Source organism: Equus quagga, chromosome 17, assembly GCF_021613505.1.
Source record: "Equus quagga isolate Etosha38 chromosome 17, UCLA_HA_Equagga_1.0, whole genome shotgun sequence".
NCBI classification, from domain to species: domain Eukaryota; kingdom Metazoa; phylum Chordata; class Mammalia; order Perissodactyla; family Equidae; genus Equus; species Equus quagga.
The window spans coordinates 42967847-43256204 of record NC_060283.1 but is presented as its reverse complement, the minus strand read 5'-3'; the positions used below and the strand labels follow the sequence as shown (position 1 = coordinate 43256204).

Here is a 288358-nt window from a genome sequence, read left to right as displayed (position 1 = left end):
GAAAAAGTCATATTTGTGTTTAGGGAATTTACTAGAGGATTTTTTTGGAGGAAGGACATTTTTGTCATGAAGCAAGAATAGGAAGATTTAAAGAAAAGAAGAGGAAATTAAGAAAAACTTTAGAAGAGAAATGGAAGCATAAACACAAAGAAGAGAAGGTAGAGAATGAGTCAGGAGGAAGACAAGAGGAAAATACTGAAGACATAAAACTAAAAATATAAGGAAGAGCTCCAGTGAGAAAAGGGAAGAAAGCAAAGAAGACTTTAGAAGCTGGGTTGATAGGACCATCTCCCTCCCAGGTGAAGGAAGGGGAAAGATAAATGAAAGAGAAGTGAAAAATAGTTTGGGAGGAAAAAAAGAGAAATTAATCAGAAATGTCTAACAGGAACGTGGAAATTAAAATTTCACAGGCAAGATTAAAATGGGGCTCATTTTTTAAAAGAACAGACGTTTATAGGAAATCAAGAGGGCTCAAATTTTAAAAGTCGGCAAAACCAAGAAATGGAAAAATGTTTAGAAAAGAAACAAGAATGACATAAGAAAAAAGTCCTAAGAATTGAATCATTTAAAGGTACTAAGGGAAATAATCAGGCAAAAGCAGAAAAAAAATGTTTGAGTGATGATGCTGGTGAAAATATAGAAGAAAAAGAGCATAGAAACTGCTAGATATTCTAAATGTCAAGTCTCTTTGCATCTTACCCTGCTAAAAATAAAAGAAAAAAGGGGGCAGAAAAGATGAAAAACACCACAAAGCCACCCATTTTGGGTCACTCTAAGTCATTAAAATGAGAAAACCAACCACTGTAGGAAGGAATGAGGAACCTGGTCCAAGTTGGAAGAAAGATGGGGAAATGCAAGTAGAGGGATGCTCAAATCATGAGCTCCCTTTTCCTTGGGGGCACGACACTCCCTCAACTGGAAGGGCAAGTTCCACCCAAGCTCAAGGAGCAGGTAGGAAGTGACTTCATGAAAATCCTCCTCTGCTCTAGGGTAATTTTGCCTTTCATGATTTAACTCAGTCTACCACATCTTGACCTAGTTGAAAACTGGGTCAGACCATTTTTTTTTTTAACGGAAGCCTAAAAACCACTCTCCCTTAAACATATTCAAATTTTGCACTATTTTCTATATTCAGTTTCTTTTCTACCTTTTTGGAGATGCTAACAAAAACTGTGTGAGCCAGTTAAAGACCCTGGACTCTGGATCCAAAGAGAACTGAAAAGAAACCGGGGATTTCACAAGATAGTAAGAAGACATTTGCAGACCCCCTCCTTGCACTGCCCTGGGTGTCAACTTACATGACATTCAGCTCATTCGGGTCGGGAACGTTTCTCCTTCTCTGAGCAATTAGAAAGGTGTGGATGAACTCTGATTTGGCTCAAAGATTTATGTGAGGGGCTGAAGGAAGACAGTGTGGCAGGAGCTGGGGAAGTGAGGAGGAGGGAATAATGAACGAGGCTGTAGAAATAGATTAGGGACAGGGACCTTGACAAGACATTAAGGAGTTTGGGAGGATTATAAAAAGAGTGGTAATATGCACAGGCTAGCATTTCGAAGCCAATTAAGAAGGGACGAGAGTGGCTGGTGGAACGACATGGGAGAAATTGGCTTGAGTGTAGAGCTAGCATAGGAAACTGCTTGTTGATGAATAAACATTGATCCCTGTCTGGACGATAAACACCCCTAAGAGCATGATTATCCTTGTTTTTTTCCCTGTCTGTCTGGTTGGGATGGCTATGATCCCCAAGGAAGGTTGCCAATAAAATAGAGGATACCCACTTAATTTTGAATTTCAGATAAGCAACAAGTTTTTTTTTTTTTTTTTTTTAGCATTATTATGTCCCCTGAATATTTGGAGCATACTTATACTAAAAATATCATGTGCTGTTTTTCTGATATTCAAAGTTAAGGGGAAATCTTGTATTTTTATTTGGTAAATCTGGCAATCTTGTCCTCAAGGTAATATCCTTGGGCACAATGAGTAGAAGATAGAGCCAAAAGCTGACGGGAGCCCATGTCTCTGAATCGAAGTCTGCAGGAGAAGTGGACAGGAGGGCTGCCTAGATTTTAGGATTCTGACCTCCAGAACTATAAGGGAAAACATTTCTGTTTTAAGTCACTAAGGTTGTGGTAATCTGTTATAGTAACCGTAAGAAACTAATACATAGCCTGATATTTTGGAATTACTGAACTTCCTTTCCTGTCCTTTTCTTCTTTTTCCTCCTCCTTTGTCTAGCTCATACACACAGAGAATGCCATGCTGGAAAGGATATTGGAGATGATCTCAACCAATTTGCTCATTTTCCAATGAGGAAATTGAGGATGTGGTCAACATTTAATTCACTTGTAGAGTAACTCTTAGCATTCTTTTTTCCGTGATATCTACACAATCTTTCCCTCTTTCTCCTCCTCTTTATCTAATTACCTCCCTCTCCCCAGTTCTTTCTAGTCTTCCTGTTTCCATCCTCCTTCCTTTTCTCCATCAGCTATTGACCATCATCCATCCATCCATCCATCCACCATCATCCATCATCCATCCACCATCATTCACCCATCCATGCCCCATTATCCATCCATCCATCCCTCCACCCACCACCATCCACCCATCCATCTGTACATCCATCTAACATCCTCTTCCCTGATTTGTTCATCATTTCATAGGAGTACTTTTCAAATTCACTAGTCCCTACTTCCCAAAAATACTTAACCATTTTGTTCCTGCTTTCATTATGGTGTGTGAGGAGTTGTAGGTCCATTTAAGCAAAGACATTTTCCTTTTAAAAATGTAATACCTCTAGTTTGGTTATCAGATTTCCAAATGCAGGAAAGATCTGGGGAACTTGTTAAGATTCCAATATTTCGGAGCTACCACCACCACACACCTACTATTTGTATATTGTTTAAGTACTTTGAAAAGCACTTTGCAGAAACCAATTGTTCCCAGCCTCTGTGATTTCACAGATCGGTTTTAAAAAAGATGTGGGGGATTCAGTGAAGGGATTGACTAACAGAGTTACCAATCTTTTAAAAGCAAAGTCGTCAAAAACAAATAAACAAGCAAATATGCCATCATTTAATTAAAGAAAGGAAGTTTTCACACCATAAATATGGGAAGAGCAATTTCAGAATAATGGGAAATTCATCTTAAGGAAACATAGGAAGTAAAGTTATGTTGATATCTTTTTTTTTTAAAAAAGATAATATATATATAAATAATTTAGTTTGATAAAAATAAGTAACAGTTTATTTTTATTTTACTTTGAGTGTATCTTTTTCTTTTATACAAGCTTGTCAATTTGCACATCTATATTTGGCGTGGTGTGAAATGAAGCGACAACATCCTACTTCTTCTTGGATTTAATGTTTATCAGTTATTGTTGAAAATCTGTTCTCACATGAATATGTTGACAGAAATAGACACAACTTTCTTAAGGCTATTTCACTCAATCTAAAATATTCTGGATAAGGATAGAGAAGGGATCTTATGGTTCCAGCCATTTCTTCTGCTTTTCTCATTCTCATTGATGAAAATTGTTCTAGTTGGTGATTTGCCCGATATGGAGGGAAAGACCCGGAGACCCCAACTTTCCCTTCCTTCCTGGTAGCCACTTCCACCAGGGCTGGCCCTGGGTAGGTGAGCGTGAGCATCTGGGTCTCCATGAGAGAAGTCTGTGCTGGGGAAAACGTCATTCCCAACAGACAGCACATCTCAGAGTACAGTTTGGGAGCCAACCTTTCTTCATCACCTTTGGGAAGGTGATGAAAATTTACTTTCCAAAGCACATAGGAATCACCTGTATAGCGTTAGAAATGTATAGGTACACTGTCCAGTTCAGGTCCTACGGGGTCAGAGTTTCTGGGAGGGATGGCTGGGCATTTGCTGTTGATTTTTCTTCTATTAAACCATATGAGGGATCTGATGTCCCACCCCCCCCCCACCCCCCGCCCCAGTTAAGAAACTTGCTGTACGTCAGTGGTTCTCACTCATGGATGTCCGTTATACTTCTTTGGGGAGCAATGTCTGGGCCTCATTCCAGATTACTTGTATCAGAATATCTACTGGAGGGCAGAGCCTGGGCATCAGCAGTTTTTAAAAGCTGATTCCAGTGTGCAGCCAGTTTTGAGAATCACAGGGGGAAAAAAATGCTTGTATCCACATAATTCTGCATACCGCTTCAGGAGCCTAATATTAAGGAATCCTGCACATGACACTTTAGAGCCAGTGGCCAGCCATTCCTTAACGTGACTTTGTAAATCACGTGGGCTTTCTTAGGAGGCAGAGCCAGAGTAACTGTTGTAACAGTAGCTAACGCTTCCCAGGCACTCAGGAAGTGTCCTGTTCTAGGGGTTCATGTGTATTGCTATATCTCACAAGACCACCAGGAGGTTGGAACTATTATTATCCTTATTTTACAGGAGAGAGAAGAGAGGTTAATTCAGTTGCCTAGATTCATGCAGTTGAGTCATGGTGCAGCCTGGCTCAGCACTGGCCCTCTCTACCAGGATGCTATGCAGGAGGAAGAGTTTGGCAGGGAACGGGGTTTGGAGGAAGATGGTTAAGGAGGGCAGCTAATGTAGAGCCTTGCAACAGGCTGGTAATAAGCGTGAGTCCAGGGAGACCGTTCCTAATGGCAGATGCTGAAGGAAAAGGACAATTGGGAACATCCCTACTGGGAATGCGAATTGGCAAGAGGAGGGAGCTGACACTTGGCCAAAGATGAATGTTCCTATCGTGTTTCAACAATTTCCCGGAGCTTCGTACCCAGAGAACGAAAGGAAACTGTTTTTTAGTGTGAGGCATGAAAACTGTGAACTGCCGCTCAGTGGTGAGCTCTTGCCATTACCACGTGGCTGCCCCCTAAAAACTCTTTTGAATGGAAGGTAAAACATTAGACTTGTGGTCTGTAGAGTGAGGGAGGTAATGGTCCCTTTTCTTTGTGTTCTTCAGACCACACCAGGAGAGTGAGTCTTACTTTGAAAAGGAGAAGAGAAGAAGAGGGAGAGGTTTTCAGGGGAGAGGGTCTTAATGCAGAGGGGACTGGCCACTGTAGGGTGAGGAACCAGAGAAGTCTCAAGGTGGTCTTGAAGGACACGTATGGCCGACTTTGGTTGGCCTGTCCTGTAGAAGACAGATTAGATTTGCTGGGTCCGGTCTAAAAGGATGAACTGGTGATGGCTACAGGCTGAGGATTTAGCCTATTGGGAGAAAGCCATCCATAACTGCCTTGAGAAGTGTATTCTTTATTCGTGGAAAGAACCAAGATAGGCTGAACAATGACTATGGAGTGGGGTACCTTTCAAGGTCTTTGCACCTGACCTTCTGTAGTTCTGTGATGATTCCTCATCCTCATTCAATTATCGAACAAGGGTTTATTGTCCTTGGGCCAGGCATAAGGGATACAGTAGTGAACATATAGACTTGGCAAGTAGAGAGGAAAGAGAAATAAACAGCTTCACTCCTACATTATAATCACTTGCTCCCAGGACCTGGAATTCGGGTTCACATTATTTAGCACTGTTTCCTATTATATTGCCCAGTTAACCTCTTTTTCTTTCTTTCTTTCTCCCTTTGTTCATATGCCCTATGTTTTACTCTCTCTTTGTCTCCATTTAACGCCTCCTTTTTTTTCTTCTTTAACCATCTGCCTCAGTTATTTTTTTCTCTCTTTTATCTCTTATATTTTCCTTTACCTCCTTCCTATTGCCCCTTAATCAATGTGTGCAATTAATTCATTTATTAAAAAATACCTAAGTACTATACTGATGTAGATGTACGCTAAATGTCTGTTCATTGTTTTTATATTCCCAGTTACATTAGAAGAATCAAATGAATACTGTCTGCAAATATTTGTGTCACACATGACTATCACCAGACTCATGAAATATTTTAATAAAAGAGAAAATAGTTTCCTTCTGTCTTCTAAATCAGTTCTCAAAGGTGACTTCCTTACTCGACCTTTGGCATGGGAAGTACTGAGTAGTTTATACCTGAAAATTCATCTCTCATTGCATATTATGTTACTTGATAATGAATAGCTTTCTTATTCTGCTCTGCGTTGTCAGGTACTAGACATTTCAAGAACAATAGCTTCATAGCAGAAAGAGAAATTAAGAATTCAATCCATTTACAATTGCAACAAAAAGAATAAAATACCTAGGAGTAAACTGGACCGAAGAGGTGAAAGATCTGTGCACTGAAAACTATAAAACATTGTGGAAAGAAATCAAAGAAGACACAAAGAAATGGAACGATATTCCTTGCTCTTGGATTGGAAGAATTAACATCATTAAAATGTCCATACTTCCTAAAGCAATCTATAGATTCAACACAATCCCTATCAAATTTCCAACAACATTTTTCACAGAAATAGAACAAAGAATCCTAAAACTTACATGGAACAACAAAAGACCCTGAATAGCCAAAGGATTCTTGAGAAAAAAGAACAAAGCTGGAGGTATCACACTCCCTGATTTCAAAATATACTACAAATCCATAGTAACCAAAACAACATGGTACTGGCACAAAAACAGACACATGGATCAATGGAACAGAATCGAGAGCCCAGAAGTAAACCCACACATTTATGGACAGCTAATATTCAACAACGGAGTCAAGAGCATACAATGGAGAAAGGAGAGTCTCCTCAATAAATGGTGTTGGGAAAACTGGACAGCCACATGCAAAAGAATGAAAGTAGACCATTCTCTTACACCATGCACAAAAATCAACTCAAAATGGATTAAAGACTTGAATGTAAGATGTGAAACCATGAAACTTCTAGGAGAAAACATAGGCAGTATGCTCTTTGATATCTGTCTTGGCAGCATATTTTCAAGTACCATGTCTGACTGGCCAAGGGAAACAAAATAAAAATGAACAAATGGGACTACATCAAACTAAAAAGCTCCTACACAGCAAAAGAAACCATCAACAAGATGAAAAGACAACCGAGCAATTGGGAAAAGATATTTGCAAACCATATAACATATAAGGGTTTAATATCCAAAATATAAAAAGAACTCATACATCTCAACAACAAAAAAACCAACAACCCAATTAAAAAATGGGCAAAAGATCCGAACAGAGATTTCTCCAAAGAAGATATACAGATGGCCAACAGGCATATGAAAAGATGCTCAACATCATTAGCTATCAGGGAAATGCAAATCAAAACTACAATGAGGTATCACCTCACTCTGGTCAGAATGGATATAATTAACAAGACAGGAAACAACAAGTGTTGGGGAGGATGTGGAGAGAAGGGTATCCTCGTACACTGCTGGTGGGAGCGCAAACTGGTGCAGCCACTATGGAAACAGTATGGAGTAGTCTCATAAAATTAAAGATAGATCTACCATATGATCCAGCTGTCCCATTGCCGGGTATTTATCCAAAGAACTTGAAAACACAAAAGCATAAAGATACATCCATCCCTATGTTCATTGCAGCATTATACACAATAGCCAAGACTTGGAAACCACCTAGGTGCCCATCAAGGGATGAATGGATAAAGAAGATGTGGTGTATATACACAATGGAATACTACTCAGCCATAAGAAGTGATGGAATCCAGTCATTTGTGACAACATGGATGGTCCTTGAGGGTATTACGTTGAATGAAATAAGTCAGAGGGAGAAAGTCAAATACCGTATGATCTCACTCATAAGTAGAAGATAAAAATAACAACAACCAAACACTTGGCAACGGAGATTGGATTGGTGGTTACCATAGGGGAAGGGTAGGGGAGAGCAAAAGGGATGATTAGGCTCACATGTGAGGGGATGGACTGTAATTAGTTTTTGGGTGGTGAACATGATGTAATCTACACAGAATTCAAAATATATTACCATGTACATCTGAAAGCTATATAATGTTACAATCCAACGTTACTTCAATTAAAACAAAAAATAAAATAAATGCTTCAAGGAAAAAAAAAAGAACAATGGCTTCAGCATGACAGCCAGCCCTGAAAGCTAACTTCACTTTATTGTTTTAAAAGTGGTGGTTTCCATTGTGAAGAAACGCGGTTTGGATTTCTATTCTTCTCACCTCTGGAGGTTAAAGTCATGGATGAATTTTGAGAACAAGCATCTCAAATAGTTCTGCTTCAACATGAAAGTGAGAGCATATAACAAGATATTTTGGGAACTTTTAACTTGGGATTTCCTTTAAAAAGATCCCTCTAGAAAACTGCCATGCATTTAATAGCACTTCCTGCTCCAAGAGGGAAATAAATCAGGAGGTAGGGGCCTGCACAAAAGCGCAGTTCTACCACCTGTGAACTACTTAACTAACCCATCTGGTTAAACAATGATGTAGTCCAGAAGCTTTAATGGGATATAGACCATGAATTCTAAAGGGGGCTTTTGCTCCCATAATGTTCTACCTCTGAAAAGAAAACCGATGCCAGCTGGAGTGTTATTTCCCCTGGCTTCATGCCCTGTCGGATAATATCATAATTCTTTTCTTATTGTTCCCGCAATGTTGCTTTTTTTCACTCATTATTTTTCTGGAAAAGGTATGACCAGTTGCCAAACTGCCACACAGATCTGTCAATTGTTAAGGGATGAGGAACCAACATTTGTGTGCCAGGTACTATACCAGGTGGTTTACACTCATGACCTCACTTGTTTCTCATCATTCTTCCAGGGAGGGCTTATCATTATGCACACGGGATGCTGAGGCTCAGCTCTGGGAAGGTCAGGAAATTGCCCACATCCTCATAGGATTTGGTAGCAGAGTAGGGATTCAAACTCCCATCTTTCTGACTCTAACACTCCTGAATTTTCTATTGCAGCTGAGAACATAGCCCAAATGGGAGTTTAAACACTTCTTCCCACATTCTGTTTTAGAGAAGCCTGAGGTGGCAAGGTCATGTGGGAAATCTGACATAGAAGAATGTCTGGGAAATGTAGTCTTTGGCTTCTCAGCCCCTAGCTTGCAGGAAGGCCCAATACGATACAACGGGGTTGGAATGGACTGGATATCCAATTCTTGCCACAGACCGCAACTTTGGTTACTGACACCCATGAATACCCTTCTCCTAACACTTAAACTTTCAAACCACAACAACAGCAACAAAAAATGCTCTTATTATTGTAATGAAACCATCCCTCATGCAAAATACATTTAACTTTTCCTCCAAAGCAGAGACCCAAAATGTCATCAGTTGCTGGGTGCTGGCCTTTTCTCTTTTTTCTTTTTCTTTTTCACCAAGCCGTACATTATATCACCAGGACTTATTCATTTTATAACTGGAAGTTTGTACCTTTTGATCACCTTCACCCATTTCACTCACGCCCACAATCTTCCACCTCTGGAAACCACCAATTTATTCTCTGTAACATCTACGAGTTTGGTTGTTTTTTTAGATTCCACATATAAGTGAGATCATGTAGTATTTGTCTTTCTCTGTCTGACTTATTTCACTTAGCATAATGCCCTCAAGGCCCTTTTGTGTTGTTAGGTCTTTCCTCCTTTTGTTTAATCACAGCTCTGTATTGTTATACTATAATCTATGGACAACACTGTAAAGTTAACGTCCACCATCAAGCCTTAAAACAGAAGAATAGTAGGCAAAAGGGAAAGAGAAGAAAAAAAATGGGACAGTAAGGAGAGAAGGAACATGTTAGTTACAAGAATGTTTGTTTCTGCAACTGATCATTAGGGTTTACTTGGTATTTATTGTTTACGTCTTACTGGCTCCATCGCTAATTCTATGTTGCTTTTGCCTTCAGCAGCTTAGTGTTCTTTATTCAGGGGTAACTGAAACCTTCATTCCTGAAGGGCATGAATCTTGGGAAGGTCCTGTTATATTGGTTCTCACAGTTTTCCATTGGCTTCTACCACCTGACATGAGTGATATGGGGCCACCCCACAGGATTTCTTGGTTTGAGGAACAGTCTCCTGCTGATTGCATAATTTAACAGGAACTCTATTTCCCCTTGATAACCAATTTAATCTTCCCAGTCCATGTGGTAACCCCTCTTTTTTTTTTTACCTGTTTATTCAGGGACACCAGGAACCTGAAATGGCCAAAGGGCAGTTCTTAGCTGTGGGAACATGGTTGTGTCTAATGGTGGAATAATTTTGTCCTTGGGATCTCAGACTTCTAAACCAACAGAACCAGGGTTGAAAAAAATGATAATCGAACTTTTGTGAGTGAATTATTAGGGGGAGTGTTAAGAGCTGCCACTCTCACTTCCAGCCTTTGGATCCCAGAACAGTGTATTCCGACTATGGGAGAATCAGCACCCAACATGGTTGTTGGTGCAGAGCAAATAACCGCGTTAGGAACAACACACCCAATCTAACCAAGTATTGCTCTCCACCTGGCCCTGGAACGGAGTGCTCTGTGGGCTGGTTGCTTCCAGGTGGTGAGGCTGTAGTAAAAGCAGGGAAACCTTTGACTGCCTTAATTCTTGTGCATAAACATGAGTCCCTGTTGCTTCTGCAACGTTATTTGGATATCGTGATTATGCATATCTTAGTCTGTTTGGGCTGCCATAACAAAATACCACAGACTGGGTGGCTTATAAAGAATAAAAATTTATTTCTCAGAATTCTAGAGACTGGAAGTCTGAGAAAAGGGTTCCAGCATGGTCAGGTGAGGGCCCTCTTCCTGGTCATAGACTTCTCCCTGTGTCCTCACATGAGGAAAGGGGAAAGGAGCTCTCCCTTAGATCTCTTTTATGAAGGCATTAATCCCATTCATGAGGGTGAGCACCACTTCCTAACGCCATCACTTTGGGCATTAAGATTTCAACATATGAATTCTTGGGAGGGTACATATTCAGCCTATAGCAATGAATAGGAAGATTGTGTTGCAAGTGGGAGCCTGGTAGACAGAGAAGGAAAATTCTTATCTAGCTTAAGTGTCTTTTCCACTGAGGGCAATTTTCTGTTCCCTCCATGATGGTGCAGTTCCAATATAATCAACCCTTTGGTGGCGTGAGACTGGTACTCAGGGTATGGTACAAGAATGGGATTTGACATTGGTTGCTGCTGCAGGTTATTTGGATACTTAGCAGTGGCAGTAGGCAGGTCAGCCCAGTGCCAACACATGGGCGAGCTTTGGAGAGAAGAAATCCTCTTTGGGCCATCCCTTATCTTTATTCCTGCCTCTATAGCCACTTTATTCATGAGCTCATGGAGCAAAAAGTGGATTGGTTGGGAGAGGCTGACTGACAGCTCCAGTGTGGGTTTACTTGTTTCTCTTGTTGGCTGAGAACCTTCATTCCAGTCGGGGTCTTTGTTAAGCTTTCATATGAGACATAAATATTCTCACTATCTGGCCCCATTCTGAGATGCCCCTCTACCTTCCTCTTCTCTAGATTTGTTTGCCACGAAATTCCAGTTTTTTTTTGTTCCAATTCTCTGAACATTTGTCCAAAGTATAGCAATTGCTTATACACCAGGCTATCTCTCCCACTCCATGCAAAGCAGATTTTGAGATGGGCTGTTCCAAGTTTCATACTGAACATGGTTTTCCATTCTCCACTGTCCTTGAGGGCCAGCCTTGACTGGGACAGTAACTTTGCAGCAGTCCACTTCCAACTTGTAAAGCCACATTTAAATTATGTTTGAATTTTTTTCTTCCTCAGTCCACTGGTAGGAGCTCCCAACTTGGCCATAAGTCCGGGCAGAGGAAAAGATGTCAGGGTAGGCACACTGCGGGTATAAGCTTAGATCATACAACTTATTTGTGCCTTCAGGGTCTGCTCCAGCTGGATCCCATAAGTGCTGCACCCTCCTGTTGGTAGTGTGCTGCTGTTTACAGCTGACTGTATAGCTTGATGAGCCAGACAACCCCAAGTTCAGGAAGGGCACCTCCATTTACAAGGTCAATTGGTTCTTAGGTCAGGTGTTTAGTCTCTGCCATGGCTCTATAGCAAGCTAAGAGCTATTTTTCAAGGAAGATTCACTTAAAGAAGAGGGTATGGATTGCTTCAAAAACCAGGAGTCTGAGCTTTGATTCTTCTTTCAAGCCTCCTCGTAGGCTCTACACATCATCCTGAGCATCCTTTGACTCATAAGGAGCCAAGTGGTAGAGCTGTGACTACTGTGGCCTGGATGAATTGAGAACCCTCCTCAAGCTCACTCCCACTCAAAGTCAGCTACCTTAGAGCTTACTCAGTAAATGAGTTGAGACTTTGAACTTAAAGTGTCCTAACATTCCCACCAAGTTTTTTGCTTCTTAATTGGACGGGGTGCAGAGTGCAGCATCTTATTTTTCTCTTTGAAGCAAACATCCCAACAAGCTTGAGAATTCTAGTCTCCAAGAAATGCCTGTAAGGTGGCAGATCCTTGCATTTAACGGAATTTATCTTTGAACCATTTACATCCGTGGGTCCTTCTCAGGTATCCTGCTAGTTCTTGCTCACTCCATCTTATCACCATGGTGTCATTGCCTAGTGAACCAGCATCATCTCCTGTGGGCTGGTGAGATGATCAAATTCCTTGTATGCTATCAACTCTCAGTATCTCATTCTGTAATGGTCACTGACCCAAACCTGCCAGGTAGCCACTCCCAGACTCTTATCTTTGAGAGTTTGTTGCCTCTAATTGCTTCTCTTAACAATGAATGATTAAGCAGGACTCTATTTTGAACTAAAGTGATTAAAACAGGGAATAGGAAGTTTTCCAAGTCATTGGCGGGCCAGAAGAATACATTCTGGGCAGAAATTCCAGGGTTAGGACTACCGAAACAACACTGCAGAGCTGGGCAGCCAAGTTTATGGCCAGCTCTGCCGTGATCGAGGAGTAGAGAGTCAGGACACCAGCACACAGCTGATGTGTTAAGGGAGCACAATATTGCAGGCATTCTGGAAGGCCTGCACTCTGCTTGAAGCTAGAGACCAGATACGGAAAACTGTCACACCTGCTGTAGCAAAACTACACTGTTTCCAAGACTGAGTGACTGAGCTTGCCAGCAGCAGCACAGACTGCCTCCTGACATTGCTTCCGCTTCCAGAAGGCATGGACATCGCCTGTTTGGTGGGAGTCAGGCCCCACGTGGAACCTGGGCTGTGAGGATGTCTGCAGTCTCTAGCAAGTGCTAGGCTACTTCCCAGAGGGATGAAACATTGCTGAGAAAGTCAAACTGCTAGATCTGCAAAAGTGGCCACGTAAGAGTTTTGGAAATAAAAGGACTTATCAGCAGATTAAATATGAGGAAAAAGAGAAAGGGAAGTCTCGGCAATCTCTGAAGAAGAGCCGGCTTGGGAAAGGGATGCTGTTACACAGGTGGAGTCGGAGATGGCAATGTGGGACTGAAACAGGAGAAAGAGTGAAATAGATCAGAAAGGCAGGAGAAAGCCAAAGAAGCTTTGAAAAGGAATGGAGTGCCAACGGGGTCCAGGAAGGAGACGGGAGGAAGAAAATATTCAGAACTCCATTTATGGTGGAGCATCTGAGACACGCTCAGCTCCATCTTCCCATAATTCCCCCCGAATATTGCTTCTCCAAGATGCTGGGCAGTCCAGGGAATTTAAGCCCTGGGAGAAAGGCTAACAATAGCAACGACAACAATAGTAATAGCACCATAAGTCTCAGAAGTTTTTATTTTTTAAAGTATTTTTGTTTCTATTCCCAAGGAAAACGAAACAAAATAAGGGTAGTTTGACTTTTTCCTTTTTCTGTTTTAAAATATTACTTTTAAACAACCATACATTCAGTTCAATAGACAAATATGAAGTCAAAATCCTGGCTGAGAGAGAGCCAAGCTGTCATCGTCTTGGCGTTTGTTAGACGTCAGTGAGTCCTGTGGGGACTGTGGCTCTGCAGTTGGCACAGACTCATCTCAGGGAAGTATCATTATAGCAGTCCTTCATTCATGGTGAAAGAGCTATGTTCCTTGAAGGAGAGATAGGGGACAACAGAAATTTTAGGTTTTTCTCTTAAATAAAAAACTTAGACCAAAAGGCAAGCAAAAAAATTGGTTAAATAAAAGAACTACAACAAGAGTGCATACACAGGGAGAAGGAAGCTCCAAGCGCTTATCCTCTCAGAGCCTCAGTTTCTCATCTGTAAAATGGGGGCAATGGTCCTTACTTCATAGAAGGTTTTTATTTTTTTTAAAGATTGGCCCTGAGCTAACATCTCTTGCCAATCTTCCTCTTTTTTTTACTTCTTCTTCTCCCCAGAGACCCCCAACACACAGCTGTATATTCTAGTTGCAGGTCCTTCTGGTTGTGCTATGTGGGTTGCCGCCTCAGCATGGCCTGATGAGCGGTGCCATGTCTGCGCCCAGGATCCAAACCTTAAAACCACTGACCACCAAAGCAAAGCGTGTGAACTTAATCACTTGGCCACAGGGCCAGCCCCCAGAGAGGTTTTGTGAAGATTAAGTCAGGTAATAATTTGTGTAATACACTTAACCCAGTACTTGGTACCAAGTAAGCACCCAGTAGATGTTAATTATTATTATTGTTACCATTGCTAGCATATTCACGCGTCATTAGCAGGGTTATTCAAACGATAACATTTTGATTTTTTATGGCTCCATCACCTACAATTATTACTATTTTGTTATATATTCAAAAATTGAAATTTTTTTGTCTCACATATATTAAATTGTGGCTAAGACTATCATAGTAACATGTAAAGAAAGTTAAAGGCAATAGAAAACAACAAATCAATTTAGCTCATCAAACTTAAATGTTCTTTTGAAGCAAAAAGAGGGGCACCTTCAAATGACAAAACCTCAACAAATAAGTACAAAGTTACAAAAAGATAAAAGAAACAAGAATTTGTCTTTTACTGTTGTGGTATATCCAGGCAACGACCTTCAAGGATAGGTTTCAGGAAGCCAGAAGGAAGGGGTGTATCTGTGCTGACGTTTGTCTCCTTTGTCTCCTGGGGTTTTAGGAGGAAATGAGTGTTACTGCTCATGTATAACATGTGTACACTGCTGCCCCCTACTGCCAAAAGATTATTCAGCAGCCAAATAACCACAACTGGGTTGTAAAAATCCCTTAAAGTGTTATTTTGAAGAGATGATTAGACATATTAGGCACTTCTATGTATTCCAGAGTCAAGTAATTCAGTTATAGAGGCAGATAATTGCAGTAAAATAATGTTTAAAGACAAAATATTTTAGGCGCCTGGGAATTTAAAGGCGTATACCATGTACTGTATATATTTATATCCTTCAGTGTGTACAAGAATCCCATGAGGCAGATTCTATCATTACCCCCATTGTGAGTGGCGGAAACTGTGGTTCTAAAAGTGACTCTGCTAGCAAGTGGCAGAACTGGTATTCAAACTTCAAACTCCTCTGACTCATATTTGTGTCCTTTCTAGGCCGCGATGCCTCCCTAAAGAGGACCTAGTCATCAACAGCCTCAGAAGTCTGACTCTGGGCAAGTCTAACCTAATCCTGTGTTACACCATCTTTCCCCCACTTCTTCTGCATTGAGGAGCAACTTGCAAGCAAATGCACCACAGTGCAGTATGAGCCAAACAGGGAAGTTTGGAGGGGTAAAGGCTTCTGTGTGAGCAGAGTTGTAAGAATCAACACCCCCGGGGCACTTCTGGAGACTGTGGAGGACTGTGGTGGCCCCGGGCTGCTTCTGCAGTCTGGGCAGCTCATGAAGCCTTGCCAAGGAGGATGAGCGGGGTGAAAGCTGGCCCATGCTCAGCTTGAGTCAGCCAGCTGTGGGAGTGCCCTCGGTGAGCCTGGCCTTGGAGGCCCTAGCAGGGTGAAGGGACACTGGTCCATAATCCTCCAACTCAGAAGTGACAACTTGTTATAATTTGCCCAAAGCCTAATGGTGGCCCTATATAAAGCGCTGCTGGATGCGTTTACCTGCTTGTCCATAATTCAGAATTCCAGCAGGAGTTCTTTTCTCAGGCAGGAAGACAGCACCTGTGAATTGTTTCCAAACCAATCCCTTACCACCAGCACCACTACCACCAGCGTATTTAGAAAATGACCCTTCCATTTGGGTAGCGGGAGGAAGGAGAGAGACAATTCATTATAGTTAGATGTGAGAGGGCAGGAGAGAAGTTCTTTGGCGTTTTTGGATCTGAGAAGAAAGAAGAATGATACCAAGATTCTCTGAGAGGATACTGGAATCCAACAAGCCTCACAAAGAAGGTTTTATCATCACAGAAAAGGGGGTAATTGAGAACTGGCAACCCGATGCAGACTGAAAAGAGCCCCATAGTTTCTCTTGGTTAAATGGGTGAGTTTAGATATTTGAAAGTTCACAGGACCCCCTGGTCGGGCACGGAAGTTAACAAAGAGCTAGAGGTCCTTCTGGGGTCCCCTGGCCTAGAGAAGGAAACACAGAAGTGACGTGCAGTAGACTGTCCTGCTGAGATCCGTAGCAGGACATGGTTATATCTTGGCAACTGGCTGCATCAAGGTGGCAGGGAGCACCCTGAGGAGGAGGGCAGGGGTTGTAAATGCAAGTAGGAACGTGGAACCAAGGAGAAGCAAAACTAAGAATTTTAGGCCTTTTCTCCATCAATCCATGATCAGTGGCTACTGTGTAAGATCCCCAGGAGTTAGAATAAACTTTACTGGAGGAAGAAAAAACAAATATCAACTCTGCATGTAATGATGTTTTAAACATGAATGACTGAGGAATCACTGGGTTCACATGAATTTACCTGAAAGTGGCCAGATGCAGACTTCTAAATGGGGGAATGAGGCAGGAATGGCCTGGTAGGATATTTCAGAGTCTGTGATGTGAAACTCACACCCACCACATATCATCTATTAAATTGAATTGAACATGTGGAGAAGGTGATTCTAGCCTGGTAAGACTTCAGAAAAGATGAAGTGGGAGGCTTATCACGTGGAAGGAATGCCAAGAATAAAAGCCTGGAGCATGAATAAGCAAGTTGAGGTATGCTAGAGCTGAATGGAATGAAAGAATGGAATTTGCACAAGAGTAACCGAGAGTTGGAAGGACAAATGACTTGCTTAAAGGCCATTGATGAGAAGGCTAGGATCGGAACTTCTATCTTCCTACTGGCAATTCACTGCTGTTCATCTTTCCACATTTCTTCCCTTGTGAAAACACACTGACAGCACAAAATCATGGAATTGCGGAATCAAAAGGGAAATTAGACCTCTTATCTAGTCCTGTCTCTCTGCCAAGTGAGCATCGTATTCTACAATAATCCTGGCAGCTGGTCAAACGGCTTCAGCTAGAACACTTCCCAAGCTGGGAAATTCTCAGTACTTTTTGAGACAGCCTAGTCCATGACTGGAAAACTGGCACAAAGTTCTTTATGTTGAGCTGAAACCTGCCTGCATGTATCCAGCTCTCTTGGCCCTGCCCTTTACCTGCACATAATCAGTTACCTCTTTCTCCAAATGGATATGAACAAATTCCCAAGGATCAAGCATTGTTGGGGGATCCACTGTGTGCCAGGCACATAAGGTAGTGTCATGCCCATTCCAGATCCCCTCGTTCACTTTCTGGACATTCTCAAGTCCTTTTACACCTGTATTCTTCTTCTTTGGGCTAACTCTAGACCTGTTAAGAGATAGAACCCTCTCCTCCTTCTAAATCCTTACAGGCCATTTCCTTAAGAAGACAGATCCACAGAGAAAGTAGTTATGTCTTAAGGAATATATACTAGTTTTAATATTTGTACTAATTATACTAATACTAATCAACATAATTAGTAAGGCACACCTGTTGTCAAGTATCACACAAAGGACTGCAAATGGCGTGTAAGTGATTATCAGCGTAATTGTTGACCAAGATTATCAATTTAAATGAGAACAATATGCACACACCTTTCCCCCCAATTTCAAACAAATAACATTAGGATAATAAATGCTTATTGTTATCATCACCTTGATACCTACAGAGTGCTTCTGAATAAGCCAGACTCAGTGACAACCACTCTATTAATCAGATACTGCCATCATTCCTATCTTTCTGATGAGGACACTGAAGCCATAGGGATTGGGGATCTTGGCCAAGAACACGTGGCTGGGAGATGTAGAGTCGGGGTTCAAGTGGGCATTCTGCTCCAAGAAATTACAAGTGGCAGAGCTATTGTCCCAGCAGTAACCCAGCCGGCCACGTTAATGTGGTCACATCTGGAGACGTGTCCCCTCTCGGTAAATGCAATAGTTTCAAATGCACCTGAAGTCTGATACTTTCTTTGAATGATTTCCCTGAAATATTTTTTCAGAGTTAGATCTCTTGTACCTGAAACATGCCTGGCACTCATGGGTCCTCAATAGATACTTATTAAATGATAGTGGTCCCAGGCCCTGCCGGTTTTCCCATCCCAGGTAAGATCAGATGATTTTTGAGTTCTGTGGTGGATGTGGAGGCAGACACGGGAAGAAGGTAAAAAGAGACACATCATCTGTGTGCCCTGTCCTGATACAGCCCCTCTGCTCGGAAGCCTGCAGGGGTGGGACCACTGTTAACAGGGCTGCACAGCTGACCTCTAGTGCCAGGCTCTGAACTTCCAGATCTCCTCTTTCTGCCTTTCTCTCCAGGAGGGAACTACACCTCTCTTTTTTATCTATTGCTCTCAATGAGGGCCCCAAAGACTAGTGATGCAGTCTCTCTTTGATGCCACGGCTCTCTCCAGGAGGAGCTGGGTCAGACGGGAACCACCGAGCCCTGCGGTAGCTGGAACCTTTACTCCTGTCCCACTTGTCCCATCTCAGTGCTGAATCTGGATCCCCTAGGTTAACTCCTGCCTCCCTCATTTCATCTTTCTCCCCCTCCTTCTCTACCTCTCCCACTTACAGGGTTCTCCCCACCCCCACCTTCCTTCTCAGGGACCTTCTTACCCCTCCGCAGTCTGATGTCCATTGGTTTCTCCCAGGGCATTGGAGCAACTGAAACCCAATTATGTAGAGAATTCCAATTTCTTCCCACTTCATTTCTGAGTTTAATTCACATCCTCGGGTGTGGCTGAGCAAACACTTACTGTTCGTGGCAGTCAGGGAAGACTGTTCAGAATACAAAAGGCCTGATTGTAGGGGGAGAGGGCCCAATTTCACTCTGCCCCAGCCAAGCCAATGTAGCTTATCCCACTAGCACGGTGGTTTTTAAACTTCACCATTCATCAGAATCACCAGGAAAACTTGTTCAGACACAGACTGCTAGGTCTCACCACAAGCCTTTCTGATTCAGTAGGTGATGGGGTGGGGCGAGAATTTTCCTTTCTAACAACTTCCCAGGTGACATTGCTGCTGGTCCAGGGATCACACTTTGAGAACTGAAGCCCAGAGTGGTTTCAATGCACTAGACTGAATTGGTTTGGGGGAGTAAAATTAATGCTGCCAATTTTTGAGTTTCTGATTGTTCAAGGCAGGTATCAGTGGGAAGAAATCCAGGGTCAAATATTACATTTCTATGTACAAATCCTTATGAACGGCAACTATTGATCTAGTCAGTTAATGGCCAAATCAACACTGAATGCTGTGAAGTGATTACAAGTATTATAAACCTTTTAGGGAGATCTCCGCAGTAGCGCTGTGAGGAAGTCACACCAAGTCAGCCCCACACTGGGATGAGCACCCATCACCTGGGCAGTGTAGTAGTTCTGTTTTTGCAGACTTTTCGATTTCCATACATTGTTCGTAACTACCAGCTCTGCACTGGGGGTGATTGAAAGTGAAACAGTCATTTGCTCAGGTTGAGAGACTCGTGCAGCAACTTCTGGGAATGAGGAAACAGTAAGTCAATTAAGCACAGTTTTGACCTCAACTCAAGCCAAGGCCAACAGTGAAGTCTGGCTGTACTCATGCACTTCTCTCGCTTCTCTTTGGATCACCACTTCATTTGCATACAACCCTACTGCCTTCCTAGAAAGAGGGAGGGGGATTTGTACTGGGTTCTTGTGACAAGGATTCCGGGCTGTCAGTCAGAACACTAGGAGTCCTGTGAGCAGAGACGGCCTAGGGCTTTGGGAGAAACTGTGAGAAGAACTTTGGAAACGGAATGGCTAGTCAGGGTGCTTGACATCCAGATAAATGACTCGCAAGAAAAGACAGAGGTGAGGGCTGCTCCCTTTGGTGGGCACGTGGTCATGGGAAGACTTGACCTCACCTCCAAGGGCCTGTGCCCCAGAGTTGGTAACGAGGGCTCCAGGTACAATGGGGGTGGAGTGCTTAGGAAGTTGTCTAACCGCTTATGTGGAGAACTTCGCTTAAGCTCCCTGAGCCAAGGGAGAGATGTCGGAAGCTGCAGAGATAGAATTCTTTTTTAACAAGTGAAGGACAACCTTTAAAAGTTTGCTTTAAGGAAGTAGGGGAGATCTTCCATCTGGAACAGGAAGAAAAGAGCCACTTAGAGAAGACAGGAACTCCTGGGAATGGAGAGAGTGGTGAAGGGTAGGCAACAATGATGGCCTGCCCTCTTGGACTAGAGGAAGATGAAGGTGGAATTGGGGTGCAACAGGAGTGAACTTGAACTTTGGGACCTCTTAACAAAACAAAAGTGGAGCCAAATAGCTCTGCGACTTTCCTCTATATCCTGGAAAATTCTGAAGCCTGGCTTGGCCTGTGGGAAACAAAGACCACTTTTTATTTTGTAATAATTTCAAACTTATGGAGAAGTTGCACGAAAAGTACAAGCAATTCCTCCAAAGGAACCCTTTGCCTAGATTCAACATTTTTCTCATTGGCTTTATCATTTCTTATAAATCTACCTATCCAAATACATATGCACACATATTTATACTTATATATATATTTTTTTTCAAAACCATTTGAGTTGATTACAGATATTATATCTTTTTATCCCTAAATAAATCAGTGTGTTTTTCCTAAGAACAAGGACATTCTCTTACATAACCATAGTACAATGATCAAAATCAGGAAACTTAATATTGACATAATATTAATATAATACAATCTAAACCACAATGCTTATTCACATTTCATCCAATTGTCCCAATATGTCCTTTATAGCTATTTTTTTTTCCTGGTCCAGGATCCAGGATCACTCAGTGCATTTAGTTGTTTTATTTCTTTAGTGTCTGTTAATCTGGAAGTTTTTCAGTCTATCTTTTTCTTTCTTGACCTTGACAGTTATTTTGTACAATTTTATCAATTTGGGTTGCTCCGATATTCTCACGATTAGAGGAAGGTGTGCACTGTGGGCAGGAATTCCAGACAATTGCTGTGTCCTTTTCAGTGCACCGTAACAGGAGGTAGGGATGTCAGTTGGTCACAATATTACTGATGTTAACTTTGATTACATGGTTAAATAACGTCTACTATATTTCTCCACTGTAAAGTTACTGTTTTTCCAAAGGTGTCATCTTAAATGGCATGAGGATAAACAATAATAAGGATGAACAAAATCTACTAGTTTCTATAGATGAACTCTTTGCCTCTCCCTACTTAAACCCTTTGAGAGTCTTAATGATTAGGGGAAAGTCTGAGCTACAAGGTATCTTAGATTTCATCTGGTTCCCTGTTTCCCAGTGGTGGGATGCTTACTGCTGGTGAAATGAGATGATTTTTATGTGCTGCCTATTTGTATTATGTTTCATTGTACCACTTAGTAGCAAAGGGTTTCCTATTTCAGTGATCTCTCCAACCTTCCCAGTACATGAAGTCAAAAGACTTAGCTGGCGCTAGCCCACCTTGAAAATTACAAATAGTTGCTTATTTTTCCATCTTAAAGAAAGAAAGAAAGAAAGAAAGAAAGAAAGAGAAGGTGTTTGGTTCAGTCTGCCAAGCAATAGTATAGACTAATTGAATAGCATTTTGAAAAATCACACTTATTTTTACAGTTATCTGCAGCTTTTCATTGAAAATCATACAAAATTTTAATTTACATTATTAACAATTTCCTTTTAAATTACATTTTAAAATGTGAAGTAAAACAAGTGAATCAACTCAGAGAAATTGTAAGAACTTGAAGAAAACTCTTAGATATGGAGGTACAGGGATAATACAGAGATGTGGTCCACGGTTGTGAAGATACAGGAATTGCTTCAGTTTGGGAAATTCCGACTTAGGGACTTAGGTCAAATTCCTTAAAGGAAACTGACAATCTGGCTAGCTGACTCTACCCGTCCACAGTCTTCTTGTTGGAAACTAGGCTTGGCAGGCAAAGAACGGATGCTGGCAAGAAATAGAACAGGCCAAAAGAAGGCCTCGACAGCCTTAAACACATGGTTGAGAGCACAGAGTTGGGCTTCGGGAATACAGGCTTCTGACATATCTGCCTTCTCTTCCGGCCCCCACTCATTAGGCTGCGACCTGGGAGGAGTTCTTCACTTTCTCTCTTCCTCAGTTGTCTCGTCCTGGAGATGGAGGTGATATTAAATGGTGCATAATTCATACCTCCGTTAGGACTCTACGAGCACAGATGCATAAAGCACTTAGCAGAGTGTATGACACAGCGTCAGGAAACGTAGGCTATTACGTTGTCATTTTTCTTTCGTGGGGGCAGGTACACGGCATGAGGAGGGGCCGGGCTTGGTAACCCGGAGAGGGATTTTTCTTCCATCTGTCCATATTGGAAATCCAGTAGGCTAACCTGGGCGCACTCCAGGTGATGGCCGAGGCCAGCGGTCCCCGGCCGCGCCTCCGCCCCTTGTGAGGTCACCCTTACTGAGGACACGATGGGACCTAGTCCCTGCTCACTCCTGGCACCCAGGGGTGCAGATTCGGGCCGCGGGAGCGCTTTTCTGGCGCCGCGCCCTGGAGTCCCCGCCCTGCCATGGGAACCCCGAGGCAGATGCGGGCGGCGGCGGGGGCTGGGCGCGCTTCCTGCTCGCTCCTTGCTGGGTCCGGGACCGGCGCCTGTGCGCCCCTGGCCGCCCGCCCAGCAGAAGGCATACCCCTAGCTCGCCCTGCGAACTCCGCGCCCCGGGAGCCGGCAGAGGCGTCCGCGCATGCGCACGCTTGCCCCGCCGCTGTTTGGCCGTTTCCATGGCTACGAAGCCAGTTGGCTGGGGGTCCACCAGCGAGAAAATGAAGCTCAAGAGCCTCCTGCTCCGGTATTACCCGCCAGGTACTGGCTGGGCCCCCGCCGCCCTCACGTGGGACCCTGGACTCTGGCACTGGGACGGTCTGGGCTGGAGGAGGGTGCGGGGACCCTCGGGGGCGGCGGCTTCCTGGAGTGGGTGATCCATGTGGACAGGAAGCCGGGCGCTGCCCAACATGGGCCCCTCATTCCTTCGGACGCTGGCCTCTGTTCCTCAAAGCTTTTAAATCGACTCTTTTAGGAAGTCTTTAAACTTTTAAATTGCTGGGTTATAATGCTTTCTGGTTGGTTAGGAATGCGGTGGATGGGGAGGGAGAGGTGGTGATAAGGGCTACATTGCTTTTTATTTTCAACGTCCCAGAATGATCAAATCAAGGTATGTTGGGTATGAAAAGAAAAATGCATACTCAACAAAGCATATTTTGTTAGGGACTGTATTCCAGGCTGCATATATCAATCAATGGACAAGACATTTATTGAGGGCCTACTGCGTACGCACTTTGTGCCTTTAAAGAAGGTCACAGTCCTTGATTCCAATGAATAAGGAATTATGAAATAAGTCCATAGAATACTATAGTTTTAGAGTACGATAAACTTACCTAGTTCCCTTATTGCATGGGGAAAGGAGGACACGGTCACCTTAGAGAATAAGCCAGGTCCCCTGGTCACTCAACTTGTTAAGGACAGAAATAGGATCAGAACTCTTGGCTTCTAGTTCAGAGCTCACTTTAAAAATAAGAAGAATATGCGATAAAAAGTCTGCAAAACTTGCCACAAAGCAGTAGATGACCAAATATACTGGCCCAGTGAAAAGTTTGGGCCTCCCAGCAAGAATGAACGTGGACAGCAACTTTCTCGAGTGTGAAGTTAACATTCGTAGTAAAGACGCTCATTTTCTCCCTCTTAGAATTCCAATTAAAATAACATGACAAAGGGGCTGGCCCTGTGGCCGAGTGGTTAAGTTCGCGCGCTCCGCTGCAGGCGGCCCAGTGTTTCTTGGTTCGAATCCTGGACGTGGATATGGCACTGCTCATCAAACCACGCTGAGGCAGCGTCCCACATGCCACAACTAGAGGGACCCACAATGAAGAATATACAACTATGTACTGGGGGGGCTTTGGGGAGAAAAAGGAAAAAAAAAATCTTTAAAATAACATGACAAGGCTCTAGATATGAGAGATAGTATATAGAAAAATTTAAGTTAAGATTAATAGCTTGTTCTCTTGAAGCATTCCACAACTTTACTTTGGCTGTGCTTGCTGGTAGGTGGGGCTGGTTCCCGTAAGTAGATTGGTAAGTGATTGTCTTGCTTTCGGCTCTTTACTGTGGAGTGCAGGTTAAGAATAGGAGCTCTGAGATCATACTCACTGACTCTTACTATATAAAAATTTTCTAACCTGGGAGTATGTTTTGATCTGTCAAGCCACCAGTCAGATAGTCTGACTCACTATCTACTGATCCTTTCCAGCTACTTTCCCACTTGTCTCCTTCTCTTCAGAGTAAACCTCTTTGAAAGAATGTTGTCCCCAATTTCTCTTCTCCCTGTGTCTTGAACTCACTCCTATCATGTTCTCACCCTCCACTGAAACTGCCCTTTTCAAGATCTCCAGTGACCTCCAACATTGCTGAATCCACTGGCTGCATCTCAGTCCTTGCCTGTCTTGACCTGACAGTGGCATTCGAACCATTTGATCACTCTGCCCTCCTTTGGCTCCCAGGACACATACTCTGTTCTTTCTTCTGCCTCACTGTCACTCCTTCTCAGTCCATCTTGTTGGCTTCTCTTCTTCTTTTTGATCTTAATGTTGGAGTGTCCCAGAGCTCCGTCCTTGGACTTCTCTTCTCTGTCTATACTCATTTGCTAGGTGATCTCACATATTCTCAAGGCTCAAAACCACCCTGAGGAGTCCTGAGTACCTACCTGCCTGCCTGATTCTTTGTTCGGGTGTCCAATGTGCATCTCACATGCGGCCTCCTGTGGTCTCCCTCATCTCAGTCAAGGGCGGCTCCATTCCTCCGCTTGCTCATGCTGGAACCTTGGACTCCTCTTTTTCTCCTTTCTTGCACACTCCACACTCGGTCCAGTAATAAATCCTGCCAGCTCACCTTCAAAAAGTATGCCGAATCCAGCAACTTCTCCCCACAACCACGGCTACTGTTCTCTTTGTTGCTAGAGCTTCCACCCTTGCCACACTTCAATCTGTCTTCAACCCAGCAGTGGGTGACTGTTAGGACATAAATCTGATCATGTCACTCTTCTGCTCAAGCCCTCCAAAGGCTTTTCATTTCATTTAAAGTAAAAGGGCATGATCTCCAAGGCCCTGCAGGATCTGGCCCAACATTTGCCTCTCTGCCTTCACTCTGCTTCCCCTTCCAGCAATTCTCTTCTTCTTGGTGTTCCTGGATGGGCCGAGCGTGCCCCCATACAGGGTCTTGGCAGTTGCTGTTCCTTTTGCCTGGAATAGTAATCCCCTGTGCATCTGCATAGCCAGCACTCTCACATGTTTTAGCTCTTTTCTCAAAAGTAAGTAAAGTGAAACTTCCCTTTCTAGAATTTCCAACTTCTCAAGATATTTCATAGCCTCCTTCTCTGCTTTGTCTTGTCTTAGCACTATCTCAATTTAACATACCATCATTTTACTTATTTATCTTGCTCAGTCTCCCCCACAAGAAGAAAACCATCATGAGGGCAGGGACTTTGTCTGTTTTGTTTCCTATATCTCTAGCACCTAGAGTAGAGCCTCGTGCATAAATAGACACTCACGTATTTGTTGGATAAATGAGTGAGTTTAATGAGATGATGTGTGTTAAGTATAATGCCTAGAACTCTTCCTGAAATGTGAACGGGTCTGATAGGTGATCTCTGAGGTCTGCACCAGCTCTAAAAGTCCAGGGATCTAATAGCAATCTTAGATTCAAGTAAGGCTTTACACTCATGCTTGTGACCTTTGCCTTAATGATTCTATTATGATGAAATCATATCACTTAGCATCTTAGACACTTAATTTCTGAATGCCAATCTTTGAGGAGCCATATATTAAATGCAAGTTTCCAAGGTACTACTGAATAGCAGATGAGTGTTGCAATAACATGATCAAATAGGAAAAAAATCTCTCATCACTGAATCATTCCCATGCTGCCTTTATCACTTCTGGCTATAAAGCAATTTGGTTTCGCCTCCTAATCCTCTAATTTCAGTCCTCCCACTTTCTTTTGAATAATGTATAGGTCAGGAGCGTTCTCTTGTTGGCATCTCTACTTAAATTCCTGATGACTAAAGGTACCTAGCAGTAATATGGCTAATCAGACATGGGCATTCTCTTTTTATCTTGGTCACATTCATTAAGGCATAAGCTCTTCCAGTGTTGTACAGAGTAGATGTTGAATACATGCTTTTCCACTGACTCAGTTATGACAGTTTTTGTCTTTTATTTACTGTGTGCAGGCCCCTAGTTTTTTGGCCAGAAGAAGGAACTAAGTAAACATTAATTAAACCGGTTAATATTCTCAGCACTTTAAAGGTTTCTGTTGGTTGGATATGATCTGAGCAAGGAGTACTCATATCTTTTGAAGCTTAGCCTTTTAGTACATTGTAGAATTTTGGGGGTAGTGGCTTTTTACCTGAGTGTTTGCGGAATTATTCTTATTGCGTAATAATTGCAACCAGGGAAGATCAAGAATTTAAGATACTGTGGGAAACAATCGCTGAAGAACAGCGTGTATTCTTGGGAGCATCTTTGTGTATTTTCTGCTTGTATCCTTCACTGCAAACGTCTCAGCCTCTTGCTCATATTGAAGCTCAGTGAGCATAGGAAGGGTGAGCTTGTTGCCATGATGTTTTGTCCCAGTGAAAAAATCAGACATACATGTTTCCAATTTTGCACTTTATTTTCTAGATCCATTTGTGTAGTCACCTAACTAATTTTTATCAGTCAACTTAAAGACTTTCAGCATTTTTCGCTTTGTTAGAAACAAGATAGTTGTGAATAAAGAAAGCACAACTTTGTGAATTTGTTTAACGCATTTCTTTAGGATATTAGATTATGCTGTGTGGGCTGTCAAGTGCTAATTCTTTCCAACCGTTCCCTGAGTTACAGATTATGATTCTATTACTTACTTCTTGTTTTATCATTTACTTAACTATTTATTGACTGCCAACTTTCTTCAATAATAAATGGTGCATCTTGAGTACCCTTGTATATAATGCAAAAACTTAAAGTTACAGAACAGGAGAGAAACAGTCCTTGGTGATAATGATGCCTTAAATTGATAGAAACTTTGTATGTTTCAAAGTACTGTATCTTACTTGAGTACTCAAATAACCTTATGGGGATCTTGATCTTCGAGAGTTTATATTCTAAGAGCGTTGATCCCTATCATTTTCCTCCATGTTCTTATTTTTCTCTTACTTTTTTTCATTATGAAAGTGATATCTACTTATAAGCAAATTTTGAAAAATACGTAAAAGGATAGTTAAGATCACCCTCAACTCACTGAAGGTGCGGCGGCCCCTTGTAAGGAGCCACCTCCCAAGTCCGCCAACAGTAAGTGAGCATGCCTGTTTCCTCAACCTTGCTAATATTATTATCAGTCTTTTGTAATCTTTGCTAATCTGACGGGTAAAAATTGTATCTGTTATTTTATTTTGTATTTCTTGTTAATGAAGTTGGGAGCATTTCATTTTTTTCGGTTTATTGATCATTTTCATTCTTTGCAAATTGACTGTTCACACCTTTTGTCCGTTTTCTTTTTTAAAATCACTTTTAGGATTCTTTATATTACCTTTTTTATGCTTTGTGTTTATAGTTGAAACTTTTTTTGCTCGTTGTCATTTGCCTTTAACTTTGTGGCATCATTTTTTTTTTTTTAAAGATTTTATTTTTTTCCTTTTTCTCCCCAAAGCCCCCAGGTACATAGTTGCATATTCTTAGTTGTGGGTCCTTCTAGTTGTGGCATGTGGGACGCTGCCTCAGCGTGGTTTGATGAGCAGTGCCATGTCCGCGCCCAGGATTCGAACTGACGAAACACTGGGCCGCCTGCAGCGGAGCGCGTGAACTTAACCACTCGGCCACAGGGCCAGCCCCAACTTTGTGGCATCATTTACTATGTAGAAACTTAAAATTTGCTTCAGACAAATCTGTCGGTTTTTTCTTTTTTAGCTGTTGAGTTTCACATCATGCTTAAAAAGCCAATTACAAGCACCAAGATATAAATATGTTCTATTATTTAACCATTTCATATTTTATTTTTAATATTAAAATCTCTGATCAGCCTAGAATATATTTTTGTACATTGTGTGGTAGAAATTCAATTTTATTAATTCTTCCAAATCCAGCTGATTATTATATCATTATTTATTGAATAATCTAGTCTTTCTCCATTGATCTGAAATACTACCTTCAAATCATTTTAAAATTTGCATCTATAGGTAATTCTATTTTATGGATATAGTTTTGTATCAGAACCACACTTCATTGTTTCATAGTCTGTTCTACTATTTGGTAAGTTTTCAAATTCCAAAACGTAAAATCTTTATAATTACTTTAACTCCATAGATTAATTTGACATCTTTGCAGTATTGAGTTTTCTCATCTAGAATTGTGTCTCTCCATTTATCACAATTTTCTTTTATATACAGTAGTACAGCTGAGTCTTGCACATTTCTTGTTAATTTTATGTTTAGGTATTCAATGCAATTCTAAATGTGATCTTTCCTTTAATTGAATCTTCCCTTGCCAATGTATCTATTTAATATCTACTTCCAATTCTAGCTTTTTGTATTCTGTTTATCTTTGTAAGCCCCGTTAAATCCTTTCAACAACATGTGGGATATAAGTAGGTTTTTAAACAGATTTTAACAATGTTGTAAGATCTGTATTTTGCTGGAAAGTTTAATGTGGCACAAGGAGCCTATTTTCACTCTAAGGAAATAAGAACAGTATTTACAGGGGTTGGCTCTCCAACCACTCTTTTTCTTTGTAAGTTTGCTTCTTAGACTAAAATTTGGCTTCAGGTCTTTGATATAAAAGAATTACTTTTAGGGGGAATAAAGCAAAACAAAACTACGTCAAACTAGTCTCTTAATTACAGTCATTTGCCTGCTGTGTCATGGTGTTCTGGGCAGTTTTGTTGAGTCATTAAAAGCATTTAGATCTAGATTTTTCTGTTCTAAAACGTCATACGTCCTTATGTAACAGCTGCTTGGGTTCCCTGCTTAGGTTGTGCCAACTCAGTCCAGGGAAACTGTGTTGAGATGAATTCCTTCCAAGATTGTAGTTGTGCAGCTGGGTGAGTGGTGATGTCCAACACTGAGAAAGAAACTCTGGAGGAGAAGCAGGATTGAAGGGAAAGATCCTGATCTTGTTTGAGGTGCAGGTGAGACATCTCCATGTCTGAGTCTCAGAGGAGGTCCAGCTTGGAGAGTTACAGGTGATAATTGTTGGCATATTGATGGTAATTAAAGCCATGGGTGTGCGTAAATTTATATAGGGAAAAAGTGTGAAGTGAGAAGGGAAGAAGTCCTAGACTTGAACCCTAAAGACCAGCAGTATTTGAGGTCAGGCAGAAGAGCAGGAACCAGTACAGGGGGGTAAGAAGTAGCAGAGTGGAGGAAAAGATGGAGCGATTGAGAGATTTCGTAAAACCCTATAGAGGATAGTATTTGAGGAAAGAGGGAGTTGGTCATTTTGTCAATTATTTCTGAAAGGCCGCATGTTGTAAAGACAGGGAATGTCAATTGCATTATGCAATCTGAGGACACTCATCCAATCACCTACCAGTTATTTCACGTATTCAACAAGCCCTGTATGGACATTTCCTGTGTACCAAATTTCATGGTAGACGAGAGGGATAAAGAGCAGGTGGACCCAGGCGCACACAGTCGAGTGAGTCAGTCATTACTAGAAGAGAAAGTCGAAGGAGCATGAAGATAATGGGGAGGCACAGGCCCAGCTGGGGGAGAAATGGAAGCCAGAGGGGGAAGTTGTTAAGTATTGTCCATTTGACTGTATTGCTTGTACTTGAACCTGGCCAAGTCATAAGCCTACTGTGCATAAATCACCATGACTCATTCTGAAGAGGGTCCTTCTGGGAGTATAGAGAAACATATGTTTTCTTCTCTTAAAGACATTACAATCTCACTGGGGAGAGAAGTCAGATGCGATTATAAGTAATACAAGGTGACCATTAGGCTATGTCACAGGGTAGTATTTGGTTCATAGCTAGATAATAAGCACTATTCAATGAGACTTTCTACATGCCAGGTGCTTTATATACACATTATTTAATCTCAAGCAGCAAACTGAAGGTATTATCCACAGATGAGAAAACTGAGATATAAAGAGATTACTTTCCTAGTATCATGAAATAAGTAAGGAGTTGAGCTGGAACTCAAACTTGGATGTGTTTGATGCCAAGTACATGCCTTTTCAACTCTGCCACATTCTATCTCAATGGTTCAGTGCTTTTGAAAAGTATACAGTATTTTGTTAGAATTTCTTATTTTCTCTTTTACTGGAATACTACTGGAATCGTATCTGTTACATCAAATTACGGTCTATAGCCATAATTCTCAAATTATAGGAGAATCCCTAGGGGCCCTTGGGTCCTTTCAGTGGGGCCTCAAGGTCAAATCTCTGCATAATAACAATAAGGTATCATTTGCTGTTTTCACTGTATTGACATTTGTACTAATGGTGCAAAAGCAGTGGAGAGTGAAACTGCTGGTGCCTTACTAGAAATCAAGGCAGTGGCACCAACTCTAATAGCAGTCATTGTATTCCTCCCTGACACACACTTGCAATAGGAAAAAAGCCCTTCAGTTTCATTTAAGAATGTCCTTGATGATGCAATAAAGCTTACTAATGTAGTAAAATGCTGACATATGAGTACATGCATGTTGAGTAATGAAACAGGAAATACTCATAGATCACTCCAGCACAGTGATGTACGATACTTGTCTTAAGGAAAGCACTTGGGCAATTTTTTGAGTTGAGAGATGAACTAGCTGTTTTTTTCATGGAACACCATTTTTCCTTGAAAGGCTGACTGGAAACAAACATGATTTTCAGACTTGGACATTTGGCAGGCATTTTCTTGAAAATGAGCAAAGCGAGCCTGAAACTTTCAAGAAAAACTATCAGAATTTCTTGCCAGTGATAAAATTTGAGCTTTCAAGCAAAAATTAGAATTTTGGTGAACTTATATCTACCACCATGAGCTTGACAGCTTACTGACAGTAAAAGAGTTTTCTGATGATAGATATTGGTAGTGATATTAACAAAGGCGATTCTTTGGATATTGTCCTATGAACTATGTCAACATTTGGAAGATATGCATAATTCAGTAAACTGATATTTTTCAAATGTCTTGTGCATGATGTTATAAATCAAATGTAGGTAAAATATCCTTTGAAAGTGTGAGATAGACCAATGGGTTTTAATGTAACAGAGTATGAAGAGTTCATTGATGTGTCTTCAGATTCTATATTGCAATCAATCTTTATGAAAGTACCATTTTTTAAGTTTTAATGTAGTATCAAAGACGATTATCCATAATTATCTGAAAAGGCAATTAAAATATTCCTTCATTTTTCCAGCTGTGTATGACCAGATTTCTTCTTTAGACTTCATCCAAAGCAACATATAGCAACAGCTTGAATGTGGAAGCAGAGATGAGAATCCAGCTGTCTTTAAGCCAGATATTAAAGAGATTTGCGAAGCATAAACCAGTGCTACTCTTCTTACAGTTTTTTGTTTTGGGAAATATAATGGTTTCTATAAAATATATTACTTTATGTTAACATAATAATAAACTATGTTTATTATTGCTATTTAAATTTGTTTTTTAAAAAAACCTCAATTTTAATATGGAAAATGTTGCATAAACAAAAACTCTTTGGTGTCCTCAATGATTTAGAGACTGTGAAGTGGTTCTGAGGCCAAAACTTTTGAGACCCACTGGTCCATATTCAAGATCGCTGATTCTATCCTTTATCATCTCCACTGTAATATTGAGCCTATTCAAGTTTTTCATTATGCTTGTTGTATTTTTTCAGTTCTGTAATTTCCATTGGGTTTGTTTTAATAACTTCTATTTATTTTCTGAGATTTTTCATTTGTTTCAAGTGAATTTGTAAATGACTGCTGAAACATTTTTGTGGCACCTCCTTTAAAATCCTTGTCAGATAATTCCAGCATCTCATTCATCTCTGTCTTTGTATTTGTTGATTGTCTTTCTCTGGTTCTTGGTCTGATGGATGATTTTTTCTTTTACTGTCTGGGTATTGGGGTTCATTGATTGTCTTTTCTCGTTTCTTGTATCCTGGACATTTTGGTTATTATGTTAGGAGATTCTTGATCCTATCTAAATCTGTTTTGGCAGGCTGTGCCCATGTTTAGATTTAGCATATATGTTCTGGTCCGCTTTTGTGGGCTTTAATTCCAATGGCAGTTTAGTTTTCTGAGTCCTTGCAATGTTATTCTGGTCTGCTTTGTTTTTCTGGTGTTGCTGAGCTTCCTGCTCAGTCCCTGCTGGTGCCACCTGCAGGGAAAGAAGGTACTTCCACAGTTTGCCTGCTCTCACTGGGTGACCTTCTTGGGGTGGGGGACAGGCCCTTGGGCCTGGTTATGCCACTGGTGGAAAGGCAGGGAGACAATACTGCTTCAGTGCCTGCTTGGTGCAGTGGGGTCTGGGACATCCCAGGACGTCACTGCTGTCCCTTTTGTGGGTGGATGGGACTGCCCACTAATGGCTCCATTGTGCAGTGGGGTCTGAGAGATCCTGGGACTTCGCTGACACTGCTCTAGGCTGATCAGATGGCCCACTGGGGGCCCAGCTGATAAGCAGGGCTTGAGAAGGTCTGGGGCTTTACTGTTGCAGCTGCTACAGGCAGATCAGACTGCTGCTGGGGCCCAGCTTTGCAGTGGGGACAGGGACAGCCCCCAGCTTCCACTGGTGGGTTGAATGGTCCGCAGGGGCCCTAGTTGTGGAGCAGGGTTTAGGGCTCCTCATGACTTTTTTTTTTTTTTACTTTCCTTTTCCTGGCCCTTCGGCCACAGAAAGCAAGCTTTGTTATTTGTTTTTGGTTTTAGTTGCCTATGCTTTTTGGTGCTTCCAGGTCCCTCTGGTCCCCAGTTTGGGGTATATGGGAGATAAGAGAAAACCCAGGGCACTTAGCACATTGTCATTTCTGAAGTCCTGAGGTCTCTAGCCAGTCTACCTTCTTCTATGCAACTTTCAATTATTTTAGCATTGTCTGTTGAATCATTTCAAAGATGTTTGGTTGTATTTAGAGGAAGGACCAGGGAAAAGTGAGTCTACACAATCTTGTTTTAGAATCAGATATCACTGCATATGTATTATGTTGAAAAATGAAGAAAAATTATGTCAGTGTAGGTTAACTTTTGACATAGGTTGTCATTATAAATGTTTTATAATATTTGTTTCTTTTTATAGGAATTATGTTGGAATATGAAAAGAGTGGAGAGCTAAAGACCAAATCCATAGATTTGCTTGATCTCGGTCCCAGGTAAGTGGGCTATATAATGCAACATGTATTTCATACCCAGAATTTTTATTGGAAAACCCTAGCGTAAGATGTTGTGTGGATGAGCTGCATAAACTACAGACAACACATTACTAGAAAAAATTGTCCTTCTGTGCTATATTATTTCCTGTTTCAGTGAGTTCTACTTGAGTGTCTTGCTGCATGAAGAGAAGGTGGAAAAAGGGTCATCAATCTACCATCTTTTTCTTCCTAAACAAGCTGTTCTTTTTCAATAAACTTTTTAATTTAGGATAGGTTTAGGAAAGTTGTGAAGACTGAGTTTCCAGATACCCCACACCTAGTTTCCCTTATTATTAACATCTTAGCTTAGTATGGTACATTTGTCACAATTAATGAACTAGTGTTGATACAGTGTTATTAACTAAAGACTATATTTCATTCAGTTTTCCTTAGTTGCCTAATTCTCTTTTCCTCTGCCAAGATCTCATCTAGAACACCATATTGCATTCTGTTGTCACCTCTGCTTAGGCTCCTGATGACTGTGACAGTTTCTCAAAACTTTCCTTATTTTTGATGACCTTAGCATTTTTGAGGAGTACTGGTTATAGAATTTTAAGAATATTGCTGCGCCTGTTATTTTCTTAGTTGATAAATATCTCCTTGGGCTGACTGCATACATTCCTCTTCATTAATTGTCACAGGGCGGAGTTGGGAGGACCAAATCTTTGTCTCAGAAGCTTGTGCACCTGGAGGAAATCCCCTTGTGAGAAATCTTGTGAGATCAGATTGCCCAGAATTCATTCCCTTTAGGGAATCTTATGCAAAATTCCCCTTCAAGGGACTGATTATACTTGTTCCAGATTATATCTGAGCCCAAGTTCAGATAAGGTGAAAATATTCTCAGTGGGAGAAAATAGGACAAAAATACCACGATATGTGTTTTAGAGTTGTGGCCCAGAGAAATAAGTGATTTTTCCATTATCGTCCTTTTACTTTGTCCTGATTAATGGGGAGGGGAACGGAGAGTGTCAGCAAAAGGACCTCTCCCATAACCAAAATGAAACAGTAAACGAGCTGCTCCCAAGTTTTAAAGTAAGCCCAAAAGCCATATGGCTGGTGAGAGCTGCTGCCACTGGAGAGGTTTAGAATTTAAAGGGACACTTTCTTAGGCTGAGGACAGGGCATGGCTCGGAGGATCATGGCTTAGATAGAGTCCAAGTGCCTGGCATAGAGAAGGTACTCAATAGGTTTTTTTTTTTATCAAAGAATAAACAGTGGCAGAGATAATATCATTGAATTTCATCTACAACAACCCTTGTTTAATCTGTTTTCAGGGAAGACAAGGCCTAAGATCAAATCAAGCTTTTCCATTATTTTTGTAAATGGAACATACTACTGATTCACGTGATTATGCCAGTGTGCAGAAAGTTCCTTTGCTAGATGTAAATCCGCTTAGTCAGCAATGATGTATTTGTACCTCCTACATGCAAAGCTCTGGGTTAGATTCTGTGAGAGGCTGTAAAGATACTAATCATAATTCCTACCCTCCAATGGGCTTATTGTCTAGTTTGAGACACAACTTGTACACAATAGAACATCATATGAGTGGTACAGGTAAACTATACAAGAGAATGACTTTCAGCTAAAGAGTCACTAAAATCACAGATTTTGTGTTTGAAAGTATAGATCCATAGGTCATTTCAAAGAGGGCTTGTGGGGCTGTGAAACCAGGAGCTCTCAACACCGTGACCAAAGACTGAACTTCTCCATAGGATGCTGTAGTCATCCTATGTAGTAAATAAATGTCTCAAAGAAAAAAAAATAAAGTATGAATCTTATTTATAGTTCTGGTCAAGAATCTGGGAGTGTTCTGCGTGTAAAAACACCTGCAGTATATGTGACATACTGGAGTTACTGTATTGGAAAATAGCAATTAGGATACTGCAGGCTGGGGGTGTATGGATTAAATATCTGGCTAATTTAGATCTTGGTAGGAAATCTGTTTTGATTTGTAATAGTTGTTGGAAACCTTTCCAAGAGGCATTATTATCTTTTCTTTTCCTTTCTTTCTTTTTGCTGTGGAAGATTTGCCCTGAGCTGACATCTGTGCCAGTCTTCTTCTATTTTTTAGTATGTGGACAGTCAGCACAGCATGGCCACTAACAGAGCAGTGTGGGTCTGCTCCCGGGAACCGAACCTGGGCCATCAAAGCAGAACGCACTGAACTTAACCACTAGGCCACTGTGGCTGGCCCTTATCTTTCTAACTCTTATGAGTATAACTCTTTCAGCAACTGAATCTCTTGGAGTTTATTAAAGTCATCATTATAAACTGTCTCTGATTCATTTCCATTCCAAATATTCACTCCTGTTCTGATAGATTGTATTTCTTGAGAGCTGGGACCATATCTTTTGCACTTGTGGGGCCTCACCTATAGTAGATAGTCAGTAACTGTTAGCCAAGTGGATAGTCTCCCAGCTCAGTGCCTTCCACAGCACTGGAGCTCAGGACACGTTTATTTATGAAGAGGAGAAGGATGCTTATCAGAGTTCACATTTCTGGGAGCAGATGCTGAGACAGAGGGAGGTGGGTAAAAGGTTGTTGAGAAGTGACACCTGTGACAGACCAGGAGATGAAGCAGGGTCAGGCAGGAGGAGCCATCAACTATGATGATGATGATGATGATGCAGATTTGACCACAGAATCTCTGCCAGCTCAAAGGGGAGCTCCGGAGCAAAGCTTGCCAGTTACAGGGGTCCCTCACCAGGCAGTAATGTCCGGGCTCTTGCACTACCCTCTTACTCAGCCCTGGGCTAAGGGCCACCAAGAAGAGTGTGCCCTGGGCTCCAGTGCTGAGGTGGATCCTGGAGGAGCTGAGCTGGAGGCTGTCAGCTAACCCAACACCTCCCTCACAGCTGGGCCACGAGTCCTTTCTTGATACGTATTTGTGACATGTTTTGCAAAATGACCCTATTTTGGATGCTTTGTGGTATATAGACATTAGTATTTGTCTTGAACTAATATTATTCTGGACTAGCAAAATTTACCAGACTTGAATACTGGGGGAAACTTGAATCTACACTTTGCAGACCACTTTTCTTTGAGGGAAATAGTGTTATAGCCAATAATAATAATAATAATAATAATAATAATAATAATAATTCTTCGAATGTTTATTTTTGGTTAAGTACTTTCTCTTTCCCTAAAAATATTTAAAACCTAACCTTTTTGAATCTCATTTTCTTCATTACTAAAATGGTTATGATAAAAGTGTTAAATGAGAGAGTTGTTACAGGAGTAGATGAGAGAACATGTGTAAAGTGGGAGGTATAGGAGTACCAGATGTTCATTTAAAAGAAAAAAAGAAACAGGAAAAAATAAAGAGAAAGAGCTCATGTTCAGAACCAGGATACACTTGGCTTTCTTAGGTAAGCAATCAGATTCTTCGCACATCCATGGGAGAAGTCTCAGCTAATGAAAGTTATTCTAGAGAACTCGAGTGGTTTTTGTCTGTGCTCGTTATTGATTTGTATGATTTTTTTCCCCTAGAAATCTCTTGGTGAAGATGATGGTGTTCTTGACATTTTATAAACGTGGTGCTTTGTAAAGCAATGCCATTCTTCATGTCATGAATGTATATGCAATGTTTTGCACAGAAAAAAATAACATTTGTGTGTGTGTGTGTGTGTGTGAATTTCAGCAGCGATGTCGATACGTTAGTGGAAGAGATTCAGAAAGCAGAGCCTCTAATTACAGCTTCACGAAAAGACCAAGTGAAACTTCTGATACGGAGATTACAGGATAAACTCGGACAGCACAGCAATCACAAATTCTATCTTTTTAAGGTAATGTGTATTGAAAAAAATACTAGGTAGAAGAATTTCGATGAATTAATTGATATCCTGTTAATTCGAGGTAAAATACAAATCAAGCTTTCTCTTTGCCTCAGTGCCTCACATGTATTTGCTCAGACTGTCTCAAAAATGTTTGTTGAATGAATGGATGAAATTCAAACATTTATGTCTTGAGAAGTTAAATGAATAAGTTTAATTCTAGTAAGTTCAGCTCTTCTTTATAATGATAAAGTTAAAGGGTAACCGTTAAGGTAGTTAAGTTAGTGAATAAATAAAAAATTTCTTCCAGTTGGAGTAATAAGAAGTTGTGTTTTATGGTATATCAATATTTCAAATTTTCTGCTTCCATGTGAACTAACTGTATTTCAGTAAATTTTTTATTGATAGGGCTTATATAATAACTTTAATGTAATATAAATACGTTAATTTTTTCCTATAGATTTTAATGATTAAATTAAAAATATAACAAATGTAGTCATTTGTTACTTCAAGATCAACTTTTATTTTCTCTTTATTAACAATATTTAATAGTTTATTCCAGAATTGCTTCATATTATGCTAATTTTTATGATTTAAATATAATTATAATAAAATATAACAATTATCTATATATTCAGCATATTCTATCTGATACAAAATATCCAGGCAATCTTTTGTATTAATCTATTCAATTTACTGAAAGAGGACAAGGTGATTCTTATAATATTTCTTTTTCCAGTAGGTGGCACTATTTAACTTCAAATATGAGCTAAATAACCAGCGGGACCTTTTAATCTATCCTCCAAAGGGAACATTTTTAATAGTGAAAGGGGACGCTATTAATAGTTACACTCTGGCAGCAGACATAACTGGGACTGTCCCAGCCTAGTCAAGCACTCTATCTATAAACAGGCTATCCAATTTAAGTATATTCATTCAATGAATATTAAGCATTCACTACCTGCTAGACAATGTAGGGATTGAAAGATTAGACATATCCTGACTTTATCTAAAGGAGCTTCAGGATTCAAAAAGTGGTAATACATTGTAAAATCTGTATTTGAAACGTATTTAGTACATTTCCTCTATACACTCTTCATGGAAAACCATGTGCAATATGTAAAAGAAAATATTATAAATGAGTGCAACTGGGTACCTTATTTAATAGCCACAATTTATCTTAAAGCCAAATTGATGGAAAACACAGATTATCTGTAACTACCAAATGTGTTATTGATCTTAATAATAAGAGGTACAATGTATTCTTTCGCATTTGTTCAGATATTGGATATTGTCCATTTATTATGTATAATTACGACAAACTTGGCTGTCTTCATTGGTTTGAAGTTAAAATTAATGAATTAAATTTAACTTTGAGTTTAAAACAAATGTTGTTTTCTTTCATTGAAGGTTCTGAGAGCACATATACTGCCATTGACTAACGTTGCACTTAATAAATCGGGCTCTTGGTAAGGTTCTTTATTTATTTAAAAAAATTTTTTAATAGACTTTATTTTTTAGAGAAGTTTTAGGTTCATAGCAAAAGTGAGCAGAAAGTGCAGAGATTTCCCATATACTTCCTGCCCCCCCCCCACCCCCAGCCCCCCCCCCTATCAACATCCTCCACAGAGTTTTACATTTGTTACAGTTGAGGAACCTACATTGAGACATCGTTATCACTAAAGGTTCATAGTTTACATCAGGGTTCACTCTTGGTGTTGTACATCCTGTGGGCTGACAGATGTATAATGACATGTATCCACAATTACAGTATCACACAGAGCAGTTTCACTGCCCTAAGAATGCTCTGTGCTCTGCGTATTTATTTCTATTTCTATTCACTATTTCTAACAATCAAGGGATAAAAATTTTTTAAAATAAAAATTGTATATATTTAAGGGGTACAATGTGATGATTTGATATACATATATGTAATGAAATAATTACTACAGTCAAGCTAATTAGCTTATCTCCTCACAGTTACCAATTTTTTTGTGATGAAAGCACTTGAAATCTATTCTTTTTGCTTATTTCCAGTATTCAGTACAGTATTATTAACTATAGTCATCATGCCATACATTAGATTTCTAGATTTAATTATCCTACTGAACTTCAATTTTGTACCCTTTAACCAACATCTCCCCATTTCTCCCACCCCCAAACCCCTGGTAACTGCTGGTCTACTCCCTGCTTCTATGAGTTCAACTTTGTTTTTTTATGTACCACATGTAAGTGACCTCATACAGTATTTGTCCTTCAGTGTATGGCTTGTTTCACTTAGCGTGATGTCACCCAGGTTCATCCATGTTGTCACAAATGGCAGGATTTCCTTCTTTATCATGGCTGAATAATATTCCATTATTATGCACCACATTTTTTTTTTTATCCATTCATCCCTTGATGGACACTTAAATTGTTCTCATATCTTGGCTATTGTGAACAATGCTGCAATGAACTTGACTGCAGAGATCTCTATGAGATCCTGATTTCATTTCCTTTGGATGTAAACCCAGCTGGGTCATATGGTAGTTCTATTTTTAAATTTTTTGGGGGAACCGTCATATTGTCTTCCATAATGACTGTATCAATTTACATTCCCAAAGAAGCTAGGAGGAAAATGGCTTGTCAACCTTCCTGTTTAGTTGAGTTTAGATATCAGAGTTTGTTTTCACCTTTTATCACACCACTTGACATTCAGACTGGCTTTTCAATTTTGTGCATTTTTTTTTTCTGCTGGGGAAATATCTTTCCTAACAGAATATTTAAAAAATAATAAGATACTGCAGCATTTTGAATTAAAATATTAGAGGTCAATATACTAACTATTCTTGTAGTACAGCAGTCATGTTAAAGGATTGTTGAATATTAAACATTTCTCGAACACTTACTAGTGTGCCAGTCATTGTTGCAGGTCCTGGGGAAGATGGTCCTTAGCCAGGACTAGCAAGTATAAAAGAAACCATGCAGTTCTTCAGAGACTAGCAAGAAGGTGAATCTGGCTGGTCAGGATGTACTTTTGGGAGAAGTTGAGGTCTCAGAGATAGCCAAGGATGCCGGCCTTGTACTCTGCAGGCAGAAGTTTAAATTTACCTCTAGATTGCTAAGAAGTCATTTGAGGAAGGTTAAAAAAATACCTCCAATTTCTGTGAGGAAAATACTTGACTTTTAAGGGCCATGTGTGAGCCAAGACCCATTAGATGGTTTCACTTATTTAGGCAAAAGATGGAGGCGATGGAGCTGGTGAGAAATGGCCATACTAGGGATGTATTTTGAGGTTATGCTAACAGAATTTACTAAAAGATTTTGTGTGGGATGTAAGGGAAAGAGGGGAATCAAAGATGATGCTAAGATTTTATGGTCTGACTAACTGGAAGAATGATAGTGTTTATTGAGATATATTAGAGTTTCAGAAAATGTTATGTATTATTAGCATTATTTAGTTATATGATTATTGATATTATAAGAATGATTGTTGGCAGGATTACTCTTTATTTTATTTAGCAACTCCTTTTTGCGTTTGGGATGAAATTGGAGAATTTCCAAACTAAAGGATTTAGATATTGTTCCTAATTCAACTGTTTGTTCTACATACACAATTTCCATCCTAAAAAGCAAGGTAAATGGGGTTATTATCCTGCAGGTAAATAAAAGCAGTCTTTATTAAACACTGTTATTATCGCCTTGTGATTTGTTTATATTCCTTGTGTTAGCTTTATCACAGGAAGCTACGATCGGACATGCAAACTCTGGGACACCGCATCTGGAGAGGAGCTCCACACCCTGGAGGGCCACAGGAATGTGGTTTATGCCATAGCGTTCAACAATCCTTACGGGTAAAAAGACATTCACTCATTCACTTATTCCTTAATTAATCCATTAATTCATTGATTCATCTCTTCCTCCATCTATTGGGAGAGGAAAGGAAGAAGACATAGAATTAAAATTTATTGAGTGCCTGATATGTGCTTTGAAAGTCTTTTAAATACCTCCTTCAGTGCTTAGAGGAGCTTTGGGATAGGTATTACTGTCCTCGTGTAAAGTATATAAAGATCAAGCACCCCTCCCAGGATCACACAGTAGTTAAGGGGAGAGACAGTTCAAGCTTGAGCAAGGCTGACTCTCTGCCCATGGGAGTTCTCGGACAGGCAGCTCCTACTGATGTGACAGCACTGGGCTGATGCTTCTGGAGAATGTGCATACATACATAACGTGGTTTGCTTTGTTTAGAAGTTAGTTTACAATCTTACCAGGTAGAAAAAAATGTGTATAGTAACATGCTAAAAACAGAACCAAATACACTAGAAGGATTTTTAAAGCAGCCTCTGGCTACCCAATTCAATAGATTAACCAACATTCTCTATCCTTTTGTGCAACATGCTACTGATGCTTATGATTCCCTGAATGCTTGCAGCAACTAGGCTGCCCACTGGGCTGCTTAACTTCTCTTCTCACTGGTTAGGCTCTAAGCTATTTAAGAGTGAGTTGTATTTGTGCACAAACCTGCTTATGTTGGTGGTGCTCTCAATTGTAATTATGTAATTTAATACGTCATTTAATTAAATACTGCTTAAACAAATAAAATATGAGTGTGAAAATAAAGCTGTTTTTTCTGTGAAGACATAGATAAGGTAAATCTTTGAAAAGTTGTTAGTAAGTGACGTTGTAGATGAGACCTATGTAAAAATTAGAAAACCTCTTGTAAAAATTTAGAAAAATTCGGCACTTGGATTGTTCTGTGAGTGTGTTTAGGTTCCTTAAGCTCTCATTCCACTTTAAAGAAAAGAAAATTGGAAATTATGGAGGTTGGATGTGATTTCTGTAAGACCGATAATGAACTCCAATTAGCTGATAAGGCCTTGGCCTCTTGTCACAAGATTGGCAGATGGATGTATATATTTCACTAGAAATTTTTAACGTGTATTTTTTTTGTGATTTCCCCCTTTAACTGACTTTTCCCATTAACCAAGCTGCTTCAATAAATATGTTTGTGTTCCTGAAGCATTATGATAAGTAGAAACAAACAGTGAATGGTTTAAAAGTTAAGAAGAGCAAGAGATCATTGTGATTTTTCCTGGTTAAGGATGCTGTGAGATTAAAGTGTAGGCATGAAAGATGGAAGGTGGAGAGAGGGGTGAGGACACCCTGGGCGAAGGGACCTTAGCAGCCCGGTGTTTCTGGTGGGGCATTGTCAGGCACATTCAGCGGCCAGTCTCTGTGGTGAACATGCCATGTTGAGAAACAGAAGCGGGTGAAGTCAGAGCATTCCGTGTAGTTTGAATTCTGTTCTGGGGGACTGAGTTGCTAAGAAAAGTTTGTGGACATGGGAGTGACATAAGGAAAGCGCTATTCCAGGATTGCTCTGGCAGAGAGAAGGGATCAGGGGTTTTGGGGTGGGAAGAAACAGGAGGCAAGGAGATCAGTTAGGAGGCAGAAGCAATAATACACACATGAGATGATGGACACTTAGTCTAGGATAGTGGCAGCGGCAATAGGAGGAATTTTATAAAAATGTGGTGCACTTAGAACAGAAATTTTATACCACAATTTGTAAAAACTTATCATCTAGGTTGCTAATGTCATTACATCTTTTAAAAAATGTAATACACTTTCAAAACACGTTAATTGTGATGGCAAAAACTTAATTGGTACAATTAAAATGATTAAATATTTCAAGTAAATTACAGAAAATTTAACTTTGATGCATGCATTTTTACATTGTAGAGAATGATCATTTTTATAATACTTTATTGCACCAACTTATGGGAGAGAAAGATTTTATTGAAATTAGAAATGACACTGTTTTACTTCTGATATAATCCCTACTTTAATTGCAATGTTATTTAAAGGATTTTAAAAGTATGTTGTCTATAATATAGTACCGTCTCCTTTAATAGTCGACTTAACAGACATGATGTTTTTGGATGTCTATCTGAGAACTAAGGTCTCTGGGGATGGAGATGTGAGGAACACTCCTCACTTTTTGGTTCCTCTATTGAATTCTACCAGGTGCCCCTGATGAAGAACCCACTTGTCCAGTGACATAGTCTGATGATTTATGTATGGGTTAAAGCAACAATTTTCACTACACTTTGGGCATTGGAGTTTCAGTGGAGTGAATTTAAGAGAACCACTGAAGACTAAGAGGGAGTGTGTGTGTGTGTGTGAGAGAGAGAGAAACAAGCTTCACTCAGTTTAGTGTTTATTTGTTTTATACATTAGATCAAGAGTAAGCTTTGATTCAATAAAGTAATTTTAAAAATCATTGAAATTAGTAAATCTTTTATAATGTGGTACCCAATGGATATAGAGAGCCATATGTGATAGAACAGAAATGGATCAAGAAACAGTAGCAACTTGAGACCAATGTGTTTGAGGGGCAGGAAGGATGAAAATGAATGGAGGGAACTGATGAAGAACTCGTAGGGCTTTCAGTACATCTTGAGCAGAAGTTGAAAGACATCGGCAGCTGATGGAAAAATGCCTTAGACTGGATGTCAAAGGAGAGCACCAGTGCAGAGACTGGCTTGTGGAAAACCAGCCTTGTGTGTTAGAAAGCTTTGATGGGGGGATGAGTATCCCCCAGGACAAGATGTCCCTGGAGCATCAACAGAAAGGACCTTGCTTCCCTTTGGTATTGCAGACCACAGAAATACTATGTGGGTGGCCTGAGAACAGGGGTGAGAAGCAAGATGTCAGTGTTAGTCTGGACAAATATAAATCCTGAAACTGTGCTGAGCACTTATAATTTGCTTTGGGATAGATGTTTTAGATCTCAAGACCCCTCACACTTTTGGACAAGGAGCTTGCACTGTAAATGATAATCCAATTGGGTGAACATTTTGATGATTTGCTATTTAAAGGACAGATAGGGGTCAGGGATAAAGGAAAAGATTTTAGTTCCATGACAAAATTCCATTCTATCCTGCTCTTACCTCTTGGGTGTTGACAGTAGCTTTGCTCAACAATAAACACAGAAGCTCTTGTTTGAAAGGGACTGAAGTCTTTATCACATCTCCTCTTTCAACCCTCTTTCTTGTTCACAGACCTTAAAACTGGAATAATAAGGATAATATTTTGACAAGGAGATAATATTTTGACAAGGAGACACTCACTGTCTAATTTTTCAAAACTTTGTGTAGCTATATGGTTAATTGGATTTATATCTTTGCAGTTTTCTTCTTGTAAATTCTATGTTATCCTTTTCAGTAGACATGCTAATAGAGTTTTTCTATGTTTATATAACTCATGTTATACATTATTTTCATTTGTTAGTAATTTTCTAAACTAAATCTTTTACCATATTCATTGTGCTAATTTAAAAGATTTTGTAATCCTAAACATATTTCTTTAATGTAGAATCTTTAAAATTAAAAGATAAACTGATACCATTAAAAAATTAGACATTTATTTTGTTATCCACTGAAACAAATAAAGGATTGCTTAGTGTTTTAAAAGTGAAGTAAATTTCTGAGTAGAGATCCATATATTAATATCTGGTCTTATTTCAGTGTGTGATATACTGTGATTGGATTTGATTTCAAAGTCCACAAAAATTTTTTTTCAAATTTTAGTGACAAAATTGCCACTGGGTCCTTCGATAAGACTTGTAAACTATGGAGTGCAGAAACGGGAAAATGTTACCATACCTTTAGGGGTCATACAGCAGAAATAGTGAGTATGTTTATTTTATTATATTTTTTACGTTGCTGGTCTTTTTTAAAAAACTTTTTCCTTTTTCTTTCAATAGACTTTATTTTTTAGGGCGGTTTTAGGTTCACAGCGAAATTGAGGGGAAAATGCAAAGAGTTCCCATATACTCCCTGCCTCCCCCCTCCCCACTCCACACAGTGTGCCCACTATATCCCCCATCAGGGTGGTACATTTGTTACAAGTGATAAACCAACATTGACACATCATTGTTATTTCTTTTTAGAATTCCAGTATAAAATTAGTGTGGTTCTACCTTTATAATTAATTTGAAAATCCCATCCAGTATTTTAGGTCTATATATTTTAAGTGCTGGTATTGATATAATTTATAAGCTACTCTAGCTTTAATATCTTGCAGATATCCTGCATTGACTAAGCAGACATGTAATATGATAAGTATATGAGTAAAACATCCAACCTGACTTTTTCTTTTTCATTGATTTATCTTTAAAGGACTGCCTCTATAAGGGTTGATGAAGTTCTCAAAATAGCTTTTAAAGTAACTTTTTTAAATCATGTAAAATACTTAGGCTAATTGTCGTCTTGATATCATTAGAACTTAAATTTGCACAAATAGTTTGATACTCTAAGTAGCTCTCACTATTGGGAAGCCCTTGCTCTTGGTCAACTTGGTCAACAATTAGCGAGGTAATTGGTACCCTATGGAACAAGTGATAGCTTTTCTTTTTTTTAAAGATTTTATTTTTTTCCTTTTTCTCCCCAAAGCCCCCCGGTACATAGTTGTATATTCTTTGTTGTGGGTCCTTCTAGTTGTGGTATGTGGGACGCTGCCTCAGCGTGGTTTGATGAGCAGTGCCACGTCCGTGCCCAGGATTCGAACCAACGAAACACTGGGCCGCCTGCAGCAGAGCGCGTGAACTTAACCACTCGGCCACGGGGCCAGCCCCAAGTGATAGCTTTTTAAAATAAACAGCCTGCTTATTTTAGGAGTAAAATCTGCTTATATGAATCCTTCAGGGTCATGGTATATTCATCCAGCAAGAGCTCATGCTATGTTCAAGATACTTTGCTAGACACTGGGGATATCGCAGTGAAGAATTATAACTAACTTTTTAATGGCACTCAGTGTGCATGGAGCACTATTCTAAGCCCTTTGCATATAGTAGCTTGGTTGCACCTGATAACAACCCTAAGAGGTATATATTTCCCCATTTTACAGTTGAGGATATTGAGGCATAGAGAGCTTAAGTAACTTGCTGACGGTCATAAGACAGACATAATCCTCATTCTCATATTGTCACTATGTTTCCACATGCCCTTGGAATTTTGAAAGATTTTCTCTATATATAGTTCCTAGGAAGACATCCATATTTTTCATGGTCAACATCATCAATCCAATAAATATTTGCTAAATATTGACTGTGTGAGAAGCTCTGGCCTATGTGCTTGGATTCCAAATAGAATCAGACATAGTTCTTGCCCTCCAGGGATTTTGCAGTTTGGTAGAGGAGTAGAAGAGTCAATGAATAAGTCAAAAGACATGTGGTAGGTGTGCTAGAAGTTGGCAGAGTGTTTAGTGAGGGCACAGAGGGGAGCAGTCAAGTCTCCTTGGCGAGGGGAGGTGTTCAGGAAAGACTTCACAGAGAAGTGGCACATGCATTTTAGGCAGAGGGAGCCATGCTGGCAAATGCCCAGAGGAGGTGTGCAACAGTGGTACGTGCTTGAGAACTCAAGTGGCTCTGTGTGGCAGAGCAGTGCTTTCCAACCTTCCCCAGTGATGACATGCACAGAATATGCTAATATGGATTTGCAATGCACTCTGGGGAGCTGCCTGCTGCCCACCATCAGAGGTGACAGGCAAAGATCCCTGGTGGTGCCCAGCTGCCTGGGTTAAGAGTGTCAGTGTCTTGGCACACCTGTAATCCATTCAAAGGCAGACCACAGCATGTGCATGATTGAAGTGGGAGAGGCAGACAAGGCCATTTATAGTTTTATAGAGGGTCTCATAAGCTGTGCTAAGGAATTTGGACTTCCTCCTGTAGATAATGCCATAGGTGGAGACTTTTCAGCTGGGAGATGACGTGGTCAGTTTTGCTCTTTGGGAAGATCATTTTTTTCCGGCCGTGTGAAGGCAAAATGGGAGGTAGGTAAGATTAGAAGCATGGACCACTTGGGGATCTTGTTGCAGTCCAAGCAAAAAGGATAAAGGCTTGTCCTGAGGCAGGTGAGGAGAATGTGAGAGAGGTTGGGGATGGAGGAGTAGGACTGGATTACCAAGGAGATATGAGACATGAAGGAAAAGGGAATCCAGGGTGGTTCCCTGATTTCAGGCTTAGGCAACTGGCAGTGCCATTCACCAATTCTGTACACAAAAGAGGAGGAGCAGGATTGTTTCATATGATGCCCATGTCTTGGACAGATGGATAAAAGCTGTGTGATATCCAAACAGAGGCATCCATTTGGCAGTTGGCTCTTGGGGCTGAACTAAGCAGCGAGGTCTAAGAAGGAGACATGGTTGTGTGAGTCACTGGCGTCTGGGTGGCAGTAGAAATCACTGATCAGTTGAAACTGCTCCAAGGAAAAGGTAGAGTATGGGGAGAAGGCTGATGGAATCTTGGCAAGATGGAGAAGAGAAACTTTCAAAAGACAAAAAAAAAAAAGAGATAAGACAGAAGAAAAGCAGAGTGCTGTCAAGGACATCAAGAAGGAAGAAAATATTGAGAACCTCAGGGAGGTTAAGTGGGATGATTGACCAAGCCTCTTGAATTGGATGTTTAGCCAGTGGTTTCAGTAAAGCTGAAGAGTGAAAGGTGGGCAAACAGGGAGTGACGGTAGACTATTTTTCCAAGGAATTTGGTTGTACAGGGAAATGAGGTAGTTAAAAGGGAGATACATAGAGTCGAAGGAGGCTTTGTTTCCATGTGGGAAAAGCTCAAGCATATTTATAGGCCACCGGGAAGGATCTAGTCTAGACGGAAGAAAAAGTTGGGGGGCACATCTCCCCTAGGAGTGCAAGGAAGGGGATGTCTTAGAATGGATGAAGAGATCTCTCTGAGACAGCCTGACGGAAAGGAGATTGAGGGCCAGGTGAGGGAGTTCCCACGTGATCGAAGAATTTTCTCAGGGAAGTAGTAGGAGGCAAGCTTATCTGCTGAGGAGGGATGAGGACGGGAGTAGAGGCAAGAGTGGGGGAATGCAAGGATGTGTGCAGCCAGTGGCATGTTAAACAAAGTAGGGAATGGTGCTGAGGACGGAAGGCATGAATGAACAACACGAGTAATCTGCTCTGTCAGTTTCTTAAGCTGCCTCAGCAGAGTGATGAGGTAAGGAGGGCAAGTGAGCAGATAAAATCTCAGCTTGATAGAAGTTGTTAGGAGTTTTACGGAGGATGCAGTTGAAAGACAGGACTAGGTCTTGAGGATGCTGGCAGGAGTGATGCTCCCAGTTGAATGGGGATGATGGACCAGGAGAAAAGGAAAGGATCTCAACGAGATGGAAGATATCCTGGTTGGGAGAGGTGGTGCGGTAGGTGGTGTGGTAAGGAAGAGAAAAAGCTGGAATACTGGGAAATTTGAACTATAGACTGGTGTCTTGGTAGTGAATGTTCTAGAGAAGATTCAAGGCTGTAAAGATGTCATTCAAGATATCAAGGTCCAGGGTGTGGCCATTGGAGTGATTATGAAAAGGAGTCCAGGATCATGGGTCTGGGGGTGTTGGACAGATGGCCCACACAAAGGCCTCCTAGGATTTGGAATTGAGACTGAGCCAATAGCCAAAGTCCTTGGTGAGTGAGGGAGTGTGATTGAAAGGACTGTGATAACAGCAGCAAGGAAGATGGGAGCCAGACAGCATGCCTCTCAGAGGTGATGTGCTTTGCTTTTGTTCTTGTTCTGTGTCTGGAAGCGGCAGGGGGGTCAGTGTTCCTGTAAGCCTGAGCTGGGTGATGAGGGACAACGAGCAGCCTCTTTTCAGGAGGAGAATGCTTCAGGATCCAACCTGCAAATAACAGGCTACTTGTATTTGGTATTTTGCTGTCTGTTGTGCAAAGAATTAGGCAGAATCTAAGGTATTTGCATTTTGAAGCTTTTCTATATGAAATTAACAATTTACAACACCTCTGTCCTTCTAAAACCTCATCTATTTCATGTAATTCAGGTGTGTTTATCGTTCAATCCTCAAAGCACATTGGTGGCTACCGGAAGTATGGACACAACGGCCAAACTGTGGGACATTCAGAACGGAGAGGAAGTGTTCACTTTAGCAGTATGTTAATAATGTCAATAACTTCAAGAGTTTTACATTCTCATTAGCCTTTCCTTAGGATAAGCCTATTATTTGTGTTTGTTTTTGTTGGGAATTTTATTACAAAATTAGCTCTCAGTGAGAAGATGCTTTTGAGTTACTGGTTTCCAGGCTGGAGTGAGAGAGTGTTCCAGTTGGTCTGCTGGCTACTCCCAGAGACTCAGATGGAAGTGCTGGGGAAGCCAGATGAGTTTTTATTTTGGTTAGCTTCAGTCTGTCAGCCATACCAACTATACCTTAAAATCTGTCATCATCTGTCTGGCTAAAAGCAAAGTAGGTGGGAGCTGGCACCCTTTGGAAGAGGCAGAACTGGAGAATCTTGCAAGAAGATTCCTTAAAGGGATGACAGTTAACACTCTTCTCCTCCATCCTCCAGTCTTAGAAACCTCCTGTACTACCAAGTGGCGAGTGGCCGGAGGTGAAAAGCCCACAGATTAAAAGTTGGTGGTGTATCTCCACAGGGGCCCCTGTCTGTCGCCCCTACCACACACCCAGCACCTTCCTCTGACCTGCTGTCCTCTGCTTCTTTCCACCCCAGCCATAACCACCAAGCAAAAATAGGGCAGGTCTCTGTGGCTATCGGTGGGAACACCTGGATGGGAAATCTAGTTTTCCTATCCTTTTACGTTATAAATGAGTTAAAAACATAGGACCTCTTTCCTGGGAGAGCTCTTTTTAAGAAAGTTAAAAAACAGACTGAAAAAAAAGAGAAAAAGCACTGTTTTTAACTGACACCAAGGATTTTTTTGCCTTAGAATGCCTAGCATTATTAATTATTAATATAAGTATACTCTCTCTGGTCTTCATTCTCATCATTTCTGTTGGTCACTGCTTCTCCACTACCTGTTGCTTCAGAGGGATGCCTAAGAGCATTCAAAAGGATGCGTCCCGCCCTGCACACCCACCCCTGTCTGCTGCCAGAGAATACATTTGTTTTGTGTGATCAAAATTTTAATGTTCAGCTACATTTTTTTTGTCATTTGGAATCAACCAGAAATTTAATCTGTACATGAACTTTAGTGTTATTTGAAAAGGTAATCATGTTAATTTACTAAAATATTAAGGAAAATGAGGGATATACTCCAAGCAGAATCTACTTTAGAGAGGCACTCCTTCCCGTGGTCTCATACAGTTTCATTCCTCAGCCCTGGTCTGTAACCAGGTCAAGGGCAGGCCAAAGACCAGACATTTATTAAACAATTCACATTAAATTATCGTAAGAATTTCCTTTTTAAAAAGTTGTTAACTGTATTTCATAAACTGTTTTCTCTTACCTGTCACCTGTTATTAGCCTATAAAGCAAACAGCCCTCTTTAATGTTTCCAGAACAATGTGAAAGAAGCGTTCTGATTTCCCAAAACATACCCGCTTCTTTTCTTTACAAAAACAAAAACAACTTAATTGAGTTAAAACTGACTTGCTTTAAATGTATGTCAAGTTTGAGTAACCCAAAGGAATTGTGCAACCGTCACCAAAATCTAGTTTTAGACATTTCCATCACCCCCAAAAGAAACCTCATGCCCATTTGCAGTCACTCCCCATTCCCACCCCAGCCAACCACAAGTCTCCTTCTCCCTGTATAGCTTTGCCTTTTCTGGCATTTTCTTCTAAGCTATGATATTGTACATTTGTAGAACTTGCTTTATCTACAGGTACACATGATGGTATCTGCTCTCTTTTAGGGACATTCAGCTGAAATCATCTCCTTGTCCTTTGACACCTCAGGAAACAGAATCATCACGGGGTCTTTCGATCACACAGTTGTAGTGTGGGATGCTAATACTGGAAGGTATTCTTAATTTTAAAGAATTTTTTAACCTGGATCAAAGGATTAAGAAGACGATGTTTGTTACTAGTTTATTCTTGTATCTATTAACTGTGCTCTGGTTTCCGTAGGAATAGGACATACTGAAAATGAATTAGTTCGTTCTTTAATGGTATTTCTGATCCAGAAAAAATGTGTGATTTCTTAGAATTCTGAACAAATAATGCTGAGCAGTAACAAAAAAGGAGAATGTTAGCAATAGCCTGGTTATATAGCTATTATTTATTCCACGTACTATGTAATCAAATTTCAATGGCTTGTCATTATGGTAGGCATGGATATCGTGAATAAATAATATCATGGCTAATTTCCCAAATTTAATTTAGTCCAAGAACTTCAATTTCCTTCCTAATTATTTTTGGTCCTAGTTGCTAAGAAGATAACTCAATAAGCCTATTTGTGTTGTAAAACTCTACTCTTGGACTTGCCTGCATTTTAATAGAGGGGCTGATTATCAGGGGTGCTGATCAAGATGAATACAACAGGAAGTGAGAGAGAGGAAGGGCCCTTCAGACATTTGATAGGTAGTTTCTGAACTGCCAGGGGTCCACTCATCTGGTGTAAGAATGCTTCCAGAATTTCAGACTACCTTTATTACTTCTTACCTGTTCTTTTCTGAAGTGTTGTCTTAAGGAATGTTATTATCTTTGATTGCTTAAAATATGTGTATGTGTGTTGAAATGAAATTAGTAGCCTAGTTGACTCCTCTTGTGCTATGGTAAGCTGTCTTTGTTCTGTCATCAAAGATGTTATTTGGTGAAAACTAAAGTTAGACTGTACATTGATGGGCTTGACATTGTTTGTGCATATATTGGAAGTAAGGCATCTTTCACCAGTTTGAGTCATTTGCATTTTGCAGGAAGGTGTATACCTTAATCGGGCATTGTGCTGAGATTAGCAGTGCCTTATTCAACTGGGACTGCTCTCTGATATTAACTGGCTCTATGGACAAAACCTGCATGGTGAGCTCAAGAAATATCTCTGCTTTTTAATTCTTGTGTCTGTACTTTTTTTTTTTTTTAAGATTTTATTTTTTCCTTTTTCTCCCCAAAGCCCCCCCCCGGTACATAGTTGTGTATTCTTCGTTGTGGGTTCTTCTAGTTGTGGCATGTGGGACGCTGCCTCAGCGTGGTCTGATGAGCAGTGCCATGTCCGCGCCCAGGATTCGAACCAACGAAACACTGGGCCGCCTGCAGCGGAGCGCGCGAACTCAACCACTCGGCCACGGGGCCAGCCCCTTGTGTGTGTACTTTTTACTGTGTCAGATATTCATGACAACACTAACAAATTTCAAAGGTGCTGTAAAATTAAGATATTAATTCATAAATAATAATTTATTTATGTAATTGATTCAAATGTATTAAAAGATCCTATCTTAAAAGGCACATTATTTTTCTTTAATGCCCCTCTACTTATTTATTAAATTTTGATTAGAGCAAACATCAAGGCGTCTCACCACAGTGTCTCCATGCCTTTGACTTTCTGTTACTAAGAGCTTATGCTCTGAAATTATTATTTGATTATACATCAGATTATAATAATCTTAATGTACTTTTCATTTTAGAGCAGTGTAGGTTTAGTCAAGCTCATTATCATTTGAAGACCTTCATATGAAAAGAGGGCACTTCCATTCCAATCAGTGAAGCATGCACTTTGAGATTTTTTCCTAACATAGTGGCAGATTTATATACTCATTCTGAATGTCTGTCTTCGGACTTCTCTGTGTCCAAAGTGTGCCTTGTTAAATGATTGGCTTTGGCACGGTTATTTAACCAGCCATAAGCATGTCATAAAGCCTACTTTTGGCCATCTTTGCACTTTAGACAGGAAGTCATAGTCTTCTTCTTCTTTTGTTTAATAGCAGCTGTGGGATGCTATGAATGGAAAATGCGTGGCAACGTTAACAGGCCATGATGATGAAATATTAGACAGCTGTTTTGATTACACTGGAAAGCTTATTGCAACTGCTTCAGCTGATGGTAGGTAATCTGTTCACACGTTTAAATTATGGAGGGTTTTATGCTCTGTTTGATAAACATAGATGATTCTATGCTATATGTCATCTCCCCGATGGCCAGCTATGATAGAAACTGTATCTGCCTCATCTCTGTGATGTCTGTCTATGTCACTACACTATGTGTCATATTCTTGATAACCACATGTGGTACTATACAAAGTCTGCACCATCTCCTTGACAACCACATATAAAATGATACTAGGTCTTCATCATCTCCGTGATAACTATATATAATGGTATATTCTGGGTCATCTCCCTGATGGTCATGCATTTTGCTACACTATGTTGACGTCATCAACTTGACCACTATCAATGGTACTATAATAAATCTGCATTATCTGCTTTATAACCACATGTGCTACTCTACTATGTCTAGCTAATCTTTGTGATGAACATATATGGTTCTATGCCATACATCATCTTCTTGATTATCACTTATGATTCTACACTATGTCTGTGTCATCTTATTTACAACCATGGGCTGGTGCTACACTATGTGTGTCTCAGTTCCATGAAGATCACATATGATGCTATAATACATCTATTGTATTGTATTATATCTATTGACCATGTATGCCATTGTATTATGTCTGTCTCATCCCCCCAGGACCTTTGCTACAGTATATCTGCATCATCTCCTTGAAAGTGCAGTATTATGCTGTGCTGTGTTTTCATCCACTCCTTTAAAACCATGTTTAATGCTATGCCATATCTGCATCATATCCTTGATAACTACTTATGATGACATTACAATATATATCTTATTTCTTTGATGACAACACATCACATTACACTATGTCTACTCCGTCTCTTGGTCACCAAGTAAGATACTACATTATGTATGCATCATCTTCCAGATGAGCAAGTGGACACAATGCTGTCTGCACCATCTTCCTGATGACCATGCGTGATATTTCACTATACTCTTATCAACTGTTTAAAAACCATGTATGATGTTACATTCTACCTGCATCATCTCCTTGATTGCCACATATGATGTATACTATGTCAGCATCATCTCTTTGATAACCATGTATGATGCAGTACTAGGACTCATCTTGCTGACAGATATGTATGATGCTACGCTGTGTCTGCATCATCTCATTGAAAGCCACATGGAATGCTGCATGATGTCCGTATCATCTCATTGACAACCATCTGCATGGGCATATTACTTCTCTTTGAACACCATGTGGGATGCGATACTATGATTATGTTTCTCCCTTGATCACATGTATGATACTACACTATTTCAAGGTTATTTCCTGGACAGTAACCTCTGAATATTTACAGTGTCTGATCTCCTTGATAACTATGTATAATGCTATTCTTTCATAATCTCCTTAATAACTAGGTATGATGTTATATATAGGATCATCACCTTGATGACAATGTATAACCCTAATCATTGTCTGTGCCATCTCCTTGTTACTGCATATGATGCTACAATAGGGCTGCCTCATTTCCTTGATAACTATATGATGCTACACTGTGTGTACTTCATCTCCTTAATAACTACTTGTGATGTTATTATAAGTTTCTCGATTCTGTCAAACACCACATATGATGCAGTACTATGCTTCATTTCTTTGATAACTGCGTAATTCTAAATTATTTATACATCACTTCCTTTACAACTATTTATGATGGTATATTGTGGATTATCACCAAGAGGAACACATCTGGTGCTATACTGTATCTGTTTGTGTCATCTCCTTGATATCCGTGTACGATGCTATAGAATGCATCATCTCTTTGTTACCATTTTATTGCTATGCTGTGTCTGTATAATCTGTTTGATAGTCTTTCATACTATATTGTGTCATGTCCTTGATAGCCACATACAATGTTCCACTGTGTGCCTCATCTCCATAGAGAACACCTGTGATGTTACACCATGTCTGTATTATCTTCCTGATGACCACATATGTCACTGCATTGTGTCTACTTCATCTCCTCGATGACTATGCATGATGATATTTTATGTCCACCTGATCTTCCTGATTACTATGCCTCGTGCTACCTTATATCAGATTTTACACCTAAAGAACCACCCTTGATGCTGCAATATGTTTCATCACCTCCTCGAAAACCATGTTGGATGCTACGCCAAATCTGTCTCAGCTCCTTGATGGCCGCTTGATGCTAGAGCATGTTACACCTTTTGTTATACCTTTGGTGACAATGGATTACACCACGCCATATCTTAACAGACATTTAAGAAATTCTCGCAAAAATATAATGCTTTTTCTAGACATGACCTGTCATTTGTTTGCCTGTGTTTGCTCCTTGTGACTAACATACTTTTAAGTAGTCACATATCTTTTGTGCTGGAATCAGTTGTAGAATTTTACTGGTGATTCATTTGAATTCCATAGTCTTTGTTTCATTGTTGTCTCCCTTTTCAAAATTACATTTACATGCTTATTCTCTTACTCACTAGGACTTTTCAAAGGTGATCTTTTGATCACACATACAAGTCCCTTTTATATCCTGGAATATAAACACCCTGAATGCGGAGAATTTTATTTTTTAAAGTAACTCTTTACTTTTTCATCCTTCTCATGGATCTTGGCTTTTAAAAATCATCTCTGAACTGTAATTAATCTGCCCTTTTCATTTTAAATGTCATTCTCATTTACACAAAAAAATACATTCAACAAATACACATGGAGTACTTACTTTGTGCCAGGAATTGTTTTAGAAACATTGGATATACCAGTGAACAAAAGAGAGAGGAATCCTTCCCCTGGTGGCGCTATGTTGTGGAGGGTGAGACAGTGAACAATGCCATGCATGTGTTTTATATATAATGTTAGAATATTAAGAGTTGGTTAGCGCCAGGGGGTAGAAAACAAGCTAGGCTGGCAGAGCAGGATGTGGAAGGACGGATGAGAATAAAATATGAGTTCAATTCTTCTAGCTTTGTTTTCTCTGTCATCTGCTATTTCTCCTAGCAGTGATTCTATTCTTTCCTTGTTCAATAAGACATTACTTCAAGAAAATCTTTTTTTCTTTTGGTGTGTTTTGTAAACCTCTTCTCATTCTATGCCTTCTAAGAAGTCTTGATGTTTAGACCAATCTTTTTTGTTTATCTCTGGTCTATGCTCCTCATTCGCTTCTTAAAACTGGGTCTCATTCAACAGAATTAGTTACCTGGCAAGCTACATCTGTTCCTTATATCACCGTTTTCTTCCTCATTGGAATTACCCTCTAGGCTGAATGTTTTTTTCTTTGTGCCTTATTCCTATTTCTAGCTTTAAAAAAAATTACAGTTTCAGGCTGTGTTATTTCTGTGTTTTACGAAATGTAAAAATGCTTTTGTAAAATTTAGAGTATGACTCTATGCAGGATATTTCCTTTTGTCTTATTAAGAAACTCTTAAAACAAGTTGGTCACTTTCCTTTAAGGCTTTTGCAATCTCCAACTAAGTAGGAGTGTGATATTTTTAATCGCATTAATTCTAAAATAATTTTGTCTACTTCCTCCTGAAGTTGACGTTTTCAGAAAGGTAAGTAAAAAATTTGTTAAGATGTTTTTCTTTTCTCTGAATGAAAATTAAGTAACCAAAATTCCCTATCCTTGCTGATTTTACCTCTATTTGATGCTGTAATTTGCGATAAGAAAGCCTCCTTAACCTGGCCAGATAAATTGTAACTTTTTTTCTGACAACAATTTCACTACAGTTCTTTTTCTCCTTCTATGCTTATTTGACTTCTCCGCTCTTTAATTCTAAAGAAATGTATTTACTTCTTCATCCATCCATCCATCATCCATCCATCCGTCATTCATTTACTAAGCGTCTACTATGAGATTGGCACTTCTGGGCACTGGGGATACAAACCGTTCTATTGGCTCTTTCTGCTGAAAACGGTTTCCAGTGCCTGTTCTTTGTTCATTGAGCAGTGGCCGCTGTTCCCTCTAAGGCAGGCCTCTCACACCTTCTTGTAACTGTATACTCATATTTGGTGTATGGTGATGATTTTGCTGCTTATTTCATCACCAGCCTCTCAAGACTTGTTCTGATTCCCTTTTTTTCCTTTAAAATCCGTTTTCTTTCTGGATTCCTGCCCCTCCCCCCTTTCTACCTTGGCACTCATTATCTCTTCTAATAAGCTCAAGACTAGAGAGGTACTCCTTTTCACCATCTTCTCCCACAGTGGGACCAGCTTGCGTTTAGAATATTAAGTGGCTGGCTCTCACCGCAGGCAAGAAGACAAACTTAGCACAGGGCTTGTGTGTCAGAGGAATAGATATTTAGATAATTCAAGGCATATGGTTCAAAGTTCTGTGTTTCAGATGAATTTATATCTATCCTCACTCCTCTCAAAAAGGAACAGCAAGAGTTTTCAGTGCAGCCACAAGAAAATGTATTAGCAAACTGGAAGGCCATGAAGGGGAAATTTCAAAGGTGAGTTACTTTCTAATTTGGAGCAGTTTCCTTACTTTCAAAAGTAGACAGCATGCTTAGTATAAATAGTTCTATTGGCGCTGAGGGTACTAAGGTTTGTCTAATTATCTCATTCCTTCTGAAAATCAGTTACCCACACTTTACTTTTAAGCGTGTCCTCAAATTCAGCATAATAAATGATTTCTAAAACCTTTCAAAAAGCATAAAACAGCGTTCTCCTCAGCCATCAGCAAGAGATTTAGTTAGCTGAAAATATTTATTAAAGCTGTTTAAGAAGCTTATGGAGTGCATTTCCCAATTCTAGTAAACACACAAATTTATATTATGCAAAAATATGCTGTGCAGCAAGTGTCAAGTGTTCTGTTAATCAGATGCTACTGAGGAAGTATTTCTTGGAAATATTTAACACTTATCAAAGTTTAAAATGACCTGTTTTGAAACAAAGCTGTAGCTAAGGATTTTGTATAAGCTCCTCCCAAAAACTTGTTCACAGAGCAGGGCCATCCGGTCAGTGATCTGAGGTTTTAGAGGTATCCGTGGAAAATTTTAGAGAAGGGTGGGACGTGATGACTCTCACCTCCCTGCTTAGCCCAATTCCTTGGTCTCATACCTGAGGTCAGATTTGCTCCTTCCTTGTAAAATATCAGCTTGATGGTTTCAGGGGTCAGAAGGCTCCGCCTGGACCCCGGAACTGCCCACTGCCCTATTCTCTTCTCTCCTGCTCTGCACCTGCTGCCGGTGGTTTGCTGGCCTATCAGAGCTGGTCTCTGAGACAGTGCAGAGCACATCTTCTTTGCAGGCTGGAAGGCCCTAGGGACTGGCAGGAAGAGGGGTGGGGAAGTGTGGACATGGGAGACAGGCTGAGGAGAGAGCCTGAGCCATGTTCCCAAGTGTCTGACCTAGTAGTTATTGACAGGGCTAGTGTGTCCCACTCAACAAGTTCACATCTATTTGTGTGTGTGTGAATATAAAGAGGACCCAAAGTCTGTATTATTGAATTTTATGTTTGTTAAGTGATATATTGCTTATTGAATTGCCATCCAGCAATGGCATTTCTCTGGAGTGCAAAGCTAAAGGGTTCATTCATTCATTTAGCAAATGCTTTTTGAGTGTTTCCACTGTGCTAGGCACTGGTGACCCAGTGATGAAAAAAACAGACATGGCCCTGCCCTCATCAAACCTTCAGTTGTAGAGGAGGTGGCCCAAATCGTTGTCTTCCGATGGTCTAGAGAGGGTTATAAGCATGATGCCCAAAGGAATGGAAGACTAACAGTTTCATTTGCCTGCCGCACAGATACCATTTGATAATGCCTGGCATGTTAGGAGGCACTCAGAACATATTCGTGGAAAGTGCTGAATTTTGAGTAGCAATAGAAAGCCCTCTCCTGTAGGCCCTGACTTATTCTCTGACATAGATTGAAGGAGGATCTGTGTGCGTTTGATTACAGAAAGTTGGGTTGCAGAGATGGCAGTGGGTTTGGGTATGAAGGAGACCAACTTAATAAGGCATCATGAGTCTTGGAAAGAAGCCAAGGGGGGAATACTGAAATTGTCAGGGTGCTTTGGTCTTTATCCTTAGAATTGTGAGGGGGGGGGGAAATTAAGCTTTCTATCTAGATTTTAATTTTCATGTATTAGTCCCTGCAATATTTTTCCCATTGTGGAGGAACTGCTCTATGCAAGAATAAATACCAGGCTGGGAAGGTGACAGGTACTTAGTAATGTCCTCTTTTTGCTGGTTAAAAATATATTGGGAACCATTATGCAAACCTGTGATCATTTTTCCTTTCTCTTTTGTAGATTTCTTTTAACCCCCAGGGAAACCGTCTTCTAACTGGCAGTTCTGACAAAACGGCGAGAATCTGGGATGTTCAGACTGGTCAATGCCTGCAGGTTCTCGAGGGGCACGCTGATGAAATCTTTACGTGTACTTTTAACTATAAAGGCGACATCATCATTACAGGTAGGGGAGAAATAACCACCACAGACTCAGTTTTCCTTTTAAATCAACTATTAGAGTTTCTAAGCTGAATACCAAAAGGAATTCACCCGTACCCCTCACCCTTCTTCCAGGGTCTCTGCTCATCTTGCTGCATTCTACATCCATTATTTTAGTTGCATTGCAGAACCACCGGAGTGAGCTCTGCTACTGACTGTAAGACTTTGTGAATTTTGAGTTTTTGTTGCTCTGGGCAAAATAAGAATTTAGTAGCCTGCCTTACTGGTTACTACATTTCCCTGGGCATCAACCATCAAATGGTTAATTTTCAGCTGATGTCAGTAAGTTTTAGTAACTAAAACAAGTCAGGACCGAGTTCTCCACCGCTGGATTTATAGCCCATTCGAGGTTTATTCTTGGAGCTAAGTTGTTTTCTCCTTGGGTGTCCCCTGCTAACACATTAATGTTAGGGGAAAAGAACACATTTTGAGCATTTTTCAACCACTAACAATCTATTGTGAATTAATCATATAAGCAACATTTTATAAGAACTGGATTGAGAATAGGTGAATTTAGATTGCGGAAAGTAGGGGGATGACAAGAATATGGTGTAATGTTAATGTGGTTCCTCTGGAGGAGGCCTTGGCAGGGAGTGGGGTGCTACCACTGAGGAGGAGGGATGTCCTAAGAGGGCACAAAAGACCAAACTCTCAGTGATCCTCATTGTGTCGAGTAGATTTAAAAATTGCTTATCTGGTCTAATAACTTAAATGTCACACACTCGTGCTTGGCTTTATATATTGGCTGATTAGGTAGCTCCCTAGTCATATAACTTCAGGGGTGCTGAGAATACGCTCCCCTTTTGCCCTAAAATACCTCCCCTTTCTACCTAATTATGGATAATTTCTAAAATTTCAGATTACTTTCTTTGGGTTTACGACTTGCAAGTGTTACTAAAATGTAGATACTCCTAAAACGATACGTAATAAGCCATATATTTTATTGTGAACACAAAATCAAATCCTTTCCCATGATGAGAAAAGAGGTGGGAGGCTGTGATAGAGGGCACAGGATGCTCCTGTAGGGAGCTGCTGCCAAGTAAGGGAGAAGGAACCCAGGGCCGGGTTGTCAGAGGACCAACCTCTCCTGGTCCATGTGTCTCATGTTAGCCAGCTCTGCAATATCTCTGCTCTCGACTGCAAAAGACCCTGGAGAGTTTAGGGAGGGAATATTAATTGTCTGTGCCTTGTTTTAGAGCTGGCACTTAAATTCCTGAGCTCTTTTAAGATATGACTGATTTATTTAGTGTATCCCAATGCAACAAGGTGCTAAATACTGGCCCACTGGAGAACAGAGCTTGTTAGAATGGGGGTCATACTTCTGTCTTGCCAGCAGAAAAGCCATCACCTTGTTTGAACTGATCTCCCCTATTTTCTCGGCAGACCCCAGTCTGATGAATTGCTTGCATTTCTTAGTGGACTGCCTGAGGTTGGGTTTAGAATCGCAAACTGGAAGAAAACTGGCCATCGTGTTCACAACATTTTTAAAAACATGAAGTACCTTTTGGTGGAATAATCAGTTTTCACAGGCTTTCCCAATCCTCATAGCCCCCACACTTCTTATATTGATGTTACGAGTCTGGCCCCTGAGGTTTAGAGAACCAGCAGGGCCCAGTACTTCTCCACACCAGGGTTGTCATTTCCAAAGAGGGAATGTGAATGGTGCCCCTTGGGGAGGAGTATATGAAAGCAATTTGGAAGAGTCTCTATCATAGTGATGGGGATGGTGGGAAGATGCAAATTTCATATTTAGACGGATGATGAGAAGACTCTATTGACATTTTGAGGTATTCCAAAGTGGAATGTGCTGCTTCCTCATAAACTAATCACCCAAACCTGGGGATGGTCAAATTCACTGTATTTCCATTCGTGGTGATGTTTGAGGGGAGGGCAGAGGGAATAAGCAGAGGGAAATGGCTGAAGTGGGGGCTTTCTCAGGTCCTCTCCAATTCTAAGATGCCATCAATCTTTCTGGTGTGTGTGGGACATGAACTTGCCCACTTAAGGACTGACAGAAATCAGGCAAAAAAAAGAAAGAAAAAGAAAAAGATTCCCTCTAAAAGAAAAAGAGTCACGCTAAAAATGCCTGAACTTGGCTGCACAGGGGCTCTGAAGCTGGGCGCTGAGAATCTAGCACATTTAGCACATTGATAACTGACAATGACCCAGAAAATGTCAACTTGTAAAAAGAGAGAGGTAAGTGAATAAAATAAAGAAAAAATAACTGTGAAATTTGTTTTATTAGGCAGCAAGGATAATACCTGTAGGATATGGCGTTGACTGAAGAAAGCCAGTCGATGAGCAAACTTGCCGGCCATAGTGATTAAGATCTGGAGCTTTGCAAATACTAAGCAAGCTGTTTTGATATTTTGTGTGTTTTCTCTTTTTCCTCAAATCACCCGTTTATACACTGTTCTTAACTTCATGGATATGACCATTAAAACTGATGAAGTTATATCATTTCTTGATATTATTTGATGGAGATGACAGGAAACAGCATGACGTTGGGCACATGCCACTGGTTATTTCAATTTTGTTTTATTTTTTAATAGCATCATGATACTGATAAATGAAACCATAGTAATTTAACAATTATAATTGTTAAATAATAAAGTAATATAATCCTAGATTATACTTTGAAGGTTATTATTATAATTACTGTTGAATAAAGTTTTGGAGAAAATTCACTGTGAATTATACACCTCTATTTATCATGTATGTTTTTAGGGGGACATGTATGTTAGGAATTTAATTAGAAGTTTTACTATTTAGTTATTTTACTTTTTGCGGCTAAGAATGAGAAAAGCAATTTTGGAATAGAAGACTAATCTTTCTTCCCTCATATTCAAGAATATATCCACGCCCATCCCTCCAAAAAATGTTGAGGACCTATGATGAATAAAATGAGGGCAGCATATAGCGAAAATAAAATGGCTCTCAATCAACAGCTAATATATTCTGGATAAACAGTTGGCTGAAAAAAATGTAGGCAGGTTTATCTATAAGGAAAAGCTAAGCAGAATAGACTTTCAGGCTATTGAAGTTAAAAATCTGGGTGGAAAACAATTGAGGTACCAGGGCAAATCATCAAACAGCAACCTTATTGCTGCCGAAATGCTAAAAAATGCTTTGTAAAAGGCCTTTCTATGTAAAAGGGCCACGATGCATATTAAAAATTTATGTGAAAAGATAGAGCACAAGATAAAACCAGTGATGCCTGAATCCAGAGCAAGAGAATGCATGAGAATCTTATGGAATTATTTTCTTAGTAATAAAAACAATAGTCAACGTGGCCTGAGTGCTTACTGCGGGCCAGACGTTGCCCACCCACTTTATGTAGATCATCTCATTAACCCGCCTAGCAACTGTTACAAAGCAGATAACAGACCTGATTTTAAAATGAGGGAGGCGAGTCACAGCGATGCTAAATAATTTACCAAACATATCACATGTTAGATGGTGAAGCCGGTTTTAAAACCCAGGGATCTGGGCTCCATTACACTACGTTCTTAAGTAAACAAGGTTTAATTACGGGAGAAGAGTGTCAGATGCGTCAGTAGGAAGGTCTGGGGTGAGGCTTGCCTCTCAGAGCATCTATGGATGTCTAGCCCTCAAGAAGAAAAGATAAAACAAAAGCAAAATAAAATAAACAAAAGCTTCAATGCGGCTGCTGGAAGCAGGAAATTCAGAGACGGCAAAGCAGAGGAGAGCTTGCGTTAGAGGAAAGTGGGCCAAACTTGGCTATTTCTTTTAAAATTCTAAAAAAACAGTAGGCACTGACTCTTCTGACTCTTTGGTGGCTTAGGGAAGGTGGCCATACTGGTTTGTCACATCAGTTGGGAGTTGCCAATGTGTGGTCACGGTGACCATCCTGTGTCTTACAGACCAGTTTAGGCCTAAGAAGCACTTAGCCAGAAAATGGCTTGTTCCTCTAATTTTTATGTATTGAGAAAGTCTTTATAGAATGTTTATGAAGGTTTCAAGATATCCCAGCCTATTTTTAAAAAATAAGTGTTTAAATACTTAAGATCATAAGAAAAGTGATAATATACCCCACTTTGTTTTCATCCGGAGTTTTGTAGGGTGTAAGCGACGTGTGTGTGGGGTCTGAAGTCGGATTGCCTGGATATGTATTCTGATTCCACCTCTTTAATTGTTGGGCAAGTTCCCTCGCCTCTCTGTCTCAGTTTTCTCATCTGGAAAGTGGTGATGCTAGTTCTCATTTTGAGGATTAGGAATACCTGGCATGCAACAAGCGTGGTGATAAATGCTCACTGTTATTCTTATAATCAATGAGTTCACAGTCATCTTGAGAAAGATATCTCATATATGAACACATTTCTCTGTAAAGAATACAGTGTTATCTACTCAGAAATCACACTTGGAATACAACTCACTTTAGTGTGTTCTAGATATCTTAGGGAGAATTGTGTAGGTCAAGTTTTTATTAATTAAAATTTAAGTGTCTTGGGATAATTATCCTTTTAAAAGTTCTTTGTTGAACAGATGAGCTGAGAAGTGAGATCATCAATATAGATCTGATTCATCTTCATATATTTAGATTTTGTATAGGATTTTATGAAGGTGGATCATCCTCATAAAAATGAAACATCTTTTCCAACAACTCATGTCTAACACTACAGTAGCTCATGATTTAGCATCATGCCTGATTTAAAGACAAAATAAATGCTTTTTGAACTAAACAATGCTTTTTATACATGTTGCGTTCCATTTAAAAATTTATCAATAATCTTTTAGTTTTAATTACAGATAAATTTATTATCTTTTGTCTTTCCACTGCTGCTGTAACTACTAAAACAGTTTACCTTTTTGAGTCACCAAAGGGGCAAAATTTGAAGTAAAACAAAAGCTATTAAGATATTTAGAGACATACTCCTTCTGAAATACAGAAGATTATATACTGACTCAAAATATCTACCATCATTTTAGTTATCTTACCAAGATTATTTTATGTTTTGTTTAATTCAACTTACTGTTATCTTGGTTAGGATGGTTTGGGCTGCAAGTAACAAAACATATTATTAGAACAAGGTCAGTCCCTAGGGTGGTTATTCAGAGACTTGTTGACTCAAGGACCCAGGGTTTGGGGGCCTTCCTCTCTGCCATCCTTGTTGGCTTCTGTCCTGTGCATCCTTTCTAGTTGCAAGATGGCTGACACAGTTTTCTTAGTTTAAATATCTTGCCATCTCTTTTAATCTCATCAAATCCAGAAGAGAACTTCTTACTACCCTCTCTATTGTTTCCATTTGCCTTATCATCTTAGCAGTTCTATTCCTGTGAACAATGGAATCATCTTTCACTTTTTTCCCTTTCTTTTCTCTATCTACACACCAAATCATGAGCACTTTCCTCAATTAAAAAATAAATCCCAGCTATTCAGTCTTATTTTCATTTTAATCTGTATAGTCTCATCACCCCCCTGACTAGAAACCAAAACAATCTTCTAGTTAATTACCCTGGCTTTCTTTTCTCTATCAGATTATTTCTTTCTAAAATAAACAGAAAAAAAATCTCTGAATATTTATATATTTTACAGTTTACAAGAATTTTGCATAAATCACTTCCAAGAGTGAAGTAGAAATTATTACAGCTCAAAGTTAGAGCTGCTAACATATGTTTAGGCTAACACGTGTTTGGGTGGCTTGCCCAAGGTCATTTGGCCAATAGGTAGCCAGACATGAACTCAAAGCTAGAAAGACTGTCCTACAAATACTAAACGATGGTGTGATGCCTGTGAGCTTTTTGACATGGTTAGTGTGTGTTTTATGTACTGGCATGCTTAACTTCTTTTTCTTTTTAGTTGTCTGGATTTCTTTTGAATCCTCAGAATAAATAACTTTTAAAAAATAAATATGATGAAGCATGGTGCTTTTTTTCCAATTAGTAAGAGTTCCAGTTTGGATATTTACTATGCGTACAATTATTTAGTAACGGAGTCCCAATTCCTTATGGCCTGATAATCCTAAATTCGCTCTTCTCCCAGAAATGGTAATGTAAGAGATTAGAAATACGTCTTGCAAACATTTGCAGATACTAAATGAAAAATTAAAAATAATAGCTCTTGGAACTATAAAAGAGCAAAGGCTTAAATTCTTATTATTCACACTTAGTGAAAAGGTAGATACAATGATAACCTAGGCGCTCCATTTAGTAATATAAAGACCTGCGTGAAATTGTAAAAGCAAGGTGTTCATTCTCAACTGGAAGTTTTCCTGCCCTGTAACAATAGCCACAGTAAGAGTAGGTCCCTACTCACTATTACCGTGCAATTCATTTCACAAAAGCAGGGTGTTGGAACCACTCTTTCTAAGCCAAATACTCTTTCTAAGACAATGGAAACTAAGACAAAGACATGAGTTTATAAAGTAGGGCTCCCCCTATTTTAAAATGTGTATTTATTTAATTGCTTAGTAAAATTGTCTAACCTTAATAGAAAGATACACGCAAAATGAAGTATCTGAAAAAAATTAAAAGGTTTAGAAAACTTAGAGCAAGAGAGACTACAAAAGCCAGTTAAAAAGTACTCATTATGTTAAGTAAATTGAGTTAATTTTGTTTAATGAAATCAATGTTTTATTGAATGAATATAATTAATGAATAATTCTATATGACGTTTTTCCCCTCTGATTTGTATAATTGCATTTCTGAAACTGAATATTTCTCTAATGGCCATTATTTACTACAAAGAGTTGCATTTTTAAATGTAATGTGTTGTATCCAAGGTAGTAATTTTTGACTTATCAAAATAATTAGCCTAGTGGCAGATTATGATTCTCATATGTTTTCTTCCTTTCCTTCATATTAGAATGAGTTTATCACTCTTAAAATATGGGCCAGGTCTACCTATATGGTAAAAAGAAATATAGATTGTACGATAGAAAAGTTTCCTCCCCACAACTGTAGCCACTCTGGTGAAATCCTTGATCCTGAGTAGATTTTCTTAGCAAGACTAGATTAGATTATAGCTTCTCATCACTTGATCCGTGGGTATCAGAACCTACTTTCTGTTATTTGGCAAACTCCATCTCTTATATTGTTATTGTTCTTGATGTAAAAGTAGATATTGAGATTCCTCAAAAAGTTAAACATAAAATTACCGTATGATGTGAAAATTTCACTCATGGGTATACCCAAAAGAATTGAAAACTTGTACTTAAAGACATGTACACACGTGTTCATAGCAGCATCATTCACAATGGCTCAAATGTCCACCAGTGGTGCATCGATCAACAAATTGTGATATATGTACAATGGAATATTATCCAGCCATAAAAATGAATAAAGTACCGACACATGCAACAACTTGGGTGAATCTTGAAAACATTATGTTAAATGAAAGATTCCAGACACAAATGGTCCCATACTGTGTGATTCCATTTATATGAAATATCTAGAATAGGTAAATCTGTGGAGACGGAATGCAGATTTGTGGTTGTTAGAGACTGGGGGGAGGTGAGGAATGGGGAGCAACAGCTTAATGGATACGAGGCTTCCTTTTGAAATGATGAAAGTACTTTGGAATTAGAGGTGGTGATTGCACAGCACTCTTAATATACTAAATGTTACTGGCTTGTTCACTTTTAAATGGTTAACAATTTTCTGTGAATTTCACCTCAATTAAAAAAAATAATGTTGAAAGCTCAATCCATTTTCACAATCTTTTGCAAGTGGTAAGTAATCAATTTTCTCAGTTTTCACAGCATAATACACTTGGTGTTTAGAAGCATATTATTTAAACAGAAATCAAGCATTGACCTCATGGATAAAAACACATAAACCATAAAGATATTGGTGTTAATTCTTTGGATATATTCATAAGTGGATTATATATTTCAACACTTACTGTTACACTGTGCTAGGAGCTATGTTTACAAACAACTTGATTAGTGTTTTGATGGGAAAGCAGGCTACGGAAGTTTGGGAATTTCTTTTCTCTTTTTAGAATGAAGAGTATACTTTTGAAGGCATGAGTTGGTTTCTGATGTTCATTGTGATATCTAATACAATGGACATCTTTGAAATAAAAAACCCTGAAGGACGAAATAATTGACTCATGGTAGGAAAAGCACTCTCTTATTATCACATAAAATCTGGTCCAGAAAGGGAAGATCCAGTTGGTATTTGATGCTTTTGAAATTACAAGACCCAGAAGCTCTCAAAAAGCTTTCTCATAAAAATTTGTGGATTGATGCCTGCCTTCTTTGGCTTGATTATATGAGAGGAGTCTACATTTGGGAAGGCCACTTTTAGGGTTACCGTGCTCTTTTAGGGTAAACCCAGTGGAATTTCACAGGCCTCTGAGGTCAGTTCATTATAACATCCAGAAGACTCCGCAAGGGAGTTGCTATAAGTTGGAGTCTTTTTTTTTTTTTTTTTTTAAGATTTTTTTATTTTTTCCTTTTTCTCCCCAAAGCCCCCCGGTACATAGTTGTATATTCTTCGTTGTGGGTCCTTCTAGTTGTGGCATGTGGGACGCTGCCTCAGCGTGGTTTGATGAGCAGTGCCATGTCCGCGCCCAGGATTCGAACCAACGAAACACTGGGCCGCCTGCAGAGGAGCGCGCGAACTTAACCACTCGGCCACGGGGCCAGCCCCTAAGTTGGAGTCTTTTACCCCTTTTAACTATCCTCCTGTACCTTCTCCTTTCCTCTGAAACACCCTGTTTTTTGTTTTTTTTTTTAAATAAAATATCCACAGGCTGGATATAGGCTTAGAATGTGGAGGGAAATTAATAATGTTGTGTGTGTGTCAGGGGTCTCCCTGAATTCTGCACATCAAAGCAAAACTGTCCATTTCTCTCTAGTCCTAAATTTCCTCTTGAGTTTGGAGTTTCCGGTTATATTACCTAGAACTTAAAAATGAGTTTATATGACTATTTGTGGCCTGCAAGAGATGGGAATCCCAGAAAAGTTGTATGGAAGCTGTGAATGCAATGGAGGTGAGGCCACCATTTATTCTACCTTTTTGGAAATGTTGGATGCATCTCTTCAAACAAAGTTGCCTTTGCTACTATTTTCTCGGGGCTGTGGGATCTTAATCAAGTAACTGCCACAACAAATAAGATGTCTGTGTATTTTACTGACCAATGAAGAGCACACTTTTTACTGCTCTCACTAAGGAAAACTAGAAAACTTTGTTGTGTTTTCCAAGAGCATAAGCTTGCACACTTCTATTTGTTCTCTTATCTCAGCAGGTGGCAGTGTTTATCTTTTGGCAGATAAGGTCTTGCTTCTTACAGCTATGAATGAAGAGTATAAAGAGTCAACTTTTTATTCTATGTGCTTTACAGATTAGGGTTATGTGGGGATATATAACAGCTCATACTGTGCTATGGTTTAAAGTTTAGGACTGTCTTGGCATATCTGGGGCAAATGACATAACTCATTAATCCTGATGCTCTCTAGAGACATTTTTCCATCCTTTAATGAGGACACAGACTGGTAAGGTGAATAAGAGATAGCTCTATTTTTCTCTCTAGATCCCTCTATTGGAAACCATGTTATAATTACTTTCTTTATAACAACACAATCTATCAAGGAATCCAACACTCACTTGTGTCTTTCAATATTAATACTTGGTCAGAGTGTAACATGGATTCTTTTTATGTTTTAGCAACATTTATTGTCATTTCAATGGGTTGAGAGTCTAAGAATTGTGGGCACTTTGAATTTTATTATTTTAACATAACCATAAATCAAAAGGGTTGAACCAATTTGTATTTTGTTGTCAAAGACAAAAGTAAATCTGAGACTAAATTAAGTAAGGCTGTTTATTCATAAACTGGTGGCAAGGGAAACTATCAGCTGTCACCTTCATTTCGGCAGGAGTTCAAAGTCTCAAAGGAGAGTCAGTTCCATAGAGAAAAGAGATGAAATACTGAGATAGTCTCTGGTTGACAAGTGTTCTATTAATATGGGAGCCTTGGAAATGGAATGACTTTCTCATTGGTCTTCAGTGCATTTGGCAGCCTTTGGTTGACTGCAAGAGGGCAAGCAAACAATTTGGGGACATCCCAAAACAGGAAGGATTGCTCAGTGTTGTGGGTGGTTTCCTATGGTGGCCATGGAACAAGTGGGGATCAGTGAGTGCTTTGTTGCTGTCAAACTGTCATAATGGTCCTTATTCGGGGGGCGGTGGGGGGGGGAGGGAAGAGAGTGGCTGCTATGAAAGCCAGTTTCTCACGAGTGGCAATATTTTGGAGATTTAAAAACACGGACTCTGGCATCAGAATTCTTGTTTTACTATCCTGTTCAACTACTTCTTGGATGTGGCATTTTGAATATTCAAACATTCCCTGACTCAGTTTTCTCATCTATAAAATGGGACAAATAATAGTATGGGAGGAGTTTGTGAGGATTATATAAATTAATAGACACACAAAGAACCTGATCAATAGTAAACAATTGATGGTAGCCAGTATTTGTGGACACTGCTTCAATGACTTTGACTTAATGCGTTTGGGAGCTGAGAAAGAATTTGCACATTCAAGGCACATTTTCTCATTAATTTGTTATCGTTTGGGGCATCTCTACAATAGACACAAAAATCCTGCAATTCACCTTCTCCTGGGAAACCAATAGAGAGTAAAATAAATGCAGTGAATATTTTGAGTGCTCTCCTTTCATGAATTCTTATGGGTTCAGGCATGTGAATAAAATTTTGGTTCAGGTTAGTAAACATTGCAGTGGTCATGGCTCTGAATCAGCTCAGTTTATTAGTACCTTTCCCCCTTTGCAAAGCTGTGAACTTCAAGTAAAGCCTGGTCCAGGCTGCCCAGCAGTGGAAGTCATTGTAGATGAGGAGGAAGATGCAAATGTCTTTACATAAGTGGAATTTCAAAATTCTTCATGAAATTCTCCTTTCAGTACTTGAGAAGATGAAATATTTTTATTAGAAAAATTAGAGGGAGTTTATCAAATACTTTTAAAAAGTATCTTAAAGGTGGAAATATTCCCCAGGGTGTTTTGATTTCTGTTAAGATTTTAATGATTCATACGTATTGGAGGAGTTGACCAATACGCTCAGATTTGAGTTTTAATTACTCATAGTGCCAAAGAAGCTGGCGTCCTCTGGTAAAAGTGATCTCCGACCCTCTTTCCATTAGCATCTTTAGCATGTTGACCTGTAACGTTTTGGCTGTGGGCTTATGCTAAACATGTGATAACCCCCTTGGAATCATTTCTGGTGTGGTCCCTGGTTTAGTATTTTTCTTCATCCATATACTTTGTTATCTGCAAGTATTTCTAGGACACACTCTCTCTTGCCTTTAGTTATGGAAATAGCAATTCAGGGAGGAATGCCTGAATTTCTGCTCAATTTAGATGTGAATTTTCCCTGTTTTCCCAGAGGAGTGATATCCTGGAGTGGAGGATGATGAGGGCTTTTTTCCCCAGGCAAGAGGAGACTTGTTTCCTGGGTGTGCCTGAGGCAAAAGGACATGTACAGTTCTTTTCTAGGCCAGAAAATCTCCAACAGGAAATAGAATAGCAGTTACAATGATTAACTCTCAGGTTATTACCTTGAAAAAACAATTAGGTTGAACATATGAAATTGCCAATTTTGACAAATTTTGATCTACAAAAAGTAATTTCATTTGGTTCAACCTAAAATATTGCTGTATATGTGCAAGGTGAGAAGTTTTGTGTCCAAACTTATCTTCAAACAGGTCCTTGAAAGTGGCCCACAGCCCATTACTGCAGCCTGGTGTCCTCCGCCTGTGGAGGGCAGATGGCAGGATTCAAATGAAGGTTGATTATATCTTGACCTACATGATCATGGGAGAGAAAACCCACTTAACATGGTGTGTGGCAAACAGTGTGATCTTTGGAATAAGACAATGTTCAGCTTATCGTTCTATTATTATGAACAAACATAGCACCTTTCTGAGTTTGTTTCCTCTTGTATAAAATGGAAGCATAATAATGGAACGAAATGAGATAATACGCATGAAGAAAAATCTAGCTCAAGGCCTGTGGTGCAGTTGGCCAGTAAGTGTCCTTGACCTTACATTTCTCCACTGAGAATGTGCTGTTTCAAGGTTGGAATCAGCTCTGATTTGTGTGATGGGAAAGATGGTCTTGCATGAACTACCCTTCTTGAAGAGACCAGGGGCAGCCTCTCCCTGGGCCCTTGGCCCACATTCCAGCACAGAGCCTCCCCTTCTCAAATGTGCTTTTCTCTGCCACTCGCTCAGGTTTTACTGACTCCCTTGAGAAAAGCAGGGGGTCTATATTTAGAATAGCATCAGCTGTTCTCTTAAGCATTTGAGCTAATGCTTACAAGTATTAATCAAAAAAATTTTTTAAGCATTGGCTGTGTGTAAACATTTTGTTTCAGACAATCTTTTAAATATTTATAGAGTCTTTTCAGATTTGGTTTGAAGGAGGAGGATAGAATTAAAATAATATGAATATATATATCTGAAAGCAAGTCTCTTGGGAGGGAAGTCAGTTGCTGCAAAATATATATTACAACATGTATAGATAATTTATTAGTAAATTAATCACATTGGCATGTTTCACTTTCAATTTTGAGCAGTGCAATGAGGTGAAGTATGTCATGTCAAACATTTACCAAGTCCACCGTCTAAAGAAGTTCAAATTTCCCATTCTTAAGTCCCAAGGTGTCTCTTAGCTGGCCCTAATCTACATTTCTGGCCTAATCTTTTTTGCTCCGCTACATGCCAGATGTTATGGATTGAATTGTGTTCTCCCAAAATTCATAGGGTGAACTCCTAATCCACTTCAGAATGTAATCAGAATATAATCATATTTGGAGATGAGGTCTTTAAAAAGATGATTAAGTTAAAGTCTTTATGACGGTCCCTAATCTAATCTGACTGGTATTCAAAGAGGAAATTTGGACACACAAAGAGACACCAGGGATGTGTGTGCACAAAGAAAGGACCAGGTGAGGACACAGCAAGAAGACGGCTATCTGCAAGTCGAGGAGAGAAGCCTCAAGAGAAACCGAACCTGTCAACAGCTTGATCTTGAACTTCTAGCTTCCAAAATTGTGAGAAAATAAGTTTCTGTTGTTCAAGCCACTCAGCTTATGGTGTTTTGTTGTTGTAGCTCAAGCGGACTAATACAGCAGCTAACTAGACCACTCATCAGGTCTCAGATATGTGCCAGACTTGCCTTTCTCTGTGATTTCACTTCTACCTACTGTCTTAGTCCATCTGCTATGACAGAATGTCGTAGACTGGGTGGCTTATAAATAACAGAAATTTATTTCTCACAGTTATAGAGGCTGGGAAGTACAAGATCAGGGCACCAGCAGATACTGTGTCTGGTAAGAGCCTGCTTCTTTGTTCATAGATGGCCGTTTCCTTGCTGTGTCCTCACCAGGTGGAAGAGGCAAGGGAGTTCTCAGGGGTCTCTTTTATAAGGGCACTAATCTCCTTCAGGAGGGCTCCACTCTCACCTCCTGAACTTCCTAATACCATCACATTGAGAGTTAGTTTTCAACATATGAAATTTAGGGGGACACAGACATTTAGTCTATAGCACCTAGCTACCCTAAAATTTCTTTTACTGTATCTCTAGCTGGGCAATTCCCCTCCAACCCAGCTATCTTTTTTTTTCTTGAAATCTTCTTGGTCCCTCCCACCCACCGTCACCTCTAGTGATGGAAAAGCTCTTCCTCCCAAATTCCATTCATGCATGCCTATTTTAGAATTTTGAAACATGTTATTCTTAAATATAGACTAAGGTTTCCAGAACTTGGGCTGGAGATGGAAAAGATGAAGGTGCTATGGGATCATTGGAGTTAATTGTGGTTTGTTTTTAGAGTGAGAGAGGCTTATGCCTGATTTTAGATTGAGGAAATTGTTCTAGTGGAGAAAGAAAAGTTGAAGAATTAGAAGAAAATTGGTATAAAGAGACAGAAGAGGTGTTCAAAGAACAGACAGAGGGAGGAGTTGGCATTGAAAGGAGAAACTTCGCATGTTCTGAGACTGGAGGGGAGGATGTGAGGAAGAGAATGGTCTTGCTTATTTTGTAGTTTGTTATTTGTAAAATCATTAAGAACATAAGCTCCAGAGCCAGACTCCTGAATCCTTCCACCCACTATACTGGATTTTGGACCTAGGTAGCTTTTAAATTTCATTCAGTCTTAGTGTTTCCACGTCTACAATGGGTAAAATCATTGCTGTCATCAAAGGATTAAGTGGATAACGATGTAAAGTACTTAGCACAGAACCTAACAACAATGATGATAATAATTCTTATTACTGTTGTCAATGACTTCCAGCCAGAGACCACCAGAAATATGCTTGTAGTTGAACAAATTGGGTTGATTGCTCCTTGGAGGGAGAATGCTCTCCCTTGGGGAATCATGGAGTATCTCAGAAAGAGAATGTTAGAAAGGATTTATTACAGGATTTGTGCTTGTATCCATTTCATTTGGGTAGGATTTAGGGACTTTGCTCTTTGCTCTAGATTGGATGCTGTCAGGAAGTGGGGGTAATTCTATGAGTGGGTATCTTCATATATTTTGTGAAAGTAAAGTAGCATCCGCCACTCATATTAATCAGGAGAGTGAGATGTTTGGTCATTTTTGTGGCTTGAACAAGGCTGATATGTTGTCTGTGTTCAGATAGGACAATGAAGTGGTTTTGTTTTTGTCTTGACCCATCATGGGCATAGAGTGGCCTTGTCTAATGTTGATGTTCTGTGAAGTTGTTTATGAAAACACCAAGGCCTGGTTGTGAGTGTCAGGGCAGCAGCAACACCAAGACCCAGCGGTTTAATGCCTGATGACCTTGGTTTCTGGAGGGCCACATGCTGAGAATGAGGTGCTTAGGGACTGAGAGGGATATTGATGATTTTTTTGACAGTCACTGAAGGGGATCACAAAAGGCTGATGGGCAGCACCAAAGGTCCAGCCAAGGTCAGAGACCACAGACTCGTAGTAGCCATCTGCAGTGTGATTGTGTGATTCCCTCCCACAGTGCTCAGCCACACAGCACAGGTGTGGAGAAGGCACATTCTACAATTGGTCCTGGCCTGGGGTTTACAGAGAGACCAGAACAAAAGGACGGGAGTTCAAAGTTGACAATGCCGGTGAGAATAGTTCTGTTGGTTTGCTGTGAGGTAGGGGCAATGCCATGAATGAAGATAGAATATGAGGGGACAAACCAGCAAGAGAAGAGGAGACTGAAAGTCTTTTAGAGGACTTTCTGAGTAGAAGCCTTTCTGGGTAATGAGAAGGTCTTTGGCTGTAAAGAGACTAGGGCATTGGGAATGAGGAAGTTGGGAAAAAAATAGAAAGTATGCACAGTAAAATGAACTAAGCAAGTAGACTTTGAAGTCTCCTTAGGTCATTTTGGATTTGTCAAACTTTCTGCCTTTTCGAAGACAGGATGCAGGTGAGGTGACAAGTACTCTTGTTTCTGTCCATGATGACCCTCACCTTTCCCTTTTCTGTTAGATAACATTCTCTCATATTCCATTTTTAGAATCTGTTCCACTTCGAGTGAAGACGATACCTTTTGGCACTGCCTCTGTGTTGCAGTTTGCTGTGTGGGTTATGAAGCAGTTTGCCATTGACCCAATGTTTCAGAGATTTTTATGATGGAGCATTTTATTTTTGCCTTCTCTCCCCAGGGCTCTGGCACAAGTTCGTGGAAGAGAGATGAGGTCAGGGAAAAACTTGGTAAGACCATATCCATAGTTTTCACAAAACTCCTGTCTCCTCTATCAGGGACTAATTGTCTTTGGAATAAACCTCAAAGCTCTTAGAAGGCTGCCTCTCAGGACCTCAGGAGATTAATCATCACCTCTTAGGCTGTTTCTACGACTAGGACTAGGAGACACGTCTTCTTTTTCACTCTGAGTTTCTCTGGAATGTGGCACGGTAGAGTGCTCTAAATAGTTAGTGACTGGTAGATTGATTAAACGTGTGAATTAATACTGATAGGGCCCATTACTTTAGCATTGATTTTCAAACGATGCTTCATGGAACATTAGCTGTTCTTTAGAGGTTCCCTAAAGGCATTCAAGCCAGCGAGCAAGGAGCTGAGCATGTAGAACCCTGTTCTCCACCTCTTTTTTAACCAGAGGAGCCTAACTTTTTTTTCTTCCCGATTTTTTCATAAGGAATAATACAGATACCTCTGCCTGCAGAGTATACAATTTAATGGGGATTGGGTAGTGTACTAGTCAAGGTTCAAGCAGAGAAACAGAATAGATAGGAGATACACAGTAAGAGATTCATTGCAAGGAGATGGCTCATATGATTGTGGAGGTTGACCAGGCAAGTCTGAAATCCTTGGGGCAGGCCATCAGGATGAGCAGCATGAAACTCTCAGGCACAGAATGAAGCCCCGTCTACAGGTAGAACTTCTCTTTCTTCTGAGAATCCTCAGTTCTGCTCTTAGGATCTTCTAATTTATTGAATTGGGCCCTTTCAGATTATTTGAATAATATTCCTTACATAGAGTCAGCTGATTATGGACTTTAACCACTCTTACAAAATACCTTCACAGCAACTGCTACATAGTGTTTGATTGAGTAACTGGGGACTGTAGACTGGCTAAGTTGACACATAAAACTGACCATCACAGGGAAGAACATTAAACACACCACTCTAAAATATCACAATAAGCTTCAGGAAGGAGAAAAATATTGCCATTTTCCTCTGTATACTTGGAAGCTTAGAATTAAATTTTATTTTAAGACTTAGCTCAAAAGACTTAATTCATCCCAGGAGCTTAATGCAACTATCAAATTCATCGAGTCTCAAACTAGGAATCTTTGAAAGATGCCAATGCCTGGGTGCTACTCTGGATTAATTAAATTCGAGTCTCAGGGGGTTAGGGCCCTGGCCCTTGTATTTTGAAAATGTTCCCCCGGGTGGTTCTAACATGTAGCCAGAGTTGGGAACAATCAGTCTTATGGATGTGAATTTTTCAGTTGTTCTGTTTTACATGTGCTTTGCTATTGAAATGAACTTTTCATTGTCTTTGGAAGTAAATACCCATATAAATCAGAAATAAATAATTATTTTAGTTAAAAAATGGGTACTTATTAAAGCCACTGAGATCCTTGAAGTCACTTTCCTGGACTATATACCTATCATGGGCAGGTACCATGTATTATTTAGTCATCAATTAGGATAGACAAGGTTAAGCTGCAATTAAAAAAAAAGCTTCAATTCTCAAGAGGTGAATAAAACAGAAATTTCTTTCTCACTTATGCGAAGTCTGCTATAGATCTAGGTGACTTTCCAGGGCAGCTGTTCCCTCTGGATGGCTCGTTAGCAAGATCTGGTTGATTTGGTTTTGTATCTCTGCATTTACCCCAATAACTGGCACATTGTAAAGGCTTACGAGGTATTCAGTAAATTCACATCCCTCACTTCCTTCTCTTTTAGACATTACGTGTGATTTGTGTGTGTGTGTGTGTGTGTGTGGTGGATCTATTTCTCCTCTCCAGGCAGGTGCTTCTCAGCTCATTAGCTCTGAGGTCTACAGCTCCACACATTTGTGACTCCTAGGAGTGGAAGTGCAGAGCCAGGACACCCACATCTGATAGCCGCGAGAACTTTGTGATTCCAGCCACAATAACATCAGTAAAGAGAAGCTCCCTTGATGCCACAGACACCCCAACTACCTGCTGACCCTCCCTTCTTTAGACTTTCCTCTTTTAGATCCAACAAAAAGGCAAAGAGACCTTCCAGAGAGTATCAAGTTAAAAAGCCTATTTGCAAAGACCTTGGCTAAGTTCTATGGAGAATCTGTAATGCAGCTCCTGGATTTTTCCCTGGTCAGATAGATACCACTGGCTAGCGCTGTCTCCAGCACATCCCATGTATGCACAGCTCTGAAGAAGAGAGGCTTTACTGGGGAAGGTCAAGGCCTTTCAAGAATCTTACCAGTGGCCTGCAAGCTTCTGCGTTTCCAAGCTCCAGCTGTGCGAGGTATTGCCATCTCTCTATCTTGTAAGAGAGATGCACTAACAGAGACTTCCAGAGGGTGAAGTTTCCATGAACCCTCTCTTCAGGACAGATGAGAATGAGAACATTTTTATAGCAGCATGGCAATGAAGACAGACACATGTTTATTCGGACACTAGGTTTGCATTGGAAATACTTGATCTGTGTTTAGACTTGATAAAATTTCCTGTTGGAAAGTTAGATTCACATATCTAAGTTGTTCCAACCATATTTGAAAGTTGCCCAATATTGACCAAATAATCATTTTCCTTTCATAGTCATAGCCACATTGACAGACCTGGTTCATCTTTATTGGAAGAGTTGACTTGACTTTCAAGCATACGCATCTGTTTCAAAATTACATTTGCCCAAGTTAAGTAAATTCATTAATTCTTGTGTCAACTCTGTATTCACCAAATTAATAAGTAAAATCAAAATTTCACTTTCCCAGGGGCACTAGCCACATTTCAAGTACTGAATAGTCATATGCGACTAATGGCTACCATATTGGATAGTACAGATATAGAAAACCTCATCTTTGAATAATGCAATCAAGTGGATTTACAACAGTTACTTCGTAGGCAAATCAAGGCAGTGGCCAAGGTCAGGTGGCTAACAGCATTTGCTTTTCCTTCTCCTGGCTTGGAAGTCTTAGATTTTATGGGCATACCGACTCTAATTTGGCTTGAGACATGGAGCTGCCAGCCTCCTTGCAGTCCACGGCATTGCAGATATCACTCAATGTCTTTTTTGTGGTAGATACTCAAATATTTGTTTAATGATTGCCAATTTCATCTACTACTTATTTGAATCTTGTTTCACTTTGAGTGAATTTTTTTGATAACTATTCAAAGGAAAAGAAGATTGAAGTACTTGTTAATTTTTCCAATTTGCTACATGAATTTGGTATACTCTCTTTTGCATAAATTCTATTTATGCTATTTCTGAAATGGTACCACCTAAAATAAAATTAAATCAAGACCAATGAAGCATTCTAGGCAATATTCGCCCTTGTGCCTCCTGACTTTGTTTTTTGGTGTAGCTCCTGTCTCTTTGACTTAATTACTTTGGAAATATGTCAAAGAGGGGCTTAGTGTGAATTCAAAGGAATTTTCACTTGGAGGTGCCTTGTTTTCTTTTCAGATATGTAGCTGGGAAAGTGTAAAGTTTTGATTTTAAAATATAATTTAAATATTTAACTCTATCAAAAACACAATGACAAATGTGTTACCATGTGGAAATGCATTTGTTGAAGAAAGCTACCCCAAATTACTTTAGCAATCTCTTTTGGTAAATCTTCAGTCTCCTGTGTATATTATTAAAAGATCAGCCATCAGAAAGAATATAATTTTATCCTTGGGTTGAAGTCTTTAGTGTTAAAATATAAAAGACAGATGAATAGGAGGACTTTTGGATACAGCCTGGTCTGACCAATGAGCTGAGACAGAGCCCTGCTAGAAAGTTCTTCTTTTGTGCTTTCATTCTGATGAAAGTCTCCAGTTTGAAGCAAAGGATTCATGTACTGTTGTTTATGTGTCTGCCATAATTCCACATAGACCATTTTGTATCAAGAGCTAGTGTTTATTCATAGGAAATATCAAACTCATATGTACACATGCAAACACTTCATGTAATTATAAAATTGAACACGATAAAATGGAAGAAAAGAGATCATTGACCATGATAAAAGAGAAGAATCGAAGGTAAAAACTTGTATAGTCCTTCACGTATGAGTCATTTGTCATGGCCAGTCTTTGTGTATTGTAGTTACCACTGTACGAGGATGCTTTTCTGGGGAGCCCCGACCTTGTGCTTAGTTTTGGTATTCTCAGGACGCCTGGGAACAGTGATGCTTAAGTGTATGTTTAACAATTAAAGTGGCATTCAAGTTAAATCTGTCAGGCAGCCAAGCCCATTGTCAAAGGATTAGGCTCTCCTTACAGTCCCCTTAAATGCTATTTTATGTGGGAGTGTCAAAGTTAACACTGCTATACTTTTGCCTGGGTCTAACAATCTTTAAATTTTCTTTCTGTGTTCATACTGAGATCCAGACAAAGAGGCACATACAAACCAATCACAATTTCTCTTTTATTACCACAAAAGGATCTTCAAATGGCAGGCTTCAGCTCCAACATATTTTTCTCCTTTACTGGAATAATTGATGGGAGTTGAACCCACAGTCATGTGCCACATAATGGGCACATTTCGTTCAGCGATGGACTGCCTGTATGATGGTGGTCCCATAAGATTAGTACCATATAGCCCAGGTATGTAGTAGGCTACACTATCTAGGTTTGTGTAAATGCAGTCTATGATGTTTGCATAATGACAAAATCACATAATGACACATTTCTAAGAACATATTCCTGTAGTTTAGTGATGCATAACTGGGCTACTGGTCAGGCATCCTCATAAGGGCTGCTCATTGTTTTCTAGGAAAGAAAATATATTTCAGGCCAAGAATGTCAAGGAGCTCGGGAAGATGAAGTGCCCTCCTCTTGCCAAAAGCTCCTTCAAATCAACGTAAAAGATCTATAATGCCATCATGTTTTCACTGCAAGATGAGCTCTTTTTCCTGCTAAATGGCCCTTCCTATATGGAAATTCTGGAGATGTCAATGTTTGCATGCTCAACTGAGAATCTTTTAGAAAATGTGTTTCTCCCAAGTCCACACTAACAGTTTCCAATATGAAAAAAGCATTCTTCTTTGAGTTCAGAGTTTCATTAATTGGGGGCATTTTGATAGGCTAATTTGAAAGTGTACTTTTCAGTGTTTAAAGTGGATTCTGGTTTTAAACTTACCATGTTGATGCTGAATAATGATTTCCAGGGATGCTAGATGAGCACCAGCATGTGGTCCTGCTGAAATAAGTAAATGCACTATTGCTCTAGGAAGATTTGCTTTGTGAATTATGTTTTCACAAGTGATTATTAATAAATATGTCTGAACTGGTCAGAGTGAGAATATAGGAGAAAATTATGTTCATATTTTGACATTTATGTCTTCTCTCAATAATGAAACTTTTTGATCAATTGTCTTTACCACATTTGTATTAAAAAGAACCCGAGAATGACCTACTTTGAGGATACAGAAGGATTATATCTTCCCTTGGTTATTAAATAAGAACAAAATTTATTAGTTAATTATCTCAAGTCTGTTTGCCTCAACTTTGGAATGGCATGACCAAATAAATCATTGCTCCCAGCCTGGTGCATGAATTTCTAAAAATGGAGTAAGGAGAAGTAAGGGGACTTGTACTTCCATTGCTTTGAATTCTTATGCAGTAGCTATTGATTTTCAGAGCATCTCTTGTCCAAATATTCCAGATCTCCTGTCATCACAACCCCAACTGGATAAAACTGTGATTTGGGACTTAGATATATTATTTAAGCTGTGGGTATGGAGGGAAGGGAAAAGTAAAGATATTTACCTTTATCATTAAATATCTGAAACATGGAAAGTAATTTGTGAAGTTTGTCACTTTAAACTTCACAAACTCCCTGGAATTTAAGAAGCTAAGTAACTGACCCAATGTAACCCCACTGATGATGACAGCACTGGGATTCGAACTCTAAAAGGGCTGCTTGAAAATCTTGCGCACTTTCCAAGACACCATATTACCTCCATTAGTTAAGAATTCTCCCTCATTTTGGAATTTAATGTATTTGGTCTCTAGATGCTAAAAAGGTATGTGTATATATATGTGTGTGTGTTATATATATCTCAAATAAGGTCAATATTAATAGTAGTTGCTCAAATTCACTGCATTTTTATCTTCATTTGTATCCTGACTGACCTCCATTTAAAATCTCTCCTAATTATTTTTGGGAGTCCCTGGAAGTGTTTCTTCACAGCTGAGTTTCCTCATGGTATTTTGTTCTGGACTGCCTTGAATACGCCCTTGCACTTGAGGGGCACTACCCACTCTGCAAATCTGTCTGCTTTGTACCAGTTACTGAGGATAGTTCACAAGTTAGAGCTTCCAAAGCTTCCAAAGGAAGGGAGGGAGAAGCAAAGGAACAGACGTCTCCTACTTATCTGGCCAATTTTGAAATCCTTTCCCTCTTGATTGTCACTGTTTCTCTGGCCAAAATTGACCTCTAGAAATGGGAAGAACACAGCTTCAGAGCTGAACTCCTTAAGCCATTTCATCCATCATCCTTTGTTTCTGACTGCGTGACTTGTGGGTCACCAGCCTGTGGCTTTCTCGTCTCCTCCTTGCGGGGGAGAGTATTTTTCCCTCACTCTCCTTGAAACCAAGGGAGGCAACACCAAGATCATCCCTTAAGGAAGCCCTTCTAGTTTACTTACTCTTTTCATTGGCTGCCTGTTTAGATAGCAGATGATGATTTTCCCTTAAGCACATTTGAACGGAGAAGAAAATTCCAGAGAGAAGACCCAGCTGAGATGAGGGGGGAAGAGGGACAACTTTGGTGCAGATAAAATTCTCACTGTTTGGCATGATGCGTTTGCCTGAGTTTACTGCAGAGATGGTGGTGGGTGACTGGGCTCTGGCTGTTTTGCTGGTACCCTACTCAAGAGGGTTGCCTACTGGGTATTGGGAACCAGGAGCAAGAGGCTTTGGATGGGAGGAGGGGAGAAAGAGAGAGAGGGTAGGGAATGGGGGTGAGTCATTCACTGAAGGAAGAAGAGGTAAAACAGGCATTAGAGTTGCGTCTCTCACTTCAGAGAAATGTTAAAAGAGTGACCCCATGGCCCTCCACAACACTCACACATGTGTTCCCTGGGGAGAGTAGATGTTTGGGTTCCTGCCCCAAGGAGGGCATAGCCAATGGGGTGGTATTAGCTAGAGAAGCAATCATGGTCAACAGAGAATTGCCGGTGTAATTCCAGATAAAGAAAGAAAGAAACATTTTCCCTGCTTCCCTTTCCTCCCCCCAGTGCCCAACACTGACAGAGGCAGAACCAGAAAAGGTAGAAGAGGAAGAACAAAAAAGAGTGACACTCTCCCTCTTCCCAGTTTGAGTCCTCAGGCCAAAACCTGGCTGGTGCTTAGGAGAAGGGGCCAGAGCTTTAGATCACACACGCGAACCAGCTATTAATTGGATTAGACTGGCTAGAGATTTTAGCAACGAAAGTAGCTGGAAACTATGAGGTCTGCCCTAGATTCATAATAGGGTGGCAAAAAGAAATTGACCAGACACAGTTGACCTAGTTGTTGAAGAAATTTAAAAATGCACCATGTTTTTGTTTGCCTCATGTAATTCAGACTGTTTGATAAACCATTTACATTTGCAAGGCAGTTACATTTGCAAGTCGGCTGCCAGAAGCAGCCAGGGGAATGCTTTCCTGTTCGATTTTTATCAGAGGTTGGAGAGAGACAGAGAGTGCATGTGTGTGTGAGAGAGCCATCTATATAATTCCTTCCTTTCAATTTGGGCAATTTAGATCCCATGTTCACCCCTGGACTGGTAAGTGTTTCAATAAGGGAAGGCTGGGCTCTGATAAGCTTAGACTATTCTGTATGCACCCTGGGCCCTAGGATGGAATCAACTTCTCCTGCTTCACATGGTTTTATGCGGAGAAAGGTAGATTCCCACATGAAATCAGGTAAGGGAGAGAGGCAGAAGGGATGCTGCCGACGAGGCCACCAAAACACTCCACTACATAGGGGGCCACCATTTGTGATAATCATCTGTTTCCATCTTGGCCATGACCCATGAGGCCCTGGGCAGTGTTGACCAATTTCCTTTGGGTGCCTCTGTGCCAAGGATCTCTTCCATTCTTCACAGTCAGGGGGAGTCACTCATGCCCAGATCGGGAAAGGACAGCCGTCACTTCCAGGACATAATTGGTGACCAATAGGTCTGGGTGCTGTGGTCACTTCGTCATCCCTACCCTTCTCCCTGTTGGCCTGCCTTCGGAGAAGATTCCTCTAATTCCCAGACCCGTCATGAGTCAGCCTTGGCATTTGCTACTTCAAAAATACCCTCCTTTTAATTTTTTTTTCTTGCTGTCTCCTGGAGTCAAGCTCTAAAAACAGAATTTAAAATTCATCTCCTGGTGTGTCTGTGATGTTTATTCTTCCCATGCTGAAAATTTGGCTGGTACACACTTCCTCTGTGATCCACTAAACAATTCTGCTCTTTAGTTTGCTGTTTACTTTTCACTTTGAACAGATGAGCAGCACAGCATTATTGGTTGAGAATTTTTAATAAAATATTACATTTTAAAAAGTTCAATATAACATCTTAAAAAATGCTTCTAAAAGCATTACAAGAGAAGCCAAACACTCTCTCTTTTTTTGTGATGATTTAAGAAGAAAGTTTTATTGTGATTTTAAAGTTTTGGGAAACATCTTATAACCCGGTGTTCATCCAGTTTGAGGACATTTTTACATTTTGCAATAAAATGAGGTATTTGCCTGGAGGCAGCTTGTGTGAATGATCTAGAAGCGGGTGTACGGTGGTTCTCTCCACTCAGCCTTTTAAGTAGTCATCAATTCTGCTTTCCCAGCCTTAATTGCTGTCGACGTCAAGTACTTAACAAGAGTTGTGGTCATTCTTCTCTCTCCTTCTTTTGGGAGAGTAAGAGTAGCTAAGAAAATACATGATTGAACTGACAAAGGATGATTTGTGGTCTGTGACCCTGCTTCTTTTTCCCTCTGTGTTATCTGTCTTTTGACCTCTCCTACTTTTGATGCCTCCAGTTTATGCCAATTTAAAACCTTGTAGCAGAGTGCAAGCTCTAGAGTTAATCCGACTGGGATTAATCCTGCTCTGCCTATTTCTAGTTCCGTGACGTTAAGCTACTTACTCTCGCCGTGTTCCAGATTCTTTAATATAACGAAATGATAATGAGAATACCTACCTCACAGGGCCGTTGTGGGGATTATAAAAGTTAACACACATAAAGCGCTTAAAATACTGTCTAGCACATAGAGCAAGTGCTCAATAAATGTTCATTGTTATTATTGTTATTTGCTACATTGCTCAGGTCCCCCTCACATCTCTAAATCTCTATTTCCTTACCTGCAAACCTGGGTCCATGATTTCTTTCCACACTCCAGTGAACCATATGGGCCCCAGCAAGAAGAACAGGGGGAGACATCTTTAGTAAAACGTAGGCGAGTTAACATTGGGGAGTTTCTTGCCAAGGTTGTCCTCTATTTTCAGAATCATTAGAAGTTGACCATGCTTGAAATTCTGTCAGATGCTCGTGGGTGGATGTCACCATCTTCCAACCCAAGGGCTTGCCAAAACCTCCATGCTGAGTCCAGAATATTCATTTTCTCCTACGAATACATTTCTTTATTTATTTGTGTGTTTGTTTTTTGTGAGGAAGATTGGCCTGAGCTAACATCTGTTGCCTGTCTTCCTCTTTTTGCTTGAGGAAGATTCTCACTGAGCTAACCTCTGTGCCAATCATCCTCTTTTATATGGGATGTCGTCACAGCATGGCTTGAGGAGTGGTGCTAGGTCCACAGCCGGGATCCGAACCCGCGAACCCTGGGCCGCTAGAGCAGAGCATGCAAACTTAACCACTACACTCCTGGGCCAGCCCCCAAATTCATTTATTTTTAAATGTTATTTACTCATCAGTCAGAGTAGTTCTGATAATGACAGTATTGCCCTTGACATTCTGAAAGACAGAATTCCATGCCTCAGGCTGCAGCGTGCTCATGTGCCACCAACCCATATGCTCAAGCAAGGCAAGTAAATGCAACACATGGGGAGGGGACAACAAGAGCAGGAGACAGTTCAGAAAATGTCACAAGGGAATGTACTGGGATCTTAGATGAGGGTGGAAAAATATATAGCCTGAGAGACGTGGGGTGAGAGGAAAAATTGCCCAAAGAATAGGGATGTACCGGCTCCCTGCACACCTCTGTTCAACCTTGGGTATCATCATTGCCCATGAGGCATGTGTAAATGTCACCATGGTAACAAGCCAGCTCAGCTCTCTCAGTTGCTGAAGTGTAGACAACAGCTGACTTTGTCACCACCTCCTTACTTAGTACTCCAAATTGCATGTTTATATTGACTAACAAACAGAATAAGTGGTCAGGGGCCATTTCAAGCGATAATTTTTGAGTGCTTCAAAAACTTGCAAATTTACCTAAAGAGGAACTTGGAACTGCTCGGGTTAGGCATGATCTAAGTGAACACCTCCCATCACTCTAACCCTCATCCTGCTTTTTAATTAGGTTTTTCCAGCATTTTTTCACTGGTGCTATATGCTCAATTAAATGTTTCTTTTGGCTCATCATCCATATGCCTCGCTGGAATGGAATTCTAAAATGCCAAGGACCTTATCTGTTCTCTGCTGCATTTTCTTATGTCACCTGGAACAGTGCTTGTCATGGCCAGTGCTGCATAAATGTTTGTGGAATGAATGGCTAAATATAAATGCTGTCAGAATGCCAGGCATTCTGCTAAGTTCCATTTCTTGGCTCTTTTCTGCGAGTTGCATGCTGGGCCTACCAAGGCCTGTACTGCAATGTCAAGAAATGCTCAGCCAGACACTGATTGTTAAGGGCAGAAGAAGCTATGGCTTCTTATTTCTTCAGAGGTATATATGGGAGTTCTGTTGTAATTGGTGCATTTCTGAATAGCTTTTAAAATAATGGTAATAAGAAATGACTTTCAATTTACTATCTTAATCAATGTAACTGGTGCATTTATTTCAACTTTTTTCCCAGTGTTATTGAGATATATTTGACATATAGCTCTGTATAAGTTTAACATGTACAGCATAATGATTTGACTTATATATATTGTGAAATGATTACCACATAAGTTTAGTTAACATCCATCACCTCATATAGTACAAAAAAAAAAAGAAAAAATGTTTTTTTCCTTGTGATGAGTCCTCTTGGGATTTACTCTCTTAAGAACTTTCAGATATACCCTACAGCCCTGATAACTATAGTCATCATGTTGTACACTCCATCCCTACACTTACTTATCTTTTAACTGGAAGTTTATACGTTTTGACCACTGTCATCCAATTCCCCCTCCCTCCACTCTCCACCTTTGGTAACCACAAAGCTGATCTATTTTTCTGTGAGTTTTTTTTTCAGATTTCACAAATAAGTGAGATCATACGGTATTTGTCTTTCTCCTTCTAACTTATTTCACTTAGCCTAATGCCCTCAAGGTCCATCCATGTTGTTGCCAATGGCAAGATTGTCCTCTTTTTATGACTGAATATTTTATTATTCATATTCATATGAATAATACTATTATATTATTTATAATATTCCTCTTTTGCGTGCATTTTTAGTTAAAAGCAATACATTCCATCTGTTTTGAGTGGCAGGTGGTTAGAACTGTTATCTCTGTTTTAAGCAAATCTAAACAAAGGAAAAATACATTCACATGGTTTTATTGGGGGCTCAACATCAGGACCTCGTCCCCTAGAAGATGAGAAGGAACTAGAAGAAGCCTTGGTTGTTGAATGGAAGCCTCTTTAGGAGCCATGAATGGGGCTCAAGGCTTTGACTGACGATAAAGCAGCCAGTGTGGACATTTATCTTGTGTATTAGCCATGACATGTGTTATAAAAACTCAGCTCTACTTCTGCTGAATTTAGAATTTTCTTGCTTTAAAAGGAGTATATTTCTTGAAGAGTTACATAGATTTCTTTCTCCCTTCCCTTCCCCTTCCTTCCATTTTCTTTCTTTCTTTCCCTTCCTTTCTTCCTTGCTTCCTTCCTCCCTCCTTCCCTCCCGTCCTTCTTTCCTCCCTTCTTCCTTCCTTCTTTCCCTCCTTCTCTCCTTTTCCCTTCCCTTCTCTTCCTTTCCTTTCCTTGAAGAGGACATATTCTATACAAAACATGCCTTTAGGGCTGGCCTGGTGGCACAGCAGTTAAGTTCCCATGTTCTGCTTTGGTGGCCTAGCGTTTGCAGGTTCGGATCCTGGGCATGGACCTATGCACTGCTTGTCTGGCAGGTGTCCCACATATAAAGTAGAGGAAGATGGGCATGGATGTTAACTCAGGGCCTGTCTTCCTCAGCAAAAAGAGAAGGATTGGTGGCAGACGTTAGCTCAGGGCTAATCTTCCTCAAAAAAAGAAAAAGGAAAGCCTTTAAAACAGCATTCTTCTATGGTTAGAATCTGACCTTTTTACATGCTTTCCTCATAAATACATGAGTCCCTAGAGGGTGGGGTTTCTTTAAACAAACATTTATTGAGGATCCATTAGGTATCAAGAAAGATAAAGCACCAGAGGGAGAGTCTAGAAGGCGATAGCAAATGATGGAGACACGGGCTCTACTTTGTAGAGATGTAGAATCTAGAGCAGGATTATAAAAGTGGCATGTCAAATCCTCTTGAAACTGTACAGATAATCCCTGAATTTTGCGTATGTGCTGTTTTCGTCAGATTTTCAAAAGAACCTATACCACAAAAAATGTTAAGAATTATAACTACATTTTTCTTTGTCCCTCTCAATACTCTCAAACTTTTCCTCACCTCTCTATCAAGAATTGTTCAAAATTTGATTTCTTTGCATCTTGCCCCAAGCATTTAGAAAATAAAGAAACAGCTGCTGGGTGATGTTTAATAGGAGGCCTCTCCTAATTTGTATTCCCCCAAGACACCGAATTCCATACAACAATGGCTTTGCTCCTTTTTTTGATATCATCTTTACCCTTCTCTCTGTAGACTGTTCTGGTTGGAAGTGATCTCATATATCAATTTTCTGCATACTTTATTTGTTATAGTAAAAAACAAAACAAAATGTTTCAGAAACGTTTAGCCATATGCTGGGGAATACATGCAGCTGGGACTACACATTACTGCTTTTCCTACTAGATTCCTGCCTTTAAATATTAAAAGAAGATCCTGATGTCAAAAATGAAGGAAGAAGGAAATAACTGATCTAATTTAGTGAGGCTTTGTTAGACATTTCTATGAGTTTTCCAACGTGAGCTTTATCACTAAAAATGTTGCTAGGTTTAAAACAAGTGTCCTGTTGCTTAAAATAGTAGACAAGAGTAACTTTCACCAATGGCGTACATGGCCGTGGAGAAGAATCCAGTGCACTTAAAACTAGAGGCTTTCCCAATGTCATACATCTATCTCAACCAGAAGCGACTCATTCTGCTTTCTTCTGTAAGAAGAGAAATTCTTGTTCCTACCTTATCTGTGGCGCATGCTGTTGTTTGTGAAGTGATAAGAGAAGGATGTATTGTGTGTTTATAAACGTTTGGGCCGGATATTCAGCCCAGGGCCAACACAATCTGCCATGAAATAATCTTTGCACCTGGGTTTTGTGGTGCTTCGACTGTCACAGTAGAATCTGGAGTCGCTGCCACATTCTGGGCCGGAGACAGGCAGAGCAGAGAGGAAAGGAGTCAATGGGATGGAGTTCAACAAAGTAGTGGGAAATTTCCAAAGGCAAATAAATGATTGTTAAGTATTCAATGAAAAGCCATCTCTGAAGGACAGACAGGGAAGAAATAGGAAGGAGATATGAAAACTGAAAAGAAGCATGTGAAACTGGATATGGACCTTTAAAGGGGGGCAGTTTTGAGGGAACTATTTCAGGAAATGAAAAATTTAAATAGTCAAGTAACAGTGGGTTAGCATGTTGTTTGTTTGTAAGAGTACAGACAATTTTTGCTGATAGGAAAAGAAGCTGAAATGATGTTTTCCCCCTGTCCATTTCATTCAAACCTATCTGCTCTCAATTGGCCTCGAAGTCCTGCTGACAATACCCTGAATATCACTTAAATTCATCCCAGTGCCATGACAACATTCTCAGTTCTGCAGTCAAACATTTTTATGGAACTAAAATAAAGGGCAAATTTTTATAGAAAGTTTCACTTGCATAAATCCAAAATTAATTTCATAAAAAATCTGGAGAATTTTGGTATATCAAAATCTTGATATACCAGGTAACCGTCTCTGGCAAGCTAAGAAGAACATTCAAGTAAAATGGTGCTTCTATAATTGATGGTGGAACATCATTAGATAAACCAAAGCCTCAGTTATCCAAGGCCCATTAGTTTTACCAGTTCAATTTGACATCGGCTGTGGACAAGACATGGTGCTAGGGACTACGGCAGAATCCACAGATAAGTAAAAGATGGATCCATCCTCAGAAAGCTTACAATCATTGACAGAGACACGTGTATTCAACTTACCACGCAAGAAGGAAGATGGTGATAAGTGCTTATGTGGGAAAGGGTTAACTCAGGACACCTGGGTTGCTCAAACCCTGCACATTCCTAAAAGAGGCCTGTTTTCAGGACTTTCCTCTGGCTGGCTTCCAGGAGCTAAGCTCTGAATCTTGGACTCTTGGATGCCTCCCTTGTTTACTCTGACAAGGACCCTCCAAATTCCCATTCTATGCCTCATAAATAACTAGCTCAACTGTTTGTATCCATTATCAACTGGAAAAAAGTGGGTGTTAACCAAATTTTAGTTAATCGTCTCTCCTTTCTCCCTGAACTTCAACCCCTGTTCAGCCTGAAGTAGACACAGCCCCTCCTTAAGGAGTTCCTCCAGAGAACAGGCTGAGCTCAGAATAAAATGTCCTTTAACCTACTGTCCCATCATGCCACCTCCACTGGCTCCTCTTGTCCATCCCACTCTATTTTTTTTTAAAGATTTTATTTTTTTCCTTTTTCTCCCCAAAGCCCCCCGGTACATAGTTGTATATTCTTCATTGTGGGTCCTTCTAGTTGTGGCACGTGGGATGCTGCCTCAGGGTGGTTTGATGAGCAGTGCCATGTCTGCACCCAGGATTCAAACCAACGAAACACTGGGCCGCCTGCAGCGGAGCGCGCCAACTTAACCACTCAGCCACAGGGCCAGCCCCTTGTCCATCCCACTCTTGCCACCTGGTTCTTTCCAATCTTGTTTGCTCCTCTTTCTAACTCTCGAGACATTTGCAGAACTCATGTTTGGAGTGTTATTGCCAGTGCAATAGTCTCCACTCCTACTTCCCATTGTGACAGTCCCTTTCCACTTCTTATAGTAATCTTTTTAAATAAAATCTCTCCTTGCCAATGTCCAGAGTTTATTTTTACTTGACATTATCCTCTGGCTGACTGGAGAATTCTTTATGTAAGCATATTCTTGCCTTCTTATTAGTGAATAAAATAAACTGCCCAGGACTCTCAATACCGTATTTGCAAAAATTCTAACAACTTATTTCCTGAATTCATAGAGCACTGATTTATTTACTTCTTAGCCTGGTGAGTTTGCCTTTCGTTTACTTGTGTCTAGGTTGGTTTACCCTTATAGACTCCTTGCTTGTCTTGTACCTCTTTCTCCTGTCCCCAAGACTTACTGTAAAGTCTACAGCTCATAAACTTTGGGAGGGTCGGGGAGAGAATGCCAGATTTTCAAGTTCCTACTGGGATTCCCCAGTCTAGGGGATACAGGCTCCTCCTTTACCCTAACACCTCCTAGAGCCTCAGGCTCTGCCCCTTCAATGCATTATTTTCACCAGTGGTCCTCAACCAGTGATTTTTTTCCCTAGGGGACATTGGGTGATGTTGGGAGACACTTCTGGTTGTCATAATTGGGAGGAGGTGCTTACTGGCATCTAGTGGGTAGGAGCCAAGGAGGGTGCTAAACATCCTACAATACACAGGACAGCCCCCTGAAACAAAGAATTATCCAGCCCCACATACCAACAGGGCTGATTTACATAAATATTACTGATCCTAACATATTTAGTCAAAGAACATCTGTTATTTAAAAATTGAAAGTGGGACAGCAACACTTGTCTAAGGGATATATCTACCTTTACCCAATCACATTGTGGCTATCTTTTCTATGAGGCACTTAAGGTCTTAGAGAAAAAAATGATCAACAGTTTGGCAACAAAAATTTATTGATTAGTGTGCAACATTAGATACAACATATATAACTTCATCACATGGTTACAATCCAGTATTTGTGCTTTGTAGGATAAGTAAACATTCATTTGAGCACAACAAAAGTCTACACACGATATTCTGGGATTATTTAAAAAATAAATATACCCTTTTCCATTTAGAAGCACAAAGAACTTTCCGCTTGAGATGATGGATAAATTTTAAAATTTGACATTTGGTTAATGCACAAAATTAAACATACAACCTAAATTTGGATTATTTTTTATAAATGCCTAATGAGTACTGGAAGAGATTCCTGGGGTGGGTCGTGGCAAGGGAAGTATGGCTTACAAGGAAGCTTTCTTGACATTTCAAGGTGTGGATTTCACATAAGGCCAGCATTGATGGCATGGGACCATGTTCACATTTAAAATTACTTCATAATCTCTAAAAATAGTGTAAAAGCATAGCATTTCAGGAAATCTTTAATAAATACCTTCTTTGACCAAGAAAACAAAAGCCAGTGTGGCTTCTTTAGTTGAAGGGATAGAAGTATTCTTAGGGAGAATTTAGATAGCTTTATTTTTCAAAAGAGTAAATCTTTCTTACTAAACTACTTAAATGTGATAGGGTTTCTTTCCCCCAAATTAAATGCCAATATATTTAAATCAGGAAAAGTCTATGATCCCAAACGATTATGTCAAATCCTGCGTCTGACATTATAAATATCTCAATAGCAGGTCTGCCATACAGATACCAACAAATTTATAATGAAACCACTGAGCTGGTGTCAATATATGACTTAACACAACAAGCTCTTCATATTTTATGAACCTCTAGGCTAACTCAATATATTATTTAAGATAACAATCTCTTCGTAATTTACAATAAAAATAAAATGAAAGTTTATATTTTATATACTTTAATACACAAGCAGATTTTATCTCAAAAGACTTTTTTTGCAAGAAAGCTTTCCCGTAGGGTAAGAATTCTGTAATCTTGTTACTCAAGTAATACAGAAAGGGAAACAAGACAATCTTCAATCTTTCTCTCTCTTAGCTGAACACCAATAGTTTTCTGGTTAGCTAAGGACACAGATACTGTTGGGGAGATGTGGAATATTTATCAGTGGGTTGCAGTAAATAAATGAAATAATCTCAGTAGAGGACATTGGTGTTCTCTTGCATTTCTGTTAATATCCACTGATATTGGTCTGAAAGTCGAAATCTTTTATATCAAAGTTCTGGAAATTTCTCACCATATCTTAAGTGTTTACCTGGGCTGACAGCTTCTTAATGTCCTCAAAAAAGTAAAATAAAGGTTACAGTATAGTTTACAAAACTATTTTGACCAGTGACTTTGTTTCCAGTTGATTCACATAGAGTCATTACATATTATTTTATCCTATTAAAAATATGCAAGCGGACCTTTCCTGGAGTTTGGGCCTAGTTATAAGCTTTTAATTTGGGGCCCATTAAAATTTATGCTTTTCAAGTCATTCTAAATCAAGCTCTTTTGAACTCACCCACAGGCTGTATTGATTTGTACAGATCTATATTTTGCTTTTCCTCAGATTTATTCCACGTGCAGTAGACTTGAACAGCAGATTTTTTTGCGGCTCTGCTAATGTGATGTGATGTTTTAAGAAAGTTTAGAGCATTCAGAACAAATCACAGTAATCTAAACTGGAATAAAGGAAAGGCAGACTCTATGGGACATAGCTGCTTTATCCCAGTTCCAAGAGCCAGTCAAAGAGACTCGGGGTCCCATCCTTCTGCTCTTCATGCATTTTGCAGTACTGAACAACTGCGTGAAAGATATCTCCCACTTTCCAGGACTTCTGATGAACTAGCCGCACGACATCTAGAAACTAAATAAAGCACAGAGTTAGGGCTCATGTATCACAGAGGATCCTCAAAGTCATCTCATTCAACCGTTCTTCCAAAGCCAACGGCTCTCCAGGCTATTTTTGAATATCTCTAGTGACAGGGGAGTATTTTCCAGGACAGTCTGTTTTCTTTTTAGACAGTTCAGATTATTAGAGAGTTCTTTCAACTGAACTGGAATTTTCCTCACAGCAGTTGCCACCCATTGATAGTGGGAGACTAGATGGAATTCTTTCAAGAGTCTGTCTTTTAGATATTTGAAGAGTTTCCTCAGGTATGCTTTTCTCTGGGTTAGACGCTCTCTGACAGGACTGCATAGCATGGCTTCCAGTCCCTTGTATCTGTGTCACAAAGAATCTCTCATCGGATGTATACATTTAGGCCAAACAAATCAAGTGCTTACATTTTGCGTAGGGACACCTACTGGTTCCTCACTCTATCTTGAAAAGTCCCTTCTCTCATCATCAAGTTTCAAGAGATGTTTGCTTTCCTTTGCAACAGGAAAAGGAAAGCTGGAGGAATCACCTCGATTTGTCATGTGGTTATTGGTACCGGCTTCAACTGGCCACAACTTAGAAAGTTTTTACTGCAGGTGAATTCTGAGCTGGAGCATAGGAAGATGGGGAAATCATTATAGATCATTCTTTTGTGAAATTGTGGGATGAAGCCCAGCATGAAGGCCTCTCAAACTCCTTAGATACTTTTTAAAAAAAGTAACGATTATTAAGAGCCAAAATCTCTAGGAAATATTTTCATGCAAGTAATCTCATTCAATTTTGTCAACAACCCCGTGAAGTAGGCATTTACAGATCAAAAAATTGAGAGCTTGGGAGATGAAAAGTTGGCAGCAGGATGTATGATCTTCTCACATTCCAGACCAATACTCTTGCATTTTGGAGTAGGAGAATACAGTATTGATTTTTATTTGGAACTCTGGGAGAAAGGATAGGTTGAAAATCTGGTATAGTTTTATGAGGAAGAAAGACCAATTTGTTAAAAAAAAGATGAACGTTGCGGTTTAGTTACTATTTGTTCAATGTTTCCTTCTAGAATTTCTTTGCTCTGCTCTTACTACATTTGGTCAGACTTTCGTGATCAGCCAGAAAACTGGAATGCTAATTTCCTTCTGGTCTCTTCCTCTCTCTCCAGTTTTGAATTTGCTAATTCATTTCAATTGACAAATTCAAGAAGCTGTCTTATAGAACGCTACTATTAAATTATGTTTTTTCTTCCAGATGTGATGGCACCAACTATTTGCACAGTTACAGAATCCAGCGCCTTATTGTACTCACTTGCCTTGTGTTGCCTTAATCAGAATAAAGCAGTTTTCTAGGCTGGAAAGTGAAATACTTAACTTTTAAGGTATGGAAACATAAGCATTATCTCAAAGAGTTTTAGGATGATATAAACAAAGAAACAGATGGGAGGCCAATGGCAACTATGTTATAGATGGTAATCTTCCAGGAAAGGACAACTTCTTAGCCATCTTTTAATATCTTGCGCCTAAACCTAATCCATGCTCAGTAAATATTGGCTGAATGACAGAAGGAATGAATGACCAAGTGAGTCACAGACATTCAAAATGATCAAGAAGACTATTTGAAATATGGAGTGATGTCCAGAATCATTGAGGATGAACCTTGTCTAAATATTCATTCTTGAGTTTTATGTAATATATTTGCACATACGTAATTTTTAAAAATGCATACCTTGGGGCTGCCTACTTAATAATTTTCTATCTATAGGATGCTCCACAAAAATGGTTGGAGGCTACGGATCTAGGCAAAGGCTGAACAGAGCCTAGATTGGGGCAGTGGTAGTGGGCAAGGAGCAAAGTAAAAGCTGGTCATGGGGCACATGTCTCATCACACTAGGACTGAGAGTGGGTGTGTATGTTGTTGGGGTGGGATACCCAAGACCTCTCTTCACTGCTCACTACAACAGCAATGGAAGGTTAGCTCCTTTCAGCTCCATCAGTCCCATGATAGAATTTCAGAGACTATTAGTTGTCTAGGACCCCTCACAATTCCATCTGGCTTTCTGTCTGTCAGATTCCTGAAACTTTAGAGAACTTAATACTCTAGGTTAAAGTGTTGCTTAAAATGCAAATACCCTCAGAAAGGGGAACATTTCAGGTGGCTATTAGCAAGTTATGGAGATGCATAAAAAAATTTTGTGAGCTGTTACTTATATCTCGGTGTGTATGAAAGATTCAAGGCGTGTTCTACTGGACAGAGTGGCAAAAACATGATGCCTCAGAGAAAAGGAGAAAAAGGCTAGGATGACTTCGTATAATTCAATTAATGAGACTTTTCTAGCTCCTACTGGAAGTCTAGAAAGTAAGTGTTCTTGGTGGAGAAGCCTTGAACATCAAGTTTCTGTGGTCTTACTGAGAGAGATTCATGTCATTGACTTCTCTTCAATATTTCCCTTAAGAGTCACCAATGGCCTTAGGCCAGACTCATCTCTTGAGTGTGTCTCCAGGCCCTTAATGTGTCTTATAAAGATGTAATCAACATAAAGTACACAGAAATATAAAATTACCCTTAGCTCCTTTCTTGCTTCTTTCTATAAATCCTGGCTCACTGGGTCACCACCTTATTCCCAACTTTTATCTCTGAGTCATTACTCTAAGACAGAATCAAAAGCTCTGGGGAAAATACCAATATTTGCTAAACCTTCCCAGAAGGCTCTCTGCCTCAGACCTTTCTGGAAGCCCCATACCAGCTTCTTTGTGTCTATTTTGGGCCTACTAAAGGAGGGTCTCCCCCTGTGGTGATGATCACAGGATCTTGTTGACTGACCCACACTTGTCAAAATGCCCTACCAGCTGGGTCACTCTGTCGGCAGCTTGTGGCATGGTCACAGGCTATTCCATCTCATGATTTCTAAATCCAGGCTGGTATCCCAATAAGGCAGCTTTTCAAAATGATCTGGCCCCTAAAGATAGCCTGCTCTGAGACTGCGATGACTTAATCTCAGACGTCGAGACCTTGAAACATCTGCGAAGCTGATGAGCAGAAAGGTCTCACACTTTTTCTTCCTTCATTTACAAAAGTTTCTAGATAAAAATGAAGCTAAGGTTGTGAAGAAGCCAGACAATGACATTTCCAGCTTATTACTATAGCCTTCTAAAACCACGATCTACTTAGCAGCTAGGCCTAGAGTTTTTCATTGTACCTATTCATGGTATTGCCTGGGTAATTTCATAATCAGCTTTAGTACGTCAGGGATCTGGGTTTTTCTTTCCAAAGCATTGAAAAATAACAATCTAAGGTTTTCATTTCCTGCCATTTCACCATCAATAATAATTAGGTTCCCTTCCTATGTCATAGTTGGTATTTCCTTGAGCAAATGTTTTGTCTTAGGACTAAAGAATTTACATTCTGGGATGGTATATGATTAGTAGACTCATTTGCAAAAAACATCATATTGTAGGTGGCTTTTATATTCTCAGGTGCATTTACTAAATTAGATTAATTGTTTGTAAAATCATATGGTAGAATCTATGGGAGTTTTTGCAAACTGTGTGGTTCTTTTGAAACATTCAACTTAAATTTCTGAAAGGAGCTACCATCTTTTACTGCAAGGCAAAATTCCATTTCATTAAGAACAAATGAGTTGGTCTTTATATTGCGCCTGCAATTATGGCCTGTAGAACTGTGATTCTCAGCCTTGGCTGCACTCTGGAACCACCAGGGACCTTTAGAAAACCCCAAAGCCTGAGTGTCATCCCAAGAGAAGATTCTGATTTAATTAGCCAGAGCATCAGGGTCTATAAAATCTCCCCAGATGATTCTGGCACACAGTAAGTTTGAGAACCATGACTAAGGGATTCAGTTCAAGACAGTTTCTTACATTTACAAATGAAGGGACTTAGTATTTATTAAGGACTGAACATTTGTGTCCCTCCAAATTCATATGTTGAAGCTCTAACCCCTGATGTGATGTTATTGGGAGGTGGGGCCTTTGGGAGATAATTAGATTTAGATGAGGTCATGAGGATGGGGCTCCCATGGTAGGATTCATGCCATTATAAGAAGAGGAAGAGACACCAGAGCTCTCTTTCTCTGCCGTGGAGGACACAGGAAGGAAGAGAGTCCTCACCAGGAACTGAATCTGCTGGCACCTTGATCTTGCACTTCCCAGCCTCCAGAACCATGAGAAATAACTGTCTGTCATTTTAGCCATTCAGTCTATGGTATTTTGCTTTAGCAGCTGAGCTGATGAAGACAGCATTTAATTCTTCCTTATTTTTCTTTGCTTTGTTATGTATTTCTTCAAAACTGAGACTTCAAGTGTGGTATTTTTGGAAGTTAGGTTAACAGTCAGTATCATTAACATTTTCTCTCTTATTCTCCATCTACTACTTTGCAGGTAGAATGGAATAAGGAATTAGAGGTGAGGTTACTTCTCTTTTGCCGCCTCTTTCTTAGGAAGGTACACATACATCTGTTTCCTCTCCTCTGCTCTATACACCACCTCCAAGAAAAGGAAGTAATTCTCAAAGCAGGCCTAAAGATGAGAAAGGCACCCGATTTACAGCGAGGCCAGTCAGCAGCTCACTCTAGCTCACAGAACCTCGCTGAATTTAAACAGAAGACAAAGAGCTGGAGAGCAATCATGCTTTGGATCCCCAAAGCAAGAAAACCAGCCAATTGATGTCATTTCTTTTAACCACTTGCTTTCATGATTTTTTTTTTCACCTTGAATTAAATAGTTTAAAATTAAGTGGGGGGGGGGGGGGGGGGAGCAGAGAAGACCCCTGGCTGAGTGGTTAAGCTCACGTGCTCCACTTTGGTGGCTCAAGTTTTCACTGGTTCGGATCCTGGGCACGGACAAGGCACTGCTCATCATGCCATGCTGAGGTGGCGTCCCACAAAGCACAACTAGAAGACTTGCAAGTAGAATATACAACTATGTATGGGGGGCTTTGGGGAGAAAGAAGAGGAGGAGGAGGGGGAGGGGGAGGAGAAGAAGGAGAAGAAGAAGAAAAAGGTTGGCAACAGATGTTAGCTCAGGTGCCAATCTTAAAATAAAATAAAATTAAAGGGGGCTGGCCCTGTGGCTGAGTGGTTAAGCTTGTGTGCTCTGCTTCAGCGGTCCAGGGTTTGCCGATTTGAATCCTGGGTACAGACCTAGCACCACTCATCAAGCCATGCTGTGGTGGCATCCCACATAGAAAAACTAGAATGACCTACAACTAGTATACTGGGACTTTGGGGAGAGGAAAAAAAAACGAAGAGGAAGATTGGCAACAGATGTTAGCTCAGCGCCAATCTTCTTACCGAAAAAAAAAAAAAAACATACTTAAAACTAGGGTCCTTGTGAATTACATTTACAAACTGTTTTAGATCATCAGGTGGTAGGATTCCCAGCAATCTTTCCCCTGGAATTTAGTGTGTTTAAAGGCCACCTCAAATTCTGCCACTCCTTCAGGATGTTTCTTATGGAAAGGGGTCTCAAACTCTACTGCTCATCAGAATCACTTCACTCGAGGGAAGCTGTTCAAAATGTATATTTCTGGGCCCCACTCCTACGAAGTGATCAGGGCCCAGAAGGGCCCAAGGAATATGAATTGTAAATAAGTGTCCCAGGTGATTCTGTGCTTTTGGCTTATAGTCGAGATGTGATAAATACTGTTTTCAGTGTGTTTCTCATCTCCCTGGTCCAGAATAAGTTCCTATTGTATTTCAAGTTTGCTCTTTACAACCTGAGCCTCTCTTGCTTTATGTTATCCCTACTTTGAGTCTCTCTTGAACTGGAATGTAAATTCCAAAAGGGTAGGAAATTTTCTCTCTTTTGTTCCTGTATCCCCAGAGCCTCAAACAGTGCCTGGCATGTTGCACTTGCTCAATAAACGTTTGATGAATGTTCTGAGTGTACAACTTTCAAGTGGACTTAGCCCTTTAATGATTAGAATAAACCATGAAAGAGAAAGCTTGAAAATAAAAGTGCCATTTATCAGAGAGGAGTGACAGTACATTGGGCACCCAGAATGTTTGGAATCTGCCTTTGGAGTTGAAGTAGGGCTGGAATTCATTATAAGCTGACTTTCAGCACCCTCCAGCTCCAAGGCCAAGTTCATGGGCAGTGGTGGGAAAGATGAGCTGCTTCAGTATTCGTTCATGATCTCCTCTCCCCCTTTAGTTCATGCCTATATTTTCACAATGCAGGAGGGTTAATGAGCTGGGAAAACCATAAAGGGACACATGTTAACTAAATTAATCTATCCAAAAAATTGCAGAATTCACACAGATTGGGAATCAGGGTATATACCTGTGGATGGTGTTTAATACTCTAGTGATGGTGGGAAAATGACATTCCTGAACTTAACAGAACCTTTTTTCAACCTTCTCCAAGCTGATGAGTAGCTAATGAGACACGGTTGCTCTTGTGTGACACGGCCTTGGTGGGAGGCCACTTGAAAATGGCCACTTAACTACCTAGCTAATTAAAAAAACAATCAGAATGAGGTCTCCAATGCACTATTGATAAAAGAAAGGTTATCAAACTCTTGCTTAAGGGTTTGCTTTACATAACCAATGCTGTCTCAGACAACAAAAAGTGTCCATTTCTGGAGAAGCCACTATGTGCAGAGAACCTTAACTGACTCTGAAAAAAAATGAGAAGATTTACTCCCTAAAATTCTGTTACTTAGAAACAAGCTCCTTGAGTTGATGCTAAATTGAATGCATGAAACATTATTTAATGTTTTTCTTGATAACACTAGTGGAACGTTTACTTTCTCAGAAAAATAGCTTTGAGCAAAGACAGGTATCCTCTTTAAGAATTGAAAATCAGTGAGGATAAATAAATATCAAGTCAGGGCATGATTTACATTATCTAGGTGTTAGTGACACGCCCCCCACCCTTGTCCTTTCACCCAATGGAGATTTGTGAGATATATACTCTCACAGAGTATTAAGCTGTTTCTTCAAAATGGTGGATTGTATAAAAATCTACCTCATTAAGAGATCATCTGAAAATGTACCATGTAATGCTCTGGAAATAAAGCTGAAAACCAGTTTTTCCAGGAATCTGAGAATGTACTCCGCCCGAGAGTGTTCTTGTTCTCGTCCCCAGTGGCAGGGGATCTTTGGGATTGGGTATAGCAAGAGGGCTATTTCACTCTACTCTTTGCATGGGCAGGCTGGGTGGTAAGGGGGGAGGAGAATTTATCAAATAGTGAACCACTCATCACCTTGCAAACAAAGGTGTGACAAGGAGAGGCTAGTATCTAGATTCAGATGGCTTAGAACTGTAGGCAGTCTTAGGCATGAAGAGAAATATAAATTACTGCTTAGAGAGAGAGGCTGAAGTGAGAAAGGACACAGAAAGTAAATTAGATCTCTTTCTCAATTTTTTTTTCAGTAGCCAATCCCACTGGCTGGTGATGCAGAGGTGGGGAAGCTGTTCTAATTACTATGTGCGTGGGCAAGATGGTAAAATATCGGGGCTGGCCCCGTGGCTGAGTGGTTAAGTTTGCACGCTCTGCTTGGGTGGCCCAGGGTTTCACCGGTTTGGATCCTGGGTGTGGACATGGCACTGCTCATCAGGCCATGTTGAAGTGGGGTCCCACATGCCACAACTAGAAAGACCCACAACTAAAGATATATACAACTATGTACTAGGGGGATTTGGGGAGAAAAAGCAGGAAAAAAAAAAAAAGATTGGCAACAGTTGTTAGCTCAGGTGTGAATCTTTAAAAAAAAAGATGGTAAAAAATCTTTTATTTCAGGCTGCTAGATTTTGGCAGTGAGAATTAAAATGCAATTACTCAATTAAAAAAAAAATCCAGATTGTAACTCCAAAGCAATTTATCTTGAGAGACACAATCTGTTGAAAGGTATTTGTGGAGAAAGAGGGGTTTCAGTATTGGGCTCAGCCATCACTATCTGAGAACTCTCTCGCAGACCAGACTCTTGGGGTCCTGACTTGCTCATTAGTGAAAAAGGAACAGTCTCCATTCTGCTCTTCTCACAGGTTTGTTGAGAAACAAGTACAATGAGTACATGGAAGTACTTTGTGACAATACGATATTTTAAAAATGCATGGTGGAGGTGATAGGAAGGATCCTAAAATGGCTCCCAAGATTTTCTTCCCTAATCCTCAGTACCATGAATAGGATGAGATAATTATGCCCTTATGTTATCTCACGTGGCAAAGGGGATTCTTTGGTTAATTTTGAGTTAAAAGGGAGGCTAGCTGGTGAACCTAATCTAATCCCAAGAACCCTTGAAAAGCAGAGAGTTTGCTCTGGCTGGTGGCAGAAGGAGTAACAGAGACTGACAGCAGCAGAACATGGAGGAGGCCACATGACAAGGAATGTAGGCAGCTTTAGAGGCTGAGAGTTGCCCTCAGCTGATAGCCAGCCAGGAAATGGGGCCCTCAGTCCTACACCGACCAGGAACTGAATTAGGACAACGAACCAAACAAACGCAGTTTACTCTTCCCCATAGTTTCCAGACAAGTGCCCACCCAGAGCGACGTCTTTATTTCTGCCTTTTAAGTCCTTGAGTGGAAAGTACAGCAGCATTCATCCAAACTTCTGACAACAGAGCTGGGGTGGTTGTTTTAAATCAGTCAACTTGTGGCAGTTTGCTACTCAGCAATAGAAAACTAATATAGCAACATTATTATTAATTTGAATTGTTTTCAAAGGAGCATACACTTAAATGATGGAAAATTGAGCTTGAAGACATTGACAGATGGATTTGTGCTTTAATCTTAATTGAGATTCTGCAGCAGTTAGTGGCAGGTCTTAGAGATATGGAATTGAGTGATAGCTGCTATTAATTTTGATGTTGGCCAAACATCTATTCCCTAACTTTATATTTCTGGTGGGTGGAGAATGACTATGAGAAAGTTTGCATAATGCAAACCTGTTCAGTAGGGAATTAAAAATGCCTTTGCTTGGACACCATGCCTCAGTCTGTTTTAAACATCAATGTGGCCTCACTGTGGTTTCTAGGATATATCAAGCCTTTCCTTCTACCTTTTATTTAAATGAGTGTTGGTACAGAGGCTGGTTCCAGAGCAAGGAAACATGGAAAAAATAATAGACTCCTTGAAAAAGTTCCCATCTCCTCAATTACTTTCTCATTGTCACCAACTGGCTGAGACAAATGGAAGGTCAAAGAAACAGTAATCATGATTATATTTATGCAAGTGGAAGGTTTCAAAGTTCTAGCACAATTTTAAGGTGAAAAAGTCAAGAACAAACAGTTCAAATTCAAATAGATTAAAACGGAGTATTTACTGAGTTTCCAGCAGTGATCAAAACACAAAGCTTTATTGATATCTAAACACAGAACGTGATACCTTTTCGATTCTGTTTTCCTGAGATTTCTTAAAGTAGATGGTGGGGATCCCAAGTTCGGAGGCAGCTATCCACTGTAGAGTGGCTCGAAGTTCGGCATCAGGACACTCTGGCTCCAGGTCAAAGTTGATCACCAGCAGGCTCCCCTGGCGACTGGCTGCTCCTACTGGCACGCCAGAGGCACATTCTGAACACGGACACAACCACAGCCTTACTATGCTTTCCAGAGGGAGATCGCAGGCAAATTGTGTGTCAAAATTATGGGAACGTGGCTTACCCTCTATGTGTTCTGACTGTTCCTTAAGAATCTCCTTTTCTTCTACTAATTCACTTTGGGAGAAAACAACAGTATATGGTTGGTAACGTTTAGGAAGAGTAAGCTATAAATGGAAGATGAGGTGATGGGTCTTATTGATCTAAAAGCTTCTGAAGTTTCATTCTATATTTATCATTTTTTGTAGCATGAAGAAATACTAGGGAAATACCAAAGTGGCTTTCATGTAGGACTACTGGATCTGAAATATCCCATCTCTCTCTAAAAAAAAAGGCTAGATAAACTGCATCATTTTAGTTGGGATACTTGGTGTGGGGAACCCTGAGAGATGCATTCTTCCATTCTCCCCAACCTCCTTTCCATAAACCTTTAGAGGTTTGAACAGCCAAGGAGAGATTATGTAGGTAACTAGTTCTGATTTGAGGATTTATCCTTCTGTATTTGACTTGTCATTTAAAGGACCATATACTTCCACCTTGACACAATGATTTTTTTCCTGTGATTGCAACACAAACTTGCATTTTAGTTGAGGAAAATATTTTTGTGCATGTGTATAGTTCTTTTATCTGAAACAAGGGAAAAAACAATGAAATGCAGAACTTAAATTGTACAACAAAATATCTCAATTATTTGAAATTTTTCTTTTTCTTTCTTTTTATCGGGAGTTGGTTTAGAACAAAAGACTCATAACTGAAGCGAGTATTTCGTTAGATGTGGGAATGTTCAATATTTGAGGTGTTTTCTTATACTTAGCACTTACGAGGGAGCCTTATATATAGTAGGAGGACTCAGTGAATGCTTCCAAAATGAGAACATATGGCTCAAGAACTCAAAGGAAGTGCCCATCTTGGGAAGCCTATATTTTTGTCTTGTCTAGAAATTAAAGTATAGGGGCTCTTAAAAATGTGTCTTTTTTTCCCCTTATATTCTATACTACTGCTAAGATCTGGCTGGTAAATTCCATTTTATTTCTGATGTTGAGAGAGAATATAGTCCTTCTTTCATGCATACCTAATTATTTGTAGAAGAATGGCCAATTTCCTGAGGGTCTAGATTTTCCGCTAGATCTCTATGCGTGTGATATGAATGAAATGATGTATGGTAGATACAGTTTCTGCTACTATGGATCTGTATGGTGCTGATATGGGCGGTGGTCTTGGTTTTCCCTGAAAACATGTAGTCTTTGGGGTCCTAGGCTCATACATGGAGGCTTTCTCCATGGAAAAATGTGGAAAAAGTAGCTAAATAAATGTTCCTGAAGGAGAAAAATAAATTCATCCCAAAGTAGTTCTTTTCTTTGTTTTGGGTCTTTTTGGGTTCTTCTTTTAAAAAAGAACAAAATAAAAAGATAATGTGTAGGTTCAGCTCTACTTGTGGAAAATGGCTGTGCAGAACAACAAAGGGTGCGTTGCAACCTTCAATCACTGAGGAATACTCCCAGAGGCAGGGTGCCTGATTAAATAGTGAGTTAAAATGCTTTAGCTGTAGATAGTCATTGAGGAAATCGGTCAGGGAGCAACTTTGGTCCTGTACTTCATTTTCATTTTTTCTGAAATTTCAGAAATCTCCAAATAAAAAGCAAGTCATAATGGTCAAAAATAGATTTCAACTCATTTAACTTTCCAGAATAAATAAATTCTAGATGTAGTCCTGACCTCACATTGCCCTCCCATTCTGCACCATATTTATGTAATACATATTGTGTCTCTCTAAGTGTTAGGGTCTTTTAGGTCATCATATTGTGAGGAGCAGAGTCACTGTGTAGGTATGACACCTCTCTATCATGGTACCATATGGTTTTAGACACATTTAGTACTGATAATCCCAGGTGTCGACAAGTAAAGGAAAAGCCATTCACCCTATATGCTATTGAACAACAGTCTTCATTGGTTGGCATGGTACAATTTAAATGGATTTTTGCTTCTATGTACCCAACTAGATAAAATGACATATATTTCTGATTATATGGATAAGCTTTATCTGAAATGATTATATCATAAGGTGCAGATTTGAAATCCAGAAAGCAAGTGGTGGTAGGATGGGGCTATTCTAAGCCTGAGTTCTTGCACTAGTGACCCAGAACCACATGGAACCACGTGGGGACCACAGCAGTACAGATATGATGAAATCAGTGGTTGGGCAAAACCTGAATGATCAAAATGGGTTGCCAGATGAAATTGGAGTAGCGGTCTCACAATCACTGCATCTCGGTGGCTACTTACTTAATCATGGGAGAAGATGGCATGCTTTCCTGATAAATGTCCAGGTCCATAATGCCAAGACTGCTAGTGGCACTACTGTTGCCATTGCTGATAAAGCAAAAGTTTACATATTAATGCCAGTCTCCACCACCTGGCTACACTGCCAACACTGATGTTCCATTGATCTAAGAGATCTTTCCTTTGGTCCCCAGAAGAATATTGCCTGTGTCTAGGACTCCTAAATTGATATTTATTTGTGACCAAATTAGGGGAAACACAACAAAAGGCATTTTTGGCTCAAGCCAATCATCATCATCATCAATGTTTTCCAATTTCTGCAGTTGTGTCACACCTGGTGGATCACACCTTGTGAGTGACAATCAGCATGACTCGTCTCTTCCTCATTCTAGTTACAGTGATAATCTTTGTATATCAGCAAGAGACTCCTTGGGTATACCCACAGAGACGAAGATACTTCTGAGAATGCTGCCTGGGAGAGATCCTGGAATGCTTGTCTATCTGCTTCTTGGCGTTTCACAGAAGCCAGTGGATGCACGCCCTCCCTTTGCTCTTAAGGGGATGTTTCTGAGGGATATTCCATAGGGTATGCACCTGGCTCAATGTTTCCCTACAGGACTACAGAATTTATAATTACAAAACCGGGCAATGCCAAAGTTTACAGCTCCCTTATCTTAAAATCTCTGAGAAGACCCAATGCCTTATGTATCATGGAGAAGGAGGGATCACGCATTGAAATAAAAATGAAAATTCATTTTCATAAGTTGCACAATCAACATACAGTTTAGTTATTAACCTGGAACTTATTTACTGAAACAAAGTAGAATTGAGCCAATTTTTAGGCTCTATTTGTACTTGCAAAATGGAATGCAACCAATTTCATCAAACCCACTGAGTTTCCTCACACCTTCTCTATTTCCCAAGGACCTCTCTTCCAATTAAGGTTTTCAAAGGGTAGGTGCTGCGATGTCATATAATGGGACAGACTTCCCTTGGGAGTACCGTGAGTAACCAATTAGACTCCCTCAATTTCAAATTCCTGTCTTGGGTTTTGTGTGGGGTACTGAATACATTCACCTACCAAAATTTGATGATGCAAACATTAGACTGGAGGCAATCAACCTTATAAACTGCTGCTAAGTCCAAATTTCAAAATCTCTTTGGTTTTTGTCTCTATATTGAAACATTTCTCACTGGTTTTTGGAATTTTAGACCAATTGTTTAACATTGTGATATTTTCCTAAATCAAACAGACTGAACTGCCAGAAATAAAACCTTTAAAGAGCCATGCACCCAGAAGCATCTGAATCTCATTTTCCAATCCGCCTTTCTGGAAAGTCTGTGGACTTGTTGGCCCAGCTTTAAGTAAGACTTTGGGCAGAAACATAGAGATTCTTCTAGTTTTCACCTCAGAGGGATAGTTTTTAGTTATGTCTCCAATCGGCAGGAGTCCAATCAAATCTGATCTCTCATTAGCTCCTCTCTAGCTTTTCCAGAGTAGCAGGACAGAGGACAGGGGAGAGAAAGGGCAGGGACAGTCAGGCCAAACAACACAACACAGTGTGGAAACTTGCCTCATGTAAACCCAGCCTGGGTTGCATCTGAAATACAAATGAACCAGAAAGAAAGCATCAAACACACCAGGTGCAACAGCAGCTCCTATCAAAAAATTCACAGTTGTTGCCATTGAACGCACTAGGTGGGACTTGCAGAAAAGAAACAGCTGACTTTTAACATTGGTCAAGGCAATTGGAGCCATAAGTGTATATTAAGATACCTCTCAGCACAAATCATAACAGGCAGGCAACTTGACTGAGTGGATGCTTTCCTTTTTGCTCTGTTAGGCACCCTTTGCAGAGAACCATTTAAAATGCATTTCTGGAATCTGTGTTGAGACCTGTTTCCCAGGGAAGTCAAGTGAAGAGCACGTACCTCATGGATTGCTCACTGAGCTGCAGAAAACTACTTGTGTCGTCTGGGTTGTCCTCCTCGTTGGCAAGCTGGGACCAGCTGTCTGTGCTCTCCCCACTGCTGCCAGGAGGGTTGGAGAACTCATCTGGTACTCTGCCTTCTGTTGAGACTTCAGCCTCTGGCACATCTCTGGCATCAAGGCTGTCACTGTAAATGGCAAGATATTATTACCAAGAGTGGTGGCCCAAGACTGAACTTTTCATGGGGAACTCGCTGGCTACTCTGTTGAGCATGAATCTCCACCATAGTGAACGGGATGTCCTTGGACAAAGGCGGAGTCTTTATTTTAGGCTAATCCTTCTGCTGTTGCCCTAGGTCTCATTTTGCCTTTTCAGGATTACTCTCCATCAGCTTTCCCATCTCTTTAATCGATGTCTTTCAATGGACTCCCTCCATTCATTTCAAAAACACATGGCCTGTATACATAAGAATGTGATGTACATAAATGTGGGTCAGTGGTGTTTAAAATGAAGATACAAAGAGCATCCTCCCCAAAGATTATGATTCAGTGGTTCTGCAGGGAGGCCCAGAAATGTGCATTTTAAACAACCACTCCAGGTGATTCTAATGCAAGTGGACCATGTACTCACCTCAGTTCTGGTGGTTTACCAAGTCATTTTGCCTAGTAATGCCTCTAAACATATTTTGCACTTGCAGCCACCTTTTTATACCATCTCCTTCCTGAAACCTCTGATCTACATCAGCACCACTTTTCTAGATTCGTGCTTTTTTAGATCAAGCAGCTCTCCAGACATTTAACCCTTGATCTGACAGCCTTTCTCCTTGAAGCCTTTCCTCCCTGGCCTCCCGTGAATTTCTGTCTCTCTAGACACTCCTTTTCTGGAAGCTGGTTCTCTCTTTTTCATTTAAGTTTCGCTATAGCTAGCTCTGATTGATTCACTGCCCTCTTTTCCAGGCTGTCCCTAAACAATCTCATCTACTCTCCTGCCTATGAAAATAGCTTTCAAATATGAACTCCAGCCAGGACCCCTCTTCCTGATTCTGGGGCTCTTTTACGGCTGGTCTTCTGAATATATTCAATATGTCTCATTAACATCTCAAAATCAATACATCTAAAACACACTCTAATTGCCCTCCCATCCTCTTCCTGTGTTTTTATTTCCATTGACTTTTCTGAATGGGCATAAATCTTGCAGTCTTCTGGCTTCTTCTTCTTGCTCTTTACATTCAATCAGTTGCCATGTTCTTTCAGTTCCATCTCTAAAGTAACTCTCACCTACTTATCTTTGTCTCTGCTCATGGAATTGTCTTAATTTAGGTCCTTCTGAAGTGCTAGAATTTTAGATTTGGAAGAAATCTCAGAGATTTCTTGTAGATTAGGATGTAGAAGTTCAGTGGGGTCGAATGACTTATCCAAGGTTGCGACGAGTTGGTACCAGACATTAGACCTCAAATTTTGAGACTGGTGGGCATTGCACCATTACTTCTTGCCTGAACTATATTGTATTGACCTCCTGACAGTTGAGCCCCAACCATTCCTCTTCTCTCAAAACCTTCTTCCCATTGATGCCAGATTAATGCTTCCAAGGCATGTCTTTGACCATGATTGTCAAAAACCTACAAGACCTCCCTGAAGCTAACCTCTGCCCTTCATGGCCCTCCCTGCCTGTCAAGTTTTATCTGCCTCTATCGAGTCACTCCTTAGGAAACAAAATTACTTGTTGTTCCTCATTCCTCAAACGTTCCAGGGATTTCTTGCTTGTTGGTCTTTGCCTGTTGCTGCTCCTACTGCATGCTGGAGACCAGAGTGCTTTGAACACTGTTCCTGCAGTCCCACCACCTGTCACCTATTCAACTGTAGATTGAATTTCAGTTCCACTACCTATAGATTCCAGTTCCACAACCTTTCACCCATTCAACTTGGACAAGTTTTATTTTTTTATTATTTGTTTTGAGGAAGATTAGCCCTGAACTAACTACTGCCAATCCTCCTCTTTTTGCTGAGGAAGGCTGGCCCTGAGCTAACATCCATGCCCATCTTCCTCTACTTTATACATGGGACACCTACCACAGCATGGGTTTTGCCAAGTGGTGCCATGTCCGCACCCGGGATCCGAACCAGCGAACCCTGGGCCACTGAGAAGCGGAATATGCGAACTTAACCACTGCACCACTGGGCCGGCCTCTCAACTTGGACAAGTTAATAAACCTCTTTAAGAAATATAAAGAAATAAATTAGAAAATAAGATCATAATGCATTAATGAGATGGAAGAAATAAATTAGAAAATAAGATCATAATAATGCATTTAACTTAGTGCCTGGTATATAAGTATCCAACAAGTGTTTGCTATCATTCTTTATTTGTAAATTATATAATTTCATTAGGACTTATAAGTCTAATAACACCCTTTCCTGATCTTTGCTTCTTACTATCCCTCAATGCTTCTTACCATTCCTACCTCCCTGAAGCTGTCCTTAATCTTCCCAGGTAGGGCCATCTCTCTTGAATAGTCAAAGAAATTTATCCATTTTTTTTGGTAGCATTTGATGCTTCCTAGTTTGCACTCTAGTATACACAGCTATCTGTGTATATACTATATATTATTAAGAATTTTTATACATTTTTATATATTTGGAGCTGAGCTATGGACATATCAAATATTGTTTAGATGAATATGTTATTGTTAAAAGTGTCTACTTTCATAATTAGACGTATACTCTCAATTTAGATAGCTCTACCTATTAAGTCCAAAATTAGAAGATCTAAGATGTTACACTACTTGCAAGCTAACAGCATTCTGAATAACCATGGTATCGAGGTGTGGCAGTTTCTAGCATGCTGTGCTGTCAACACTTGGTGACAGCAGATCCTTAATAGGCTTGACTTTGCATTAATTTGCCTGACACAGCTGCACTCACTCACACACACGTGAATACGAGAGCTCTAGATTAGGGATCAGACCACTTATTTACTCACATAGCAGCTTGCATCAGTTCCTCATGCCCCAACTCTTTACTGCACACCACACTCTAGTGAGGTTTGCACCATAAGAGAGGAACCTACAAATTATGAATCTTGGAGTCCATATAGGAGCACAGAGAGAGAGAGAGAGAGAGAGAGACAAAGAGGCTGACTTTGCTCTAGATTATAAACAAATCCGAACCTTCTCTGCAGAGCGGAGGAGATGGTCTCAGCTTCACCACCCTGGAATGTAAACAAATAGCTCTAGGAATATAAACCTCTGAATGTCTTTAGAAGTCTCTATCTTTGGGGTTAGTAGTCAATCATCCTTCAATTTAGGTGCCAGTGAACCTTACTCAGGAAGCCAAATATACAGAAACGTGAACATATTCATGGAAACTTTTCTCCCAACACTACCTACAGGGCCATCAAAACTAATAAGTATAGTAGAGAAGGACATTAACGGCTGCAAACAAAAAGCAAGAGCAAATTTCTCGGTTCACAGTGAAAAACATAGTAACTTGGTGTAGTGGTTACTAGACTGCTTCTCTAGGCCACTATAGGCTGACTGTAGAGAATATTGGCTTCTTCCAGTGCACGCTGTGAATTACCATCAGGGAGGGAATCGTGCCCTCTACCAATGAGCATCCCCATGACCAGCCGATACAGACATACAAAAACCCACTCTCTGCCTTAATTTGCATCAAACCTGACAGACTATCCCAGCTTCATGGTTTCCTGTAAGATGTGCTGAGGCATCAGTTGCAAACACATTTGGAGACACCTTCTCCCTCTGTCCAATCTTGCCTTTCCCATCTCCTTGCAGATGTAGGTACACATATCTCTGGAGAGCACTCCCTAACAAATTATCTGCCTGAAACTCTCCCTCCCAAGGTCTGTTCGCGGGGAATACAACCTAAGACACTTAGTCCCTTTCACTCAAAATAGTATATTGGCTGCAGAAAAGTCTGTAATTTTCCTCAGTCATAGAATTAGTACCTTTATTCTTTCTTTGAAACTGGTTAGATATTTTAATTTTTTTAAAGACTTCTAGTATAGAGTGTAGAATTTCAAAGCAGAACTTTGGGAGTATGATTAAAAATCCCCTTATTGATATGTGAACTTGTTACCTAGGGAATTTCACAACAGGCTTTGGATCCTTGCCCCTAAGATTCCTTCTCACCTCATTCTGGGTATTGAGGTGTGGCTGTTTCTAGCATGCCCTGCTGCTAACATTTGGTGAAAAGACACCCTTAATAAGCTTGATTTTCCTTTAAAAAATGTTGAGACTTCTCCAAATTGAGCAGGGAGAAAGGGAGCGAACGGATGCAGCCAAAGAGACATTTAGTCAATTTAGTTAAATTCAAACGAAAGAAAAGTTCACTGATGACAAATGGAAACAATAGGCATAGTCCCAAAAGAGTGGAAATGAGCCAAGTATTGAGCAAAAGGAGAGCGCTCCAAAACCATTTGTTTGCTTAGTTAAAACATAATTTCCTGGACTAATTCCTTACTAAATTAGGACCTTATGTTATTAGAAAAACTCACTCCAGGATATTTCTTACTAAAGCGGAAGTTACATCTCAGTGATTTGACATTGAGCATCTGAGTTAAAAATAAGTCTGTCAGTATATTTTATTTTATTTCAATTTCATGCTCTATTTACAGTAAATCTCATACTCCACATTACCTAAGTGGGAATTCAGAATAAATAATGATTATCTAAAACACTAGTTTTCATTTTCTTTTGAGAGAACTTTATAGCTTTACTCATTTATTTATGAATAATGCAGAAATTTGTTATGCAGATACATGCAGATGGCTTTTTTTTCCCACTTCTGATCTTACAGTTCACACACAGAGCTCTTGAGGACTGTATTTGATATGATATCAAATTAAACTGCAGCATTTCTGAGTTGGTAGAGATCTTAGAGATCATCCAGCCCAGGTTTCCCTACTTGATTTACTGGCAAACCACAGTCATGATTTTTGACTTATCTGCATGCCCCTTGTATTGTAACAATAAAAATATTTCTTTAAATCAGTTTACTTTCTATAACCTAAATATTTTTATTTGAAAAAGAAATTTTGAGTGATGACTATAAATGGAAAACATGAATCACTTGCCATAGATAGAAGGTAACAATAAAAATAAATATAGAACTACAATAAAATCCCTCTTTCCAATGGCTCATGCAATTCTTTTAAAAACGTCATTGAAGGGGGAAATCACGATAATTAAACATACACATTTTAAGCATTTTACCTTAACTTTAAATGCATAGACATGTCTTTGTTCACCAACCTTTAGACTAAAAAGGGTTTTGTTTTCATTGGTTTTCTCTACTCTTTTTTACTTTCATAATTGCTGATTTCTGCTCTTTATTATTTCCTTCCTTGTATTACTCTGGGTTTAATTTGACCATCCCTTTTTAGCTTCTTAAGGTAGAAGTTTAGATCATTGATGTTAGATCATTATTCTTTTTTAAAAATAGAAACATTTAAAGGTATGTTTCTTTCCTAAGTTCTGCTTTAGCTGCATCCCACAAATTTTGATATATGTTTTCATTTACATTCAACTGAAAATCTATTCTAAGATTAGATTTTTTTCCAGATGCAATAGGCTTGAATAGCATTTGAATAATGTCTCTTTTTAAAAAAATTCTTTCGTTGTTGCTGTTTCAGCAAATTGGTTTCAGGACCATTGTGTTATTTTCTGCATTGTCCTCATCTATATTATTGCATAGCCCGCTAATTACTTTTTTTCATATTTCTTTTAAAAATTTATTCTAATTCCCCTTGTAACTTATTTTTGACCAATAGATAATTTAGAAGTGTGTTGTTAATTTTCAAGTATTCGGGGGATTTTCTAGACATTTTTTGTTATTGATTTTTAGTTTAATTCCATTGTGGTCAGAGAACATACTCTATATGATTTCATTTTTTTTTTTAATTTGTTGATTTGTTTCATGGCTTTTGGTTCATCTTGGTGAACATTTCAAGTACCCTTAAAAAATGTATATTCTGCTGTTGTCAGTGGAGTGTTTAATACATGTTAACTGGTCAAATTGATTGAGGATGTTGCTCAAGTCTTGTATACCCTTATTGGCTTTCTGTCTGCTATTCCATCAGTTACTGAGAGAAAAGCGTGAAATTTCCAGCTGTAATTGTGGATTTGTCTATTTCTCCTTCCAGCTCCATCGAGTTTTGGTTTGTGTAGTGTGAAGTTCTGTTATTTAGGTGATTACACATTTACTATTACTATGCAAGTGGTAAGCGCCCTTCATGATGAATTGGCTTTTCTATCGTCATAAAATATCCCTTTTTCTCCCTGATTAATTCGTTGTCCTGACATCTACTCAGTCTGATATTAACATAGCTACTCTATATTTCTTATAATATTTCTTTTTCTATCCTTTTACTTTTAACCCATCTGTGTCTTTATACTTGAAGTGCCCTTCTTATAGTTTTTGACAGGGATTTGCTTTTTTTGTTGTCTGACAATCTGCCTTTTAATTGGAGTGTTAAGACCATTAAAAACTAACGTAATTATCAATATGATTGGGTTTAAATATATCATCTTGATAACTATTTTTATTAGTACCATCTGTTCTTTGCTTCTTTTCTCCTCTTTTCTTGCATTTCTCTGAATTAATTGAGAAAGTTTTAGCATTTCATTTTATCTCCATTATTGGCTTATTAGCATAACTGTTTGTTCCAGGGTTTACAATATGCATCTTAAATTTATCAGTGTACCTGCAGATTACCTTACACAAGTCTGCATAGAATGAAAGACTCTTATAGCAGTATACTCCCATTTCCCCTTCCCATACTTTGTGCCATAATTGACACATATTTTAGTTCTACATATATCATAAAACATAATTTTTGTTTTAAATTGTTATATTTTAAAGAGATTTTAAAAGTAAGACAAAATGTTTTATATTTACCTATATGTTCGCTATTTGTGGAACTCTCTGTTCCTTTGTGTAGTCCAAGTTTCCATCAGTATTATTTTCCTTCAGCCTAAGAACTTCCATTAACGTTTCTCATTGTGAAGATCTCTTAGGGCATGTTCGCTAAGATTTTGGTTTTATAAAAAGTTACTACTTAGCCTTTGTTTTTTAACAGGTTTTATTTTGTTAGAGCGGTGTTAGGCTCAGAGTAAAGTTGAGCAGAAAGAATAGAGAAGTCCCATATGTTCTCCTGTCAACGTCCTGCACCTGAGTGGTACATTTGTTTTAACCAATGAACCTACATATATACATCATTATTACCCAAAGTCCATAGTTTACATTAGGGTTCACTCTGGTGTTATACATTTTATGTATTTGGACAAAGATGTAATGACAAATACCCACCATTACAGTACCATATAGTTTCATTGCCCAAAAAATCCTCTGTGCTCCATCTATTCATCCCTTCATCCCTCCTAACCCCTGATGACCACTGATCCTATCACTGTCTCCATAGTGTTACCTTTTCCAAGAATGTCATATAGTTGGAATCATAAAGTATACAGCCTTTTCAGATTGCCTTTTTTCACTTAATAGTATGCATTTAAGTTTCCTCCATGTCTTTTCCTGGCTTGTAATAGCTCATTTATTTTTAGTGCTGAATAACATTTCATTGTCTGGATGTACCAGTGTTGATCCATTGACCTACTAAAGGAAATCTTGGTTGTTTACAAGTTTTGGCAATTATGAATAAAGCTTCTATAAAATCAGGTGTTTTGTGTGGACATAAGTTTTCAACCCATTTGGGTAAATACCAAGGAGCACGACTACTGGATCCTATGGAAAGAGTGTGTTTAGTTTTGTAAGAAACTGCCAAACTGTCTTCTAAACTGGCTGTCCCATTTTTGCATTTCCATCAGCAATAAATATAAGTTCCTGTTGCTCCATATCCTCCCCAGCATTTTGTGTTGTGAGTGTTTCAGACTTTGGCCATTCTCATAGGGGTGTAGTGGTATCTCATTGTTGTTTTAATTTGCAACTGCCTAATGACATGTGATGTTGAGAACCTTTTCATGTGAATATTTTCCATCCGTATTTCTTCTTTGAGGAGGTGTCTGTTCAAGTCTTTTGCTGATTTATCTAATCGGGTGGTTTATTTTCTTATTATTGAGGTTTAAGAATTCTTTGTAATTCTGGATAATAATATTTTTATTACATATGTCTTTTGGGAATATTTTCTCCCACTCTGTGGCCTTCCAGTCCCTTTATTAGTGTCTTTCACAGAGCAGAAGTTTTTAATTTTAGTGAAGTCCAGTTTATTGATTATTTCTTTCATGAATTATGTCTTTGGTGTTGTATCTAAAGTCATTGCTAAACCCAAGGTCACCTAAATTTTTCCTTGTTTTCTTCTAGGAATTTTATTGTTTTACATTTTACATTTGGGTCTATGATCCATTTTGAGTTAATTCTTGTGAAGGGTGTAAGTTTTTGTCTAGATTTTTTTGCATGTAGATGTCCAGTTGTTCCAGCACTATTTGTTGAAAAGGCTATCTTTTTTTCTTTCATATTGCCTTTGATGCTTTGCTAAAGATCAGTTGACTATGTTTGTGTGGGTCTATTTCTGGGCTCTCTATTCTGTTCCATTGATCTATTTTTTTATTCTTTGGCCATTCTCACACTGTCTTGATTACTGGAGCTTTATAGTAAGTCTTGAAGTCAGATAGCATCACTTGACTTTGTTCTTCTCCTTTAATATTGTGTTGGCTGTTTTGAGTCTTTTTCTGTATCTGATAATTCCAACATCTGAAATCCTTGTTAGGACTAATCCTGCTGTTTGGTGTTTGTGCTGAGTCTTGCTTGCAATGCCTTGATTCCTTGTGTATCTTGCAATTTGAGGTTCTGAGCTCATATTTGATGGGGCTTTATCTATTGGAATCCTTTGAGACCTGGGCTTAAATATCCTGAGATTCATATTTGCCTTGGCCAAGGTCTCACAATATTGTTAACCTAATATTTATTTAAGGTAATCTACCAGCCTGTGGTTTCCTGGACCACACAGATGGTACAAATTAGAACCTCAAACATGCATTAAAGCAAGCTGTGATCATAAAATTCTTAAGGGAATTTTTTTTCATTCTACCCAGAGCTCTAAAAATATCTTCAGGACGTGATACCTTCCCACCTCCAAACAGGATTGACATCTGGTCACCTATCTCTCTATTGTGTATAAGTGGGGAGGAACTCTATCACAGGGAATTGAGTTAGATATTTAGCTATTTTGACACATCAAACCCCATGACAACAACTCTGAGCTTAGAAAATGTAGTCTAAATATGACTAATTTCCTCCCTTGCAAATCCTGAGAATTCTCATGTTTTAATAAAATTTTCCCACTGTTCATAACAGGTTTTTCTTGGGAAAAATATCTCATGCAATAAAGGCAACCATACACCCTAACTCCAAACAACAACAAAAACCATAAAGTAAACATTTGTTGAGTGCTTATAATGGTCTAAGTACTAAGTTAAGAGCTTTATCTGAATTCCTTTTTTTTTTTTTTTTTGCGGTGAGGAAGATTGGCCCTGAGCTAACATCTGTGCCAGTCTCCCTCTATTTTGTATGTGGGATGCTGCCACAGCATGGCTTGATGAGCAGTGTGTAGGTCCATGCCCGGGATCTGAACCTGTTAACCCCAGGCTGCTGAAGTGGAGTGTGTGAACTTAACCACTATGCCACTGGGCTGGTCCCTGCATTTCTTTATTTAAATTTTAAGAACCCTCTTATGATGTAATTATTATTATTATTCCCACCTATAGCTAAGTAAACTGGAGTAGAGAGATGAGGGAACTTCTGCAAGGTGACGTGGTTACAAGGTTAGCTAATGGAGTTTATGTTCTATAATAGTTTTATATTGCTTCACACACACAAAAGTATATTTAATACTTAGTCCTTATGTTTTGGAAGCAGATTCAGCTCTTGAATTTCTAATACTGATAATTCCACATTCTTTTTTCTTTCATTGTTGGAAAACCAAATTAGAAATCCATATCATGAGCTGAGGGAAGATGTGCTTGGGTCATACACAGAACACAAATCTAAATCAGTTGGAGGCTTTATTCATACATATTTCCCTATTTTTTGAAAGTTCTCAGATTGTACCTATTTTAAGTATGATATTAGTGACATTTAACTCAAATTTGTATAATGAATCGTATTTATCTTCAGTGACAATCACTGTTTGATTTGAACCTACCACCACAGATCTTGTTGAACTACTAGTTCATGAATGCTCCCTAACTAGGTAACCTTCTCGGACTAAGAATCCCCAGGTGGTTTATGATCTCTGTGTTCAAGTAGACGCTAAGTCAGACACCTGGAATCTAAAATAAGGATTTTCCATTTTCTTCTATCTCACATTGAGGTAATTCTAATTTTGTTTCTTCAACTCTGATCACTTTTAAAAACTTAAAAGTCCCCATTCTTTCTGAAGGTGGTGAATAGTAAAGTGAGATATGGTACTCCTATGAGACTGATGAGTATTGTGTTTAGCTGGAGAATTAGTGATGGATAAGAATTTGACTTCTGATCAGCTTGGCCCGTACTTCATTTCGTTTAACCTCGTATTCTTCTGCTTGTACGTTTTCATGCTTTCTTCCTTACATTATTCCAGGATTTAAACGAATTGCAAAGTTAAGTTCTTAGCACTAAGTGGCTAAGAAGGAAATACTCAAGTGCACCTGGATCACCCCCCACCCACACTTCGTAACGATGCCCTTTACTGATGAGCATCTGAAGATGGATCCCTCTCACTTTCCTGGTGGGGGTTGAAAAGTACTGGGGACTTCTGAGAGCTGGTGAAATTTGATGAAGGCTGTGTTCAACTTTTCACTGCACTGAAAGACTAAAATAATCACAGGGTCTTTGTACAACAGGCATGTGTCTCTGAAAAGACTAGACTGGCTATTTCTCCAAATTATGTTTTCCGAGGCCAGTAGCTTAGTTTTTGTTTCTGTTTTGTTCGACTTGAACTATAGACCAAAAATTTAAAAATGATACAATGGTCTCATATTCAAGAACCTTATGAATTTTTTTTAATACAAAATGGGAGTTGTAAAAGGAATTGACAATTATTTAAGTAGTCTGAGAGAAATAATTCTTTTGCCTCAAATTTAAAATGAATTGTTACCTACATCATAATTTTCTAGAAAAGAACTATTGAAATAACAATACTCCAGTGTTGCTTTGCACTATACTACCACGATCACACCATGGCTCTAAAGGGCCAGCACTTGTGGGACACAGTGTCCTTGCAAAGATCTTTAGAGCAAGACAAAAAGGAAAAACTTGAAATGAGGGACCCTAGAGAAAAAGGATGCCAAAATATTTAATGTCATATTCCAATATTAAAATTTATTTAAAGGTAACTATTTTCGAATGGATAAGTTGACATAATTTTATTTTTGCTTGAAAATTGCCAGGAATAAGTGTTAAAAGGTAGCATATTATGGGAGATTAATTTTGATGGGGAGAATGATACTTTATTTCTTCTGTTATATAAATGAATTCAATTTGTTCTAGAAATTTAAAAAAAGATTACTTCCAACTTTCTATTATAATTGCATATTAACCCAGGGAGGTCATTTAGTGTCTCAGGAATTTAGTTATTGTATCAAAAAAGTCCCTAAGATTTAGAATAAATTTTAGGATAAATATTAAGTAAGATGTAAACTCCAGCGCCATGCACCCTGTCTAATCTAAGAGATCATTCACTCACCTGTGGTTTGGGCAGGCACTCAGGGCAGCGTCTCCACTCCTCACCACATCTGACACTTTTTCTTTTTTCAAAGGCTCTTCTGCTTCCTCTAGGGGGTTGTTGTTGGAAAGGAAGTGTTCAGGTTCTCCAATGCACTCTTCTCTCTGATCCATTTCAATCTGAATTAAAGGCACTTCCCTTGAGCAAAGTGATCGCCTGGTGCAGCTCAGAGGGACAGCATCACGGCACGAGGAAGTTTCCTTTTTTGAATCTAGACCTTTGTGCTTTGTAAGAGGAGCAGCTTTGCTTGCAGACCACACTGGGGGATGTTTGCTTTCGGTAACAGAGTCTTTCCTTGGGTAATCAACAGACTCCTGAACAAGAAGCGTTGGCCCACTTCGCCCTCTGCTCGAAGCTGATCTATTCACACATTTCTCCACTTGCAAGCCAGAGCCACCAGAAACAGGCTCAGCGTCAGCTGCCTCGGCATCATCCGTGATAATTTTGTTCTTTTGCATGAGGGCCTTGATTGAGTTTGCCCACGTCTCATGAATTAGCATGTTTGTGATCTGGTCGGTCCCGCCTCGCCGATACAAGCAAGAGTCAGATTTGCAGAGCCCCGAGGAGGAAGCACTAGTGACTGGCTGTGCACTTAGGAGATCCGGCTGGCTGTTTTGAGCAAAGCCATCTAAGGAATTGGCTTTGATGGGCACATTCACGGTCAGGCTGGCACCCAGGGACCTGCTATCTGGCACGGACGACTGTCTGTAACACCGTGGGGATCGCAGAGAAGGCGACAGTAAGCCGGCTGTCCAGTCCTGGCTGCTTCTTCTGGAGGAGGCGCTGTCTTTGCTTTCTCTTTCAATGTCCCTCAGCATGTACCTATAGAACTCCTCAGTTATGCTTTCGGTGCTGGACTGTTTGGAGGGACAGCTTGGCCTCACACTGAGGTGGTCATTTTTCTGGCACACCTGTTGCATAGCTGAGTTCAGAATGCTGCTGGCATTCTTGCCTGCATAGTAATCCAGCAATAACTCAAATCCTCTTCCTTCATTTTCCATCTGGTTCACCATGAACCTGGCAAACTCATCAGTGATGCTCTCACAACTCGACTGCTTGGAGACTGAGCTGGCTCTGCTAACTGGCTGACTTAGGGTGCTCGTTAAACCCAAGCTGTTTACAAACGCCCTGGCGTTAGAGTCCTCCTCTGGAATGCTTTCACAGCTGGAGGCCTTCAGCCGATTCCACCTGTCTCCACTGAGTAGCCGATTCCGGGTATAGCTCTGGGCTTGCCAGACACCGTCCACCATGGAGAACTCTGTTAGGTTCATGATTTTGGCTGCCACTTCATTTGCAAAAGTATTAACAGAATCTGGGATGTCCTCAGGGTTCATAGACTCGTCCACAACTCTGTTCATCAGCTTCTCTTTCAGCTCTGGGTGCTCATCCGTTTTCCTCTTGATCTCGCTGAGCCGCGGTGGCTTGTGTTTCCTCACGGTGGCCCCACCGGCCTGGCTCTCCTTCTTCCTTTTCAAGGATCGGCAGGGTTTGTTCGGGGTAACCAGAAACTCACTCCCTCTCTTCCATGCACAAAACCAGGGTTGTTTTCCATTTGAGTTGTCAAGGCAAATCGCTGCGATTTCAGTTGCCATGGAAACAATGGTCTCTGCTAATTCTTCCGCAAAGTCTGTAATGCCGTATACGTCTGCGTGTTTTGCCTGTAGTACGGATTGAGCAGGAAGGAGCAAGTCATTCCCTAACAAAGACAGGTTAACCTGAACTTCACTGTTTAGAGGTGAGGCACTGTTGTACTTTTCTTGGACATTTGCATGGATGCTGTCCTCAGCATCCTGGGAACAGCTGCTGCACTTGCCGACTGTTGGTGTCCTTTCTCCTTCTGAAGAGACTCTGCGTTCATTCTCATTGTGACTGGGCGTCTGATGAGGGTTTTTTGTATCTTCTCCCACATCTGTTCCTTTCAGATATATTTCCACGGGGGATGTTTCAGCAGTCGAAGAATCAGTCACTCTGGGACTACAGGACGATTCACATTGCAGCGTGGGGTTCTGGAAGAGGCCTGGCTTCACTGGGCCCCGGTTATCTTGTTTCAGATGCACATCCTCCACCAGATCATTGATAACAAGACCAGCGCTATTGCTAAGTGGATGGCCACTGGAGTATTCGGTGGCTTTTGTCCATGCTTGACCAGCAGCCTGATCCGGTAGTTGGCAATCCAGGTCCGTTTCCCTCCATTTGATGGTCTCCTTAGAAAGGCCTGTGGGACATTCACCAAGCTGTATCATATGGCTCATCTTCTTGATCGTGGAGCATATCACATTGAAGAGCAGTTGATGTGTACTTTCCATTAAGGTGTCCAGAGTTTCAGATGAATGCCTGCCATCATCGGGGTCGAATATTTTATTTATCTGGTGAACTTCATCCATCGAATGCTTCAGGATAACATTGGACAGGGTCTGTGCCAGTTCATTCCCGATCACATTTTCTGAGCACGAGCTCTGAGGCTTCGAAGCATTTTCTATGATTCTCCTGGTCATTGATTCCATGAGGTCTCCCATACTGCTGTAGGTATTAGGTTTCGTTAAAACCAGAGCCGCCTCCTTGAGCAGCGCCTCAGCAATGGCTTCATTCCCCAGCTCCATGCTCTTCCCTGTCGCTAGACGACAAAGTGGAGGGGTTGCTGCAGAAGCGTTAGCTGCAGATACATGGCCACTTGAAGCCACAGGGCACTTCACCTCTCCTTTTTCACCCAGGCCACAGACAGCAATGGCGCTCGCCACCTGAGTCATGCCACACAAAGCAGAGGGAAGCGAGTATTCACTGACGGAAGGTTCCTTGGGTCCTTCGGGTGCTTCAGTTTGCATTGGTCCATCGCCACCCAGTGGACGGTTTGAAACCAGGGATGCTTGCTCCATTTTGAATCTTTCTGTGGCCTGTGGACTCGAAATGGTTCCAATCACAGTGGCTGCGCAAGCTAATGCTATTTCTAGAGCACTCTGGGGGTGTCTGGTGTTCTCTCCAGAGAGGACGCCTGAGGTTTCAGCAGAGACTTCTGTCTCAGGCCACGAGGAGATGCCTGGCTCAGGGGCAGTATCGCTGCCATCTGGACTCTGAAAAATGACTATTTTGGGGAGCTCATTCCATGACTGAGGGACCACGATATCTTTCGTGGAACAGCCAGTAGGAAGCATAACACTTCCTACAGAAACACTGGCTTCAGGTTCCTGGGGTATCGTAGGTGGAGACTGAGATAGTCTAATAAATGCGTCTTGCAGCACAGATTCTGCTAAATTTGTAGCATACTCGCCAGTTGTGACTTCTCCGTGTTGTATGGGAGGAAGAGAGTTTGTTCCATCCTCGTGGTCTCCTGGGTCTAAGTTGCTGCCATGCTCAGTGACAGTGCCACATGCAGAAGGTCCATCTTTCTTAACCATCCTGGAGAAATAAGCATCGCCTGGAATATATAGTGCCTGTGAGTTTCCCACTTGACCTTTAAAATTTTCTGAATAATAACAGTTTGTGGCTGGTCCGTCATTCTCTTCAGCTTCACCTTTCCATTCACATGGCTTGGCCGAGGGATCTAGACTCTGCAAAGTTGTGTCTTCTGCTGCTTTTTCCAGAGATCCTTCTGTTTTAATCAACAGTGTGTGATATTTGCTAACGTATTTGTCTTCCAAAGTATAAAGCAACTTTTCCTTGCTGTAATTCCATTCCTCCTGGATGGCTTCCTCTGGCTTTTTACTTTCTAAAACATGGGCTGCAATACTTATATTTTCATAACCTAGAAGAGAAAATGAAGGCCATTATTACTTTTTGGATAGCAGGTTCTCATGAGTCTAAAATAACAATTACTTTCTAAAAATGCCTTTAAGCACCAGGTGTTTTTTTTCCCCCTCAAAATAGCATTTTGAATGTTTCTTCAAGAAAAATGAATCTGAAAAGGTTTTTGAGTTCTAATATGGAATGCTGCCCAACCAAATGGTTTCCAATGTGGGATACAAATGCAAGCGCTAGAGTGAAAGAAGAAAGTGTTTGGAAGCTGAGGGTTGGTCACCATTCTTCAGGGGGAAAGGAACCCAGGAGTTGCATCTTAGAGCTTCCCAGTGGGTACAGTGGGAGAAAGGAGGATGTTTAGAGCAACCTCAATAGTGAGCCTTGTGCAAACATTTGCTCTGAAGTTTGCATAGGACTTGCCCCAAAGACAGTGGCAACAACATCTGGGGCATCCTTTCCTCTGTGGCTAACAGTGGAGAAGAGGAACCCATTGTTCACTGAGCTCTATTAATGAGTCAATCGAAAGATGAATACATGAGTACTAAGCACTCGCCTGGGTTATTTCCTTCTGTCTTCACAATAATAATAGTTAAACATAATAAATATATATAGATAAATAAAATAAATATAATAGTTCTAGAGGTACTATTACACTCTTAAATTACAGATAAAGAAAGCAAAGCTGGAAAATATGAGATAACTGGCTCCAGTTTTCACTGCGTCAAAGAGGCAGTAATAGAATTCAGGACAGTTTAACTCGGCTTCAACTAATAGATGGCTTTTATGGAAGTCTTAGGGAAGTTAACTTTCCTCCCAGTGATCATCTCCATCTCTTGGCAGGCAGGAGGATTTCCCTTTAAAACACACAGATTTCCTTCAGCATCCCTAAGGCATCTTTAGGGAGTCTGGAGCCATCTAACCATTAAATGTATTAAGGGCATTAGTCAGCATCCAGCATAGTTTTCTCTCAACCTCCTTCTCTCCCTAAACTCAGTAAGTGAAGACTGCGATGTGCCAGCCAAACTGATGTGGCCTGAAACTTTTCTGAAATTTCACCTAGACCTTTTTATACGATGACTAATTTCAGGATGCACATTCGTTTTATTGGAAAGTTCTCACCGTTCCTATATTCTTCCACCTCACTTTCCTCCTCTAAGTGCTCAGATGCAGTGAGAAAGTCTTCCTCAATTGAAGACAAGGAACAGTTTGTGTCATCCTCCACTTTCAAGACGTTTGTTTCCAGGTGGAGCTGCCGCTCCTGCACCAGTTCCAGACCGATCAAAAATTTGTTGATTTCAAAGATGATGCAATTGGTACTGTTTGGTCTGTTCCCTCTTGCACACTGGACCAAGCAGATATCTGGCAGCAAAGGACACTGAATGCAGAGAGAAAAAAAGGCATTTATTAAAAGAGAAAATAAAAAACCATTGCCTCTGACCTTTCTTCTTCCACTAATACCTCCTGTTAGAAAGAGTGGGAACCTTTAAAATATTTGGAATATTTCCTGGGCTTATATTGAGGAACTGATTGAAAAAACTTCAAGGGATGTTTGGGAACACAGAGTACCTAGAAAAAGTTTGACTTAGGGGAAAGTGGACCAGTTGTTTCACATTTTTGTACTTTCCTTTCAAAGCAAAAATTGCACTGAGCAAAGTTAAACAGGCCAGGAAGACTTATTCAAAGGTATTAAAATAGGGGAGAGAGGCAGAATGAAGTTGGGTCACAACCACTGAAACAAAAAGGAATAGGGTTTTAAGAGCTGGTGTAGGAGGATTGTAGGCCATCTGTATTTGCTAATTGGCTTTACTCAAAAGAAAAGTAAATTTTCTTGTATCTTCATGGCAGGAGGTAGTTTTGCAAATTGGAATGAGGTGTCCACTGAAGTTAGGCTTCCGTCCTTCCACTCTGATAGGAGCACTATCTTCTTTGATAATTATATTTCAAAGAGATGATTCTTAGGTCTTTGAGAAAGGCATCCCTGGGCTGTAAAACTGGAAAGAGGCTTTTTTTTTTTTTGCTGGGGAAGATTTGCCCTGAGCTAAAATCTGGGCCAATCTTCCTCTACGTTTAGTATGTGGGCTGCCAGCATATCATGGCCTCTAACAGAGCGGTGTAGGTCTGCGCCCGGGCACTGGGCAGAGAAATAATTTATAGTGATAAGTTTTATAAAGTAAATTTTCTCAAAAAAGGGAGGTCAGGGCCTAGGGTTAGGAAGAAGGCTGTCTAAAACTTAATGTTAAGGCCATCTTGGGCCCGCTTCTTGACTAAACTGAGTCCCAGTTTCTCAGACCAATATCTTTTTCTGCGTTGGTGATATTCAGTAAAACCTCTGCCACGATTTCAGAAGTGTGTCAAGTGTTCTATCAAGTACAGTTAGAAGTGATCATTTGTGTTGCTCATCTGAAAAAAACAGCCAAAATGTGATTTAATGAAATCCACGTGAAGTGAATTAATTATCTCTAAAACATCAGTGTATGGGGATAGCAGTGATAAGAAGGCCCAAAATATTGAATGGTGTCCCAGTGAAACCTATTAATTGTGTTCAGTTCCGGGGTTACAGATCATATTCCTCTTCTCCACTACACGTCTTCACTACTCATTCTGTTGTTCACTAGAATAGCAATGAAAATGTTTCAATTGCTTGCACACAGATTACCAGTAAGTTACAAACATGTCTGGTTCATCAGGGTTTTCGTTTTTATAAGAGGACCAATATGCTGATTTATAGTAATTTTTAAGAGAAAATTCATTGAATGGAAATGAGAGTTAATGGGTAGGGGGAAGCTAAATAAATTCATCCCAAAGTAGAATCTGAAATGTTTGGGAAAAATGTTTTATGTTTAAATGTTCACCTTACAAAAATTATTTAAATCACATGCTTACCTGTGGTTGGAGTTAATTGAGTCTAATCCTAGTTAACTCGCCATTTTGGAATCCTGGGCTCTGAACATTCATGTGTGTGAGTGGTGAGTATGTGCGCATGCAGAGGAATACGTACATATAGACATTCAAACTGTACTTCTGAAAGCAGCATATCTTCTTCTTACAAAAATATCGCTTATAAATCTCTTTGATTGGATATTATAATTAAAGTAATTCCAGGAGAAATGATTATAAAATGAAAAATTCTATCATTCTCCATGGAGTCCAAGGGTCCATCCCCCAGGGGCTCAGAAATAGCGTTCATCAATGTGCTTACGTGATTAAGTCTGTTTTTCAAGAAAAATGGTCCATAACCTTGCTTTTCAAAGTGTAGGTTGTGGACCAGCAGCCTGGGCGTCACGTGGGCACTTGTTAGTAATGCATAATCTTAGTCCCCACCCCAGATCCACTAAATCAGAATCTGCATTTTCAATGAATCTCTGGGAGATTTCTACACCCATCGACACTCGACAAGTACTGGTCTATAGATTTTATGAAATTCATAAAGAGTCTGCAACAACCCCCCCCAAATGGTGACGAACTGCTGTTATAGAGTAATAGTAGCTGGCTTAATTTTCTTTTCACTGAATTCAGATATAATACACAAAACTGAAATTTACCAGCTACTTTCTAAGTGCCTATTACATGCAAGGTATGCTGGGAGGGGCAAACAAGACTCACAATTGTCCTGGGGTGGAGTACCATACACTGCCCAGTGGTTCAGACATGAATAAAAACAATTATAAAGTTGAACCACAGGAAGTTGCCATATTTGCAGGTCAAAATGATTGCATATTGGTCATTTCACATCATCTAGATTAAATATATATAACATAAGGTAAAATGTGGCAGGAATCAAAAGAATATTAACAAAGCAATATGAAAGTTAAGTAATACTTCAAGATAGACTTAGAGCAATCATATTATTCAATGTGGAATGCTACAGAGCTATGGTTTTTGTAGCCAGATAACATTTTCTTTGCAATCTTCTTGAAAGTTAATAAACATCCTGGGAGTCTTAGGTAAATGAAGTTTAAACAATATAGCCTATAAAATAATTGCAGATATTATTATAAAATTTTTATGGTAGTCTATTAGGTACTTGGCATTTCTTATTACCTCTGATGCAAATAATTTTCTATGAGGTTGGTGGTGCTATTGCTCTCTTGCGGATGAGAAATCAGAGCCACAGAAAGGCTAACTGGTCCTTTCAAGGTCACACATATAGAAATTGGAAGAGCCAGCCTTGCAATCCAGGTCTGTTGGGCTCCAATTCCTGTGTCCTTTCCAATTCTCCCCATGGTCCAATAACAAAGATCCAATGTCCACAGAAGATATGCAATTTGGTAAAGATGATGGGTTGTACCTAGACCTCCTCAAACTCAAAGTATGCTCAGTAAAATTATGTGTTCATTTCATAGCAAGGACAGCCACAGGAGTAGATCTTATTACTGTACATAATAAACATCTCAGAAAAATTTCCTTCTGTAGAAAAATAATTGATTTTACTTACGTTTTCCACTTAGTATTTGACTTGACTGTTGACTATTGTAATGATCGTGTTTCTTAAGACTTTTTAAGAGTCTTATCCTAAGACTCTGCTAAGAACAATTCGAGGAAGGAAAAGGTAACTGTCATGCCTCCTCCTCATCTCTGTCTCACTGGTGTGTATTCATTAGTCTTTTGAAACACATATGCATGGATAGTTGGGCATATGTTTTTATATATTTAGTAATATTCATAAGAAAGAATGTCTGAGAAGATGCCAGGCTGTAAGTAGGCAGCTCCATGAAAGCAAGATGTCTGACTTATTTACTGCCACATCTTCAGCATCTAGACAGGGCTTAACTTTCAGGAGGTGCACAATAAATACTTGTTGAATGAATGAGGGATGTTATGAATATTTTCTTACATTTTTCCAATTGTATAATTTAATTGTAAAATAATGCAGCAACATAAAAAAGCAATAGAGTTATTTGTTGAAGCACAAAGACATGAATAAACAAAGAGAAAACTGCTCATAGATAACAAAATTCCTCAAGAAGCAGAAAAGGCACTTCCTCCATTAGCCTTGCATCAATATTGTACTTGTCTTGCTTGAAAGAGCCCAGCCAGTATGTAAATAGATGATTACTCCTGTTCTTAGTACTCTACTCTGCTACTTTATTTTGCTTTAAATAACATTTCTTTCTCCTTCATCTTCCTTCAGTTTTTTTGTATGGATAGAAAATAAAACTTTGCATTTGAATATCCTCCGCACTTCTCAAGGTGCTTTCATATTATTTCATTAAATCACTGTGACTTGTTTCCGAGAATGTAGAAAAGTATTTTTTAAAATCTCCCTCTTGTAGAGTAGGAAATCAAAGTTAAGAGAAGTAAGGTAATTTGTTACCTGGACTACTGAAAATTTTAGGCTGATTGTCAAAAATCTTCTTCTGCATTGTAATTTCCTGGGTCAAAGGTGCCAAGTAGCTTGTTGATTCTCTTCCACACAGGGGCAATGGGGACATGAGCTATGCCCTTGGGACTGATTTAGACCTCTCCACTTAACCCAGCTCAAGTTGCCTCTGCCAATATCTTCATCCTTCCTTATGGATTAACAGATTGCCAATTTTAATGGGGCAAGGCAGCCAAACAGAGAATATCCCTAAATGTGTACGTACTTGCTAAGATGGGATTTAGCATTGATATGCTGCCCTAACATTGCTGGTCTATTAAAACATATGGATTGTGGTACCTACAAAATGATGTAGGCCTTTGGGAGATTGTAGAGGGTGAAGTGATACATAGGAAGTGATGGAGACTCTTGAAATAAAGAAGAATGAAATGTTTAAGAGTGTTATAGTTCACAGGCAATTCTTCATAGCTCTTAGGAAAAGTACGCAGATTTGAACATGGTTTGGTGGATGATCTTTAATGAGTCCTGGGCAATTTGACTCTTTTGACCCTAATGAATGTCTGTGTTACTTTTGTGAGCCAACATCGTTCACCCTTCTTCTGGTTCTCATATGCTGTGAGATGCCATTTTCTGGCCCACTCACAGTCCAAGTACTTCACATGCGGTAATTCACCTCCAGCTCCAGAGGTAATCATCTGATGCAGGCCTGGCCAATCCGAACACTGCATTCCTCAGGCCATAGGGATTGGTTCAGAAATGGGCATGTGACACATGAAAGCCAACAGAACACAATGCAATGTTTGCTAGGAGCCACTTGGAAGAGTCATTCACTCTTGCTCAACTTGAACCTAAAGGGATATCGTCTCCTTGCAGGAAGAGCTTGTCTCATGATGAGGAAAATGGAGAAAGCAGGAAAGAGGCCACAAGAGAAAATCCATGTCCTGATGACATTGTGCAAGTCCCTGTATCTAATCCAGCCACTGGAGTTTTTAGTTACATGAGAAAATACATTCTCTTTGTGTTTAAGCCATTGTTCTGTCATGTTTAATTAGGAATCTTCACAGGCCTAGTGCAGAAGTACTCTTAAAACTCAGGTGTGAAAATTGCTTTTGGTCATCATGGTTTTGCCTAATGTAAAGAGAGGGCACTTAGACCCATTTCTGTGTTCTCTTTTTAGACAATTAATTTTCTCACAAGGAAATGTGCTATTAGACTGACTGTGAAGAATTTTGTTCTAGTCTTGATTAGCAAATTGTAGATTTTTATGAAGCATCTGGAGTAGAGCAAGAAATAGTGAGTGGGCTTCTGAGATTTTTTATATTTAGATGCATTGAAGAATAAAAGAAGATTTTAAAATTTTCCAGCAAAACTAAAACTCAAGAAAGAACAATTTGGAGGAAAACAAATGCTCATTATTTTAATCTGTAGCTGTGTCATGTATCACTATCAAGTATTTTATTTGAGAAAATTAGCAATCTCTTATACAATATGCCTTTAGAAATATTTTATATATTTTCCTATAAATTGATTAAACAATTTGAAATAGTTTTAGTTTTCTTCAAATAGAGAGTGTTATAATGATTTATTTAACAACAATGAACACCAGTGCATTGAATGAGAATAATAGTATTTTAATTCCTACTTTATTTCTAGTAACATTCGCTTCGGCTGGGAATTTTATTCTTTGGGCCCAGCAAACTCCCGTTCCATCCTTGCGGCTGCTATCCTGTATTTATTAGGTTGGCTGGTTTGGAGTATCCCAAGAAAGAAATAACATGCAGAAAGAAGAAATTGTGGTATTCTGGGACAACATGGTATAAATTAGAATTTTGGCATTATTCCTGAGACAGAAGACAATCTGGTTTTTGATTATCCAGTAGATTTGTAGAAAACCAAGCTAACCAATCAATGCCTAGTGTGTCTGCTCTAGGTTAAGTGTAATTTAGCACCATGAACTTGAGAAGATAATAAATGTTAGGAGTTGATGTAAGGGAAGCTCTGTCAAACTCTAAGTGGAATTATTTAGGAGAAAAACAAATGAAGACTATCCTTGACTACAAAGACACTTTTGATCCTTATGCTATGGGAGCTTATGTGTAGCATCTATCTGAGGTTCACACTGATTGTGTCGAGAGCTAACGACAGATAACTTACCACTAGCGAATACCTTAACAAGAGCTTATATTACTTACCTGTGAAACTTCAAAATCTGCCTGGAGATTTCCAGATGTTAACCCACTTAGGAGGACAATTTCGTTTTCTTTTGGCTGTTGGACATTCATGGAGTTGATAAGTTTTGGAAGATCTGGTGAAACGTTGACCAATTTCTGTAGAGCAAAAATCTTTATTAGTTTAGATGATTTCTTTTCCACTTTCAAAATACTACCCCAAAACTATTTTGCTTGCAAAAATAATATACTCGTATAATCACTCATGCTATAGATTACTTAATCTACCATGATTATTACTAGAAGAGATTGTATAAAATTGAAGCATAAAGCTTTAGACTGGAATAGGAAATTTCTTAAACATAAGCCTTAAAAACTTTTTAGTTCTAAACTTTCCAAAGTAAACATTCAATAATTACTGTCACACACAGGTATAAGTAACAGTTTTGGAAATTCTTTTCTTTTAAGACCTTGAATAAGAGACTTGACTAATAATCATCTATTCTAATAAAGTCAATAATAATAATATTAATAATAAAATAACTACCAACATTGATTTTGTTCTATGCACTAGGCACTATGCTAAATACTTTCCATATATTACATCTTACTACATTTAAACCCCACAACAACCCTATATGGATTAGGTACTTCTATTACTTCCTTTTTACACTTAAGTAGCCTGAAACCCAGAGAATAAGATTAGTTCCTTGAACAAGTTTATGTATTTAAATCAGTGCCATTGTGCCTGCTCTTAGGCACAGAAGAAGATTGTCTCAAATCACTCACAAAAATTCTTCAAATACACAGTTCTTAAGATGCAATTTGCTTTGGTCTTTCTTGTTCTCTCTTTGATGGACTTTGCACCGTAATTCCGTCAAATAAAACCACATGTTTATTTCTTTTGAAAACAAATCCCTCCAGTGCTACACAGGTGAATGATATTTGGAATTCAGTGGAAATCTATAATGGATAATCTGTATGGGGAATAGGGTTTGAGGAGCTTCAGGTGCAGCATTGTCAAGAAAAAATATTGCAGGAGGAAGTGAGTAATTGCAGGTCTACTGTTCTGAGATGATCAAGTTGCAAATAGTGTACTGCTATGCAATAAACACCACATAGCGTTTATACCAAATAGTAGGTCAAACCATTTTCAGCTATGGACATGAAATGATAATCATGTCACACCACTTAATTCTTCCCATTGTACCCACAGGCTCTGGTTCCAAAGGACTGAATGAACCTTCAAGTTCTTGCATGTTGTCAAGGATTTCCATCAGGAGCCTCACAACCTTGGATGACCTTAGACTATTTAGCTACTGTAGAGGGTAAAAAGTTTGAGCCCTAGATGAGTTCAGGGCTGAGAAACCAAGGTTAGAGATAAAACATTTGATGAAAGCAGCAGGAAGGAGCAAACCTGAGAGCCAGAAGGAAGGGCTGGCGGGTATGAAGCAGGTTTTGGAAAAGTCATCTCAGACAGGACGTTTGAGAGTGGAGAAGGGCAGAATGGAAAAAGCCACTGAAAGGCACTGGTGGGCAGGAGAAAGCGCCTGCTTGGAGAGCAGCCCTGTCTACCTGAGAAAGCAAGTTTCACAAATATACAGAGGCAAACTGTGAAAAAGGGGTCAGGGAAATAGGCTGTGATGAAACCATCCAATTAAAGAGTCTCCTACAAAATGAGCATCATTTACAGATGAAGTCACGTTGGTTCTCTCCTCAGTTCAGCCAGCCCTCATAGCGCACTCCCGGAGACTTGAGCTCCAAGCATTACCTGCTGCAGGTGCTCCGTGTTGCACTCATCCTTGTTCACATCCAGGTTCACAAAGCAGACCTGGGAAAGAGGGCAAACACTGTGATAAGTCAAATCTCAAACACATCACATAGGCGAACATTACTATGGGCAATCAGTTGGAAGTGGGGAGAAGAAAACACAAGGAAAAGTTTCAAGGAGGTGAGGTTGTTCTTGATTAGGATTTTGGTGGATCGGGAATGAGGTGGACATCTCTGGTGGGTCGGCTAGCTCGAGTGGTACTTGGAGTTGGGAAAATACAACATACTGTAAAGAAACAGGGAGGAAGGGAGTCTGATTACAGCACAGGCCTGAGAAAGAGAAGGATTAGAAATGAGATCTCAGAAGGTGCATGTTGAACGAGATCATGCAAATGAGGTTCTACAATATTTTGCCAAAAATCATTGAAAGGTTTTTATTCTGAACAAATTGATTGGATCATAAAAAACTGAAAACATTAATTATCTGGACATTTAGTCAGATGCTTGGACTTAAGTACATGCCTGCAAGCCTAGGGGGTCTTCTGATTTCAGTTAGCTGTTTCGGGTCATGTTTTCTCAGAGTCCATACTTTTTCTTTTTAAGGTTAAAAAAACTTAATTGAAAGATTTTGGGAAAGACTTTAAAGCTAAAATAGTTATATGTTGCTAAGGAGTAAAGCTCACTACTGTTTACTCTCATATCATGGGATATTTCCTCGGCTTATAATATCCTTGCAGTGCATCCCTGAGATACAATATCTGCTTGTTAGGAATAACTTGATGGGCATTTGGGGGGAAGGAAGGACATGAAATGCCACCCACACTCTCATTCAGAGGTTCTCTTCCCTTGGGTTAGTAAGATGGGTAAATAGCGAGGAATTGGGCTTGAGCCCCTTTGTGGACAGTGCAAATGCAAGCACAGACGTTGGTGGTACTTGGCAGGGGTTCATGATCTAGAGCAGTTGGAGAATATTCATATAAAAATTGACACTTTACCTTTGGAAAATTGGTTCAATGTCCACTAGTGCTCCGGGACTTTTAACAACATGCAGCTGGATGGAGGTTACTGAATTGATTAGACAATTTTCCAATCACCTTAAAGAAAGGTGCGTTACCTTGCCCCTGGGCATCACAGGCTCTTAATATCTTATATCACAGTGGGAGAGGGCAAAGCAGAGACCAAAGAAAGGCATCTATAGTACAGATGGTCCCCGACTTATGGTGATTTGACTTACAATTTTTTGACTTTACAGTGGTGCAAAAGCCACACACATTCAGTGTAAACCGTACCTGGAATTTTGAATTTTGCTCTTTTCCTAGGCTAGCGGTATGTGGTACAATCCTCTCGTGATGCCGGGCTGTGGTAGTGAGCTGCAGCTCCCAGTCAGCCAAGCGATCATGAGGGTCAACAACCGATACACTTACAACCCTTCTGTACCCATCCCGTTTTTCACTTTCAGTACAGTGTTCAATCAGTTATATGAGATAGTCAACACTTCATCGTAAAATAGGCTTTGTGTTCGATGACATTGCCCAACTGTAGGCTAATGTAAACGTTCTGAGCACATTTTACGTAGGCGAGGCTAAGCTAGGTGTATTAAATGCCTTTTCAACCTATGATATTTTCAACTTACGATGGGGTATATCAAGATTTAACCCCATTGTAAATCAAGGAAGACCTGTAATGATTTATCTGCCCTCCAACATTGTCTTTAGTTCTCTGAAGATGAACTTTCTTTTCATTCCCTCTGGGCTGCAATATGAAACTGTTTACATTTGGAGGAAACCCTCCATACTTGCTGGCTGGGCCAAGACTGGAACAAAGCAAGACATAGGCCAACGACTTGCTCACATTTGGTGCATATATCTTTCTATATCTTGTTGGTAGGCAATGAACCAGGTTTTTAGGGCCTGTGTACATACAATTTTGGGAGAAATCCTTTAAGAAAAAGAATAACAAAGTTGAAAATTCTAAATTAGGTGTGAAAGTGAATATTCATTTATTTAGAAAGAGAAAAGAAATCACAACAAATACCAAATTTAAAAAGGCTGACAAATACCACAAACACGATAACTTCCAGGAAAAGGATATTTTAACTAACCAACTGCCCAATACACCTCCATAATACTTTTTCCCTATGTTTTTGGTTCCATACTCTTTGATTGTGTGTTTATATGACAGCAGTTTTATAACATAATTTTCTCTAGAGAGAATAGAAAGATAATTCAGTCTTACTTTAATATTGTTGATTTTTTTTCAGTTTTGCAAGCTTTTATTGATAATATCTTATTCATTTTCCAGGTTGATGTCAAATTTAGTGGGAAATCACTGTAAAATTTCTTTCATATGTGAGTTGTTATAGGCATACTCATTACTTATAATACTGTTACTGGTTTGTGCTCTACAAACATAAGAATTTGGATAAATTCTCTTTTGTTTGATTCTCATTGAAAAAGAAAAAGAAATGCATGGTGCAGTTATAATTTTCAATGTTGTATTATCAAATAAATTCCCTCCAGGAGAGAACTTCTGTGTTGACCAAGCATCAGTGAGAACCCAATTTTGTATTTATAATTTCACATGTTTGATGAGTGGAAGAATTTCCACAGACTAGCTTCTGGCACATAAACCTTGTTTTCTCTCCACTGTCTATGTATTTCTGGTGTTGGGGATGGTGGGACATGCTCACATTGTGAAACTGTCTCTGACCTGACACCTTCATGTCACGACATCTGGTTGAGTTGTCCCTGTTAACAGTAGGAGTATTCCTGGAAGCCATTCCTACAATTGGATGGCTAGCAATCACTTAACTATACATGAGAGTGATCTCAAGCCACATAAACATATCTCATGTAAACACAGCTTCACTCAGTTTCCCTTAAGCCAGACCCCACACATGTCTGTGTTCACTCCACCGACTCTCAACATAAGGGGAGATAAGATGCTGAATGGAAAGAGACAGTTGTAGTTAAAATATCTTCCTTTTGAAAATTTTGCAGAAACATATATAACCATGTGAGCACATTGCTAAGACCCCTCTCAGGGCCCTGGGAGTGGGGCCTGTGCACCTGAGGAGTCCTGAATTTAAAGCTTTGATGGTTTTACAGTAAATCCACTTCATGGTGAAATCGTCCATGTAATGGGATGGCTTTCTGCATATGTTCACTCTCTACGACCTTGGGCTCTTTCCTTGAGATTTAGGCCTCCACGAATGCTGAACTCCAAGTGGAGAATATAAGACAGGCCTCTGTCTAGAAGAGCTGGGGAATGGTGGGTATGGGGAGGGGTTTGTGTAGTTTGATGAGGGGATTAGCTTTACATCTCTGAGGTGTATGGTCTTGGCGCTGGGTGCTGAGAAGACAATTTTAGGTACTGTTCTTGCTCTCAGGGAGTTCTGGTGTGTCTGGAGGCAGAACAAATTCCTAAAACTATGAAGAACATTATGAAGTATTATAGGAGTGACAGGCTTATTTGCTGGAGAAGGAAGTTGGGAGAATGGAGTCAATCACAAAGGGCATGGCAGAGAAGGCTGGATTTGAGGTAAGCTTGGCAGCACACATCAAAGAGCAGAAGAGGGAAAATGGCACAATAAATGGATGACTTTTCCCTGATCAGCACCTGTTGAGCAATGGTAAGAGGCTGTGAATAAAGCACAAGGTCAGCAGAGGGAGAAAACAGAAGGTGGGAAGTCCAAGGCCAGAGGCACTTCCCAGAGGAACTCTGGAAGTGAGATCAAAGCTGGTGGGCAAAATGCCTTTCTTTCTACACAATGAAGACTCTGGGCATAATTCAGCAGATTTTAAAAGAGTTGAATGAAAGAGGAAATCACAATATTATGATACACTACCTGTGCAATAAACGTTGAGAGAGACCCAAGGGTTAGAATTAGGCATCTCCCTCTCTGTGAGGGAAGCTGCTCTCATGTTACTACAGGAGGTTACAAGGAAATTTTCGGTAAAGGGGAAGTTGAAATAAAGTTTCTAGGGGGCTAGCGTGAGTGCTATGTGTGACTAAAATATTAAAGCCTGGAAGATTCTGCATTACGGTTCAATGGGCTGTGTATTGAAAGGGGTCCCTCAGAGTCTGGAGAAAATGCTGTGGGTGGGGAGGCCAAGGATGTATGTCTCAGATATCAGCCAACTGGGGATAAGAAGTAACTGGTCTGTGTTGACTCTTCATCTCAATCTGGAGTGATGCTATTCGGTTATCTGTGAAATGCCCAAATGCTCAAGTCCAAATATGCCAAATGACCCAGGGAAGGATTTTTTTTAAAGTATGTGTATTTACTTAATCACCTTTTTTCTTAGACAGAGTCTGTTTTCCTTCAGCCTCACTGGATTGTGAGTTCATGAGCACAGACCCCTTTCATCACTGTATTCTTAGTGCTTAGCATAGCCTGGCATTTGAGAGATGCTAATAAATGCTTGTTGATAAATGTGTATGCATGAGTGAAGCGGAAGCACTGTCTCAGATGATGGGTGTACCACAGAGGGACACTCGTAATAATTATTTCCCTTATTTATGCAGTGAATCCCAATGTAGTCAATAAACAAAGTTTTCTTCCAATAAGGACATAAGGGGATATATAGAGAAGTTGGAGGAGAATTAACTGGGTTAATGTTAATCCAGCATTGGTACTGTTTAAAGTATTTTGACTGGGCTTTGTCTCATGAATAAGGATTTGTTAAAAAACAGAAAAAGGCAAAATATTGAGGACCATAATTGGTAATAAAGACATAAAAGGTATTAAGGGTTTTCTTAGAATGGAAGCTCCTTTCTGTTCAGGTAAAATTCACTCGTGTTGTGTCTGCACACGTTCTTGCTCAGACCATCTGCAGACGTGTTCTGCCAAAGCAGATGGAAACAGCCTCACTGAGAGAACACAGACACCTTTTTTCTTACCTACTTAACAAAGCTAATTTTGTGGTTGCACACAACTTTTAAATTCAAATGCCTCTCTTCTGTCATTATTATGGTTTTAAAATGGAATGTGGAAGTAAGTATCACTGAGAAAATGATGCTGCTCTATGACTTTGCCTTTTACACAATCTAATAAAATATTCTTTGAAGTTATTTATAGGTAGTAAAAATTGGAACATAGACATTTTTATGGACATAAAAATTGTCCATAGACAATATGTTGTTTTCTCTGTTTGGTATTGTAGGTTATTTAGTCAAGAAATCGCAACTATTTATTTTACTTATAAGTCCCTTTTCATACATGGAGAGCCATGTAAGCATGTTTGAAAATAAAATTTCACTATGAATATAATATATATCTTGTATTCACTATATTATATATAAGATACATAATATTTCACTAGTGATATAAAATGTATTTTGGTGAAAGGCTACTGTGAGAAAGAGGTTAACATTAAAACCTAGTAAAACAAACAAGAAAAACAAATAATTTAAGTGAACTGTAATTCATAGCAACTTTTGTGAGTTAACTGTCTTTAATAAATAGTTTTATTTCGATACAAATTAAGTCAGACTGAGACAGGAACCAGCCTAATGAGACAGGGCCATCTGCAAGGCCCTGGCCTAACAAGATAAGGCCCTAACAAGATTCGCCTTAACCAATCTGCAAGCTGGGAGAATCAGAGAGAGGCCACCAAGATCCACATTCCACAGCCTTGGGACTTTCCTGGGTTCACGCATGTGCCCTAGCACCCAGGAGTCCACTGAAGGTGACCCTAGACCCATTAGCATAGTAAAAATCACAGCCAGGGATGGAGAGCTAGCATGTCGCATGTTGAACAACAGCGCAGGTGCAAGGAAAACCCACCTCTACATGCCACGATGAGGCATTCCTCCCAGCCTTTGCCTAATAAAGCCCCACAATCCTGCTCCCTAAGGAGATAGGTCACCTGCCTCTTTCTTTTCTGCACTGACTCCCTTGTGCCTCTCCTGTGCACAAGCTGAAAAACTTTTACTCTTCCACTCCCGTTTGCTTGTCTCTTGATTTCCATCCTGGGGGACAATAAGAACCCAATGTGCTGGTAACAAGACAAAAACAATACTATATTGTCACATAAAAATTCAGGTTTGACTTTTTGAATTGAAATCACAGGAAAAGTACTGATGATCATTGCCGGGGTAAAACTCAGATTGGATGCCGACAGTTTTATTTTTTCACGTATTCATTTTAGTCAACATCTTTGAGTGTTCAGCGAGTCGAACGCAATAGTTGAGAAATGCCGTTGCATTATGCATACACTATGGGCAATTCACTGTGCAAGAGGCTAGGTGACAAAGGGGGTTTTAGCCCAGGATGTGGGACCTCTGTTTTCCTCTGCTGGGTATGTTTTTCATCTCCCCTGAAGTCCAGCTAAAACCTATGAAGGAAGTCATTTTTATGGAGATCCTGCTTAGAAAATGTTAACAAAAAGCATGATGTCAAATTGGCTTTAAAATCCAGGCATTTGAATGTTTGCTATGGTCAAACATATACTTATGCTTTGTCTTAGAAGAAACCCAATTCTTTCTTTCGGCAGCTTCTAACAATGCAGCCATCTGGCCATGTGGAGATAGACGATAGGATCTCTTAATTTGATGGTATTAAAATGCTGATCCACAAATCTTCCAAAGAAAAAAATTGCCTCTTTTCTTCCTCCAACCAAAAGACCTCTGCTGGATTCAGGACCCTGGACCAAAATGATCTTTTAAAGAACATGGCATTTTCTCTGATTAGTACTTTAGGCTGACGATAACTAAAATGGCAATTTATACATCAATGTTGTTATCCCATGCTGCTGTCAGACATTCTGGAACACACTTGACTGTTTGGAATGATGCTGCATTTGTATCCAGTTATTATTGTTTTGAAATGATGGCAGCAATCACACAAAATGAAAATGCAAAGTTTTATTTACACTTGAGACTGTCAAACCTCTCTGCTTTTTCCGATGTCAATATTTTTAAAAATATCTTTGAAACGTTGTTTTGAGGGAAGCTATTCAAGGAGTTTGTGACATGAGACACAGTACAATGTATAGAAATTATTAAACGATGACAGATATTTTAACTAACCATACGTCAAGCCAGTTTTACTGCTAACCTAAAAAATAAATAAAAAATAAGTATGCTACTCAAGATATTATTTATTTTCCCACAATTTTTGTTGTTTTAAAAGACATTTATTTGGGAGCAAGAGGATAAACTTATATACAAGGTCTGATATGCGTTCACCAGATAAAGAACATGTATTTCTTTTAAATTTCCATTTTAAAGACCTGCTTTACTGAGATATAATTCACATACCGTATGACTTATTCATTTAAAGCACATACGCCAATTGTTTTTAATATTTTCACAGAGTTATGCAACCATCACCATGATCAATTTTAGAATATTTTCATCATCTACAAAAGAAACTGTACCTATTAGCAATCAATCTCCATTTCCCCCAAAATACCTTGCCCCAGACAATCACTAATCTGCTTTCTATCTCTATATACGTGCCTGTTTTGGACATTTCATATGACTAGAATCATATATTATGTACCTTTTGGTGACTGATTTAACATATTGTTTTTAAGATTCATCCATGGCATAGTGTGTAAAAATAGTTCATTTGTTTTTATTGTTGCATATTTCGTTGTATGGATATGCTGCATTTTATTTGTCCATTTATCAGTTTATGGATATTTGGGTTGCTTCCAAGGAAATTCTTTTCAAAATCTCCCCTGGTGACTGAGGATTTGGGAAACACAAGATAAGGCGTTTTTTATTTTTTGCAGGGAAGGATTCTCCCTGAGCTAACATCTGTTGTCAACCTTCCTCTTTTTTTTTTCTTCTCCCCAAAGCCCCAGTACATGGTTGTATATCATAGCTGTAAGCCCATCTATTCTTCTGTGTGAGCCACCGCCACAGCAGGGCAACTGACAGACAGGTGGTGTATGATTCTGGGACCGGTAAACAAAGCTGGGCTGCTGAAGTGGTGAGAGCGCCGAACTTTAACCACTAGACCATGAGGGCTGGCTTGAGATAGATTTTTTTTTACTGTAATTTTGTCATCTGTCGTCTCATTGGTGATGAGAGCTTTCTCCTGTCACCTCCTCCTACTGAAGGGGCTGGTCCTAAGAAAAAATGGTGCCCTAGGATGATGGGGGCAGAGATAAGTTAAATTTCCCTTGGAACAGGATTTGGAAATTTTACGTTGTTTCTATGTTAAATTGAAAGGAAAAAATATACAATTGGCTTGGCTCTACTTTCCCTACTTCTCTCACAGATGTTATTTAGATTATTAATACATGAAGAGCTGAGATAAATTTCTGAACTCTCAGGATTCATGCCCTGGGATAGTGTGGGCAAAGAAAAGCCAAATGTTGATCAAATGTCAAGCAGATGAATTATTACAAATATCATGAATGATAGTGGGGAATCTTCTTTTCAGCAGCAAACCTTTGGTTCCTTTTTGATCAAGATGATTTCTCAACTCTCCACTTTGCCTACCGTAATTAAGGTCAGTTTCAGATGAGCCACAGGAATCATCAGCGAGCTTACTAGGGAATATCTTTTTCTGGGGTGCATGGAGCGTGTGTCGGGTGGGGGAGTAGTCAGAGGATTCACATCTTTTGATAGATGAGCAGGACCTCAGGAGGTGGTAGGCGAGATGATCTGTTTGCGGATCCTCAAACACTCATGACTAGAACATGAAATTCTTGTTCATTATCAAGTTAAATATGATGGGTCTACACATCTCACTCTTCAAAGTTTGCCATACTCAAACTGCTTTTTTTCTTTTTATAAGCTTGTGTAACTCTCTTGGATGACTTTAGTTCAAGAGTTTAACCTACTTAATCTGGATAAACATACTCTAGTGAAAGAAGGACAGAGTGAACAGGGCTGTCCCTGAATCACGGAAGCGACGAATAACCCAGATCCCAAAAGTCTGTGAACAACCACAGTCAAAGCACTGACAACAAAGAACTGAGGAAATAAGTAGGCTATGCAGCAAAAATCACCAAATTTTCAAATCTTTAAAAAATAAATCCTACGTTTTCTATGTAGAAGTCACACTTATGGCTCAGAATGTTAAAATTCTGTAAGTTTTGCCAAGTAAAATGGAGGAAATTTAATCTACAGTAAATGACTTATCCATATTGACTCGAACATTGACTGGAACATTCTCTCATCTTTGAGGCACAGTAATGCAGGTGTGAGAGGAGGATGAGCTTTGCCTGCAGACAAACTTAACTTCAAATCCTGGCTCTCATCCAGGGATGACTCCATTCTTTAGTAGTTTGGAGTCTTGATAAACCACAGAAAAAAATGAGAATAATAAAATCTTACTTTGCAGAACTTCTATGAAGATTAAATGAAATATAAAATAAGGAGCATTGGAGCAAATTGGATGACATTTTATTGAATTCTGGGTTATAGTCTATAAAACTGACCTATTTGAAATTGCTGCTCTTAGATTTTTTCATAAAAAGATGGTAGTTTCATAAGATTCAACCTAAATAATTTGAGATAGAATATTTATAAAGAATAGCTATTTCTGAGAATGTAAGACAATTAAAATTTGGCTGCTTGCATTTAATTACTTCCTCTGCTACCCAAATTTTATCTAGTTGGTATAAATATTTGTTTCGGTTTAATTATATAAACATTATTTACTGATAAAAAAACATTATTTTTCTAAACCTCATTTTACTTATGTTTGGAGACTACTATGTAAAAGTACAGAGTGTTCGTTATTTTTCAGGGCTATAAAACATTTACTTAAGAAATGTCTTCCTTCTTGTTCCCAGAGGTGCTTATTATTTAATTCATCTAAATGCATGCCTCTGTTATGGGTGCTGCCTTCATCACGTGTCATAAAACCAGTGGATGCTTGCAACAGACATGAAATAGGGAATCAACTACACATCTGCAAGCAAAAAATTATAATTTACAGCAGGAGTGTAGACATGTTAAATCATCAACCACTGCTTAATCACTATCATTTATTAAGTTCCTAAATACGAATAGTGCTGTTGAGAGCACTTATAGATCTTGAGACAACAGAGTCTCTATTATCATAAAAAAAGATCTTGAATAAGAATGAGTAAATGCCAGCTTTTATGTGTACAGATCAACCCCTTGAACTCAATACATAATTTCAATTTCTTAATACAGTGTATGAAAGGATATATGGGTTCGCTCTATTTTAAACATTTTTTAAAAATCAGTTGAGAATACACTTTTCATCAGTGTTGAAAAGCTAATCAATTAATTCACAAAAATCTTCCTCCAGGCATGATGGCACAATCCAACTTTGACTATGGCATAAGAATGAAATGCTATAGACTTGATAAATCAAACAAAAATATTACGTAGTTTTAAACTTTGTAGAATTTTATGTTTTAACTATTCAACTAAGCTTCCAATAAGGATTATTTCTAATTTCTCATCTTTAAAGTAATAAAATAAAATAAACTTCCAGTGGTTGCCTTTTACCTCTTTTTAAAGTCATATACATTTGTGAAAAGAAAGTGCAAGAGTGTAGAAACTCATGTTTGTAGTCCAAGCTCAAGTATTTTAGAGTGTGTAAAAGGCAATTTAAGCACTTAAAATCACCGAGAATAAATGATAGTGAACTGAATTTTAAAATGCAAATAATTTATCTAAGCTAGACATCCAACTAGCATCTCTCATACTTTCGACAGCCAGACTAATAAATAACTGCTAACTTTACCTCTCCAGGATGTCTCAGTATACCTGAGCAAACTCTTTGTGCCTCTTCAATAGTTGATGTCGCAATCCCATTGGTGTACGTCAAATGTGCGGAAAACCAACGCTCAATAGCCACTACTAAATGCACATCCTGGGCGATGCTACACAGGGAAAGAGAGTGATTATTTTGAAAATTTAGTCTACAAATCAAGCCGGGAAGGGGAAGCAGGTACTTTTCCTTCTTTTGAACAGAACTATCCAGATTGACTGTCTACATTGATGAAAGGCATCAGAAAGTGGTTGTCAGTTTCATTTTATTGGGTCTCTGAGAATCACTCAATTTGGCCTCTCTAGGTCTACATGGGAAGCCATCAGCCCAAGGCATGTGTCCCAATTACTGCCCCTATAGCTTGTATTCTTAGAGCCCTTTAGGGATTCATTAATTTAAAATGTTTTAATAGACTGGCAAGTGGTGAGAAGTAACTTGCTTTTTAAATAAATGAAGTCAAGCCTTTGAAAACTGGAAGTCTGTAGCCTTCATACAATGAATAAATAGATAGATAAATAAAACAATTAGAGAGAAACAAAAAAATACGAGAGGGAACATCTATCATAGTGAAAAGGATAAAAACCAGTCTTTTGCATTTGTTTGACAAGAATTCTGATTAATTACTAAAATATCCATGTTTCAAAAGACTTTCTGCATGACGAATATTGTTTTCTTTTTCATTTTCTTTTTGTCTCTGCTAGTAAAACTGACATATACACTGATTCCTGGTTTCTTTGTCCAATGTGCTTCCTTGAACTTTATTCATTTAAGGCAATGACATCTGGAAAAATGGCCTTCGTAATGGAGGTGCTAGTTCAAATTAGCTCAGGCTGTTAACAAGATATGGCAAGTAAACCTCTGCATTTAAGCTCTGATTGTGGAATCAAGTGTTCCAAATAGATGGATGACTCAGAAGCTGGATCCAGCATGCGTGGATCGTGGGGGTCCAAGGAGCTGAAAGGAGTGTCTTCTCACTTAGTGTATGGACTTTCACCTAAACTCAGTTTTCAGTAGTGTGATTCCCCCCTATATTTCTCTGGAGCATGGCTTAGTGTCACTGTGGAATAAACCTTCAGTTCCATCAATTTATTGAAAAACTATTGGCGGAGCACCTATTATTTGCTACCCACTGTATTAGATGCTGGGAGTGCAATGAACAACATCCTCTTGCCGGAATGGAAGGGATGGAAGCCTCTTATGTAGGATCAGAGAGGGAGTTTAGAGTTCTAACTCTTCTTTACACAGACTTTCAATGAACATCTCTATTTTCAGCCCTCTGCTTACCTGTCTCTACCATGTTTGTTACCTAGTTTCTAATTACTAATCATTTACCAGATTTTGAGATGTGAATTGACTTGGCCTTCTCCTCCGAAGTCTTTTGGTGTTAAGCATTCTTAGTTCTGCTCTAGTCGATTTGGTTTCCTTTTTCTGAAAATTTGGCATCTCTCACCTATTGTTCCATTCTGTTTGTCCTTTTTGGTTTTATATAGCTTCTATTCGACTTTCACTTAAGTATGGTTTTAGGAGGGAGATAAATTTATGTATTTAATCATCTATGTTTAATGGAAGCATCTCAAATATTTCTCTTGATCAAAGACAAAATTTCTCCAGAATTGAATTCTGGTGACAGCTATTAAGCTAATAAAATTTTCTTCATTTACTGCTTTGGGATAGTACTTTGGCAATAATGGGAAAAGGAAAAGAAACAAAGGAAATCACCGGATTACAGGCAGCAAAAGTGGCCAAGGTAATAGAACAGAAGGGAGTGAAGAGGCATTTCAGAGACAGCCTGGAGAAGACTTGATGACTATGTGGGTGGGAGTGAGGGAGGAGTGGCAGAAAAGTTGCCATTTTTTTTTAAAGCCTGGGTTATTTGGATAATAATAATGCCTTTCAGATATAGTACAAATGAGGGTGAGGAACAAGGTGTTTTCTTTGGGGAGGGATGGGTGATAAAGGTAGTGGAAAATTGTAGGGGGTGGGCAGAAGATATTGCAATGGTTTGTGGAGTGGTTAGGAGAAAGTAGCAGCAAGTACAGAATAATATTTTAAGAAGTTTGGCAATAAATCACTTAATTATAAACTGTTGTGATCAGGTAACCTTAGAGATTATCTATTTAGTAGTCCTCAGCTGAGGAATGGAAGGGAGGAGTTATCAAAATTATCTAGGGACCTTCCTAAAATACACGTGTTTGGTTCCCTGTTAACCTTCTCAATCAGAATTTTTAACAGTGGGACTTGGACATGAGCATTTTGAAAAAGGTCTCAGTTGATTCTGATGTATACTTGGAGTTAAGAGCCACTTATAGATAAGCAGATGGAGGCTCAGAAATATTAAATATCTTCTCCAAGTTTCTTCAAGTGTAGTGAGGGTTAGACCTGGTACTTAGCATATTGGATTCTTACCACTCTGTTCTAAGTGCGGTGAAAAGTTATGGTACAAAAAGTGGTTTGACAAGATTGTGGGATAAAGGGAAGGATAGAAGAGGATTTAAGACAAAGGAAACATAAGCACATTTATTTCCTAGGGTGACCAAGTCAATGGGGAGGGAGATACAGAGAAGACGAGACGGAGGGGATAAACAGTAGAGCAACTGGAGGAACAGAAAATGACCATATTGAAACTAAATGGAAAACAAAGCAAAATGATAGTATGACCATGAAATGTCAAATAATTAACAGAGCCATCTACTGGCTCCTGGGATTTTTGTTTTTCTATTGGGGAAGGTTCCTTCCTAGGGCACTGATGCTCTTACACCTGGAGAGAAAGCCCCAGGGAACAAAGCGGCCGGTAGGGGAGACTTCAAGAACTTACTGTTGCTTCTGATGGCACCTCGGATGTTCTCTCTCCCCTCTTGCATTCGCCGTGATGGTAGAGAGGATTAAGAGTGGTGACAGCAAAACCTCAAGTGAGAGTTCCAGCTGACAGGCTGAGAGGAGCTGGGGCACCGTTCCTCAGTGAGTGCTATACGCATACTAATGACAGCTGATGGCATCGGGACTCCCAGTGGTGGGAGCTGAGGCCGCCATCTCAAATCTATGCTCCCTTTAAGCTATGCTTTATGGCAAACCTCTGTCTCCTGCAAATGCCAACAGTACTTAAGGGCTAAAACACAGTTTTTACAGATCCCAGGATTGCAAATTGCTGCTCCAGTTCCTTTGGGCACATCGCTGCCAGTGTCTTCAACAGCCCAGAGATCCCAGGTGTGACAATCACCAATTCGAGTTTGATGAGATAGTTCTGATGCTGTCCACAGGATGGATTTTTATTTGGTGCACACTCAGTCTCCACAATTGATCTTGAAGGATAGGATGAGGGTAAGAAATGGGGATGCATTTATTTCTTCTCGGCTTTCAGACTTCCTCTTAAGTGCCACTGCCTCAAAATGATCTTTCCTGATCATCCTGCAGTTGTCTCTTAAAGCACCAGGCACTTTTCATTCACAGCAATGATCACAATTTGCATAAATTTTGTTTGCTTAATTCTTTTCAGTCTTTTTTCCCAACTAGAAAGTAGACTCATGAAGAGTGGGAGTGCTATCTATCAGTGTGTACCCAGCATCTCTCTGAGCCAATGCTCAATAAATAGCTGCTAAATAAAAGAAGAATGACCAGGTCAAAGACGGAGATATAGCGATCTTGAATCGACCATCTTTTGGCCTAAGCTTGTGTTGTTTTGGCTATCACTTCCAGCCCAATTTGATTGGGAGCTATGTTATAAAGAATCTTGGCATAATCTAGCAGTACCTACTTTCCCTAGGCACTGAGCTAGCAATTCTCATCCTTTCTGACTTGAGAGCTTCTTAAAATGTTTCTTTTTCACTTTCAGCACGAACAAGAGGATAAAGTAAATAAGCAGAAAATAATATCCCTGCTGTTCAGGAAGTATAAATATGAGCATGAGCCAGAGGACATCTTATTTCCACAGGGAGTAAATGCAGTGAATAAAAGTTTGCTTATGAAGTATTGACAAATGTACTTTTAAGCCCCATTATCAGACAGCTTTGAAGTATGAGTAGGCAGAATCACCTCCACACTCCCTGTGTCTTTCATTGGAAAGACTTCTTTTCCTTTGAATGGCTGCATGTGTGTGTATTAGGCATGTTTTAAGGTGGGTTGGTCTAGCAGTATTTCTGAGAGTAGCTTAGATGGTCCCCATGGTTAGGAAAGAAATAAAATCATAAATCACAAGTGCTCAACAAAGCATATCTGACTTGTTCAATGGACTAAGGAAGTTACATCAAATGTCTGTGTTTGACAATTTAAGCATACACTGTCAAATGCCACTGCACAATTCAGAAGGGAGGCATGACTGGAAGAAGAAAGTGACTTGACTTTGTGTGCCACCTCTTTCTTTAAAAGTATCTTATACACCACAGATGCAGAAAATGTTCTGATGCCCTCTACAAATGTTCTAAAATATCTTAAAAGAGCATACTGCTGAAAGAATATACTAGAAATCATGTTTTAGGTAATGAATATTAAGTAGGCCTTTTTATTCATATAACTTCTAGATATTATGAACCCTAAATACCTGGACATGGTGTCATTGAACTTATAATTTTTTATTAAGACGGTAGGCAATAAAATTCTGAAATGCAAAGCAAAACTCAAGCAATGTCACCTATTTCAAACTGTATTCTCCCCTGATGTCCTCCACTTCTACATGCTCATTTGAAGTTTAGAACTTATGAATTGTTTCATTTGTTCCTTGGGAAAATATTTGAGTGCCTATGAGAGTAATAACTGAAATCATAACCATAAGGGAGAGTCCACAGCCTTCAGAGAGTGTGTGCCAGAAGACACTGAACTGATAAAGGAGGAGGGGCAAGGCTGCCTGAGGAGGTGAAATTTGAATGACGATCTGAGAGTGTTAGAAGTGAAGAGAAGGGTGGATGGAGGATGAATGGGAGGGTTCTGGGTAGGGAACAAGTAACATTTATCAAAGTTTTGTATTAAGAGGGAACATAGCACATGTAAGAAATTGAAAGGAGGAGTGGTCAGAGTGTAGGGAGTTAGCAGTCAAATGGTGGACGTTAAGGCCAGAGGGATGAGAAGGTTTCAGATTATGCTGGACTTTTGAGGGAATTTTAAAGACCTTGTCTTTATCCTGAATACAATGGAAAACCAGTGAAGAGAAAGCCCCTCGTATAGGAGAGGTTGACATAATCATGTGTCTTAGTCAGCTTGGACAGCTATAATAAAAATCATAAACTGGATGGTTTGTAAACAACAGAAATCCATTTCTCACAGCTCTGGAGGCTGGAAGTCTGAGATCAGGGTGCCAGCATCGTCTGTTTCTGTTAAGAACCCTCTTCTGAGTTGCAGACTCCTGACTTATTCTTTCCTCACATGGCAGAGAGCAGAGCAGAGGATGCAAGTTCTCTCATGACTCTTAAGAGGGCACTAATCTTATTTCATGAGGGCTTCACCCTTACAACGTCATCTAATACCAATTGCCTCCCACAAGCCCCACCTCCTCATAGCATCACACCGTGGGAGGGGAGTGGTGGTGTAGGGTTTTAACAAAAATTTTGGAGGGACACAAACATTTAGTCCATAAAATCATGTTTCTGTTTTGGAAAGACCATAATTTGCCAGTTTCTTTCTCCTGAACTCTATAGTCCTCCCCCATTCTAAGATCAGATGAAAAATTAATCCCATTTTGTCTCAGTTCCTTGTACATCTACAGAGTTGCAGAGATAGACCTACATTTCTGTCTTGTTCCTGCAGCCACTGCTCGATTCAGGACCCCATTCTCTGTGACCAGGAGCAAAAGCCTTCAGTTGACATCCCAGCTCCAGCTCCCTCCATTCTAGCCCATGCCACGTCCTGCTCCTCTAAAAGCTTCCATTTTCCTCCCATGCCCAGAGAAACCTGAGGCAGGGGTATGAGTCGCTCCATGTGGTAAGTGCTTGTGGGTATATTATGTCATTATACATGCGTTATGTGACACTTTGTATCTTTTAATCCTCTCATGCATTACACCATTATGTGTGCATTATATCACATTATGTCATTTAATCCTCACCACGCCAGACAAGGTCAGCACTGTCATTGTACTGCTCTTTGCTTGTCAACCGTGCTCCTTAAACTCCAGCCAAATCAGACCAATGGTTTTTGCTGAGCATGCCCAGGATTTTCTTTCTTCTGCACCTCTGCTCATACCTTTAGCACTATTGCAGGCAGGGTGGGGTTATTATCTGTGCTGTGCTCCCCACCCCCTCATCAGAGCATCCATTCAGACTTGACCTACTACGCTATCTTCTTTAGTGCCTTCACTTGCAGATTGAAATGTTTTATGCTCCCCCTAGCATTTGCTCTTGAGTTGCTATATAGCATTGTAATATTTATGTTAATAAATAAAAGGGTCTTCTTTTGGTAGTTCATGAACTCCCTGTTAGAAGTGTCTGATTATTCACTTTCATTTAAAAATTTATTTAAATTTATTTACGGTAAAATTCTACCTACAGTATGTTCACTTTTTTGGGTGGGCAGTTTTACGCATGCACAGATTCTTGTAACCACCACAGGATACAGAACAATTTCAACATCCAAAGAATTCCCTTGTCCTGCCCCTTCATAGGCAGATCCTCTCCCCACCCTTAGCCCTGCAATCACGGACCTGTTCCTGTTCCTAGAGTTTTGTCTTTTCCAGGATGTCATATAAGTGGAATCGTACAGTATGTAACCATCTAAAACTGGGTTCTTTCACTCAGAAAAATGCATTCGAGATTTATCCAGGTTGTGTGTATTGGTTGTTTGTTCCTCTTTATTGCTGTGTAGTATTCTACTGCTTTGATGTATCACAGTTTGTTTATCTATTCACCTGTTTATGTCATCACTGATTACAGGTTTTTGTATGAACGTAAGTTTTCATTCTGCTTGGGTAAATACCTAGGAATGGGATGCTGGGTTGTATGATAAGTGTACATTTAACTTTCATGAAGCTGCCAAACTTTTCCAGAGGGGCTATAACATTTTTCATTCCTTGCCTATTCATTTTTGTAATTTTTTCATGTCCTTGTGAAAAATGATCTCCACAAGCATTTTCTAAATTGATTTCCACAAACGGCAAGGCTAAACTGCAGTCATGGTCTTGCAAAGGAAACTGCATATGCTGGCTAAATATTCCAGCCAGTGACTATAAAGGCTGTTATAACAGGAGACAGAGAGAGAGAGAGTGGGAGGGAGAGAGAAAAAGGGATTTTTTTTTCCTGAAAAATAGAATCTGAAGCACAGGTTTATTATCCTTTGGTACTTATCCTCCAAGTCTTGTTTTTAGGTGACAAGAAACTTAAAAGACAGCAAAAAGCATCCATTCAGATGTTATTATATGGACTTGATGGTATAAATTTTTCTTATCAATATAGATTAATACTTAGCACAAAATATAGGTAAGACTCTCTACTAGGTGTTGTGGGGGCTAAAAAGATGTAGAACACAGCACTCTCTCCTTCAGTCAGTTTGGTCATCTTAGTGCCATCTATGTTGATCATTGTGGCAATTCACAATTTACTGAGATCTATGCTAAGTGCTTGTACATGACTTAGCTCACTTAATCCTCATAAGAACCAGGTAAGCTTGTCACTGACGCTGCACTTATTTACAGACGAGGATATTGAGGGGCAGAGAAATTAATTAATTTCCCATGGTCATACAATTAATGAGTAATAGAACTAGAAATTTGGAAACAATTGTGATCTATAGTCTGTTCTTTGAACCACTGCCTCACCATGTTTACTTTATGAGAAAAGGGTCTGAAAGTAAAACAGATTAAACAGGATTGAAGAGATGTGTCTAAATTTTCATAAATATCAAGTGTTTTTAAAGACATGAGCATTCTCTTTCTTTGTGTAGAATAGACTGAATAAATTTTTAGAGCCTCATTCAATACTGAATTCATGGCTTCTATCTGGTAAAACTGTCTAACAAGAAGTTATTCAAGGCAAAAAAATGAATTAAGGCAAAAAAAATTGACATTTCTTTTCACTCATTCAGGATGGTAATTGACTCCTGATTTTCTAAAATTGTGGCTCAGTGAAAACATTCATTTTGATATTCAAAAGGAATAATACTGGGAGCGATATTAGCAAGATGGCAGACTAGGAGGTCCTAGCTCTCGTCCCCCACTAAACCAACCACTTAACAACTGCTCGACAATGCAAATAGCTCTGAGAGAGCTTCGGAGAACAACTAAGAAGCTGCAGCAACCCAGTGGACCATAAAACCAAAGATGGCTGCACAGAGAAATGTCAAGAGCGTTTTACCTGCTTTGTCCCTTCCTCCAGCCTGGCACATTGAAAAAAAAACCATATGATCATCTCAACAGACACAGACAAAGTATCTGACAAAATTTTATACCTATTCATGATTAAAATTCTAAACAAAATAGGTATAGGAGAACTTACCTTAACATAATAAAGGCCATATATGAAAAGCCCAGAGCTAACACCAGAATCAACGGGGAAAAACCAAAAGCTTTCCCTGTATGATCTGGTACAAGGCAATGATGCCCACTTTTGCCACTTTTATTCAACATAGTACTGGAAGTCCTAGCCAGAGCAACTAGATAAGAAAATGAAATAAAAGACATTTGAATTGGGGATGGACAAGGAGAATTATCTCTGTTTTCAAATGACATGATCACATATGAAGAAAGCCTTAAAAGTTCAGTGAAAAAACTGTTAGAATTAATAAGTGAATTCAGAGAAGTTGTAGGATGCAAAATCAACAAAAATCAGTTGTGTTTTTATATGGAAATAAAAAACTATCTGAAAGGAATTTAAAAAAATCCCATTCACAATAGTAACAGAAATAATAAAATACTGAAGAATAAACTTAACCAAAGAGGTGAAAGACTTGTACACTAAAAATTATAAAACATTAATGAAGGAAGTTAAAGATACAGATAAATGGAAAGTCATCCCATGTTCATGGATTGGAAGAATTAATATTGTTAAAATGTCCATAATACCTAAAGTGATCTATAGATTCAACGTAATCTCTATCAAAGTCCTAATGGTATTCTTTATACACATAGAAAAAAATCCTAAAATTCATATGGAACCATAAAAGACCCCTAATAGCTAAACAATCTTCAGAAAGAAGAGCAAAGCTGGAGGCATCACATTTCTTGATTTCAAATTTATTACAAAGCTACAGTAATCAAAACAGTATGGTACTGGCATCAAAGCAGACATATAGATCAATAGAAGAAAATAGAGAGCCCATAAATAAATTCACACATCGAGGGGTGACTGATCTTTGACAAGGGTGCCAACAACACACAATAGGGCTGAATAGTCTCTTCAACAAATAGTGTTAGGAAAGCTGGATATTCATATCAGAAAAATGAAATTGGACACTTACCTTACAGCTATATAAAAATCAACTCAAGATGGATTAAATACTTAAATCTAAGATCTGACATCATAAATTTTAGAAGAAAACATAAGAAAAAAAGCTTCTTGAAATTGGTCTGGGTGATGATTTTTTAGATATGACACCAAAAGCACAGGCAACAAAAATACAAATAGACAAATGACATTTCATCAAACTAAAAAGCTTCTGCATAGCAAAGGAAATAATCAACAGAGCGAAAAGGCAAGCTATAGAATGGAAGAAAATACCTGCAAACTGTATATCTGATACGGGGTTAATATGCAAAATATATAAGGAACATATACAACTCAACAGCAAAAAAACTAAACCAAACCAAATAAAAATAGAAAACCCCCCAAAACAAAAAGATAACTAAATAACCCAATTAAAAAATGAGCAAAGGATCTGAATAGACATTTCTCAAAAGAAGACATACAAATGGCCTACAAATATACGAAAAGTGCTGAACTTCACTAATCAACAGGGAAATGCAAATCAGAAGCACAATAAGATATCACCTCATACCTGTCAGAATTGCTATTATCAAAAAGACAAAAGATAAGTGTTGGTGAGGCTGTGGGAGAGGGAACGTTTGCACAGTTGGTGGGAATGTAAACTGGTCCAGCTATTATGGAAAAAAAGTATGGTGGTTCCTCAAAAATTAAAAATAGAACTGCCTTATGACACAGCAATCCCACTTCTGGGTATATATCCAAAGGAAATGAAAACAGGATCTTGAAGAGATAACTGCATTCCCATTTTCACTACAGCATTATTTACAACAGCTAAGATATAGAAACAACCTAAATGTCCATTGATAAATAGATGGTAAAAAAAAGTGATATATATATATATAGATATATATATATACATACACACACACACACACACACACAATGGAATTTATTCAGCCATAATAAAGAAGAAAATTCTGCTATTTTTGACAAGATAGATGAACCTAGAGGACATCGTGCTGGATGAAATAGGCCAGACACAGAAAGACAAATACTGCATGATGTCACCTATACAAGGGATCTAGAAGAGTGAAACTCATAGAACCAGACTGGAAAATAGCGGATGTCAGGGGTTTGGGGGGGAGAGGGAAATGGGGAGATATCGGTTGGGGTACAACGTTTCAGTTATGCAAGATGAAAAAGTTCTAGAGATCTAACGTACAACAATGTGAATATAGTTAACGATGCCATATTGTATAGTTGAAATTTGCTAAGAAGGTAGATATTAAGTGTTCTCACCACACAAACACAAAAAAGTAAAATTGATTTTATATGTTATAACCAGAAATAATGCCTGTGAGTTTTTGGACTATAAAAAACGTGTCTGCACTAAAAACATTTTAGAAATTGTGAAAAGTTTTAAAAATGAAATTAAAATCCCTGACAATTCCATTGAATGAAAGAATAAGGTTTGAAACTGCTGTCCATCAGTAGAGGGTTGTTTAAATAAATCACGTTACATTCACACAGTGGAGTGCTACATAATTATCAAAAGAAATGAGGCAGCTCAGTATGTGTCAATATTGAAAGGACTCCATGTTATATCAAGAGTAGAAAGCAAGAAACAACACATGGTAGAGAGAATGTATGATCTATGTGAAGAGAAAAGAATACAAATGTATATTTAAAAAAAAGGAGAGGAAGAGAGAGAGCAATATCTCTCTCTGCCTTGTGAAGATACAGCAAGAAGGCGGCCATCTGCAAGCCAGGGAGAGAGCCCTCACCAGAAACTCAACTCCCTGAGGCCTGGATGTTGGACTTTCCACCCTCCAGAATGGTAGAAAAATAAATTTTTGTTGTTTAAGCTGTAAAAATACAAAATAAAATAAATAAGATAAAGAGAATAATCTTGAATCTTTTGCCTGATTGTATCAAGTAAACAGTGAAAGAATCACTGCTTAGAAATGAGAAAATTAAAATTTTCGGCAGGTTTAAAGTAGACAAAAAAAGAGCGTGTCTTATTCCAGCAGGCAGAATCTGCACATAGCAGGTAAGAGATGGGCAGACAGGAGACAAATTTGTTTCGGATAAAGTGAACCAAAGGAGAGGAAAAGAGTAAAATTACATTAACATAAACGTTCAATCTTCAGATTTGGGATATAGAATTTTTTCTTTGAAGCTTCTACTTTATTAAAAATCAGATTTATTTTTTTAAATAATCATTTGATATCTGTGTTTTAGTTGGCTAGAGAATGCTCTGACATCACGCATGGGTTTATATGAATCTTTCTCGTATATCTTGTCAGATTGTGTCATGCTAAAATTTCCAAATTATGAATAAAATACACTATTTCTATTTACTGGCATATACTTCGGTGGTTCTTGTAACCAGCAATGAGATGTTCAGCTGGTGCCTACACAGCTTTTTACCAGCTACAAATGCGTACTGGAAGAAAAACCATATTTTGAATGGGATCTTTGTAACTTTTTATATTCAGTTAACAAAAATAACTTGCTTTTTCTAATACGAGAGCCAATTAGCTGTAAAAGATGTTGGTCAGTACTTGGAAATATTTTTCACATCTGAAATGTTCATATTCTCTTCCTCTTCTGCTCTATATTTTTTCAGTAGAAACAACACCAAAAATATAGACAATGTATTTTTTTCTTGCTATTTTTGCTTTACAAATGAGTTTCACCATAGAGGAGTCAGGATTCTACAAAAGAGGAAGGATTAATAAAAGCAGGAGGAAGCTACTGCAGATAAATATTTAAAATCATTAACAAATTCAATTCTAAAACTGATTACTGAGCAAGAATGAAGATAATAACTAATATTATGCCATTATTTCACTTTAGGCCATTATTTCATTTATTTTTCATAGCAATCCTGTGTGGTAATTACTGTTATTATTTCCAGGAAACTGAGGCACAGAGAAAGTAACTACAATATGTAAAACTCTGTGCTGAGTCATCAAGGAACATAAAAATGTCCCTAGTTCAAAGAGCCAATGTCTACAAGGAAACAGCTATAACAATAACACCTACCAATTCTATTAGTCTGTGCTAGGCACTGTGCTATGCATTGTCTCTGCCCATCCTCTGGCAGCCCAGTGATGCAGCTATCGTGATTTCTGTTTTCTAGCAGAAGAATTGGGATTTAGATAGGCTATGTAAATTGTGCAAGGTCATGCACATACTATGCATAAGAATGAAGATTGAATTCCAGTCTGCCTGCACTATTTTGCTGGATACAAATATCCTTATCCAAATAAAGACCTCATACTTAAGGGCAAGGTCAATCACATTTGAAGGAATCTGCAACAGTCTGGTTCAGCAGCCTATTTCTACTCTGGGTTCCAAATCTCTTTGTTTATGGCTTATTGACTACAATAAGGGGCTGGACACCAGGAACTTCAGTGTGGAGTCATAGCTGCTTTAATGATTTCAGAGCACAAGGAAAACTTGGAAGCTGTCTTTTCCAGTATGAAATGCGAATTCATACATAGTAGGATGTTCACAGGTGTTTCGGCATTCTCAAGTTAATTGGGTTAAAAAGACTAAAAACTGTTTTTCAAGTTTGCTGTCAAATTTGGAGTTTGAACAATGCTTGAAAGACAGTTCCACATAAGACAATTTCCAATCTTTATACGTTTCTTCCAATCTACTGTCAATGGAGATGGATGTGTGCTGTCCGAACTATTTCTCTAAGAGAACTATCACAGTCGAGGATGCTCCTTGGAAGGATTCTTCCTGCAGAAAGCATTTTTGGGGCATGGAGTAGGGTGAAGGGACATGTGGATGTTCACCATGCCTTGGGATTGTGTAGGTCCGTCCTCCAAACTAATGATTTTATTTTTATTTATTTATTGTGGTGAGAACACTTACCATGAGATCTAAACTCTTAAAAAACTTTTAAGTACACAATACAGTATCATTAACTATAGGCACAGTGTCGTACAGCAGATCACTAGAACTTGTTCATCTTGCATAGCTGAAACTTTATACCCTGTTACCAGGGGCTAGAGGGAGGTTGCATTCATGATTTCAATTGTAAACATGACTTGTTCTAAACACGATTCTTTGGATCTTATCTGTACTCTTTTTATTACTCCTGGTTGTGAAGTGGATTTTTGCTTATGACACAACTGAAGGGTTTTCATCATATTATTCTCCAAGAAGACACTGTGTTTTTATGCTTCTGATATTCATGCATAAAACGTCCGCAATATTGGACTCGACCATGCGTTAACTATGAAGCACTGAAATGAACTGCTTCCATCCAAAGTTTCTGTTTTCCTTTTGGATGATGAAAAAGAGTCTTTAGGGAGAAGGTTAATTAGGTGTCTACAAAGCTTCAACAACTTGATACTTATACATAAATTAACTAGAAAAAGAGTTACAAGGCAATTTATACAGGTGCTCAATTGTGACCTTCAGAACAAATATGGTAGCAGACACTTTCATCACACATACTCTGGGCCAGACATTCCTCATAAAAATCCTACAGGAAGATGCTATTATGATTCCCCGAAAGCATGTGAGGAACCTGAGATACAGAAAAGTTAAGTAACTTGAACAGTCACAGAGGTGCTGAGTGATGGGGTTCATTCCTACGCCGTCTGTCTTATAGATCTGTGCTATGCTATGCCTTCTTTTTAGTATAGAATTTATTATATGCTATGTTATACAGTATATAATATATTATGTTATATATATCATATATTTTATGCTATGCTGGTTTTAAAAGATGGTGAATTGGATAGACTGTCGAGTTTCTAATTTGATTAGGAATTGGATACATTTTCATCATTTTATTCTAGTGGTCAAAGAAGGTTTTTTTAAAACCATGGTTTAGCAATAAGAATGTGATATTTACTTCCAGGACTTTAGTATATTTGCAGTGGGATCCATGGTGGTTGTTGAGGATCCTTCTCTCCAAGAGGCATCTAATGTTGGGTTCAGTTGGTGATTTGGACAAAGCCACAAAGGGCCTGAAGTAGAAGCCAAGATCCTTCCCTACTTTGGGAGAAGGTTTCCCCAGGGAGAGAGTGAGAGTTCTCAGGAACACCTCTGAGTTTGAAGGGTGACTGAGAAAAGACCACGGGAAGAGGAGACATTATCAAGAGCAGCCCATGAGAGGGGAAAGCAGTGGCCTCATCTCCAAGAGTAGAACACAGGCTGAAACTAGTGACAAAGCCTCCATGAACCACACTGGATTTGGGGCCAACCTTGGACAATGTTTAGGGCACCTTGAAATTCTCCGTTTTCCTATGTGTGCTTCAAATATAATATATGTGACTTTTTTTTCTTAGTGTTAAACTTTCTCCATAAGAACAACATAATATGGGATAATAACAGCAGGCATAATGGGTCTAGTAAGTGTACTTAGGGATAGCAGGATCAGGGATAAGAACGCAAGTCACTTAGCTTTAATATTGTATTATTATTATTACTATTATTATTACTAATTAGACTCTCAATTTTACCCATGATCTGGCAAATAAAAGTTTACAACATGTGATTCAAACAAGGGTCTTTGCTTGGCGATAGCTGTGATATTTGGGTTAAAATATTTATTCTCTGAATATCCAAGGAATGAATTTTCTTAGAAAATACCATTAGCCGTGGCCATTAAAACCAAACTCTTTTCCTTGAAAAACTAATGGGTCCTTTAGTGACTGAATCTACACTCTGGCCTTTTAGAGATTGCAAGCTGGCACACTCAGTCCAAAATTAGCTGATAGCCATCTGTAAATGTGTTTGGTGTGGACTAGGTAGTCTTTTAAGTGAAATCAAGGTAACGTTAAACAATTGGATGATTTCACATAAGAAAAATCTGGATTGCTAGACTCTTTATGAAAACTCGGGGTCAAGAAGCCTTCATTTCCATATGGCAACAACTCCCCGGACTTTTTTTTTTTTTTTTTTAAGATTTTATTTTTTCCTTTTTCTCCCCAAAGCCCCCCGGTACGTAGTTGTGTATTCTTTGTTGTGGGTTCTTCTAGTTGTGGCATGTGGGACGCTGCCTCAGCGTGGTCTGATGAGCAGTGCCATGTCCGCGCCCAGGATTCGAACCAACGAAACACTGGGCCGCCTGCAGCGGAGCGCGCGAACTTAACCACTCGGCCACGGGGCCAGCCCCTCCCCGGACGTTTTTAAGTGTGACACATACTCGCCTGTTCTCCACAGTCTCCACCACTTCCTGTTGTATCCTGGACACTGAGGTCTAATGGAAAATGCCATTTGTCATTGTTTTTCACATGGCAATTATTTTAATAGTAAAGAAATATGTCTCTGTATCCATGTCTTTACTAAAAACGGGAAAATAAAAATGCCAAGACTGTGAGTTTCAAGAAAAATGGTAGACAGCCCATTTCTTTGTGACTACTGGATCCACATGTTTAAAATGCAAAGTGTATCTGTGTTTAAAAGAAACAAAACAAAATCATAAAATAATATTAAGAAACAATCCATCATAAAGAACTGTACAGGTATAAAGAAAAGACACATGATGAAACAATTGGTGATCTGTAAAAAAGGCCTGAAATTTTAAAAGCATTTGTTTTGGATGTGAGTGAAATAATCTATGCTTCTGTGAAATTAGTTATGCATTAGGGAAAATAACTTGTCTGGGCAGTTCTTTTTTCAGATGACAGGTTTATTAAATAAAGTCTATTGAATGCAGCAGAAATCATGTGTTCTGAACAGACACAAGCTTTTACAAACAAAATCGTAGCTGGAAATAATGTTGCTTGGCATGTTGAAGCCACTGGTAAGATTTTACTACATAATTTACATGGAAAAATTATTTGTGGCATCTGCTGAAAGCAGAGATTGATTTCTATCTATCCATCTATCCATATATCTATCTACCCAGCTATATACCTACCTACCTTCCTGTCGATCATCTATCTGTCTATGTGGTACCACCTAGTTAATTATATTTGTTCTTGGTGTTGAGGACAATTTTGATTTAACCCAGAACTTTTGGATATAGTGCTCCTGATGGCATAATATCAGGAAATGACTGCCTTTATTTATTGAGAGAGGTTGAATAGCTTATTGCAGACTGGTCAAAATTAGAAAGAGGCAGTGTTGCCCCTGTGGTTGGTGTTAAAGTCAAACTTATTAAACTAACATACAGAGTGGCAACATTTTTCAAGAATATAGAATTTTAGTTCATGTAGTATATTATGAACTAGTCTTTGTTTGTTTTTGCTAAAACGTTAAAACTAGACAATGCTATGAACATAGCAATTAATTCCATGAACTCAACATGCTCCTGTAGCTTGAGTCAAGGTGAGAATGCTGGATGAAAGGGATGTGAAGCACTGCACAGTTTGACAAAGTACCAAAGAGAGTTTCAACTGTTGGAAGACATTGACTTATTCATGTGTCCGTGATTGCATTAAAGACTTGGCCACTTTAGTTGCCAGTACAACTCATCTAACCACTGACTAGTTATGGGGATGCATGATTTCATTGGTCTAGTCATCTTTAAATTACGTATTTGGAAATGTCATGTGGGAAGAAATAACTGTTTCCACTTTTATGTGCTAAGATCAGTTTCACAAATGAAATTGAACCCCATTCCCCACGCTATGGGTTCTGAAAGCTGATGTTCAAAAAGAGTTCTCTTGTTGATGTTAAGATGCAAGTAAAATTAACTAACACTGCTCAATTTTTCTGTCTCAATATTTAAATTGTGAAGGAAGAGCTACCAGTGAAGATTACTGAAATACAGAATCACAAGTACTAGAATCTAAAAATGATAACTTTGGGGCATCAGAATTCTATTACCCTTCCAGACATAACTACCTTGACTATCAGAAGCACAAGTTTATCCAGGCTTGGGAGTACTGTGTTTGGGAATAGCTGCTTTCCATTATGGAAAGTAATAAAAGTAAATATCACACCTGGCCAGAGGAATGATGGCTGCACTTGGTGTTGTACATTATCAATTGAAATATAAAACCTGTCATCGGCATCTTGCGTAGAAGAAAAGGTTTCAGATTTTCAGTTTCAGAACAACTTCTACTAACTTACAATATAAAAATGTAATAATGGGATGTTCCTATTTTTAGAGTACACAGTTTAAAATTTTTGATGCTAAGGTGTTATTTTCAGTAACCATCATACTTGTATTATGTTAAATATTTTCATCTCCGTTCAGTAAAAATGAATGGCAGATGAATATATTTCTGGCACATCCTGGCTTTACTCCTTGTGTGTGTCACTCATTTACATTATCTGTTCCACCTCTGTAGTCATTCGAATTTGTGTGTCCTGATACAGATGTGAATTTAACATGAGATCATAAAGGAAAATAATACGTAGAACGAGAAGACCTGAGGGACCAACGTAGAACTCTTTAAAATGCTGACATAGAGCAGAGTGAGAGAATTGAGGAAAGACTTGAGTAGCCAGAAAACCAGGAAAGCGTGGTGCTGGAAAACTTGAAGGAAGACACTGTTGGCAAAAGCAATCTGCCGTGAGCCCTGAGCATCCTTGTATGTTCTTGCAGCACAAATGAAAGGCCCCGAATGCTCTTTACAGGGCCATTTCTTAACCTTGTGTTTGCAGAAAGAAATCTTAAAGGAGGAGATAATGTCTCCCCTTCCCAACAAAGAGTAGGCTCGTTTATGGCTCACTATAAAGTAGTAAATTCTCCAAGCTCAGCCTTCCCTGATTGTGATATAGGCTCACTGTATGCATGGAATATACCGGGGACCCACCTGTGTCATCCCTGCAGTTCTTGGGAGGCAAGAGGAACCAACACAACCACACTGACTCTCTGGCTACTGCTGTGCTATGAGTATTAAAGTCCTTTATCTCTGACCCCGTAGTCTCATGTCTTTTCCCAGCATTCATTTGCCAATAACTGTCTACCTTATTAGCTTGAAAGTAGGGTAAAATTTCAGCTCTTTCACAGTTCTTGACAGGCACTCATTCAAGGAAGGAGGTACCAGCATTGTCAAGAGGTCAAAAAAGATAAGAATCAAAAAAGTTCTTACTGGTCCTTGATAAACTTTACAAAGAATAGTTTCCGTGGAGTGCCAAGGGCCGAAGAGACAAGTCTAAACTATTTCAAAAGGTTTGGCTATAAATGGGAGTGCAGAGGGTAATTGCAAAAAGAAGAAATGGAGTCAAAGGACAACTCTATTTCTGGCAGTGACTTTTCAGTTTTTTCTTTGTCCCTCTCCCGAGGCTTTTGTTTGTGATTCCTGACTTAAAGCTGATGCTTAAGGTTGTGCAAAGTGTGCACCATATAACTCCAGGGGGTGCCATTTACTTTCTAGTCATGATAGAATTACAGGGTTATTATAACGGTTTTCTGGAGAGAGACAGCTCATTGATTTGAGGAAGGCGTGCCCTTTGGACCCATGGCAAGGCTGCCTCAGAGGACACTCAGGATGAATCAGCCATGAGTAAACCAGCCCCAGGCCGTAGAAATGACTTCCTTGCCTGCACTCAATAAAATTTTTGTCGTGAGTCAACTACGCACCTGGAACAATATTAGGTGATTCGACATGGCTGTCAAAGACACAGTTCCAGCCCTCAAATTTCCAGAAGCTTTTCAGGGAGAGACAGATGCTAAATAAGCTGAGTCATGAACAATGAGGTGCTACTAGCCACCATAGTGGGGAACAAAGGGTTTGGAGAGGCAGGAATAGTTTGTGCAAAGACTTTGAGTTGGAATGGTTCAGGTGGAAGGGGCTAAAGAGCAGTTCAGTGAAGCTTCAAATGGCATCCTTTATCCTAGGAGGCCCCTGCGTTTAGGATGGAAGGGCATAATTGACAGCGGGACTTAAAGATGCCCTTAGAGGCTAAGGACAAAACGATAACCTATACTAGTACCAGAAAGAAGGGAAGAGGTATGCTTAGCTTTTTCTAATAATTAGACAATTGAATACAAGTCAGAGAACTTCTAAGTGGTTCTTTTTCATTTTTCTCATGTTTTCCCTTATAATTGGTCCCCAACTGAATTTCCAACAAAATGTGGTTTATCCTACAACTGAAATATGTCTGTGTTCAGAAACTTCAAAGACTTGTGGTCCTGGTGTCCACATCCGATCCCATCATTAGCCACAGGTCATATCCTTCTTGCACCTTCCATTCTTGTCTCTCTCCCTGGGGTCTCACCTTGTCAAAAAGTAGCTCATTTTCTATAAAATAGTAATTTGTGCCTCTTGGAAGTTTACCCACTTTTTAAAAGGTTATTCAGTTACCCTCTGTCCCCTTTCAAGCCACAGTCAAATTGTTTGAATCTGCAGACACAAAATTCCTTTTCACCATCCAGAGAGAGCTGAGCACACAGCGGCTGGCGCCGCCCTGAATCCCCAGTTGCGTGGGGGCGGTGGAGCCGGAGCCCAGGGCACACAGTTTCTAGTTTGCACATTGCTCAGATGGTGACAAATCACACTCATTTCAATGTCCACACAAAAGGGAACACATTTCTCAGCTAGTCGAGCTGTTTGGAGCAAGAACCTTACAGGAGCATCCATCCTTCCATAATAAATAATAAATGATAGCACAAACTGACTGGAGCAGATAATCTCTTAAAATTCACCCATTGTTTTTAGCACCCATTTAAACAAAGCCACTAAATCAAAGGGATAATGCTTCAGAGATTGTGTGTGTGTTTTTCATGTACTATTCTGTCTGTTAAGCTTCCTTTCATCTCTTTATTCATCTGTCCTGCTTCATTGTGTTTACTTCTTATTGCAAAACATATCCTGGATTTTCTTTCTTCACCTATTTTGAAAATTGAGCTCCGTGGATGTGACTTGAAAAGTTCAAACCACAGAATCTATGTTGAAAGACCCAACAACCTTGGCTTTTTTCGTTGTGTGATGACATCAGGGCAGAAGGTTATTTTGCTTCTGTCTTTCAGCATAGGAGTAAAAAGAAGTAACAGGTGGCGGGGATGTATATGTTTTGTATCTGTATGCTACTGAGGCTCAATTATTAGAATCCCATGGGCTGACTGATACCTGCCATAAATATTGATGGATGCTCTCAATCTCAGTAAAAAATGGATCTATGCTTAAAATTGCACAATAGAGAAGATTGATAAATGTTCAATAGTAAGACAACACAGTTTATAAAACATAAAATTATATACAAAATGCATACATGGAGCTAGAAATCTGGGAAAAGGAAGGTACTTCACTTCATATGCTCCATTAAAATCATCTTGGCTTAATGATTGATAGGCCCTCCTGGGGGCTAAGCCAGCCAGCCATCAGAGAGACAGACGGTCAGAAAGACAGACTGTCACTCAGTCATCTGTCATGTATCTAAGGGCATCTGGTTCAGACATGTGAGTGAAATTGATTCCAATCAGGTCTTCAGGGCTTCAGACATGCACTTATGCATTTCTCTGTTTTGTATACTGGAGGACAGGTAAGATTTCATTTGAAAAACGGATATTGCTGCTATAAAAAAAAAGACACTCATGCAGGGCTTTTTCAGAGATTGTATATGAATTATTCACAAATATACATGCAGAGTTACTGAAATTTCAGCATGAGTTATTAAATATAAGGAGATGGAAATCTGCATTTCTTTTGGAGCAAACAAACTTTAAAAGTGTTAATTATAGCAGGTTAGAGTAGATCACCACTAACATTATCTACAACTTAAAATTTTAAGTTCGGGATTCTTTAGTTATCTTTAGAAGATCATTGTTATTGTTTAGAGTTTCAACATTTTCTGCTACTTCCAGCATTTTATGTTTATCCTCTGGATTTTAAGGTTCCTGTGAGTTTCATTTTTGATGAAAATCAATCACCAGATAACTATGAAATAGTTGATTTCTGGTCTTAAAAATCGTGCACCTCTCTTAGTCCTTTCCTTCAAACATTCATTAGCATCTTTCTTTAATATGAATATTAAACCCAGTTTATGATGATATGTATTTGCCTTCGGTCATGTTTTTGCACCTGCCTAGAATTATCTTGCCTATCTTCTTTGTCCAATTAAGGTTTTCTTATTTTTCACACTACAACTTAAAGAAAAAAAATCACATCTTCTCAGGAAACTACTTTGGATGTTTAGCTTTTCCCATCACTTTACCTGACAAGAAGTAACTCTTATCTCTTGGAATCCTACCTCCTTTTATTTGTATCTTTGGCGTTAACATATCACACTGGAGGAGAGTTGAGAGAACGTGAACCTCCGCCAGCTCTGCAGAGTGCCGTGTAGACACGACTTATCTAGCTTCATTTAACTTATTTTTAAATGTTTTTATTTATTTATTTTTTACAAATAATTTAGTCATTATAATAAATGAAACAAAAAAAATAATAAAAGATATGTAAGGGCAAAATTGATAATCTCTACTCCCTCTCACTTCCTCCTCCCTCCACTACCCACGCCAATGTGGTAATAAATTTTAACAACTTGACATATATCCTTCCATATTTTTCTCCAAGTAAATCTATGTCTATATTTCTCTATGTTCACACTGATCTCTATATCTCTATCATCTATATCTACCATCCAGCAATACGTATATGTATGTACATATAGATATAAGGATTTTATTTGTTTTGCAATAATTGAATTTTACTGTATATATTACTACATGCTTTTTCACATGAAAACTCATATACCTAACTATATATGGTTTTTTAATTTTGCATGCAGACACCATAGTTTTCGATAAATGGGATCGTGATACATATTGGATTTTCCACCTGCAACATACAGGAGTGTACTTTTTTGGGGTGGGGTGTAGGTTGAGGGGAAGTTCAGTCTTTCATTCTTTTCCTTTTCTTTTATTCTTTTTCTTTTTCCTTAATTCACCTCCCTCCTTTCTCTGTCATTTCCATGTAAAATCCCTGTTCCTTCCACAATCTGATCTTGGGATAAGAACTTGACATGTAACATATATTGTGTGTGTGTGTATACGCACACGTGGGGGATTTAGACGTTGTTTTACAACAATGAGATCATATTATATACCTCTCTTTGTATTCGACTTTTCTCATTCAACAGCACTGTTTGGAAATCCCTCCCAGTGTTGTGATATGACTCCAGCGCATTCTTTACAATGTCTGCATCCTATTCCATGGGCTGAGATAGGTAATTTATCAACTATTCTCTTATTAATGGGAGTCACTTTGTTTCCTGGTTTGTTGGTTTGTTTCAGTTGTTGCCGCTATGAAGAATGCTATATATAGATTCTCATTTTCAGTTACTTTTATGGGTTCAATTCCAGAAGTGGGACTTCTGGATTCACAGGCACATATGTAATTTAAATTTTAACAAATGGCTTCCTATCTAAACCGGTTGGAAGAATTTAAATATCCATCAGCAATATGTGAGAGCACCTTTTCCTTGCACCCATATCAGTAATATATGTGTATTTTCTCTTTTAAACTTCTGCTTTTATCACTAAGAAGCATAGCATTGGAACCTGCTTCCTTGATGAAACACATGGACTCCCGTGATTTTTTCTTTTCAGTCTGTTTTTTCATGAAACAATTCAGTTCATGTGCACTTAGCTTGCTGTTTCACCATCCACTAATCTTTCCCGTAACTTGGTGAATCATCTCAATCTGCAGACTCAGGTCCTTTTTCAGTTCAGGTAAACATTTCTTTTCTAATTATTTAATTATTGTTTTCCTTTCATTGTTCCTTTTTCTGCTTCTGAAGCTTCTGTCATTCTCATGTTAGATTTCCTAGGTCTGTCTTCTAGCTTTTGTATGCTCTTATTTTCTAAAATTAGTGGTCTGAGCTATTTCTTTTGCTTTATCTCCTGGACTACCAATTTGAATCTCTATAGTGGTTGCTTTCCACTCAACCTATCTTTTGAAATCGTTAGTTTTAAACAATGGTTTTCAGTTTTAGAATTCATTTTTGTGCTGTGAGTAGGTTTCCTGAAGCGCTCTAGACTGTCCAAGCCCAGCCAGTCCAGAAGCCCCAGTGTTTAACTCACTCGAGAGAGAGGCAGCTGGGCTCGGGTGAGGGCGGGGTGAGGAAATGATGTGGGACTCCTTAAGTCACCTCCTTCCAGGACGTTTCTGATTCTTATTCATCGCTAGATCGCTAGCCTCTTGAATTGACTTACTATATAGAAAGTAAATATATTGACATTTATTAAATTTATTTAAAATAATTTTTTTAAATGTTTAACTACCATAGCCATCAAGGTTCTTATTTTTAAACAACTGAAATTGATTTTGGCTAACAGAAGCAGAAAAGAAATTTACTGTGTGGATATTGGATAACTTATAGAACCAGAGGGAAAAAATCCTAATGATTCTAGCTTGGAAAACATATAGCAGCCACAGGAAGCTAAGTGGCTGGATCCACTCCAGATTCAGTCGTGGGAAGACTGATTAGGTGCTACTGCAGTTGTCACATTAGTAGCTGTGATGTACACTATTGCCACACAAAACTGGGTGTTGCCAGCACAGAATGAGCTCTGAACTGCTCCCACTTCATGTCCCAGTTGGGACCAGGAGTATGTGATTGGCTAAGCTTAAGTTAGGTGCCTGTTAGCTGGAGAGTGGGTACTTCTCTGTCCTGTTCAGCTTCTAAAGGAATTAAATGCTCATAGATTCCCTAAACGTAGGAAGGGGGTTTCATGTGCTAAGCCGCCAAAGAAACTCCAACAGCAGTATGATGGTTAATTTTATGTGTCAACTTGAACCACAATATCTAGTTAAACATTATTTCTGAATGTGTCTGTGAGGGTATTTCCAGAAGAGATTAGCAACTTTCAAGTATATAATACAGTATTATTAACTGGAATCACCATACCGTACATTAGCTCTCCAGAACTCACTCATCTCATAACTGTAAGTTTGTCTTCTTTGACCACCTTCACCCATTTCCCTCACCTCCCTGCCCTTGGCAACTACCTATCTACTTTCTATTTCTATGAGTTTGATTTTTTTTTTTTAGATTTCATATATAAGTGAGAACATACAGTATTTGTCTTTCTGTGTCTGACTTATTTCAGTTAGCATAATGCCCTCAGGTTTCATTATGTTGTTGCAAATGACAGGATTTCCTTCTTTTTTATGGCTGAATAATATTCCAGTGTGTGTGTGTGTGTGTGTGTGTGTGTGTACACCACATTTTCTTTATCTATTCATCTGTCAATGAATACGTAAGTTGTTTCCATGTTTGGCAATTGTAAATAATGCTGCACTGAACATGGGAGTGCAAATATCTCTTCAAGATAGTAATTTCATTCCTTTGGATATATACTCAGAAGTGGAATTGCTGGATTACGTGGTAGCTGTAGTTTCAATTTTTTGAGGAACCTCCATACTGTTTTCCAAAGTGTCTGCACCCACTTACATTCCCATCAACAGGGCACAAGTGTTCTCTTTTCGTCACATCCTCGCCAACTCTTATTATCTCTTGTCTTTTTGATGACAGCCATTCTAACATGTATGAAGTGATACTGTGGTTTTGATTTAAATTTCCATGATAGTTAGTGATGTTCAGCATCTTTTCATCTACCTGTTGGCCATTTATGTATCTTCTTTTGAAAAATATCTATCCAGGTCCTCTGCTCATTTTTTAATTGAATATTTTGCTTTTTTGCTAATGAGTTGTATGAGTTCCTTATATATTTTGGACATCAACCCTTTATCAGATACATGATTTGCAAATATTTTCTCTTATTCTGTAGGTTGCCTTTTCATTTTGTTGATAATTTCTTTGACTGTGTAGAAGATTTTTAGTTTGATGTAGTCCCACTTATTTACTTTTGCTTTTGGTCCTTGTGCTTTTGGTGTCATATTCAAAAAATCATTGCCAAGACCAGTGTTAAGGAGCTTTTTCTCTATGTTTTCTTCTAGGAGTTTTATGATTTCAGGTCTTACATTCAAGTCTTTAATCCATTTTGAGTTAATTTTTGTGAGTAGTGTAAGACAGGGTTCCAATTTAATTATTTTGCATGTGGATATCCAGTTTTCCAAACACCATTTATTGAAGAGACTATCTTTTTCTCATTGAGTATTCTTGGCCCCCTTGTCAAATATTAGTTGGTCATATATGTGCATGTTTATTTCTGGGCTCTTAATTCTTTTCCATTGGTCTATGTGTCTGTTTTTATGCCATTACCATACTGTTTTGATTACTATAGGTTTTTAGTATAGTTTGAAGTCAGGGATTGTGATGCCTCCAGCTTTGTTCTTCTTTCTCGAGATTGCTTTGGCTATTAAGGGTCTTTTGTGGTTCCATATGACTTTTAGGATTGTTTTTTCTGTGTCTGTGAAAAATGGAAGTTTGATAGCAGTTGCATTGAATCTATAGATGGCTTTGGGTAGTGTGGACATTTTAACAATATTAATTCTTTCAATGCATGAACATGGGATGTCTTTCCATTCATTTGTGTCTACTTCAACTTCTTTCATCAACTTATACTTTTCAGTGTGTAGATCGAACAGCTCCTCAGTTAAATTTATTCCTAAGTATATTGTTGTTTTTAATGCTATTGTGAATGGAATTGTTCTTTCTTTCTTTTTCAGATAGTTCACGGTTAGTGTATGCAACTGATTTTTGTATGTTGATTTTGTATCCTGAAACTTTACTGAATTTATTAGTCCTAGCAGGTGTTTTTTTGTAGAATCTTTAGAGTTTTCTGTATATAAAATTATGTTATCTGCAAACAGACAAACTTACTTCTTCCTTTCCATTATGGATGCTTTTTATTTCTTATTCTTGCCTGATTGCTATGGCTAGGATTTCTAATACTATGTTGAAGAGGAGTGGTGAGAGTGAGCCCCTTGTCTTCTTCATGACCTTAGAAGGAAATCTTTAAAACTTCACCACTGAGTATGGTGTTAGCTATGGGCTTGTCATATATGGCCCTCATTATGTTGAGGTACATTCCTTCTATATTAAATTGTTAAGAGTTTTTTTTTTTTTTTGAGGAAGATTGGCCCTGAGCTAACATCTGTGCCCATCTTCCTCTACTTTACATGTGGGACATCTGCCACAGCATGGCTCAATAAGTGGTGTGTAGGTCTACACCTGGGATCCAAACTAGCGAATCCCAGGCTGACAAAGCAGAGTGCATGAACTTAACTGCTGTGCCACTGGGCTGGCCCCTGTTGAAAGTTCTTATCAAGAAAGAATGTCGAATTTTGTCAAATGCTTTTTCTGCATCTATTGAGATGATCACATGATTTTAATCTTTCATTCCATTAATATGATGTATCGATTACTGATTTGCATGTGTTGTAGCATCCTTGCATCCCAGAGATAAATCCTACTTGGTCATGGTGTATAATCTTTTTAGTGTGCTATTGAATTTGGTTTTCTAGTATTTTTTGAGATTTTTTGCATCTATATTTATCAGGGAATTGATAAAGCATTATCTTGCTTTGGATCAGTTGAATGATAGCCTTAGAAATTGAATTTGGGAGTATTCTCTACTCTTCAATTTCTTTGAAAGAGTTTGAGAAGGACTGGAATTGATTCTTTAAATGTTGGTGGAATTCACCAGTGAAACCATCTGGTCCTGGGCTTTTCTGTGTTGGAAGGTTTTTGATTACTGATTCAATCTTCTTACTCTTGTACTTGGTCTGATCAGGTTTTCTATTTCTTCATGATTCAGTCTTGGCAGGTTGTATGTTTCTAGGAATTTATCCCTTTCTTCTGGGTTGTCCAATTTTTTGGCATGTAATTGTTTATCATAGTCTCTTATGATCCATTATATTTCTGTAGTATCAGTTGTAATGTCTCCTCTTTCACTTCTAATTTTATTTATTTGAGTTCTCTCTCTTTTTTCCCCACTAGTCTAGCTAAACGTTTGTCAATTGTGTTTATCTTCTCAAACGACCAACTCTTAATTTTGTTAATCTCTTCTATTGTTTTCCTGTTCTCTATTTTATGTATTTCTACTCTAATCTTTATTATTTCCTTCCTTCTGCAAATTTTGGGCTTAATTTGGCCTTTTTTTTAGTTCTTTGAGGTATAATGTTAGATTATTTAAGATCTTTCTCTTTTCTTGATGCATTTGTTTTTGGCTATAAACTTCCCTCTTAGAACTGCTTTTTCTGTGCTTTGGTAAGTTGTTTTCCATTTTTGTTTGTCTCACAATTTAAAAAAGATTTCTTTTGATCTCTTCTTTGATTCATTGGTTGTTCAGGAGTGTATTATTTAATTTCCATGTATTTGTGATTTTTCCGGCTTTCTTCCTTTTATTGATTTCTATTGATCTTTGTGGTCAGAGCAGATACTTGATATAATTTCTGTCTTCTTGAACTTGTTGCAACTTGTTTTCTGGCCTAACATATGATCTCTCCTAGAAAACATTCCATGTGCACTTGAGAAGAATGTGTTCTGCTGCTGTTGGATGGAATGTTCCATATATGTCTGTTAGGTCCATTTCATCTATGGTGTTGTTCAAATTCATTATTTCCTTATTGATTCTCTGTCTGGATAATCTATCCATTGTTGAGATTGAGGTATTAAATCTGCAACTATTATTGTATTGCTGCTTATTTCTCCTTTCAGTTCTATTAGTATTTAGTATTAGTGGATAAGGCAGGACCACTGAATTCTGAGGTCCCCAAAAGGTACTGCATGCCTTATAAATACTAGGCAGAACCTAGCATATTAGTATCTAGAATAGTCTAGAATCCAGTATCTAGATTCTAGATACTAGTATCTAGGATAGTCTAGAAAAATGATAATTGTATGCATATGTGTGAGTAGGTAGGTGGGTATTAGGTAGGGGGTTAGTGGATGTCAGAATCTTTCCAATTCTGATTCAGCCAGAAGTATGACTACTGAGGAAACATGTCCAGAAAATTTACGTGGGTAGTCTTGAAAAAAATGCATTATTAATGTACTACCTAACATGCAGAAAAAAACAAAACATGGTGACGTAAACAAAAGACTGACATTTCTGAGATCTTCACATGTGAATGCATTGTCCAGATTTTAAGCTATGCCACAATGCTCTCCAAATTGAATCAACACGTCAACAATCACGTAATTTTTGGTGCACTGTGAACTCTTCAACCATGGCCACATGATGACTGCTTTATCTGTTAAGAGACAAACTTGCTGCCCTCAGGACCACGTGGATTGAAGGCTCATGTGCTTCAGCCTCTCTGTGAGTGTTACAGAGTGGTAACTCTGCGAAGTTACTTTAGTGTTTACTTCTAACATCATTTAAAAATATTTTTAGAGCACAAAACCAATGACTTTGGATCTGAAGTTAGCAGTGATATAGTACTATGAGAAAGACAAAGAACCATGCCCAATGACCTGTGGTTAATTTAGGAGAGAATCACTCTGTGAAATATTAGAGACGATGTTAAGAAAATTAAAAAAAAAATCAGAGGAGGTTCAACGTTCAGTTTGCAAAAATCACCACACAGGCAGAGAAGGATAAACTTCTGGAGGTTAACCTCAAGGCCAAAGTTTCCATCATGTGCCCCTGGGACCCAAAGCCAAGCAATTGTCTGCATGAAGGTAGGTTGTATTTTGATAATTTGAAAAGAGATGTTAGCAATGCAAAAATTACTGTAAATATACACTGTGATTAAAAAGTGTATTTAAATGCAAAATATTCTATAATTGAGGGTTAATTGATATAATCTCAGATCCATTATCTGTACTTCAAATTAATGCCCATGAGAAAATTAATCTTGAATAATTTGAAGTCTTCAGAAGTATCCCCCTGACAGTATATGACTTTGCCTTTATTTCATTTGAGACTGCCTGACTGCCTTGATTTCTTCCTTTCTTTCTTCCTTTTTGCCCTCCCTTCTTTCCTCTTTCCCTTTCCCTCTCACTCACCCTCCCTCTTTCTTTTAACATGTATTCCTGTCAATGGAGTTTCTATTCAGCATGAGAGAGCCAATATTATCACAGAAAAATGAAATCATTCTATTCAACAGCCAAGAAAATTTTGGCTCCAAGAGGGCAGAGACTACATCTATGTCTGTTACCATCGTAGTTCCAGGGACTACCACAATACCTATTAAGGTAGGAAGAACATAATTATGGAAGTAAATTCAAATCACAGAAGATCATCACCAAAAAGGATCTCAAAGATAAAAGGGTTTTTATAATACGTACATTTTTTCTCTTATGCCACGAATGCAGTAACCTTTTAGCACATTGTCTCTTGATATACACAAATGTGTCTTTTTTTGAAAATTAATAATGACCTCCTTAGGGCTCAGGTGTGTATGTGCATGTCCCTGTTAACTTACTTCCTGAAATCTGAGGCCCAGAAATAGGTAAATGTATCTGATCACTCCCTCTTTGTATTACCAAAGACTTGCTTTCCTTTTCCAAAGAGCTGACAAGTGTTTGTTCCTCTCTCTGAATTGCAAACCACATGTCGAATATTTCCCAATGACAATGACCATGGCTTTTGTGATTTCTGGAAGGTGGTGACTAACAGGCTACAGTAAAATGGGATGGCAGATTACGGTTTACAGGACTAAAAATACTGTTAGTAATTACAGCTTTGAGAAAAGCAAAAGCTAGATTTATGCAGGAAGTAATATTGTTTTCTCAAAAGATGCCAGATCACTCTTCAGGGGGAGAAGAAAAGGCAATATATCTGTCCAATCCTCAGATGGAAGTCGGGGGAAAATACTATGAAACATGTAATTTCTTAGGACATTTGGAGCAGTTAAGCTAGAAGAAGCTAAGAGGTAAAGCACAAAAAAGGTTTTACTAAAGTGAAACAACAATAAAAGAGTCTGTGGGAAATTGTTATGGAAAGGTCATGTTGATAAAAATTTCAAAACCTATCATGGCTGCAAGTAATGGGAAGCAGAGATCAACCAAATAAAAGTCTTGATGGTGAGAAGCACAGTGCTTCAAACACTTGATGCAAAAAAGACCTGAGAGATTCCTCAGATAAAACAGACATAGTCTTGTTTTTATCCATGCTAAACCAATAAAGCGGAGAAGTAGTATTTTTCCTTCAAAGTGTTAGCTAATTGCTTTAGAACAGAGGTTGGCAAACTTTTCCTGTAAAGGGCCACATTGCAAATGTTTTGGCATGCAGGCCATAAGGGCTTTGTTGCATTTACTCAACTCTTCTGTGGTGGTGGAGCAGCACGCACAGACAATACGTAAATGAATGGGTGTGTGTTCCAATAAAACTTTATTTACAAAAACAGGCAATGGGCCAGATTTGGCCCATGGACTGTATTTTGCCAACTGCTGCTCTAGAAAAGTCAAGGATATGAAGTTGTAAGACTACTTTTCCAGTAATCTTTTAACTGGCAAGTGACACGGTCAGGAAGAAGTCACTTGGCAAATGTAATTGGAAGACCTGTGTTCAGGCATCCACTCCACCGCTTCATGATTTTGAAAAAGCATTTGACCTTTCAACACCCATGAACATTACTTCGCTTTAAATACCTGTTCTGGCTACTTTATAGGGTTTCTGTAAAAATCCGGTGAAAGAATATTAGTGGAAGCACTTTATAAACTAAAGCATTATAAAGTTCTCATTAACAGGTGATAAGTGAGCAGAAAAATTATTAGATAGGCACTTAAAATGGTAGCAATAAAAAGGATGCAAACTTATGTAATCACTAAACAATCACTTTTGTAATTAAGGGGTCCTCTGTCTCTGTATAAAAAGGAACAGGCAAATCATTCAGTTGCCATGAAGAGGACTAGCAATGGTTACAAACTGTATGGAGAGAGCAGGAAGGACTGGGAGACTGGACTCTTGCTTAGACTGCCTGGGTCTTATTCCTGGCTCCACCATTTACCAGCTGCGTGACTCGAGTGTATCATCCAAGTCAGTCTTGCCTGGAGAAAATAATACTCCCTACTCTGTAGAGATGTTGTCTGAGTTAATGAATCCATCTAATGTTCTTCGCAGAGATCCTGGCAGACCAGAAGTAGTCAATAAATATCAGTTCGTTTTATTGAAATGTTTCCCAAAGTCATACAAGTTTGGAAGGGAAGAGCGTGAAGAGGGCATTTACCAGATGTGTGAATCGCTCGATGACACTGCGGCTCTGTGTTTACTCCACCTCCGTTTGCACACTTCTTTTATGAGAAAGCTCATTAATTTGCACAGAACTCAGTATAGATAATGAGTTCAATATTTCTATAGTTAATATACGAAAATTATTTCTTTTAGAAAAAATAAAGCAGTAGTTGAGCTGTATTGTTTCCTTTTATTCCTCCTACACGTTTCTAAACCCAAGTAAAACAATGGGCAGTGTCCTGCCACCTTAATAAATGGTGCCCATTGCATAGAACGCATAGAATGCAACCCTGGCTAGGAAGCCTTCCTTCACATGCTCCTCAAAGGACTGGCTGGAAAATCCACCTCCATTTCATCTTTTATGGGTAGTGTGGCTTATTAATTGCTTCCTGGTGTTGACAGTTAGTATTAAAATTTTTAAAAATTCTAAGCAAGAGATGATATTAACAACAGAGTAGGCCTACAAATAGGAAAATAAACTAATGGCTGAACAATTATCAATACACTAATAAAATATCAGGTCCATTCATTTTACATTTTTTTATATATTCATACATAAATATTGTTTATTATAAATTAATCAAGTTTTTTTTGGTTTTGTTGTCAAACTAACGATGTGATGTAAATTTTCACATACCACGGGATCCATTATTTCTGTATTGTAAATGTCTTGGGGAGCTTTGTTGTAGGCAGCCTCTAAAATGTTCACCGTTGATTAATTTTGAAAAGTGCTTTCATAAACTAAAAACCTGAGTGGACTTTGCCTAAGCAAATTAATTCCCCCTTCAGTTTTCAGACATATGAACAGGGCTTGATGCCAATTATTTGCTTTTCCTCTCTTAAATAACTTTTCTTTAGATTAAAGGGATCACTGCCTATAGGAAGAGTGACGCAGGGTTATGACGGACAGAGGAAATAGGGCATCTTTGCAGACAAACTTACTAAAGGAAGAAAAATTGTCAATCAAATCGAGTTGTCACAAGAATAGCTCGGAGCCTGTGGCATTGATTGATGAATTCCCTTTGTAGTTATTAAGGTAAACCAAAAATACAGCCCTAGTTCTTTTGCCTCTTAGGTAATTCAAACAGAATATGTTTTCACAGACTAAGCATCAACACAACAGCAATGTGCTGAGTTAGCAAAACACCATCCTGAAGGCCAGTGTGAAAAAATATGAAGGCAGGAAAGTTATGCTGCTTCCACTAATTAAGCAAAATATCACTTTCTACCAATACTGCATGGTCAAGAACAATGAATAAGCCTTTGAAAAGAGCCTTAAAATTGGAAGGAACTTTTGAGCTCACATAGACCAAGTCACTTGGGAATTTGTCATAACGAAGTGTGACCCTTAATTTTAATGTCAGTTGTTTTAGCCTGCACCTACTTCATATTATTTATCAATGCTATTAGACAAAAATTGCAGTGATCAGAGGATTTTCTCTGGTACAGATACATCTATCCATGAATTTCTGGTAGAAAATACAGTCATGTGCCATATAATGATGTTTTGGTCAATGATGAACCACACGTAGGACAGTGGTCCCATAAGATTAGTACCATAGAGCTTAGGTATGCAGTAGGCTATACCATCTAGGTTTGCGTAAGTACTCTATGATGTTTGTACAACAATGAAATCGCCTAACCATGCATTTCTCAGAACACATCCCTGTCGTTAAGCAAGGCATGACTGTACATAAAAATCCTGGTGGTTTCAAGGAGACATGACTAAATTCTCTTACAGTTTAATACATAATTATGTTGGAATAAATGAGTGGCATAAATAGACAAATATGTCTGCTATGCAATTAGTACTACAGAGAATAACTCAGTTTTAGCTATTTGACATTTATCACCCTTTGCCAGATCTCTTTTAATGTCTAAGTAGCTTCTGGCCAACAAATATATTGCAAATCAATTCATGTAGTATCAAGGGAAACATTTTACAAACAGTTTATTTTGTGGGCTCATTTTGAAATTATATTCCTTAAAGTTAAAAAAATCAATGCTGTTTAACAAGTTCTTCTGTTTTCTCTGAACATTGAGTGACACCTGTTAAATGTTTTCAGAATTAAGTTAACAAAAGCATCTTCTGAAGTTGGTCTCCATGTGTTACAAGGAATTTCAATTTTTTTTTTTTCTGAGCAAAATCTTGGCTCGCTCCACAAACGTTCACTTGTCAACCTTATACAAAAATGAGATGCTCTTCCTCAGGGACATTAGATGCCTTGACTTTCATGAGCGAATGTCAGCTCTACCCTCAACAAGGCTGAATGCTAAAGGATATTAATCTACCTTAACTGGCGTCATGAAACTCCTGATTCTAGAGTTACAAACCCTGCCTGAGTCACAGACTCAAACACCTTCAAGGGCCAGGCAGGTAACATTGAGTAAAATGGGCTGGAAATAAGAAACCGCATTGAGTTCTAGGTCTGGGATGACAGTGTGAGGAGCTCTGTGGACCAACTCCCCAGTGAGACAGGCAAAGCTGGCAAAACCTATAAAAGCAAATACTTTAATTTGCTAGAGATTGGCCTAAGATATACAGAAAATGAAGAAACATTTTTCAAGAAAACCTACTAAAACTCAGAACAGAGAGAGTGTTTGGCATTTAAATTGCAGCTCATTTTCCCCTCTCCCCTGTTCCCCCTCCTCCAGTTCAACTTGACAGAAGCTTCATTTGGGCCTTCCCTCTCCTCAGCTCCCAAACAAGGCTTACTGTACCTCCCTGAGAGTCAGAGACTGCTGGCATTTCTTGTCCCCTCCAATTCCAAATTGAAGAGGCTAAATTCCTAGTGAGTGAGGCCAAGAAGTCAGGGGCTTCTTTCTTCCGTCTAGGCTCTACTCAGGTGCTACTCCATATGTGGCAGGCTGATAGTACGAGGGCCATGACCACTCTCATTCTAGCTTGCTTATAGAGCAGAAGTTTCAACTGGGAGATGCAGGCCAAGAATACCAGAGGCTACAGCCTCACCAGTGCCCAGAGTGGTAGCTCAGAGAGTTGCCCAGGAGGAGAGGTAGTCTATAAGAAAAGAGAGTTCAGAAGCTCTCCCCAAAGCAACTGAGATTATTTGAAGCAGCCTGAGGAAGTTCAAGCCTAGGGACACTCTCAGAAACAATAGCCCCTCTTAGTTAAGAGCAATCAGCTAAACCACAGAAGAGAGAACCAGAAAAAAGAGATAGCTAAGAAGAGCCCTCACGGAGTCAGAAAAAAATCAAAACCAGTCTCAAAAACTATGCCTGCTTAAATTTAATTGGATCAGACTGCTGAGCAATTTATACTCCAGGGCACTGTTAAAAGCAACAGAGCAATCAGCTGGTAAACAGCAGACTGAAACAGGCAGGGGTGTAATACCAAATGAAGGAGGCAGCTTAAGAGAAAGATCAGGGAAACGTGCAAAGAGAGACCTGCTAAGACCAGTGTCATCCTAGGTGACTGTGCACAGGCCCAAGGCTGTGCATCTTTGAGGAGTGACACCAAAGGCTTCACACTACAAGGAGGAAATAGATTTCACTAAAACAACATAGCCAAATCGAAAGACAAATTAAACAATCAAACAACAAAACAAACCCAGGAGAAGGGGAGGAGAATCAGCATCCAGAGTTGCTATATTATCTAAAATGTCCAGTTTTTTGAGCTTCTTAAGATACACAGAATCTTTGCTTGTATTTCTATACCCCTCAGAGACTGTGGTAGAGTAATTTGCACATCCCAAGACACAATAAATGCCAGCTGGATGAGTAAGTGCAGGCATTGCCAATTGAGATGACCGAGGGCTATGTTGCTTTGGCTTGATGGTACAGACTTATCAGATCTTAATGATGTTTATACCTATGAATGATATAAACTAGATATCTGTCAGATATAATCTGACAGTAATTTACATACATCTTAATTTTAATTGAGATAATCTTAAATTTACTAAAAACAACCAAAAAGCTAAATATCTTGGAACTTTTCTATAATACTCCTTTATGGTCTTCAGCATGGGTTAGTGATACAAACCTTTTATGCCTCAAATAAACATAATCTTACAATGAAGAAACCGTACCTTTTACACTTTAATAAAAACGTTATATTTTCTGGGGGGAATCTACCAAGGAATATTGAAACAGTGCTAAGAGCTGGTGGATTTGGGCATTAGACCTGGCCTTGCTACTAATTTACTTTGTGGCCTTGAGCAGTCCTTCCCTTCATTGCTATTTTGTTTTCTCACCTGAAAAGTGAGCAGAATGTGCCATACATCTTCTCAGGTTTATTCCAGGTTTTAGGTTCTGCAATTTGACGAATGGAAGCTTAGTCACTTAGTTTGGCAGAATAGGAAAATTCTAGTGTACTCTGTTTGTTTAGCATGTGGTGTAAATACACTCACCAAGTATATCTTATCTTGGGGCTACCACTAGGCTTGGCAAATGAGTGTTGTGAGAGAGTTTCCAACGTCAAAGTGTACCAACGTCAAAGTATTTCTTCATTGGCCTGTCATTTCGCATAGCATTTTAATAACTAAGGTAACAATGGTGAAGCGGTTCCCTTGGAATTCACATTCATTTAAAAATTAGAGCCAAGGCCTTGAATTAGATACTAAACTGACTCAGTAGCCCCTGGAAGAGTTATGTGATGCTGAGGGAGGTAGTGGGAGGACTGAGAATGTAATTATTCTTCCATTGGAACCTTAAAATAAACCTAGGAACTTGATGCTGCAAAGGATTTCAGGAGAAAAAGACACGAGTGGCCTTTGAAAGTTCTTTGCCTTTTTTCTCTTTCTATGTTTGCTTTTGATCTTTGTGGATTAAATATTTAGAAGAAATATGTGGGGCTTTAGGCAATAAAATAGTGACAATGGGACTGAAAAGGCATAGCCAGAATTGAAAAATCAAAAAATTTTGATAATCCATTAGAGATGAAGAGAGAGGGAGAAAGATAAGGTGACTGTGATTCTAAGAATAGTTTGGGAAAATGTGTAGATATTAAAACCATCAACAAAAATTGAAAATTTTGGAGGCAAAACATATTTTTGGATAATTTACCTCCAGTAAATTTTTGTTGAATTTGGGATATTTTTGAGGTGTTCAGGTGAGTGTATCTAATAGGCACCTCGAAATAAGTCTACAGTCCAGAGATGGCTGTCATTGGCTTATAGATGTGACTGAAGCATGGGTTATAGATGAATGATCCAGTGAGAGCAGTGTGCAAGAAAGGACCAGCATTTTGAACACAGCTTTAGGAAACGACACAATTAAGTGCCAGTTATGAGGAGTGGAAGTCCCAGAAGAAGACAAAGAAGTAATGATCCCAGACGCAGGAAAATAATTAGAAGAGAGAATAATGTTTTTGAAGCCACGGAGAAAACAGCTAGTTTTCAGAAGCTGGATGGGGGTATGAGTTCAGTTGGCTTTGCTAAGAGCTAAGTAATATGAGCAGTGAAAACATGTCAGTGTATTTGGTGACACTAATAAAAACAATTTCATCAGAGTGATGAGATAGCCAGATAGTAGGCACAATCTCCTTTTTACTGGTTTTTACGTTTGGTGGTCAAGAGAAGGAGGAACATAGAATGACTGTTTCAAAGGGGGATAGAGTCAAGGATAGTGTTTTTTGCTTGTTTTCATATTTGCTTTTTAAAGAGGATTTGGAGTAACAAAAATATTTTTAAGGATGGAGGACAAGTATATACAAGTGTAAGAATGCAGTGGTAACGAGTACTTTCATTAAGAATGATGATCCTTTGTTCTAATACAAAACAATTTTGAAGGAATACAATATTGAAGCAATTGACAAACTAGCTGTCAGTTCCAAATAAAATAAGGAATGTAGGAAATTATAGCAAGTTCCCCAGGAGTTAATTTGAAAGAAAGAATGTGATTTTTTTTCCCCGAATTCTCTTGAATAAGTAATGCTCGAAAGTTGAAATGATTGTTTTGTATGAACATAAGTGGATTGAAAAAGTTTGTGAGAGTTTTTGTGGCAAAGGCTGGTTCTAGGGTAGCCTAGGGTAAGGAAACATGAGCAAAGAAACATAAATGTTTGAAGAACGGCAAGTATTCTAAAGAACCTGGGGAAAGGATGGTGATGGGGAGACAGGGCTGACTGAGAGGCAGATTTCCACATGGCAGATGGTGGACGGTCTTGAATTGGATGTTTGGGAGCAAATATCCCTATTGGATCAATTTTTATCTTTTGGACCATTCTTTCTTAGTTAGGTCTTCATAGTTGTTCTTAGTTAGAACAATAGTTTCAAGAGAAATATGTGTACCACATAGTATACATTATGTATACAGAAATATATATTAAATATTATATGCATATGTACACATGCATATATAAATACATATTCCTCTATATATATACACACACATGTGAATAAAGAAAATAAATTGGCATAATTCATGCCCACTGTCCTTTATTTTCCAGGTTAGGAAAGACTTTATATTCCAAATCATCCTCTGAGAGCAAGGCCACAGAGGGTGGTATTGTCTATTTGTGGAGAGTGGTAAAAATTTGGACACACTAATTCAGGTCACCAGAAAGGGAGTTCTGGTAATGTACTAGGTCCCAGACTCAGAGAATTTTCGAGCTGGAAAACATTTGAAGGATTGCTTAGTGACAGAAGTCCCAAATCCAAATGCAAATAGAAGTTGGCAGGTAACAAGAATGAGGCCAGGTGGTCACAAGACGAAATGACGGATGTCAGAAACTGGAGTCCCAACAGTTGACTCCATCCCATAGATATGCTCTGTTTTGCTTACACAATCATAAAAGAAAATTTTATTACTGGACAACATTTAGAAATCAGATTTCATGCAGAAAACCAGATTTCTGACATCTCTTGAAAAATTAGGAGACCTTCAGCCCAGGGCACAAATTCCCATTTGAAATCAAGGTGAGTTGACAAGTCTGCTCTTTCTAGCTTGTCGGGGAAAGTAGGTAAGGAAATAACCTGGGTGCCAAGAGTAGACCCATTAGGTAGTACGATTAGGGGTGCTTTTCTTTCTTATTGCTTTCAAATTATCTGTTATGTAATTGCAGCATATTTGATATAAGAAAAAAACTAAGTTATAAATAAATGTAATATATCTCAATCTAGAAATGGGTTGTTTGGCATGTTCCAGTGGCACTGGATTCTATTTGGTGATACAGGCAACAGCCATAAACTAACTGATCTGGACCTCCAGGCAGCTATCCTGAGCTGGTTTGGACTGTCTCCTGAATTGCTACTTCTCAGTCCCTCCTCCTAGCGCATTCGGCCTTTGATGAGAGCAACAGGAGGACGGGGATCATTTGGGAGAAATGAAGGCTGTATTTTCCTTCCATGACTATGCAGGGGTGAGGTGCAGCTCAGGTTGAAACACATGCACAACAAATACCTCAGGGGTAACTAGAGTTTAAGCTTGAGAAACTTAAGAGCAGCGGCTGCAACCGCGTGTGATTTTGCCCCCTACCCACCACCCCTGGCCAGAGGACATTGGCAATGTCTGGAGACGTTTTTTGGTGGTTATGAGTGGGGAGTGGGTGTTACTGGCATCTAGTGGATCGAGGTTGGGGATGCTGCTAAGCATCCTGTGATGCTCAGGAAATCCTCCCACCTCAAAGAATTGTCCAGCCCAATGCAACAACAGTGCCGAGGATGAGAGACCCTGCTTTAGAAGAATTCATCCCTGGGTGACTGGTAAAACTACCCGAGCTGACTTAGGCTGTGTGCTTAATGATTATATTAAACCACACCTGAGGCATAACTTAACAAGGGTCAAACTTCCCTTCTCCCCTTTCAGCCATTTCAGATGCTTCCGGCAAGTACATTGAATGCCTCCAGAAGATCCAATTAAATTCCGTCAACATAACAGACACCATGGACCAGTGATGTGCCAAGTACTGTCTGGAATATAAAGTGAGGGCTGTCTCTGGTCTTAAAAAGAGTGTAACATCGAAGCATAGAAGGGCAGAAATTCTGCTTTTGGTACCTTCTCATTTCCTAATAAACCTTCAGGGTGAGTTTATCATAATTGTTAGAAAAGAGAGAAATAATATTCCATAGGTTCCAAACTAAAAAGCATACATCCTGTGGTGGTCATTAGCCAGGCTTACTTTTCTATTTCTTACTCTTGTTCTTTCTTTCTTTATTTTCAAACTTCAGGCACTACATTGCACACAAATAATGCTATTCCTTCTAACTAGTTTTCCTGGGACTTTGGAAGAACTGATTAAGAAAGACGTGTTAATCCAAACAAATGATTCTACTAAAAGGAAACAGAAATTATGTAGTTAGTATCTTTGAAGCTTAAAGGTATTTTAATGAGAGAGATTGTTTACTGTTGTTGGTTTTTCTTGATTATAGGCTTCCCGCTCAGGGAAAAATTGCTATAATTGCAGGAATTGTATGAAATTTGAAACTCAAAGCTATTCTGAGCTTTTAATAATGCATTCTTCTGTCAAAATGAATTAAAGAAAAAATCTTGAGAAATGGTATGAACACCCAGGTTTGAAAGTACACCCAGATCTATTCCTCTGACTGAATTTTTAGTGGCAAAAATATCGGGAAACATAAAATAGTTCATTACGTATTTGAAACTCAGGCTTAAATGCTTAAATAATAATCCCTTGCTTTTGGGGGGACCCTGGGAACTAGAGATCATTGTACAAGCTCTTATTATCGAATGCCCCAGCACTTAGTCGCAAGTCCCCTTCTCTATCTACATACGCTGCCTGGTTTGGCCGATCTCTACTCTCTGAAGGTCACCCCGAAGACCCTTAAATCTCACCCTGATCTTGCCAAAAACTCTAACTGTACATCCAACTACCAACTTGACATTTCCACTTGGATGACTAAAAGACATCCAGCATCACCCCCTACTCGCATTTCCAACCCCTTCCTCTCTCTTCCAGTTTTGCCCATCACAGCAAATGGAGCTTCCATCCACCTGGGAGCTCAAGCCAAAATCATAGAAGTTATTCCTGATTTCTTTACTTCATTCAATCCATTCACATGTCCTGTTTAATATATATTATGTACAATTTTGAAGCCTAGGTTTTATATATAATTACATTATGAGCCTTTATTTCCATGTGTTTAAATACTTTTTGCAAACCTGGTGTGTAAAGGATGCATGAGTCTTCGTGGTATAGCTGTCCAAAGATTATTTAACCATTCCCGTACTGTGGGACATGCATGATCTTTCTCATTTTTGCCATCACAGTCTGTTATTTTATTGAATAGTTATATAGTGCTTACTATGTGCAGGCACTGTTCTAGCACTTCAGAAATGTTAATGCATTTAATCCTTACAATCCATGAGATAGATACGATTATCATCTCTATTTTGCAAACGACGAACCTGAGGCACAGAGAGAATAAATAACTTGGTTAAGATTCCATAGCTAAACAGAGGAGCTGGGGGCCCAGCCCCGTGGCGGAGTGGTTAAATTTCCACATGCAGTGCTTCAGCGGCCCAGGTTTGCAGGTTTGGATCCCTGCAACAGACATACACTGTGCTGTGGCGGTGTCCCACATTAAGAAAAAATAGAAGATTGGCACAGATGTTAGCTCAGGGCTAATCTTCCTCAAGCAAAAAAAAAGAGGAGGATTGGCAATGGGTGTTAGCTCAGAGTGAATCTTCCTCAGCAAAAAAAGAAAAAAAAAAAAAAAAGAGGAGCTGGGATTCAAATCAAAGCAGCCTAACTCCAGAACCCATGTTCTAAATCAGTCTGTTGTGTTGCCTTAGGCACACCAACCATATTTTACACCAGTCTGCTTGTAATTCTGGCCATTTCTTTAGAATATATTTCTAGAGGTGGATCAACCGGCATGAACATTTAAAATGTTTTAGATAATACATATTACAAAGTTTTCTCCCAGAAAGATTATGCTAACTTTATCAATTTATACTCCCAATGTCAGTGGTTGAGTGTCCTATTTGCTCTGCTTACATCAACATGGGGTGTAAAAATTTTTTTAAATTCTGAGCAGTTTATTAGGAACAAATTACAGAATAGTTATAGCTGCAAATTTTGATTATCAGAGGTTGATTTATTTTATTTGTATACTAACCACTTTCTTTTTTATTTTGTGAATTTCTTATTCTTGGATTTTGCCAGCTTTGCTATTCAAATTATCATTTTTTCATATTGAATTGTGGCAACTCTTTATGCATTGAGATTAACACTGTGAAATTGTCGAATATGTTGCCTATGTGCATCTTTATATATATATGTATTTTGGTGAGGAAGATTCACTTCTGAGCTAACATCTGTTGCTAATCTTCCTCTTTTTTTTGCTTGAGGAAGATTAGCCCTGAGCTAACATCTGCCCATCTTCCTCTACTTTATATATGGGTTGCCACCACAGCATGGCTTGACGAGTAGTGTAGGTCTGCACTGGGGATCTGAATCTGCGAACCCAGGCTGCTGAAGCAGAGTGCGCCTGACTTAACCACTATGCCACGGGGTCGGCCCCTCTGTATATTTTTAAATACAGTTGTTACTTGGCTTTTCATTTTGTTTCTGTTGGTTACTGAAGTGCCAATATTTTAAAATTGGTTTCTGCAGTTGCATCAAGCTTAAATAGTCATAGAAGTAATCCCTTATATTTCCCTCTTAACTTCTTTTGATATTGTGAATTATTGGAAGTCTCAATCCACTTACCTAATGCTTAGATATACATTGTAATTCCTTGAGCCAGTAAAAATAGTCAGCAATCTCAATTTTTATATGTAGCCCCACCCCTGATAGCTTATTTCTGCCAACATCATGCAGTATTGTTTTTCAAGAGAGAAGTTTGGATAAGTTCTATTTCTTCTATCTTGATATATTTGCAAGGCTTTAATATCCCCGCCCCTCACCTTAGATTGGTCCAGAAGGGAACAGCTTTGGAAGCCAGCTTCTTAACCCAGCCCTGGATAAAACAGATAAAGCAAGGCAGCGCACAATACTGCATGATGCTGGCAGAAATAAGCTATCAGGTGTGGGGCTGAGGCTCCCTCTCGCCCCCTCCTCCCGAGGAGACTACGTGCTCATGTAACCCCTGATGGTTGCTTCAACCGCCTCCTAAGCTGAGTGGGTCCACTTAAACAAGGGCTTTTGTCTTGCTCAGTCTGGTTGACTTCTGCCATCAGCATTTGATTTTTACCTTTTATGCGGGCACCATTTAGCTTCTCCTTGAAAATCGTTGAATAAATATTTAAAGAATATCACTGTGCAGTGGGTACTGAACTGGTAGCCCGAACAAGGTTTCTGCAGGTCTGGGTTCAATCCTAGTTTTAAATATTTACGTTCCACATTGAAGGATGTAGGAATAAAGCAGCATCATATCTTTGACTCATTCTCAAAAGTTTTAGGAAAAAAATCATATATGTGTATTTACACACAGATGCATATACACACACAGAGGGAAGGAGGATACAGCAAATGTAACAAAATGTTAGCATTTGGGGAGTCTGTGAATTCTTTTTCACTCTTCTTGCAATTTTTCTGTAAGCGTAAAATTAGAGTTACAAAAATAAGTTCCAAACTTGATTTTCTTAGAAGAAAAACATTAAAATTTGCTTGAGAACTTAGTAAATACCTGGACTAGTAATGTAAAATGTCCCTTCACAGTCCTGTAATTACGTTTTCTTGATCATGTGAGTCTAGATTCTTCCATAGACCAACTTATCAAATGGGGCATCTGTCTCTTCCTTAACTTTTTTTTTTTTTAAGTTTCAGAATAGACTGGTATAGACATATTTGGAGAAATCATATAAAATAAAAATCAGTCAAATGACATATCATTTTCTCATTGTTGCCACTGAGCTGCATTTGCATCAGGGACCCACTGAATAGCTGTCAAATATCTCTTTAGTTTTGCAATGTTGTGTGCGGATGTTCAAGGCTGCTTGAGAACTTGATTTATTTATTTACAAATTTAAGGCAAATATAACACATTTCCAAATACCATGATTCGTCAAACTGCATTCTAGAGTTTATAGTCTATTTGCAGGGTGATAGCCTGGAGTCTTAAAATGATCAGAAGGGAAAGAGTCTGACAGTAACTATCAATAGAAATAATGTGAATTGTCAAGGTAATTTTAATGGAGCATTAAACCGAAAGATGGTTCCTGAAAAATCAAAAATTAAATTCCAATAAATAGCAAAGAGTAATAGATTAAAAAGTGACTAAATTAGCTTTTAACTGAAAAAAAAGTCAAAAGTACTGGAAAGTCCAATTCCTACCACTTGTGTTAAGGATCTCTATTAAGATATTGTCTCAGTCATTGGGTTGGGAGACTGGCTTCCAATTCCATTATCCTCCTCCACATTTCCTTTCTTTAAAATAATCAGGTCAAAAAAAACCACTCTGAAGGCTAGTATACGATTTTTTTTTCAGAAAGGCAAATCAAAAAGAGAATAAATTATATAGTTTGATAGGAGAACTCTATTTAGAAAAACATAAGCACAATTTTTGTATTTGATACCTTTGGAAAAACTTTTAAGGGTAACTTTCAGGGGCTTCTGAGCCAGACTTCCTGGCTCGCGTTCCCTGTTTGGCGTGCCTATCATATTTCTGACTACTTCAAACCGCTCTTCACTAAGACTCCTCATTTTAACTGTGAAATGAATGTAGCTCCCTATTGAAATAATGACTAAAATTACTTGTTTGATGCTTGAGAACAAACAGCTACACTGAACCATGCACACAACACCCTGAATGTTTTCCAAGCCTGAGACTGTCTCTCTATAATTTTTTTTTTTTTTTGAGGAAGATTTGCCCTAAGCTAACATCTGTTGCCAATCTTCCTCTTTTTGCTTGAGGAAAATTTGGCATGAACTAACATCTGTGCCAATCCTCCTCTATTTTGTATGTGGGTCGGTCACTGCCACAACACAATTGACGAGTAATGTAGGTCCGCAGTGAGGATCCAAACCTGGGAATCCAGGCCGCCGAAGTGGAGCATGCGGAACGTAACCACTATGCCATGGGGTGGGCTCCTCCTTAAAATTTTTAAGTGGACATCATGAATTCAGAAAGCATTGGTACTGTGAGGTAATTAGTCCTAAGAAACTGCAAATCTAGATACTTGGTGTACAGTATAAGGAATACCAAGGCAATCAAAATGGGATATGAAAAAGTTGGCTACTAATTTTGGTTGGGAAGAAATGAGTTAAAGAAGCAACGATTAACATAGAGAGGATCCCCCAGAATTATGAACAGAGTACGAAGCAATAAATGATGGAACAACATTGCTACAGGTGCCTCAGATTCTGTTGTGATTATTTGTAAATAGAGTTAGATTGGGATGATTTTGTTAAATTCATTTGTAAAAATAAAACTTTAATGAAATTATCATTTTAAAATATAGTCTTTTTTCCCCTTTAAATTATACTTTCGTTTTGGGCTGATGTGGAGGGCTTGCTTTGAAAAGGAATTAAGCACTTTTTCCCTGACCATTTTGGGTACTCCTTCTGTGTGGCTCTTTGGATCAAGAGCTCCGTGTCCTGGTCAGCCGCCTCTGTAGTTCGCCTCTATTTCTGCCCTAGGTAACAAGTTTTCCTCAGCATTGTCCAGCTCTGGACCGTCTCTTCCCATCCCTAGAAATCTGTGCCAAGCTAGAAAAAGAGAGAGAATTTGGAAATTAAGAAAAAGAGACTAGAGGATCCTTGTGAGAGATTAGGGCTAGTTTTTCATGGGCATCCTGAAATTTCTTTTAGCTTTAGAGTCATGGACAATTTTTAACATTTGCCAGTTTCAATTATTATAAACTATTGTAAGAAAACAAACCCTCCAATATGCCTCTTATTTGTGTTTAGATTTTTCCCCATTTGGAAAGAATAGAGAGAACCATACAGGCAGGATGAATCAGCTCAAAGTCACTGACGTCATCTGACACTATAAAGAGACAAAGAATTCAGAAAGGACGCCATATAGTTTTAAGCCCAAATTCGAGTCTATTGAGATTGTTGGGGGATGGGAAGAGAGTTTTCTTAGACTTAGGAACATCCAATGGTAATCTTAAATTTGGTTATAAATTTAGCATTTCTAGCTGTAGATCTGCAATACAGACTTCAAAAATGTGCAGCTTAGAGAAGATCTCTTTGCCCTTCGCTACACAGTTTTTAATGTCCCAACTTTTTTGTCTTCTCCAAGTGGGAGGACTTATTAAGGCAGGAGCTACTCTGATAACAACTTTGACCAAAGTGTAGCGGCTGAGAGCTGGTACTTTCCATTTCTCTCCCTTTTACAATTTATACCTGTGTAGTTAGAGATCTGGGTCAGCAAATTCCTGAATTTTCCAGCTCATCTCAGAATTGAATTTGCAAAGAAAGTATAATCATTAAATTACTTGCCACCTAATTCTTTTTGTTTTTCCCAAAGATTTTTTTTAGGTAGCAACTGGTTTTCTGGACAAGGGATCAAAACTCCCAAAGGTAGCAGCATCAGCATCACTTGCCTAAAGAAGGAGATTGAATTCCGTCTGTTGAATGGACTGCATCCCTTGTGCTGAGCCTCTGCAGTGTGGAGTGTTCTACAGCCTCTGTCTGCCAGTTCTGGTTCTGCTCGTTATATATAAAAAGCTATTCCATCCCATTTTCAGCTTTCTTTTTTTTTCTTTTAACAGAAATGCTGGCATGCAACTTAAGTCCAGGAATAGCTCAGAGCTGATACCCTCAATTTAGTCATGGGAACTGTATTTCTCTTCTCTTTAGAAATACTCTCTCCCAATCTGTAATCATGACCTCATAAGAGCTAGGTGTTTTCAATTAAAATAAACATATAGCTTTGTACAACATATAGGAAGAAGCATATTTCACACTGACAATATATACTCACATTCCAAACCATAGGGATTATATTTATCTATAGGAACATCTCTTCCCTTATAAAGGAAGGTTTTGTATGTAAAGCTTAGCTCCAGTGTATTAAAACGCATGCCTGTATATTTCTTAGGTTGAAAAGCTTTTCAAATAATGACTACAACTTCTAAGAATGGTAAAAAACTTTTACACAATTTTCATGTTGGAAAATATCAACTAGCAGGAATTATAAAATATATTGAAAAGAACCCAGGAGAGCTCTTGAATGGTCTTTTATTTCTCAGCATACAACTCTATTTCTGAATCTTTTTCTCAGTCAGTTTTGAAAATATACACATCATTTTTCCTTTTCAGAGAAAGGATCAATTAATTTACCTGTTGAAAGGAGCAAAATTGGAGTGGAAACACGAGCTCTGCACTTATTTTGTAACAGTCTGTATAAATCAATTACGTATTTTCAAAAGAACACTTTCCCAACCTTGTATTTAATGAATTATAAAACTTCTCTCCCTAGCATGCATATGTGCGCCCAATTCCCTGCTTTATCAGACAACAGCCTGAGAGCTGTGTTTACTTACAGATGCGCAGTTTTCAGACTTGTCTTCCACAAAACCAATCTGGCAGGGCGTCCTCTGATTCCGCAGCCAGTAGTCTGTAGACTCCAGCAGGCTATTGCTGCGAAGAACCTGAGGGAACCGAGAAAAACTTCTCAGTGCTGTTCGGCAAGGTTTTCTATTTAAACAAGCACCTCCTTTCTGAAGAAACTGTAGGTGTTTTCTTTTCCCTAGAGATCTGGATATGAGAAAAAGTTGCAGGATAATAGTACTTCTAGAATGTGTAAAATATTCAACCAGGAATTGGCTTTAGAGGAATACATTGATGTTAATACTGATGTTTCTTCTCTCATCAAATCCAATATCTGCAAGCTTCAACGTATGTGCCACTGTTGCAGAATTTGCAGTCAAACGATTTTTGGGGGGATATGGTGGAATTGGCAATGGGTTCAAACTTCATTTTAGTGTTAATGTTCTTTCACATGCTATGACTATTTTCGATTTTAAAAAATGTAGTGTTTTTCCTTTTGATGTAATATTTCTACCGAAATTATGATTCTTCAGTTCTTTGGCTTTGAAAATGTATCTGTGAAATAGGATGTAATTCTTCTAGGACATCTAAGATTCTATGTCAAGCTTAAAAATAAAATGCATTACAACAACCATTTTTCTATGTAGAAACAATCTGGTAAAACAAAACGAATTTCAATACCTGAATTAAAACCAAATATGATTTACACAAATGCCTTGTTTCTGGGCTTGCGTTTAAAAGCAAAAAGAAAGATTAAAGAAGTTTTAAAAAATTTTTTAAAAATCATATTTCTGAGTCAAAAACATTTTGAAGATGCAATCTCATAGATAACCAAATAATTCAACTTCTAACGTGTCTCAACATTACCTAAATGCTGTATAAGATTTTTCTCACTTTGTATAAGATTGCCAATGTTCTCCTGGGACCCTCTACTTTATCAGGGTACACGTCTGCTGATATTTGACTACTGCCTTCACTCAAGCAATACAACAGATTTAATCAGTTTGGATAATCCCACAAGAATAGAACGCTTCAATTACATTTCACTTGCCTAATGAAAAATTGTCTTCTTTTACTCTATAAAGATAAAACTACATTAGTTTTGTTCTCTGAATATTGAGTTAACCAAATAAAATTGACACATTTTTCTATAACATTTTCGTTTTAGCTGAGTCATATTACTCTTAAATCTTTTCCCACTCAATGTTTATTATTACCTAGAGATGACAAATTTTCACCATTCTTTCCTCTCCCACTGCTATTCTCTTTTACTTCCCGCATAGGAAAGAGTTTAAGAGCGTGGGCATTAGTGGTCTAACAGTACTGAAATCCTAACTTGCTCATTAGTAGCAGGCAGACCTTGGGAAGCTGACTTCAATTCTGAGTGTCAGTTTCTACACCTGTGAATGGAGATAATAATACTCACCTGTTGGGATCATTGGGGTATTCAGCGATCTGATATGTGTCAAACGCTTAGTCATGCAGATAATAGGTATCCTTTCAATACTTGGTTTATCGTTGTTACTATTTGAAATGAACTACAAAGGAAATAGAAATTGGATGCCTTTGCCTGAAATTAGTGGATTGAAAGCATTTCAGATGTGTGAAGACAAATTTTCTTAGCAAGTATCCTGATCTAAGGTGTAATGTTAGTTCTGTGGGTAGCAGTATTAATAGTTACAGCTACTATTTTTTGCATGCTTAGAATGTGCTGGGAAATGTGCTAACATTTTCATATATTTACTTTTTAATTTAATCCTTACTGCAATGCTATAAGGTAGGAATTGTTTTAAAGATAGAGATCGTCACAGAAATTGTCATTTTGAAGATGAAGACCTTGAGGCTCAGAGAGATTTGAGTTTCTGCCCCAAGCTGTTCAGAGACTGTCGTTGGATTTGGTTTTGAAAATACAAGGCCTGGGACTGAAATCATTTAACAATACTGCCTTCCATAACCCGTACAAATGGGTCTGACTCGGGGTGAGCTTCTGAAATGTTATGCACATTTAATTTTTGTAACGATAACTACATTTTCTTATGGACTTCCAAATTAAAGTTAGTTTTTCATTAGTGAAATTCTGAGGTGACATTTTTCTTTAAGGAGAAGAAAGTTTTTGTCATGTAAACTATAATAATTGAATTAATCCACTTGGCAAGTATTATCAGGATTTTAATTTCTCAAAGGAAAACATGCTTTTACATCTGAGTCAACATTAAACCCAACTGTTGACATTATGCTTCTGCTCCTTGCCCTTCGTGATCCTTAGAATTTGGAACACCCATCGATAAACAGATCCTTCATTCACTCTGTATCATAAAAACAACAGAGATTTAAAATGGAGGCATCAATGAACAGACCAGTTAATAATACTTTCCAAAGAAGTTTACTGAATCCTCTGATTGGAATCACTTCTTAGCCATTTCAAAGGTCCCTCCTCAATAATTAGGCCCTGGACCTTTTCTGTATTCTAATATAGTCAAGGCACATAGTATCACGGTTGCAACAAAATATGTCAACAGAAGAAAGCAGTTGTCACTTATCAGAGCATATGATTTTTTCTTGTCCTAGGTCAGCCTTAGGAAAGGGACAGAGTTCAGACACAATTCGCTTGGGTCTTTCAGACAAGTGATAGGCTGGGTTGACATATTTTCCTGGTGAAACACAAAGAGGCAGAGACGGAGGCGCCAAAAGGCATCAGTCTGACCCTTCACACTTTGAGATTCCCAAAGCTGTGAAAGAGGCTGTCTCATCTGTCTCACACTGAGGTTGATCGAGGGAACTGCTGGCCACCTGTCGGATTTCTCCTGCATTTGCCTTCTCTAACGTGGGGAAATGAGCACAGAAAGATGAATCTCTTAAGTCTTCTACTTTAAGAGTATTTTTTGCACCTATTTTTAAATAAATAATAACTAACAATACACAAAGACCTTGCCCTGTCATATCCTAGGAATGGGGAAAAAGTCAACAGCCTTATGGACCTGCTTACTCACTGGAAAATGCTCGAAAAACTATGCCATATGCACTCCATTCCATATCCCTGGGATACTGAGAGTTTTCTCAGCTTTAAAGGAAATGGAAATGGCAGAGTAAGGAAGTGGAATTTAAAATGAAACCCAAATCTTTCAGGGTTTAAGGAGAAACGTTTTGAACAGAGTTTTGTTTGGTGAGGGGATTCATTCACTATGTGACTTTAAAATTTGAATTTTATTCATTATAATTAAAAAAACAGTTCATCTGATTATAGCAATAATTAAAATAAAATAAATTTTTCCACACATTTCATTAATATTTAGTGGTTACTAATTATTTAATACTTATATTCTTTAATTATTGACCAAATAATGCTACATTTATTGAGAACTCTCTGGGCTAAGGCCCTAATATGTATTATCTGAACTAAACCTCTAGACGTATAAGGTAGAATTTAAGGGCTAATACATGTAATGTGCTTAAAACAGTACTTGGCACATGGAAAGCATTCGATAAATGTTAGCTATCATAAAAATTATTATTCTCTTTGCCCAGTCTTAGAGGGGTCAATAACTTGTCTTGTTAGTGGAGAACCAGGATATGGGCCAGACTCTCTGAGCCCAAAGTTCCCATTAGGCAGTGCTCCATTGCAAGTTGGTAACATTACACAATTTTTCATTCTCAGGTTCTACCGAATTCTGGTTTATGCATTTATCCATCTCTCCCTTAGGGCCCTGGTCTAGGTGGTTGGGAGGTTGGAGTCTAGTCCTGACCTCACTGTCTGTGAGCTCCAGTCACCCCCTAGCTCCCAGCCTCAGTTTGCCCTTTGTAAACAATTCAATCACGTGATCTGAAGGCTCCTTCCACAGCGAACCTCAGGTAATTCTCCCCCCACTCCTTTCACTTCTGCCTCTCCCTTCCCAAATACATTAAGAGCCAGATAAGCAAAGAGAATAAAAATGCAGGCTTCGCTAAACCACTTAGCATTATATGTTAAGCAATTTGGTTCACAGCTTTTGGTTCAACCGTTTGACAAACCGTTAGAAAAAGAGGACTGTTGGAAGAAATATGTGCTTGAGAATTTAAGGATTTTGAAGCTTTATGAATATAATCCTCCTGCATCAGCCTCTCAACGGCTCCTTTATTTATCACTATTTTTAGTTGCAAGTTCATTTATTTCAGATGAAGAATTAATAATGTACGTGCCGTGCGTTCACAAGTTTGAAATAATAACGACATATTTTCTCTTAAAATTTCATGAGCGTCCTAAACAATGAAGAAAGCTCCTTCTGCTCTCTTTACAGTTACCCTCCTTTTTATAGAGAGAACCAAGTTGCAGGAATTTAGCTTTAATATGGAACAGGGAGGGTGAAATACACTCAGTAATCTGGACACGGCCCTAGATGTTGCTAAGAAATGCCTTAAAATTTGAAGAAAAAGTAATTTAGATTGGAGAAGACAGTAACTCCTGATTAGTCACAGAGGTTTCAGGGCGGAACTTCATCACCCACTGAGTGAACTTGGGAAAATCATTTAACTTTCATGGGACTTAGTTTTTTGCATCTATTACGGGAGGACAATTAAAGTCACTCAGAAAGTTGCTCCAAGGCTCAAATAAGAAAATGTTTGCAAAGGGCTAACCTCTTAATAGAGTAGGTGATGGATGCATGACAGCTATTATTATGAGAATGCAGTAAAATTTAGACAATATGTATTCCATCTTAACATTTTCTTGATCTCTGCACAATATTTGACAATATCTCTTTATTTATTATTTGTGAGGCACCATTCTTATTTTTGTCCTCCTGCTTCTCTGATCTCCTCCTTCGATCAATATTTGGTCAACAAAGGTCCGTGGGCCCTTTTGAGGTTTGACACTGAGATTATTAAGATGAACAAAAATGACTGCTGCCCTTTTGGAAATTAAATTCTAACAGAAGGGAGTAAGTACTCCCAGGACTCTGGTAAAGAATGCAGTTGCTTTGATCAACAGCAATCCAGATCAGGTAGCACTGAGGATGGAGTGGTTGGTCCTACCTGCAGGAGTAGTGGCAGAAACTGTGCACTGGACCAGAGTGTTGAAAGATGCCTCTGTGGATCTGGCCTCAGTGTTGCTCTTTCCATTCCCCTCAATCATTTTCCCGGAGGGCTCACTGACTCTCGGAGCATTAATCACCACCTGGAAGGATGCCTCACTGATCTACAGCTTCAGCTTTGACCTTTCTCTAAAGCTTGGCTTTTCATGTTTCTAACTGTTATTTATTATTCTTGGCTCTCCTGCTGTCACTTTGGACGCTGTGTCTAAACCCAAACCCCTTCCCTCCCCAATTCTAGTCCCTAAAGGAAACCTGACACCTGATTTCCCAACTTATGGTTAATGGCAGAACAATTCTCCTAGTTACCCTGGCTTGAAATGTGTGTGCCATCTGGGACAACTCTTTGTCTATTTCTAGTCTTAGATTCTGCTCTTCAAAGTTTAATTTCTTCTTTAGTTCACTTAACATTTGAGTGCATACTATGGACTAGTCTCCAGGGAATACAATAGTGAATAATGCAGAGCTGGTCTCCATATTTATGCAACTTAAAACCTGGCATGGGAGCCAAACAGATAAAGGAACATTGAAAAAAAACATTGAATTACAAATTACGGGAGGTAGTATGAAGAAATTCAGCATGGTGCAGTGATAGAGAATAAAGAGATGGGGATGATACATGGGAAAGGCAGTTAGGGGAGGTTGAGTACCCACAGGGTTCCTAATAATCCATGATGTAATTATCTCTCTCTTCTCTCCCTCTCTGTCACTGCTTAGCTCCCAAATCCACTGAGCTCACTGAAATCAGGACAAGGGATAAGTGCCTAAGCTTTGAAGACAAACCTGGTTTCAAATTCCAGTTTTTCCATGAATTAACTGAACAGCCCAAGGTAAGTTAATTAACCTCTGTGAAACTCAGTTTTCCCATCTACAAAATGAGGGCGGTGGTACCACTCACAATGAGGGAATTTTAGTAGATACTAGAAATAATAAATGTACATAGTATCCAATTATTTTAGGTGTTCACAAATAGTAGTTATTATTATTACAAATATATTACTGACATTATGTAATTCTATCCCAAGACCTTAAACTCAATAGATTAATTGACCCAATAAACATTAATATTTTACCTTCTAGTCCTATCAGAACCTAGGCTAGGCCCTGGGAAACAAAAAGGGCAATATTTGCTGTTGGTGAACCCAGAATTTTATGGGCTTATTGCCAAACTGTGGCCTAGCATTCGAGACAGATCCTAATTTAGTTCCCACCTGTTAATCATGTCATGAATATTTATTAAGCTCCAATGTTTAGGACATGCGCTATGCCCAATTTAAGTGTTTTCCAGGCTTTGCCTCCAATTATTTCCCTGCGCAGACCCTCTGGTATAATCCACTCCTTTACCAACGAGCTCCACCTCATCGTCTTTATGTTGCACACGGTTTTCCCCACATATTTCCACCTCCCCCTTGAACTTCTTCATCAACATTCTTCCCCAACCATCAAGATCTAATTGAAAGCGAGCCCTCTCCTCATAGCAAATGTTTTTCTCTTCCTGTGAAATCTTTACAATGAAAATAATATGTTTACCTTGGAATTTTGGAAAGTGCTTGAATGTATTTTCCTTCCCATTAGATGATATCATTGTTATGAGTATATAAGTATCTTATTCAACTTATTGCCCACACTTATTTCCAGTTGGTAGTTACTTAGTTGGTGCTGAGCAACTGTTTGTTATTTGGCACCAAAACTTCTTATATTTGATGCAATATAAATTTGCTATTTTCCTTTTCAATGTTTGTTTTTCAGAAAGAAAACTTTGAGTATTTTTTATCATGTGATTTATTCAATATAAAGAAAATTTAAAAGTTAAATCAATGCACACAATGATATTTTATATTTCTGCAAGATTTTTATTTCCCTCAAGGATTTTATGAAAAATGACAAAGTTTTAATCTTGAGGAAGGTCCCTATTTTCTAGTCCTATACTATCAAGACTTCCTCACATTTCATTTTATGATAATTTGAATATAAAGATGTAAAGTAGCCTCAAAGCTTTTAAGAGAGGGAAATTTCACACACAAAAAACTGCATTTGTGTAATGCATGCATCATGATTAATGATGGAATGCTGCTTAAAATTAACTGAATAAAGTCATCAGAACAAGGAAGTCATTCATTTTCAGAATTTATCCTTCCCCCTCAAACAGGTGGACTCAAGGAGGTTAAGATGTGATGGATATTGAAACATTGATGCTCTCAGCTATCTGCAGGCTGGACAGAACCTGGGACGGCCATTTCAGGAAACCATCCTGGCTGGATGCTCACTCAAGTATGCCAAACAAATATTATTTTTAAAATGTGTGTGATGATGTGGAAAATGTTTGGAAGCACTGTCCAAAGGAATCATCCTTTCAGATGTGACAAAATTTTCATGAATATGTGTTGGAGACGAGGAAAGAAGAAGCAAGAGGAGCTACAGAATAAATGGAGTATGAGAAGCCCATGGGAAGAGTCATGCACATCATGCAGAGAAAAAATCTCCAGGCTCCACTGTTCTAGACTCTTTCTAGGAAACTCCATTCAATTTTTCTTACACAACAACTGTAATGAGAGTGGGTCAATTAGATTTGCATAGTGAGGTAAAGATGTCTAAGAGCTGATTAGAATGAAGGCAAGGAAGAGTGAAGGCAGCTGCTCATCAGATGCTATCGCCTATGTGCTCTGGAATATAATAATGACATCTCTACTGCAGGCAACATTTTCTTCATAGAGATATCACATTCCTATAAAATTCACCCTTTTTTGTGTAAAGTTCTATGAGTTTTGAAAAACATACATAAATGTGTAACCACCATCTCAGTCAAGGTGTAGAGCAACTGTTTAGCTCCATCACCCCCCAAAATTTCCCTCCGCTCTTTGTAGTCAAATGCCTCTCAAATCTCAGCCCCAAGCAGCCATTGACTTGACTTCTATCGCTAAAATTTTGCCTTTTCTAGGATATCATGTATGTGCAATCATATAGTATATAGCCTTTTGTGACCATTTTTTTTCACTTAGCAGAATATGTTTGAGATTCATCTATACGGATGTGTGTATTAGGAGCTGGCTTCTTTTATTACTGGGTGGTATTCTATTGTATGGATGTACAGAGATTCTTTTAAAAATCAATTTACCAGTTAAAGGACATTTGGGTTGTTTCTAGTTTTTGGTAAATATGAACGAAGTTGCTATAAACATAAGCCTACAGTTTTTGTTTTGCTTGGGTAAGTACCCAGGAGCAAGATTACTAGGTAGTGTGATAGCTTTCTAAGAAACTGATAAACTGTCTTCTACAGTGGATTTATCATTTTCCATTCCGCCAGCAAGGCATGAGAATCCAAGTTGTTTCACATCCTTGTCAGTATCTGGAGTTGTCAGTTGCTGCTTTTCAAATTAATTTTATTCATTCTACCACGTGCATAGTGGTATTTCATCATGGTTTATTTTCCTTTTAATTTTAAGATTTTTTTTTCCTTTTTAAGGCTCTTTTAAAATTAAAATTTTAATTTGGATTCCATATTGGCACAAACTGTATTCAAAAGCATTAATTAGACTGTATCTTTGATGCTAACTTTGGAATACCATTTTTAAGAGAAGGAAAATGTCATCCTTCTTAAGTTTTCACTCACTCATTCATTCATTCAACAACTACTTGAACACCTGCTGTTTTAACTAGGCGCTGCTTATTTAACTGGGCAATCAATGGTGAACAAAACAAGGATAACAACAAAACAAATACAATCTTGTTCTCATTCTGATGGGAGAGGGTAGACCATAATTACATAAATTCTATATATTATATATTAATATATATTATATATTAAATTATATATAAATTGCATATATGTTAAATTATATACATACACAGATTTTATAGAGAGAGAGAGAGAGAGTGTCAGCCAGTGAAAACTACTGTGAAGTTAAATAAAGCCAGAGAAAGAGATGAAGTAAGGGATGCTATTTTGGAAAGTATTTTCTGGCAGGCCTCTCTGAGAGTGACGTTAAGCAGTGATCTGAATGAAGTGAGGCACCAACCAAATAGCCACCTGAGAGACGAGCATCCCAGGCAGAGATCATCAGCAAAAACAAAGGCTCAAAGGAGCAGTGTGCTTGTATTTGAAGAAGAGCAAAGAGATCACAATGGCTGGTGCCAGTGAGTGGTGGGGGAAGTGGTGGGAAAGAATTTTATGTGTCAATGAAAAGAAATCCCTTGCCACACTGGGCCCGACATTCTTTAATGTCTTGAAGAACTCCAAGATTCTGCAAAATTCTTTCATTATAATTTTGGAATGTTTAGTCACTGGCTTAAATAATTTTTAATTGCTAACAAATTTTTATAATAGCATAAAAGTCTACCACACACAGACTACACTAGAAGTCAGAAGATTTTTTTTCTTTTAATTCTTTTTAAAGATTGGCACCTGGGCTAACAACTGTTGCCAATCTTGTTTTTGTTTTCTGCTTTATCTCCCCAAACCATCCCTGTACACAGTTGTATATCTTAGCGGCATGTCCTTCTAGTTGTGGGATGTGGGACGCCGCCTCAATGTGGCCTGACGAGTGGTGCCATGTCCGCGCCCAGGATCTGAACCCTGGGCTGCTGCAGCGGAGCGAGCGAACTTAACCACTCGGCCACGGAGCCAGCCCCAAAGTCAGAAGATTTTGTGTAATTTTACACACTGAATTTCATGTTGACTTATCTGTGCCTTAGCAAATTTCTTGAAAATTCTATAGTCTTGTTTTCCACTCTGTGATATAAGACCTTTCCGTTATTTCACAGGAAAATTGTAAGGCTTATTTAAAACACACTGAACTCATAAGAAGAAACAATAATACAAACTGGAAATAAAATTATAGTGTAGAAGAAAAACAAACTGGCATAGAAAACTCAGTAGTTTAGTCCCAGTTTCTCACAAGGTTTAATTAAATGTTAAGATAACATTTTCCTTTTGGTGATGATTCTACTGGCTGACTGCCTGAGTTCTTCTGTGTTTAGCCTCCTTTGACAAAAAGGAGAAGCTATTTCCAAAGCATGAATGATGATGTTTGATTATTCACAGAACATATTTTGAAACATGGTTATCTGTTTGGTTGAATGTGAAGCATTCTTGCATGATACTTGTGACACCTACTACGATTTGGAAATCTTGTAAGCGATTATTAGAAAAGTTTTAGAAAATAATGGCGTTCTTTTAAGACCCTGGAACAAAACAACTCTCCATTATCAAGGAGGAGGAAAGAGCCTAGAAAGTACCAGATCAAAGACATAGCTGGGAAGCTTGGGAAGGAAATAGCAGTGAATCTGCAATTCATTCTCTCTCTTTACTCTGGAGAGAGGTAGGAGGGAATACCCCCAGATAAGAAAGAACGTGACATTGTCATACCTCATTATAAACATGCTAATGACCAAGCTCCAAATAAACTGTATTTTTATAGGAGGAAAGTCCTTATTTTGGAATGCTTTTAGCAATAGGTACCTGGTCTAAATAAGCCTGCCTCTGGCAAGTAAGCATGAGATATACTGATTTATGGAGCATTCATCTCTGACAATGTCACATATGGATGTAACCACCTGAGTAAAATATGGAAATTTTTCATGAACAAAAAAGCTCTCTTATTTGAAATTAATGTCCCCATATACATAGTTTAGAGACTTTGTATGTTCACCTGGGCCAGAGTGCATCCTAATGTGGCAAGAAATGAACTAGGCAGCTTCAGGAACAGTTTCAGATGTTGCTCTGCTTTTCTTGTGTCACGTAATTACGTGTATCCTGGAAAATACATTGTATTTCAATGCAGTCATTAGTATAAGAGCATAGAAGACAATTCAGAAGTATCAAGCCATACTTGTGTATTTCTGCTGTATCACACAGATGTCAGCTGGCTGAAGAATGCTTTGAAAGTTGATCAGAGCTTTTTCAACATGAAAGTAATAACCGAGTTTGAGGCTCAAATATAAAATGCAAGAGTTACAAAAACAGATATGCTCAGGAAATGCAAATATAATGTAATTTATGATGGTCAGCAATGGTTTAAACAGAATCAAATTAGACATATAAATAGAATACAGCTGATTAATTGCTGTCTAATTGCTGTTTAGAAGCAGGATAATGCTATAATGGTGATCATCAGTGAGGGGAATGTGATTTTTAGTGTTAAGAGAAGGAAAATATAAGAAAAAGCACACATGTAGGAAAATGTATGAAATGCATCAAGGCCCACCATTGATGTGGGACGATTTTGTGTAGGTATACAAAGTGTAGGTAGTGCAGAATTTGCCATTGGTCAAAGGGACAGCAGATTTAAAGGTCATGTATCACTTGAGTATTGATGCATGCCTTTGACCTTTGGCAATTATAAGAAAGTGGCAGTTCTCATTTCTTGATTCTTCTCTTTTTTTTGGAAGAAGCTACTAGAAACAACTACCTTTTAAGATGTATGCAGGTGGACACCTAATTTGCTAAGGGACACACCTGCTTCCTGGATGCTCTCCATCCTGGAGAGTATGAACCCTCATATGAGTCTTTTAGGATGGGTCTTATTTTCAAAATGCAGAGATAAGCCAAGTAAATGTGGGCACACAGACGAGGGGGCTCATTCTCAGAGATTCATGAGCCAGAGGGCCCCTTTAGAGGGCTGTTCAAATTTATCTGAGCCATTTCCTTTCTTCCTGCTCTGATACAGGCAGAAGTGAAAACTGGGCACTTCTCAGAAGGAAAGCCTGGCAGGATACAGGAAAGGTGGATGCTATTAGGAGTGGTGGGAAATGTAATGTCTACTCCAGACTACAGAGCTGGGAGGGTTTCTTAGATGGAGGACTAAAAGGAAAGAGAGATAGCCTCAAGGTTAGTGATAGGGAACAGGGATGACAAACCTTGTTTTAAATACTCAAAGACAGGAGAATTTTGAATGGCAGATTAGATCTTTTAAAAATGTTAGACCTCTTCCACTTCTGGAGAGAGATATTTAATACATAATATAAAGAAGGTTGGGGTAATTACAAGAATTCACAAAAAGATCGCTTGCCTAGTTCCAATCGTGTAGCATCACCCTCAATTCCATACAATGTTCTAAGCTATTTTGGGTTTTCAGAGTCCCACTTTTTGGTTCAAAAAAAAGAGAGAGACAGGAAAAGGCACTGCAAGATCCTTCCAGGAGTTCTTCACACATAGCGAAGAGGACGATCAAGGAACTGAGCTGTAGAGAACAGAATAAGACTAGCATATTGGAATCTTAAACACCATATAGCGATTGTTGGAGGCAAGAGAGGTGGGGTGGAGCCCTGAATAGAAGTTCCCAAACATACTGACTTTTGGAATAAGAAGCTGAATCATATTCAAGCTGCAAAATAAGTCGTAATAGATAGTTTTAAACAAAGTTTCCCACATAGGATTACTGAATTGACATTTTCTGAAGAATGAACTTGCCGTGTAACACATGTAGTCCCAAGTTTCTGTTTCAGTGGAGCAGCCTGCTTGAAAGGCAAGAGAGGACGTTCTGCATTTTGACCTGTTTTTGCTGAAGGCAGGGGAAATTAGTCCCCAACAGAGCCCTGATTATCTGCATTCTGGCCTCGGTGTGGCAATGGCCTCCTAGATGGCAATGTGGCTGAGGGCTTATAGAAGTTTCCTCAGGCAGTCAGGGAAATGGCCCCCAGAGGGAATTTTGTGGCTGGCTTCTTAGACGCAATTGGGCAGAATCTGAACTCATGAACTCCTTTCCCTGGCTTGTCTCCTCTTCCCAAGGAACTCAATATCACCACCATATGTGGATATCTTGGCTTAAATAGCCAGAGTTCATGGTTCTGTTTAACTCTCATTGCTGTAGAGTCCTACTGGTCTTGACTTCCACACGCATTTCACAGTGTTCCTGTCTCTCTCCTTCCACTGCCTCCACACAGGTTCCAGCTCTCCTTTCCACTTCCCCATCCGCACCAAGTATGACCCTCCTGGCCTCCCAAATTCCAGTCAGCCTTTGCTCTAAGGAATTCTCTTTAGAAACACTGGATTAGCTTTCTTCAAATATAACTTTTAGTAAGACAATTCTCTATTTCTTTTCTTAAAAATCTCCCTGTTTCTTCAATGCCCCTGATTACTCTTGCAGAATAGTGATAAAACAGGACACCTAGCCATTTGGCAAAATTTGGATAGGACACTCTCCGGTATCAGGAGCTGGGCCTGAAGACCATTGCCAGGTTGCTTGATCAGAAGAGAGTGTTTATAGAGCTGCGAGAGGTTTATACTCCAGGGGGAAAGCCTAGTGTCTTTTTTCCATAGAAAGGTGAATATGCTCCATTATGCTGATTTCGTTTTTAATTTTATTTACTTATATTTTTAAAAAGTGCTTCCTTTAATTTTATTATTTATATTTTTTAAAAAAGTGCTTCCTTCCTTTAAGAAAACAGCTTGTAGAGGCCAGCCCGGTGGTGTAGTGGTTAAGTTCATGCGTTCCGCTCTGGCAGCCAGGGGTTCACAAGTTTGGATCCCGGGTACAGATCTACACACTGCTCATCGAGCCATGCTGTGGCAGCATCCCACACAAAAAATAGAGGAAGATTGGCACAGATGTTAGCTCAGTGATAATCTTCCTCACCAAAAAATAGGAAAAGAAAACAGCTTCTACAGATACAGAATATTATAGCTAATTTACCTTATGTGCTTCCTGGGAGTACTATTGGGACTTTTGGCCAATAGGAATACAATTTTGACTAATAAAAATCTCTTTGCAGTTAGGGATCAGATGTTTGAAAAAGCCTCCAAATTTGTATGCCCATGCCTGCACATATTAATTGAATTGTTTTCATTAATTACGTGTCATCAAAAATATGTGAGCTTAGATGAAAGTGTATTTTACAGAATAACATGAAACATCAAGGGACATCCATTCTGTCCTTCTTCAGACGTATCTGTGCCACTGCCAGAAGCAAATTTAAGTCAGTTTAAAGAGGCCAGTCATGGCAAAGGATACTCTTAAAACTTCAAAGAGCTGATCACGTGTTATATTAAGATCAAACTCTGCCTCTGGGAACCTAGAGTGTTTTCTGTCTGCTGCCTTTGATAAGTCCAAGTTTAAGGTGGATTTAATTAACATGACATAAAAAGAGAAGGATATTTGGGCTGTTGATTTTTCTCCAACAATTCTCTCCTCACACGAATCCTATTCAGAGACTTGCTTCCACTATATCCCAAATAGCAAATCTTCAGTTCATGAAGTAAAGCAAGGATTGAAAATGTCTGATTATTGTGGAAATACGACATTGATTATACTGCTTTCAAAGCAGAGGAAAATCTAACAGACATTCAACATAATGAGGGGGCGCTGCATGCTCTGTTCAGATTAGTTTTTTAAATTCGATTTAAATAAATCTTGCCCTTGTGTAAAGATCACTTATTTGGCATCAACTACTATTTATTGAGCATCAGTTATGTGTGCCAAGGGCTTACACAAACCTTTTTGTATGCAAACCTCATGCCAACCCTAAGACTTCTGAGTCCGAGAAGTTGTATCACCGGCCTAAGATCACACAGCAAGGAGAGAAACCTGGAATTTAACTCATGTCTTTGGATTCCAAGTCTAAATTTGTAACATGACATCCACTGCCTCCTTAGAGATGACAAATTCTGATTTATTGTAAGGATATTATAAATACCTTTCACTTAGTAATTAACAGATATAAAAGAATAACATTTATAATCATTTAGCTCACTTTATGGAAAATCCCTATGATTCAGTTTAACAATGTATTAATGTTAATAATGTATCAAACAATGTGGTTGTATTTGTCTTATAAGAAGGACTGGTCCATCAGGCAATGTCCCTGTGAGATACAATTCAAGAGATACCACGAAGGGCTCCAGTGTCAACTCTCCACCAGCAACTCTTTCTTTCTCATTTTTTTCCCAGCAGTATTTTGAAATTCCATCATTTGAAATGTATTACTTTGGAGAATCACATTGCATACATTAAAACTTCTCCCAGGTTTCGTGCTCGTTAAATCAGGGTGACAGAGAGTTTACATTCCAACTTGGTTGGAACAATAGTGTCTGCTTGGAACTTCATGATGAGCATAATTCTGAGGTCATGTTCAGATTTCATAGGCTCAAAGATCAATGTCAGTTAGCAGGGGACGGTGGGCCATAGTACCAGTTCTCCAGCAGAGGTAGTTAAAGAAAAACAGATTTTATTTGTCACAACTACATTAAGCTATGCAATCACTAACACCTCACTGTGAATTTGTCTGATAACTTTCCTCACACTTAGAAAAAGGAGAGAAAGGAGAGAAAGGATAATTCTGAAGCTAGAGCTAAGCTAACCATATAACTTATTGTGCATACCAGAGCACTTTTGACAGCAAAAGAGGGTCTATTAAGAAAACTCCAAGACAACATGTGTAAACTGTCACTGAGTGGCACGGTCATCTCAGCTCTAGGCAAAGGCAGTCCCTCACTAACAAACATATATATTGAGTTCCTCCTTCAAATAAGTCTACCAAAGTCTTTTTCCTGATGCTAAGGCTTTTGCACAGCTGTGGACTCCAGGGGCCATATTTCCTCAACAGTAAAGAGGAACCAAAGCAATTGCATCTGGGTAGGATTCTGGAAAACCTTAGAGATTCACTACGAAGCACGTGAAGGAAATGAAGTCAATTTGCAATTTTTCAGAGGCTGCTTATCCAACAAATGCATTATCTTTTGGAGCCTTGTTTTATTTCTTCCACCAGTTAATTTAGCAATGTGTCAGTTCTGACAAGAAGGTTTGATGGGGAAGAAGATGAAGCTATTACATGAAATGAGTTTGGGGAATTACCAATAGATTTCAATTATTCATGTTGCTGTTATTGAAGGTTGATTGACTCTGAAGAGCGTTGATGCAGCGGGACAGCCTTGCTGTTTCTAGGATAGAGCTGTCTTTGCCTCTTTTGTACAGAACATATATTGTACGTTCATTGATGGGCATATAGATCCTCACTTCTCCTATCTGTGATTAACAATATTTTTTTAAAAGAATTGATGAATAATCACTTACATCAGCTTGCAGTAATATATAATGATAAAGTCAAGTCATGCATCATTCGGTATTCAACGTCTTTTTATTGAGGGCCTATGTTCTAGATACAAAGAAAAGAACATTGGCAAATTACCCTTTTGAAGGGAAGGAAAACAACCACAAATTATCTATGACATGTGGCATATATAGCTACTAAACTGTCTTTAAATGCAATTATTATGTAAGCTTAAGAGACTGAAATGAAACGAATGCACTATGAATATTGGAAAAATATTAGCAGTACACAAAGGTGTTGACTTCTCCTGCATTAATTTGTAGCAGCCTTTTTTAAATTTGGTTGGATAGTCTCTTCACTCATTCAAATCTTTTTTTTTTTTAATATTTTCTTCTCTTTTTCTTTTTTTCTGGAAGATTGGCCCTGAGTTAATATCTGTTGTCAATCTGCCTTTTTTTTTTCTCCCCGAAGCCCCAGTACATAGTTGTATATACTTGTTGTAGGTCATTCTAGTTCCTCTGTGTCAGTTGCTGCCACAACATGGCTTGATGAGCGGTGCGTATATCCACATCCAGGATCCGGACCTGCGAAACCCCGGGGCCGCCAAAGCAGAGCATGCAAACTTAACCACTCAGCCATAGGGCTGGCTCCACTCCTTCAAATCTTGATCATATTTCAAAGTCCAAATTGAGATCCACTTCTCTTTCTGAAGGTTGTTGCCTATTGCAGGTCCAGAGTCTCTCTGTTCTTAACTATTAACACCCGTAATACTAATTTTTACCTAATTTATACTATCTTGAAATATTAAGATATAATTATCTTATATAATTATTTAACTTATGCATGATTGTCTGACTTTTCACATGAGAAACCAGTATTACCTCCCAAACTAGGTTGAAAATTCTTCAAGAGTGGGGGCCATTTATCCTTGTATCTCTCTCCAAGATCTAACAGAATTTTGAATGTATCTAGGTTGGACAATATAACATTGCCTACATTACATAATTTTTGATCTGTAAAAAAGGCAGTTTCATATGGCTCAGCCTACTAATAGTTGTTCTAAAAATAATTGTGGAATGAGTGGGATTATATTTAAAACTTTAAATATGTATGTATGTATATATAGATATATGTGTATAGATAGATATAGATAGATAGATAAATAGATAAATGAAGTCACTTAAAATAGATGATTGAGTTTTAGCTTTAGTTTTTTGGGTAGACATCCAGTCCCAAACAGCGCTATTAGTTCAGTAGCTGCCAGATAGGATTTTTAAAGAAATGAACATGCCCACCTCTTTTGCAGAGAAATAACTGTAGCTGAGATAACAGAACATGAAGTACTGACTCTCTCAGCATGATAATGCCAACACCGAATTATTTTTTGGCACTGTATACTTGTTGATAAAATTATTCTTTAGAATAATATTCATGATGACTAATCTTTATTTTGAGTGCTTACGATATGCCAGGCACTGTTCTAAACATTTCACATCTATTAAATCAAGGGATCCTCACCTCAACCGTGTGAAATAGGTAATATTACCATCTTCTTTTTTCAGATGAGCAAACTGAGACATTGAAGAGGTAAAGTAATTTTTTTGAGACCACACAGCTCATAGCGATGAAACTGGCTGTCAAATTCAGGCAGTCTGGCTTCAATCCTTCTTGTAAATACCACATGGGATCTAATCATTATGAATAGAATTATCTAAAAATTAGAATAAATTATCCTTGTGAAATGTATAGCATCTGTTGAAGACTTTATAATTTGGAGTTACAGAGCTGCATACAGCATGTCTCGAGCCTGCAGACCTGCAGTTTTAGCTCTTTTATGAGTAATTCAAAATCAATTTGGATTATAATGCCTCACTTTCCTGCACTAAAAACTGGAATTTATAGCACTGACTTCTCTGTAAGAATTTTATAAGAGGAGGAAGAATAATAGATTATGTACCACTTGATAATAAGAGCCCTTAGTTAGACACGTGTATCTTCATGTATTTATGAATGTATGTATCAAATACTTTTGTAAAATTATGTTTAATGTTACTTTTTTGAAATCAATATATGTTCTTTAATACAAATATTTGTCAATTTCTTTGGTACTTAAAAACTATACAGAAATCACACAAACAGAGAACAAATAAGGCTGCTTAACTGGACACAGTAATCAATAGATCAATATATATGCACATGTATAGATACATGTTATATATATATATACACATATACAATATGTTTAGTAACAGAATTTGTCTTAATTTATATCTATAAGCATTTTTTATAATTATCTTTTTTTAACAATAAGTGAAATAATCCAGTATAATTTCCTTTAAGTTTGGATGAGAAGAAACACGTTTTCCTCTGGAATTCAGCAAGAAATTATAATAACAGCATTAGGTGGAGAATTGGGTATTTTGCTTTAAGTTTCTGGGTCTAAAGCTGGATTGGCCGGAAAAACGAAGTCGTTAAATTAGATGATTTTATATTGTTCAAATGACAACTTTCTGCAAGTGTCTGAAGGTAAGATTTGTTTATCAGTTCTAAAGTCTATACTCTAGGAAATGCGGTTCTGTTCTTCCCAATAAATAAGCCAAACATATTTATCTCTTTAAGAAAATATCAAAATGAGAACAGCCATGAATATTTCTTCAGTACAGACTTAGGAGCTTAATATAATAAGGTGAGACATTCAAAACATATGAATATTTTTCTGAAGGGAGATCCAGGCAGCTGTTACCCACGGCTAATTTTAGGAAGAGGTACTGAGAAGAGGTTGGACTTGAGATGGAATGGCACTGGATGCTTATAATTTTCAAGTCGTACCTTTCTCAACTGCTTGAGTTTTCCGATCATTTCCATGAATTACATTTAAAAATTTTTTTTTTTTGGTGAGGAAGATTGGCCCTGAGCTAACATCTGTTGCCAATCTTCCTCTTTTTGCTTGAGCAAGATTGTCACTGAGCTACATCTGTGCCAGTCTTCCTCTATTTTGTATGTGGGATGCCACCACAGCATGGCTTGAGGAGCAGTGCTAGGTCCACACCTGGGATCCAGGCCTGCGGACCCCAGGCCCAAAACAGAGCATGCGAAGTTAACCACTAAGCCACCAGGCGGCCCCCATGAACTCCATTTTTAATGTCATCATGGGTTAGCTGGGCAAGCAAATTGTGGACTATTCTGCTGCTTGTTTTTGTTGTTGTTTCTGCTTTAGAAAAAGTGCTTGAAAAGCCAAACTAAACTAGCATTCAGGGCCAACGGGTGAGAAGAGAGTGGTGTTGGGCAAGGTTACCTTCTTACAAGCTGTGATGGAGCCACCCAGGCTGCTTCCGGAGCCGCCGCTGGCACTGCCCTGCTGCGGTGCTGAAACCTCACACATCAGTGGTGACTCCAAGTTGCTGTGTGTGCTGCAAAACACAAAAGAGAACACATTCCAGTGAGTCATCTCCATATTCAGGAAGGAAGAAGCACAATGTGCTTTATCAAAAATCATCTTTTCAGATTGCACTGAATGCAACAAATCCTCCTGCTGACATTGACATTTCTTTGTTGGCTTCGTTTTTGTAATTGGTGGAACCGCTGTGAACTATTCTATTGTGAATATAAAACCGCAACCCAACGACTTCCAAAGTGCTTAGATGGACACAATCCATCCGCCTGACTTTGAGCTCTGTTAACATCTTTCCTTAAGCAAGCAGTTTTAAAAACCCAATAATGCTACTTGATGGCCACTCTTTAATTTTGCTTAGCCAAAACCAACACATAAAAAAATACTCATCCTGTTTTTTTCTAAATGAGGGAAAAACATCATTTTAATCAGGAGGCAAGATGGTACCATGAAAAGATCGTGGGCTTTAGAAAATGCAGGTCCTCTCTTATCATCTCTGTTGCTGGGGGCAGCATCTCATTTCTCTGCTTCCAAAATTCTAGACTGATATTCCTTCCCCCCATCTCTGTCAAATCTTGGTGGGCTTGAATATACGCAGGGCTGTATAAATATTTTAAAAGATTTAAAATTATTTCTACATGCTCAAGACATGATAAAAATTGAAATTATTATCAAACCTGCTTTTCATGATATGACTGGAGATTTTAAATTGAGCCTAATTTAAAAACAAAAAGCCCTCTGAATCTGAAGGATTTCTAAATATTTCTCTTCTGAAAATGTGAAAATTTGGAATTTAAAAACCGTACTTCTCTCTTAAGGTTAGACTTTATTTTCATTGTTGTTGATCCTGTAGAACACGTATAATTCATTAAAATACATTTTTGGGAGTACAACCTAATGATTCTTTATGTAATTATCAACCCAACGTATAGAATTTTTCTCTTAAATGAAGCACTAAATAGAAGATCAGTTAAATAAACAATGTATTTCTAATTAATATATAACCCTCATATTTTAAGTTCTAAATTAATCAATTTTCACTAGGTTGCAATTAGCCATAAGTCAAAAGTGCATGAATGTAGTCTATTAACATTTCCATTATTAATTACTGTGAATGATAGTTTTTTAAGTGACTGGTAATGGTGCTGTGTAACAGATCATAGATTTGGGTAAAACATGCAAAGAATAATTCAAGTAATTATTTTGTTTTAAATTTTCATATATTATTTTCTGAGTAATTGTCACCTTGAAGACTAGAATGAGCCAAATTTAAATGAAAGGATAACACTCATGTTATCTTTCTTTAACTGGGGAAAGGTAATGGAAGAAAGGAAGGAAAGAAAGCAGGAAGGGAGGGAGGGAGGGAGGAAGAAGGTACTTGGCTCCAGATTGTGGCTGTAACTCCCTGGCTACTCTACTGTCTACCTTTTCTGAGTCGATCTCTTCATTTATAAACGAACGTTCGGAGTAAGGTCTGAGGTCCTTCCTACCTCTAGAAGTCACTTAAAAATATCATGGAAAGCCTGAGTTTTAAGCCATGTTATTACTGGTTTCCCACAATATGGGGCCCATAACTTTTTAGGCTGCCATTTACATGTGACTCTAACGCAAATTCAACTGCTGATGTTTCCTGACTCCTTTCTTGGCCGTAGGACAGTTTGGCTTTTACCCAAAGGCCAAACAGGTATCATTGTGAGATTCCAACTCATTTACATGGGGAAGATAAGACCATAGATCAAGCTAACTTTGGCCCATGAATCAAGGAAATCATGCATATTCTTCTAGGAGCTACTAAGGCTCTGTGTGCAGTATACAGCAACATATACCATTGCTATTGTGTGCCTTAGGCAGCTCTGGTGAGCTAGTGGATCACGTCCATGAGGCCACCTCAGGACTTAGGTTCAGTGTTAGGACATCTTTCATGTCTCTTTACGGAGTCAGCGATCCTGAGAGCGGGAAGTAGGCAGGCTGAGAAGTAAGATTGAGACAGACCTGACATAAAACAGAAACAGAGCTTCAACAATCTCTGATCACTCTAGAGGACCATCACGTCTAACTTGGGGAGAGTTGGTGAGATCCAAAATCAGGGAGTAAGGGGATCATAGAAAAAAGTAAAAGATCACCCATGGAAATTCCTTGTTTTCCCATACAGCACATTGTATATGACTGCAAGTAGACAAGATGCCATAGTAATTTCCGTGCACAGAGAAACTTAAGAACTGCTGAGCCAGTCTAGTGGAAGAAACAAGTCTACCCACGTATATCTCGGTATGAAAACCCTTCTGCCTTTAAGATGATTGTGAGATCCTAGTTGGAAATAAAGATGAGGAAGGGAATTTGTTGCTTGCCTGCAGGGCTCACTCCATTGTTCTGAGGCTAAGCCTGTATAGCATTAATTAAAAAAGAATTTTAAATAAAATGTATAAATATATTTTTATTGTTGTGAGTACTAAATGAGGTAGTAGAGTGAAATAGTGGGACTAAAATCAGCGCATTACTCCATAGCAAGTGTGATACAACCCCACTGCACCAATATTCAAAGGGAATGCATCTTCTAGTCTCCAGAAACACATTATAAATCAACTTAATGATGCCTAATAACCAAAACCATGTGTAGAGAGGCTTATCTTTTGAACCACGTGACACGGGTGTGAATTTCCAGTAGGTGACATTACAACGCAGCCCAGTCTGTTCCCATGCCTTTGCGATGAAGACGGAATTTTCAGAGTATTTGCAAAGATGCTGTCCTTGGTTCTAGAGAAGCAGAACATTGGCTGCTGTGGATCAGGGAGAGATGGCAGCGACATGAAACTCATGCATTTATTAAAATGAGTTCAAATTGACATTGAAAGAACTGCTGTCAAGCTACAGTACAGCCTTAAAACTTGCTTCTAACGGGTAAGGCTGCAAGTTCTTCCCTGGAACATTTCCTTTGATTTTGACAAGTGTTGACAATATTTATTAAGCACATCCTTTCAGACTGGTTTCATGCTGAAATTGCTAAATGTGTTTCAATGAGGAGGTGATCAAGGTAAGAAAAAAGGTGCAAAAGCAGAATTAGAAATACTGACTTTAAAAACATTATGGGAAGAGAAGCAGGCTCCCTTATAAAAGAAAAAGTCATATATGAATGAGGTACTGAGCTGCCTCCATCCTGCAATCACTAAAGATTCATGTGGTATGAATAAGTAGGTCACCATTGGTAGTGAAAATGGCTTAAGGAATATTCAGCTATTTCCTGAGAGACAGAAATGTTCAATGCCTGGAAATCAGATTGTCTACTCAAAGTTTGGTCTGTTAACCAGAAGCATGGATATCACCTGGGAGCTTGTTAGATACCTAGGAGCTCCGATCCCTCCCTAGAACTACTGAATCAGAATCTGCAATTTGACATTAAACTGAGGCGATTCATATTCCCATTAAAGTTTGAGAAGCACTTATCTGACATACTAAATTAAATACAGGTTCTCATTTGCCCTTGTGCTTTTGCTCATCACGTTACTTCTTCTAGGAACACCCTTCCCAGTCCCCCTGCTTCCTCCTGGATAATTTCTACTCTATCCTTTGGGTCTCCAATTATAAATCACCTCTTGCACTGCCTTCCTCCCTTCTTCTCTTTGCCAAGAAGGCCACTACTCCTCTCCAATGTGCCTCCAATGCCCCGTGCACACACAAATGCACTCACCTCTCATCTCTCCCTCACTCCCATGTTCCCATCCTCACTGCAACCCAAGAATTGAGATAGACGCTCTTCTTGTGTGTTCCAACAACACGCTGGACCATGTTCTGTTACAGCACTTGTCAAAATGGTGTGCAATTTGGTAATATTTGTCTGCCCCTTTAGGTTGTAAGAACTGAAAGAGCAGGGACCCTTTAGGACACAGGGCAGGGCCAGGAAGGGATGGATGCTCATTTAGTATCTACTAATGTTGTTTGTTCTTATCTTTCTGAGCATCCTGCTTGACCTCAAAAGATTATGCAGCAAAAAGTGTTTAAATTCAATGCTCAATTTTTTGCAGTGGTGACAGATGGTAAGATAAGCCACATCTGATGAGATTATTTAAAGAATTTCCCATAAAAGTTCTAATGAAAAGGGATCCTATTGCAATTGTTAGAAAGTCAAGTAAACACAGTGTAAAGTTAAATAACTTTAACAGATTCTAAAAGATAAGATTTTCTCTTAACTTCTCCCCACTTAAAGAAGGCTTTCAGTAAAATGTAGTAATTACCATTGGTTTGATTGTCTCCGTGCTATTAAGGATATCTACTCTGGAGCTTTGTACTAAATCTTTTAATCTCAACACTGGAAAAAAATAGTAAGCACTCACATCTATCACAAGAGATCTTGAATAAGGAATTGAGTTGCTTCCCTAAAATCAATTTAATGACATACCACAGGCAAGAACTTAGAAGACTTTAAAATACACCTTCACAGGGTTCAAAATGAAAGTTTGAAAAGTGAATGTTCTTAGTTTACTCTCAGCCAAAAGATTAACTTGTTACATGAAGCTCAGGGGTTTAGGTGAGGCTTTCAAAAACAGATTTGCTTTTGGAACCATAAAAGAGCCCAAATAGCCAAAGCAATCTTGAGGAGGAGCAAAGCCGGAGGCATCATGCTCCCTGATCTCAAACTATAGTACAAAGCTATGGTAATTGAACAGTGTGGTATTGGTATAAAAACAGACACATAGATTGATGGAACTGAATAGAGATCCCAGAAGTAAACCTGCTCATATATGGTCAATTAATTTACAAAGAGGGAGCCAAGAATATACAACAGGAAAGGACAGTCTCTTCTATAAATGGTGTTGGGATCATTGGACAGCCACATGCAAAAGAATGAAACTGAACCTCTATCTTATACCATACACAAAAATTAACTCAGAATGGATTAAAGACTTGAATGTAAGACCTGAAACCATAAAACTTCTAGAAGAAAACATAGGTGGTAAGCTCCTTGACCCAGGTCTTGACAATTATTTTTTGAATCTGACATCAAAAGCAAAAATAAACAAGTGGGACTACATTAGACTGAAAAGCTTCTGTACAGCAAAGGAAATCATCAACAAAGTGAAAAGGCAACCTATAGTATGCAAGAAAATATTTTCAAATCATATATCTGATGAGGGGCTAATATCCAAAATATGTAAAGAACTCATACAACTCAATAGCAAAAAACCCAAACAATCTGAATAAAAATTAAGCAGAAAATCTGAGTACACAGATGGCCAACAGGTACATACAAAGATACTCCACATCATTAATCATCAGGGAAATGCAAATCAAAACCACAATGTGATATAACTTCACACCTATCAGAATAAGTATTGTTAAAAAGACAACAAATAACAAGTGTTGTCGAGGATGTGGAGAAAAGGGAACCCTTGTGCACTGTTGGTGAGAATGTAAATTGGTGCAGCCACTATGGAAAACAATGTGGAGCTTCCTCAAAAAGAATGAAAAATAGAACTAACATGATCCAGCAATTCCACTTCTAGGTATTTATCCAAAGAAAATGAAAACACTAATTTGGAAAGAAATATGCACCTCACATGTTCATTGCAGCATTGTTTACAATAGCCAAGACATGGAAACAACCAAAGTGTCGATCGATGGATGAATAGATAAAGAAATTGTGGTTTATGTATACAATGGAATGTTTAATATGAATGGAGGAATAGAATAGTGAATTCCAGACTTTTTGATCTCCTGGACCAGTAAAATAACACTAACAACAACAATATTATAAAGTGGAAACCTTTGCTTTCCCAAATAAGGACGTTTAAAAAAACCCCTTATTACATCTGCTTTCATGATCGAAGAAAGGACATTGCAATAATGTAATAAACTATGATATATTATCTAAGGATGAAGGATATTTACTTTTGAGAAAAGATAATTCACAAACTTCACTATCATTTTTGTCCTGAGATCAGTGAAAATGTTGTTGTAAATCCAACTCTGTGCACTTTTTGTGAGGTATTATTAAATGACAATGAAGAGAATATAAACAGGTCATTCATGATTAATCATCAAACAAATGGCTCATTCTTAGCAGAAAGAATGGCCTCGAATTAGCTATACTCTAATTCAATTTTGGTTGTTTTAAGAAAAGACACACAAAAAGACATGATTATAGCATTGTTACTTCATTTGGGAGGAAATTTGTACACACCAATGGCTGCTAATTTCCCTATTTTCAGGACTAGTTGAGCTGAAATCTTTTATCCTGAAAAAGTATGTTGAATACTGTTCAACGAAGACTTTTTCATTCATTCAGATTTGATAGATTCTCAAACCTATCAGATATGTCCAGTAAAACAAACCTCTTCATAACCAGATGTTATGCAAAATAACTAGATTATGATAGAAAAGGCAAACAGTAAATTTCTTAATATAGGAAAAGGGTCGTACTGTAGAATAGTGTTATTGGGGATTATATATACATAGGTGATAAAGTAAAAATTTTTGAACAATCTTCTGTGTCAGATGCTGTGCTTTGCAAATCATATGTTATCTTTAAGTAAATAGATAACAGCAAATAATGTCCTCATGAATGTAACAACTGTTGTAGGGTTTATTAGCTTTGGACCTTAAAAAGCTATTTCACAGTCTCAGGCTTCACCAAGACACCAAGAAATAATTTTGAAACTATAATCCCTTGTTCAGAAAGGAGGATTGAGCAAGAGAACATGATAGCTTAGCTGTTTTCTTTTTCCTTTTGTTAATGAGAGCTATGGAGAAATTTTTGAAAACATATGCCCTACCAATGGTGTGTGCAAAAATATTATTTTAATGTCAGGCAAAAAGTACATACATCTGTTGCTAAGTTAGTGTTGCATGAATATGTATTTATTCAGGAAGGCCATTAGATGCTTACTGTTGAAATATTTAACCCTAAGTTCTTTATCTCTAAAAAAGTTCCAGGTGTATATTTGTTTGGATGGTCAAAATACATTGTGAATGTCACTGCATTTTGCTGCATCCAGACTTTAGTTCAGAAACATTCAGAATATAAGTTACAGTAACCACCTCAGCTCCCACCTGTTTCTGCTCTTCCACCAAACCACCCAGGCGAATGCCTCCCTCTGTTACACAGTCTTCTTTCTGTACATTACCTCTAAAAAGATTACCATCATTTAATGCATAGTGGTGCTTAGGGTTCTATGAAGCATTTTACATTGACATTTAATTACCTTCCTTTTATAGATGAGAAATCAAGGATTAGAGGTTAGTATCCCTGAGAAATAACTGATCTGAGATTTGACCTGCTTCTCTTCATGCTATATTTTCTTTTCCACTGTGACCACGAATATTCCTTCTAATCCTTTGTTGGTATGACCATGACATCTAAGTGAGCTCTAATGTAGCCAAATCCCAGTGCTTTGGCATTTGGGAACCCTAGGCTCAAGTTTTACTCTATCAGTTACAAGCTGGATGGAAATGGACACATTACTCAAACCTGTCTAAACCTTAGTTTCCTCCTGTGTAAAATGCAGATGGTAATAGAAGCTTTGTCATGGAACTGTTCTGCTGGTTAAACGGGGTTATTCTTGTAAAGCAGGAGCATAGTGCTGGCATAGGGGAAGCATTCAACATTAAATTGAGAAATGATACCACATTAAGCCCTGAAAATGTATTTATTCTTAAGAGTCGGCTTATTAGGTTTTCAGGACATTTTGATATTAAATTAAACATAATATATGCAGACCTTTTGAATAAATGCATAAGCACTTGTTATAGTGACATTTCTCTTTTCTGTTCTCAGGCCTGTGTTTCTAAAATATATACAGTAAAGATTTCCCTACTTAGGCTGACTCTTGACTATTATCATGAGGTTATAAAATGAGGAATAATTAAGACTTTTTTTAAATCCAAGAAAACATAGACTTCATTCAATTAGTCTAAAACTGTACAAAGGTTCAGCCTGTTCTGGCACACAGTTTTAGATCTATATCTTTGACAAAATATCTACATAATTGAAGCAAAGTCTGGAAGCTTCCAGAAGACTAATTTGACATTGGTGAAAATCTGAATTGAAAGTGTTTCTAGAGGAAAGTAGTTGTATTGCTAAAATGCTACGTTAATGGGGAAAAGTTTACGAAAATCACTATAATACATGTACAAGAATGACTTTTCTAAGGTGTTCTATATATTTTTCCTCTGTGTTTCTGTTTGCCTTCTTAATTTTCTTGGACAACCATTTCTTCCAGAGATGCTGAGAGTTAGGCCTCCATGGATCCCCTGCTTCAGTTATCAGAAACATCACATCATGGAACCAACTAAAAGAACTGGACAGGTGGGAGCCTGACTTAGAACATGCCTGTTGGCCATTTACATTTAAATTCAAATAAGCTCTAGGAAAATGGTGTAATGACGTGAAGGGGAGTAAAAGGAAAGATGAGAAAATGTAAGTTTGTGTGAAGAATATAAACGTCTCATTCTGATGTGTCTCATGATTGTCGTGTAATTTTTAAGAAATCTTTGTTGATAAATAAGTGAATGAATTTTGTTGCATTCTCAAATTAGGAAAACTGGTATATCTTTCTATTGATTAAAATAATGTGTGATATTTTACATGTCACTTCTGGGGGTGCAAATGGATATGCCTTTTATGAAAAATAACCTGGACATGCTTTTTAAGACTTATTCAGGCATGCCTGTTGGTCAGTAATGCCCTTTATAAGAATCGATTATACAGAACAGACAGCAAGGTAAAGTATGTACTGAGATATTCAACACAATATTATTAATAGAAAAAATGGAAAATAAATAATATATTCATCACTAGGTACATTAATGGAGTTAGTATGCAGGCAACAAGATGATGCCCCCTTCTCCCCCAAAAAAATGACATGGGAAAATGTCCCCCTGTTAAATGAACACAGTTGAATACAAAACGTTTTACTGTATGCTACTGACATAGGTGGCATCCTTTTAAAATACAAGATTGATCAGATCTTTTGTAGGCTTAAAGCCTTGCAGTAGCTCTGTATTTTGCTTCGAGGAAAATTGTAAGTCGTTGCCATGGTCTGCAAGGCCCTTCCTGCCCGGAATCCCTGTTACCTATGGGACCTCGTCTCCTCCGACACTCTCCCTCGCTCCCTCCACTCTGGCTGCACTTGCCTTCTGGCTCTTTCTAGAACAGCACAGGCACACTGCTGACTTAGGGCCTTCCCCAGCTGTTCCCTCTGCTTGGTGCGTTCTTTGAGAGACCTGCTTACCTCACTTCATCCCTTCCTTCAGATCTTTCTCAAATGCCCCTTCTCAATGCAGCGACCCCTGTCAAACCTTTTTACTACTGCCACCCAGGCCTCCTCGTCCCTGGCTTCCCAGTCTCTCCTCTCCTGCTCTATTTTTTTCAGTGTCGCTATTATCTTCTAACATTCCATAGAATGTATTTATTTACTATGTTTATTATTTATTACATGCCTCTCCTCCTTGTACCATTCTCCCCCCGCAGGTTTTAAACCCCATAAATGTAGGAGTCTTTCCTGGTCTTTCACGATACATTCCCAACTCAGAATAATGCCCGCCATATAGTAGGAGCTCAGTAAATGTTTATTGAATCAATGAATTAATTAAAACATAAATATATACATACTTTCTACACATGTGCATAGAAATGTATGAAACTGTTAGCAGCAGCTATCTTTGGGTAATGGGGTTACTTGTGACATTGTCTTTCTTTTTAAAAGCTTTTTTTTATTTTTAATCATTTTTTTTTTTTTTTTTTTTGAGGAAGATCAGCCCGGAGCTAACATCTGCTGCCAATCCTCCTCTTTTTGATGAGGAAGACTGGCCCTGAGCTAACACCTGTGCCCATCTTCCTCTACTTTATACATGGGACGAGTGCCACAGCATGGCTTGCCAAGCGGTGCCATGGCCATACCTGGGATCCCAACCGGCGAAACCTGGGCTGCGGGAGTGGAACATGCGAACTTAACCGCTGCGCCACTGGGCTTGCCTGACAGTTTCTTTCTTGTTCCTTTCCATATTTTCTAAGTTTTCCACACTGAGCACGTATCTTTTTGTGACTCAAAAAAGATCTTTGTTTAAAAATGTGTGATCTGTGTTGGAAATCTAGTGCTTGTGAAAAGATTTGTAAATGCAAGATTCTGTCTTATAATGACAGTCATAAGGAATTTCTCTGATTATTGAATAACTTTATCCTTCAAAATCAAATGAAATTTGCCATCCTAACTAGGTTACCCCTTTAGTGATGAGTTCATGGGTCCCACCAAAGGTAACAGACAATCCGCCCGCTACAATAAAACTGATGTGATGGGTAAAAGTGATAAAACCAACAAAATCAGCCAAGGTTGTCTTAAACCGCGTAACTTCCCACGGCAAAGCTTTACTGCGGCCAGAGAAGTATCCTTCATCACAGAGAACTGTCCGTGAGCCTACATCTTGCTTCCCTTATATCTCTGGAGGACGAGGCTGTCAAATTATTTCATAGCTGCCTTTGTGGATAACTGGCAAAATGAAATTGAACTTGGACGGTCCTACGGAGTGCTTTACTAATTCTGGATAGTCAGATTTGACTTAGATCAAGAGCAGAAGCTCGTGGAACCTGCTGGATGGAGTTACTGGCACAGTTTAAGACAACATCAACACATCATAAAGACAGATCCGTTTGAAAGGAGCAGCTCCTGCTCTCCTGATGGGTAAGGATGACCAATGCTCATGGCTTCATTTTTCCTAAACTACCTAAGGGTCTCAAGAATTTTATTGAGCTCTTTCTTTATTGGGTATATTAGGTTATTTTTTAAGTATCCAAACCCTGTAGGGAGCCTTTTAAGAAGAACTGCAGCAATACTCAGTGTGTTGGAATGAAGTTGAAAAGTATTCCTTCAAAAAGGGCAGAGGGGATAACCTTGACCAGGTTGTTCCTCTCTCAGACATTTTGGCAAGCATATTAGAATTTAATGACTTCCTCTTCTAAGTGTACCTGGAGTTTGTATTATTACAATTATAGATTATTTCCACATAGTTCAATTAAATTAATTTCCTAGTCATGAATGCATTTTCATTTTATGACCTTAAAAAGTGCAGCTTGTTAAATGTCAAAAACTTAGAAATAGAAATAGAATAAATTTAAAATGAGATGCTTTTACATCAAAAACGTTTAGCAATGAGAGTACAAACAGAACTCACAAGCTGGGAACCATATTGACCTGCAGAGTATTACAATATTTTAAGTTAGTTGTCATCACTGAAAAACTGAAAGAATGCACCATCTAAGTTTTTGTCTTCTCTTGAAACATTGGTAAATCAGGCTACACTTCGAGTAACTAGTGAACTTGGGACCCTTTTAAATTTAGCAGGCGCTCTGAGCCTGTTGTACTAATTTTCATTACAAGTATCGGCCTGAAAAATATTTGATTATGCAACCTCTAGAAAACAAATGCCCCTGATATATTTTTCGCCTCCAATTTTCTTCCCTCAGATTTTTAGAATAGCATAACTACGCCATGAATTACATTTAATCTTAGATTTATTTATTTTTTTAATTTGCTTTGCATTTTGAAATAAAGCACTTCAATACATAATTTTATTAAGGTTTGGGGAGATGTTTGCTGCTGTCACAGCAGAAGGTCTCATAAGCTATCCAGCAAGCTACTTACAAAACTAGCAAAGAATTGGACTTACTTTCCTTTTGGAGACAATATTGGTAGAAATCACAAGCCAGTAAATATATCTTTACCTATTTAAGATTATCAATGTTAGTATGTATCAATCCCCATTTTAAGGCACATTTGTATTTTATATCGAATGAAGAGGGTTTTTACAGTCTGGCCGGGGTTGAATTAAAATTGCCAAATTTTATTTCCAAATTTGTTTTTTAGTTCTTGAGGTGAAAAACAACATCTGATTCATTATTGAACTCCACAAAATACTTAGTCAAATGCCTGCCAATTAGCCAGAGCTCCGTATATGTGGTAGGGTCAATAAATGGCACGACTTAAACGATCGTAGTGATTTATCTTTAATTGTCACCATATAGTAAAGATGATCTTTTAATTCTAACTCCATGCTTTTGTCTGTGACAGTCTACAACCCTATATAAACCATAAGTGGAACTTGCATGTTTTTTTATTAAGACAAAACGCGTGTAAATTATAACGGCAATATTTGAAACCAATAGAATGAACATCCACACATTAAACAAATATGCAATATGAAAAGACTAGAAATTAATACGAATGTCAAAATTTAAAAATTTCTTATGCCATATGATGTGAAAATATTACTATGTGCTGGCAGTCAGAAGACTTGAATTTGGATCCCAACTGTCACTTTTACTAGTTGACCTTGGGAAAGTTACTTAATCTCCTTGAGCTTCAGTTTCTTCATCTGTTAAATGGGACCAATGCTATTTGCTTTACGAGCTTTGTTGTTATTGAAGGGAGAGAATCCCAGTCAATAATAGTGGCTACACTTTATTGAGCACCCAACCTACTCCAGTCATTGTCACAGGACTGTCACATTTGTCACTTCAAATCCTCATAGCATCAGAATAGGGGAGAAGCTACTAGCCTATTATATTCCTAAAGAGATTGAGACCCAAAGCTTTGGAATTTGTTACACAGGTGATTAAGTGGCTTAATATGGGATCCAAGCCTGGGTGAAACTGACCCCTGTCTGTGCTCTTTCTTAGATCCCCGGCTGTCTTCACATAGTACCACGTGCTTCCGCCCTGTGGTCCAGAGAAGAGCAATGCAGACAAGGGGTGAGGGTTAGCAAGAGGAGATGTCTCTGGCTGCCGCACCGGGTTGGATGGCTACTCCTGTTGCCAGGAGAGGGGAACTCGAGTCATTGAGGAGCATCGCCAAATGCACTGCCAGGCCTGGGTCTCCATGAAGAGAGCTCCACGAAGATGTTTTTCTATTTAGGAGATAAACATCCTCCTTTTGTAGTTTGAGGGATGAGGAAAGCTCTGCCTAACTGAAAATTTCTGCCACCTGTCTATTCTCAGCGCTGGAATCCCTACTAAAGCCTTAGAGTCATTTAAACTAGAAGAGGGTAGGAGGACCCCAAAAGGATGGGGCACAGAAAGGGTAAAATTTGACTGTAAAAAAAGAGCGAAGGTACACAGCATAGTCTGCAGTTTGGCAGAAGTGAAAGCATAAACCAGGAAGCCTGCAAAATTAGGGTCAAAATCTGAGGGTTGGGAACCCAGGCGGCCCGTGGGAAGCTGGAAGGAAAGAGGAGGCGGTGTTTATGACTTGGCTGTATAATCCCCTGGACCCCACACCCCACAACCAACCTGGATTCCTGGGAGTGTCTCCTGGTGGACAAAGCAGCAGAGAGGCAGGTAGGTGAGTTTGGTTCAACTACCCACATGGCTGATGGAGAGGACCATACCCACAATAAAGGAGTTACAAACACCAGCAGATTTGGAGAGGAAGCAGGAGAGGAGAAGGGTGGGGAAAGAAAAGAAACAGAAATTTTAGTATCATTCAAGGAGAAAGACACACTCACAGCAGGCTATCTTTAAAAAGGACAAAAGTAGCTAGATAATGAGGTTGTAATAATTAAAAAAAACACTCAGAAAAGGCTTGAAAGATTACATGCATATTTTCAGATAGCATCTGTCTTGGGTAACATGCTGGATTTGTGTCTGAGATTGGGCTTCACATCTTTGATGCATCAAAAGGTAATTTATATCTTCCAGAGAAGACTTTCAGAGTCTTCCAATCTGACTTATGGGTATCTATAGGTGAGGAGCATAGTTTGTGCTCTCAAGCTTAATAGTTTAGTATTAAGAGAACAATGGGGCCACAAATTTTTATGGAAATTTGTTCCAGCTTCTTTGAATGCCTTGTAATTAAGTTTCTATACAATGCTTACCTGGAGGCACGCTCTAGTCCTTTTTACAATGCCAATTGATGGTGTATTACCTGAAATGCCAAAGGCTGTAAAGTCACTGTCACTATGAAAACACCGATAATATCAATATATACAGGAGAAAAAGGTAAACAAGAAGGAGTCAGTGAAATTATCTTTGTATCTCCATCGCTGTTAGTTCCTGGTACATCATTAGAATTCAGGAAAATTTTACTGTGAGGATGAAGATGCCAGAGAAGGACTGAGGCAGCAGAATATCTGCTTTATCAAAGATGTCGACGTAAGAGATACCTGATGTAGGGGTGGAGCTCTAGGTGTGAATGAGTGACCATCTGGGGTCACATCAGAAGATCTCCAATCCATGTCATTCACTAAGGGTCTTGCATGCTTTCTTTAAATTTAGTCCTAGAAAATCCATATTTATTGATAGCATATAAATGATTTCTTTTTTTAATTCACTTTTTGTTTGTGGCTCATATGAAGAAGTGTAGTTTATGTGTGTGCTTTGATTTCTATTCAGCAAACATGCTAAACTCATTTATTAATTCTAGTAATTTATCTGCAGATTCTTTTGGATGTCCTATGTACACGATCAAATAAACTGCAAATACTGAGAGTTTTGGTTTCTTCTTTTCCATACCTTTTATCTTTTGTTTCTTGTTATTGTCTTACTGCATTGGCTAAGATCTTCACTGAAATTAATAGAGTAATGCAAAAATCCTTAGAGTTACACCACTATGTATCGTGTTTACTGTATTCCTATCTCTCTGTATTTTTCTAGTGTTTTTATTCTATTAATCTTGAAAGGATGTTGCATCTTATCAAATGCCTTTTTGCATTTATTGATATAACCATATTGTCTTTCTCCTTCAGGTTGTTAATTTGATGGATTATAATTGATTTCTTTTTTACTTTTTGAGGAAGATTAGCCCGGAGCTAACATCTGCTGCCAATCCTCCTCTTTTTTTGCTGAGGAAGACTGGCCCTGAGCTAACATCAGTGCCCATCTTCCTCTACTTTACATGTGGGACGCCTGCCACAGCATGGCTTGCCGAGTGGTGCTAGGTCTGCACCTGGGATCCATACCAGCAAATCCCAGACCGCCTATGAGGAATGTGTGAACTTAACCACCGCGCCACTGGGCTGGCCCCAATAATTGATTTCTAATGTTAAACCAGTCTTGAATTCTTGAGATCAACTCAAGTTGAAAACAATGTGCCATCCTTTTCATATACTGTGGGACCTAGCTTGCTAATATTGTGGTTGGGAATCTTTTTCCTCTGTGATCATGAATGACATTAATTGTACTTCCTTTCTTCTCTTGTCAGGTTGCTTTCAAGGTTATGCCAGTTTCATAAAATAAATTGAGGGTATTCCTCTTTTTCTATTTACTGGAGGAGTTTTGCACCATGGAAATGATCTGTTATCAAATGTTTGGCAGAAATTTCCAGCAAAGTTATCTGAGAGTGGAGGTTTTCTGTTGGAACGATTTTGGCCATCGAGTCACTATCTTTAACATTTCTCAAGGTTTCTATTTCTTCTTGTTGTTATATTTTTATTCAAAATTGCCCATTTAATCTATTGTATACTTGTGTGTTGACATAACGTTTTACAATATTATTATAATTTTGTCTGTAGTTTCCATAATGATGTTCATTTTTTTTCATTCCTACAATTGTTTTTGGTGCTTCGCCTCCTCTCCTCTTTTAAATTAAGTGTAGCAGGGATTTTCCAATTTGATTTGCCCTTTCAAAGAACCATCCTTTGGTTTGCCTATGCGTCATAGTTTGTGTTTGTATTGTATTAATTTCTGGTCTTAACATTATTTAATTTCTTTGGGGTTATTTTGTTTGTTTTTGTAATCTCGGGAGATAGATGCTTATATCATCATTAGGCTTTCCATGCATTTTAAATGTATGCCTTGAAGGTTATACATTTTTCTCTTATAACGGCTTTACCTGCATTCCACAAGTTTTGAAATGTGGCATGTTTATTATCCTTCAATTCAAATGATGTTCTAATTTTCATTATAATTTTGTTTATTTTATTTCTTTTTATATGAAAAATTTTAATTTACCTTTTCATTATTGAGTTCTAGTTGAATTGCATTTTACTCAGATAACATGGTCTGTATAACATTAATCTTTGGTACTTGTTAAGAATTGCTTTGTAATCCAGTGTATGGTCAAATTCTGTAAATGTTGTATACATTCTGCACATTTTTTGGCTGTGGTATTCTACATATGTGTATTAAGTTGGCTGTGATATTCAGATCTAAGTTCATGTTGATATTTTTGGATAATTTCTTTTTATATATCTGCCCAATTTTTCTGTTTTAATTTTGAGGTTATTTTATTTTGTGAATAGAAATTTAAAATGGTATATCTTGCTGGTTATTCAGCCTCTGTCATTATGCAGTGACACACTTAACCTCTGGTAATGCTATTCTGTTCCAAAGTTCATTTTGTTTGATTTAGGATAAAGCTACAACAGTTTTCTTTGGCAAGCTAGTGCATCAAATATCTTTTTCTATCCTTCTTGGTATTTTATATTTTAAATATCTCTTCTTTTTTTAAAAAGAAAATCTGAACAATAATCTTCGCATCCTGTTTGGAGTATTCAATCTATTTAATTTTAATATAACTGCTGATATATTTAAAATCCTCTATAATTTTCTTTGATGAGAAGTAACACTCTCAGTTTTTACCTGTAAGAAAATATCTTTATTTATTCTTGAAAGATATTTTCACTCAGCATAGAGTTTTAAACTGACGACTATTCTTCTTCATACATTGAAGATATCATTTAACTATCTTTGGAATCCCATTGCTGCTTTTGTCAGCTGTCAATCTAGTTGCTAGTTTTTAAAGGTAATGTATGTTTTTTCTGGCTGCTTTTGAGATCTTCTATTTATCTTTGATGGTCTGTTGATATCTACCTAATAATTACTTATTATCTTAGAAACTCTTCAATTCTTTTAGTAAATTTAAAAATGTTGTTTTGCAATTTTAGTCATTTTCAGCAAGAGGATTGATGAATAACTTTTTTATATTACTGGAATTAAAACTCATAGACTTTTTTTTAAATTTTTTTTTTTAAAGATTTTATTTATTTATTTTTTTTCCCCTTTTTCTCCCCAAAGCCCCCCGGTACATAGTTGTATATTCTTCGTTGTGGGTCCTTCTAGTTGTGGCATATGGGACACTGCCTCAGCGTGGTTTGATGAGCAGTGCCATGTCCGCGCCCAGGATTCGAACCAAGGAAACACTGGGCCGCCTGCAGCGGAGCGCGCGAACTTAACCACTCAGCCACGGGGCCAGCCCCTAAAACTCATAGACTTTTAAAAGTTTCTGATGGTGTTTGGAAGGGCACAGAGAGAGACGAAAATATTACGTGGGTTTCCAGGTTGAGAAAAATGTGGGTAGGACAGGGGAGATCTAATAACGTTTGTGAGTAGAGGAGAAGGCCAAATTAGGAAGAACTGACCTGTCTCCTGAAAAGCTTTTCAAAAAGAATTAGAAACCATTTGATGGGGAAGGAAGTAGCTAATCAAGTGACTTAAAGATATCTAGTTACTCAGATATCTCACGCAATAGCAACAAGCTGTAGCAAAAACAATAACAACAATGGTACTAATAATTATTATCTGTCACCCCTTAGAAGTTAAATAAGACCATCTTCATTTGTTTATGAAGTTTAATGAATAGCTAAAAGGACCTACATTTTTCAAGATGGACTTGATTTCAAATCATTTGCTGAACTGTACTTCAAAAACACAGACTTAGTAGAGTAGGTACCTTGATTCTTAATTTGGAAAACATGGTCCTCATACATAGACATATAGCACGTAATCTCTTTGTTGGAAAGCAGGCATACTTTAGAGGAAGTTTCTCTCTATAAATGCCCAGGCAGAGAAAACACAATATGCGAATTTATTGATCATTTTATTAAATCTTAAATTTTTGTGCTATAAATTCATTGTAACAATACTTCGTCACTGTGTTTGTAGATTTCATTCTGCAGAAAATGCTTAGGTAAGTGACTCACATAGAGAATTCAGCTAGAATGCATGCTGCCTCCTGCCAGGTCTAAATTGATTTCCCCACAAAGTGTTTTTACCCTAATGGAAGTTGAGTAGCACAATCCAATATGTTAGAGAGACAGGTAGAATGATTAATTTTTCTATGACTTTTCACTCCAGTTCAATTTAAAAAAAAATCAACTCAAAAACGATCAGGTTTTAGAATGAGATGCAACAATGGAAGAAAGACTCAAACACCTACTTTCTCTTTTCTCATGAGTTCACCCAACGAAAAAAAAGTGAATGAATGAATTAATAATAAGACAAAATTCAGATCATCATATTAAGTCCGAAGCTATAATGCTTAGAGACATTGAGCTTTCAAGAGAAAAACATATCTCTATTTTCCACTTCAGGAAGAAAAGTATGTGAGCTGAAGCAATGTGTAAAACATTCTCAATGTGCAAGGGCTATTAGGGAGATTTTATAGTATTCATCTATGATTTTACATTTAATGAGAAAATTTTGGTTAAAGATAATAAAGTTTTACTTTGGGCAGCACTTCAGAAACTGGAATAATTGATATTGCTCGTTAAATTAAATCTTTGTACAATTTATAGTTAAACTATTTTTAAGCCAATTATCCATTTACAAAGGTTACTGTTTAACCTACCTGAAAAAGATATTTTTTTAAATGGTATAACAACATTTCTCCTTTTTGTGCAAGTTATGTTCTGCATTACAAGTGCACTTCCTGGGTACCATTTGGCATTATCAAAGTGTTCAACTGTATTTTTTTCATCCAAGTTCATCTCGATTATTGAAGTTTCACTGACATGGTTTTCTTATTTAGTTCTTAAAGCTGCCTTTGCCCAGTCCGTTTGCTTTCAGAAGATGAAATCAAGGCCTAGAGATGGGACCAGGACCTCTGTTGGAAGTTTAGCAATGCATATACTCTATTCACTCTTTCAGTGGTAGCTATTTCTAGGATAAAATTTGATGCGTAAGAATCCTTTGCTTTCTAAAGGTAGAAGAGAATAAAGCAATAGGAACACAGATTGTTAAATAGCTATAATCTATATGCAACTATTATTATGACACCCTCAAGCATTATGTAACCTATAAATCATAGCAACAAAAGAAGGTCGCTCACTAAAAAGACCATAAAGAAATATGATATAGATATGCATTTCAGATTTTATAACACCTTAGATTCTCAAATAGCCAAGATTCAAGAAATATTGACTTGTTCTTGGAAATCACATTTCATCATTTCTAGGGGAAGCAGAGCACGGAATTTTACTGAGCCTGAGCAGATGAATCGTTATCAGGACAATATAACCATTGGCACAGCAGCTTCATGCTGTTGCCTCATTAGACACCACTGAGAAAAGTGAGCTGAGCGCATAAAGTGAGCAAATCCAGCTAGAGAGATTATGTAAAGAGACTTCGAGGCTGCTTTGTGCCTGTAAACAGTTATTCTTTTATATCTAAATTGTTCAAGAGAGTTAAAAAACATATATCTAAGGGAAATCCTGTAAATCTAATATTTATTGCAAATTGTAGTTGCAAACAGGAAACAGAACTTCTGTGTGGCACAAGCAAGAAGGACAAATCAAAGCCTCGAAGTTAGGAGCCATTGTTAATTGTAGCTCAGGGAGGGAACTCAGCAGGCATCCCGTTTATCAGCCTGTTTCTCGGCAAAGTGGAACCGAATGTGTCCTATATAGGAAATCATCATGGTTAGATATATCTTCCCTTGTGAAAGATTTCAGCTACGATACGCCAGCTAAGAGAACAAGACTTTTTTTTCTCAAGACCTATTTTGAGATAAGATTACTATCTTGTGCATATGCTTTCATAGCGTCTACATTATGATTTCCCAAAGCATCTGACATGCATGTCTCAAGTATAGCTATATCTCGATTGTGAGAAAGTATACAGGAATCATGAGGAAGTTTTACTTATATTAGTGTTCCCGATGTGTATTGTGTGATTGCTTGAACAGCTCAATTCTTCTCTACTGTAGGTGGAATAAAGCTTATCCCTTCAGCCAAAATGACAAGTGCAAGGGCTAACATCAATGAATAATCATAGTCATAGATCCCAGACCTTCTGGTCACTGATTCAGATTTACTTCTGAACTTCTCTGTTTCTAAGGCAAGATCTTCTAGAAACACACAAGCATTTAATTTCTCTTGAAATGCTCAATCAAAATGGGATTTCTTTCTGACAATGTGTTAACAGTTCCATTAGCCACTTTGTGAGCAGAAAGAACATAATCTTTTCTACGCAATTGTAAAACTAAGTGGAAATCTGCATGCACATTCATTTTTCTATTCTTTCAACAAATAGCTACAGAGCACCAAGTTTTGTGTGAAGTGCTCAAGATACTGCAGTGAATAAAGCAAACAAGAATCCTCACCTTCATGAGTTTATGTTGTATTGGAGGAGAAAGACAAAAAAAGCAACATGTAAAAGTAAAATATGTAAGAGATTAAGGAAACTAACATACGAATATTACTCTTATAAAGTGAGTATTTTCACACAGTTTGTCCAGTGTTTTCTGTACACAATGAGAATTGGGTCAGGAAACATTAATATCTAAGTTCAGGGTAGTTGAATAATTTTGCCAAAGTCACACAATACATCAAAAAATATGATCTTAAGGGGCTGGCCCCGTGGCCGAGTGGTTAAGTTCGAGCGCTACGCTGCAGGCGGCCCAGTGTTTCGTTGGTTCGAATCCTGGGTGCGGACATGGGACTGCTCATCAAACCACGCTGAGGCAGCGTCCCACATGCCACAACTAGAAGGACCCACAAAGAAGAATATACAACTATGTACTGGGGGGCTTTGGGAGAAAAAGGAAATAAATGAAATCTTTAAAAAAAAAAATATGATCTTAAACCCAGGTACTCCAACTGCACGCCTTGGGGTTTTTCCATTGCAAAGCACTGTCTACACAGCACCAAAATTAAATTAAATGTTCCGAGAGTTGTGTATTGAATATCACAGAAAGAAAATAGCCAAATGACTTGAAAGATTGAACATATATCTGAATATTTCAGGGTTCTCCACCCACAGTCTCAAAGAAAGCAGGACTTGATGAGAAAAGAATGAAGCAGCTGGATAGTTAGCAATGGAACACCTGTTATCCTCTTTTTCTATTTGTTCTTATATAGAAATTGCTTTCAGAGGAATTCTGAGTCTATTTGCCTCATTGCAGGTGCATCTATTACTTTCGCCTATTAATATGGGAGTAAAGAAGGTATTATTTGGGGTGGCAGTGAAGAAAGCTAGGAGCAGTATATGTCCCTAAGGGCAGGAATGTCTTACAGAGACAAGAGAATTTGTGTGAGTCTGATTATTTTACCATTGGCAGGAAAGCTTCATTGGAGAGCCTTGGAAATAAATGCCTAGGCTGAAGTATTTTCCCAGACAATTTAGATGGCCATAGATGTTTTGTCTAGGTTGAATAATTATGATTCTTAAAAGGAAAGAAGAGTTACCGAGAAAAACAAAGAACCAAATTTTATATAGTGTTGCTTTTTATTAAGCTATGGTTATTAGCCTGCTGCAAAAATGCACAAGAATGATATGGAAATGCCAGGGGCACAACAGCATGCCAACTTTAGTGAAGCTAATTATGACTGATATACTTGCAAAAGGTCAAGAATTATGCAGCAGAATGGACAACACACTCGCAGATCTGTTTCTCCCATGGTTGTGCACTAAAGCAAAGCGTCAGAGAGAAGCGAGCAATTAACTAGTGAATGTAATCAGTGCCAGTGTTCAGTGTGGATCATCCATTCGAACAACCTCCTATTCATTGCCCAAATTGCTCACTAACTGCATTCTCTACCTACTTTCCTCTTTTTCAGACTCAAGAGGGCCATGTGAAAATAAAATACACACTTATAAGATAATTGTGATTGTACTTTACTTCTTTCTTTTTCAACACAGTCTGTGTTATTTTACCCCTTATGATAGGGCCAAGAGGCCAACCACATCCAGCTCCAGTCTGGAGGTGGTTCAAATGGCCAGGAGTGGGAAGAACCGGAGGCAAATTTGAGGCATGTCCTAGGGAGTATGAAAGGTTAAAGTCTGAGAGACTGAATTCTACAGAATGAACATGGCACCTATGAGGAAAATAAGAAAAATATCAAAAGAATCAAAATTCAGGAGGATTAGAATTGGGAGTGAGAAAAAGCTATAGCATGAGATATGGGCTGTATGACACCTTGCTTGTATGTGCAGTTGAGAATACAGTAATATCTCAACAAATATCATGACGAAGCCCTCTGGAATCCTCTGGGTTCCCTTCTCTATCTGCTTGACATACGGCCAACCCGTTGGATGTCTGTTTTCAGATGTCCTTATGTAGCTTGAAACTCAAGAAATACTTTTCAAGTGTCCTTTTAATGACAGTTGCCACTTTGAATAACCTTCTTCTGGTGATCCTGTGATCTTAGCTCTCTATTCCCCTCCCTATCTCACCTCCAAGCATTGTGAGGTTGAAATTATAATTGATAAGCAGCTATAACAGTGTCTGTTTATGGAACATTTAAAATATGCAGGCACTGGGCTATTTTCTTTATACACATTATCTCAGTTAGGGCTTCCAAGCCATCTTTAGCTTGAAAAACTCCAATGACATCCCATTGCTTTTAGGATGAAGACTCAGTGGCTCCCAAGGCTTAACATATTCTGGCTCCTATCTGACTTTCAGGTCTCATGTGTCGCTATGCTCTTCCTCACGTCCCGTACCCCAGGCGCTTACCTGGAGTTGTTTAAACACCCCACTGCTTTCTTGATCCAGGACTTTTCCAATGGCTGTTCTGACTGACAGAAGCACTCTTCCTCAAGAGGCCTTTCTTACCTCTCCCATTTAAGTTTTGATCATTGTTATATGTCTTCAAAGACCATATTCTTTTTCCTTTGGACCACACTTGCCGATTTGCTATATACCCACTGATGCTGTTATTTGACTAATGTCTTTCTGTCTCACTGATATTGAAGTTCCATGACAATGGGGGTGGCTCTATCTGTGTTCATTATTACATATTCAGCTGATATTATCTGGCGTACATAAGGGGGTCAATATCTGTACTGAATAAATAAATGAATGAGTAAATTTTATTTTTCAAAGATGTATCTTTCTTACATTTGACCCCAATTCTCCATAAAGGAGCTAGTTTCCATGGCAGCATATTTTTTGCCTGCCTGAGAGACAAGTGGGATCCATTATAGAGATCAGTGATTCAGTGACTGTTAGGGACTAGATATGCATCTATCTCACGAAGGACGTGGTCACCACAGACACTGTCAGAAGACCCACCACACAGTCTTAATCCAATTGATCTACTTGCTGCCTTTTAGACTTTGAGCAAAATTATACTCTTATAGAAAGAGAAGAGAAGGGGATTGACATTTATGGAGGGTCTTCTATCTTCCCAGAAGGCCATTTGGTGCTTTTCATACATTCAAATTACTACCTGTGCATTAAAAAATAGACTAATAATTGTGAGAAATTTTAGAAAGAGAAAAATCTCTGTAATCTTAACTATAAGGGTGAATTTCCTAGAAGTTTGAATTTTTGAAATATTCGATTGTACCTGCATTGTTTCCTAGATAATTCATTCACCTGCAGATAATGTTTGCAAAAATGGAAAAGATTTTCAGGAGTGCTGTTTCCTGGAGAAAATCTGGTAAACTCAAAGTCATTGGAAATTGTCACCCCAAAGATTAGGTGTCCTTGTTATTCATTAGCCAGTCCCTACAATTATAAGATTGTATAAGAAAGCAAATGGATTTATGGCTAACAACTAGTATCCCGTGAAGAACCCTCTTCACTGAAATCCAGTGTTTATCTCTGTCTGATGCATCCACACCTTTGGTGGTTATTGCCTGTTGATGATTTAAGAGGTTGTGACTTTGATTTAAATAAAATATTAATCAATTGAAATGACAAATGTTGCAGAAGGTGCAGGAATTCTGCAAGGAGAAGAAAATGATGTTGGAGAACTCTTTATCACATGTCAAATCATCACCAAATGAGTCTGGCACAGTGAGATCAGTTAATATTGGAAGAAAAGAAAATTAATGAGGATGACATGACAGATACTTCACAAGAGACTGATTTGGGAATCAACTAATTAAAGGGAGAGTTGGCAAAATTGATGAGGCTGTTGAATATATTTACAGAACTGACACTGTTTACGATCTTGTGACAAAAAGTGTCAAGTTGACACACAATTTTGAAGGGAAAATTATGATCTAATCCAATCAACACGTAATTCATTATTTATTTCATAACTCATGTTTACTTTTTATTTTTAAAATGTTGATAAAATGAGCTAATTTTTATAAATTTTATTATTTTTAAGGATAAATTCTCAATCAAACATATTAATTTTGTTCACTATTTAACGACATTTAGTCTTCTTCATAGTGAATTTACTTTATACGTCCTTTTCCAGGATCTAAGTATCCTTACATGACAAAGGTGGCATTCAAGTTACTAGGTTTCACTCTTTTCTTTCAAGTAAGAAAGTAAGCTCTCCCCTCCATTTTCTTTTTCCCATTCCCAAACATTCACTCCAGTCCCATATAATCCTCAGAGTTAAAGCTTGGACTGGAGCTTCACCTTTTCTGCCCCCTTCTTTATTTATATCCTTATTCATTGCATGGAAAATATCTTAGACCCAGTAGAGATACTGAGGAAAATGCTTTATTAATATTTTGTCTATACCCTTTTTCTTCATGAAGAATGTCTACAGTCCACCAGGGCTGAGTGTGATTAAGGTTGGGATGACAGCTTCTCTGGATAACGTGTTCTCTGGCTATGGAATCTCTTCCTTGGACACTTCTTTTATAGCGATTCATATGATGAAACTGCAGCTCGTTTTCTAAATGACACAGTTCCAATGAAGTCATCACCTTTTTTCCACCATTGCAAGAGAGGAAGAGTAATAGTTTCACAGCATGACGGGTCGGATCACTGACCTGTTGATAATTACACAAGGGAAGTGTATGCACTTTTTTAATTGTTATTTTGAAGCATCATTGATTCAGGAATAAAAAAAAGTAAGAACTAAAAATCTTCAGGTTATACTGAGTGCATGAGTCAGCAATGAGCACATTATGTGGAGCCAAGATTTCACATAGAAAAAAATGACTTCAATTGGTCCTTTATTTATTTTTTTATCTGAATTCTATTTTTGGTTTCAATTATCCAGGTTAATTCTTTAATTTATTTGTCTGCATAAATTAAGTGGAAGAATTGGCTATTCAAACTGTAAATGAATGGATAAGTCTATTGATAGGCACAATCTATCAAAAGACATTTATTGCATTATTGTGTTATTATTATTATCTTCAAAATTATAGATTTTTAGGGCAAAAAGCAATTAAGTGCGTTGTTTGACCTATGTTAATACTGAAGAATAAACAGAGAAAATTATTCATTCTTCTTGTATCTTTGGAAGCAAAACTAATTATTTAAAAATTCTTCTCATTTTATTTAGTGCATTTTAATACCTGAGCAAAGTACACTAAACTGTAAGATATATAATATAAAAAAGGCACTTTTAGACATTGATACTCTTGATACAAATTGATATCCATTACATATGTACATATATTTAAAATGTATGTGTAACATCATGTTTAATAAATAATTGAGAAATACATCTCACTAAACTTTAGCATTCTATTTTATTATATGTTTAATCTAAAGCAGTTGGTTTTACTTTAATCTTAATAATCTAATAATCATTTTAAAGAAACTGCCTATAACTGAAAAGATATAATTCGTCTATAATGAAAGAAAGTCTAATTAAATGTTAATAGATCATTATTTTATATGGGTTCCAATTTGCCATAGATCAATTTAATTCCTTTAATACACAGGAAAGTTATTCTTTTGCATTTCTTATTAAAAAATGATTCATTGATTGATTGCATGATTGATTTAATGATGGATATTCCATCTTGTTCCTCTAAGAATCTGTGACAGCTAACAGAAAAGGTATATAGAATAAAATAGTGAAACATAAGTTAAAATTCAGAGCTAAGAAAAATAAAAATCATAACAGGAGATGAGTATTATGGTTAAAAACAGCACAGATATTCAGGTAATAAACTCCTACACAGTTGTTATAATTGAACTTTGAATTTATTTCTGGGATTTCTGGCAGCTGAAGTGAAATAGAAACATGAGCATTTATATAGATATTATATTTCTTAAGGAACAGTAAAGAAAGTAGTCAGACGTGGGTGATAGACAAGTTCTGCTGTATGAGAAAATCCCAAGAGCTTCAACTGTGTTGAAGTTTATTATTATTTTAAACAAACCCAATGTGGGGGTAAATATAGGAATCAGGAGCCCGATGTTTTATTCTTGGCTCCATCTATAAATATTTGTATGATTTGAGTCATTCATTTAATTTTTCTTGACTTCAGTTTTGTTATCTGTAAGCGAAGGGGATTGGGTAAGATGAATTTTACCAAAATCCTTTGTAGCTCTAAGATTCCCATTTCTCCAGCACAGGGAGAAAAGTGCTTGATATTTCAAAAGGCGTATTTTATAGGTAAATTTCTCCATAAGGAAAAATTGTTTTAAGAAGTTAGGGGTCATCAGTCAATCATGTCAAATGCTGCTGAGAATCACGTAAGAGAAGAAGGGATCAATTTGGTTAGTCTAAGAGAGGTCACTCGGAAAATGAGAAGAGAAACTGGAGTTGAAGTGTGCTGAGTATCTACTTCCTAGCATGTCTCCTTCCATTCGCAGCAATCTCAGGGGCCCTCAGGTGGACGTGAGGACTGATATTCAAGGAGGGCAGCAACTCTTACTGCATCCCAGAATCTTGAAGTTCAGGAGAGAGTGACTGCTCAATTATTGTTGCCTGATAACTGACTCTCCAATCTGCTCTTCTCTTGTTGACATACTCCTAAAATCAGCATGTTGCCAGTTGCAGCACTGGAAGAATCTAATGTGGGATTTGGGGGTCTAATGTAATTGCCTATCTTGAAAATTGAATGAAGTCAAAATAACCTTTGAAAATCCCCTAAGAGGCTGATAAATTATGGCATGTTGGATTTTGTGAAAAAGTCTTAAATTATTTGTAAGCATGTGTATACTATAGAAAATGTGCAAGATGTAATAGAAAATACAAGTTAAATATAAGATTACCATAAATTTTTAATAATAAGGAGTCAAAGAGAAATGAAAGAATGAAAAAGGAAAAGAAACATGTAGCACTGAATTTGCATGGGTTGAATGTGTATATTGTACACCATGGTATCCCAAAATAGCAGCAGCTGTGTGAGAGTGTGAAATAGGCAATGTGTGAATTGATAGCAGGATGAGTGTGATTCCCAGTTCAAACTCCTTGCCTGTAGGGGGAGAGACATACAGGCCACGGTATTTATTGTCATTATCTGAGCTGGTCCGCAGGGCCTGCTTCCTGACTGCTTCTGTTCAAGTTGAGTCCCATTCCTCCCTTTCTCCAACCCTATCCTCATATCGCTACTTCCAGGAATAGAGTGAAGAGGATATTTTGAAGTCCAGAACAAAAAGAGAATTCTCTGAGATCGCTTTGAAACTTCCCAAGCCAGCCTACAGCCCATCAGACCACCTACCATTTCAACTCTGAAGGTGGCAGGGTCAGACACGATGGGCTGGGTTATGTTGCACTATCAAACAACTCCAAAATCCCAAGGGATTAAAACCACAAAGGTCTATTTCTTGCTTATACTACGCCTCCATCATGGATTGGCTAAGGGCTCTGCTCCAAGTTCTACTCATCCTGAAACTTAGGCAGATGAAGCAGCCACTATGTGAAATCTGTTTTTCACCACAACAGAAATTAGTAGAAATGAAACAAATTGCACATTGGCTCTTGAACACTTCCACTGGGAAGAGACATATGTCCCTTCTGTGCTCTTTGCATTGGCTCAAGCAAGTCATGTGGTTATACCTTTTACCTAGAGGAAGATCAAGTGCAATTCTGCCCTATGCTTACTGGCACAATTGGAAATATTTTCTGAATAGCATTAATGACCATGCAACAAACAGATGTGCCAAAGAGTGGATTCTGTAGGGTCTCCAGATCTACCCTGATGTGGCCTTATGCTCTCGAGTAAGCTTCGGGAAATGAGTGGTTATTTCAGTTCAGTCATAGTAAGTTACTCATACATTGCAGTAGAGGAACAAATAGTCTTGTCACTCTTCCTGTTTATTTAAGAAATAAGGAGAGGAAGGGAAGAAGGGAGAGAAAGAGAAAGAGAGATATCACTCCTAGCAGAATCTTAAATGCCATTTGAAAGCGAGCATGCTGAATTTCTTAATTAAATTAATGTCTGCGGTAGACAGAATAATGAGCCCCCAAAGATGCCCATGTTCAAATCCCCAGAACCTGTGAATATGTTTTCATATGGCAAAGCAGAATCAAGGTTCAAGATGGAATTAAGGTTATTAATCACCTGACCTTGATATAAGGAGATTACCACGGATTATCTGGATGGATCAATGTAAAGTCCAGGGTTCTTAAAAGTGAAAGAGGTAAGCAGAAGAACAGATCAGAAGTCAGAGAGAAGTGATGTAAGAAGGACTCAATCCACCATTGCGGGCTTTGAAGATGGAGGAAGGGAGTTATGAGGCAAGGGATGAAGGCAGCCTCTGGAAGATGGAAAAGGCAAGGAAACAGATTCCCCACTAAAGCCTCCAGAAGAGACTGGAGCCCTGCCAACACCCTGATTTTATCCAGTGACACCTACGTCAGACTTCTGACATATACAACTATAAGATAAATTTGTGTTGTTCTAAGCCACTAATTTATGGCCATTTGTTACAGAAGAAATAGAAACTAATACAACGTTTTTATGTGTTTCTGAACTAACTTGTACTTCTAAAACCATGGCTATTCTAAGAAGTTCTGTTAACTGTTCCAATAATTTGGCCATATAGAGTCACGTGCTGAATAACAACACTTTGGTCACCAACAGATCACATATACAATGGTGGTCACATAAGATTAGTACATTTAGCCTAGATGGGTAGTAGGCGATGCCTACTACTTAGGTTTGTGTAAGTGCAATCTCTGATGTTCACACAATGACAAAATCACCTGGTGCATTTCTCAGAATGTATCGCCATGAAGTGACACATAATCATAATATGTATTTTAAATGAAAGGAATAAAAAAAAGCACATTGGTCTGCATGGTATCTTTTCTAGAGAAAAATTCTCTCAAATCATGTCTGAATATGTCACCTCTTCTATCTCAGGCATAAATTAAATGTGGCGTGGTATGCAGGTGGAGGTTTCAGTGTCTGTATTCTTACACTTCTTTGGGAATAGTCACAAACTTGTAAATTCATGTGCTTAACTCCTTTGGCTGTCACACCCTAGGTTTCCATTGCTTCCTGGTGGTTGTGTCAAAAATCTTACAGTAGGGGCCAGCCCCATGTTCAAGTGATTAAGTTTGCTTGTTCTGCTTCGGAGGGCGAGGTTTTCACTGGACTGGATCCTGGGCGCAGACCTGACACCTCTCATCAAGCCAGGCTGAGGCAGCATCTCACATAGCATAACCAGAGGCACTCACAAGTAGAATATACAGCTATGTACCAGGGGGCTTTGGGGAGAAGAGGAAGAAAAAAAAAAACCTCATAGCATCCACTGGTCTTCTTAACTGATTTTGATTCTGAGACTATAGTTCTAGAAAGATTGAATCAATAGGCATTTTGAAAAAGTGGCTGTTGAAATTATATGCTAAGCTCATCAAGGGCATGAACCGTTTCTTACTCATCATCATATATGCTTCAGTAACTTTCTTGGAATAGGAGGTCAAAAGTGTCTGAAATAAATGAAGCCATGTGGCATGAATGAGTGTCTCAGAGGCCACCAGGGTGGGAACTGTACATGCATTAGGAAGTAGAGAGGAACAATGATGAAGTCAGATAACATAGGATTTGAAGTTTGAAAACCACAGCTCAAGTTCTGACTCTGTCACTCGCTAGTTGAGTGACTTTGGGCAACTCATTTAACCTTTCTGAGTCTAAATTTCTTCATCTTTAAAATGAGAATAAAATATTGGCACTGACTTCCAGTTTCCACTTGGGGAAACTCTATTACCCTAGACAAGATATCTTGCTTTCATTAAAAACTTAAAAGGTTGGAGCAAAAGGCAAAAAACACACACACACTTCCAAGGGACAAAGCATAGAACCAGACTCAGCTATGACACAGATGTTGAAACTATACAGCAAGGAATTCAAAGTAATGATTACTATTTTAATATCTCTGATGGAAAAGGGCGATGGCACATAGGCTCACACGGATAATTTCAGTAGAGAGGCAGAACTATAAGAAAAATCAAATGGAAATGCTAGAAATGTAAAATACAATCACTCAGTGAAGAACGCCTTTGATAAATCCTTTAGTAGAATCAACTCAGCAAAGGAAAGAATCCATGAACTTGAAGGCAGGTCAATATAATTTACATAAACTGACACAAAAGGAGAAAAAAGAATAAAAACAACAACAACAAAACCAAATCAGAAGAGAGCATCCAAGAGCTGTATTCTAATATTTGTGCAATTGGAATTCTAGAAGGAAAAGAGAGAATGAGAACAGGGGAGGAAGCATATTCAGAAATCATGGCTGAATTTTTTTTGTAGTTAATAACAGACACCAAACTATAGATCCAAGAAGCTCAGAGAACACCAGACAGGATAAATACAACACACACACACACACACACAGACACTCACTCTTTGGCATATCACATTCAAACTGCTCTAAACAACAGATGAGAAATGAAAAGAAAATTTTGAAGGCAGGCAGGGAAAAAAGACATGTGACATAGAAAGGACAAAGATAAGAATGAAAACAGCTTCTTGGCAGAAACCATAAAAGCCAAAAGACAAAGTGACATCTTTAAAACAATAAAAGGAAAAACACCCTGTCAACTCAGAACTCTATGCTCATAAAAAATATGTTTCAAAAAGTAGAAGAAAAATAGATTTCCTCAACTAAACAAAAACTGAGAGAATTCATTGCCAACATACCTTTCCTACAGGAAATGTTAAAGGAAGTTCTTTGGGCACAAGGAATGTAACATCAGGCAAAAGCTTGGCTTACACGAATGAAGCATCAGAAATCAATAAATGAGGGTAAAAAAATTAATTATTTTTCTTATTTCTAATTGCTCTAAAAAAATCTGTTTAAAGCAAACATAGTAGTAATATAGAGTGTTTATAGCACACATAAAAATAAAATATATGACAACAGTAGCATTAAAGATCAGAGAAGAGAGTTTGAATATACACTTTTAAGAAACTTACACTGTATGTGAAGTGATATATTATAAATTGAAGGTAGATTCCTTCAAAATTACTAAAAGTCATATATTATAAACCCCAGGCCAATCACAAATTTTTTAAAATGGAGTGCAAATAATATGAGAAGATAAAATGAAGTCATTAAAAACATTCTCAACCCAAAAGAAGGCAGAAAAAAGGAACAAAGAATAGATGGCACAAATAGAAAATAGCTAGTTAGTTGGTGAATTTTAATCCAGACTTTTAAGAATCATAATAAATGTGCATGGTCTAAACAAAACAATTAAAAGGAAGAGATTGTTGGATTGGATAAAAAGAAGTAAGATACAATACCCTGTCTACAAGAAATAAGTTTAAATATGAAGACTTAGATTAAAAGCAAAAGGATAGCAAAAGGTAAATCAAAAGAAAGCTGGAGTAGCTATGTGAATATCAGATAAAGTAGACCATGTCTGAATTACTGAGCTATGCACCAGCATTGATTTTAAAAATCTATCATGAAACAATCATATTTAAAAGAATTTATTAAATATTATAGGCAGCAATAGCTAAAAGTTCACTGCCCCTTGTAGTTTACACACGCCATTTCAATTCTTACCCCCAACAAATTTTTCAAGTGTTTGAAGCATTCTTATTGTTCGTTTTCCAGATGATGAAAATAAGTCATAGAGTTGATAAGCATTTTGCCCCTGAGTGGATAACCAAAACTACTAAGTGGTAGAACCAGGATCTTAATAACTGTGCCATATTCTTTTAAAAAGAGTGAGCTTTTATTACACCTTCTGTGAGCATTACGCTGCTCTTCCAATGGAGGGACATTAAAAATAAATCAAGCAATTCTCTAACCTGGGCTTTCTTTTGGATGGGTGGGTATTGCTTCAGTTCTCTTAAATGCCTTGATTTCACATGTCTCTTTCACGAGAATGAGAGGTTCATGAATATCTTGCCCAACTGAGAGTGTCTGCTACAATAAAGGCTATGGCATGCTAGAAGGTTAGAAGTAAGGACCCAGAAGATCCATGTACGCAGTGTATATATCCTTGTATCCAGGCGAAGACAGAGGGGCAGCAAGTCAAGCAACTTGCCCAGACAGTCACCGTCATTAATTTCAGACGAGGACTAAACCCCAGGTCTCTAGATGTCAAATACATCACTTTTCCCCTTATCCTACTTATGATTCTTTGTAGCTGTACCTTACACACAGAGTAAAACTCCATTAAAATGAATAGTACTGGACAAAGGTGACCCCTTGTGAATGAGATGAGTTCTAATAGTTCATTTATAAGTTGATTATTTCATAATCGATAGGTATTTTACTAAGGGAACCACACGGATGGAAGTTAAGGGCCCCTAAAAGTGTCCCTATGTGAGGTGTAGCATTAATACACTTTTTATAATGATGTTTCTGTGGGAATTGCCTTCAGAATTCCCATCTCTTCTCTAGGTACCCATTATCTGGCAGCAATGTGGGATCTCAGAGTCCTGGGTATCGGAAATTACTAAATCACACTTTCGTCCTCAATAAGAAATAGCACCTCTTGGGCAGTGTTTCTCTGAGAAATATGAATTGGTTGATGTGGCCATGTCAGTCCTGGTGTTGAGGAGAATATGAATTCCAGGATAGAGAATGATCTTAAGTTTATACTTAAGACGGTATCTGATATTTGTCCCTGATCTGCAATTTGTTAAAAGTGATGGATTAATCTTTGCTGAAAGAATTTTTGATAACTAGGACACAGAAATGTAAATGTACTCTTGAATTTCTCCTTTCACATGAGTTTGAAAACAGATGACCTTTCAATAAAACCTTGTTGACGGAAGACCTCAGCCTAGTTTCCAGTATTGAGTTGTTTGCTCCTTTAAAAAAGAAAATCCAGTTGCTTTTCCCTCTGGAACTAACATTCTTAAAGATAAAACCTTAAGATTTTGGTGGGCTTTATGGTAGGTTAAAGTTAGGTTTGGTTAAAATAAACTGACAAGAAATCTAAATACATTATTTTTTCAAAAGTTCATCTTTGGGGATTTTCTCATTCAAAGAGCCATATAAAAACCTTATTATTGAAATAGGGTCCACTAAGCCAAACAAAACAAAAAGAACAAAATAATACAGTATAAAAAATGCAACAGATGTAGGAAATAAGAGATGGCTTCCTTCTTAATCATCAAATTCAAGCTTAGCTATGGTCAAGGGGACAAATTATTTACATTTGCAAAAATATTTTCAGTACTTGTTGGCTTTAAAAGATGACCCTGCTGGGGCTGACCCAGTGGCAAAGTGGTTAAGTTCGTGTGCTCCACTTTGGCTGCCCTGGGTTTGTGGGTCCAAATGCCGGATGTGGATCCACACACGGCTCATCAAGCCATGCTATGGAGGCATCCCACATACAAAATAGAGGAAGACTGGCACAGATGTTAGCTCAGGGCCAATCTTCCTCACCAAAAAGAAAAAAATGATCTTGCTTTTTAGCCTGCCCCCATATGTTCTCATGACATCAATGTTATCCAAATTGTGCACCAGAATGTCCCCCCCCACCTTATCTGCAATGTCATCCACATAATTTATTGTACATTTAAAAATGAAAATATTCATAGTAAAAAGTAATTGGAACTTTCACAGAGTAAGGTACCATAGTATAATACTCCAAAGAACCATCAACAATTCCTTTTTAAAAAAACATGCTTCAAAGTTTCTAAAGTATATGAATCAAATATAATTTTTAGATCAATCTTCATAGAATATTGCTTAATTAAAATTTCAATCATTTATATCTTTGATTCACTGAAAAATTTAAGACAATCTAAAAACCAACACAAAAAATATGTTCTATAATTAACTTGATATATTGTCATTTTTTCTCAGTCCACTTCTTAAAGAGAATGTCTTAAATTGCTTTATAATTCTTAAGAGAAACAGTGATTTATAATCACCAACTTAATTTTATTAGATACTGAACATGTTTCAGATTTAGACAACACAAATATTGATTGACAATAATTTGATTTTTTCCTGATCATTGTCATTTTCTTGAAAAAGATTGTCTAGACTACCCAGTCATCAATTCTTTAAATTCAAAGTTTCATGGTTTTATGGAGAAGTGGTATGACTAAAATAATATCTCTACACACTGTTTTTTTAATTCTAGTTTATTTTTTCCATATCAATACCTATGACTTTCAGTTAAATATCATTAGGTTTCTTGTATTCAATGAAATAGAGGACCAAATTAACTCATCTACTGGAGTTAACTGAATATTTTTATATGAATAAGGGCACTAGTAAAATAGCTGTATTGCTACACTGATTTGTGGGAATGTTGTGTGTTGTAGTGAACAAACAGTGAAAGTCAAAGATTTAATTTGCTGCAGCTGATGTTAAATCCTTATTAACATTTTTATAGGCTACTACAAGATACAGAGCAATATTATTGCAGTTGGTTTGCTCTTTAAAAGATCATTTTACAGTACTGCAATAGAAATAACTTTCAGAAATTGTAGGCATAATGCATTTCTAATATTTTAGAAAATGTCCCAGCTTTTGAGTAGGAATACAATTCTGATCCAGGCACAGCAGTATTGATCTGCAAAACTGGATTTCAAGCAAGCAATCTCTTGCCTAAAGTGTCTCTATTGGAATGTTGGAACCGTTTAATTCACCATTTCAGTTCTAATGATCTCAGGCAGTAGAACAGACGGTGTACAAAGTGAATCCCCAGTTTGCCTGACTTTCAAAACACCTCACACTTTTACCTAAAAATCAGTGGCAATATTTTTTTTAAGTTTGAAAGTATTTTCCTGAGGGTTCTTACTGTTCCTTTCATGCATAAGGGCAGAATGGAGAGACCTGGTAGTAGTTTGGCCGCGTTTGGTCCCCAGATTAGAGAATTTTCACTTGGGAGCAGCTTCAGGACACGCGTAGAAACTACCGCAGGTCTTTTCAGAGCCCTTTGCCACCCCCGTCGAAGGGATGCTTAAAGAGGAAACGCCTGTGGAGTAGGAAAAGCTCTATTTCTTTGCAGAATATAAATACTTCAAGTCTCTAGATGGCAGCCTTCAACGCGTTTGAAAAACAGTCTCTATCCTCCTCTGCCACCCCCACTCCACTTCCACCCCCGTCTCGGCTACTTGGCAATGTAGTATCAGCTACATGTGTGGCATAGCCTGTGGATGCTGCGTTTTGCTGCTCTTTAAGAATGCAGGCTTAAAAGGTTTATTCCAGCGCCTGGTATTCTCGGCTGGAAGCTGCCTAGATGTTTGCTTCAGGAAAAGAGGAAGTAAGGGATGACAAGATGAGCAACACTAAGCCTCTCGCCTAGGACAGGTGGAGGTGTGCGGGCGGCAGGGGGACACCCTCACCCTGCGAGCAGCGGCATCCTCTGCTCTCGGTGTGGACGCTCCGCGGGAGAACAAAGAGCGCAAAAGCCACCTGCCCAGCTGGCGGAACACAACCAGCGCTACAGCCTCAATTTATCCCCGAGGTTTATGGGGGAAGAAATATAAAAATCTCAGTTTCTCAAATTCACAAAGGACTGAGTTGGAAGGAGTGCGGCACAGGGGTAGAGGGAAAGAAGAAGGCGCAAACAGGGGAAAACACGTTGCTGCCTGCTGGCAGCGTCTAAGGTGATGTCCCTGACCTACTCCCTGTGGGGACCCTGGGACTGGAGTAGAGTCAGAGAAAGGGCACGGCTAGAGACGCTAAGCAGGAACTTTCAATTGGTAGGAGATGTGGTGGCAACTGAGGCGGGTGGGACCGGAGCGGACCGAGGTCTTTTCCGTGCTGGGTCTCAGTCAGGCACAGTCTAGGTGTTGGTCGGCGGGTTAGGATCAATCTCCCCAACCTGCCACCCTTACCTTTTCACGCCAACAACTGAACGCACTCGCCCAGGTCAAGATGGACGGGATGTAAGGGTACTTTGCCCAAGTCTTGCTCCCTCCTATTTTCATCTCTACCTTGGAACCCGTCTCCCCACAAGGCGGGAAGCCTCTCCAGGCTGCGTCCACGGAAAGTCCCGCTCCTGGCTTCCCCCGGGCAGAGCAGAGCCCAGCCCCCGGCCCTAGAGGCGGGCACGAGCTGTCCCCCCATCCCATGCTCCGGCGCGCAGGCCGCACCCAGCATCATGCCCTATGGGGCAGTTGACAGGGACCAAGATCGCTCAAGAGCTTCTCGCACAGCCGGGCCAGACTTTATTCCAAGTGCAGAGTCCTCCGTCTCCTCCATGGGAGCCCCATGCAGACCGAAGCGCCCCCAGGGCAAGCTCCTGAGGGCCCCGGAGCGCAAAACGGAGTTTGAGGGGCATCGGTTTGGCCAAAGGGGGAAGCGAGTCTTACCTTGGTACGGAGAGCAGGGAGTTGCCATCCATTGTCGATGGGCGCGTAGAGAAGAAAGGAGGAAAGTGCGGGCGAGGGACGGGAAGTCTGTGGTGCGAGGACCGGGCTCTCAAAGCACAGGGAGGGACGCGCGCGGGGACAGAGGCGCGCAGGCTGGGACCGCTGCGGTGCTGTTGGACACACGCTCCTCCCCGGCCAGGAAGCGCTGAGCGCTGCGACCGCCCGATGGTCCCCTCCCGTCGCCCCTCCGATCTTGCAAGAGCGCTTGGCTAACCTCCAACCCTTCCGCCCAGCTCCTGCCCTCCTCCACCGTAGCTCCAGTCTCAGTTGTCAGACGCTCCTTCTGAGCTTTCCCTTCCCGCTCCCAGTGCCCAGCAGAGGTGACTCCGATACAATTTCTCTCTCCCCGCCCCGCCGTCCAGTCCCCTCCCCTCTCGCTTTCTCTCTCGGGCACAGCAGATCTGAACCCTGAAGTTGTTCATCCACTTTTCCACATTCACATTCTACTCCTGGCAATGCCCACAGTCCCCACTGGTCGCTCATCCTTCCTCTGGCTGCCTCCCTAGATTTTACTTTTGTTCCTCTCCTGCCATGTAGTGGTTGACCACTCAGAACAGCGCTCTTTGATCTCCTAAAGACTTTCCCTTTACTTGGATTTTCTTTCCTGTTTTTGATTCTCAAAATTCTTCATCGAATTCATTTTACTTAATGGTGACTCACTCATTCCTCATCTGTTAGATGCCTGTGTGCACATGGAGAGCTCAAAACATGTGACAGGGGTCATCCATCAGAGGCCAGCACCTAGACCCTGGAAGGAAGGGCTGTCACAAAAATCCCAAGTGCCTGGTTCGGTATTTCCTTGAGCAAAAATGACAGTTGTTCTAAGAAGAAAGCCATCCATAATAGCAAATGACTGTTAAGATGAGCATGCTGTTGACTCTGATCCTTTTTCATTAAAAATTTTTTTTTGAAAAGAATACCATACAACTTCCACAAATGGGAGGATGGAGTACATGCACTTTGCCCTATTCCTCCTAGTAAACACAACTAAAAGCACTGGAGATTATGAAACAAATGTAAGAAGACAGAGGTAGACAGAAGAAGGCAGACAAATTAGGGACTTTGGGACTCAAGGAATGACATGGTGGTGAGTTTCTGGGTTTCCTTTTTGCCTCATATATCCCAGACTCGGGGCTGAAAAAGTTGGCTGACCAGAAATGTCCACAGGTGCAGACGGAAAAAGCCTGGTCTCTCTAGCCCCAGGACCAGGAAAGGGGCAGCCTAGCAAGACAGAAAATTTGCAGACAGTAATGGCTCCACTCTGGCACAATATTGAATAAAAAATCCTGTGGTCCCACCCCACCCATGCCATCAAAGGCCAAGTAGGGGACCTAGATTCTACCATTTCTAGGCTCTAAGGAGGCACCCCAATCTCCCAGCCCAGGTGGTGTCACAGGAGGCTGAGTAGGGAGACAGGACTCTCATCCCCGTCAGGCAGTAGCAGCCCTCTCTCCCGACCTTGGTGTGGATGAAACCTGTACTCTTGTATGACATAGCAGCAATGCGTCCCTCTCCCACTCTACACAGGGCAGTGTAAGAGGAGGCTGAATGGAGAGTCAGAAGTTTCATCACTGCCCAAAAGTAATGAGACCACATGGGAAGCAATAACCAGACACTCCTACCACTCCCAGAGGGAGGTTTCAAAGGAAGCCTAGAGAAGAGGCTGAATCCCCTTCTATGCCTAGCAGTAAAGAGGACACCATTCTCCCTGAGACGTTCAAAGGAAGTCAAGAGGGGAAAGGGAACATAGACTTCTATCCCCATCTGGCAGTAGGGAGACAGCACCATCTCCCTACCCACCCCTCCTTGCTTGCAGAAACAGTGCCAAGAGAACCCAACTAAAAACATTTAAATGGGATTCTTAGTCTCCTAACATAATACCCAAAATGTGTAGGCTTTACTAGAAAATTACTCATCATTCCAAGAACCAAGGAGATTTCAAATTGAATGAAACAAACAAAAATCCATAGATGCTAACACTGAGATGATAGAGATGTACAATTATCTGACAAATATTTTAAAGTAGCTATAATAAAAATGCTTCAGAGAGCAATTACAAACACACTTGAAACAAATGAAGAAATAGAAGGCCAGCAGAAAAAAGTCATAGAAAGTAAATAGAATGCATAAAGGAAAACCAAATGGAAATATTAGAACTGAAAAATACAGTAATCAATATAAAACACTCCTTGGATGACTTCACAGCATTATAAAGTGGACAGAGGAAAAAAATCAGTGAACTGGAAAATAGAACAATGTAAATTATCCAAACTGAACAAAGAAAGAAAAATAGACCAAAAAAAAAAAAAAAGAAAAGAAAAAGAACAGAGCCTCTGGAACATGAAGAAAAATGACTGAAAAGTCCCCAAATTTGGCAAAAGACTTAAAGCTGTAGGTTCAAGAAGCCGACCTAAATCCAAACATGAAGAGATCCACATAAAGACACATCATAGCCAAACTTATGAAAATTCAATACAAAGACAAAATATTGAAAGCAGTCATAGAGAAACATCCCATAGGGGAAAACAGTTCAAATAACAGTGGATTTCTCTTCAGAAACTATGGAGGCCAGAAGTAAGCGACACAACATTTTTCAAGTGCTGAGGAAAAGAACTATCAATACGGAGTCTATTATCTGAAAATATTCTTCAGAAATGAAGGCGAAATCAAGACACTCTCAGATGAAGGAAAACTAAAAGAATTTGTTGCTAATAGACTTACCCTAAGAGAATGGCTAAAGAAGTTTCTCTAAACAGAAAGGAAACTAGAAGGAAGGAATCTTGGAACATCAGGAAGGAAGAACATCATAAGCAGTAATATAGTAAGCACAATAGGATTTTTTTCTTCTCTTGAATTTTCTCAATTATATTTGATAGTTAAAGCAAAAATTATAATATTGACAATTATATTATAAAGGCAGAAATAAAGGAGCATCAGAGAGGGACAGTTTCTACACTTTGCTCAAACTGGTAAAATGACAACCCCAGTAGATTATGATAAGTTATGTGTGTATAATGCAGTATGTAGAGAAATCACTAAAAAAGCCTATACAAATAGATATGTTCCAAATATTATAGATAAATCAAATTGGAATTAAAAAATGTTAAGTAACCACAGTAAGGCAGGGAAAAGAAAACAAAAAACAAAAGAAGAGAGAAAACAAATAAAAAACATAAAATGTCAGTTTTAAGCACTATTATACGAATGATTACATTAAATGTAAATGATCTAAATATAACGATTAAAAGACAAAAATTGGCAGAGTGGATTAAAAACATGACAATTATATACTGTCTATACGAAATTTATTTCAAATATAACTATATAAGAAGGGTGAAAAGAGAACTGTGGAAAAAGACATATCAGGCAAACGTTATTCAAAAGAAGACATGAGTGGCTATATTAATATCGGATACAGTAGACCTCAGAGCAAAGAAAATTACCTCAGAGCAGAGAGAGAGGGACATTATATAATGATCAAAATGTCAATCAACTAAGAAGACATAGCAACCCTAAATGTATACATGCCAAACAGTAGAAATGCAAAACATATGATGCAAGAAACTAAAAGAAGAGAATGGAGAGATAAAAAAAATCCGCAATTATAGTTACAGACTTCAACCTCTTTGTCTCAACAATTGCTAAAACAACCAGAGAGAAAATCATCAGGATATAGAAGGATGTAACAACACCATAGACTAATAGGATCTAATAGACATTTATAGAACACACCACATAAAAACAGCAGAATATATGTTTTTTCCAGTGACCAGATATCAAGATAGACCACATCTTGGAGCACAAAGCAAATCTCAACAAATTGAAAAGAACTGAAATCATATACATTGTGTTCCCCCAAAACAATGGAAACAAAAAAGAAATCAAGATTGGAAAGATAAGAGGAAAATATCCAAACCCTTGAAAACTAAACAACATGCTTATAAATAAACCATGGGTCAAAGAAGAGGTCTCAAAGTAAGTTAAAAAAAATGCATTGAATTCAATGTAGATGAAAATACAACGTATCAAAATTTATGGGACATAATTAACCAGTCCTGATGGGGAAATTTAACATACTAGATGTGTATATTAGAAAAGTGGAAAATTCTCAAATCAATAATCTAAGCTCCCATCTCAAGCACTTAGCAAAAAGAAGAGCAGAATAAACCTAGATCAAGAAAAAGAATGAACAAAATAAAAGCGAGAAATCAATGAAATTGACACAGAAAAACAATACAAAAAAATCAATGAAACAAAGAAGTGTATCTTTGAAAAGATCAATAAAATTAACAAAACTTTAACGAGACAGACAAAAAACTGAGGAGGACAAATTACCAATATCAGTCATGAAATAAGGAATACCACCACAGATCCTGCACTCATTGAAAGATTAGTAAGGGAACATTATGAACAGATAATTTTGACAGCACACATAAATTTGACAGCTTGGATGAAGCTCACTAATTCCTTGAAAAACATAAACTACTTCTTATGGGTTGAATTGTATTCCTCTAAAAGATATGCTGAAATCCCAACCCCAATACTTTAGAATGTAACTTCTCAGGAAATAGGGTCTTTGCAGATTTAAGCAAGTTAAGATGGGGTCATTGGGATGGGCCTTAATCCAATATGACTGGTGTCCTAATTAAAAGGGGAAATTTGGGCACACATACACATAGAATGAAGGTGACGTGAAGAGATATAGGGAGAATGGCATGTGATAATGGAAGCTGAGATTGGAATCAAACCGCCACAAGCCAAGGAATGTCTGGGGCTACCAGAAGCTGGAAAAGCCGAGGAAGAATCCTTCTTTTACAGATTTCAGAGGGAGCATGACCCTGCTAACACCTTAATTTTGGACTTCTAGATTCCAGAACTGTAAGACAATAACTTTTTGTTGTTCTGAGCCTCCCAGTTTGTGGTCTTTTCTTATGAGGGCCCTAGGAAACTAATACACTAATTACGCTGACCCATTATGAAACAAGTCATTTGAATATCCCTATAAACATTAAGGAAATTGAATTCGTAATAAAAGAAAACCAACCCTAAAAAATCTCCAGGCCCAGATGGTATCACTGGAGAATTCAACACACTTAAAAAAAAATTAGCATCAGTTCAACACAATTTCTTCCAGAAAATAGAAAAGGAGTGAATACCTCCCAATTTATTTCATGAGGCTAGTATGACTTGTTATCAAAACCAGAGGGACAAAAAGAAAACAATGGTATGACATTGCTCATAAATATAGATGCAATAATCCTTAGCAAAATATTAGCAAAAAGAATTCAGCAATATATAAACAGAATTATATACCCAAGACCAAGTGGGGATTATTTCAGAAATGCAAGGATGCTTCAGTATTTGAAAATCAATCAATGTAACTCGCTGTATTAACAGGTAAAAAGAAAAAAATACATGGTCATATCAATTGATGCAGAAAAAGTATTGAACAAAGTTGAACATCCACTTATAATAATAATTTTAAAAACTCTCAGAAAATAGGAATAGAAGGGATTCCTCAACTTGATTAAAAACACCTACCAAAACACCATACCTATCATTATACTTCATGGCAGAAGACTAAATTCTTTCTCTCTAAGACTGGAGTCAAGGCAACATAGGGCTGGAAGTTCTGGCCAGCGTAATTGGCAAGAAAAAGAAATAAAAGACACACATACTGGAAAGAAAGAAAGAAAATCACTCTTATTTGCAGAATACATAATTGTCTATGTAGAAAATCCCAAAGAATCTATAATAATAATTATCAAAAGCCTGGGGGGGCCAGCCCAGTGTCATACCAGTTAAGGTCGCCCATTTTGCTTTGGTGGCCCAGGGTTCGCCAGTTCGGATCCCGAGGTGGACCTATACACTGCTAGTCAAGCCATGCTGTGACAGGCATTCCACATATAAAGCAGAGGAAGATGGGCACGGATATTAGCTCAGGGCCAGTCTTGCTCAGCAAAAAGAGAAGGATTGGCAGCAGATGTTAGCTCAGGGCTAATCTTCCTCAATAAAATAAATAAATAAATAAATTTAAAAAACCAAAAAAAGCCTAGAGCTAAAAACTTACAAGGTTGCAGGATACAAGGTCGACATGCAGAAATCAATTGTATTTTCCATACTAGTAATGAACACATAGACAGTGAAATTAAAAATACAATGCCATTTAAATTTACTCAAAAAAATGAAACACTTAGCTGTAATTCTAACAAAACATGTACAGGACTTGTTGCAGAAAACTCAAAATACAGATGAAAGAAATCAAAGAAACTCTAAATAAATGGAGAGACAGAATGTGCTCAGAGATGAGAAGACTCAACATAATAAAAATGTTAATTCTCCCCAAATTCGTACATGGGTTTAACATGGTTCCTATCAAAATCCCAGCAAGACTTTTTTTTTGAGATACAGACAGGATTATTCTAAAAATTTGTGTGAAAAGGGAAAGGAACTAAAATAGCCCAAACAATTTTGCAAACTGGACTAAAGAGGTAGAAAGCAGTCTACTTGATTTCAGGAGCTATGTTGTTACATTAACTAAGTCTGTGTAGTACGGGTCGAAGGATAAAAAGATAGGTGCATGGAACAGGATAGAGAAACCAGAAATACACCCATACAAATACACCCAACTGATTTTTCATAAAGCTGCAAATACAATTCAATGAAGGAAAGGTAGCCTTTTCAACAAATAGTGCTGGAGCATTAGACACACACATGTTAAAAAAAAAAAAAGGACCTTGACCAAGTCTCACACTACACACAAAACTTAACTTGTAATGAATCTCACACTGAAATGTAAAATATAAAACTATAACACTTTTAGTCCAAAACATAGGAGAAAATCTTTGGGATCTGGAGGTAGGCAAAAATTCTTAGACATAACACCAAAAGCACAATCCACAGAAGGAAAATTTGATAAATCATACTTCATCAAATTTAAAAACTTTTACTCTGAGAAAGACCTTGTTAAGAAGATGCCAAGACAAGCTACACATTGGAAGAAAATATTTGCAAACCAGGTACATCCAACACACGACTAGTATCTAGAATATATTTTTAAAACCTCTCAAAACTCAACGGTAAAAAAACAAACAATCCAAGTAGAACATGGACAATAGACATAGACAGACATTTCACTGAAGAGGATTTATAGAAGACAAACAAGCACATGAAAAGATGTTCAACGTTATTATCCATTAGAGAAATGCAAACTAAAACCACAATGATATTTCGCTAGACACCAATCAGAAGGAGTAAAATAAAAAATAGTGAGAAGACCAAGTGCTGGCGAGGATGCAGAAAAAATGAGTCACCCAACACTGGTTACTGGTTACTGGTTACTGGTTACTGGTGGGAATGTAAAACGTAAAAATCACTCTGGAAGCAGTTTGGCAGTTTCTTAAAAAACTGAATATACTAGAGCCACATGACCCAGCAATTTCACTCCTGAGCATATATCTCAGAGAAATGAAGGCTTATGTTCATGCAACATCCTTACTTGAATGTTGATAGCAGCTTTATTCTTAAAAATAGAAAACTAGAGGGGCCGGCCTGTGGCTGAGCGGTTAAGTTTGTGTGTCCTGGGTCAGCAGCCCAGGGTTTTGCTGGTTCGGATCCTGGGCGCGGACCTGGCACAGCTCATCAAGCCATGCTGAGGTGGTGCCCCACATAGCACAACCAGAAGGACCTGCAACTAGAATATACAATTATGGACTGGGGGTCTTTGGGGAGAAGAAGAAGGAAAAAAAGAAGATTGGCAAGAGATGTTAGCTCAGGTGCCAATCTTTAAAAGAAAACTAGAAACAACACAGACCTCCTTCAGTGGGTGAATGGTTAAACAATTGTATCCATACCATGGAGTACCACTCAGAAATAAAAGATACCACGCAACAACCTGGATGAATCTCTAGAGAATTATACTGAGTGAAGAACGCAATCCCGATGATTACATTTTTGTACGATTGTATTTATATAACATATCGTACTTGAAATAACAAAATTATAGAAACAAAGAGCAGAGTAATGGTTGCCAGAGCCGGGCTAGGAGCAGGAGGGAAGTTCCTGTGGATATAAAACGGCAACATGAGAGATCCTTGTGGTTATGGAGATAGTGTATATCTTGACTGTATATATGTTAATATCCTAGTTGTGATATTTTCCTATAGCTTTTGCAAAATGTTACTATTGAAGTAAATTGGTACTGGAGGAGGTCATTGAGAGGACATGACCACTGATTGACCTGTGAGCTGGATCCAGCCAATCTGTACTCCTCACCTGCTCCCCTGTCCTTGGAATGTGCCTTCTACGTGCCTTCCCCATGTTAGGAGCTGTCCCAAGGACACAGACTTGAGATAGTAACATGTGGTTGAGAACATCTGGACTGAATAAGAGACTGAACCCTGGTAGGGCTTCTATATAATCTTTTAAGATTCTGGCAGGCGGGTGCAGCGATCTACTCATCTTGCAGCCACCCAAGACAAGCCTCGTATGTAAATTCTCTTGCTTATTAAACTTGCCACCTACTAATCTGGTATGGACAGTCATAATAAAATGGAGTAACATATGTCAGGGCTTTTAAATGGAGCTGGGAGACCATTAAGGACGTGGTGCTAAGGCGCATACGCCACGTCTCTACCCAGATGGAATGTGACTTTTTAAACTGTGCCTCACTGTTGTTATCTTGACCTGCCTTTAAGAAAAATGCTTGCTGCTATAGAAAAAAATGCTTACTCAAGAACTTTTTGCCTTAGAGATGGCCTTAGCAACCAATCACATGTAGCCAAGGAATAATAGTAGTTGCCAGCACCAATCATGCATATCTTGCAAAACAACCCGTGTGATTTATTTCTTTTTGTCTTTGTAGACCCTTGCCTTCTTTGTCTTCTCTGGACCACATTTTGGTTTTCTGCCTGAATCTGTCTCTTTTGAAATGCAATTCTAATTGCCCAAATAAGTATCCGCTGTTTAACTTGCAGTGATTTTTCTCTAGGTCAACCCTGGAGTGGTCTGCCTCTTTCTTTGGTCTCTCCCTGCCCTCTGTGTATAGGGATCATTTTCAGATTTCACCTGGGGAGCTCCAGAAGGTGGGTACCAACGTTGGCAAACTAGCCAGGAGACCAAAGAAATGGGCCTTGGTAAAGAGGCATCTGTTGGGGAAACCCTGAGTTGGCCATCAACCTCTATGTGGGGAGCAGTGACCTGTATGTCAGATGCTTGTGGCCCTCTGCATGAGTACAGAGACACACCCTGAAAATGACAGCTGGTGTAATGTGCTTGTTTGAGGAACAGCACTTACGCACTGTGGCCAAGAAGGGAAACGCATGGCTGTCCAGGTGGGCTGGCCTCTACTGTGAGCAGTTTACTTGGCCACCAATGCTCAACTAGGGGCTGACACTTGAGTTAGAAAGTTGGAAGCGCTGAGGTTAGAGAGAGATGTGAGGTTGTCCACTACTCTGCTAGCTTTGAAATTGGCAGACAAGGTGGGAAAGCATGAAAATCAGTTGAAGACCTTAGTGTGCCCTTTTGTAAAGCTAGGAGGGTGCGAGTTGCTGTGGATTAAGGTCCGAGTGCTTGTGACAAAACCTGATTAGGACACTAAGAGGTGGACTCCCTGGGAAAGTGAGGAGAGTGAAGAGGAGGATGCTGTGGTGATCAACAATGAAACTGGTTAAAGGCCCTGTGTCATCTGACCCCCAATACAAAGGACAGCAAAAGAACAGCCACAGCAACCCCAGCCAGGGGGTCAGACCCCAGTTCAGGAGAAGTGTATAATGAAAGAATAACACCTGCTGAGCTTATTGATTTAGCTGCCATTACCAGCAAAAGGCCAGAGAAAGTTTCCAGGCATGGTTACTATGGCTACGGGATATGGGGGTGGGGGACAATGGCATATCTCTGACCCGGCAGGAGGCAGAGAAAACAGCAACTTCACCACACACCCTGCCCTCCAGCAGTACCTCATGGTGCTCCAGGGTGGGGGTGGGGTTCAAGGTACTCACTCCCTTATAGACTGGATTATTCCAGTTTACAGGGAGGTATGGTCCAATGAGAGGGATCTCCCTAGGCACGTGCGACTCAAGAAATCTATTGAGGAAGTACAATAAATTCTTAGGGAGTTGGGAATGAGACAGGCCATCTAAGACCCTGTCTTCTAAGGCCCTGATCAGGCCACATTTCCTGCAGGAAAGAAAACCAAGATACTCCAGTCCACCCCCAGCACCTGGTATGGGATGCTGATATTCATGCTGAGCCCAGTCATGAGACAAGACATTTGTGATGTTGTGCAGTCCGTTGCTGATTTAGGGGAGACTGACAAATCCTGGGAATGGGTATAAGCTGTGGGAAAGAGCTAAGACAGAAAGGGAGTTAGAGAAACCAAAAGTCTATTCCAATCAACTGTAAAAAGTCCAGTGAAATAACCCATAACCCAGAAGCAAATGCATTTTGACCTCCTTGCTGCCAGGACTTCACCTGAACAGATGGACCAGAAACCCACAGCTGTGTTGATCAGCCTTAAAAATGGAACAACAGTTCAGACCTGCCGCACTTGACCCTACCCTCACTGATGGCCCACCTGCTCCAGCAGAGGCCTCAGGGATACAGTCCTATTTGAGGTAGATGCCTCCTACACTGTGGGTATAGGATGCAGGCCAAGATTTCCTCCAGGTGAGGGCCGTTGGAGGTGATCAGAGGCCTCATGTTGAGCTCACTATTCACTGGTTCCTCAGAAATGAACAAAACATGATGGCTGTGCTTGACCCTGGGACCTAATGTACCCTAGTTGATGGTTACCCTCAGAAGTTTTCTCCCCCCTCAGTGTCATCAGTGGCTGGGAGGGCAAAGGGTTATCAGGAAGGTCCTTTTGACACTGCAAAATGGGTGTTATCTCCTCTGAGAATATGAGGTTTTTATTTTTCCAGTACCAGAGAATATATTGGGTATTGATATCCTACAAGGTCAAACTCTGCAAACCTCTATCAGTGAATTTTGCTTCTGGTTAAAATAATCAAACCAGTGCCGAGGGAAAACATCAGCTGGGAACCAGTAAGTCTACCATCCCACACAGTGGTAATTGTCAAATAATATGAATTGCCTGGGGGACATAAGGAGATAGGAGAAACTATCCAAGAATTGCACAAAGCTGGTTTGTATGCCCTGCCCATAGTGCTTTCAACAGCCCAGTATGGCTGGTAAAAGCCAGATGGCTCATGGTGGATGACTGTGAACTACCGAGAATTAAACAAGGCAATGCCCCCATCCATGCGGCTGTGCCCACCATTGCCACCATCTTTGATACCTTGGCCATGGTCCTAGGAATGTACCATGCTGTATTGGGCTTAGCAAATGCTTTTTCAGTATGCCCCTGGCTGCTGAGGCACAAGATCATTTCCTGTTCACAGTGGAAGTGCAACAATGGACTTTTCAATTGCTTCTCCCAGACTACCTGCACAGCCCTACAGTGTACTATGGGATGGTAGCTAGAGATCTGTCCCTGTTCTCTTTCCCATGTCAGTAAAACGGGCCCATTACATTGATGATGTAATGTTATCATGTGAAGACTTGCCTCACTCTGCAGGCTTTGCTGGAACATCTGCGAGGGAGAGGATGGGCAGTGAACCCACACAAAATTCAAGGCCCAGTCAGTGCCATAAAGCTTCTGGGAGTCATATGGTCAGTAAGATATACATTGTCCTAAAAGCTCTGATTGATAAGGTGCAAGCCTATCCAACCCCTAAGACTAGGGAAGAGGTGCAAGCCTTTGTAGGAGTTTTGGGGTTTTGGAGGACTTTTATTCCCCACCTAGCACAGTGCTTTTGTCCCTAATACCACCTGTTAAAGAAAGGGCATGTGTGGAACTGGGGCTCAGAGCAGCAAACTACCTTTGAGAAGGAAAAAATACTGTCAAAGCAGATTAAAGCTCTGGGCATTTCCCATGTGGAGCTACCATTTGAGTTAGACGCATCTGTGACTCAGAAGGTATGGGCCAGGCACTGTGGAAGAGACAACAGAAGACGAAAATGCCCCTAGGATTTTGTCTCAGCTCTGGAAGAGGGCATAAATCTGATATAGCCCCATAGAGCAACAGGTCCTAGCAGTGTACACAGTGCTTCTCCAGATAGAGTCTCTCGAGAAGGAACAGCATGTCGTGGTAAGAACTTCCCTTCCTGTCAAGGCATGGGTCTAGAATATGTTCCATCGATTCACCTCTGCTGTGGCTCAAACTCCCATGTTGGCATGCATATTTGCAGCAGAGGAGCACCCTGTCCACCAACCCACTGTCTCTAGAAATGCAGATACTACTAGGCCCTGTGGAATGTGTGGATCCTCCAAATGCTTCTGCCCCTATTTCTGAGGTGGCCCCGGAGGCCTGTAGAGAGGGAGCTGGGAAATTCCTGCCGATGCATGGTATACAGATTGATCCAGTCAAGGCAATCCATCCACAACAAAAAATTTATTATCTTACAGTTCTGGAGATCAGAAGTTAGGTATTGGTCTCATCAGGCTAAAATCAAGGTGTTGGCAGGATTCGTTCCTTTTGGAAGGTTCTAGGGGAAAATCTATTTCCTAGTCATTCAGAATTGGTGGAGTTCAGTTCTTTATAGTTGTAGGGTTGAGGTCCCAATTTCTTTCTGGATGTAAACTCAAGGCTGTTCCCAATTTTAGAAACTACTACATTTCTTGGGTCGTGGCTCTCTCCCTCTATCGTAAAGCCAGTGATGGTGGGTCAAGTCCTTCTTATATGTCTTCTCTTTGCCCTGTCTCTTTTGCACTGCTCTTCCTCTCTTAAGGACTCCTATGATCAGATTGGGCCATCTAGAGAATCCAGGATAATCTCTTCAACTCGAAATCCTTACCCTAATCACATCTGTGAAGTTCCTTTGACCATGTAAGATAACATATGCACAGGTTTTAGGGGATTGGGCAAGAACATCTTTGTGAGATTGTTATTGCTCCTACCACAATCAGCTGTGGTAGACTGCAGTGGTGGATAGGGAAATGCATTTCAAATGCAGTAGCATGCCAGGACCTTTGTTTCTTAGACACTGTCTGCTATTACAATGATCCTCAGGTTGTCTCTGGTCCCACCTCTCACTATTATGGAGATTCTAAGGGATTGTATTTGTTGACTCCCTTTCACTCTTTTACTCTAACATGCTCTCATCATTCAACAAATACCCACTGAACATGTCCTGTGGTCAAGGTACTGTAGTAGGAGATGTGCATACTTGGAGGTAACAGGAATAGCAAAGTTCCTGCTTCCTCCCACAGAGTTTATACTCTGAAAGAGGGAGCAGACTAAATGAAATACTTTTAGATAGTGATGCACAGTATACTTACATAGGACAAAGTTGGATTAAATGATTGGGGAACATATTTCTCAAAAGGGAATTTAAAACTCATACCAGATGAAAAGGAACCACATGAGCAGAGATCTAGGGGGAGGGCATGCAAAGAAAGTAGCAACACATTTTCTTCATTGTGATGGCTTTCCCTCTTTCCTGTGTAAGATTTGGCCAACTGAAGCTTGCACTTCATAATTCACTCTCAGGTTGAGTACCAAGGAGAAACCAAATCTAAGAAGTGAGCATCATAATAGTGCCTCTCCTCTTCCCTCACTCTCCTGTGAGTCTTCTCTTGTCTTCATGACTATCTCTAATGATTGTACCAATTGCTGACTATCATTGAGGTTTTTCTTCCAAGGTGTGTGACAAGCATGATATATATTTCTCCATTTAAAAATAAAGAAAAAGAAAAGAAAATGTGAAAGTATCAGGAAAGAAATCACCTTTGTAGAAAAGTGGTTCAGTCTGTAATTTATATGTCACACAGTAGGGTCTAGTACTTGTTAAGAGACAAGGAAAAATATCTACATGCATTCAAAGTCCTAAAAACTTCTTCATTAGAGACTCAGAGTCTTAATTTACAAGACAAAGTAGAACATTCTTGTGTTTTGAAATTGCCATGGTCATTGCACCTGTCAAAACAACTAAGCAATGAAATTCCTCCCAAAATTATTGCGGGTCATTTGTAACTTTTTGTGTATCATGTTAAAATAAACAGGAAATTTCTATTTTAAAAAAGGAAATGAAGAATATGGCATCATGGAAACTTCCAAAGCGTGAGTTTGACTGAAATCCTCCTTTCCAATTTCTTAGCTTTGCCAGGGTTCTCAATTCTAGTGCCTGTGACACTGTTCTCCAAAATGTGGGCTTCTACCAATTAAGAGAGAAGGAAGAGGGAGATACAAGCAGGTATATGATTCTGGATGGCGGCCATCAGAGTTTGACCTCCTGAGGGTTTGGGAAGGTGCCAGATTTTGTTCTTTTAATGTGACCTCAAAACATAGTCAGAAATCAATTGGTTTGGTTCAGATTTCTGGAAGAAGTCTGAGGTGCTAGAATGTGAGGATTCTGAAATTTCAGATCCAAGGTTCAATGATAGTCATAGAACTTGAAGGGATATTATGCAGGGTCCTGCATAATTCCTAAAAGTGCATGAAAATGGAAAATGGCTGAGATCCACCTGTGTTGGCCTAAGCAAGTGACCTACTTAGCTTTAAGGATATAGGTATAGAAGGGGAGCAAGTGAGATGTGAGGTTTATTCAGCAACTTAGGGAGTTTGGAAATCAAGAGTCAGGGTACTCAGAGGCAGCAATGAAATAGGAAGAAGCCCAGATATAGCCACTCTTTCTGTGCAGCCTCTTAATTTCCCTCCCTGGCGTCTGCAGCAGTATTGGTGATTTTGATCATCTCAACAAGACACATGTCAATATGATCAATTTAATGTGATCCTCATTCAACTTTAACAGTAAACATCTGAACACATTCACTTACACCCATGGAAGACAGCTCTTGAACATGATTGAATCATGATCTTTGGGTCAGTGGGTCTCAATCTTGGAGATAAATCAACGCTTAAGCCTCACAAAGATCAATTAAATTAGAGTCTTTGGAGATGGTGTCCAAGCATCAGCCTTTTATAGAGGTTTCTGAGGAGATTCTAATGTGCAAAGTCTATATAAAGCTCTACTGAGTCTTTAGCAGCTCTTTGAAAAGATTTTTTTCAAACATCTTATTTTATAGAATAGAAAACAGGTCTATAGAGAAAGCGACTTGCATGAAATTTCACAATGAGTTAGGTATGGAGGTGGGCTTAAAATAGAAGTGTTCTCAATCTTGCCATTTGAGAAGGCCATGACCATGCTAGTGAAAGTGCCAGGTCACATAGAGCAAATATAATTTTGCTTTTAACAGTTCTTTAAAGGATTTTTTATACATCCTTAGAGTTCCCAGCAAGGTTTACAGACTTTCATAGCTTTCAGTTGTTCTTTTGTTCCATAAATATTTATGAAGCTCTTATTAAATCGTGGACTCTTTTTTAGGTACTTATGTTGTATCAGTAAATAAAACATGCAAAAATTCTTGCCCTCCTGTTGCTTACATTCTAGCAGGAGGATATGGACAATTAACAACACATATAGAAATAAATGAATTGATTCAATGAAAGATGATAAGTGCTAGAAAAAAATCTTGAGTGGAAGAATTGAGAATACTGGGAAAGGGCCCCTTCCAGCATTAAATAAGCATTCAGGTTCAGCCCTATTGAAATGGTGATCATTGAAGAAATCCTGGATGGGAGTGAATATCTGGGAAAGACTGTTCTAGGTGGAAGGAATAGCTAGAGCAAAGTCCTTAAGGCCAGAGTATATGTGTGTTTAAGGTGTGTCAATTAGGAGGTCAGTGTAACTAGAGTGGAGTAGGTCAGGGAGAGTCCTAGGAGGGGAAGTCGGGAGGAACAATTCATAAAGGGCGTGTATGCCATTTTAAGGACTTTGGTTAGAGGGTGTCAAGTTGGCGGTGTAGGCAGACTCTGAACTCACCTCCTCCCGCTAACACAACCAAGTGACAACTATTTTTGGAAAAATTACCCCTGAGAGAGAACTGAGAACTGGATAAAAAGAACCCCCACAATAAGGGACAGTCCTGACAGGCAGAAGAGGCAGAAATCCCTGTCTGGAGAGAAAAAAGCCACCTTCATGAGCTATGGAGCTTCACAGCTGGCCAGCTAGTGGGGAGCAATCCTAAGGTACGCAGCCTTCCCTGGAGGAGTGGGGGACCTGAGCAGGGGAGTGCTGCAACTACAAGTATCCTTTGGCCTTAGTACAACTGAGAAGAGTCTCATAAGGACTTTGATTTTATTCCAAATAAAATAGGGAAACTTTGGGGGGTTTTGAGCAAAGGAGTGAAATCTGTTTTATATTTTTAAAATATTGCTCTGGTTGTGACATGGGAATAGAATTTCAAGGAGCAAAAGAGAAAGTCATTGTGGTGGTAGCAGTGCAGTGGTGAGAAATAAAGGGATTCTGATTATATTTTGTTGTTCATTTGTTTGTTTTTAGGCAGGTTTTTTAAATTTACTTTTCAAAAATTTGTATACAGTAAAATTCACTTTCTTTTGAGTATGTACATTCCTTGAGTTTTGACAAATGTATCAAGTCAGGTAACTACCCTCTCAATCAGGATACCCAACAGTTCCCTCTCCCCATGAAAAATTCCTTCATGCCATACTTCTGTAGTCAAACCTTCCTCTGAACTCTAACCCATGACAACTACTGATCTCTTCTCCACCCCCAAAGTTTTTCTTCTTGCAGAATGTTATATAAAGGGAGATATGCAATCCGTAATCATTTGTCTGGTTTCTTTTCATCACATAATGCACCTGAGATTCATCCATGTTATTGAATGTGTGAGTAATTCACTCATTTTTACTGCTAAGTTGTATTCCATTGTATAAATGTACTGGTTTATTTATCCATCTACTTAGTGAAGAACACTTGGTTTGTTTCCAGATTTTAGACAGTTAAGAATATTGCCATTGAGCCATCCCTGATGGCCTAGTGGTTAAAGTTCAGCGTGCTCTGCTTCAGCAGCCTGGGTTTGGTTCCTGGGTGTGGAACCACATCACTTGTCTGTCAGTAGCCATGCTGTGGCAGTGGCTCACACAGAAGAACTAGAGGGACTTACAACTAGAATACACAACTATGTACTGTGGCTTTTGGGAGGGAAAGTAAGAAAGAGAGAGAAGGGAAGATTGGCCACAGATGTTAGCTCAGGGCAAATCTTTCCCAGAAACAAAAATGAAATGCATTCTCTAAAGAAAAAAAGAAAAAGAATATTGCTGTTATAAAACCAACACACAAATTTTCGTGTGAATCTAAATTTTCATCTCTCTCGGGTAAATATCTGAATGGAATTTCTGGGTCATGTGGTAAGTATATCTTTAACTTTATAAGAAACTGCCAAAGTCTTTTTCCGGATGACCATATCATTTTACATTCCTACCAGAAATATATGAGTTCCATTGTGCCACATTCTCATCAATACTTGGTAATGTCACTTTTACTTTTTTATAGCCATTCTAATGAGTGTGGTTTCAATTTGCATTTAACTAACAAAATAGCGTTAAACATTGTGTTTGTTTGCCAGTGTTTGTTCTAATATTTTGCCCATTTTTTTATTGTGTTTTTTTTATTGGAATACTATTAAGTTTCTACAATTACACACATATTCTGAATATAATGCTTTGTCAGATATATGATTAATAAATATTTTATCCCAGTTTATAGATTATATTTTTACTCTCTTAACAGGGTCTTTCCCCCAGACATGTTTTTTATTTTGATGAAATCTAATTTATCAATTTTTTTCTTTGATGAACCATGATTTTGGAGTCATGTATAAGAAGTCTTTCAGTAGTCCAATTTTCCCATTTTTTCTATAAATTTATGTTTTATATTTAAGTCTGTAACCGATTTTGAGTTAATTTATGTTTAAAGAGTAAGCTATTGGTTGGTGTTAATTTTTTTCATATGAATATCAATTGTTTCAGCACAATTTGCTAGAAAGAATATCCTTTCTCCATTTAATTGCCTTTGTACCTTTGTGAACAATCAGTTCACTATATTTGTGTACATCTATTTCTGGACTTTCTATTCTGCTCCATTGATCTATGTGTATGTCCCTTTGTCAGTACTATACAGTGTTGATTACTGTAATTTCATAATAAACCTTAAAGTAAGTTAGCTGATTCCTCCAACTTTTCTTGTCTTTATCAAAAGTGTTTTGGCTATTATGGTTTCTTTGCTTTCCATCAAAATGTTTAGAGATTGCTTGGGCTGCCACAACAATATACTAAAAACTTGGTGGTTGAAACACCAGAAATTTATTTGTCACAGTTATGGTGGAAAAGTCTAAGATCAAAGTGCAAGGTAATTTGTGTCCTCACATGGCAAGGAGAAAGGAGAAAGAGAGAGACAAAGAGAAGTAGTGAGCTCTCTCCTATCTCTTCTTAGAAGGACACTAGTCCTATTGGATCAAGGCCAAACTTTATGACCTCATTTAACCTTAATTACCTCCACAAAGTCTGTTTATCCAAATACAGTAACATTGGGAGTTGGGGCATTCAACAATTTTGGGGGGGACATAAGCATTCAGTTTATAACAGATATCTACAAGGAATTTTTCTGGGATTATAATTAGGATTGCACTGAATTTACAGATAAATTTTGGAGTGTGGTTTTGAATTACTCATGCTTGTAATGAAGAGTTGGTTTTCTTACACTCTGGAATAGTATATTCTCTATGTCAGACTTAAATGCACTTTGAATGTCTAGTTCCTTCTAATTTTCAAGTATTGGAAAAACATACACATTTGGAAGAGCTGAGGAGGTTTCTGGCAGTGAGTAACAGAACCTCGTATCTGTGAAGTAATTACTGTAGGATATTACGGACCAAGTTGAAATAATTTGCAGGTGCAATATTGATATACACAGAAAATACGGTAAAAAATTCTTGTATATTTATGCCATTGTAAACTTTCCTTTTTCATTTATACAGAATAATTAAAACTGCTATACTGAAAATTCAACAAATGGACACTTGATGTCACTTATTGTCTCTTCCTTTGTTAGATTCAGTACACTGTTTTACAGATGTTCCATATGTCATGTGAAAGACTGGCTTTTGTTGATTTTTTGAATCCTCTATTTGAAAAGATCATTTGAAAGAAAATCATGCATTCTACTTGTGTTGAAAACAGATGAGGTGAATTACAGGAGAGTGAATGATGTTGTAGAAAAAGCACAAAACGAGAACCAAGAGATCAGAAGCTGGGAGATGTTGTCCCTCCGTGTCTAACATGCTGAGTGACACTAGTCAAGGTCACCTTCCACCCAAGCACAGCCTGGACATTCGTAGGAGCTGTGGCAAGTGTAGCAGTAGAGGCACGATGCCCTCAGGCTTGTGTTCCAATCGTAAATTATTTAAGAAGCTGTTAATAAGACAGGTTTGACCTCCGTACTTGATTAACGTATCTTCATAATGCCTGGATGACCTGGTTCTTGTATTCCTCTGTTTCATGAGGGAACTTGTCCGGTGAAGGAGAGATGGCCCCGTCCTGCAGATTTTAGCCCCTTCCTCTGTCCACCTTCCTTGCTGGAGGACCCAAAGTCTTCAGACTCGGTGATGATGCCTGTTTTAAGATGCAGGCTGGTTCGCCAGACGGCTTTGCTCAACCCACTGTCTGTTCCACATTCACCTTTGCATCTTTGCACCATGCTCTCGTTGGATTTGTCTCCACGCTCTTGCATTATCCAAGCAGTGTTCCACTGTTACTTCTTACTGTACACTGTTATTCTGGTGGTGTTGGGCGGGGGAGGAGAGTGTTATTTTAATTCTGATTAAGCCTCAGCCTCAGGCAAGCACTCTATTCTGGGTCTCCTGGGTGTGACTTTCTCTTTGCTCTCTCCTCCACCACGGTGTTCTTGCTCCTTCTCAGGAGCAGCAACTTTTTCTGCTCACTTCTGCAGCTGCAATTAGTTTCAACCGTGCCCTCAAGGTGATAGTGGGTTTGTCTTCCTCCTCCCTGCCCCCCAATATTAAAGCTTTTGTTTCTTAGAGTCATAAGGAGAAATGTGTGGGTGGGTTTCATACCCTTTTGGCAGCAGCTGTGTTCCTCTCACCCAGGCCTGTACCACAGGGAAATTTTTCCAGGACTCTCACCAAACATTTTCGTGGGATCCATAGAGAAACGTCTGCAAGAGAGTGAGAACTCCCAATGTAGCTATAATCCTACAGGCTGTACGCTGTCTTGCCAGACCCTATCTGGCTTCCACCAATGCCTTAACTATTATAACAGAATTTTTCCTACTTGGGTCTGGCAGGTTCTGCCCCTGGTAAACAAGAGCTTTCTCCCTGGCTCTTTCTCAGACACCTGTCTCTTCCTAGATTTTTAGGTCAATTGATTAACAAGTGACCTCAGATCTCTGATAGGTTCAAATAAAGCCATTAACTTACTGTTTGTCTGCTTATGTTGTTGTCCTTAGAATGGGAGCGAGGAGGATCTTTTCAGCTTGCTACACCTTAAGTGGAAAAAATACTATTACTCTTAAAAGAAAAAATATGTCTAAAATTAGACTGATTTATATAAAAATGTTAAGAATGGTTATTCCTGAGTAATGAGATTGTAGTGAATCTATTTTCATCTTTGTGTTGATCTTTACATTCTGAATTCTTTTCTAACAGATTGCTTTCTTAATGAGAAAAGATCAATACACATTATTTTAATGCAAAAATAAAGAAAAGGATAAATGAAAGACTGTGAATTTATTTTATAAGATGAGTCAAATTTCTGCTCCTCAGGCATACTGGCTAACTAACCATGAAGTTTAGTTTTAAAAGTGGGGAGCAGTCCGATTTCTACCCTAAGGCTGGCGATTGCCATGCCCTGGAAGCATGGGTTGCTCATGGCTCAGTTTCCTCCTGTTTTTGAGGTCCGGTAAACAGTGGAGGTCAGCTAGGAAGCAGCAAATTGGGAAGATGTTTGATCAACAGGATGACCCAAAATAAGAAGAATCTGCCTATTTCTTCTCTCACCTCCGTGCCTCTGTGCCCCCTCCCTCCCATCTTTTTTTTACAATGCCTCACTTCTGTCATTATTTAGGTCTTAGACCCATTGCCTCTGGAAGGCCTTCTCCATGCTCCCACAAATGAACAAATTGTTCCCCTTGTATACTCAGATATCCTTATGTACTTATTATATGTTTACTTTAACTTATTATTTATTATTAATCAATAAAACTTTAAGATTAACATAATACGTGATTAATATATAATACAAATTTGGCTAACAACTCTTTTCCAAGTGATAAAGTTATAAATATAAACATAAACATACAATACATACATAACAAATAGTAATTTATACCAGCTTAAAGTTAATAATTAATATTAAGGGGATTTTAATTTTTATATTCATTCATTTATTTATTTAATAAACACTTCTACAGTAGTTAATGCATGCCAGGCATTGTGCTAAGTGCATTAGAAATGTTAAATTATTTTCCTGACAAAAATACTAAGAGGTAAGTATTATTATCCTTATTTTATAGATGAGATATAGATTGAGATATAGATTGCTGAGGAATAGTGTCAACCTATATGAATTTTTTTTGCTGAGATAACGTTGGTTTATAACATTACATAAACCTCAGTTGTACATCATACTTTGACTTCTGTATATAGACTACCTTGTGTTCACCATCAAAAGTCTAGTTGGCTAGCAACTTTTATACACTGATTTGCAATAAAATAAATATTAGGAAGCAAATAACTCCCTTTAAAAGTTATTCCCTAGTTCTTTTTTTTTTCTGTCATTTGTTTATGAAGAAAGAAGGTGCATGGTGCTAAAATCTCATATGAGTTTTTGCCTTCTCATCCACTGCAGCTTGTTTGCCAACTTTTTATACAACATTATATATTGGCCCAGTGAATTGAGTTCTCACGTAAGCACAAATTCATTTGGGGATGTGGGATCAAAGAATCTCTCAATTCACAAAAAGCTCCTGATCAAGTATATTTGCATCAGTCCTCTTACTACTTTTTTTGGTGCAAATTGTACAGAAAGAAATGAGTGCTTACGACTTGAAACAGAGGTGGGAACCCACAAACAAAATGAAGACTCACCTTCAACGAAATGATTAGCGGAGGCTCTCTCTCTGTCAATCAAGGCAATGGACACCTGCTTTTCTTCTTTTACATTTTTTTCTCTCTATTTCTTAATAGAAGGGATGAGTATGTATGGGACGTTGATGTGGAGGGAAGAGTGTCGCTTTGAAGATAGAAGATCTAGCTTTATGCTTACTCTACTGCTTACTAGATGGGTCACTCTAGACAAATCTCATAATAGTTTTAAGCTTCTTTCTTCACCTAAATAATAGAAAATATCACCTTGGCAACAATACCGTGAGTTGGGTATTAAGAGAGATTTCAAAGAGAGAGAGAGGGATTGAAAAGAGACAGAGAGAGAGAGAGAGAGAGAAACGTGTTATGTAGCCTTGCTGTTTGCCTTCAAGGGCTAATTCTGAAAAGATTCTGTGCTGTGTTTTTAACCCCTGTGATGTATAAAATAATATATACGCTGACAAATACACAATGACTGCAACTTGTGAAGGATTTTATTATTGTTTTTATTGTTGACTGCTTGCAATAACAAAAATTTATTTCTATAGCCTAGAAGATACTGGCTATCAGTTCTAATGGATGTGTTTTTCACATTTTCACAGAGGCCTTTATTCAGAAGAGGCTTCTTCTAGACTTCCGGGTACAGGTAAAGAGAAACATCACTTGTAGGAGGGTACTTCAGAATCTTTGTAATCTGACTCTTCTCTCCAACAGATATTTGCTTATTACCTGGTATGTACTTTAGATTTCTGACATCTTTTAATACAAATAGTTCTTGCAGTGTTTCAGCTAGAATAGGAGCTTAGAAGTTGCGAGTTCATATTTCTGGTTTTCCAAATGGGAAAAAAAAGGCAGAGATGGTGGGTAACTTTTCTAAATTTCCACAGCTAGATAGTGTCAGGATATGACTAAAATCTCAATTCTGATAGGCAGAATAAAGACTTCTCCTTCTCTCCCCAAAGATGTCCATATCTGCATCTCTGGAACAAGGAATGCAGATGCCCTCTAGAATCTGGAAAAGGCAAGGAAATGAATTCTTCCTTAAAGATTCCAGAAGAAATCCAACCCTGTCAACACCTTGATCTTAGCCCAGTGAGACTCATTTTGGACTTCTGATCCCCAGAACTGTAAGATAATAAATTGTGGTTTTTGTCACAGCAGCAATAGGAATATAATATCCCAATAAATCATAATATTGCCTGAAACGCTTCAGATTCAGGAACTTTAGTATTTAAAAGTTATTATGATCTAGCAAGCTGGATGTACTTCTTTCTTAGATATAACCTTCAGGATGGGTTTGCTGAAATCAGTCTTTAACTTGCATCCTAAGTATGTGTATAATACAACTATAGAAGAAATACATACTGTAAGAAAAAGAAGTTAAATACTGTAAGAAATTAATGGCAGACAGTGAGCAAAGACTTATTTGGAGGACACTCTCAGGAAAAGAGTTCCAGTTGGGAGCTGGAAAACTACCTTCTTGGCATTATAGACTACAGGTTGGAATAAGACACAAATATGGTGAACACTTGAAATATCACTAAGACGCTAGCAAGTTAGGTGTTGTAGAGCTATTGGTTGAATAAACTCACAGCCTAGCCCAGGATGGCTCAAAGCTCATTGAGAGGTAGAAATATGTGGTGCGAGAACCCCGGAGATAGGCTAACGGAGCAAAGAGAGAGGGCAGTTTGGCATCAAGGATGAGAAGGGAATTATCAGGTTTCATAAAAAGTCTACAATTTGTGTTGCAAGTGTATTAGTTTCCTATTGCTGCTGTAACAAATTGCCACAAGCTTAGTGACTTAAAAAACCACAAATGTAGTCTTTTACTTTTGAAGATGAGAAGTCTGATAAGGATCTCATGAGGTTAAAATCACCAGGTCAGCAGGGCTTCTTTCCAGAAGCTCCAGGGGAGAATCTGAATCCATTCCTTGCCTCTTCCAGATACTAGAGGCTGCAACATTCCTTGGATTGTTCCCACATGACTCTATTCTCTGCTTCTGTTGTCACATCCTCTTCTCCTTCCTTTGATCTTCTCGCCTCTCTCTCATAAGAGCCCATTGATTACATTTTGAGCCCACCCAGATAATCTAGAATAGTCTTTCCATCTCAAGGACCTTAACTTAATCATATCTGCAAAATCCCTTTTGCCACATAAGGTGACATAGTTCACAGATTCTGGGGATTAAGATAGAACATCTTTGGGAGACCCTTATTCAGCCTACCACAATAAATTATTCATATAGAATTTTCTGTGAGTTAAAAAATATAACTAAACAGGTTAAGAGTACATATATATTTTACATATTTCAGGTATTTCTAGAAGTTCTGGAAAAGGGAATATGGCACGTGGAAATGGCCCAGATATTATCTGGGAGAATTCATAAGGCGTTGCATTAATGTATGAGGACCACATTTCCTCTAGACACAAGCGCTTCACATAGAAACATAGCAATGTTGCTATAGATGCTATAGGTATCTGGAACAGAACCCTCAAGCACACTAGAGGTGGTTTAATATACTTGGGCAAAAGGTGCTGCCACCATCAAGGTTCTCATCATTTGCTATCCCATTGTTTTCCATATCTATAGTCATGTTACCTCACCACACTTTCCAAGAGATGAAAGGCTGGAGCCATGTGCGATGAAATAAGAGTTGTAAAAATTAGTCTAGCCACTAAGCAATTCAGCAGCCTCTTTTACTTTGCATTTGTATGTAAGTGTGAAGGGAGCCATAGAAAAGAATGATAACTTTTGCTGAGAATGGAATTTTTAATTTAAATGTTAATTTCAGTAACAAAAGTGCTTACTAATATCAGTGTTAAAATAATACAGAACCCAATCCATTTTTTGATAAATATTTCATATTCATTAAACGTTTGATAGCTGAAGTTATCATTTTATCTATCTAATAAGCATGAAATGAAGTCTTGCTGTAAGTGTTCATTCTTATGAGATATCTGTCTTAACTTTTAGCTTCATTTTTTGTGTGTGTGTGAGGAAGATTGGCCCTGAGCTAACGTCTGTTGCACTTTTTGCTTGAAGAACATTGTTGCTAGCTAGCATCTGTGCCAATCTTTCTCTAATTTATGTGGGATGCCACTACAGCATGACTTGACGAGTGGTGCTAGGTCCACTCCCGGGTTCTGAACCTGTGAACCCGGGGCTGCCCAAGTGGAACACACGAACTTATCCACTATGCCACCGGGCTGGCCCATTAGCTTCATTTTTGATGTTTCCATTTTATTTTATTTTTATTTATTTATTGAAGAAGATTAGCCCTGAGCTAATTGCTGCCAATCCTCTTCTTTTTGCTGAGGAAGCCTGGCCCTGAGCTAACATCCATGCCCATCTTCCTCTACTTTATATGTGGGACGCCTGCCACAGCATGGCGTGTCAAGGAGTGCCGTGTCCGCACCCAGGATCTGAACTGGCGAACCCCAGGCCGCTGCGAAGCAGAACGTGCAAACTTAACCTCTGCGCCACCGGGCCGGCTCCGTGATGTTTCCATTTTAAAGAGAAGGCTGCTGGCACTAAGAGATTCCATACCCCAAACAGCCGCCTTCTCCAGCCTTCCATCTCTCAGAAAATGGCACCACGGTTACCCGCTAGTTCAAGATAACAACATAATTGTCATCCTTGACCCCTCTCCCTTCTTCTTTATCTTCTACATTCGCGGATAGAAGGCATCAATGAGCAAGGAGTTTCAGGAGGGAAAGAGATGCTGAAGAGTTGATAGTTCCAATGCTATTTTCATCATTTCCCACAACTCTGATGTGAGTGTCCTGGGAACATTTAAGATGACTACGAGGGCTGTGGAGGTAGAAAAAGTCCTATGTGCTTTCTGTTACAAGGAATTACAACAAGATGAGTAGACAGGAAATTGAACTAGGATCAGAGACCTCAAAGAGGGAGACCAATGCATGTGTCTAGAAAGGACTAAGAAAAAAATGTGTTGATGGAAATCCAATAAAGCTTTTTTGGAAATGGAATATTGAAAGAGTTCATCTGAGAAAATTGACTTGGCAATAAACTCTAAGGTTTTTCTTGGTAAAAACGCTTAGCTTTTAAGGACCAAGAAAAAAATTATCTCAGGGACTTCAGGCAAAAAGATCAGGCTACTGATAAAGGTAAAAAAATTAGTCTGGCATTAGACTTCTCAAGAACGAAATGCAAAGCAAAGGGACAGTAGAGAAACATTTTCAAAAGACACAAAGAAAGAGAACATGAGCAAAGAATGTAATTCCCAGCCAAGCTGTATTTTAAATATTGAGGTTATAGAAAAGTAGTTCTCAATACGCAGTAACTCAGAGAATTCTAAACACACCAACCTTTCCCGAGGATCCTATTTTATGATGAGTTTCATCCTACAAAGAGATAACTGGGGAAACTTCAGCGAAAAGACTGATGGTGAGTATTTAATATATTTAGTTGTGTAATTATGACTAAAACAAGGATGACAACACGAGTAGGGATAAGCCAGGTAAACATTATACATTCTGAAAAAGTGGGATGAATGTAAGGAAAAAATGGGAGGAAAAGGGAGAATGAAGGGGGAAGTAGAATAAGACACTGATTGTTTGATAGTTAGGGGAAGTCAAAGCTTACTAGTTAAAAAGGACAAATTAGATAAGGAAAGATTTAGTAAGAAAAAAGATTAAGGACCATATAAAAGGTTTAACTACAAATGTCTCCACTAGAACAAAAAAAGGAAACCTTTCTAAACACCAAAAGACATTCTGAAACAAAGCAAAGATGATATACCATCTAGATAGAAAAACTTAGAAAATACTACACAATACACATAGTAACTGTATCATAACATAATATGATGGGGGAGGAAGTGTTTCTGCTTTAGGTGAAGAAAATTACAAGAGAATATTGCTATCAGTCTAACAACTAAAGCAAGTTGAATACACTATATCATCACATACGAATGAAGAAAATCCTGAAAATCAAGAAAATCTGACCTAATCCAGAAAAACTAATGACCTAAACTTCAGAAACTAAAATGATATTAATAGCAAAGAAGAAAGAAGAGATCTCTTATGATAGAGAAAGAAGAGAAATCTCCCATGAGAGAGAGAAGAAGAAAACCAACCTACTATGTAACAAATTTTTAACAATTATATTGGGGCGGGCGTGACAGCTTGACATTTCATGACATTTCATGACAGTTCTAAGAATGGCCACCTCAATATCTCAGACAGTAGCAGACGTCCATGAAGTATCTCTTCCTAGTGGTTTGACAGCAGCATCCCTTGCAGCCCTCATTAATAATGAATCCTTTTATTGTTCGGTAGAGAATGGAATGTTCTTGCTTCTTTCTAATGCTCATGTAACCCTTTTTTCAAATCAGCTGGATATATGGCTTCAGTGACAAAAGCTTATTCTCATTCCTTCGTTTTCTGAGTCACAGTGTCCCATTGCCAACCTCTTGACATGAGTTTTAATTTCCCTGTGGCTGCTTCGTAGGAGTGCTGTGAAGGTTAAATGAGATAACGCACAGAAAGAGTTCCCACAGTGCCTGACATACACTAAGGGCTTAACAATACTAACTACAGCAATAATTATTAGAGACAATCTTTTTCCAAGTAGGAGCAGAGCGGAACATTCTTTACACTCTTTTAACACCTCTTCACAGCCTACATTTCAAGTTCATATAATTGGCACCTCCCTGAGGCAGTGGGCTTCCTCATTGCCACTGATTTTCCTCAAAACCCCACAAAGCAAGTGCCTGTTTGCTGTTTTGTCTTCACCCCAAGGCACCTGGTGAGGAGAGTGTCTGACCAGGAACAATTGATTTGAATTAGGATTGAATAATTTTGAATCAATAAATGACAGCAGGTACGTGGAGATTGCTCATGGGGAATGAGCTATGGCTGTTCTACTGCTCAAAGAAAATGCTTTGATGGTTTAATTACTTTTAAAAAGTATATAACATAAGTCATATTATTGCAACAAACACCTTCCAACAGTCCTTCCAACAATAAGCCATGTTTGGTCTTCCCGTTTCTCACTTCTCCTTATTCTTTCTTCCACCTTTCTAGTCATTCTGTACTTCTTTTCTGTAAGTTTCTACCCTCAGCTGCCTTCTATATCCCCTTCTAAAGAATTAGCTGATAAAATTTTAGATTTATTAATCATCTCAGTCCTGTTGGAACTTACAAATATTTGTGAAACAAAATGAAAAAATTCTTAGGTTCTGGGCTTCAAGAGGGCAGTATTAACATATTTGGTTTACACATAATTTTCCCTCTCTCTCTCTCTCTCTCTTTTTTTCCCAGAAAATTAAACACAATGTCTGAGAATTTTGTAGCAAACATGTAGCTTACTGTATTTTATAAGGTATCTCAGTTACATTAGAAATGGGACTAAATAAATGAATATAGCTGTATGGTCTCAAGCAAATCTCTTAACTTCTTCAGCTTCAGTTTAATCACCTACAAAATGAGGGAATTAGACTAAGTGACTTTGAAGTCCCCTCATATCCAATGCTCTCTAATGGAGTGATCCTTAAAGATTCACCATCACTAGATTGCTATTTGGTGATCTGCATACCAGGTAGCTGTAAGATTTTAAAGACAAAAATTCTTTTCAAAGATAAGTGTGTGTGTGTGCGTGTGTGTGTGTGTGTGTGTAATGGTGTGTGTATGTGTGATGTGTGATGGTGTGAGATGGTGCAGCATCATGTCTGCATGATGTTCCTCTCATTGTTGGAGAATCTTGCCTCTCATAGCCAGGATCTTGCCAGTTAACATCTCTATATGATATATAATGGCCAGTAGAAGGCTTTCTTGAGAATGACTCAGGTTAAATTCTGGAATGAGAGCTATGTGTGACTCTAAATGCCACATGATATTCTTCTCACATTGCCCTTCTCTCCTCCTTAATTAGGACTTCGTTTGCCCTTAGGTCATATGGCTAAGGGGATAGGCTAGACATTCTCCGGATCCTGGGGAAATGCCAGAATATTTAAACTTCACAACAGGAAGATTATTTCCTGCCCTAGGACCAAAGTACAAATGATCTTGCTATTCTCTGGAACAGACAGTTGGGAACTTCAATAACCATTTTATGCCCATATCCTTGGAGGCTGTGCTAGCCTCAGGAGGTAGAAGATCCCCCAAACGGAAGACAGGGTAATTTAAGAATCTAGACGCCACTGTTCAGTAATTCAGATGGTTTCTATCTATCCCAGAATTACTGTGGCTTGGAGATAGGACGTTTAAAGAGTTAGTTAAGGTTAAATGAGATTGTTAGAGTGTATCCTAACCCAATCTTACTGTTGTCTATAAGAAGCGGAGATTAGAGTACAAGGAAAGATGCCAGAGGTATACACGCACAGAGACAAATATGTGACAATGAATTTTGTTTGTCAACTTGGCTGGGCCATGATGCCCAGGTATTGTGGTCAAACATTATTCTGGATGTTTCTTTGAAGGTATTTTTGGGTGAGATTAACATTTAAATCAGTGGACTTTGAATAAAGCAGATTGCTGTTCATGCTGTAGGAGAGTCTCGTCCAATCAGTTGAAGACATGGATGGAAAAGAGACTGACCTCTCCCTGGCAAGAGGGAATTCTGTCGGCAGAAGACCTCCAAGACTTGAACTGCATCATTGGCTCTTTCTGGATCTCCAGCATGCTAACCCATCCTGTAGATTTTGGCCTTGCTAACCTCCATGATCACATGAACCAATTCCTTAAAATAAATCTCTTTATGTATACATATACACACACAGACACACAGACACACACACACACATCCTACTGGCTCTATTTCTCTGGAGAACCCTGACTACTACAGTGTGGATACAGGGAGGAGTAAAGAACTGGGGTCTTTAAATGCAATCAGTCTTCTCCACCGCCCCTCACAGGACAAAAGGGGAGAAACTATGAAAATAGTTGCATTATAATGCAATGCCTTAGGCTTCAAAACAAGTTATTAACAAGGAGCTGTTGGAAGACAAGAAATAGCAATGAGCTCTGCTTGAAAGAAACAATAAAGCATCCCAGAAGAAGTGGCATTGGATCTGGGTTATGGAGAATGAGTAGAACATTCATAGGTGATTAAATTGAGGGTCAGGATGGATGGTGGGGACTTTCTTATCAGAGGGAACAGCCTGTGCAGTGCCAAGGAATTGTGAAGGGAGCTGGATTGTTCGAGATGTCAGGCATGTTAAAATTGGGAAGACGGAGAGAACAAAGTTATAGGTATGCAGGAAATAAGTTTTATCAAGAAAGTGGGGGTAAATGATGGTACTATCCTCTATCATGCTAAGAAGAATGAAATTAATTGTGAAGACAGTGGAGAGGAAACCGAAGTTCTGTAAGACAGTGAATTAACAGCTTGGACGAACACGTAACAATTTAATTTTGAAAAAAAAGTGGGTGTGCATGATGACAGATGAAGACTAGATTTTAGTGGTGAAATGATGCATTCTATACAGAAGTCAAAATATAATGACGTACACTTGAAATTTATATGTTATAAACCAATGTGACCTCAATAAAAAAATAATAAAAAGGAAAAGAAAAAATAAGTTAAAGGAAGTAAAACATACTTTTGCTCAGAAAAAAAAAAAAGCAATGTGAAAAAATCCACACACACAGAAAAGTGTGGGTTTTCAAGGAATAGTTTCAAACGGAAACAACCTAGGTAAAAACTCAAAGCTTTTTCTTATCTAGGATTTTGAATTTCTTTTCTTTGAAAGTGTTAGTGAGTGCACTAAATAATGAAAGAAGGTAAGTTACCATTGGAAGGATTTGAGTTTGCTTACACTACCACGGAGACTGGCTTAGTAAGAATAATCCTTCAACTATTAATGGCTGAAGCATTCTAAGGTGGCTATGAAAGACATAGGAAATTAATGTTTAAAATTGTGGTCTATTGCCAAAGCAATTGATTTGATAAAACTTGGAAATTTCTCTAACTCAATTCCAATTCCTTAGTTTAGAGAAAATGATGTTAGAAAATAAAATTCCAAAACTCTCTCTAATAAGCATGCAAATGGAATAGAACATAAAACAAAAACAGTAGTAGAAATAGCAAATACTTAAAGGTGTTTACAACTGTGAATTAGAATTTTCTAGAATGTATTCAAACTCTAAGTATGCGTCTTATGAAGATGCAGCAAATTGACATGAAAGGGAGAATAACAACTCCAAACATGACTTTTTTTTTCTGGAAAACTCACATCAGGAATTATTTCTGAAATATGCAAAGTAAATGAAAGATTTTAGAATAGTGGGACCTCTGTATATACTCTCGAGGTATTAGAAAACATGGTATGTTCTTATGAAGATGCAGATGGCAAAACAGTCAACACAGGAATCTAAATGATAACCTTGGTGAAACAAATTTTCAAAATAGAATGGATTAGTATTAAAGAAGTCTTCATTGGTGGTATGCATATAAGTGGAAAGAGGAATACAAGATATTATGGAAAAAATAAGCCTGAGTCCATCTCTGAAGTTAGTAATAAAAAATAGTAAGTTTACATTTCATCCTAAATCTTGGAATTAAAGAACTGGGATTTTATGTTTTCCTGGCAAAGTTCCAATTAGATGGATATCTTGGTAATAAGATTTGTGCCATTATTTAACTCCAGAAAGCTTTGTAATTGGAATTTACTTTGCACATCAAACATTTGAGATAATAGATGGAAAGAAAAGGGAGTGATGGTTTAACGCACCAAAGAGAGCGATTTTAGCCTTCCTCTGTCATGGAAAACACATGGGGTCTTGTCTTTTGGTTGGTGGTTTTATTAATCAGTGCTGGTGTTGGTGGCATCAGGCAGTTGATGGTGCACTATTCGCCTGTTGACACTAAATAGCAGAGGAGGAAGAGCCCATCTGGAACCCTCAGTTCTGCTCAGCATGTGGGCACACCAGATACCTCAGATACTTCAGTGCTCTGTTCAAGACCTAAAAAGACCGAATTGAGTTTAAAATTATTATTCATTGATGCAGAAAGCAGATTTGCTTCTGTCCATTTTCTTTTAATAACATCTTCAGAAAGGAACTTGGATTGTAGACCTTGGAATTTTCCAAAATGTAGTTGCACAATGAGATTTGCAATGTGCTGCTACATACATAAGGCACTGACTGTCGTGAGTAACAAGAGATGGATGTGGGGCTATGCTATTCAGAAATCTGTCTCTTTGAGGTTATTGACAAAACACACCATGATGGCTTTTGAGTCATACCATCTCTGCGAAAATAAACAAGGCATTATCCCTTATTATTTTCCCATTTCCTCCCCTTGTTCATCAGCCCTTTGAGACATTCAGATTCTTTGAATAAAACAATCTAGAACACTGTTTTGATTGAAATATATGAACCATTTAGTTTACACAAACATTATCTAAAATGCAAATTTATTACTCAATGCAAACAGGACATTTGAATAGCTAATAAATGTAAATTCAGTTATTTTTCTGGAGTGCTGATTGAAAATTGCTTTTATGCTCATTACTGCTGGTTAACTATTCCTTCACAAGGGCTTTCTAAATTTTTCTTGATCCTAAAGAGAACTGCAGAAAATATGGAACATACTAAAAAAAAAGTCTGGAACAATAAAACCGAAATGATCTATAATCTCCACAACAGAATGAGTACTGAAAGAGCAAATACTTGTTCTGGACGGAAAGAGTAAAATCAGCTTGGATTGACGAAGAAAACACAGCAGCCCATTAACCAGGCTCCAGGAGAGACACAGATATAGCCGGCTGAAAGTTAACAGGAAACATGGTTTCTCAAGGGTCATGCAGCAGCTGTGAAATGCCGTGATGACACCCTGTCAGAGTCTTTTTGATTGACTACTACTTCCTTACCAATGATGCCCCCAGGCCTGCTTTGCTTTCCCATCACTACTAGGATACCATTGCTAAACTGCTCTTAGCTAATTCCTAGTTAATCCCCACTTCTAATCCTGACTCAGAAATAGCAACCAATCCAGAACAGAACCTGCTCCCTTTAGACTCACTTCTGAATCTTTCGGTAGGAACTCAAACTTTGCCAAAACACTCCTCCTTCTCTCTCTTCTCAGGCAGCATTCCAAGATTCCCTTGGAGTGCCCTCTTTATCTGTATTATGTTAATAAATCTACTTTTGCATTCTTTTTTTCTTTAATTCAATGGTTTTCAAACTGATCATTTATGACAAGATATAAAAGACTGAAAGTTGACTAGGAATGTAAGGCAGAGTCTTGACATCAGCAATAGCATGATTTCTAGATAAATGGAAATCATGCCTGACTTGTAAAAATTATAGCAATAAGACCTTATCATTAAGATATCAAACAACATATGAGAAACATATATTTTTCTAAAGGAATCTTATATAAAGGTTGCTATTATAACTAAAGTAGTTAATGGGAGAGAATAATGAGAAGTGGTATGACAAAGCAAGGACAAAGTCTATGGAATTACTCAAACCTAGGTGCTATCAACTGAATGTTTGTGTCCTCCCCAAATTCCTACGTTGACACCCTAGTCTCCAGTGTCACGGTATTTGGAGGTGGGGCCTTTGGGAGGTAATTAGGTCATGAGGGTGGAGCTCTCATGAGTGAGATTAGTGCCCTTATAAGAAGAGATACCAGAGATCTCTCTCTTTCTCTCTCTGCCATGTGAGGACATGGTGATAAGGCAGCATTTGCAAACCAGGAACAGAGTTTTCACCAGAAGCTGAATTTTCTGGTGACTTGATCTCAGACTTCTCCGCCTTCAGAACTGTGAGAAATAAATGTTTGTTGTTTAAGAAGCCCAGTCTAGGGTGTTCGGTATAGCAGCCCTAACTGAGACACTGAATGTGTCATAGATACACAACTCCTTAGCTGTGTGATTTGAGGAAGTTTATTAGTTTCTCTTGTCCTTAGTTTCCTTCTAGAGAATATCTACCTCTTAAGGTGCTTAGTAAAGTGGAGAAAGAATGCATGTAAAGTAGCTGACATAGTGCCAGCTAACCATCAGGGAAATGATAAATGGGAGATATTCTTTTCTATTGTTATAACCATCAGGTTAGCAATCATTTGTGCACATTTACACACACCCTTGCGTGCATTCACATGTACACATGAACACTCAGATGTTCTTTCCCCATGAAATCAATGACTCAGCATGCGTGTACACCAATTTACATCTTCTCTTTGGCATTTGAGGGTATAGCTCTCATTTTTATAAAAGCAAGTTTTCATGAGAGCTCAGTTACATTACAAAGCAGAGATGCGAAATACAGCACTCTGCTGTACAACTTCTTACACCTCACCCATATAATGATGTAACATATGTGCATTTAGCCGAAAGTCCGCAAAGGTTCTTAGATTTCTGTCTTTGGAATTGTTTTAAAATCTGGAAACTTTACTACTTGCATAATCATTTCCCTTCAACGAAGAACTCACCTTGAACGACAGAGCATTATAAATGAATATTTATTAACTAGACATGATTACCCATTAATTATCCATTAATTAACTTCTGTGGTCTTCATACTTCATGTCTTACTGACAGTTTATTTTTTAGTTACTGTAAACAAGTGACTCAAAGTCAATTTGGCTTATCAAATGAATAGGCATGATTTTCAGGGCACGGGGGGAAGAATCAGCTTACCTCTTGGCACAGAAAATTCTTTATTCACGCGATAACTAGTGACTACAAGAGATGTGTTCTTTTCTTTTAGAATTGTGGGGCCTTTTATAATGGGAATGTCTGTGGGAAGATAGCTCTATAATGTGTTAGCAATTCTTCACACATACTCTCAATTTGGTATTGCATAAGACATGTGAATAGTGGTTGCTTATGTACAATGATGCAATTGGCCTGCAGGTACCAGAAGGTGAATGTTAATTCCCATCATTTAGAAATTCTACCTACATCATTATCCTGGTAGGTAATGTTTGTTCTGTACTTACTGTGTTCCAGGCATTATGATAACCACAATGCACATATTTTCTCAATGCACAAATTTTCTCAGTAGAACTACTTCCCAGTAACCCAATCAGGAAGATATACATCATTCTCATTTTAAGATGTGGAACTAGACAGAATATTCACATAACTTGCCATTATTATGGGGCGAGGTGTCAAAACTAACCTAGTTGTGTGTGAATCCAAAGCTTGTATTTTTACCACCTTGATATACTCTTTGTCTCCTCTGATGACCTCCTTCAATTCGTTCTCATCTGTTTTAACCTGAAGATATTTTTCAGAGTTGATGCATGAGGACTAGGGTTTGGAAGTTTACCATTACCACGCTATCTTGCTAGGAAGTCTTCTTCATTTCTTTCATGGCACAATGCTCTTAAGATTTACAACAATTTACTTATCTGCATAAGCGTTTTACTTTTCATGTGAACTGCAAACTACTGAAGGCAAAGACTAAGTGTACTCATAGTATCTCACTTGTCTAGCGTGAAGACTTGAACGTAGAAGGTGCTACGGAAATTCATTTCTATTTATGCGTACATATTCATGTAAATTCCAATGATGAATGGATCTAGGTGAACCTGAATTTTTACCTAAACTGAGAGCGTTATAAATATACAAAACCTTAAGCTACATAAGGTAGCTTGATAACATTCATCTTCCTTCAGGAAAAGATCTCAAAATAGGAGGTATGGGTCTTGCATATAAGTAGATGTAAAACAATAAATTATGTTAAGACCCTTTTGGAAATTAAGCTGAGAAACTGAGAGTGAGTTAGTGTCAATGGAACTTTTATAGAGCGTATTAACATTTTATTCTGATAAGACTCAGAGTCATCAGTTGTTCTTATGTCTTTCCCAGAAAATTAAAGAACAAAACACCTGGTAACTTTGCCAAGAACAGTCTGCTAGTCTTTGAAAGACACGTAGTCTATGAGCGATAAACTAGGCAAAGAATGGCATGAATATATAATTTCAGCTCCAGATTTGTCAGAAATCCCACAAAATATGACACAGGAGTTTTTCCTTTATATATTCACATGCCCTTGAACATGCAATAATTTTATAGGCAATAGACACAATTTGAATCATAGAACTGGAAAGAGACTAGTTAGTATCAACTCTTCATTTTCAGATGGGAAACAGGTCTACAGAGTTCAAAAGACTGGTCCAGGTGACATGGCTAATAATTGATAAAAGAAATCATAATTTCTGAACTTTAATTTCCTAGCTTTGGGCCATACCATACCAAATAAAAAACATTATTAAAGAAACTGTTTTCTTTTGTAGTCTTGCTTTAATTTTTCCGTAATACATTTTAACCATATACTCCATTTGGGTACTGTCTTCTAACTTTGTGGATAATTACTGGATTTTTCCTTCATTTTGAATATTTCTTGGAAATATACTATTCATCTCTGGCTTTTAATTTCTAGCTTTTTCTTTGTGAACTCACTAAGACCTTTGTGTAATAATGACTTTTTGTAATAATTAATTATAATGCTTTTTATTTTAATAATGCTTTTGGCTTCACAAGACACTCGCACACATGTCATAACACTTGAGGCCAGTCGTAACCCTGTTAGGGAAGCATATCTTTTGATGGATGGCTGAATCGATTTTGTAACTTTCCCAGTTAAAATAATACATAGGCTTGCCATTACAGTAAAAATGTTTCCTACTCCTTATAAGGTGTGAAATGGTTGGCCCATCCTCCCTTGCTGACTTAATCTCCTGCTCTTCACTGCCCTCCAGCTGCATGGACCTTCTTCCTGTCCTCTGAATGCATCATGGCACTCCCCAACTTGGAGCCATTGCACATACTGCTGCCTTTGCATGGAACACTATCCTTACACAAATAAGATCTCCTTCTCTTCGCTTAGTTACATAGTATGTCTGTCTTTGATGATTGCAACTCAAATATCACTGCCTCACAGAATCTTTCCCTGACCCTAAACTTGGTCCTGATCCCTTGTTATATGTTCACAGCCCTATACATCTCCCCTCAATGACACTCATTGCAGTATAACTTTACACTCATTTTTTGTGATCATTTGCTTAGTCTTTTGTTTTCCTCACTAAATTTTAAGCTCCAGGAGGACAGCAAGTGTGTCTTCCATCATCTATTGCTGCATAAATACCATCCTAAAGCTTAGTTTCTTAGAAGACTAATCTATTATTATTCTCTATAGTTCTGGGAATTGATGGGCTCCACTAGGAAATTCATGCTTTGGATCCTTCATATAGCTGAAGTCAAATGTCAAGCGAGACTGTACTCATTTGAAGACATCTTAACACAGTACGGTGTTGAGGCTAGAGCAGTCAGAGACTGACCAAGCCTGCCCCCTAACTTCCATCCCTGACACTCTCTCTCTCTTTCTCTCTTCTCATGACTTCTCCACATGGCTAACTTTGGGCTTCCTCATTGCAGCCTCAGGATAGTGGGAATTCTTCATGGTGGGCTCAGGATTCCACAAGCTGGTCTTCCAGGAGACAAGAAGTGGAAGCCCCCAGTCTCTCAAAGCCTGAGCCTGGAATCTGGCACCATGTCAATTCCACGGCATTCTATTGGTCAGCAGTTACAGAGCCTATTTAGATTCAAGGGGAGGGAAAATCAACTCCATCTTGCAGTGGGGAAAAGGATTAAGTATAAGTGGCTGGAAGAAATTGATTATGGTCATCTTGGAGGGCAGCTATCACAATCTGTTTAGGGTCACCATTTTATTGTTAGTACCTAGCACTGTACCTGACCTGGAGGAGACACTCAATGAATATTTGTTTAGTAAATGAATGAACAAATGAAGGAATGAGAAAATGAATATCAGAGCAGCTAAGTGAACTGTACGGTGTCTGGCACCACGTAAATAGTGGAGATAAGGGGCCAGTGGTGGAGTGGTTAAGTTTGCGCGCTTCACTTCAGCGGCCCAGGGTTTAGCCAGTTTGGATCCTGGGTGTGGACATGGCACTGCTCATCAGGCTATACTGAGGCAGCATCCTACATGGCTCAACCAGAAGAACCTTCAACTAGAATATACAACTATGTACTGAGGGGCTTTGGGAGGAAGAAGAAGAAAAAAAAGAAGATTGGCAATAGATGTTAGCTCAGGTGTCAATCTTTAAAAAAAATAGTGGAGATAAGAAAATAAGTCTTTTAACTTTCAGTTTAATGCTGTTTCCATGACACTACACTGTATAGCTAAGAAGTCAGTGCCATGAGGGTGATCTGAGAGAGTTTACAGGCATTCCTATGAGATAAAGGATTTTGCTGTGGTTACCATTAGAATATCCAGCACAAGAGGAACAGACTAGAAAGAGGCCTGGAGACAACAAGAGTCTCAGGAAACACTCTGCACAATACTGGTTCTTCAACTCTGTTTTCCCCTGAAATTAGTATGACAGTCACTGCCTCAAATTCCTTTACATGGTTTCCCCTTTATAGGAAATTAATGAGGTACCCATTAAACACTTCAAGTCTTCAGACTGGAACCTGAGTGACAGCATTATTCTCAGCTAAGGAAGAAGGGTGTATTGCCCGCTCTGAAATTCATATAGTCAGCTGTAAACCAACCTGCACTCCACAGGGGAGGAAAGAGTGTAATAAACTGTTCATATACGTGATGCACAAGTTTAGCAGCTGCCTGTGTAGAATTTCCCAATTCATTCAGATCTGGAAGTGTGAGAGACCTTTTCAAAAACCCCATCCTTGAAAGGTTTCTAGCCTAATTTGTAAAAGCACTTCAGTTTGTGAAACTTTCAGCTTCATAAACATTTAATCCAACCAAATTTACTCCCAGGAGATTATCACGTGGCCAATGAGCGTTCACTTTTGCCATCATGTCCTTTGTTGGCAGTGGGGGTGATGAAGAGGAGACTTTGAGTGAAGAGTGCCTGTAAATCACCACACTTGATACTTTAAGACATCCTCTTGACTAATCATGCCAGAATTCCTTACAAGATGCAGGAATTAATCTCCGGGAGTTGTAGGGTTGCATGGGAATAGAGATCTGGAGAAGTCGCTCTAATTTGCCCAAGCAGAAACTCTTGTTGATCTAAGCATTAACTGGAGAGCATTTCATCAAGGCTTTTAGGTTTACTGAAGATATGCAGATGCACCCATGGGAGAGAATAAAGCCCAGTGTCCCTGATCGGGACCCCGAAGGCCAATGTTGACTCTAGCATATTTGTAGACTACATTCATCCCCTAATTCACAAACCACTTTTGCTTCAGAGAACAATCTGTTAAATCCAAGATTTAGATTCTTTTCTGGCAACGAAATAATCACCAGGGCATCAAACTGTCTTCCATGGCTAAAGAACAAGAAGACACAGGAGGTTGATTTCCATGAGCAGGTGGTTCCATAGGCTGAATGACCCACCCTCATCTTGAATGCAGTTTCAGATTCTTCAAAGTTGTCTGAGATATTCCTAATATCGGTGATGATGTGACTAGGTTGTCTCATGAACACAAGTTGCTGACCAATATAAAATAGCTGTCAGCTCAGATGGTGGGCTGTTGAGCCAACAATGATAGAACTTCCTAACCTGTGCTCAACTGTTAGAAGACCAACGCACCCACATTTGTGTACCACAATCAAAGGTCTGTTCGTATCACAGCTGAGCATGGGCACTGTTGCTAGATCTTTTCTTGGTAAAAGGTATATTTCTTAGTTTATATAAAAAGAAGTCAGAAGAAATGAATCAACGTTCCCATTGGTTTATAGAAATAGTTTTTGATTGATAGAATGCAAACTTTAACATACAGTTTTACACATTTTTTAAAGGCAGATATAATGAAGGAGTTCTTTTAAATTGTATTCGGTGGGAAAGAGACAGAGGGATCAGGTAAATTATCTCTAGTGAGAAAAACAGAGATTAGCTTTTCAAAGATTAAAAAGACCCAGCAACCTTGGTCAAATGTTTTGAAAAGTAATGGCAGCGCTGGAATCCCCAGGGGCCATGAAGGGCCGGGTCTGCTAATGGGCTGCAGGAATGCAAGACATAATGAGTGACGGGTCTGGGTGTAGTATTTAAAGTGATTATAATATTTTGCAAGTCTATGAAAAGTTTATGTAAAATCACTAAATTGAGGCACTTATGGACTTCTGGAATTTTGTTACTCTGAGCCGGAGCATTCTTCTGTAGCTTCCAGACCCATGCAAGCTCCTTGCTGGAAACTCCTCTGATGGTGTCAAGGAAGTCATTCTCCAAACTCAATGTCCTCATTGAACTGAATTTTGAAAGCAGCAGTGGCTTTGGTAATAATCATAGTCTCTGGGTTCTAACTCTTTATCCAGAGGTCCCAATAGTCAGACAACTTCAATGCAAAAGAGTTGTTCCTCTGATTCCCAGAAGGCTTTCTTTCTTCTTTGCTAGGAAAGGGATATCAATTTGTTTTGTAATAAAAACAAAAGATAACCTTCCAGAGGTTTTATTTGTAGACAACCTATTGACAGTATTTCTATGAGATTTGAAGATGCACTGGGGAATCATAGAGTTATTAAATCAAAAATTTACTAGTACTTTTTAAATTAGCTTTGCTTTTCCCTGTCCGTGTTCCTCGGTATTATCCAGAGATGCAGAGAAAATAAGTTTTCTGTATGTGTGTACGTGTGGAGAAAGAGAGAGAGAGAGATCTGTATCTCTGACTAGCTTCGAGCAAATGATCCTTCTGGTCTTTACAATCAATTTTCATTTTGGATAACTGAATCTTCACTGCTCCTGTATCCTTACTTTTTCCCTCTAAAGATCATGCTCCTACTCAAGAGCCAAGAAGGTCCAATTTCTTTCCAGGCTAATCTTTTCGTTTTGTTCAAGTGACGTTCCTTTCAGAGGATGAATTATCTTATTAAGTATGTGCACTTGTGTTATTTTTTCACATAGAATCTTGATTTGATTAATATGTGTATTCTCATTTGCATCTATTACAGTCCCAGGCAATAGCTGGTGCTCAATCAACACTTTAATTTATTCAGTCAACAAATATTTATTGAACACCTAGGATATGCTCATTGTGTTATAATAGCTGCTGGAGTCTGCAGTGTGGATGAGATACAGTCTAAGAAAAGAAACGGTTTATAATTTACTTTAGATATTAAATGAGCTACAAATTTAAAGTTAAACATTTGTGAGTTACTTTATAAGGTTGTTTCATACATATTATTTTTTGTGATGTTCACAACCTCCTTGTGATCTCAGCAAAACAGATATAATTCCCATTTTATGGATGAAAAAAGAAAGAAAGCATCAGAAGTTAACGTCAACGGTGGTACTAGAACAGGAGCCAAGCTTTAGTTTTTCTTCTTTTTTAAATTCTTAATATTAATCCTTTTAATTACCAGAAGAATATACGTTATGCTTATATGAATATATGATTATATTACTCTAGGCTAAACCAAGATTATGGTAGTTTTTTCCAGGCATGATTATTTTAAGGAACTCTTTTTTTATTCTAAAAGTAGTAAAAATTCATAAAATAACCATCACAAGTATTTTCCATAGAATCTGTCATCCTTATCATTAATAGTTTTTTTAACATTTAAAATTACCTTTATTGAGGTCTAATACACAAATAATATAACACTCCTTTAAAGGGTACAATTTGATGAGTTTTGACAAATATATACACCTGTCTAACCATCTCTCAAATCAAGGCGTAAAACTTTGGAAGCAGATTTTAATTTTTGAGTTTTCCCACTGTACTCTCTTGGATTTGAACTCAATCTTTGAATGCAGGTTTCTGTGGACCAAATGGAGCCACGAAGATGGGGGTGTTAGTTGACTCATTGCAGCCAGCCTGACACAATTCTCTCTAGCGCTTCCCTTTCAAACTGCGCATTGACCAGGCCCCCTGCTTCAAAGTCCACCATGGTAGACAGCAAAACACAGCCATCTAGTGGAAGGGCAGGGCGCCATTTTGTCCTAAATGCCTCCAGGACACAAAGCCTTTTAAAATATATATTCTCTTCCTCTCATTTCCTCAGCCTTTTTCCCCCCTCACTTTCTCATTCTTCTACACACTATCAATCAGAGAAAGCATCCCTTTCATCTGAATAACTCTGGTTTCCCATCCCTCAAAGGAAGACGAGCTCTCTCATTTTTATCCTTTTCTGTTTGGAGACACACATAACAGACAGTTTTAGAAAGGGAAACCACAGGTAACTGGGGTGATATTTCTGCCAAGTGTAAAAGAAAGTTTACCTGTAGGCAGGAGGTTTAGAATGTAACTGCTGACCTACCCTTAGGAAGCTGTTCCGCAAATTATTCCTCTGTGAAAATGGGAATTACAGCCTTTTACATGAGATGTCAAATGAAGGTAATGTGTGAGTCACATTAGATGACTCACCCGGGAAAATTCTCCCAGCAAACCAAAGCAAGTCAACCAGGAACACATAGCATTTCTATAATAGTAGCATTTGTCACTTAAGAAAGCAACAGGAAAGTTGTGTGTGTCCTTCCCTATGTGTGAAAATAAGGTATTTCTGTTTTCAAAAACAAGCAGTGTTGGTTGTTGATGAAAAGCAAATGAGGAAAACATTGATTACCATGTGCATTCACAGCGCGTGAGGTGGTGGTTATTTACGCTGAAGCTAGGTGTGGGAAACTCACATATGAAGCGTGAAAATAAAAGGTCTTTTTTTGCTCCTTTATAAAATATACTAAGCCCACCAAAGAATCATTTCCAAAGACGTGTCAAGCAGTGGACTGAGCAATTGAAAAGAGAATTAGGAGACTAAAAATAGCAGAGGCGATATGCTGCATTTAAGAAGACATCATGAGGTGTTCTGTAAATACCTCTGAGGCAGTAGAAAGGACGGTCTATTTGAACATTGAACACTTGGGCTTAAAACTCTAGAACTTTCCCCTCCAATTGTCTGCCTAAGATATAGTTAACTTATGTTTGCAAGCCCTGTGGCAGCCACCTTAAAACGTAATTGATAGCTTTAATTTTTAAAATGCAGCATAAGAAAGCCATATATAAATATAAATAAATATACATAAAGATGTGTAAATACACAAACTCATCTATATACAGATAGGTGTAGATAGAGATGTTTAAGAAGCCATATTATTATTGAAAGAAAAAGAACACTTTTGCTATTGAAAACCAGCACTATATCATCATTTTATTGTTGTTAGTGTGTTCTTATCTATCTTTCTAGTTTCAAAAATGAAGTGGCTGGGGATAACCAGGAATTCCATGTCTGTAACCATGAACACTCAGCCCGTCTACAGTGACATTGTTGGGTAATTGAGGTTTGCCTTTGTCCTTCAGCCTGTGCACCCCCCCCGCCCCACGCCTTTTTGGGTAGTATTTTGTACAGAGTAGGTGTTCAACAACTTATATAATTAGATATGTTCTCTCATATTAGTTTGCTCTCCCAATTTTTGCAAATTT

At 38.7% G+C, this 288358-nt stretch overlaps 2 protein-coding genes and 1 non-coding gene across 9 annotated transcripts; 2 read left to right on the top strand and 1 right to left on the bottom strand.

Annotated features, from left to right (window-relative positions):
* Window positions 1-22451: 22451 nt before the first annotated feature.
* DAW1 (dynein assembly factor with WD repeats 1) lies at window positions 22452-62135 on the top strand. Of its 5 annotated transcripts, none has more exons than XM_046644206.1 (14): window positions 22452-22966; window positions 33395-33467; window positions 37147-37291; window positions 38690-38748; window positions 40990-41112; window positions 44851-44950; window positions 49105-49212; window positions 50934-51040; window positions 51936-52038; window positions 52941-53055; window positions 57428-57504; window positions 59305-59467; window positions 59578-59659; window positions 61748-62135. In XM_046644206.1, exons 1-13 carry the CDS (start codon window positions 22885-22887, stop codon window positions 59655-59657), a joined length of 1335 nt encoding a protein of 444 aa, XP_046500162.1. In that variant the 5' UTR covers window positions 22452-22884; the 3' UTR covers window positions 59658-59659; window positions 61748-62135. The 5 variants fall into 5 exon arrangements, with proteins under 5 accessions (XP_046500162.1, XP_046500161.1, XP_046500165.1 ...); XM_046644205.1 differs by having other exon boundaries at window positions 52938-53055; XM_046644209.1 differs by lacking the exon at window positions 49105-49212 and having other exon boundaries at window positions 52938-53055.
* On the top strand, window positions 35139-35249 carry LOC124229681 (small nucleolar RNA SNORA25). The gene has a single exon (XR_006885944.1). It is a non-coding gene; the product is annotated as a small nucleolar RNA SNORA25 (small nucleolar RNA).
* A 29257-nt stretch (window positions 62136-91392) lies between the features above and the next one.
* On the bottom strand, window positions 91393-245241 carry SPHKAP (SPHK1 interactor, AKAP domain containing). Of its 3 annotated transcripts, XM_046643130.1 has the most exons (13): window positions 244961-245241; window positions 221690-221768; window positions 208321-208426; window positions 188973-189080; window positions 131613-131672; window positions 129866-130000; window positions 123473-123728; window positions 118583-122360; window positions 106890-107075; window positions 104961-105047; window positions 102742-102794; window positions 102467-102651; window positions 91393-93126 (listed from the first exon to the last, which is right to left on the bottom strand). In XM_046643130.1, exons 1-13 carry the CDS (start codon window positions 244986-244988, stop codon window positions 92983-92985), a joined length of 5205 nt encoding a protein of 1734 aa, XP_046499086.1. In that variant the 5' UTR covers window positions 244989-245241; the 3' UTR covers window positions 91393-92982. The 3 variants fall into 3 exon arrangements, with proteins under 3 accessions (XP_046499086.1, XP_046499088.1, XP_046499087.1); XM_046643132.1 differs by lacking the exon at window positions 104961-105047; XM_046643131.1 differs by lacking the exon at window positions 221690-221768.
* Window positions 245242-288358: the final 43117 nt, after the last annotated feature.

Coding starts and splice junctions, on each gene's coding strand:
- DAW1 (XM_046644205.1), top strand. CDS start 22,885: ATGGCTACGAAGCCAGTTGGCTGGGGGTCCACCAGCGAGAAAATGAAG. Junction 33,468..37,146: donor TTGCTTGATCTCGGTCCCAG/GTAAGTGGGCTA, acceptor TGTGAATTTCAG/CAGCGATGTCGATACGTTAG. Junction 52,039..52,937: donor CTATGGACAAAACCTGCATG/GTGAGCTCAAGA, acceptor TTTGTTTAATAG/CAGCTGTGGGATGCTATGAA.
- SPHKAP (XM_046643130.1), bottom strand. CDS start 244,988: ATGGCAACTCCCTGCTCTCCGTACCAAG. Junction 221,769..244,960: donor TCCCTGCTCTCCGTACCAAG/GTAAGACTCGCT, acceptor CCTCTCCATCAG/CCATGTGGGTAGTTGAACCA. Junction 122,361..123,472: donor GGTGGAAGAATATAGGAACG/GTGAGAACTTTC, acceptor TTTCTCTTCTAG/GTTATGAAAATATAAGTATT.